Raw genomic sequence first — 287,070 nt, 5'->3', positions numbered from 1 at the left:
CTGTAATCAATATAATTTAATAAACTGTAAATTATATTTCTTTTTTTTTTAGCTTTCTTCAGGTATTTTATATTATTTATTCATTTAATGTATTACCATATATAACAGAACACATGGGCCTATAAGTATGCAAACTTACATTAAATAATGTACATTGGGAAAGGAAAGGAAGAGAAAAGCACCAAATAAAACATTATGCATTAGCACTTACAAAAATCATTTAAAAAGGAAGCACAGGCTTGCATACTTTTTTATTCAGCATTGAACAAATTTAATTATAGTGAGGTAGAACAAATAAAAATCAACAGAAGACATATCTAAAGTCACATGGTTTAAAATAAATTTAATATATATTAAATAGAAAAATATATTAAAAACAATAACAAATAGTAATAAATGAAAATGGTCAACTAAAAATCTTCAATAATGCTCAATTTCATGTACATTACATTTCTTCAATTGAAAGCCACCAAAAAAATTTGGTATTACTATTTATTGCATATAACACAAACAGAGAGAACAGTTAGCAATGCATTGAAAAAAAAATAAATAAATAAAATAAAACGATCCTACGTGAATTTTCTTGATATAAAAATATTATCGTGCCAGGTAAAATGTGCATGTAAAATGGCTAGAAATAGTATTTTAGCTTAGCGTAAAGCTGACAATTTACACAAGATTTATTTATATTTCTTCTGCTCCTTACTTCAAACTTACTTATCTGTCTGCTCGTATGAATGTTACAAATTATAAGAAAGTATTACACCGCTGTTCAAATGCACATTGGATCGCATCATTTTCATGTATAAATGTTTTCCATCTGAAAGGACTGAATATTAAATGAAACAATGGGCAACTGAATTCAAAGTGGCTAATCTCTTCAGTAATAAAAATACTTTTTGAATGTAACTGTTTTCTAATTACCAATGATTTAGAATGTAACTGCAGTTGAATACAGTTACTTATATTTTGTATTTTAAATACGTAATCACGTTACATGTATTCTGTTACTCCCCAACCCTGTGTGTGTGTGTATATATATATATATATATATATATATATACAGGTGAAACTCGAAAAATTAGAATATCGTGCAAAAGTTCATTAATTTCAGTAATTCAACTTAAAAGGTGAAACTAATATATTATATAGACTCATTACAAGCAAAGTAAGATATTTCAAGCCTTTATTTGATATAATTTTGATGATTATGGCTTACAACTTATGAAAACCCCAAATTCAGAATCTCAGAAAATTTGAATATTGTGAAAAGGTTCAGTATTGTAGGCTCAAAGTGTCACACTCTAATCAGCTAAACACCTGCAAAGGGTTCCTGAGCCTTTAAATGGTCTCTCAGTCTGGTTCAGTTGAATTCACAATCATGGGGAAGACTGCTGACCTGACAGTTGTGCAGAAAACCATCATTGACACCCTCCACAAGGAGGGAAAGCCTCAAAAGGTAATTGCAAAAGAAGTTGGATGTTCTCAAAGTGCTGTATCAAAGCACATTAATAGAAAGTTAAGTGGAAGGGAAAAGTGTGGGAAAAAAAAGGTGCACAAGCAGCAGGGATGACCGTAGCCTGGAGAGGATTGTCGGGAAAAGTGTGGAAGAAAAAGTTGCACAAGCAGCAGGGATGACCGTAGCCTGGAGAGGATTGTCAGGAAAAGGCCATTCAAATGTGTGGGGGAGCTTCACAAGGAGTGGACTGAGGCTGGAGTTACTGCATCAAGAGCCACCACACACAGACGGGTCCTGGACATGGGCTTCAAATGTCAAACGTCTTACCTGGGCTAAAGAAAAAAAGAACTGGTCTGTTGCTCAGTGGTCCAAAGTCCTCTTTTCTGATGAGAGCAAATTTTGCATCTCATTTGGAAACCAAGGTCCCAGCGTCTGGAAGAAGAATGGAGAGGCACACAATCCAAGATGCTTGAAGTCCAGTGTGAAGTTTCCACAGTCTGTGTTGGTTTGGGGAGCCATGTCATTGGCTGGTGTTGGTCCACTGTGCTTTATTAAGTCCAGAGTCAACGCAGCCATCTACCGGGACATTTTAGAGCACTTCATGCTTCCTTCAGCAGACAAGCGTTATGGAGATGCTGACTTCATTTTCCAGCAGGACTTGGCACCTGCCCACACTGCCAAAAGTACCAAAACCTGGTTCAATGACCATGGTATTACTGTGCTTGATTGGCCAGCAAACTCGCCTGACCTGAACCCCATAGAGAATCTATGGGGCATTGCCAGGAGAAAGATGAGAGACATGAGACCAAACAATGCAGAAGAGCTGAAGGCCGCTATTGAAGCATCTTGGTCTTCCATAACACCTCAGCAGTGCCACAGGCTGATAGCATCCATGCCACGCTGCATTGAGGCAGTAATTAATGCAAAAGGGGCCCAAACCAAGTACTGAGTACATATGCATGATTATACTTTTCAGAGGGCCGAGATTTCTGTATTTAAAATCCTTTTTTTTATTGATTTCATGTAGTATTCTAATTTTCTGAGATTCTGAATTTGGGGTTTTCATAAGCTGTAAGCCATAATCATCAAAATTATATCAAATAAAGGCTTGAAATATCTTACTTTGCTTGTAATGAGTCTATATAATATATTAGTTTCACCTTTTAAGTTGAATTACTGAAATTAATGAACTTTTGCACGATATTCTAATTTTTCGAGTTTCACCTGTATATATATATATATATATAGACAGAGAGAGAGAGAGAGAGAGAGAGAGAGACAGAGAGAGAGATCAGTATAAACATTTAAATCAAAAAATTAAAATAAAAAAAAGGTCATAATATTTTAGAAATGTGTTATTTTTGTTACTATTTATAAATTCAAGAGATTTTATAATAATTGTATAATAAAGAGTGGTCTGAGTGGTGTCTGCAGAATAAAATAGGATCTATAGACAATTGGAAAAGTTTTGGGGGTAGACCTGACCTGCTAAAGAGAGACGGACTCCATCCCTCCAGGGGAGGTGCTGCTCTCCTCTCTAGTAATTTGGCTCATAGACTTAATAATGATATTAATTGACTAAATGGGGCCCAGGTCAGGAAGCAGACAAACTGGTTAATCCGAACGTCTGCTAGCTGCCTTGAGACGTCACACAGGTCACATAAACTACAACACATAGAGACTGTATCACCTAGATATCTCATAGAGACTGTGTCTGTTCCCCGAAATACCAAACACAAAACCCTCACTAAATCATTTAGAAAAAATTTGATTAAGGTCAAACTTGAACAAAACAAACAAATTAAAAATGTACATCATATAAAAATAGGGCTACTAAACATGAGATCTCTTTCTACCAAAGCACTAATTGTCAATGAAATGATTACAGATCATAGATTGGATGTGCTCTGTTTGACTGAAACCTGGCTTAAACCGGATGAATATATTAGTTTAAATGAATCTACTCCCCCAGGTTACTGTTATAAACATGAGCCTCATCTGAAGGGTTGAGGAGGAGGTGTTGCTACAATATACAGTGAAGTTTTTGGTGTTACTCAGAGGACAGGATATAAATGTAAGTCTTTTGAACTAATAATGCTTAAGGTGACACCGTCAAATACAAATATAAATAAAAAATCTCTGTCGTCCTTTACCCTTGCTACAGTGTATAGATCACCCGGGCCTTATTCAGATTTCCTTAGTGAATTTGCAAATTTTTTATCAGATCTTGTAGATACTGTAGATAGAGCCTTAATTGTTGGTGACTTCAACATTCACATAGATAATGAAAATGATACATTGGGTTAGCATTTATCGATATTCTCAACTCTCTTGGAGTCAGACAAAATGTAACAGGACCAACTCATCGCCATAATCATACGCTAGATTTAATTCTTTCATATGGAGTTGATGTTGATAATATAGAAATTCTGCAACAGAGCGATTACATCTCGGATCATTACCTCGTCTCTTGCATGCTGCAATCAGCAAATGTTACTCAATCTACACCACGCTATCGTTCAGGTAGAACCATTCTTTCGACCACTAAAGATAGCTTCACTAATACTCTTCCAGATCTATCTCATATACTCAATAAACCCCAAAGCCCAGAAGAACTTGATGAAATAACAAAAAATTTAAATGCAGTCTTCTCTAGCACCCTTGATGTTGTCGCCCCACTTCGATTAAAGAAAATTAAAGAAATAAGCCCTGCACCATGGTACAATGATCACACTCATGCTCTCAAGAGAGCAGCTCGGAAAATGGAGTGCATGTGGAAAAATACAAAATTAGAAGTATTTCAGGGTGCATGGAAGGATAGTGTCTGTAGCTACAAACACGCACTCAAAGCTGCCAGGTCAGCATTTTTTAGTAAACTCATAGAAAATAACCACAACAATCCTAGATGTTTATTCAGTACTGTGGCTAAATTGGTTAGGAATAAAGCCTCAACCGAACCAGATATTACATCACAGATCAAGAGTAATGACTTCATGAATTTCTTCACAGATAAAATTGAAATAATCAGAATTAAAATTGGAATTATGCAATCATCTGTCATAGCACCAAAGAAAACAATGTCGAATAATTTCCCTCATGTGCAACTTCAATCCTTCGCTATCATAGGTCATGAAGAGCTAACAAAACTTATCGAAACATCAAAAGCCACAACTTGTTTGTTAGATCCTATACCAACTAAGCTCTTAAAAGAGGTATCTCCTGTAATATCAGAACCTCTTCTTAATATCATTAACTCCTCGCTATGCTTAGGACATGTCCCAAGAAACTTTAAAATGGCAATTATCAAACCGCTAATTAAGAAGCCACAACTTAATCCTGGAGAACTTGCTAATTATAGACCGATTTCAAATCTCCCGTTTATGTCAAAAATACTAGAAAAGGTAGTATCCTCCCAAATATGTTCATTTCTACAGAGAAATGGTATATATGAAGAATTTCAATCAGGATTTAGGCCTCATCACAGTACAGAGACTGCACTTATCAGAGTTACAAATGACTTGCTCTTATCATCTGATCGCGGCTGCATTTCTCTTCTAGTGCTTTTAGATCTTAGTGCTGCATTCGACAAGATAGATAACGACATTCTCTTGAATAGGCTAGAGAATTATGTTGGAATTTGTGGAGTGGCATTAGCATGGTTTAGGTCATATTTAGCAGACCGCTACCACATTGTCTATGTAAATGAGGAATTGTCAAACCAAACAAAAGTAAAATATGGAGTGCCACAGGGATCAGTTTTAGGGCCTCTGCTTTTCTCCATGTATATGCTTCCCCTGGGAGATATTATCAGGAATCGTGGAATAAGTTTCCACTGCTATGCTGACGATACACAACTTTATATTTCTTCAAAACCTGATGAGATTTCACAATTCTCAAAATTAGCAGAGTGTATTAATGAAATAAAAGATTGGATGGCCAGAAATTTCCTTCTACTCAATTCTGACAAAACAGAGGTTCTAATTATTGGACCAAAAACTCTAAAAATAAGCCACTAAAATATAATTTGACTCTAGATGGATGTACTGTTACATCATCTTCAACAGCGAAGAACTTTGGTGTTATATTTGATACCAATCTGTCCTTTGAAAATCAAATTACAAATGTTTGTAGAACAGCATTCTTCCACCTAAGAAATATTGCTAAATTAAGGCATATGCTCTCGGTTGCTGATGCCGAAAATCGAATTCATGCGTTCATGACCTCAAGACTAGATTATTGTAATGCATTACTGGGAGGATGTCCAGCAAGATCAATAAACAAACTTCAATTGGTTCAAAATGCAGCAGCCAGAGTGCTGACGAGAACCAAGAAATATGATCATATTAGCCCCATTTTATCATCATTACATTGGCTACCTGTTAAATTCCGTATTGATTTTAAAATTCTGTTAACTACGTACAAAGCTTTGAATGGTCTAGCTCCACAGTATTTAAGTGATCTTCTAACACGCTATATTCCAACACATTCATTAAGATCGCAAAATTCTGGCCTATTAATAGTTCCTAGAATATCAAAATCCACTAAAGGAGGAAGATCCTTTTCATATTTGGCTCCTAAACTATGGAACAGTCTCCCAAACACTGTTCGAGATGCAGACACACTCTCTCAGTTTAAGTCTAGACTAAAGACTCATCTATTTAGCCAGGCATACACCTAATTTATCCTCCAACCCACAATTAGGCTGCTTTAGTTGGGTCTGCCGGAACCAGAAACCAGAAACATTGAGCATGATCTCTTACTCTGCAATAAATTAAATGGCATCTACGCTTACATCTTTTTATTTGTTTCCCTGTCTCAACCTCGGACTCCTATCCTGAGGTCACCAGAACCGGCTGGATCCAGCACCATTCCTGCTTCATGTTGGACTCCACTGCTACATGTCGCAGAATGATGATGACTAAATGCAGCCGGTGCCAGCCAAACATCACTTCAATCTATTATGACGGACTTCAGAGGATGAAATGATGCCAACTCCAACCTGCATCACCTCGGTCTATAGATGGACTACGATCTTGAAATGGAATGCATAGACTAACTATTGCCAACAAAAGCCTTCATCAGCCAATTAACAAGGACAATTGCATCTATGTGAACTTCTGCAATTAATCAAGATGGACTTCAAAGACTTTGGTCATTAATCTTACAGTTCAAACACAATCGATGTTTAATCACTGACCCTTAACACTTAGTTTAATAATTTTAAACCATGATTTTAACTATACAAAATTAATATTTACATTACATTCTAAATGTTAGCCAGAGGGAACTGGCCCCCACAGTGAGTCTGGTTTCTCCCAAGGTTATTTTTCTCCATTAATCAACATCTTATGGAGTTTTGTGTTCCTTGCCACAGTCGCCTACAGCTTGCTCACTGGGGTTATTAATACAATTATCATTTAATTATTTTTAAACACTATTAAAAATCGTATTTTATCGAAATTACACAATAATGATTAATCGACTTTATAGACATTACAGTTTTATCGTCTGTTAATGCTGATATTCTGTAACGCTGCTTTGAAACGATATGTGTTGTGAAAGGCGCTATACAAATAAAATTGACTTGACTTGACTTAAAGTGCGTATGACGCCGTTCTGCCTGATGTCACATCCTCGCAGAGCTCTTCGCTTCCTGTGCCTGGCGGAGGGAGGGGTTGGTGTTGACGGCTGGGTGCACGAGCTGAACGTCAAGAAAGCCTTGGGAAAGCAATAAGAAACGAAGGGAAAGGGCCAGAGGTTTCACCTTCCACCGCTCGACTCTGGTTAGCACCCCCGAAGCAAGTGCAATGTCGTCCAGCCGTCAGTTTACTGAGAGCAGGGCCATCCCGACCAGGACGGTGCTGATCAACGACTCAACGCAGCTACCTCACGACTACTGCACCACTCCTGGAGGCACTTTATTTTCGACCACCCCGGGAGGTAATTCACGCCTGAGACCTGTGTTCTATGTCCCAGCTGATTTCTGTTTGTAGTTTGTGTGGAGACAGTCTAATTGTAGAGGATGTCCTGTTGTGGGCATGAAGCCCTAACCATGGTTATGCTGTCTTTGTTTTGGATCAACAGAACTACTGTTTGTATTGCTAAAAGCAGTATTTTCTTGGAAGTTGTGATCAGTCATATTAATCGCATTAGTTATTTTTTGTGATTTTAAAGTCATGAAAATGTCTTTGAGTACATATCACCCATTTTTCTTATTGAACTTTGAATGGATGATCATAATTAAGAGCCAGATTGTTTTAGGATTACATTAGGATTGTCTATGAAAAGTTGTTTTAAACCTTGATGCCTAGGACCCCCAAATATGATTATCACCATGCTTGTGAGGGACTCCTGTTCAAAAAAAATAAAATAATAATTTTTATATAAATAAACACCCCAGTATATTTATTTTGTAATACGTTTAGTGTTTTTTCCTTAGTATCTTTTTTCACTATTAATGTTTGTATAGAAGCCTTATTGGAAACTTTTTCAGTTAAATTCACATGTATTTTTATAGTGCTTTTACAATAAATATTATTCCAAAGAAGCTTTACTGAGAATATGGCCTAACAACAGCCAGTGAGCAAGCTCAAGGTGACAGTTCAATAAATATTTTTACCACAAACCTATAAGCAGATTATTTGATAGTTAAAAACTAGGGGTTTCAATAGAATAAAATAATCACAATTAATCTCATGATTTCCAACCAGTCTTTAGAAAGCAGAACGAAACTGTAAAAATTCTGTAATGTCAAACTTAATTTTGTTTTACATTTTTATTTTATTTTATTGTATTTATTTTTTTTTCACAGACCCTAGCACCACTTGAGGTCTCAGGACCCCAGTTTGAATACCTCTGGTCTATGATCCTGTTTATGTCATAGAGATAATTATGTAATAAACTGTATTGTAACAATATGCAGACCTGACAGACTGACTAGTTGATTGTTTGTTTTTTAAATGCAGGTACCCGAATAATCTATGATCGCAAGTTCCTGTTAGACCGGCGTAACTCACCTATTGCCCAGACGCCTCCAGCCCACCTGCCGGTTATCCCAGGAGTGACAAGCAGAAACATCCTGAATGAAAACAAGAGAAATGAAGCTAAAAACATCAACAACCATGATGCCAAGCCAGGTTAGTCTTAAAAACCTACGTATCTGGAACTGTTTCAACTGGAATCTCATCTTTTGTACACAAACAGTAAAACAAATAGGTCTGGTCGGAGGTTTAGGCTAGTAATTGCTAGAATAATACAGTTAGCATTATGACTTTCTTAGTTTAGTAGTGATAATGCATGTTGCATATGAAATGTAATTTTTTTGTGTCACAGGTGAAGATGCTCAGTTTGAGATGGACATCTAAAGAAGAGGAACCAGTGCGAAGAATGATTAATTACCTGGTACCTGTGTGCCAGAGGCTTGGCTTGTAGAAACCAATATTGTGAGCCCTCTCCTTTAATTCTCTCTAGCTGCTGGGTGCTGCATAATCATGGGGATAAATGAGTAAAGTTTGCCCAGTGGGGCCGCTGGAGCCCTGAAAGCTAACTTTTGAGTTTTGAATCCTAACTATTTGTTTAGGTTTCAGGGCTACCATAAGCTATAATTTCTTAGTCACAGAGCAAAGGAAAAATTCTGTATTGTAAGTGCCCAGACATATTGCCAATTCACTGTAATGGACTTCATGTACCGATCAGCCATCAGAGATTCACTTCTGATAGTTCTGAATTGTTTTTAAGAGTACACTGTTCCAATTAATTCCTTTCAAATGGCTTTAATGTAGTCTGTTTTATTCACGAGCAAATTTAATATTTACCTGTTCCCATCCAAAAGCTGAAAAATAGAGCAGCAGGACTATCATAATTTTGGTTTAAAAATAAGGATAATTCCACTTTTATTCCAAGTCTTTTGTATCAATTAAACATCCAGATATTTTCAAGATTTTCAGGTATTTGTTCAGTTCAGAGGAATAGGTTTATAGAGTCCTTAATCAATCATTTTACGATGCCAAACAAATTGTCAGTTTTATATAGAACTACCCTGAAATAAGCATTTAAGTCCATATACTTCTAATTTCCTTTCACCTGAAAATGTAATGGTTAATTTTAAGTGAACTCATAACATCTGATCCCTATTTTGAATGACCAGACTGTTACTTCAGACAGAATGTTTTAAAGGTTCAGATTCATCCTGCTAACAGTATGGTTTATTCCTACCTTTGCGCTGTGAGTTAGGTCTTGTGATACTTGAAGCATCAACATCAACCCTGTAGTCACTGTTAAATATGTTCTCTGGTCAAAGGTAGACAATACCTTGTGCTGTTGGACTGGATAAAGGGTTTAATATACTTTATGAAACACAATAACAAAGAGAGCTGGTCTCATGAAGCACTTGCGCTATATTCCTAACAAGTACACCTGTTGCTGCTGCCTTGAAGTGGGAAGCAGCATGGAGAATATTTAACATTCATATCAGCTATGATATCTCCAGTTATTACAGTTTTTACAAACCTTGATAATCAAAAAAATCAAAGGTAGGAAAGCACTGAAGTGTTGTTTGGTCATTGTACTATTGTCTATCTCCCAACCACACAATGTAAAGGTTTAAAGATCCTTTTCAAAGATGGATAGTTTTGTAGTGACCACACATTCATATTTTGATTCAGATCAAAAATCTTGAAAACTTGAAATTAATCTTTCCAATGCTCTTCTATGCATATTGTTCTGATCTGCTTCTTAACCTTTAGTTCACATGTCAGAATCAATATCTAATTTTTTGAGATGCCAAATTTTCTGGAAGGTGAGATGGTTTTATGAATATTAAATGAGAATGAAGCAAAGATATTATCCAAACAAAGGGACTTAAAAGATTATAAATCGTATTCTCATCACTTTAATTGTCCCTTTCTGTGCTTCAGCCATTCTTTTAATCTCAGAAAAGTTTTTGTTTTCTTCTCGCAGTGATCTCTTGTGTTCAGTCTCCAGATCCATGCCTTACTTTACTAAGCTGTGCTGCTGTGTCAAATACAGTTTCATAATTTAAACGGGATCGATTAATTTACTTGTATTATTCTTCCCTGTTATTAAGTTGAGAATAAGATCAAGATATTGCTGTTTTACTAGAAAACATTTACAATTTTGAAAAACGTTTATCATCATTTATTTTCTTACATGGATGGAAAGGTTTGGGCATACTGCAGTGTAATGTTTTTAATTAACTAATGGGTTGGTTGACTTAAAAATAATATAAATAAGGTTTAGGTTTGCCTTTAATCGATTACAGTTAAACTTTCTATCAAATATTCAATACTGGTCATAAATTGAATTTAAATCCATAAGAACACATTGCACATTGTCATGTCCGGTTTAAATCATTGTCAGACTTACTTGAGTCACATTTAAGTAATAATGATAAAGGAAAGGGAACTTTTGATATTTTCTGTCCTTTTGTAATAGATTTTGAGTTGTCAAATCCCAGCTTGTTTCAACTCTGAAATATAAATGTTAGATTTGATTAATACTTTTCTCAAGAATCAGAATTAAATTTAGTTCTGTTAGATGGGATTTTGGATGGAAATGTTTTATCTAATGCAGCAGAAATTTGAAAATATTTTCTTTCTTTGAAACCCTGTTCAGTTTAATTTCAATGAAATGCCAATGCCATTGGACAATGTTACAGCAGGTTAAATAAAAGTTCCTTTATCAGCTCTCTGTCTGTTTATCTTCTCTGCCAAGTGCTTTTGAATTTTAATATGCTTACAGCAAATATCATGTATAATCTATTAGATTTGAAATACTATACATTGCCACTAGATGGGGTACTGTAAAAGTGCAATGCATCAAATTCCCAAATGTATGTTGGCAAAATAGTTCTGGAACTACCGTATATACATAAAATATTATCCTCCCTACGTCGATTTGAGACCGTTAATGTCAAAAATGTTTTATGGGTGAAATATAGTTCTATTTTAAGCACAAGGATTGACTATCACAAATATCAACTTTATAAAAATGATACATTTGTACTTGCTGAACTTTGAAACTTTTATGAACATAGGGGAGTTCCCACAGTTTCTGAAAAGGCCTTGTCTCCCTTGTTTAGTACAGATAAAACTACAAACTATATGAATGCCTCGTGTGAGGAGAGCTTGGTTGCTTGGAAACTCATGGCAACACTATGTGTTCAGTCCACACCAGTAGTTAAAGCAGAGGCTGTTTTCAGCTCTAGTAAAGGCATTCAACCCAGTTGCAGTGACATGTAAGAACCTGGCCAGTGATCAAAATAAAGCTGTTCTTGCAAACGTTCCCCATTTTATATTTACAGAACAGGCAAAGCTAATCTCACTGTTACTGTTAATTTATAGATAGATAGATAGATAGATAGGACTTTTATTCACCAAAGTGTCATTCAGCTGATCACAATGTATAGTCAGGACATTAATAATGTGACAAATTACAATTCAAATTTTTATCAGAATTTCTTACACCACTTCAGAGTTTTCATTAAAAAATCGTCCTCGTGCAGCAATGACAGCTTTGCGGATCCTTGATATTCTAACAGTCAGTTTGTCCAGATATTCAGGTGACATTTCACCCCACGCTTCCTGTAGCACTTGCCATAGATGTGGCTGTTTTGTCGGGCACTTTTAACGTACCTTACAGTCTAGCAGATCCCACAATAGCTCAATGGGGCTATTGTGGGATCTGTTAATTAGCCTAATACGGGACCTGGTGTGTAGGATCACGACCCAGCCCCGCCCTCCGCCCTGCCACACAGGTATTCCCTGTAATCTCAGAACCTCTTCTTAATATTATTAAGTCCTCGCTATCCTTAGGACATGTTCAAAGAAACTTTAAAATGGCAGTTATCAAACAGGTTATTAAAAGCCACAACTTGATCCTGGAGATCTGGCTAATTATAGACCAATTTAAAATCTCCCGTTTATATAAAAATACTAGAAAATGTAGTATCCTCCCAAATATGTTCATTTCTACAGAGAAATAGTATATATGAACAATGGTTTAGGTCCTATTTAGCAGACCGCTAACACTTTGACGATTCCTAATTTACATAGACAAACCAAACAAAAGTAAAGTATTGAGTGCCACAGGGATCAGTTTTAGGGCCTCTGATTTTCTCCTTGTATATGCTTCCCCTGGGAGATTTTATCAGGAATCGTGGAATAAGTTTCCACTGTTATACCGACAATACCCAACATTATATTTTTTCAAAACTTGATGAGATTTCACAATTCCCCAAAATAGCAGAGTGTATCAAAGAAATAAAAGATTTTATGGCCAGAAATTTCCTTCTACTCATTTCCGACAAAACAGAGGTACTAATTATTGGAACAAAAAACTCTAAAAACAAGCTGTTAAATATTATTTGACTCACGATGAATGTACTGTTACATTGTTTTCAACAGCGAAGAACTTATATTTGATACCAATCTGTCCTTTGAAAATCAAATGACCAATGTTTCTAGAACAGCATTATTCCACCTAAGAAATATTGCTAAATTACAACACACTCACTGTTGCTGATTCCGAAAAACTAAGTCATGCATTCGTGACCTCAAGATTACATTATTGTAAGGCATAACTGGGAGGATGTCCAGCAAGTTCAATAAATAAACTTCAATTGGTTCAAAATGCAGCAGCCAGAGTTCTGACGAGAACCAAGAAATATGATCATATTAGCCCCATTTTATTGTCGTTACATTGGCTACCTGGTGAATTTCATATTGATTAAAGAATTTTTGTTAACTACGTACAAAGCTTTGAATGATCTAACTCTGCAGTATATAAATGACTTTCTACCATTATATATTCCATCACATTCATTACGATCGCAAATTTATGGCCTGTTAATAGTTCCTAGAATATCAAATCCCCAAAGGGAAGTAGATCCTTTTCATATTTGGCTCCTAAACTATGGAATAGTCTCCCTAACACTGTTTGAGATGCAGACACACCCACTCAGTTTAAGTCTAGACCAAATACTCATCTATTTAGCCAGGAATGCACTTCATTTATCTTTCAACTCACAATTAGCTGCTTTAATTGGGTCTGCAGGAACCAGAAACATTGATCGTGATCTATAACTCTGCAATAAATTGAATGGCATCTATGCTAATATTATTATATTTGTTTCCCTGTCTCAACCTCGGGACTCCTATCCTGAGGTCACCTGAACCGGCTGGATCCAGCTCCATTCCTGCTTCGTGTTGGACTCCACTGCTACATGTCGCTGAGTGATGATGAGTAATAGCAGCCGGTGCCAGCCAAACATCACTTCACTCTATTACAATGGACCTATAAGATATGGGATACTTCATATGCCATTGCCTGAACCTTGGACTTAGGATGAACCTCACTATATAATGGACTGCACTCTTGAAATGGAATGCACAGCTATCAATTAATTGTCAACAAAACCCTTCATCAGCCAAATAACAAGGACAATTGTCAGTAAGGCATGGATGTTTTTTTGACATCATTGAAATTGTCCATAGACTCGTACATAGACTCAACAAGTTTTCAAGAATTTTGTGCTTCATGTCCCTGGGAACTTGCATATATTTCTTGTCTTTCATATATTGAAGGTTTCCTTGGTGCAATCTGTACTCAATATTTACCGTAAAATTGGGAATTTCAAATGTCTCTGGCCACTGAGCCTGGCGTACATGAGATGACCCTTCTTCAAAGGACAAAGATTTAATGTCTGTGTCACCTGTGCTTGGTGTAGGAGATGTCACAAGAGAGATTACCTTTAAGGTGGGCCTCTCGGTTAAATCTGAAATGTCATGAGGTTGATTAGTGCATTGTTAAAATAAGCGTCTTCATACTGAAGAGAAAACTTGTGTAAAGACCTAGCTTCTCCTCAAGTTGTTCCACCAATGAGTCAAAGGTTTGTTGTTTCCTTACGAAGCATGATTTTCCGAATGTCATTTTCCTTCACTATCACTATATAACTAATAGATCTAACAATGAGAAAATCAATGAATTTGACACTCGCGTTTCAAGATTAAATGTTCCCTTCAAAAATGCATTGTCCAGACATCTCTAAGAGGCCCAAAAATCCTTATTAATTGTGGATAATGTTCAATGTAGTGCTTGGGATGCAATACAAAATGAGGAAATACTTGTAAAAGGAAACCTCTGTGCTCTGAAATTTTAGCCCAAGGAAATCAATAGTATCGCCAGTGAATCTGAAGGATGTCACCAGTTCCAGACTGTCTTTCAAAGGCATTCAATTCTCCCATGTTGCATCATTCTTTGGGATACCAAACCCAATCATTAGTGGGAGAAGTCTTAAAAGTGCCCAATTTTCATGACCATTACCACCAATCGTGCCTCTAGAGGCAAATGCAGCTAGAATGATCTGAGGCTGTTCAGTCTTGTCTATGAATTTGTATGGAAACTGTTTCATTGTTCTGTTCACACACCTCCCTGAGTGTCCGTGCTGTGTTCTTCGTGGCCCTGAGGGCAAGGTCGGTTGCTGAGCGCAGTTCCTGCAACACGTCGGGGTCAGGACTACCCAAGTACAGATCTTGGCCTGGTGAACTTGCATACGCTCTTGTAGAGATGAGTGAAACAGTCTGCGAATACAGCTCACTGATCACACAACCGCAATCAATCATATATCCATGCACGTTACACTCTCAAGTCTGAATACTAACTGAGTGTTTTGTTGTTTCCAGGTTACCTGGACAAGAAGTATGATGACATCACAGTCAATATAATTCTAATTCTTTCAAAAATCCTTTAATCTATGCTTTCATAAATGACAACTTCCAGAAGAACTGCATGTCCACTCTTTCCCTCTGTATTAGGAGGCACAAACACTGTGGATGTGAAGGATGATTCAAAAGTACATTTATCAAAGTCTGCCAGACAGGAAGAAGACATCTCTGACAAGCCCAGAATTCATATTTTTGATCAGGTGCAATCTGCAAGGTCAAATATTTGGACATCTCTATTCTTTCTGGGGGAGAAAGTTTCTGTTGAAAACAGTAAGATGCATGCAAGATGGATTAGAGAATGATCTCATAATATAACAGAAAATGTGTTCCAAAAGCCACCAAGGCCATAACAAACCATTACATAAATATAAGAAAAGGTTTTATGTCTTTGATGTGTAATAAAATGTGGTGACTGCAAATCCACTCTTCAGATTACTGCATCTGAGAAGGACTCAATATTTTGTGTATCATTTAAAAATACATTTTACACTCAAATACATTGCATTTATTCTGTTTTTGTGCAAGTGTGGTGAAATGGCACCACCTTGTAATCCTGCAAATAATAATAATGATAATAAAAATAATAAGACAAAACAGTTTCAGGTTGAATAAATTAATATTTTCTCTTAAAATTATTCACTTTAAAACAGAATAGGTCTCTGCTTTAATCTGCATTAAGACTAATGTTTCTGATCGAGGTAAGGACCAAAGACTGGACGAGATAGTATGTTTAGAATGGTTAGCGTCTTATTTATTTGACCATTTTCAAAGGTGTTGTCACCTACAAACTGTGAAATTAGGGCTGTCCATTGATATAAAGTAGCTATAAAATTACTTAAATATTAGAAACAATTAATTCAGGAAACAATATAACCAGTTCATAAAAATAATAAGTAATTTAATGAAAACAAATGTCTATTTTTATTTTTTTTCCAGTTCCTTTAGATGAGACTGTGGTAGACAAAAGAGATTGAAAAACAGTGCTATAGGTTATTACGTTTTGTATTCAATTAAATTTGGTGGTATATATTAACTCTACAAACTATTTAATGTTTTTAACACTTTAAAGCTAAGATCCGTGGGCTATAGATGCCAATATTTTTCCCCTTTCAACCAGGCAGTATCTCAGTGTACTATAACACGGCTCAGGCATATTCTCGGGCGCCTACAGGTCCTTCTTCCTTTTCCTCGTCCCTGAGCGAGCCAACGCCAATATGGTGAGTGTAGTTTGGACAAATGATAACGAAAATCTGACTTAATCTTCACCATCCAACGATATTAAATCAGCATTGTCACATTAAAGCACATAGTGAATATATTATAATCAAAATAAAGTGTCATTGAGAAGACATAAGCATATATTTATTTATATTTTCCGTATTCCATAAGACGAAGTTGTCTCCTTTCAAAGAATCGTGCTGTTGTCACTCAGTGGTAAATGTTACAAAGTTAACAGTGTAGTCTACATATGTATCCGTATAGCTGATATAGAGGCGATATTAAACTGGACGTTCGTTTTAGTGGCTCCGGGGTTTGGTTTAGAGTTAATGGAGCTAATGAAGCTAAGCTACTGTTTGGTGCACACCAAACATAATTTTGTTTCTTGTGGTCATGTTCATGCACATTAAGTTGTACAGGATGCATACTTGGAACACAATTGGATTTTGTTTTTTATTATAGAAAATTGCTATTAGCTGTCATGCGTTTGTTAAAGGGAAGGCAATGTGAGAATCTGTGATTGGGGTGCTAAATCCTGTTGCCTTTTATTATACCTAATAGCAGAGTTCAGCTCCAACTGAGAACAGGCACATCTTAAATTTTTAAATAAACCCAATAATTTTGATTACCTGGTTCAAGGTTTGTTTGATTTGAGTTAGAGCTAAACTCTGCTGGAAGGTTACTTTTGTGGAGCAGGACAGGTCATCCTGGCTCTTGAGAATTTTGGGAAGATTTCTAACATGTCCCTTTTTTGCAGAACGACTCAATCACTGTCAGGACCCGAAAATTTATGACAAACCGACTGCTTCAGAGAAAGCAAATGGTAAGTGGGAGGCAAACGTAAGATGCTGGCTGAATAGTTTGATAATTTTTGTATGCATTTGCTCTTTTTTTTTTTTTTTTTCTGTTTCAGGTTGTCGATGTCCTGCATCCAGGCAAAGCAACTGTCCCAAAGACGGAGATCAGGGAAAAGCTTGCCAAAATGTACAAAACCACCCCAGATGTTGTGTTCGTCTTCGGCTTCAAAACTCAGTTTGGTGGTGGCAAGACAACAGGTTTTGCCATGGTCTACGATTCTTTGGACTATGCTAAGAAGAATGAGCCCAAATATAGGCTGCAAAGGGTAGGCCACTGATGCTTTCTTTGCTGTAAGGAATGAAGCACAATTTGATCATTTTCAGCACATTCACACAAAAGGGATAGTTCATCCAAAAAGAAAAGTTTATCATTTACTTGACACATGTTTTACCAAACCTGTATTTTTGTTTTGCTTTGCTTCTATGGAAAACAGGAGTAGATGTTTGAGACTGACAGCCTAAGTAACAGTTTACTTTCATTGTATGGATAAAATGCAATGAAAGTGAATGGTGACTGAGGCTAACATTCTGCCTAATATCTCCTGTTTCTTGTTCCATGGTTGAAAGTCATACATGAATAACATGAGAGTGAGTTAAAGACAGAAATTAAATTTTTGGAATGAATCCCTGTATTAGTGATGTAGTTAGGGCTTTACGATTAAAGTAGTGCAATTAATTGATCAAACCTCATAGGCTGTGATTTAATTAAATCGTCTGTTCGCTGTGCTTATATGTGCAGCTCTGATCAGTTTTATTACACACTCGAAGCATGTGTGAGGCTAATTAGCTGAGCATGTTTGTTTTTCTTTTTTTTCAGCTCTCTAGATTCACTAATTGCACATTTGTGAAATACCAAATATGATTGGCTGTTAAAAGTTAATATCCAAATCTGAAGGAACCTCATAATACAGGGTTTTTGACAAGAGTGAATGAGGCATTTCTCTGCATTAAAAGTAGGGATGTCCCGATACCACTTTTTCCACTTCCGATTCGATATCGGAAATCTCAGTATTGGCCGATCCCGATCTGATACAGTGTTGTTTTTTTACATAATCAGTTTATAATATCTTTACAGTATTGTGTGGAAATAATTGGGTGTACTCTTTAATAGGCTATGTAAAGAAAAACAAACTGTTAACTACACATTATTTCAATATAAATGTATAGCTTAAGAAACACTTTATTATTAACTAGCATACTGGCACTCCCTGAGTTCTGATTACACGCACCTGCATATCATTAGTGGCTAATCAATGACTGCATAAATAAATACCTCTCTCTCACTCACTTTCTCACTCTGTGCCTGTTCTCATCGATAGTATTTCTGAGACTCCAGAACTTTCTACTATGTCAATCATGTGTCTTCATTATTGCCTGCATGTATCATAAAATTGTTTTGAGTTATCTCTTTCATCATATCTATACACTGTCTGGATATTACTTAACCTGCTGTTTGCCACTCTGCTTAACTGAATTTACTCACAATATTTACATCACTGTTTCAATCCTCTGCTCAATAACCCTGCTACTGAGTTCATATCTCTGCCTCTTCGTGAGTCTCCCGTGACAGCTTTAACTTTTAAACCCTCACCCTTTTTATTCAGTTTAATTCGCTTCTTAATTAAATTCTGGTTAAATGCACCTCCAGTGCCTTCCTAAGTCCATATTATAAGTGAACCGAACTGCTGAGCATCTACATCTGAGATGTTCGTTTGTAGCGCACAAATATTGTGCACGGGTGAAGGCTATAAATAGCCGTGCGCGTGTGTGTAAAAGCACCATTCACTACCGCGCTGAAGCTGCGCGTGCAAGAACATATATGTTTACTTATTAAACACAGCCTATTGCAATTCACAGAGCTATCACGTGGCTTCAAGTGGCTTTGAATAAAATGCACTAGTCATATGAACCGCTTTAATGGTGTTTTAACAGTTCTTTTATGTCATTTTTTTAAGCTTGACAGTAACGAACATGACTAACACAGAGTATCGGATTTGGGTCGGACCGATACCCGATCCGTCTAAAAACGTCAGTATCGATGCGATACCGATCTAGGTATCGGATCGGGACATCCCTAATTAAAAGCAATTGTAAACTCTACTAACTTCACTGTACCGCTAAATTAAATACCCGCATCGCTATGCTACATGCAGGTTTAGAAAAGATTACATAAATATGGTACTGTTTATAATAATAATAGTTGTTGCTAATATTTGACAAAAATACATAATTTCTTAACTTAATAGCTTATTATTGGGTACCAAAAATGTTGAAAAGTGGGCATAGACACTATTACAAAGTCGACAAACAGGTACACAGTGTACAGATACAATGTAAAGGAGATGTGAGTCTGTTTTTGTTGTATTTTTTGTCTTCAAGATGGTTCATTTTAAGAGGACTATAGTGTGAGCACTCTTTCTAGAGAAGTATTTCAATTGGCAGTAGGGCATGTTCAAATTTGTTTTGTTTATAATCAGATCGCAGTTCAAATCACTATTGTGATATTTTTTTGAATAATTGCAATTTAGATTTTGTCAATCTTTCAACCTTAGTTGTAGCTCTTGAAGACTGAAATGAATGTTGATGTGCGTAATGGCTGTTTATGTCATGTTTAATATAGTTGTTTCATCTGTCCTCCTCAGCATGGTCTGTATGAGAAGAAAAAGACATCCAGAAAACAGCGCAAGGAACGCAAGAATAGAATGAAGAAAGTTAGAGGAATCAAGAAAGCCAGTGTTGGTGCCGCTGGCAAAAAGGTAATGTTTATTAATAATCAACTTCTGTCTTATGGTTTGGAGCTGCCCATGTTTTTTTGTTGCACATTGTTGACCCCATTTTTGTTTTAATTTGTAATTTGCCATCTTTCCTCTTATCAAATGAACATCTGGATTGTAGAAGGTAAATGCTTTCACAAGTAGACTAACTACTGTGGAAGGAGTCAGGAGTGATCTGTAATGTTAACTCCAAACATTTAGCTGCTTTGTTGATAGCTAATGCTACTGAGCATTTTGTGGTTGTAAAATACATAAATTACCTCTGTTTAATCCCACATTTGTAGCAAAAGTAGTGTGCTTGAATAGTGCACTATTAGTGATGTGGTGGACTACATAGTAATCAGTAGAACAAGATACATTGCTGTCTGAAAATACTTTATATTATAAAATCAATTTAATTGTCCCATACTCGGTTTATGGGACACACTTCACATTTCCAGTATGAAATTACTGTATTTCAGAGCAATTCTAGAAAATGATGGTATTAGTTCAAAAGTCTTATTTTTATTTCAATTTTTTACCCCTTTTTGCCTCCATCGGATCTTTACAGAAATGAGGTTTCAAGAGAAGGTAGAGTGGAAATCGGCATGGTGTGCTGATGTGATCCACTTTTACCAGTTACTTGAAGTGCTTTGCATGTTAAATCCCAGTGCCTCACCACACTTGCAGATGTTTAAAGGGACATGTCTTTCTAACTCCGATAAAAGATCAGCTTTTTGTACATCTGGGTTGTTCTCATACATTGTCTAAGCTACAATTTACTTGATAATTACAAACCACTACTAACTGCATGTCTGCAAGTGTGACATTGCCCACTGGAATATTCAGAAACGACCTGTTCCTTAGTTGATATACCCTACCCTGTTGAATTATAAAAAATATTAAACATTTGTCTTTGTTAAACAGGATATTTAGTTTTTTCGTAATGTGGTTTTGCATATAATAGTTATATACATTCACACTATCAGTCAGAAGTTTTGGAACTCTTGACTGAAATGTTTCTCATGATCTTTTGATCTGAAGGCATTTGCTTAAATGTTTGAAATTAGTTTTGTAGACAAAAATATAATTATATGTTGGCCAATAAGTGCCCAACATATAGATTTAAAAAGCATCCTAGGGTGATACCTCAAGAAGTTGGTTGAGAAAATGTCAAGAGTACATGTCTGCAAATTCTAGGCAAATGGTGTCTACTTTGAAGATGCTAAAATGACACGTTTTGACTAAACCAAATCCAAAATAAATCAAAACTAATTCCCATAGTTCCATTTGTTAATCCATAGTTTTGATGGCTTTACTATTATTCTAAAATGTGAAAAAATAAAAAATAGAATGAGTAGGTGTTTCAAAACTTTTGACCGTGTGTGTGATCAGCCACAACATTAAAATCACCTGCCTAATACCGTGTAGGTCCCCTTTGTACCAGCAAAACTGTGCCAACCCACATCTCAGAATAGAATTCTGAGATCCTTTTCTCACCACAATTGTACAGCAGACTTTGTCAGTTCGAACCAGTCTGGCCATTCTCAGTTGATGTGAACATTAACTGAAGATCTTGACCTGTGTCTGCATGATTTTATGCACTGCTGCCACACGATTGGCTGATTAGATAATCACTTTGATTTATGTTTGTGCCAGATGGGCTGGTTAGAGTATTTCTGTAACTGCTGATCTTCTGGGATTTTCACACACACAAGTCTCTTGAATTTACATAGTGCCAAAAACAAAAAACATCCACTGAGCAGCAGTTCTTCAGATAGAAACGCTTTGTTGATGAGAGATGTTAACAGAGAATGGCCAGACTGGTTTGAACTGACAAAGTGAGTAGAATGGCTCAAAACTGTACAATTGTGGTGAGTAGAATGGCTTCTCTGAATTCTATTGAGATGCTGGTTGGCATTGTTTTGGGGGGTCGAGGGGAGCTATGCAATATTAGGGAGGTGGTTTTAATGTTGTGGCTGATCGGTGTGTGTATGTGTGTGTGTATATATATATATATATATATATAATATTTATTATGATGATGATGAAGTGTAATTCTCACTGTAATTTTTTTTTTCCCTCTTACAGTAAAACCTTCAGGGAAGACCATCATCCTGAAAATGTTCTTGTACATTGTCATCAAATAAATTTGCTAAAAAAAAAAAAAAAAGGTTATTGAGGTCTCTTGAGTGTTCAGTTGAAAATGGAAGATATGTTTCATGGTTGCGCTTCAATGTTCAATAGCACAGGACTTGATGTTAAATGAAATCCTTCCAGAATTAGATATTATATTACACTTTAAAGCTGCATATCACCTTGCAGCTCTTGCCTGATTACCCGCTGAAACAAGCAGGGTTTAGCTTTGCTAGTATTTGAATGGGTGACCACCTTGGGAAAACTAGGATTGCTGCTGGAAGAGGTATTAGTGAGGCCAGCAGGGGTTGTTTACCCTATGGTCTTTTTGGGTCCTAATGCGCCAGTATTTGGGGATGCTATAATGTAAAAAGTTTCAGATGATGTTAAACTTGGGTCCTGACTCGGTGGTCACTAAAAATTCTAGAACATTATTCGAAAAGAGTAGGGGTGTAACCCCAATGGACTGGCCAAATTTGGCCTTAGGCCTGTGTCCATCATGGCTTCCAAATAATCCCCATCTATATATAAAGTGGCTACATCACTACACTTTTCTCCACCAATAGCTGATGTGTGCTTGCCGTTCTGACGTAATGGCTGCCGTTGCATCCAGGTGGATGCTGCACACTGGTGGTGGTTGAGGAGAGTCCCCCGCTACTATGTATAGTGTTATGAGTGACTAGAAAAGTGCTATATAAATGTAAGGAATTATTTTACATTCTGCAGCTACTTGCAAAATTAAACTTTCTAAAGATTAGCAGGACATCTGAGATCTAAATGGTATTCCTTAGTTTATTTTCTATATAATTTATCACCCCCATATGCTCTTTTACCCCAATTTCTCATGATTGTTCTTTGTATGATGAGTGAAGAGACTAAGATTGCAAATAAGTGTTGGTCCTTGTAGCGTTCAGTTTTCTGTCATTCTACTAATGATAGACACATTTATAAAAAATATTTATTTTTGCAAAATTTGAGTTGACAAATGTTTCATTTTATATTGTGTGCGTACAGCCATGGCCAAAAGTATTGGCAGTGAGACAAATTTTTCTGCTTCAGTTGTTGATTCACAGTGTTTCTAGATTATTGTTCAGAGTGATCAGATGCATTAAATAATTGCAAAAAGCTTAATTGGCCAACAAAAACCCAAATGTCACTGTTTTTTGGCCCTAGCACAACCAGCCAACATCATTTCACTAATATCAGCAGCACCTGGGAAACTGTGAACGGGTACTAGTCAGGTGAAATCACTCATTCTGATTGGATTATAAGAGCAGACTGTTTGCTATAAAAAGAGGGAAGTGCTTCTAATCATTGTGTTCTTGTTAGCAATGGTTACCTTTAAAGAAAGATGTGCATCCATCATCGCTTTGCATCAAAATGGCCTCACGTGCAAGGAAATTGCTGCAAAGAAGTTCTTGATGATCTGGAAAATTGTTATTTTGGGTGCAATGTTCAAGGAGAGAGGGTCAACTGCAGTGAAGAAGGCTTCAGGACATCCCAGAGTGTTCAGCAAGCGCTAGGACCATCTCATCCTGAGGAGGCGGTGTCGGAATCGTGTCACCACCAGTGCAGAGCTTGCTCAATATTGGCTGCAGGTTGGTGTGAGTGCATCTGCACGCACAGTGAGGTGAAAACTTTTGGGCAGTGACCTGGTGTCAAGAAGGGCAGCAAAGAAACTTCTCTCCAAGAAAGGACAGAATTAAATTAAGCAGTAAGTACAAGGATTGGACAGCAGAAGACTAGTGCAAAGATATTTTCTGTTTGGGACATCTGGAAAATCGATAGTCCGGTGAAGAAAAAGGGAATGCTACCATGAGTCCTGTGTCGTGCCAGCAGTGAAGCGTCCTGAGTCCATCCATGTGTGGGGTTTCTTATCCATCCAAGGGTGTGGGTGCTCTCACAATTCTGCCCAAAAACACTGCCATGGATAAAGAATGGCATCAAAACGTGTGGTCAATCCTCAAAAGATGAGTGGACAAGAAGCCCACAAATTGTGATCAACTCAGAGTCGAGGATTTGGCCCAGAATCTGAAATCCATCATGCCAGAGCGATTTGCAGTGGATATGAAGAACAAGGTTCAACACTGTAAATATTGACTTTTTGCATATATTGAATGTTGTTGTCAATAAAAGCCTTTAAAACGTATCATTGTTTTTCAGTATACCATAGAAATGTGAAAAAATGATCTACAAATATTTAAGCAGCAAACTTTGCAAAACACAAAATGTATGTCCCTGTCAATACTTTTGGCCATGGCTGTATTGGCTTTTGGACACTTTGAAAAGTCCATATTGGTTGAACCATTCTTTCTCCTATATTAACTGTACCACACATTCTGCTGGTTTTGTGTCATCCTTGCATGTCTATCAATAATGGCCTGTCCATATTGATGTTTTTAGGAAATACACTGATAGCTTCTTTTTGGTTGGTATACTAGCATCTGCACACATCAAATTTGAACTAAGTGGCTTCAGTTGGTTATTGTTTGTGGTAATCTAAGTATTTACAAATTATTCATTTTCGATATCAAGCATACATTGCTCACGTATGATTGTGCCATTGCATAATTAAAAAGGTTATACACATGAAAACTAGATTAATCAAAATTCAACTGAAACTTTTAAAGATTTCAGTGGACAGCAATTGTCAGGTCAGACTACTTATTTTCTATTGCTGTCTAGGCTGTTATTGGGTCATGAAATAAACCTTATTTTCCTGAGTAATTTTACATGGTATGGCTGTATGCTCTGGGTTTTGGGACCTCTTAAAAAATGTACATTTGCATAAGGCTTTATTTAATTGCCACACTGTATAATTAGACATAGTCATATCAAAGTTGGTGAATGTACTTTAAGGCACAGTAGTCATTTTATGTTAAATAATAACTGAGGCATTTATGTTCTATTTTTTTCCTATGCAGATCTTTATAGTTCATGCATTTATTTGATGTATTTAGTTTTAAGTGAAATCAGTAGATGTGCAGTTCTAGTCTGCATAAACAGCTCATTTATTGTGCCCATGAAATTAATTAGTAGTATGTATGCCACTGATCTGTTCAAGGTCTTAGTCCTGATGGAAGACAAAATACATTTCTGTTCTCTCAGTCTTGTGCAAATAATGTCTTTAGGGTTCCTGTGTAACCACAGTAACCCAGGGCCCCAGTGTAGGAGCTGTGTGTTGGCCTGGTGATTTGTGATTCATAAAAACACCGTGAACAGGAGGGGGAAATCTGAGAATTTTATGCTTTTTTTGTGTTCCTTCCTCTGGGCATTGCATTTCTCAGAGGAATATTTTATTGACAACACACACAGGTGCACTGCAAAGCATGCACAGTGCTCAGAAACATACTTGGGAATATCATTTTGAATTCTGTAACATCTTTATTTAGTCGTCTAATATAAAATTTAAATGGAGATCTAATATACAGTTTAAAAAAAATTGCATAATATAAAAGATCTGCTTGAAATACTGCTGTTGCTTTAAAGATTTAATTGGCATTTAGACTAAATAGATTTCACCCCTTGATGAAACTGTTGATCAGAGGCTGCAGTCAGGGCATTTATTCAACTTTGTTTATCACGCAATGTGCACACAAGATCGTTCGACATTCTCATGCCTGTAAACAGCTATTAAATATGCACATAATCACAGTGGATAACAATGGTGTTTCCCCCAAGGATCTCAGGTTTGCATTGAATTATAACATTTATTCTCCTGACAGATGTCCTTACCTACGGCAATATGCAGTAATTATATTGTAACGCTGATTATAAATGCTCTCAATGCCCTATGAGTTTCCAGAGTGGTAAAGAATTTTTGGTAATTTGTGTTACACCTAAACCTGGATTGATTTCCAAACACTCCATCTGTGCTCTTACTGTAGATTCAAAGGCAAGATGTTTACATCAAGCACAAGAGAGAGCATAATGTGCAGAAATTTAAGGAATATTCCTTGTTCATTACAAGTTAAGCTCAATCAACAGCATTTGTGACAATGTCGATTACCGCAAACATTTATATTGACTCGTCCCTCCCTAAAAACAACAACAAAAAACTGGTTTACAGTTAGGCACTTACAATAGAAGTGAATGGGGCCAATCCATAAGCCACAAGATGTAAACAATATGTGTTAACAATCTTTTAGTGTGATAAAATTCCATGCTTACCTCTTCTGTTACATCCAAATTTACAATTTTGATGCCATGACAATTTAATGCCATAAAAACCCTGTATGCCTAGTAAACAACAATTTAAATAACTTTACAGCTCGAATAAATACCCTTCAAAAATTGGCCCCATTAACTTCCATTACAAGTGCCTCACTGTGACTTCGATTTTTGTTTTTTGTAAAGAAAAGGGATTTTTTTTTTTAAAATAATTTTTAATGGTAATCAACATTATGCCACAAATGCTGTCAATTGTGCTTTACTTATATTGATAGGTTAGGTTACCCAAAAATTTAAATTGTCATAATTCACTCACTATCATGCTGTTTCAAGCATGTATGACTTTATTGTAAAAAAAAAAAAAAAAGACGATAAAGTACCATAAAAGAATAATATATGCAGTGTTACCTTTGTGTGAGCAACAAATTTTAAGTCAATATTTACTGAAAATCTTGTTTGACAGCCATTCACCTTCCACATTCATTGTGGAAAAGAGCAGCTTTGACATTCTGCTATTAATAAATAATTTTGTGTTCACAGAAGAAAGAAAGTCATGTTTCTAAATCAAGAGTGTGAATAAATAATTACAGAATTGTCATTTTTAGGTGAACGATCCCTTTACATGTTCGGTCGCAAATCCAGAGCTGCCACTTGGGGGCCCTATTTGCCAGGTTTTGTGTCTTGACTCTTTGTAATAATCAGTCGCACACACAAGAACACATTTTCCGAGGTGAGGCTGATTCAATACTCCACCAGCTGATTTATGCAGAACAATTCTCCACAGAAATGGCTGGAGCCAGGGAGAGGAGGGGGTAAAAACATCTCGAAAAAGACTGGTAAAAAAATAATTATCTCTGGTGTCACTGTAGCAACAATCTTTGAGGCCGACGTCAATGAAATATTGAACAGCACTATCACTTTGAATGTGATCTTATAGGGCTGGCGGTGGGTCATGCAGAGCCACGGGAGCGCGCTCAGAATGTTCCGGAAACAAGGGCGGAATGCAGAGCGGGGAGCGCACTACTGTCTGCAGTCATTTAATATGTCAAACAATCGGGCTTCTCCGCGTCTGCAAACCTGGCTTCTGCCAGTTTGGTTTTACGAAACGAATGTTTGAGAAACATACATAATTAATATCGTATTTAATTATTTCTCATTTATATACTGAATCCCATGATCTTCCACGTTTCATTGCGCGTTGCAATAGAAAAAGAGCGGGCATTATTTCTTTTTGCGTTGTTTTTCTACACACAGACACAAAATGAGTTTGTCATGGTCTCGTTGCCAAGTGCGAAAGCAGAATACGGCCAGTGGTTCTCATGTCTTGATTTCCTTGGGCTGGTGTATTATGGAGTTATATGTGTGCCACAATTCTGCGCGCAACAAAATTAAGTTTTAGCGCGCAAAATGATATTTTAAGAGCACAAGACATTTCTGTTCACTCAAAATTATATTTTAATTTCAGTTTTGCAAAGCAATTTATCTTATTGCAAACATTAATTCTCTTTGAGGAAGCAAAAATCTAATTTGCACTTGAATAAAATTTATTTGAACGTGAATTTCCACAGAATTCATTAGTAAACGAAGATCGCATCTGTAGCCTATGTTGTGGATGTTTATCGTGAGCAGTGACGTGCGGTGATGTCTTAAAGAGGCTAGGCACTGAGTTATGAAAGCCAGATTACCTGATTTATTGTTTAAGCTAATAATACGTAATAACAGTGAACGTTACGCACAAGCGCGGCATATCAAGAAATGTACAAATCAGGATGTATATATACAGAGTGTACTCTCTCTCTCTCTCACGCACACACACACACACACACACACACACACACACACACACACACACACACACACAAGCGTAAACAGTGAACATTACGCACAAGCGCGGCATATCAAGAGATGTACAAATCAGGATGTATATCGTGTATTCTCTCTCTCTCACGCACACACACACACAAGCGCACAGCCACATAGCCAATCTTTTCTTACATACCAATCAGTTTGAAATGATCGGATAAGTTTTGGGCCCTTTTGCTGTACTAGTCCATCTAAGGCTGGCGTAGACCTCCCTCTTGCAATTAACTCATATTTGGAATTAAAATCGAGCTTGGAAAAATTTCTTAATTCCGTGATTACGGCCGGTGCTGTCATTTTGATTTTGAATTTGGCTAGCTGTGGTGTAATGACGTTAGCTACGCAAATGTCCAGGAATATCTCGATTTTAATTGGTCCATGTCTGATACGTAACGGAGATGATTACGGGCATAACATATTTACGTCAAAAGGCACAGCAGATTTATGCTTTTTGCCGTACATGTTAAAGAATACAGGATCGAAGTGCGCATGCGCAACATGGGTTTTCCGCTTGTCGTCTGCAATGAATGGACCGTAAAAGCACTGCTTATTCTACCATTTGTTTTTAGTTGATTATGCGTAACTGCTACATTTGTCATCATAACGTCTAAACAATTGGAATAACACACATATTGCATATATAAATCACAAGAATAAAAAGTAAAAATATAAATACAAGTTTATTATTTAATAAACATTTTATTTTTGAATTTTGGCAGGGTAGGCAGTGCCTAGTTTGCCTACCCAGACCGCACGTCAGTGATCGTGAGTACGATTGCCAACCGTCCCATATAATACAGAACTGTCCTGTATTTGAGGCATGAAATCCATACAGTAAGCTATTTGTCCCTTATTTTAGCCTTCACCCAAACGGCTGAGAATGTTTCACAAACCAAGAAAAATTGACCTGAAAAAAACATCTTTTTGCTGTTAACACTTAATTAAATTAAATGTTACATGGAGGCCACATTTGACAGAAGTGGCCGGGGGAAAGATCAATGACAATCAGTGCATGTTTTCTGTCAGAAGCAGGAGAATTTTGCCAAGCATATGGCATTATAGTATAGCATTCAAATGCATGATAATTGTTTCTCACTGTTGTGATGCCAAAAACACCAGTTACATTACATTACATTGCAGACATTGCGTATGTCAGTGCTCATTCTGGAAGAGAGACTCTGCTAAATGACTGTGAGAAAAACAGCAGCACTTAAAGTACAAAATTTCAATACTGTACATGTTTAGTTGAAACAATGTGATTTTCTTAAATTTTTCTTGTGATAAACACTATTTACTGCCAAAACAACGACACTTGGCACCGTTAAACAAAGACACAGTTAAGCAGATTCTCTCCCATAAAATCCAATTAACAATAGTTAGTTCCGGTCCTCGAATCTGATTGGATGAGAGACGTTCCACGAGTACTGATGGTCTCACACCATCAGCACTGGGACGCTTCACTGTTTGTATCACTCCACTTGTTTTTGTGCCATTCTAATCTAAAGTGTAAGAGCAGTGTTAAGAGCTATCTGTCCTTTTACATTTAATATTGTGACATTACATATTTTAGCCAGCAGGTGGAAGAAAATGTTTTGTGTGTAATAAGAGCAAGTTGGTGATGTGAAGTGAGACAGCATCACTCAGTGTTCACATTTAACACCACCCCATGGTCGCTCATTTTACTACTACACTACTACTTTAAACTTACAAATTCAGCATTAAGGCTCATTACAGCTGAGACACACAATAGACTGATTAATTACACAAACTCAAGGCGTTTACCTCTTACTGGAGTTTCAACATTGGAGAGGACAAAATGGCAGGTGGAGGTTGTGGTTTCTATAGTAACAGAATTTTGTGGACCAGCTACTGTGAAATAGGGAGGAATGCCCCTGCTTGGATGGCTATTTTTTCCACTGAGAAAATAGAATTAATTTCACCAAAATTACATTATCTTCAGAAAGCTGTCTAACAGACTACAGCATCATCAACAGGTGCTCTCTCTCTCTCTCTCTCTCACACACACACGCACACACATATCGCACTCTTGCTCATATGATATTGCTTAATTATAATGCATAATGCATGAACACATATTTGCATCCATCCGCGCTGTTTTTCAAACGTTTTTCTATGTAAATCTATGTGGACCTCTCTAATCATTGCGCAGCATCTCATGCATCTCAGCTGAAAAAAATGTCCCGTATTTTGCTGGTAGAAAGTTGGCAACCCTAATCATGAGCAGGGGACACCTTTGTTTGCATTTTGCTTTGCACTTTACATTATTATATTTAGTCATTTAGTAGACACTTTTATCGAAAGTGACTTACAAAATGAGGAACATAAACAATTCGTCATACAAAAGCCAAAAATATCTGCATCAAGTTCTAATTGCTGCTGGAGTAGTACAGAAGATAGAGCAGAAGAAAGTCACAGAAGAAAGAAACTGCTTTTATTTCATATCTATCTATCTATCTATCTATCTATCTATCTATCTATCTATCTATCTATCTATCTATCTGTCTGTCTGTCTGTCTGTCTGTCTGTCTGTCTGTCTGTCTGTCTGTCTGTCTGTCTGTCTGTGTAAATATAGAACCCAAGTGGTCTTAACAGATCGGGTGGGGGTAGGAAGCACATTTCACCACTGAGGAGCAGAGAATGTGTATGATCTGGATAGGGACTTTGTGGCTTGTTGCAATGGAACCACCAGGCGTCGCTCATTCTTTGATCACAGGGAGCGAGAGGGGACATAGACCTGGAAGAGTGAGTTGAAGTAAGAGGGTGTTGTTCCATCGTCTGTCCTGAAGGCCAAAGTCAAAGCCTTAAATATGAGACGGGCAGCTACAGGTGCCTAGTGAACTGAGATCAAGAGGGGGGTTACGTGGGCCCTCTTTGGCCCTCTTTCGATTTAATTAGAAAGGAGCATGAACTGTGGAGCGATGCAAATGCATGTTTGGAAGCACTAGAAAATATTTACATTTATTCATTTAGCAGATGCTTTTATCCAAAGCGCCTTACAAAATGAGGAAGGATACAACACAAGCGATTCATCCTAAAAAGACTACATTACAAAGTTTAATTTGCATAAAAAAATAACTATCTAAAACAGATATTAGATTGCAACAAGAATTTATATTAAATTTTTAATTGCCGCCGACTGTAACTCATTGCACTGATAACTGCTGCAAGGAACACACATAATAACGTTAAAAATAACAAACTCCAGCACTGGATCGACACTTATTATAACACATTAACGAAATACAAACTCCTGCTCGTGAATGGAGATGTTTCTGTTGCATTAGACACTTGGTCGGAAAAATGGTCGAAACAAAATCGGCAAAGGCAAAAAGTGGTAGGGACTTGTCCCAACCTATGCTTGGTGACAAAAGATGCATACAGATGATTGTTTTTGAGGTTACAGATTTATGTCAGCCACAGTGCCAATGATCAAGTGATGGAGAAAGGACCTCTGTCAAAACAAACCTAGATGGGACTTGTGACAAAAATAAAGTACTTAGCATGTCAAATCTTAACTATCACCTATAAGCAAAACATGACATATGGCACTGATGAGGGACCACTGCACAGCTTGCTGGAGTTCTCCCATCAAAGTTTATATAATTTTAACTTTGTATCCATTGCCGCTGAGCTTTCGAAGCATCAGGTAATTATTACCAGACAATTCGGAAGGTGGTTTGTCCCCCGGCAGCATTTATGGGAGGAGCACATGTAAACACATTCAGCGAGATTGCGATATAAACATGGAGACGGTGTAGTGCATCTTCATAGAGTAACACCACTCTGCCATATTTTATTATTATTATTTTGTATTATTATAATAATTATTATATTCTTTTTCAAGCAAAATAGTTTTTGAGCAGCTTATGGGTGGGTATGGTAGAATTTTTAGCTTAAAGCAAATAATCTTCGGACTCCATTGGACTCACCAAATTTAAACATGGAATGGGTGATTTACACCAAAGTGTTTTAGACAATTGTTTACCTGCTATAATCCTGCAGCTTATCATAGAGACAAATAATTTGTTTTGGAAATTGCATTCAATATCCTCAAAGTTTTAAGACACTTCTGTATGATAGTGACAATACCAACTATGTTATACAATATGAGACCATCCTCTCTCTATTAAGACACTCTTAGCAGAAGGTGAAAAATAACTTCTTTGTTTTGTAATGCACCTAATATTACAGCAATACATTATGATGCTAGTGGATCTTTATCAGCTGCATTTAACAAGCGTTTTTCTCTTAGTGAAACTGAGCATATGACACACTTTACTTTGGCCAACACTTATGTAGGTCGAATGAGTTTAGGCGTCCTTGGGTGTCTGTCTCCATGCGCTCAGAAGAACAAAACATGAGGTCTCCTTGACTCTTTCCCTTCCTGTATATTTTATAACAGCAACTTTTCTGTAATTCACCATCCTCTCTGCATCTATGGAAATTATCTCACCTACCTGCACAGTCAGTTACATATCAACAGGTACACTACATGGCCAAAAGGATGTAGACACCCCCTTCTAAACCATTGTTTCATCCACACCCATTACTAACTGTTGCATAAAATCATTCCATGCAATTTACTTTTTTAATATTAATGAAATTGTTTTTTTGTTTAAAAGATGCTTTTTATCTAGTGGCACTGTTATATTAATACAGGGACAGTCATCATGGAGAAACCAGAGGCTAAGTACCTTGCTCAAGGGCACAATACTCATAGGTTACTCTTTGCAGAATTTGAATAAATTACTGTTTGGTTCACATTTACATAATTTTGCCACACAATACATGATGTGTCAATCTCAATATAGTGAATGTACAATTAAACACAAAATGACTAACACTGGTCATACAAATCTGCATTTGAATGTATCCTATTTTTGTTTTAAACCACTATCTTTTTGTTTGCAACTATTCTGCAGGAAAAGACTCTCCTCTTCTTAGTGTTTTGGTATGTTGTTTGGTGACTAGGTTAGGCTGAACAGACATCTTTTCAATACATGTACAGTGTGTGGGCGGCCTTGCGTTCGATATCTCCTGACCACCCCTGCATCTCTTTGCAAAGGTTACAGCGCAATCTCTCCACAAATTGATTAAAGGAAAGTCTCACTCAGTCGCAGCAGATCAAAAATCCAGCAGCCATCAATAGGAAAGAGGCAGCCAGGTAAGCTAATATTCTCCTCATTCAGTGCAGTAGCAGTGCTTTGAATACAGCAAGCATGGCCTTTTCCATTTTCCTTGCCTACTTCTTAACACCCTGCTGGTTTCCCCCTCTGTTTCTCAGCTATTCAATGTCAATCCTTTGCTTCTGCTTTCTTCACTACACTTGACTGCTATTGCAAAAATGCAGTGTAACAGGTCTAGCAGCTGTTGCTTTGAATCTTTTATGCTTTAAAAACATGATTTAGATCCAACTTAGGATGTATTGATGTATGTTGTGATATTATTAATAATCATATTGATATTGTATTTTTGGAAAAGGAAAATTTTACCAGATATCCTTTAGTCAGGATAAGAAAAAATTAAGAAGATATTCAGACAATTAACTTTAACCTAAACATTAACATTAACATTAACAGAAAATGCATTAGGTACCATGAACTAACAATAAATAATACATATTTTTACAGCATTTATTAATCTTTGTTATGATCAATTTATAAACACTGTTGTTCATTCTTAATACATTTTAGTTCATAGTGCATCAAAGGATAGGTTCACCCAAAAATACTTTACTCACCCTCATAACATTCTAAATGCATATGACTTTCTTTTTTATGTGGAACACAAAGGAGATTTTTAAATGAATATCCTTGTCAATGCAATGGCAGTTGATATTGACTCGCTTTAAAGTTTCAAAAAGCACCTAAAATATATATGAAAAGAAGTTCCATGTGACCTGTGCGTCTTATTCCATGTCCTCTGAAGGTATTTGATAGTTTTTTGTGAGAAACAACTCAGAATGATGTAGATTAACTAATGTTAACATATACATGTTTTAATAAAAAGAAATGGTTGAAATGAACATTAAAAAAGCTGTAAATATTGTTCATTGTTAGTGTTAAATACTGTGTTATCTTACATTAACAACATTAATCTAAAGTGGGATTGACTATTCAAATAAACTGCAGTATGCTTTAATATTTTTTTTCCAACACCTTGGACAACCCCAGTCACACAATTGTTCCAGTGCACTGAAACGTTCTCCTTAAAAATTCCCAGACTGCATCGTATAAACCATGGAACAACGTTGCTCACTCTGTTCCCTTAACGGAAATGTCGCCAGGTCTTCTGAAGTCTTTGAAGTCGTTTGAGGATGAGTGCAATTGTAAATATATGATGTCAAAGCCTTATTTTCTCTTTAAAAGGAATTATCTTTCATTAATAACGTTCTTAAAAGAAAAGAAATCTTTTAAATATTACAGATGTTAAAGCTGCACTATGTAAGATTTTTTTAATTATATGTAATTTGAGCTGTCGGGTCGGATTTGACACGAAATTGCTGGCTTATGTCGTTAATCCTTACGTCATTATGTCATGTCTGTAAACACAGGAAATAAGTACCGACCGTCACGTGTTCCGGCTGGAGAAACTACGCTGTTCAGTTCAATCAGTCACACTCGCACAGGTAACAGCATTGCTGCAGTCTGCATGGATGTTTATCTGTTATCAGTTTGGCAAAGTTGTTTACCTGCAATAATGCTTGGATATGTTGTCTGGTAGGGTTGTTGAAGCTTAAAATTGGTTGTCATGCTTTTATGAGTTGAACATTAGGCCTTCTTATGTGTTAACCGGTCGTGATGTATCTTAAATTGTCGGGTAAAGTGACTGTGACATGTTTATGAGTGACTTCGGAAATCGACTTCTTGAAATTGTTATATTGCATATTTAAGCGTATTATTTTCATATTTAATTAAATTCATCCTCATAATTACTAAATCCTTGTTTTTTTGTTTTTTGTTTATGGTGTTACTGTGAGTATTGCATAGACATACTATTGTAGTATTACGGTTCACATGCATTGTCAACTGAGGCTGTACAATATAATGTAAAAATAATAAGTGTTCTACTGAACTCGTGTCAGCCATAACACGAGTTTCACCTCTTACATTTTTAAGTGTAATACAGTACAAACATTAATAGTTGATAAAACACTTTTCAAATATACTGGTAACTTGTGAGTCCCTTGTTTTCAGTGTAAAGGCCCTTTGAATGCATTGTCAGAAAAGCAGTATAAGAGTAAAATTAATAAATTCAAAATTTGTACATAGGAGTGTTTTTTTTATCTTCATCAAAGCCAGTAATATTTTTTAATTGTATAACAGAATGTCAACACGAAAATAACACATTATGACTCTGGCTCTGAATATCTCCCAGTCATGGTCACACACAGTTCAAATCATGAGATTCATCCGCCAGAATAGCAGTGCTGAAACACGATTTACGTAAAGTGTTCTTCCGTAAATTGCTTGCAATTTTTACTTTCTACCACAGATGTCTCTAGAGAGCACAAAGTTACGTTTCGCAGCTTTAAAAATAAAAGAAATACACTCCTTTGTATATTTATTTTTCATTTACAACGTCTAAAACGAAAATGTAATTTAGTTTCATACAAAGCAATGTTGCTGATTAATACAGTACCAGTTGCATTTAAAAGTGCAACCTCATAATCGTTTTGCAGGCGATTGAGTCATAAGTGTCCCAGTGCTTAGTGGATGAACACCCTTGTCAGTGCTCGAATTTGCATTCACGATCTGCTAATTCACGACATTGGGAGCAAGGGAGCTGATTGAGACACACAGTGTATGCGCTTTATGCTACAAAGTGAATTAGCACTCTGCTCTCTGTCATCTGCAACAAACAAAGCACAGAATGCTCATGATGGTGTTTTCTGTGTTTGAGCCAAGGATCTCTAAAAGGTATGAGTAGCAGGTGTCGATACAACACCGGCTCAACAAATTCACTTTGAAGAGCACAACACATGCAAACTATATATTCATCTCATTAAATCACTGCCATTGCAGTTCAATCACACTAGGACCTAATCTGATTTTATTTTGTATGGCATTTGTACATCAGATGGTATCGGTTTTTGGTATCAGGATTTTTATGAGCACAAGAACAAGTACATGAGCTCAACATCGGACCCGATTCCTGTACTAGTATTGGTATTAGGATGTCCCTAAAAATAATGGAAGGAATATGTGAAAGCTTCTGGTGAAAGTGTCAGAGGTTGTATAAGCAGCAGTAAAGGGAGGACACAAGACCCTGCTCTGCTTTGCTTGTGTGGCAGTGGTAAGAATGACATAAATGGAGCTTTCAGCTCAGGGACTGGTAACAGATGGTCTTGGAAAATGAGGTTCTTCTCAGCAGTGCTGACGTGCACTCCCAGGCCCCCAACTCCCTCCATCTCTCTCGATTTCTCTCTTTTTGCTTGCTCCCTTTCTATGTCTTTCCAAACTCTTGCTCTTGCCCCTTTCCTCCCTTATGATTTTGCAAAGGTGCAAAAGCCAGAGAGCTCATAGGAGTAGTCCTAATTTGATTGCTCTATCCATGCCAAAAGAGGTGAAAAGAGGTGCACAGGGGGTGGAGAGAAGACAAAAAAAAGGAAGATAAGATGTGGAAAAGAGAAAGAGAAAAATGAGGAGAGGAGCTCCTAATGAGATCTACTGTCTGCTTAAAATTTCTTGCTCTTGATACCAAGTCTCATTTTATAAACCGTATTGTGCTTTTGTAACCAGATTTGAATTCAGGCTGATTGCTCTGTGAATTCGGCAACAGTAGATTAAATGTTCTGCTGCGGAAATCGGTTTGTCCTTACCTAATTGTGAATCAGTTCCCCCAGTGGCTGAAGCTGAAAGTGTTGTTGAAAATATGGCTAAATGCAAACTCCAGATTCCTGGTGAAATATCCACAGACTGGTGCCAAATGTGAGTTAATAAGTATAAGTTATGTAATTAATTCAGTAAAATGTATATTTTATAAACTCTACCCCAAACCCCAACCCTAAACCTAACCATCAGTTGAGTAAAAATTAAAATTTGAGCACAAATACAACCTCCAAATCATGCTCACATTTGGTGGTGGTGTAGTGGTCTAAACCACATAACTGGTAAACTGGTAATCAGAAGATCGCTGGTTTGATCCCCACAGCCTGTCCTTGAGCAAGGCACTTAACTCCAAGTTGCTCCGGGGGGATTGTCCCTGTAATAAGTGCACTGTAAGTCGCTTTGGATAAAAGTGTCTGCCAAATGCATAAATGTAAAAATGTCAAATGTAATCACCCTTGAATTGATGCAAAAATTTGAAAAAAAAGTATGGTGTTTGTCAGTAATTTGGCTGAAAGGGATTATTTTCAGGGAATAACATGGCGATTTCCTTTGTGATCATGTTGTTTGAATTTGGGGTCCATATTTGGCATCCAGTACAACTGTCTTGTGTCAACTATGAAGCTTTGTTTAAGTGCCAAAGTGTTTCTCTTTTAATAAGACTAGGTAAACATTTATTCAGATTAGGCTACAGTAATACTTTCCTGTCTAGTCTTCTCATAAAAACTATAAGTAGGCATCAAACTATTAATGAGTACACACATAACACATAGGTCTATTGTAAATCCCTTTCCTGGTTCATGCAGTTTTTTAATCTTATCCAGTTTTTTTTTTTTTATACCTGTGTGAGCTTAAATCAATATATAGCTGACATCCTACTAAAGTATGAAATTCAAATTAGGTCCTCATAATCTTCTGACACTAGTCTTCTTGCTGTATCTGAAATTCAATAGAAATAGAAAAAATGAGAGCGAGAGAGAGAGAAGAGGTAAGTTAAAGGTAAAAGATATAGTTGCAGGTTTATTATGCATGGTTGAGGGGTCTAGCTGGCCAGCTCCGTCACCTGGGTCCTGGCTGCCATTCTGGCGGTTCCAGACGCTGTTAGCAGATGGCAGGGCTGTGCCTGCCCTTCTCTAGGGGCATCTGCAGATAGAAAGAGAAACTGAGATGAATATTTTGCCTCTGTACCTTTGTTACGAACAAGGGACATCCCCTTGCCAAGGACAATGTCAATATAAATGTGTCCAGATTTGTTGAAATGCAAAAAACTCTTGGTATTTGTCCAGAAAGAGCAACAAGATTTCATCTTTTATTCAGTGCCACCTCTTCACGTTGGACACAAAGTCAGATCCAGGTTATGCTGCTTAATAACATGGCTTAGCTTGTATCTCTCCCACTGTTGAGGATTGGTGGTGGTAATTACCGTGCTACCTTATGCCAAAACAAACATCTTCCTGATGTAACAGGAGGGTTATGATCACACAGGAACGTTCCAGTACCCTAACATCAGCACCATTATGCTGAGTTACTGATAAGCTCCATCTATCATCAGTCATTTTTGCATCAGTTCAGGTGTGTTTACCTATTTACAAATAGCGTGTTGCATCAGCAGCGTGGATTCTTGTCCTGCATTGAAACCAGGAAGTTATCGCATTTGCATAATCAGCAACAAGCAGGATTAAGAGATTCTTTTTCCCCTCTAAGATTACATTTGAATTACATTGGATTTGGGGGTGCAGTTTATAAAATATAAATTTTTCTTTAGTGTATTACATAATTTACAACTAAAATAACATGCTTTACAACTCACTTTTGGCACACCTCTGTTGGCACAGAAGCCCACATGTGCCTTTATGTTATACAACACTTTCCACTTTGGCCATTTGGGGCAGTGTTTAGTGTTAGAATTTTGTAAGCACAGGCGGAGTTTAGCTCAAAAGAGTTTCCGAATTCACAGTAAGATCTGGGTTCATGAACTTAACAGTTTAAATGAGAAGTCTGGACAGATGGAATGCATTTGATGGAAATATCACCATGCAGTTAATCAGTAGTATCCTTTGGTCTCAGAATTGATGACTTATTGATTTTGATGGTTCTCATTATGATTTATTATTATATAATGATTTAAATAATTTACGACAGACATTCTTTGCTTTCTAAATGCTCTTAGCCATATTTACAGTGGGGTTCAAAGTAGGGCTGGGAGTCAATCCCTAAAAGATGTGACATAAGGGGTGTGACATAATCTTTTGTCATCAGTACTATCAATCATAAATAGTGTGAAGTATGCTTGATATTGCACTGTTTATTGTAAGATTTCACTTTGATTTAATTGAAAACCTGGAATGGGAGCCCTAGTTCAAGAGTCCACGTGTGAAAATACTTATGTTTCTTATTTTCCTCATCTGCTACACTTTTTTAACCTGATGATTCATTTTATCCCCGTATGACTTGTGAATGTTCCAAAAATGTTCCAACAGAAAATCTGATCCTTTGTTCAAGGGAGGTCAATGTCATAAATTATCTTAGTTGAAAAGGGACCTAAAAAATAGTGTAATATCTTAAATATAAATCTTTTTTTTTTCCCTTACGTTTCAAAATCCAAAAACTTTGTTTATTTCCAGTTTTAAATTATATTTTGAATCCCAGATTTTCAATGTGGACTGCAGTGTCTTTCTAAGATGATAAATCTTTCCCTCCATCAACTTGTAGAGCAAAAGATGTGTTTTTCCATTTGGAAAACATTTGTCTTGCTGTTCTAAGCAGCAGTCTGTTGTATCAGTATCACTATCCCTGCATTGTGTCAGTTGCTAGGTACTAATATGTAAAATGTGTTGCTTTTAACTCCCCTCAGGACTTGGCAAATGATTTGCTTCTGAGGCCACACAGGGTTGCTAGAACTCTAATCATGTGCACCGAATCCCAAGCTTGGCTCACTCTGCGATTCTTCCCAAACATAGAGAAAAAATCATTAGGCATGAAGAAAACAACCCGAATATCCCCCACAGACCCTGTCAAATCTCTTACTCCGAGTGGGTACATATGTGGATATTGCTACAAAGCAGCTGCAATGCTCCTGGTCAACAGATCATTACTATCTCTCTCTCTCTCTCTCTCTCTCTCTCTCTCTCTCTCTCTCTCTCTCTCTCTGTGTTTTGAAATTAATGTCTGAGTGGATGTCTTTCTATCATGCATTTCATTTTATTCTTTCCTTTAAATTTTCTCATTTCAGTTCTGTTACGTTGCTTGTTTGTTTGCGTCTCACCCAGTTGATTGTGCAGGAAATCAGTATGAATGAGATCGCAGCATGCAGCAGACCAGAAGCATCTGCACTGTAAAGGGCTCTCCTTGCTCCCTGCTCAAATGTCCCTGTTGTTTTCATGCAGAGAGAAGGAGTGAGTGAGGAGTTGTGGCTTCAGCAGGCCACCAGATGTTCAGTTCACTGAAGAAGGGGAAGCTACGGGGCTAGACTGAGAAACAAGCTCTGGTGCTCCGACTGGAATGACAAATTTGATGAGTGCCCACAATTTGTTAAACAGATTGCAGAGTGGTAGCATTATACAATCGGGGGATCATTGGGGTCTCTCTTCCCTCCATCAAAGACATTTACAAAAAACACTGCGTCCGCAAAGCAACCAGCATTGTGGATGATCCCACACACCCCTCACAAACTCTTCATCCTCCTGCCGCCTGGCAAGAGGTACCGAAGCATTCAGGCCCTCACAGCCAGACTGTGTAACAGCTTCTTCCCCCAAGCCATCAGACTCCTCAATACTCAGAGACTGGACTGACACACACACACATGACCTGAGTTGCACTTTAATTATTGTTACTTTATACCTGTCTGCTTCCTCAATAACTGCTATGTGCATGGAACACTATCTCATAGTATGTTATGTTTACTTTTGGCATTTTTTAGAAACGGTCATCTTTTTGTACTACTGTCTCTCACTGTGCCTATTGTCCTTTTAAAAGTACTGTCCTGTACTTTTTGCACGCGCACTTTATATAGGTATTTTATTTAGTCTGTGTAGTCTCATGTGGATCTGTGTTTGTCCTATGTTGTTTTATGTAGTACCATGTTCCTGGAGGAACGTTGTCTCGTTTCACCGTGTACTGTACTAACTGTATATGGTTAAACGAAACCACTTGACTTGACAATAGCATGATTGGCCACTGTGCAGGCTGATTTTGGAATGGACTGGTCCAAGAACAAGTTTTGTGTTCACTGTCATTATAGGAAAAACAATGACTGGCTTACATGAAGCTGGTCTCAAACCAGTCTGAAAGAGCTTTCAAATGCATCTGTCGTTGGATGTATTTGGTTCTTTTATCTAAACTAGGGATGTCATTATCACACAGGCTGACACCTCGTTAGTCTGTCACTTACCTGCAGCGGATTATCTCCTGGCTAATCAGAGGCTTGGGACTGATTGAAAATTATTCAATCAGATGTCTGGTTTAACCCATCTTCATTCACCCAGGGCAGGACTGCATAATGTTCAGCTTCATGTACAAATACAAATTGCTCAAAGTGATTTTGAACAGCATGGCTTTGAAACTCAGTCCTCTAAATAAACTTGAAAAAGCACCCTAGTATCAATACATCCTCTCCTCATTAAGTTTGTTTCCGGTTCTGTTAGGAACCCTACTGTGGAGGGTATTAATTTGAACATTTTGCTTATGTGGTTGTTCCATGTCAAATGGAATATTTTGTAGAGGGCGGTCAAAGTGACAATATTCGCCTATAATTTTTTAGCAAAACTACAGGTAAAAAAAATAACATTAGAAATTTGCCAGATTCATTATTTTATTTGAACTCAGAGATGGGTATGTTAATGACTAAAATCAGTTCACTTCAGCACCCCTTGTTGCATTACATGCCAATGGGGTGAGTCCAAATTTGGATAAGTCCAGAAGTATTAAAGATATCTTAATATCTATAAAGGATTAGTTCTCACAAAAACAAATAAAAAAAATAAATTAAAAAAGAAAGAAAGTCATGTGGGGTTATAACAACACATGGTGAGCAAACATTGAATGTGTATACATGTTCTTACACAAATTATGATTAAAAAGCCGTGAACGTGTGCGGTCATGTAAACTGCATTCCTTTATCAGCGTAAAGGCCATAAACAGCTTATGAATAACCCGGTCGGCATGAGTAAATTTTTGTACCTTATGCCGATTTCATGTGCCATGTAAACACCTTACATGGTGTTCTTACCTGCTCGTCCACGTGTTGAGCACATGCCACTTCACAGATTTATTGCCTTGTCAGATTTTTAAATAAGATGATTTTAGAGAGTAATCTGTGTATTGGTGTGCATGTAAATGGGTTCAGTGACCATGTACTTAAGAAAGAGGGTTATTCCAAGGTTTTTGCAGAAAATGGCATTCTGAAACATCATGTTAACGAGAACACTGATTTTCTTACGCTGTTTAAGGTATTAGGAGAAAGCGGTTTAACACACCTAGGTTTCTTCCGAAGAAAGTTGTGGCCATATAAACACATACGCTAACAGGTTTTTGAATACTGTGCATGTGTGTGGAACAGACTGAATAACAAACGTCATAGGATGGAGCCCAACAACAAGTCAACAAAGAAATTCGGAGAGTAGTTGGAAAAGCACATACACTATAAACTATACCCATTTATTAACACCACTGTAAAATAATGACAGTCCTTCACATTTGCATATATGCACTGGTACATTGAGGGAATCCTGGAGTTTGTACTTAAAGGGAAAACCCACAATTGAAGCGCAAACCCGCTGCAGATCACAATAGAAAGGTAAGGAAACAAGCACAGCAACAACTCTGGAATATCTGGAAATAAAGCGAAGTAAAAGAGAATAAAATAGTGTAGTCTTCTTTGGATACCATGTTTATTATTTACACAAGCATCACAGGGAAAGAGTATGCTGCTTATCCAATACATGTAAACAAGAACACTGCTTTCTCGCAATAATCCACTTTCTGGTGTCCATATAAACATGAACTATCCTTTTAAGATATTGTTGCATCTTTGTTACATTTTCAATGGTTGAAAAACAGATTTGAGTCACATGGTGAAGCAACCATTTACATTAATACAAAACAAATATCTAAAGTTCAAATAATTTTGAAACTAGAAATTTACTTTAATTTTCGAGAGACCAAAAATGCACTTTTATTAAGAATAAGAAACACATGTAGCTCTTCTTTTAGTGCAATCGTCATAATGGATTTATTTGTCAAGTTTGTGATACATTTTCCACAGAAGGTAAGCTCTTACAAACAACTTATAGTAAACTAACAATAAGTGGCACCAAAAAAACACTTGTTCTGTTGACAAAGGATAAATCTTTTTCATTTGAAAGTCACAAGACTGTGTATGTATTCTCATTTGTTTATAGGAACTGAATAATCTTGAATCATTCTATGATCTAGTAATACAAAATAGTCTCGTAATGAGGCCATAAGATGATGCATCTTTGTAATTTAACCAATTTTACCAATGTTTGGCGCAAGATGTACTCAATGAGCATGAATACATTTTAATTTACTGCTTTGATTTTGCTTTACATTTTCATTCAGAAATGTTGTCAAGAGTAGTCATAAGACTACATCTGTAGTTTAATGTAATTTACAAACATGTTATGACTCTGCATATAGAAAGACCATGGCCAAATTGCTGTTCATGTGTTTTACTGTGCATGGTCATCTCTGCAGGCCTAGGCCCATGCATTCCAGGGATCCATTTCAACATTAGGCTGTGTGACTGAGAGTATAGCCTGGTGTTCATAACATCAGGCAGGTGTCATTACCACACTTCATTTGTAAGGTAAGTGACTATAGGCTGTGACAGTGGTGGAATTAGTTATGCGCTCCCACTGTCATTTTTATCAACGGGGCCTGCAGGGAGGATGTGATAAAATGGATATTCCTCCTTCTGCATTAATACCTTCTGCCCCACTTTCAATTCCATTTACTTACCCAAGCACAGAATGAGAAATTTTACAATCGATTGCCAACAGGAGAGGCAGATTCTTGCGTTAATGTTTTTATTTCAGTGATGGAAAACCTTACATATTCTGTCTATAGGATATAAAACAAAAAATAATGTCTCTTATTATATTACAAATGTAAGTTTCTTATTGTAAGGAATAAAGGATAGTCTACACTGCAAAAAATAAGAATATTATTATTAATAATAATTGTAATCATTATTTTGTCTTGTTTTTTAGTGAAATTACTTCCTTTGAACAAGCTACATTTATTTGAGAAGCAAAATTGCATAATATATTAAGACTTGTTTTCAGAGTATATATATATATATATATATATATATATATATATATATATATAGCATCTTGAATTGAACTTACCCCATTGGCAATACAAAAAAAAAAAAAAGAATATCTAAATTAAGTGAGGTTTATGCTTAAAAAACAAATTGCCAATGTGATAGAACACTTAAAACACTTCATTTTTTTTTATATATATATATGAATTTGAAATGTTTAAAAAAATATATATATATCATTACCTTTTACATTTCACCATGTTTACCCCTAAAAGTGAGATTCACTATGAAGGAATCGTTCATTTTCAAATATTCAAATATTTCTCCTCTCATGTTATATGTGTTTGGGGATTATAAAGAAAACTGAGTGATGCCACTGCTTTAGTGCTATAAGCCAATGATGCTTAGTTACAAGCTGGGTGGGAGAAGCAAATCAATAGTCATTGACCCTACATCTGCTTTTCTGCTGGTTTGACTGACCAATAAACAACATAAGCCATATTGTGCTGAAATGGAGTTTCACAAATTGACAATTTCTCCTCCACCAATTCATTAAAATCACATTTATTAATTAAATAATTACAGTTAAAGGCAGTTTAATCAAATAATGTGCACTTCTGAAACATGTTTGTAACATTATTAATGCTTATTAAAAGGCATCTAATGTGCACTGAGGCACACTAATGTTAAAGTGAAGTTCACGTCAGAGTGCAGTTATAAATGAATTAAATGGTGAAAAGCACTGTTTAAATATGCATGCAATTTGAAGATAGATACATAGGAGGTCAAACTCTTGACTACTTACCGTTCAATTATTCATGTTGAAATGTTAAATACATTGCTGCCCATATTTACCTGCACAGTCTCCTTGAACACTGTCCACCCAGGTTGGGACTAGATCATCAGAAAAGCTGTGGATGGAAAGCTTTTGGGATTTAAACCAGAGACTCTGGTCTTATAAATCTCTGCCATAAGCATTGCAATATTCAACATTTATGCGGCTCTAATTTATTAGCTGGGAACAGCACAGGTCACTCATATTTCTTCAGCAGCATCAGAGGAGCTTGGGGTCTTCACAATGAGAGTCTATGCCTCACAGGAAGCACAACACCAGTTTTCAACTATTGGCTACATCATTTTGATATTCCACATTAATGAAACTTAAAGTTTGACCTAAAAAGGAATGAGTGCCAATAAAGACTCAAGGACTTGAAACGTCTGTTCCTCACACAAAGCTATCATGTGACTTCAGAACACTTTAAATGCTTTAGGACTGCTCTTATGGTGCTTTTGCTTTGGTCCACATTCAGGGCTTGACAGGACCGATTGGGCCGCGATAAGCTAAAATGAGCCGCCGTGTAATGCAGAACGGACCACAAAATGCAAACCGAACACCTTTTATTGGCCATGAATGGCAGCTAATTGTTGCAGCATAAACGTCTCAGAGCAAAACTTCCCCACTTGTATAAGTTCAACAGAAGTGCAGCAAAACCTAGTTGTGACAAAAGTGCACCTTGTACATTCTTAATGGATCTAAAAATGTATGCATGATTTAGTGCCTGCAGGCATTACTAATTCAGGCACAACAACTGACGCTTTAACTCCCCGTGGAGAGCCTGTTCGTACTGCATGAGTTTCTTCCAGAAAAAAAAAGAAATCTGAGCTGGAAAAAAATCTTAGTCATTAAAGAAATCACAGTGCACAATGAATGCAATGATTAGTGATATTATCATCCAGCACAATGACAGTTGGTCTAATGCACAGCCACATCTTGCAGTGTATATCCAGAGAGGACTGTAGGTGTCACTCCTGACATGGAATGGGGGCCGAGGCTGTTCAGTAGGAGCTGTCATTCCAAGCCAGTGAGCTCTGTCTTGCTGAAGAGAGCCCCAGTCAGATGTTCACTATGCATGCAGCATTGTCTGCCTGCCTGTTCGATAGGGCTGGCAGCAAAAGGTGACATCTGGTGACTAATGTGCTCCCATGTTCCCCCTCTTCTCTGGGCGGCAGATGCTCTGCACAGTCAGATAGGAAGAGGTGGTGGGGGAGTGGGGTGAACTTGAGATGGACAGGCAGTGTGTGTGTGTGTGTGTGTGTGTGTGTGTGTGTGTGTGTGTGTGTGTGTGTGTGTGTGTGTGTGAGATAAATGCAATTTTTGTAGTGCTTTTTTGTTGCTGATCTGGTATTATTTTGAGACATAGGTGGCTGCTTCAAAAAGAGAGGAAATAAACAATTAGCTTGTCAAAACCTGTTACATCTAATATGGTTCAAATATTTTGATTGACAAGTTGTACATTAATAACCAAACCAAGAACACTAATAATACAAAGACTAATTAAAATCAGTATTTGATTATGTCTTAGTACTGAATGACATGATTTGACACATTTACTAAACTGAAACAATTTGACTGTGAGATGGTTACTTCTTAAAATAAACATACAAATGTGCATTGGTCCCAAAAGAATTTGAACATGTAAGCCACACTTAGGGATGTATGAATGTCATGCAGATAACAAAATATATAACCAAGTAATATTTATTTGATAGAAAGATAGCACAAACACACATTATCAAAAGCAAGTTGCCTCCGTGTCTGAGACCATCAATCCACACATCTTATCACACAGCCTATTAAGCGCGTTACCGCAGAGACCTAGAACTTGTGTAGGCTCACGCCATTCTCTGTGGCATCCACGCACAACACACACCACACTGAGAGTGAGAACCACATTATAGCAACCACGAGGAGGTTAACTCAACAAGGCTCTACCCACCCTATCAACTGGGCCAATTTTTTGCTTAGGAAGCCTGACTAGAGTCACTCAGCACACCCTGGATTTGAACTTGCGACTCCAGATGTGGTAGTCAGCATATTTACTTGCTGAGCTACCCAGGCCCCTAATGTTTTATTTTGAATGCATCAAAGAGATAATGCAACACATCAGGACAAACCTAGAACTTTCACACTGAAATTTTATAGATGCAATTGGCTGTCAAACACATATATGAGCTACACATAACACATATGATATACTGTACATAAGACACACATAAGATACAGATAAGTATTTTCTCAGGCAATTATTGAGTCTAAATAGGTGCACAACTTACATAATTTCATCATACTGTTCATGTTATGTACTTACTATAGTTTACTTCAATGCTGTTTCTTCATCAAAAAGCAATGTCAAATTTAAATTAAGTCAATCACTGAAACAACAGTGCCACCTTGAGTAAAAAAATGGCATGTATAATATTTATGTGTACACACATATAGGATACTGATAATTCACCATTGTTGCACAGAAAATCAATGTGATATACTATTTGATTGTATGAATATAGTACTAATTTATTTTGTAATAAACAAAGAAATAAATATATTGTGATAGTAAACTTATTTAGGTAGGAAATAATCATAAAAATATATATTAAAAAATAAACCTGACACTTTTACATACCTAGGGTCTCTAATGACCCTACACACTTTTTTCTACTTAAACCATTATAATACATGTATGTATATATATTTATTTATATTTATTTATTTATTTTACTATTATTTTATATTTTTTTGGAATTATTATTTATAAGAGATGGATTGAGGAATACAAAGAGGTCTGGGCACAACTCCAAAAAATGGATGAGGTACAGGGGGTGAAATGAGGTCCCGGGTTTCTAAAGACCCGAGGAATAGTTCACCCAAAAATATAAATTCTCTCATGATTTACTTACCTTTAAGCCAGTGTATGACTTTCCTTCTTCAGCAGAACCGAAGTGAAGGTTTTTATAAACCCATTTCAGCTCTGTTTGTCCATACAATGCAAGTAAATGGGTGCCATCAGGCTGCTGGCTATTTGATGGTCCAAAAGGCATATTTAGGCAGGATAAAAGTAATCCACAAGACTTCAGTCAATCAATTAATGTCTTCTGAAGCATACCGATTGGTTTGTGTAAGAAACTAATTGATAATTGCTTCCAGCCAGTGCTGGATTGCTGTTTGAAATTACCTAACTCTCGCGTGACGTTCGTTCCTCTGTTGTATACAAAGCGCACTTCCAACTTTTAGCTTGAACGTGCCATTGCACTTATGTCACGTGATGCGCCGGCTGCTTTTTAAGTTAATAAAGTTTTAATTATTGAATATTGTTTTACACAAACCTATCGATTTGTTTCAGAAGGTAATAATTGATCGACTGGAGTCATGTGGATTACTTTTATGCTGCCTAAATATGCCTTTTGGACCGTCAAATAGCCAGCAGCCTGATGGCACCCATTCACTTGCATGATACGGACAAACAGAGCTGAAATGTGCTTATGAACTTTGGTTCTGCAGAAGAAGGAAAGTCATTCACATCTGGAATGGCTTAAAGGTAAGTAAATCATGAGAGGATTTTCAACTTTGGGTGAACTAACACTTTAAGGGTTAAATAAAGCCTTGCAATTCCTTACAACAATAGTAATTGCAAAAAATGAAAAAATAAAAAAGTGAAATTATTTCTGAACAGTGTTGGTAAAGCAAACACACTCATAGCTTAAAGCAGTTAAACTACAGTCTAAAAGTAGTTTGCTACACTACACGTTACTAACAAAAAGTAGCTAACTACTTTGAAGCTATTTAAAAAAATATTTTTTTAAATATGGAACAATTAGATGATATTATTTAATTAGGGTGACATTATTAGGGTGGCAACATTAAATGGAACATTCACATTTTTAAGAAATATAAACTAATAAAAGTCTGAGTTGAAATATAGCAATAAACAGCAGCAAGTAACTAAATATTTCACTTCATAAGACACATGATTTCTGGCAAAGTCCTTGCTTAAGGATTCAAGTGAATTACTGAATCATTTATGTGAACTAGTTAATTTATATGAAGCATCCGAATTGACAGACTCACTAAACTGAATTGGATATCCCAATGCTAAATGTAAATGAATTGATTATTGTAACTGGTTTATATGAACTGTACGAAATAATCGTCTCACTTTAAAGATTTGGATTTTCAGTGCTACATGAGAGAGAGAGAGGATGGTTTAGGTGAGCATGCCTGATTACCGCCTGAGCGTTTGCAATGCAATGTGGAAATGTGCCGTTTTGTGATGCTACACTGCTACTCGTTGGGAAATGTTGTTAGTTACTGTAAAATCTATGCTATTGTAATGATGGCCAGCTGATAGATGGCTGTTCAATGTGTATAAACCTCACTCTCCTGACCTCAAGAGGTGCACCAGCGACTGACACTAGAGGCTGTAGCCTTTAGCCTCCTTGTTAGTGTGCCTGCCTCCCATGCTGGAGATGCCGGTTCGAGTCCTGTATGGAGCAGGTTGAACAGGAGCGTTACAATGGTACCGTGACCAGGATGAGAGTGAGGTTTAGGGGGGTGAGTGTAATGGGAGCTAGCTGATAGATAGCTGTGCAATGTGTATAAACCTCACTCTCCTAACCTCAAGAGGCGCACTAGCAACTGACACTAGAGGCTGTAGCCTTTAACCTCCTTGTTAGTGTGCCCGCCTTCCAGTTTGAGTCCCGTACAGAGCAGGTAGTACAGCTGAATTACTTTCAGGCTACTGAAAAATAGAGGCAAGTCAGCAGCATCACTTTTATTTAGTTACTCACAACAATGATTCTAAAAAAGTTTTCATCATTTGTTTGCAGTCAGATGGCACTTGGTTTGATGTTGTATTACCTCTTACAGTGACATCATGTGTAGCTGTACGTGAGCTCTAGCCTACATTGTTAATTAATACTCTTGAGCTGCCTGGGTTTTTATATTTCTTGACTCTACTACTCTGTGGTAGTTCTGGGATCTGGCTCAGTTATTAGATCTAATGGTGTCTGGAGGGTTTTGTTCAGCAAATCTGATAGAGAAACAGATACAGTAGGTCTTGTAGGGAGCTTCAGTCTGGTCCCCACGCTAGCACATATTTCCAACCTTTCTTGTCACCCAGACAGCTGTGCTTAACCTCCATTTGGCCTTTTTGCACAGCTGCAAGTGGGCTCTTTTCCCCTTGTCTCACCCATGAGTGGGCCTGCGAATCCAAGTGCATGTGACAGTAGAGCAGACAGCCTCAATTTCGGATTGTTGTTTCTTAGCCACACAGTGAGTTACAGCAGAAGTTCACATGATGCCACGCTGTGTCAGAGAGGCTTGGCAAAGCTGTGCTGATTCTAGACGGCCTCCAGCGTAAAACAAACACAGAATGATGGGCACAGACAGATGTGCTGAAGAAATGCCTCCATTGTAACATTAGGTTGTCTTGGGAAGCTGTAACATAAGATACAGTGGTCTCAATAAGTATTTGGACACTTAAATCACACTTAACATGGTCTGAATGCAGGGCCATATTAAGGTGCCTCTGGGCTTAACTTTTCGCGCATCCCCTGTCAGTCGTCAGAGCGGGGAGGGTTGGACATTCGCACTCAATCACCATGCGCTACATGGGTGGGTTTAACTGTTGCGCACATTCTTTACATCAGCGTCTCCCACTGAACGTGTTTACATGCACACCTTCCCAAGAATGTAGACGGGGGAGAATAGAGTGGAGAATTGGAGGATTCCATTAAGTGAGACACCATTAAGGGAGAGTAAATTATTAGAGAATTATAATTTTTGGGTTAAATGTTCCTTTAAAGCATTAGTTCACCTAAATAAAGGAAAATCATTATTTACTCACCCTCATGCCATCCCAGATGTGTAAGACTTTCTTTCTTCTGCTGAACACAAATTAAGAATTTTAGAAGAATATCTCAGCTTGTCACGAACCCCGCTCTCTCGCTCCGCCCCCTCGAGCTTCCACGCACGTTCCGCCCCCTCGAGCTCGCATGCTCGTTTTGCTCCCTCGAGATTCCATGCTCGTTTTGCTCCTACGCGCTCTCATGCTCGTTAGCAGGTCTCCCTCCTCGGGCTCACATGCCCGCTCCCAATCGCCAGAACATTATGTACACCTGCACTCGTCTCAATCTCCACATTAGTTTCACCTGTACTCGTCTCATCACCTTTCATTGTTTACACCTGCACTTTCCCCTATATATATCACTGCCCTTTCGTCTCACGCCTGTTGGTTATTGTATTTAGTTTCCTGTGTCTTTGCCCCCCGCTAGTCTCGTCTAGTTCTGAACTCCTCTAGTTTACCCCTTAGCTTGCCAGCTCTTGTGTTCCCCTAGCTCCCCTGTTTAGTATTACTCGTTGTTCTCTTTCTGATTACCCCGGCTTTGACCCCACGCTTTCCTCGACCTCTCTCATTGGATTTGACCCTTGTTTATATCTTGATTCCCCGGCTTTTGACCTATCGCTCACCCTGACCATTCTTCATCTGGATTTTCCTTGCTGTACTTTTGCCTGCCTGCAATAAAACGCAGTTTTGACTTACATTGTGACTGTCTCTTCAAGTACGGGTTACAGAATAACCAACCCTTACCGAAGACAGTCACAATGCCCCGCGCTGAGGATTTACGCAGCTCACTAGAGCGGATGTTTTCAGCGCACTCTGCGACAGGATCTACCGTTGGGAGTCATGATCGCGCGCTCACAGCCCAGGGACAGCAGGTACGTGCGATTTTTGATTTTTGTCACCCTGTTCTACCTGTGTCTGTCCCTGAGCCCGTTTATTCTCCCAACGCATTTCTGAGCGCCGTGAGCCTTCAACCCCCTGAGAGGTTTGACGGCTCTTCGGGCGCTTACCAAGAGTTGGTTATGCAGGGCAACGGTTATAGCACGAATAGCCGTGCCCTTAACATTATGGACCCAGCGGCCCAACTCTTGGTTTTAGCGCCAGGGAGTCAACCCTTGGAGGCTTATGTTGTGGATTTTTGTGCCCTGGCTAACCAGGTGAATTTTGATGAGGTGGCTCTGAAAGACATTTTTCAATATGGACTGAATGAGCCAGCCTCATCATTCATGCCTGGTGGTCGCTGCTCTCTCAACCTGGCTCAGCTTATTGACCTCGCCCTACTGTACGCTGGTTCCTCGTTTACTGTGGGGGAGGCAGAAACTGAACCAGCGTTCCACACCACGGCCCCTGTCTCGAAGCCTACCACGGCCCCCGTCTCGAAGCCTACCACGGCCCCCGTCTCGAAGCCTACCACGGCCCCAGTCTCGAAGCCTACCACGGCCCTAGTCCCGAAGCCTGACACGGCCCTCGCCCCGAAGCCTGACACGGCCCTAGCCCCGAAGCCTGACACGGCCCCAGTCCCGAGGCCTGTCACGGCCCCAGTCCCGAGGCCTGTCAATGCCCCAGTCCCGAAGCCTGTCACGGCCCCAGTCCCGAAGCCTGTCACGGCCCCAGTCCCGAAGCCTGACACGGCCCCAGTCCCGAGGCCCGTCACGGCCCCATTCCCGAAGCCCGACACGGCCCCATTCCCGAGGCCCGTCACGGCCCCAGCCTCGAAGCCCGGCACGGCCAGCGAGCCAGCGCCCATGCCCGCCACGGCCAACGAGCCAGCGCCCATGCCCGCCACGGCCAACGAGCCAGCGCCCATGCCCGCCACGGCCAACGAGCCAGCGCCCATGTCTGCCACGGTCAGCGAGCCAGAGCCTGTAGCCTCGACCGTCCCCATGGCCACATCCCCTGTTGGCCGAAGATGTCAGAGAAGGAAGAGGGCCCCTTCTCCCCAGTCTCGTCTTGTACTCAAGACCGCAGAGGTTCCCTCAGAGTCTTCCACGGCTCTGCCGGGCTCTGCTCCGCCCTCAGAGTCTTCCACGGCTCTGCCGGGCTCTGCTCCGCCCTCAGAGTCTTCCACGGCTCTGCCGGGCTCTGCTCCGCCCTCAGAGTCTTCCACGACTCTGCCAGCCTCTGCTCGGCCCTCAGAGCCCTCGCGGCCTCCACCTCACGAGCCTCCCAAGGCTCCTCCTCCCAAGCCTCCCTGGGCTCCTCCTCTCGAGCCTCCCAGGGCTCCTCCTCTCGAGCCTCCTAGGGCTCCGTTTCTCGAGCCTCCCAGAGCTCTACCTCCCAAGCCCCCCAGGGTTCTGCCTTTCAAGTCTCTCGAACCTCCCAGAGCTCTACCCCTCGAGCCTCCCAGAGCTCTGCCTCTCAAGCCTCCCAGGGCTTCTCCTCTCGAGTCTTTCAGGGCTCCCCCTCCTTCCAAGCCTCTCAGGGCTTCTCCTCCCGAGTCTTTCAAGGCTCCTCCTCCCAGGCCTCCCAGAGCTCTACCTCCCAAGCCCCCCAGGGTTCTGCCTTTCAAGTCTCTCGAGCCTCCCAGAGCTCTACCCCTCGAGCCTCCCAGAGCTCCGCCTCTCAAGCCTCCCAGGGCTTCTCCTCTCGAGTCTTTCAGGGCTCCCCCTCCTTCCAAGCCTCTCAGGGCTTCTCCTCTTGAGTCTTTCAGGGCTCCACCCCTCAAGCCTCTCACGGCTTTTCCTCTCGAGTCTCTCAGGGCTCCTCCCCCTCTCAAGCCTCTCAGGGCTTCCCCTCTCGAGTTTTTCAGGGCTCCTCCTCCCCTCGAGCCTCTCAGGCCTCCGTCCCTCGAGTCTTTCATGGCTCCACCCCTCAAGCCTCTCACGGCTTCGCCTCTCGAGTCTCTCAGGGCTCCTCCTCCCCTCGAGCCTCTCAGGGCTCCTCCTCCCCTCGAGCCTCTCAGGGCTCCTCCTCCCCTCGAGCCTCTCAGGGCTCCTCCGCCCCTAGAGTCTTTCATGGCTCCACCCCTCAAGCCTCTCACGGCTTCATCTCTCGAGTCTCTCAGGGCTCCTCCTCCTCTTGAGCCTCTCAGGGCTCCGCCCCCCAAGCCTCTCGAGCCTTCCAGGACTCTGCCACTAGAGCCTCCTACGGCTCCGCCTCTCGGGCCTCCTATGGCTCCCCCTCCAGAGCCTCCCACAGCTCCACCTCCCGAGCCTCTCACGGCTCTGCTCCCAAAGACTTCAGAGCTTTCTATGGCTCCACCTCTCGAGCCTCCTACGGCTCCGCCTCTCGGGCCTCCTACAGCTCTACCCCCCGAGACTACAGAGCCTGCCAGGTCGTCGCCTCAGGGACCTCCCACGGCGCCACCTCCCTTGGCTCCACCTCCAGAGCCTTCCAGGCCTACCTCGCTAGAGCCTCCCACGGTGCCACCGTCATGGGCTCCACCTCCTGAGCCTTCCAGGCCTTCGCCCCTAAAGCCTCCTTCGGCTCCACCTCCAGAGCCTTCCAGGCCTCCACCTCCAGAGCCTTCCAGACCTACCCCCCTAAAGCCTCCCTTGGCTCCACCTCCAGAGCCTTCCAGGCCTTCGCTCCTAAAGCCTCCTTCGGCTCCACCTCCAGAGCCTTCCAGGCCTTCGCCCCTAAAGCCTCCTTCGGCTCCACCTCCAGAGCCTTCCAGAACCCCACCTCCAGAGCCGCCTACAGTGCCGCCTTTCACGGCTCAGCCCGGACTTCCTGACCCCCTTCCTGTCCTGTGGCCTCTTCCCTGGCCTCCGGACCCTATTCCTGTCCGGTGGTCACCTTCCAGACCCCCGGACCCAGTCCCTGTCCTCCAGTCGCCTTCCAGACCCCCTGACCCAGTCTTTGCCCTATGGCTGCCCCCTAGATCTCCCGACCACCCGCCTGTCCGCTATGTTCCCCCTGACCTTGCCTTGAAACTGGCCATTGACCCAATGGACTGTCTCATTTCCATCTGTGCCCCTTGGACTGCCCTCAATTTTGTTTGTGTTTTGTGGGTTGTCTGTTCAGGGTTTTTTGTTTGTTGGGATCGTCCAGCACCACTTCCCAGAGGTCGCGCTCCTCGCAACCGAGCACGGCCGTCAGGAGCCGTCCGTTTTAGAGGGGGGAGTACTGTCACAAACCCCGCTCCCTCGCTCCGCCCCCTCGAGCTTCCACGCTCGTTCCGCCCCCTCGAGCTTCCACGCTCGTTCCGCCCCCTCGAGCTTGCACGCTCGTTTTGCTCCCTCGAGCTCGCACGCTCGTTTTGCTCCCTCGAGCTTCCACGCTCATTTTGCTCCTACGAGCTCTCATGCTCGTTAGCAGGTCTCCCTCCTCGGGCTCACATGCCCGCTCCCAATCGCCAGAACATTATGTACACCTGCACTCGTCTCAATCTCTACATTAGTTTCACCTGTACTCGTCTCATCACCTTTCATTGTTTACACCTGCACTTTCCCCTATATATATCACTGCCCTTTCGTCTCACGCCTGTTGGTTATTGTATTTAGTTTCCCGTGTCTTTGCCCCCCGCTAGTCTCGTCTAGTTCTGAACTCCTCTAGTTTACCCCTTAGCTTGCCAGCTCTTGTGTTCCCCTAGCTCCCCTGTTTAGTGTTACTCGTTGTTCTCTTTCTGATTACCCCGGCTTTGACCCCACGCTTTCCTCGACCTCTCTTATTGGATTTGCCCCTTGTTTATATCTTGATTCCCCGGCTTTTGACCTATCGCTCACCCTGACCATTCTTCATCTGGATTTTCCTTGCTGTACTTTTGCCTGCCTGCAATAAAATGCAGTTTTGACTTACATTGTGACTGTCTCTTCTTGTACGGGTTACACAGCTGTTTGTCCTTTCAATGCTAGTGAATGGTGGCCAGAAATGTGAAGGTATAAAAAGCAGCATAATAGTAATCCGGTAATAAATAAAAGTGTAACCGGTTTAGTTTTCTTTCACATTTGAAAGTGAAAGTGGAGATTTATAGTAAAAAAGGACTTAAATATTGAACTGTTAAAGATATGGTTTAATCCACTGGAGTTTTATGGATTAATTTTATGCTGCTTTTTGTGTGCTTATTGGACCTTCAGATGTCTGGCCACCATTTACTTGCATTGAAAGGACAAACAGAGCTGAGATATTCTGGGATGGCATTAGGGTGAGAAATAATTTTTTGTTTAATTACTCCTTTAAGTGTCCAAATACCTTTTGAGGTGTCTGTTTCTATCACAGATAACATGTGCAAACATAGCATGTGTTCCACTCAGTACTGATTATAGTCCCTTATGATTTCTACACACAGGTGATTGAGCTGCCTTTATGCTGAAATGGCAATTATTAAATTGTTATTAAAACCCTTTTCATTTTAAAGCTATATTGCCCTGTCTTTCCTAAGAAAACACCCGGCCACTCTGAGATGAAAAATCTGCAGAGAGAAAATGAATTGGCACGTTGCTTCCCCCCAAGGCCCCCTCTATCAGCTAGTCCAGTGGGTGACAAAATGCAGTGCATGTGTTCCCAATACAAACCTTATTCCATCTGTGGCCCTATCAGCCAGGAAATGACATATTTATCAGAGCAGTGTGGCCTCTCTGGCAGCAGAAGCATAGTGGCTGCTGACTGTGAAATCTCTGAGAATTAACTGGGGCTGTCCTTTTCTCCCTCCCCATTACTGTTCCCCTAAGGCCACGGTTCAAAGTATCCTGCATCAAATTGCTTTGCTATTTGTTGTGCTGCATGCAATTGATAACATTTGTTCTGACCAAATAAATGATTTAAAGTAATAAATGCTTCGTTTTAAGAATGCAAAATGACATTAAGCTTCAAAAACTGGACCAAACAAACATAATCTTTTGGAATCTGTATTATTTCACGAAACAAACATATAAGCAAGACATCACATAAGGATTGCAAAAATTGCATTAGGCAAGATGAAATTCCTAACCGAGACTGAATATACCATTATTGTCCTCAGAGCCACGGAAGAAACTGCACGCTATCAGTGCTCAAACGTTCAAAAGAGCCTGAGGAAATTGCGTCTAATATTGTCTCAGATTCAGTTTTTTTTTCATGAAACTATTTATGCATGAGAGCTTTAAACTGAAAACATCAGAAGTATATTTAGACCACAGCTAAATCTTTCTACCTGAAAGCATTTGAAATTGATGAATAACATCCTGTGACATAATGGACTACTTATGTACTTATTTTTAATCAATAACTAAATAAATATTGCCTTGCTGTGAAAAGATTGGATTTTTTTTTCATAACTTCAAAAATCAAAACCAAGGATTTGTATTCATTTTCAAAAAAAATGAATACAAATTGTTTTGCACGAGTCTATATTTGTTCCCAATTATTACAGATAATTACATTTTTAATTTCAATGTAATACCTTCAAAATAAATGTCCATGGACTTAATTTATAAATGTTTTATTACTGGTCATCTTTCTTTGTTTTTTCTTTTTTACTTTTTCATAATTTTAAATCACCTTTTGGCTTCACTAGTTCATTCTAAATGAACAGCAGTGACAAATTAACTTTGAAGTGCAAGTAGTCTCTAAATTAATATGAGGTCATAATAGCTGCTTCCAAAATTATTATACCACATTTATTTAAAAAACAAATGCTGTTTAAAATAGTTCTATATTAAGTATAGCCTGTCACACAGCAGAAACTTGTCCAGCTTCTACAATTTATTTCATTTTAACTACCCATATGCATAAACTGAGGCTTGTATTATTGTGCAGTTTAAGAAGGACAAAACATCCAATAATGAATACTGATTGTTTTTAACACACACACACACACACACACACACATTAAGTTATGTAAGTGGTTAGGATGGGTTGAGTAGCACAACGGGCAGAGGTGTGTAAACAGATGTGATGTCAGCGGTGTACGAACAGAGACCACACTTGGATATACACAGTGTTACATGTGCCACAATGTCAATTCAAGTTCATTTCAACCATAATTACTATTAGATCTTGTCCTTTTTAAATGTGGTCTGTACAGGCAGACTCTGGGATAATAATGTTCATTTTTTTAAGACAAAAAGAATTGGCCTGGTGGATGTGATACCAGTGCTTCAACTGTTGTCTGCATTTGTTGTCCAACAAGGAATTATTAAGTACCCCCCCTCCTACATAAATTACATTTCAATTCACATTGAAATGTACTACAACTACAACTATAAATTAAGATGAGCAATTCAAATTGTATCCAGACAGCAGGTCACAATGTAACGAACCCCGCCCCTTCGGTTCGCCCCGATCCCACGAACGTGCACGCTCCTTCAGAGCCCGCGAGCGTTCACGCTCGTTTTGATTCCTCGAGCTCTCCTGCTCGCACGCAATCTCTCCCCTCGGGCTCACATGCCCGCTCCCAATCGCCAGAGTATTGATTACACCTGCACTCGTCCCAATCACCACATCATTGTTTACACCTGCACTCACCTCTTTAAATACCACAGCACATTCGTCTCACTCCTGTTGGTTATTGTTTAGTTACCCCTTCACTTTGCCAGCACTAGTGTTCCCCTAGCTCCCCCTGTTTATTCTACTTGTTAGATTGCTACGTTTATTCTGATTACCCCGGCTTTGACCCCTTGCTTTCCTTGACCACTCTATTGTAGATTTGCCCTTTTATAATATCCTGATTTCCCGGCTCTCGACCCTACGCTTACCTCGACCATTCTCCCCTCTGGATTTTCCCTACTGTACCTTTGCCTGTTCTTGATCTAATAAAGCAGTTTTGACTTGCATTGTGACTGTCTCATCTTGTGTGTGTGTGTTCGGGTTACACACAACAATAACACACTCAAACACAGTCTTAATAGCACAACAGCAAGTACAATTGCTGCATTAAACTGCACTATTTTCTTATTGGTTGTTTTCAAGGACAAAATAAGATGATTTAGGAGGCTGATTCAGCTGTGATCGTGTCTACAATCATGCTGCTCTGTTGGAAGCTGATATTGCGATGTGTGATACCACTATTGCAGAAAGAGATGTACAGAAATAGTGCATTTTCAAAGAGCCACTATTTTCCAAGCCTTGCTTTGTGGGTATTTTAGTGCAACTGGCCAATGGAGGGCTGTACAGTATATTTTAATCAACTAGTTCTCACAAGGACTACACAGTGCAGAGAACAAGTATTGAATATGGTATGACCAGTTTCCTTTGGCTAACAGAGGAAATTTGATTAAATGGGTATAATAAACTCACCCAGCAAAGGATAGTATGTTTAAAAGCAGTACAGTATTTGTGTTTACTTTTCTCCTCTGTGTTATGGATCCATCATTTATCCTTAAAGAGCATGTTCTTGAAATGGCAGTATTGTGCTTTGTGTTTTTCTCCAATCAATTTTCTCTAGTGTTCCCACAGGAGTGTAAACAAGAGCTCTCCACCCTTTAGTCACCATATTACATCTGTAAAGTGCAGGTAGCAAGAAAACGCATACAATCGCTATTAGCTGGGTAAAATCTTCTCCTGTGCAATTGCAATGTTCCACTTCAAAGACTTTGACAGGAAAGCTGGTGTAGGAGTGAGATATCTTTAAAATACCAATTAAAGAATCCGAGGAATAATATCACCTTAGCTTCCCAGGGTCAAATCACTGAAGAGATTGAGTTTATTGAGATTCTCAGCCGTACCTTTCAGCCACAGTTCAAAGCTTTTATATCAACATCACTGCTTCCCCGATTAACATTTTCTCACTTAAAGGATTATTATGTCACACCACGTCTCTGTTTAGACTCTTCATCATAAGTATGTATGGTAATTTGGTGGTGAGTTCATTTGATACGACCAGTACTCTGTGCTTCAAGCTACAGGAATGTCACTTGATTTAAATAGATGATGATGATTAAAAGCAAACTTTCCTGTAACATTCTGAATTGCTTAAGGAAATCCCTGCAAGCTTGTTTTTCTTTTTTTTCTTCTAATTGCAATGTGTGTAGATATGGCCTATTTACACTTCATTCACTTTATTTGTCTTGATCGATCACATTGCTGTGTGATTTGTATGCACATTCCAGTTACACTTAGGCAAATAAATGTGTCTCTACAAATGGATATAAATTAGATCTACAATTCCTGTGCTATAGTATATGAAATCTGGCCTGAATAACCATATGCATTTACACTTTGCCAAGTCACATTTTGGATCAAACCACTTTAGGTGAGTGATCAGTTTGCTATCTGTCTCTAATGTGTCTTATAGGGCATTTACACTCTTTTCATAATCGAATAGCTATCCGATCAGTAAGAATACATGTCGTTTACTTCAGCAAGTAAACAAAGCAGCATAAACATGATTATTTACCTGGAAACGGGCCTGGACAAGACCGAGAGGAAGTAGTTAAACTCACTCCTAGTCACGTTTGGTCACAGTAACATGTATGATGCTCTCTGGGTTGGTGGCCTGATTTCCATTTCAGGATGAGTTTCTGTTTGCCTGTGCTGCCTAGTAACAGTCAGATCTGGAGTGTGATTTATGTAAATGGCCTGGCAGGGGCTCATGGGTCAGAAGTGATCTGTTGTGATAGCACTGCTGGGCAATGGCACAGCATAAACAGCAGGTCAAGACACCGCTACCACAATCTACAATAATAATAGTTCAGGATAAAAATATTCAGCACCTCCTAATTTTGCATCATCATTCATTTGCATTATAATTTTGAAATGTTGAAATTACAAAAAAAAAAAAAAGTTAAGTAACATTTTATAGACATGTAAAAAATGTTTTTATAATTACTCATTCAATAAAAAGACTATGATGATGGCCCAATCTGAAACCATTGTGCATCTAAACAATGTAGTGTAAAACACTGAAATTATAGGCATAATGTTACCTTCCCTGGTCAAAACAGCATGCAATCCATTACAAATACTGATTCCCTTGTAAAAATGTAATCAGTAACAATCTTATTACCGCAATAAGAAAATTATGTAATCCAATTTCTTTTCATTAATTTTGGATTACCTCAAGGTCACATATGTGAATAAAGTCAAGAGAAAAGCAATATGATCTCGAAGACTTTTAATATGCCTTCTGCATGCAAACAAAACATGTTTGAATAATGTTATGAGTAACGTTATGTAGCTATTATTGTATATATGGGGGAAAACCCATGAAAAACAGGGACACTGCCTCCTTAATAGGAAAACAGAATATGTTAAATTATATTTAAAAAAAAAGGTGTGTTCTCTTTCTGCTACAGAAAATGGCCTATTTTCTCATCAAGAAAATACAATTAGAACAGATGCACTGAATGATGTCTTGGTTAACATAAAAATCGGACAGATTAAACCTCAGATTCAAAAACATTGCAAAGTTGCAATTTGGATTTTGTAATAATGAAAAAATGAAACGCTGTCCCAGTTGCTTTTGTCATTGGTTCACGAAAGCATTTTATAGAGCAACTTAAGAGTTTCAGCAGAATTTATGAAGTGAAAATGAAATTTTGGGTGGGTTAGGGGCCGTTTGCCAGGGTGGTCATTTCTCCACTTTAAAACGGAACATGTTCCTTTCTGCCATACCATCAATGATGCGCAATTTGTATCATAGTACTGGCAGCTATTTCTGCTCCCGCGAAAATGATCGACGGTGATCAGAATGTGAAACTATCAGGGAATGCTTATAACTAATTTTAGCTAACTTAGCTAACGCATCTGATCATATCTATCCCACTCTAAAGCCCAAAGTATACTTCGGTCAGACGTGAAAGCTAAGCAGCCCGATTTTTCTAACCATGTGTATGAGAGGTGGATAGAGTAGATTCAAACTTACTCAAGTAAAATTACAATTACTTACATAAATAATATATTAAACACTCAAGTAGAAGTGAAAGTACTAAAATAAATAATTGCTTAAGTAAGAGTAAGAAAGTAACCAATAAAAGATTACTCATGTGGTGAGTAACTCATTATTTCACAAATGACATAATGGATGTGAACTCCCCTATATTGCATTATATAATACACATTTAACATGTGTTACAGAATTATTTTATTATTATTATTATTATTATTATTATTAATGGAAATTCTGTCATCATTCACCATCATGTTGTTCCAAACCCACATAACTTTCTTCCATGCAACACAATAAGGAGATTTTAGACAGAATGTTTGCCTGAATGTGTTATCTTCAGAAGTGATATGATATGTGTGGGTGAGAAACAGATCAATATTTGTCATTTTTTGTTAGACATTCTGGTGACATGTGAGTCACCAAAAACACTTGAAGAAGAATGGGAAAGTGATCTTCTTCTTATCCACGCCTATCGCTTCTGAAGATATTGATTTAACCACTAAAGGGTTATGGATTACTTTCATGCTGATTTATGTGATTTGTTTTTTTTTAGCTTTAAAATGTTGGCACCTATTCACTTGCATTTCATGCACCCAAAGAGCTGAGAAATTCTTCTAAAAATCTTCATTTGTGTTCAGCAGATGAAAGAAAGTCATACACATCTGGGATGAGGGTGGGTAAATGATGATAGAATTTTCACTTTTGGGTGAACTATCCCTTTAAGGGCTCTTGTCAGATCTGGATGAATTTGTCAATAAAACTAGAGGTTTGGAAAAGTATCTAGTATTTGTTATGGTGAAAACATGAAAATGTCCCACAGGGACATTATATATAATGCTGAAATATAAACCAAAGCAAGATTGTGTTTTATTAATGCCTACTTTCGCTATTTCATAGAAGTCCTGTGTGGATTCTTATGTCAGTGTAGTTACAGTTTTCAGTGTCTAAAGAATTTAGATCATGAGTTCTGTACAGCAGTACCGCCGCTCTCTAAACGCAGAGTAGGGCACCAACACTGGTCGCAGAACACTCGCTGTGTCTGAAACCACCCCCTATCCACTATATATTGCACTTTTTCAGGTGTCTGCCATTTTGGAGTGTCTGAATTCTGAGTGAGCCACTCGTTCCCTAATTTTGTTCCATCATTCTTACTCACAATGCACTCTAATTACAAGTGTACATTTGATGTACACTCAACGGTGGTTAATTGCCCATAATCCACCACGGGGAAGCCGTACGAGCTGGGAGTTTACTGCTTCCTTCACTCCTGCAATGTTTTATTTCATGCTGAATGTTTTAAATTACTTTTTGACAAATCATTACTTGATTAATTTAACATAATAACATATAAAACATACAGATTCATTTTAAAATCTACTCTTTATTTATATTTATACAGAATTTTGCTAATAAGCCAATAAGATGAAGAATTCTTTATTTACTAAATAATTCACTGAGGTGATATTATTTTAACTCAGGAGACTGCACACAGTGGAAATGATAATTCTGTGGATGATTTAAATGTCGTATTTAAACGTTTATAATATGTAGGTTATGATAATTTGGTCGGATGAAACGCTACCCAGCTTGTATTGGAGTTTAAAGATACTAAAGTATAAATAAATGCAATAATTTAGACTAGATAAAATGTGTTTACTCTTTATTTTAACATGTATATTATTCGCCATATGATTGCCTCACGCCCGCACATCTCTCACGCACGCGACTCGCTGTGCACGCACAGAAATGCTGTCTGTTCGCACTCCAGTTTTCAATCATGGGAACCGCAGAGCAAAAGGCATTTACACTTAACTTGGATGTTTACATGAATTTATTCAGTTTATCAGCCCGAAGCAGCTATGACAGTTGCCAGTGCGAGGGCATGGGGTACATGTATAAATACTGCTCATGACATGCGGGACAAAGAGCAGTTATATATTGCTGCACTGATTTAAAAATGCACACTTAAAAACTGACATCATAAGAGCCCAGTTACAGAATCACCCTGAAAATGACCATCACATTACACAGAAAAGCCCATGTTAGCATCAGAGTCACAACTTGCCTCAATGCGCTGCCTTAAGTTGGAGCTTCAATTTTAATCTTGAAATATCCACATATTTCACTGTGCGGGGCAAAGAACATTTTTCAATTTGTTTGAAGAGCATGATGCTGCAGCAGTGATAGACTCGGCTTGAGTGATAGTCTGTGTGAAATTCTGTTGTCGTAAAAGTCCCATTCAGAGATCTCTCAATTAATTACACATGAACTAAAATTAAACCCAGTAATGTAACGACAGGGAAGCCGCCAATTGTAGCAAAGTAAAAGTAAATTTTTTTCATTAGAAATTTACTTGAATGAGAGTACAAAGAACCCACTTTTAAACCTACTCTAAAAAAAATTCTTCAAAAAGTTACTCAAGTAAATGTAATGGAGTAAATGTAGTTACTACCCACTTCTGCACGAGTCATTGAACGGGCAGAATGTTTATGCGACTCGAATTATTTGCAATAATTATTATGTCCACAAAGTGGCAATACTCACATATAAGCCATTTCTGTCACTAAGCAGTGCTAGAAGATGTAATCGCCACTACATAACATGAGATGAATGTGAAAACAAGAACAGTTGATTTGCACGTCAATAACGTCTGTGTGAAGAGATCAGGAGATGCCTTCATTTGTATAACTCGAGTCTGAAGTAGTATAAAGACTTCTTTATGTGTCTAAACTCCTGAGGAGAAATAGTCCAGTATCTCATAGCAGTCGTAGTGTGTATGAGCAACCTCCTCTGAATGCCTGCACAGTCATATGAAGTATACTTTGACAGGCTCGCGTTCGACTGTACACAGACTCTTCGAACACTTTGGGATTAAAGCAAGCAGCGGTCTGTATCATTTTATGTCAGGAGGATCTTTTGTTTATTTTGTTTTAAATAAAAAATTGTAATCCTGCTAGTAATCAATTTTTTTAAATGTAACTGTAATCTGATTATATTGGGTTGTATGTAATGGATTATGTTTCCGCTTTTATTTCTGTATCCTGTTTAAGTAAAGCCGTTACAAGTAGGCGTATTCCATTACTCCCCAAGCCTGCCCATCAAAACAATGGATACCACACTGTGCTTATGTCAGTGACTTCAAAGAATTCACACATTGTCTGAGCATGCATGTGGGTTTTGCCTGTGAGTGGAAATGTGTTTGCAGCTGGGTCTGAATTAGAGGAGTACATTGTAGTGTTGATCAGAGAGCTGTCATAAGCTTCAAGCCATTCTTATCTCCTCTTTGCAGCACAGCTTACACTGCCTTCATTTGGATCACCAGCAAAACACAACTGGGAAAAACCGAGACTCTTTCTTTTTATCCCCTTGTTTTCAGAAATGCTAACATTTGACATGGTGAATAATTCAGAGAGTTTACCACTCAAAAGAGGCATGGAAGTCACAAGCATTCTGGTCTGTCCATCCTTGTGTATTGCCTAATTAGATTAATGATATCCAAATGATACGTTCAGGGGAGAGCTCCTTGCCAGTGCAATCAAGAAAACCCACGCAGTCATTTCTTTAAACAGAGGCAAGTGTCATGAAATAATTAGAGCAGCACTTTGCAGTCTCTTGTGACATCCGCTGCGACTGCACCATGGTGAGGAGCTTGCTTTGTTTTTTTGAGAGCACAATCTGAAATGACTCCTGTGAGGGTGAGCTCTTCAGTACTGGTGCAGATGGTCTCAAGGCCATGTGTGCCAATGGGAAATTTAATTGTGCTGCATTTAAAAGTATCTGTTTTAATAGCATAGTTCTGGAGTTTCCCGCTGGTGCATTTTAATTAGTTTGAATACATTAGGCTCCTGTTGGAGCTCTACCTGCCAGGATTGATCACTGGACTGGGACAACACAGCGGCCATTTGCATTCACACCCGTTGGCCCCATAGATTGAAGCAGTTACACACCCTGCAAAGCTGTGAATGTGCACTTCTGCTCTTTATACCTTGCTCTTTAAAAATGTAAACTTATCGGCCTGATGGATTACTGCAGTTTTAAGGATGTGAAATAGTCTAAATCAGCCACTGAGCAGTGAACTGGTTTCAGTTTTTCCGGTTACACATTACAATAAGGTTTTATACATTAACATGCACAATATTTAACATGAAGTGACAAGGAACAATACTTTTAGAGCATTTATTAATCTTGGCTAATGTTCATGTCTACAAATACTAATAGGCTAAACAATTTAACATTTACTTTTGTATACATTAATGAATTGTGAACTAACATGATCTAACAATAAAGATATTTAAACAAACCAAAATTATGTACAAAATGTTAACAAATAAGCTAGAGCCTTATTGGAAAGTGTTCTTCATATTTAAAAGGAAAAATGGGGAAAAGTTGAATCCATTTTCACTGTATTAGTGGAGTCACACAGCATATTTTTCTTATATATAATAATGTATCTTTTGTTTTGGATTTAATGGTATGATGCTATACCTTTTGTGCCAACAGTTAAACTTTAACTATTTTTCCATGGTTTTTGTACTCACATCAATGCAAAAGAGATCCAGTTTCATGTAAGGCTGATGTGTTCCTTTCAATACATGCATATGATGTTGATACCTAATCCAGATTTAGATGAAGAGACTGCATCCCCAAAACAACTTTTTCCTCTTTCACAATTATAACTTGGGTGTAGAATACAATTAGTTATAAGCAGAAAACCAATGCCCTGATGGACAACGGCAGCACAGAACTACTGCTAAGAATCCCCCAGTTTCTTATCTCTGCAGTTAAAAGAGCACATACAGCTCTTCAGGACCCCAACTATGGCTGTATCAGTCAGCAAAAAATAGCTGCCTTTGGTTTAATTTGTGTTATGAAGAAAAGAGTGAGAAAATATCAATGTGGAAAAACCTGCATGCTCAGGTTGGCAAAGACTTCATAGCCATCAAAAATGCAGTGGCTGAAACAACATGATTTTCCCTACTGCCTCCATATCATGATTCCTGCTGTGTCTTTACAACAACCACAGGTAAAATTCAGCCACTTTTATAAGAAGGTTTCTTTGCAGACAGAAGTGTTTACATTTATTACACCAAGGTCCAGGAATGATAGAAATTGACTGATCACTTATTGAAGAAATAAAAGAAGATAATTTAGAAGGGCATAAATACCTAAATAAAAATAAAAATGATTGCCACAAAATGTAATTAGACTTGTCCCTCCTTTTCGTAAAAAAAAAAAAAAACAAAATCTGGGTTACAGTGAGACACTAACAGTGGAAGTGAATGGGGCCAATCCATAAACCTTAAAATACTCACTGTTTCAAAAGTATAGCCACAAGACAATATGCGTGTAAACATGATTTTAGTGTGAGAAAATCGCTCACTAACCTTTTCTCTGTAAAGTCATATCCAATTTTACATGACAACGTAACACTGTAAACCCTATAAACCCTACACACCCTATAACCCTAAATGACTGTAACAATTATGGTTTAAACAACTTAACAGCTCAAATATTACACATGTTTTAACAGAAGTATTAATGTAAGTGCTTTTATAAAATTATGAGCTCACATTTCTGCCTTTAAACTACCCCAAAAATTGTAATCTCACTGTAATCTTGCTTTTGTTTAACCTTGAATTATTGAACCCGGAATTCCTTTTATCACAGCATGAATCTCAGAGGAAGCTATTAGTACACTGACCAATCAAAATGGACATCCAAATGATGCAACTTCATTAACTAACATCCCAAATATTGCCAAAAAAGCAAAACTAAGGCAAAATTAAATTGGCCTCTTTCCACATTAATAACCAATTATTAACAGAAGGTACCTTTCAAGCCAATTATATTTCAGTATATAACATCATGCCCGCTTGTTTGTTAATGTGACAGGTAAAGAAAGACTTTCAAATGTAGCCACAATGTTGATGAAATAAAAATTAATGAAGGAATTCAAAACAAATGACAGACTTAACGACATATTGTTATTTGACTCAATAAAAGAGCAAGGGTGGAATTGCTATAGGGTACACATTGGTGAGTAGATGGCAGATGGAATTGAGCCCACCATTCATTTATAAATGTTTGTTTTGGTCAGAGTCTGTAGATGGACCTGTGCTGTTTGTTCAGCCAACTAAATTGACATGTGTTGGTTTGGTGAATGGAAAGGAGAGATAATCTGTGTATGAGAACATAATTATTAACAAAAAGATATGATAATCAAACCTGCAACTTTTTTGTTTTGATCAATCAATATTGATTTACATATCAGCCTCCCCAGAAAATTCCTTCACAGACCGGCATTTGTTGTAAGTTTATTTACAAATATAGTAATGTTATGTACAAATTCATTGGAAAGTTATATACAGTAAAACTAACAATTTTCATTTTGAGAAAAGTGCATTTGTGCTATCTTTCTCTGAAATGAATGACACTTCATTCATATATACTATATATATATTCACTTATATATATATATAATCATGGTAACACTTTATTGTTCCATTCATTAACATAAGTAATGGTTTAGGTATCATGACCAAACAATTTACAAAATATGTTTTACATATTTTATTAATCTTTGTTAATGTTAGTGTGGTAGTGGGTTTGTGGTTGAATGACAGTTTGTAAATGGAGAATGAGATCAGGAGATGAGACAGGCTTTTAAGAGCAAGCTGACGGTGACAGTGGTACCGGCGGAGAGGGAGGAGCTCAGGCTGGAGGTGAACTTAAAAGCCAATCGCGGCACCCCTGTTGCTTGCGGAGACCACCTCTCACCATCGCAAATCACAGATGTGGCCCAGTTGCAAAGAGAATTTTCAGACATGTTCTCACCCCTTCTCGGTCATACGCATCTCATAAAACACAATATTGAAACCCCAGGTGTAGTGGTGGGAAGTCGTCCTTACCGATTACCCAAGCACAAAAAAAAAGTAGTTTGAGAAGAATTAATGGCCGTGTTTGATATGGGTGTAATAGAAGTATCCCACAGGGACAGGTCTAGCTCGGTGGTGCTGGTTTCGAAGAGTGACGGCTCAGTCCGGTTCTGTGTTGATTATAGAAAAGTCAATGCGGTGTCTAAATTTTGGCACGTATCCAATGCATCGTATTGACGAACTGCTCAATCGGTTGGGCATGGCTCGCTTTTATTCATCACTGGATTTAATGAAGGGTTATTGGCAGATCACCTTAACCATGTCCTGAGAGAAAACGTCCTTCTCCACACCATTTGGCTTGCACCAAATCATGACCCTCCCATTCGGTTTGTTTTTGGCCCTGGCAACATTTCAGCGCCTTATGGACAGAGTCCTCAGAACGCACCCTACGTACGCCTCTGCCAATCTGGATGATATCATTATATACAGTAATGATTGGCAGAGGCATATACAGCATCTGGGGGCAGTTCTGAGGTTGCTGCGACAGGTGGGACTCACAGCAAACCCTAAGAAGTGTGCAAATGGATGAGTGGAGGTACAGTATCTGGGTTCCACTTGGGTCACGTGTAGGTGCGCCCCCAAATTGATAAGACTGCAACGGTTGAGGCCTGCCCCAGACCCAATACCAAAAATAAGTAGGTATATTATAGGAGGTTTGCATCTATTTATTCGGATGTCACCAGCAAGCTGACTGATCTCACTAAAAAGGGAGCCCCAGACCCAGTCAAGTGGTCGGAGCTGTGCCAACAGGCTTTTTATGCAGGTGAAAGCTGTGCTTTGTGGTGGAACGTTGTTACATGCTCCTGATTTTTCTCTCCCTTTTGTTGTACAGACCGATGCATCGGACAGGTGGTTGGGAGCCGTGTTGTCCCAGGTGGCCAAGTTGTCCCCGGTGCTATACATCAGCCGTAAGCTTTCGGCAAGAGAGGTGAGGTACAGCACGAGGTACACATACTTTGGTACTACCTCCTGGGATAGGCTTTCACCCTCTGTTCGGACCACTCCCCGCTCCAGTGACCCCATTGCATGAAGGATACAATGTGCGGGTCACACATTGGTATCTGGCTCTTCAGTCTTTTAAGTTCGAGGTGGTCCACAGACCGGGGGCACAGATGGCTGTCGGGGGGGTAGTACTGGGCAGGCCAAATGGGTCGCCGGCCTGAGTCGGGCGATGGGGGTATGTGGTAGTGGGGATGTGGGTGTGGGTGTGGGTGTGGTTGAGTGACGGTTAGTGAATGGAGAGTGAAATCAGGAGATGAGAACGGTAAGGATCAACAGTGATTGTCCAACAGCTGTTTGTCATTGCAATGAGAGTGGAGACGGGCTTTTAAGAGTGAGTCAGATGCCAGTGATGGGGAGAGAGCTGCACGGAGCAGAGTGTTTCAGCGTGCAATATTTCTGTTGTGCTGAAAAGCATTATTGAGTGTGTACACTGAAAAGTGTGATTTTTCAGTCTGTGAAGGTGTGTGAAATAAAGCCCCTTTTGAGTTGGATCTTGCCGTCTCCTGCTTCCTCCTTTTTCATGAAAACTAAGAAATGTGTTAAAGTTATTTAATAAAAAATACTATTGTTCATCGTTAATTCATGCTATTTTATAGTGCATTAATGTTAACTAATACAACTTTTGATTTAAAAAAAAAATGTGTTACTAAATGTTGAAATAAACATGAACTAAGATTAATAACAGCTTAATAAGTATTGTTCATTGTTTGTTCATGTTAACTAATGTTGCTAACTAATAACAAACTGAACTTTAATGTATTCTTATATAATTATATAATTTAGGATCTCTGGATATGCTTTATTTATTTTGCATGGCTTTCTGTCTGTTACAACACGTTGGCAATAACTGATGATGAGTGGACATGATGAAGTGGTATACAAAATGACAACAAAAAATGCATGTAAAAATCGCAAGTACCTTCATTTATGATCAGACATCAATCGGTGTGCAATAATGGAAAACAGAGGAGAAAATGTGTCAGAAACATCATCATTATCCCAGTGCCAAAAGAGTGAACAGAGAGTGTGTGAGATAGTGAGCAACTCCAACAACCAGAGCCTTTCTGAGCTTACTAACAGATGTTCACCTGAGACTCTGCCAAAGTTATGTGATGTAACAGAACCTCCTTGAGTCTTTTCCCCATTGGTTCCCCACCTACTGAGTGCTCACAAGGGCTCTAAACTCCAAACCTGAACAGACTGCATGGAGGAGTTCTGACTACTCCATTCTAATAATGCCACATGACATACAGTTGCTGTGGAAACGTGTTTGTGGGGTACTGGGAAGGGTGCCCTGTTTGGTTTGCTTTTTAGATGCTTAGAAGACACATTATGTGCTTTGTTTGATCATGCTTTCCATTACAATTCAGTTTTAGTAGTAATTCTTAGCAGAGGGATCTAACACAGGGATCAGATTTTCTTGCATTAATTTTGTAATTCATATAATTTTCATGAAGCATCAATATACCTTTCACCAATAGATGGCAACAGTTAATACAAATTGGACCGCTCAGCCCTAATTCAGAGAAAAGCCATGTTGTGGTTTGTAAAAATCCACAATGTGATCATTATGTCTAACTAATCTCACTGTCACTTTGAGCTAATGTAATTTTATAGATGAACAATGAGGATGATGCCAGACCTTAGTAGTACATGGCCGTTGGCAAACCATGAATAAAAGAATATGCTTTGCAAATGAATGGATTACATTAATATCTTTGTTGAATATTATATAGTGTGTAACCAGTTAAAATATGGTAAGCATGTATCATAATAGAAAAAGCCATCTTATAACTTATTTTACCATTTACAGCTGAATAGTCCATCATCACTGTGATAATTTGTGAAAATGTAGTTTTAAAATAGTTTACCAAAATTCTTTATTTATTTACCCTCATGTTGCTCCAATATCCAAAACGGCATGATTTTCTTTCATCGAACAAAATGTATGTTAGGCAAAATGACAGCCTCAATCACCATTCACATTCATTGAATGGAAAAAAAAGATACAATGAAAGTGAATGGTGACTGAGGCTAACATTTTGCCAAACTTCTCCTTTTTTGTTTCAAGGAGGAAAGGAACACAGATTTGGAACAACATAAGGGGGAGTAATTGATGAATGTGTACTTTCCCTTTATGGTGAAAATCAAAATGATAGATAAAGTGCTAATACCTTGTTGCTGCAGTATTACACAATGAAAAGATAATAGACACGCTATACCAGGATGTGATTCTATGTTTTTTTTTTAATGCATTTTTTCTCTTTTGAAAACCTACACCTCTATTTGAGAACATTGAAGATATGTGAAAGGAACTGAAAGACTCATAGAGCCCTTAGGGTGATTTGTTGTTAAGGAAACCAGGCAGGAGTGTGTTACAAGGCATCAGTTCACTCTGAGCCGCCTGTCCTCTGCTGCGTGCTAGAAGAGTGGGTAATGGATCAGACCTGGACCCAGGAGACCTCTGCCTGAAACAAACCGCTCAATACGTGCCAACACAGGCTCCTCTCCCTCCAAGCAGTAAACAGAGGGAAGAGCCAGACACAGACACCTGATTTAAGGCTTTAGCTCCACACACAAACAAACACACACCCACCTTGCATGTATTATTGCATAGACATATTAATTAGCTTAGGAAAGAAAAAGTCACTATTTGCACCCAGGACTGACCTGATTGATTCTGTGTGTTTGTGTAAAAGAGGTTGCTGTGCTAACATGGCTTTGTTCCTTAGCTACAGAGCGTTCTTATCCGTCACTGTCCCATTAAGGCTGCCTCCAAATTAGTCTCTGCCTGCTTTTCTTTCTGAGATGCAAAATAAAGGAGTTACAAATGATGAAGTGCAAATGTACACAAAAGTGTGTTTGTCCTCTTTAGGACTAATTTAAGACCTTGCTGAATTTGATTACAACACAGGAGATTGATAACACTGAGAATTTCAGTGTGGGTACCTAATCTACTCATAGACAGAGCTACATTTATAGCAAATAGTTTCTATGCTTTAAAGACCCAATGATATTGTTGGACAAGCGCAGTTTTCTTTCCTGTGTTGACAAATCTCCTATTGAAACGGAGCGGGACATGTTGAAAGGCCTTTAAATTCCATCACAGCCCTAAACCATGAAATTATACTTGCTATTTCTAATCTGATGCAGGTGGTATTAGGGAGTGGGATATTTACATTTACAGAGCATTCTAGTGGACAAACATTACGCCTGCGAGTGCAAGATGAGTCATCAATAATGCATTTACTTTTCCCGAAAAAACTGTATATTTTAAATGCGTACATCTGCTAAAAGGCTATATTTTGTATTTTTAGGAGTACACTAGCACAGACACTCACCAAGCACTCAATTAGGAACACCTGTACTCCTACTTATTCATGTGATTATCTAATCAGCCAATCGTGTGGCAGTAGTGCAATGCATAAAATCTAGTCACGCTTTGGGGGCGTTAATAATTATAAATCATCGCTTGAATGCCACAGCCTATTTGAGTATAGTTGATGACCATGTGTATGCCTTCATGGCCACAATTTACCCATCTTCTAATGGCTTCCAGCATGATAATTCACCATGTCACAAAGCAAAAGTCATCTCAAACTGGTTTTATAAACATGATAATGAGTTCCCTGTTCTTCAATGGCCTTCAAAGTCACCGGATTGCAATCCAAAAGAACACCTTTGGGATGTGGTAGAAGGCGATGTGAATCTGACAAATCTGCATAACTTGCATGATGCAATCATGTCAACATGGACCAGAATCTCTCAGAATATTGTGGAATTTAGGGCTGAAGTACCACCTGTTTTCTCCAGGCGGCAGTAAGCAAAACTTCAGATGTGTATGCAATGTGCAGCTTATACAGAGAACATATGTCTCACTTTGATTGTGTTGCATCATAAACATACCCTTTTTAGGTCCTTGTGTCAAGTTAAACAGTTTATTTCTTAGAAAATCACTTTTGAGATCCCTAAGTTTGGACTTCAAGCTGTGTTTTAAATGTAAGAAAGCGTCCTCGTGTAGTGCTGTCTGCTGAAGGATTAGTTTGTTCTATGTAGTAGCTGCGCATTGCCTATACAGCTGAAGTTTCACTTACTGCTCCCTGAAGAAAACAGGTGGTACTTCAAGCTTGACATGATTAATTTGCATAAATATTTTTAACATATTATATTTTATAGAAGTAATCGCACTGAATTAACGTGTTAAATAGATAGTGAAATCCATGCCATGAAAAATTGAGGAAACAACATTTATTGCCATAGAGACCAACCAGTCAACAAATATGATTTCAAATCGATAGAAAAAAGGGATCAATTTTTACCTTTAAACATAGGAAAATCATAGTAACATAATTTGTTGGTTTGTTTGTCTATGGGATTTTGCCATCTAATACTATTGTTATGAGTTGTTGTTGGAAACATTTTGCCTATAGCACAACAAAGTAGTCACAATTGTATATTTGAGGTGAGAAGTTTTGTTAGTTATGCAACAGCTAAACTGGCTGTGCATACAGGTTGTGTAAAGCAACAAGAAATTAAATGAATTGTTGTACCAAATACAACATTTTTATTCCATGTGAATATATTCAGTGTTATTTTTTCAATTTCACAGCTATAAGTTGCACATATGTTGTGTAATCAAGACCTTAAAAGTGCAGAGTAATCTTATGTACTGTAAATGTCATAAATGGTCCAAAAATGCAGCTTAACCACATGACAATCACACTGTAGTAACAAGTAACAAAGACCCACTTTGTTGATTTAATAAATACTTAATTGAAATAAGGTTCACAGTTAACCTTACAATTGTGAGACACCCTCTATGAATATTATCATTATTCAAAAACAACTTTCTCCCCATTTAGCCAGTGTCCTGAAATATACAAATGTTACAAATCTACCAATGTTAAAATATGAAAACACTATACTAGAATCGCTTACAACAGTTTACAATTTTCTGCAGCTTAAACGTGCCTGTGAATATGGATATTATTATCTGTTAGGAGACCAGGTCACTTTCAGAAGACCACTTTAAAAGTGGATAGAGCGACTGACATTTATCAAAAGGGCAGTAGCATTTTGTACCATTAGGGCCTCTGGCTGTGTCTAGAGAGACTCAGCTAAACCAATCTTAAAAACCAAATGTCATTGCAGCGTGCTCAGTTTATTCAACCTGTTTTGAAATGAATGTGCTGAATGTACTTTGCTTTATATTGATACTGGCTTCTTATGGAGCTCTTTTAGTGTTAGCATGTTCATAACACATGTTTCTCTGGGGAGAATGTTCGTCCTCTGCCCCGAGGACGTCCTTGTCTGCTCTGTCGGGCCTCGGCAGCTCTAATTTGGTTGATACATGTGCTATCGTGACCTGCCTTGCTTTCCCCTGTTTGTAGACTACTATTACTTAGAATCTTTAATTGCTCTAGACATCCATTCACCAACTAGGGTATCTTGTTCTCCATTAAAGTAGCTGCTGTCTGAGTGCTTATATGTGGCTGGGTTTAGCTGATTTCTGGCCTGGGTTCATTGTTCCATTTGTCACAGGGACACAGGTCACTCTCCTCAAACACACGTCACGGGGCATGGCAATTTGCCAAAGGAACGCTATTGTAAATCTTTCACTCATCCGCAACTACTTTGTTTGAATTACCTGTAAGTCTCTTCTAACAGTTGCTGCATGCTAAATGTTTAGAAGATATCCTTTGACTCATGGAGGCTCAAGGCATAAATATATTCACATTAAACAGCTGTAACCTAAGTTTTGTTGTTGAAATTGCTGAAAATGCATACATCTTGGTCACATTGAAAAATCTTGTTGTTTCAACTTAAAAAGAAAGTGTTCATGCTGCCTTAAAACTACATATGATGACGCACTGAAATCAAATTGTGTTGTGTCAACTTAAGGAAAGTTTTTAAGCAGAACATAAAGATGACTTAAATCAATATTGAAAAACTTAATAATGAGCTTAATATATAAGTAAACTTGACTCAGTTAGTTCTATCAACTTCATTCTAATTAAATTCAAATTGCATATAAGATTTTAAATATTTATTTGTTCATTTAATTTCACTGATCATTTTTTATAAGTGGGGCTATTTTATTGTCAAAGGTAAAATGAACATTTGATGGTAAATTGATAGTTGATAAGCAGAGACCAACATCTGACCCCTACCATGTTCAAACCTAAGGTTGTTAAGGATACGTGCATGGACCTCAACATGTTGTATGCAAATTACAATGATGATGACAAACAATCATCATTGAGTAAAAAGATTAGCTTTGAGTAATTGCTACATGAGCAATAAATAAAAGTGACTACAAAATGTAGTAAACAGTAAAACTACAAAAGAAAGTAAACTGCAATTTGGATCATTTATTCATGCTGCAGTGCATGCTGGGAATGTAAAAACATGAGCGCATTGTGCATAGCTCTATTGACTTAAATATTTGATTTCAGCTGAATAGCTTTTCTAAGTTAAATAATTTTAACAAGTTCAGCCAAGAAAATCTTGGATAATTGAGTAATTTCAACAAGATCCATCAACGGCAGTTATTCTAACTCTACATTTTAAGTTATGATAACTAAAAGACAAAATCATTTTTTACTCTATAGTATGTGATCCTATCAGTCTATAATTAGAGTGCATATATGGGGTTATTCATACATTCTTAGTCATTGAATTTATTACATTTCCTCTCAAGATGTGTTACATTTCCAAGTAAAAGATTCCATCATGACCATTTATATTTTATGTTGGACTTTAGAGATACCAGACTGGTTAGAGTTATATACACACAATGGACATTAAAACAATTTCATAAGTTTACTTTAATATAATTCAGGACTATCACCACCTTAGACTTAGGTCAGACATGTACAAATAATCATATTAGTATTAGTTTTGCATAATAATTGCACTTACTATTGAACTTAACTTGCACTTAAAATATACAAACACACAATATATATATATATATATATATATATATATATATATATATATATATATATACACTTACACTTTTATGTCTCTTTCTTCTGTGCAAGCACCTATAATACTCCAGCCACCTTGAGAGCATGGCAGTACAACACTGTAGATGTTGTTGAACTTTGTATGACAAATTGCTAGCTATATTCCTCATTTGTAATTCGCTTTGGAGAAAAGTGTCTGCTAAATGAATAAATGTAAATAAGTAACTAAATTAAACTAAATGTAAAAAAGTACAAGCAAGCAATATAAGCTTTCAATAGTACATTTTTAGATTATTACATTGTACAGGTAGAAATAGCTCCTTATAGTAACAATTGCAGCTACACTTTGTACATTGATTTGGGTTCTATAGAATGCAATGAGAGGCTCAAGAATAGTACTTGTTTACTTAAGTTTAAATTTCCCATGACCGAATCCTAAACATAAAGCTGGAAGGAAGGATACTGGAGAAATTAAGATTTTCTGTGTAGTTCTGAAGATCTTTAATAAACTCAAGTGTGCCAAACTCAACAGCATTCTTAAACATGAAACTTTTCATCAGATTAACACGTTTTAATAAGGTTTTAACAACTGTTACGGAAGATCATCCATTATACTAAAATGGAGAAAAAGACAGGACATAAAAAGATGGCGCCAGTTGCTTCTTTAAGTGCCTCTTGCAAGAGGACGAAATACTACCTGCTGCCTTGAAGATATTAAAAATGAAATACAGAGTCATTTGCCGCACAGGGTCAGGCTATACTGATCTGTTTTTGATTAAAAACAAGGAGCTTAGAGGCTTTCCTGTTGCCATGTTAGGGCATCATGTCATAAGTCTGATTTCAACCGTAGCCATGCAGACAGTAGTAGTGAGCTTTGGCCATGCCTTAATAATCTTCTATCTAAATGTGTGAGAACTCTCTGAACCCAACAGCATTAGAGACTGCTTTTAAGCATGCAGGTTTTGGCTTTGATGGATCTATCTCGCTTACAAACCTCCATTTGTAAAATACGCTGTCCTCTCTCTCTCTCTCTCTCTCTCTCTCTCTCTCTCTCTCTCTCTCTCTCTCTCTCTCTCTCTCCTGGCTTGTACTCTTTCTGGCTCTAAGCAGGATATGAAGAACCCACTTTTTTTCTCAATACTTTGGTAGGCTTTTGGATGCAATAATATTTTCATAGTCTACAGACACAATAGAACACTATCAAAATGCAATAAGGAAAAGCAATAGACTTGGGATGTGGGTTTCAGTTTGAATAAACAAATGACATTACTCTGGATATCAGTAATAGCTAAGCTGAAACTGACCTATATTTTAGCACTGTAAATGTTGAATTTTCTGCATGGCTAACATCCACAAGCTTATGTGGAGAAATCACGCTCCACTTTTATTAGCCTTGGTTTCAGAGCAATGTAAATTAATAATCCTAAACCATTGTGGGCCACAGCAAAGATCATTTTCCTGTATGGTATGTTTGTGCGAAGACTACATGGACAATTGTTTGTACATGCACTAGCTGGGCCATTAGACCTTCTCCAGGTCAATAAACATTTATGATAAGAGCAGTCCCCTTTCAGAAAACCTTATTTTACTGTCCCAGAATGGCCTAGCCTCCCAGCCTTTCTCAGCTGCATTGTACAAAATACTTTAATCCTTCCAGTAGGGACTTATTCTGAGCTGTAGGGGCCACTCTGTCCCCCCTCTCTATTTTTGCAGAGGTTCAATGGCAGAAAATCCATAGCCTCTCTAAGAGGAGGAATTCCATTAGATAATAGATATGGAATCCATCTCGATTCTCCACCTTATCTTTACTCAGGGTGAGAAATCAATACAGAAGCTTCAGCTGAACTGCCAACAATAACAATAAATTGATAGGCCTGCAAGAGAATAGAGAGTAAGGGGGAGCGATAATGGACAAAACGCCACACTCCTCATTGGCAATGATGTAAATCAGGGTTTTAATTGCACAGAGTTCTCTAAATTAAGAAAAGGGGGAATGGAAACTAAATTCATTTTACCTTAATATCATTCTTAAATAATCTTTTTATGTAGCCATTTCTTAAAGGTGCACTCAGTAAATATTTGCTCATGTTGTGTTGGTTGATATGAGTAGTCAGTCATCTTGGACTTAGCGGCATGGGTGCAACTTCATGCAAAAGAAACATTTTTGGTAACCAGTGACATTGTAGAAAAGTACTCAGTAATTAGTAGCAGTCAGCTATTAATTATTTAGTCTCTGAGCAAAAGTGTCCAAACTGATCTCACTGTGAATTCGGTGACAGGAGGTTGAAAGTTCTGCTGCGGAAATCGGTCTGAAATTTTAAAGAAATTTGAATTACGGCATGCCAGTGGTCGAAACTGGAAGTGTTATTGTGCGTATCTCCTGTTAAAATATCCACAGACTGGTGCCAAAAGCAAGTTGCATTTTTAGTTGTAAATCATGTAATATGGTCAACAGGCCTATATGTTAATATGTAAGGAATAATTGAAGATGGACAGATGAATTGTTAAAAAAATAATGCACACCCGAGGTGCGCGTTGTGACCATTAAACCTCGGGTGTGCGTTATTTCTCAACAATTTAACAGGCCGGAGTCAATTATTACGCTTATACCACATTTACCACACCTTAACGCATCGTTCAGGGTTTTATCCAAAGACATTTTCTGGTTTTTGTCCCTAAAACGCTCGAGGAACTACTTTCTTTCGCCACAGATTTAGCATCTTGCTTTAATATAGTCCGAGCCTTCGTTGCTAATTTGAAAACATAACTTCAGAACTAACAACGGAAGATTGCGTGGCTTGTGCTCCTTTACTCGAAGACTTACTAAACACTTAATTATGTTATTAACAAATGCTTTAACCCAAAACCCAATCCAAAACCTTGACATAAGTTGAGTAAAAGTGTTTAACAATATGCTCTTAACCCTGTAACAAATGAAGAAGGCTAGATCCTGGTGCGGCTAGTGGTTTTAATGAAACTATAAATAAATACAAATAACAGGTAGACACAGGAACAAATCATACATCCACGATGGGAAACTGAAATTTTAACAAGAGCAAACATTAACACGGGTGAGGCACAGGGTCAAAACACATACAGGAACAGACATGCCATCTACATTTAACAACCGACTACGAATGGTGAAACAACAGGGTATAAAATACACAAGGATAATGAATAAACGACACACAGGTGAGAACAATGAATGACTGGTGGCAGTGATGAGGGCAGGGAATTATGGGAAGTGTAGTTTAGGACAGGTGACAAGTGAGAAACACAGGGCAGACAACAGGGGATCGTGACATAACCCCCCCCCTCAAAGGAGCGGATTCCAGACGCTCCTAAAAAGAAAAAAAGAAAAGATATCCACAAAAAAAAAATCGTCCAAGGAGTGGGGGGGGGGGGGCAGGCAGACCAAGGGGGGCACAAGGGGCAAACAGACAGTCCAAGGTGGGCAAAAAAGGCAAACAGGCAGTCCAAAGGGGGCACAAAGTGCAAACAGGCAGTCCACGGGGGCACAAGGGGCAGAAAGGCAGTCCAAGGGGGCCACAAGATGGTGAGTGGGTCAGGAGGCCTGGGAGATGGCCACAGGTCAGGGACTGGGTAAGGCGGCCTGGGAGGTGGCCACAGGACAGGGACTGGGTAAGGCGGCCTGGGAGGTGGCCACAGGACAGGGACGGAGTCAGGAGGCCTGGAAGGTGGCCACAGGCCACAGCCATGGAGAACTCCAAGATCGGAGCCGTGGAAGGCGGAGTGACGGAAGACTCAGGTGGCAGAGTCATGGAAGGCTCAAGAGGCGGAACCGTAGAAGGCTCTGGAGACGGAGCCGTGGAAGGCGGAGCCGTGGGAGGTGCTGAAGGCGGAGCCTTGGAAGGCTCAGCAGGCGGAGCCGTGGGAGGCTCGGGAGGCGGAGCTGTGGGAGGCTCGGGAGGCGGAGCCCGGGGAGGCCCGGGGAGGCTCTGGAGGCAGAGCCGTGGAAGGCTCTGGGACGGTCGAGGCTACAGGCGCTGGTTCGCTGGCCATAGCAGGCGTGGGCACTGGGGAGCTGACCGTGGCAGGCGTGGGCTCTGGGGAGCTGACCGTGGCAGGTGTGGGCTCTGGGGAGCAGAAGCCTTTCCTCTTCTCCTCCTCTTCCGGGTGGACAAAGCTGGCAACGCTGGCTCTGGGATGGACAAGGCTGGCAACACTGGCTCTGGGACGGATGAGACTTCCAGCGCATCGGCCGTGGCAGGCATGGGCGTTGGCTCGTTGGCTGTGGCAGGCGTGGGCATTGGCTCGTTGGCATTGGCTCGTTGGCCGTGGCAGTCGTGGGCATTGGCGTTGGCTCGTTGGCCGTGGCAGGCGTGAGCTCTGGTTCATTGAACGTGGAAGGTGGAGACTGGAGAGCGGAAGCCTTTCTTCTCCTCCTCCGGGCGGACGAGGCTGAGCACGCTGATTCTGGGACGAGCGAGGCTACAGGTGCTGGCTCGCTGACCGTGGAGGGCTTGGCATGTTCTGAAGCTGCACCCGGGATTGAGAGAGGTGGTTCCTCTGTCGCAAATGTCTCCACAATGAGCTCCACATACTCCTGCCAGGTGTAATCTCCGATCTCCGGCAAATCGTAGCATCGGTGTTTAGGTACACCGATCCTATAAACGTCCTTCAGGAGGTTGTCATCCCAACCGGTGTGGCCGGCCACGCAGGAGAAGAAGTGGGAGTACTCACGAATGTTTAAGTCTATCCGAGTTAGTTCCACGAAGAACGCCGCTAGATCCATTTTAGGTCGGTTGTTCTGTAACGAATGAAGAAGGGAAGTCAAGAAGGCTAGATCCAGGTGCGGCTAGTGGTTTTAATGAAACTATAAATAAATACAAATAACAGGTAGACACGGGAACAAATCAAACATCCACGATGGGAAACTGAAATTTTAACAAGCGCAAACATTAACACGGGTGAGGCACATACAGGAACCGACATGTCATCTACATTTAACAACCGACTACAAATGGTGAAACAACAGGGTTTAAATACACAAGGATAATGAATAAACGACACACAGGTGAGAACAATGAATGACTGCTGGCAGTGATGAGGGCAGGGAATTATGGGAAGTGTAGTTTAGGACAGGTGACAAGTGGCAGACAACAGGGCAGACAACAGGGGATCGTGACAAACCCAAACCCATACCCTAAACCTTAACATAATTTGAGTAAAAATTTAATTTTAGAGCGAAAATGCAACCTCCAAAACATTGTTTATGAGAGTGTGTACATCTTGGTATCCAGAACCCCTGTCGAGAAGGTTACTTGCACAACATAATATCAGTAGAACTAAAGAGAAAGGTGACCACAGTTGAAATAATGCACAAATCTCTGATGGGGTATGCCACCTGTCAGTAATTCGTCAGTATTAACTTTCAGATGCAACGTGTCGATTTCCCGGGTTGCTAAGATAAAGCATGTAGTATTCAGCTGGTGATCCCATCATGTTAGCTCTCATGAGGTGACCCTTCATCATGATTGTAAACCTATTGTTTTCCCCAAAAGTGCTGTTTATTTCTATTAGGTCAAACCTTTTTTTAATTATAAAATATTGAGTGCACTTGTAACACTTTACAATAAGGTTCCATTTTGTTAACATTAGTTACTTTTACAGCATTTATTAATCTTGGTTAACGTTAATTTCAACGTATAGTAATACACATTTTTAAATAAAACTTTGTATATGTTAACAAGTTAATGCACTATGAACTAACATAAACTAACAATGAACAATTGTATAACAGATGTTGTATAAAATATATTTTTCATTGATCATTCATGATACCTGGTGAATTACCTAATGTTAACCAATGAAACCTTATTGTAAAGTGTTAGAAGTGCACTTTTAAATAAGTTAAAGAACAAAATGTATTTTGCTATGAGGATACATATGGGGTCTGATATTTGTTCAAATCTCTGGTTAAAGAGACATTTTTCCTGTAGTAATTTTAGGACTGCCAGGTGTGGTTTTTGCTTCAGCTGTTGCCTGGTGACACATTCCAAACAGTGTTGACAGCAGTCTATGAATGGAGCCTGGAATGATCATCCCCAGAGATCACCCTTTTGTTGATGAACCTGCTCGTTCAAGTCTTTCAACTCAAATTGATATATTTTTACATTACAGTGATTAACCTCCCATTACGATATTGTAGTACAGTCTATTCAGTCATATTTAGACACTATGCACACCGTGTAAATTTTCCCAGAGTTCTACCAAACCATCATCTCCTGAATTCTGAGTGTGAAATTACTCCAGTATTAACGGAAGCTGCATTTAAATTCACAATGAGGAACTGTACACTGTACACTGTCTATTGGCTGTTTGACAGGGTGTTTATTTATTCTTAATGTTGTTGGCTAGATAAGTAAACAGAGTTAATAATTTACATTGTAGCTTCTTTTCTACATGCATTTGACACATGTTGCTATAAAAAGAAAACCTAGCTAGAGATTTGACACTGCATATTTAGAATATTTGTACCAGAGACTAAGTGCATCCAAATTCATGTTTATTGATTTATTTGGTCATCATGGGTTATGCAATAAGCAACTGTATCACTTTAAGATTACTTAGAGTATGTAATTACAGGATTAATCTTCATGACTTTTCCAATCTTTTTGTGATTAATGTATAAGAACTTTAACGTTTATTTGATATTTTTACTCTCAAAAAGAGCAATTTCTAGCAACATTTATATCAAGTATAGAAATTCCGGTAGCACTTTACAATAAGGTTTTACAGTATTTGCTACATTAGGTACCATGAACAATGAACAATATCTTTTTACAATTTATCAAAATTATTTTGTTTATTGTTTTTTCCATGTTTTTCATAATGCATTAACTTATGTTAACATATACAACTATTAGGGATAGTTCAACCAAAGACAATTCTCTTATCATTTACATACCCTCATGTTGTCCCAGATATATGACTTTCTTTTGTCTGCTGAACACACACAAATAATGATTTTTAGAGGAGTCTTTTAGCTCTGTAGGTCCTCACAATGCATGTGAATAGGTACCAAAATCCATAAGACTCCAGTTGTTAAATCCATGTCGTCAGAGACGATATGATAAGTGTGGGTGAGAAACAAATCAATATTTAAGACCTTTTTTACTTTTGACATTTTTTTTTCTTCTCCACACTTCTCTTATAGCTTCTGAAGATATAGATTTAACCACTGGAGTCTTATGAATTACTATTTTGCTGCCTTAATGTGAATTTTGGAGGTTCAATATTTTGGTACCCAATCACTTGCATCATGAGGACCTAAAGAGCTGAAATATTCTTCTAAAAATCTTTGTTTGTGATCAGCAAAAGAAAGAAAGTCACACATTTGGGATGGCATGAGGGCGAGTAAATGAAGAGAGAATTCTCATCTTTGGGTGAACTATCCCTTTAACTAATGTTAAGGAATTGCCAACCTTATTGTAATCTGTTAACTGCATTTCTATGGCTTTTCCATGACTTTTTAATAGTTTGTTAATTTCCACTGCACCACACTGTAATCATTGAATGACACAAAATATCACTTCAGTGCACACACACACACACACACACACACACACACACACACACACACACACAACCACAAACATACCTTTTAAGAAAGAACAAAACCTGGATAACATATTTTGCTTACATTATGCAAATATTTAGCATATTTTATGTCACCTCTCCATGCTAGGTTTGATGTTTCATGACTCAATTGCTTCAGATTTGATAAAAAAGTAAAAAATAAACTTAACTGGCCATCACTTGTGACCTCAAACCCCTAAAGAAACCACAGTGTCTCACTGCTAACCGCATCCTGCGTATGCTACTGATACTCAGCCAGCAGATGTCAGTATTTTCTGTGGTATCAGTAGCCTATTGCAAATGTCATTGGAGGCAGATTTATTTAAAGTTGAAGTGTATAATGTCTGCACCACAAGTGCCCTCAAACGGAATTGCAGAAATAGTTACTGTTTTCAAACTATTTTCTTAAACACCCCCCCCCCTGTTTTCAGGGGAAATCAACCCAAAAATGGCTTACAGTAGAGTAGAGTAGAGTCTTGGTGTTTAACCAACAAACTGAAAGAAACCAGACTCAATCCATGAAGATTAGGATCTTGATAGCAATCACACATCGCTGTTGTATGATTTGGTCTTTAGGAATAACACTTAAGGGTACATGATGATAAAAATGACTTATTCTAAAAATTCCAGGTCAGTCTTAATTCATTATTAATTAGCAGCCAAATGCATTCTTCAAGGAATGCAGAAAATCAAAATGAAATAATGACAAGCTGTTAATATATTTAAACCATGTCATATCTCTGCCTTACACAATTTATATATTACGGCTTGCGTGGGATCCGTACGGAGGGAAGACCACCCTCATTGGGAATTGAGTGCAAGTTAATTTCAACCCACACAATGACACAATCTCGAAGACTGCAGGACAGTCTTTTGTGCAGCTCCTCTCCCCCAACGTAGTCAGTGGGAGGCATTAGCATCCCTGTCATCAGAGCCTGAGAGCCATCACTCCTTTGAAGGATTAACTTCATTAGCATGTTTTCATGCCACTCGTCCTCTAATTGCCCAATTGAAGCTCCCACTTGTTGTGCTTGTGAAACATGCTTGGACTCACAAGACTGGCTCCTGTCTGAAGGTTATTGCTTTTTTTTTATTTTACATGGTAATACTGATAACACTATTGTGTTCAAATCTGAATACTGAGTCATGAAGTCAACTTTTTGTTTCAGTCCTGTTTATAATGATCATGTACTGTTTATTGAAATATTTATGTCTATATTATTCAAATGTTTAAGAAGAGAGACAGATCTGTTGCATCATTTTTATCCAGCCAGATAGAGTAATGTGTCATGCTGTCTCAATGACCACAGTAGGAGAAATGGAAATCCAAAATCAAAGTAGAATGTAGCCTGCGGCCTTATTCTCATTTCCCTTATGAATCACAAACACAGATATGCATGCTTAAACTAAAGCCCTTGCTCTCTGAAACTCTCAACTACATGATGTCATGTACAGGAAGGTATTTCTCAGTCTCAACCTGTCTGCTCATGCCAGTTCTTCAGTAATACGATACTCATCTAAAGGCTCTGAGAAAATGCTGGTCATTCTCTGACAAGGAGTTCATTTATTTCCTGAGTAGGAGGCTCAGTTCTCCGCAATGCAGTCTGGACTGCGTTTTTATGCAGCAAATGAAAATCCTTATGCACTCATTTCATGAGTGCAAGAAGTGAGTGGTGCTTTTTATCTGCAAAACATGCAAATGACTTCATTAAACACTAACTTTTTAATATTTTCCTTTTTATTTCTCTTGGTTTGTTAAAAGCCCTGTACCTGCTTTTATCCTTTTGATTTGAGTGGAATCTGTAAATCTGACTGTATTGTACTCATCAATAGTTGGCAATTACCAACAAATATAATCTACTTTAAAGATGAACACATTTCAACAAGATTTTATGTTGTATGAGCCCTACTTGAAAACAGGTGGTAATGTTGCACTTCAAAGTACTGAAATTATAATATGTAGAACAACTCATTGTTTGCGCCCTGAAAAACTTTAAGCAAATGTCAAAGGCTGTTATGATATCATAAAGCCGCTTTGAGAACTGGTAAATCTGAGAGTTTAGAGAATGTCTGATTTAAGAACAAACAATCAATAGGCGTGTTGGCCATATTAATAGAACATTGTATTATTTAATTGTTTTTATTTTTTTTTAATTGTTTTTGTGGGTTGGGGTGTGGGGTGTGGGAATGGGATTTTAAGTGCTGGTCTGATACATTTGGAAAGATAAGTCCAGCAGGCGATCAAGAGGGAATTTAACCATCTTGTAATTTTGAATGAGAGGTACTAAGATACATTTCAAGCAACTTGTGTCATGTTATCTAATGGGGTTAATTAACAATCAAACAGAATACAACTGTGAACTAGTGAACTGGTCACACTTTATATTAGGTGTCTTTACTATGTACTAACATGAAAATACATACAATACAATGTATTTACTGTCTTACTACATGTTGTTCTGAAAAATTCTCACAAGATTCACATTTGCTGCTACTGAGGTTGAGGTACAGGTAGGTTTAGGGTAAGGGTTTGGTTAACAGTGTAACAGGTTTTTTTAATGTAAGTACAATGCAACAGCCAGTATGTACGTAATGAGTACATTGTATCAAATACGTAAGTACATAGTAGTTAAAGACACCTAATATAAACTGGAACCAGTGAACTTTACTCTCTCGTCTGCCTGTCTACTGTTCCTAGTTCAAATGCTAAAATTAACCTCTATAGGGAGTGACATAAATGCACTTATGTGAGTTTGCAATTCAAACACATATTATTGTCTATTCATAAACTGCTAAAATTAAAGGTGATGTGTGTAATTTCTGCACCACTAGCATCACCAAACAGAACTGTAAAAATAATGCATTTTAACCAAGTTTTTGAACACGCCCCCTTGTCTTCAATTGGTTGGACAATCATACTGTATAGACCCACCCCAAACTTTTGCCATTGTTTTAGCCAGTGTTGATTTTAATCAGCCTACAAATGGCTTACTCATAGTTGTCTCTGCATTTTAAACTGAAATTGGAGAAAGTAATGTAACATCAGTTCCACTGATTGTATAAAGAGTCAGTATTGTCCAAACAGTGTTTTTGTAGAGGAGGGGAAAATAAGCAGCATCCAGCATTGGCTCTTCATTAAGTTCCAAATCAACTTTAACTTAGTCTTTATGTCCATCCCCTACCTCTTCTTCTAGCTCTCTCTTTCTTCCCCTTCCTCTTCCTTCCTACATGGCCTGAGGGAGCAGTTAGCTCTCTGAATGCTCCTGCTCTATTGTGAGCTCACTTTGACTGCCTCTACCCTCTCCAAAGCCAGTCGGGCCAGTCAGCATGGGGTACAGACTGTCTGCTTTATCCACTATGGCTCACATTTTTCACCGAAATAAAAGAGGGGGAGGAGGGTGGGGGTCTTCAAGAGAGCTCCTCTTCAACTCCTGCAAACAGAGAGCCAGATGCATCTGTTTTACTCCCTCCCTCTCTCTTTCTCTTTCTCTATTTTTCTCCCTCTCTTGCCTCTGCTCACAGTGGATGTACTCTAAAGGGAATCAATAGTGTACTTAAATGGATTTCTCTTGTGCCTTGTTGTCAAATACGTTGTGCACCTCTGCCTTTCTCTGTGTGGGCTGATCTTTTTGTGCCACTGTAACATATAAATAAATGCTGCTGATATGACCTTGATCTGCAATTCCCATATTTGTCTGTTTTACGCTTCTGTAATAGCCTTTACACCTACTTAGTTAATGGTGATTTGGCACAGTCACTTGTGTTTCCTCTAAGGAGGACTGTGAGGGCGATAGAGTGCTGTATAAAGGAGCTGTAAATAATCTGTGAACGTTCAGTCTGTGTGTGAAAGCTTATGTCAGCAGAACTGAAACTCTCCTTCCATCATGTAGCTATGAAGTCCCAGCAGCATCAGTCATTTCCCCTGTGATTGTCAGGGAATTAGCTGAGCTGTGGTGCTCAGTGTGTGATCCAGCTCATGTCAGTTTGGGTTGAAAAGAACAGAAGCACAGCAAAACCTGGATACAAACCATTTATTTTATATTTTGAATTTTTGCTCTGATAGACCAGTAATGTGTAGAAAGTAGGAGTGAGAAAGGGTGAGTGGGATTTGGTCATGGCCCAGGTCAGACTCAAGCCTGGGTCAAGCCTCTTGATCTTACAACTCATATCCGTCCTTTGTGTGTCCACAGCCCACTGCGCCACTGTTCTTACATGATATAATTTAGGTTTTATCTTTATATAATTTAATTTGGTCTTTTATCAGAAGACGGATATAGCAATCAACGTGGTGCATAGAATGTGACCTTCAATGTGGTCTCAACCAATGGATCAGTACCCAAAAATCTGTCACAAAACTATTCTGATAGGGTGGCGGACAGCAGTGGGAAAATGCTAAGATTAGCCAAGTATGACTGATTTGCAGGGTTTTGCTGTTTTGAGTTTTCCAATTCAGACTGACATGTTAATAATTTTGCATACTGGTGAGACTAAATTGATGGTAATATTCATACAGTTCAATATTTGATTTTTAAAGGTGCACTCAGTCATTTTTTAATATGTTGTGGTGAACTGGCACCTAGGGGCATAGATGCAGCATCATTCAACTGCAATAGTTTTTAGTTTAACTGGTGCTATTGATGCGATTGCCGTCAACCAGGATTAATTTAATCCCAGAATGAAAGTGTCCAATAACAGGGTGGTTGCTAAGATTAAGATAGAAGTATTCAGTTGGTCATGTGATTCCAACATGGCAGCCTTCATGAGGGGACCCTCTCCATTTAGAGAAAAACAGCTTTTATAAGGTTACTGATTTGACTGGAGTCAAAAATATATATTTTTTAAAGTAAAACCTTTTAAATTAGGAAAAAAAGGGTTTTGTTTACCATTATACAATGAATTAGTACTGTGCGTTACCTTGCCTTGCTATCTAGTGTATAATGCTAATTCTTCTAATTTAAACCTTCTAAATTCTATGTTAATTTCTTGCATCTGTTTATTTACAAAATTATACAGAGGTTCAGCCAATCTTAAATCACTCCACCTAAAGTCCATCCATCTTCTTGGCAGCCATCTGGTCATATTGTCTCAGAACGCAGGAGTTGAGGCCTTAACCACTAACTCTAGGAGCTCTTACAACAACCAGCTTTCAACTGAAGTGTGCTGTTCATTGACTGCTTGTGATTTTGGTCACATGAACTGTGGCATATTTGAAGGACTTCACAAAAACATGATTAATGGCCCAGAACACAGGATATTAAAAGCAGCTTAAAAGGTATATTACAATAGACACTGAGGTACTCAGCAGTAAACATTGTGCTTTGATACTGATGTTACATTTAGTCACTTTGAAAGTCAGGTCTTGATGAAATCCTTCAAGATTTTAAGAATGCCCTAGTTCAAGGGTTCCTGGACATTCAAACTGGCCAGTCTGAAATTATTCAATGTCAGGACTGAAAAGAAAGCATGGGACAAGCAAGAATAATGAGTAGGAAAACTGAGGAATAGGTGCTTTGACATTGACTCTAACACTTAAATTGTCATTCGGCAGATCGCCATCTCCTTTTAAGAACAGGACAGAAATAAATATGAATGACTGCCTGTGACTGATGATGTCATCTGCTAGATTTATCCCTGCCAACTTAGACTTGTACAGGAGCAAGTGTCCTTGAGACAAAGTGCTCAGAGTATGGGCCCCATGCATTAATGTCAACAACCATGCAGTTGAGAAGCTAAGGATGTCAAAAGACTCTTCCAAACACTTCACTGAAAGCACCGGTCACAGATCTTCGGGAAGTAATTGACAGGTGGCTGAAAAAAAAATCCTACACTGTTTGAGATATATGTCACTTTTATCAAAACAATGCAAAGGGTAATTGTTGGTTCAGTTGTATATTAATGTCAGTAATACCCCTTGTCATTTCGAGTACTTTGCATTGCTCCTGTCACAAGGGAAACTCACAGGCAGTGCATTTGCATATCTCCATATTTTGGGGCATAAGTCCTGAAGACATGATGGAATTTTGTGAGTGTGAGTGGTGTGAACCAGCGCAGCATATGAAGTGAATGATTCTAACTGATGCACTACTAGACTTTCGGAACTGCACGGCCACCCCCCTGGACAGTTCAGTCGTGCAGCATTGTCTGAGGAGGCAGTAGATGCGCGCTGTGTCTCTGCACTGTTGGAAGAGTCATTGTTCCTTGACGTCACCACTCAGCCAAACCTGGCGCTGCTGCTCTCAAACATGTCTTTGTTATTCAGAGCTTTCCATCGGAGACCGGCGAATCGCAAAATATGGAAGGAGCGATTCCCTTTATACGCGGGAAGCGAGGACAAGCGTGGTTTGTTTGTTTGTGTATGTAGAGGAAATGTGTTGATAATGAATTATAACCGTTTTTATTCATATATACGCAAGACATTTATAACACTTAAGTTTCCCAGCTAATAAGCAAACGAGCTAATTTTAAACAAACAAACAAACAAACAAACAAACAAAAAAAACGTGCCAATAAATATTAACTTATCATAATTATTACACTTCAAGGTGTGCTGTAATTCTGTATTTTACAGCTTAAGCCGTACCAAGCACGTTGTATTTGATCTTGGAGCGATATATTTGATATGGTTACAATAAATTAACGCCAAATGATATCTTAGAGGATTCAAACAGCAAACAAAACGCTCAATTAAACACACAACTAGCACTAGTGTAAATCCAGTCCGTTCATCTGCAATTCAACCCGTGTATTCCAACGGCGCGACCGCTTTACGCGACTCTGGGACACATTTTGTCAGCAACCAGCAAGCATGGCTCTGTGGTAATAGAATAGCCCGTGTAATTTGACACTTCAACTTGCCGTGCACTACGTTAGTTGAGTCAGACAGTCATACTAACGAAACGCCGTGCGCTTTTTCCCTCAGTGTTTGTGAAGCGCGAGGCGACAAAACCGAATGCAACTTCAAATCCAGGAGCATTTAAGTGCCGTGCTGTGATTGGACCTGAAAGTAAGTTCTGTGTGTTTTTTCCCTGTTATGTTCACACCTCGCTCTCCCCGTGACTAGGGAAATGTTTTTTTATGCATTGCATTGAAATCAGTCCGTAGCCTCCGAGCTAGCTCCAACCTCAGCTAACAAAAGAGTCACTTAAAGAAATAGGCAAAGTATCACTAAGGTGTAGAGACACGTTTTTCTTAGCAGGAAACAAGCTCGTCTTAATTGCACTGAACTGAAATGTTCGCGGTACGGCATTATGATGGTGTTTTCGAAGCAAAACAACAACCGCTCACTATTGGGCAATTTTTTCCAGGACAGTGTGTTAAGTGGGACGCGGAATTTGGCTTTGTGAACCGTGCACTTACGCGTTAACCGGTGAAGCCCACCGTTTACATACAGCAGTATCGTTCTGGTGTGTTGCATTGTTTAGATGAAGAGGGCACTGTCGTGTGGTGGACGGTTGGTTGGCACGCATACATGGGCATATATAGATGGGTAGAAAATCACCACGAGCTTCTTCGCTGCACAAATGTAATTTAAACACGTCGGGCCTTTTTGATTAGGTGTAATTATATTATAGCTGCTTGAGAAGTAATAGGTAACGAGGCTTTTAACCATGTGCTGAAATGTGATGTTGTACCAGGTTGTGCTGTAGTAACACTGCAGCTTCTTTTAATCGCGGACGACCGCGTTCGGAAAAACGAGAGCCGCAGATACTTCATCTTTGGTTAAAAAGAGCAAATGTTGTTTTCATACATGCTTGGTTGAATGAGGTGGTTTATTGATTTAAGCTGTGATGATTTTGTATCACCCTGACACAAGCCTTACCACAAGTTATGTTATTGCTTCAGATTCTGACAGAAATGATTCATATTTAGATACTCTTTTCGCCAGTACTTCTATAGATTATGGAGTGTAAACAACTGGAGTTCTTGCTAACTCAATTTCATGTCACAGTAAATTGTTAATGTGCTTGTGGTGTCTGTACTGACTGTATAGTTTCTCTTTGGTGGACACTGTTGTTGAAAATAGATGTTCGCATGAGTCTTTAGTCTAACTTGTCATTTGATGAGGTTTGTTTGGTCATCTCTTCAGCACTGTACAATCACAGTCAATGTTTACTGTGTGAATAGTGATAATGTAAAAAGTTCCCCCTTACTACAGGGTGGATTGCTTGTGGAACAAAGGTGAAAGTACGTAGTTCTCAACTTGCTCATTTTGAATTGTGGTGTTAGTGTAGTGTAAACATTGTCACAATTAACATATTGTGTGGTAGGTACCATAACAATTACAAAAGTAAAATTTTAAAAATCAACACCCATTTCACAACAGGGGTTCTTCTCATTTGGCGTGTCTGCTGGTGTGTATTTTAAAACGCCACAGATTTACCCACCAATGTAATGTCCCTTCCATCAGTGGCTTGACTTGCATGAGTCAGGAACAGAGAATATGTCTTGGATAGGAGTTTATTTTCCTCCCTCCTTTAAACAGGGTCCCTATGTCGAGGATCATCATTACCAACGGCAGAGGCTTTAGTTAAAATAATGTAAAGGTACTCAAGTCAATCAGTAAACAGAACTAAAGTGGTATTGCACATGATTTATTTAAGCTAAATGTGGCTCAAACTTTGTTGAAAAGTTGCTAAAAAAGACATTCAAAGTATCTCTAGATATGTAATTTTGAACAAAATAACATGGTCAACATCCTCATCTATCAGATTTTACTATCAAATGATTCTGTAACAGGTTTATTAGTCATTAATGCTCACATTACTGCTTGCTTGTGCACATTTGTGTCTCTATTGTGTCTAGCCTAACAAATGTGTTCCAGGTTGTCCAGTTTAGCAGCGTAGTCTAGTTGATCCCTTTTCACATTCAAATTCTTGGCATGTGTGACAAAAGCTTGCCTAATTCATTGGGCGATTTAAGGGTGGGAATCGTGAGTGATCCCACTATACAATATTATGGTGATACTCTGGTCACGATACCATACATATTGTGACTTTTATGAGTTTCACCAAGAATTGTGGAATTTTGCAATTGATTAATCTCTTATATTTATGTGCAGTATTACTATCATGTCTTGGATAGGGCCACTGAAATGATAAGATCTGGAGTGGTGCAATGTAGTCTGTTGCCTTAAAAAGTTGCAGAGAAAGAAGAAAATCTACCAAACTTTAGTCCAAAAAAATAGCAAAGACCTGAAATACACAATAGTATCAGCATTTTAAGCATAGACACTCCATGTTTATTTTTGACTGACTTTAGGGCGAAAGCAGGGTTAATTATGTCTTTGATGCTCTTCATTTGATTAGTTTCCTCTCATTGCCTATAGCCAGAATGCAATATATTAGCGTTTTAAACCTGCGGAACACTAATCAGTGTTTTGACAGGTTGACATTTAACTGTTAGAACACTATTGTGGGGAAATTGTGAAATAGTTGGCACACGTTCATTCATCATAAAGCTGAACACTTGTCTAGCCACCACCTGCACACACCCACTTTTTAACCAGAGTCAGGCTTTGTTTCTGAGTTCTCATGCTGCACCACAAGCATAGCAGTGTTCATTTATTACACTTAATACTTTGATGGCCTTTTGAGTGGTTTGCATTTAAGTGCTTACCTGCATAATCACCTTCTTGTCTTGTCTGTGCACTTTTGTTTCTTTGGTGATAGAGATTGCGACCAGCTTTTAACAATAATTTCAGCCATGCTGAATAGCATAGCATCTTAATATCCAAACCACAAATTATTCAGACAATAGAAGTTCATGACTTCTTTTGATTTCCTTGCAGACTTATGAGTACATTGTTCTGTTTCATCTCACAGTTCCATGACCTTGGTGAAGCAGGGAGAGAGGGACTTTTGATTTTAATTACATGCATCTGTAAAGATCGTGGTGTGGGACCAAATCTGCTTCCAGGCTGCATAAGTTGAAAACATGTTGGAGGCTGCCTCCAACTCAGAAGCTGACAATGTGATAGGGTTGCGTGGTTTACCGATACTAACGATGTATCGCGATACCAAAAAAATTGAAATGGTACGATATAATATTTTTGCTAATTTCGGTACCATATTACAGTATGCTTTAATTAGCAAAATGATCATGAGATGTGACTGTTGAAAAATAAAATAAAAAAACCTCTGGATACGGCCAAGAGTGATATTTAAACAGCAGAAGGATGTAATTGAATTATACATTGTACAGTCCCATACACTGCACTTTACAAAATGAACAAGAGGTGCCGCTCTGTTCTGTCATCTGCTCACACACACACACACACACACAAACAAATGCTACACACTGTAACTACGGTGCTTAATTTTTATGCAGTGTGTTTAGAGTATAAATGGCTGTTAACACTTAAATGAACTCCTCCAGTACAGCTCGAGAGTTGCGATTGGATTATCCCAGCAGTAATTGGAAGCTTGATATAATTAACCTGTCAAAAATAGGAAGAACTCAAAGGTCTGTCAAAATAAAAGTCCAGCTTAAATGAAAGCTCTATTCAACTGGATACATGAAATTGAAGACAGAAAAATATAACTACTATTTTATTTGTTGATTATAGTATCGATACCAAAGTAACAGGACTGGTATTGTACCAATTTTGGTATAGGAGCAATCCTACAATATGACCATGGATGCGCTGGGATGTGATGTGCAAAGCATTAGCTAGCTGGTGCCATTCTGAGTGCTTTGCCCTCAGATATAGGGACTTCCAGGCCCACGCTGTCATAGGCTTATGCATGTTTGATTTGATGCTCTTTGAAAAATGAACGCAGAAGATGTCACAATGGCTGTATCCTGATTCTGTCGGCGAGAGCAAGTACTCTGAATCAAAAATGAGACAGAGCTAATCTTTTTTTCCCAATATGAGGGCTTGAGATTTGGCACTAGAGGACAAAATGTACCCAACACACTGACAATTTTGCACAATCACAAGCAATTACCTTTACATTTTTTTGGTGCCAATAAAAGCTTGCAGTGCTTTGAAGTCTGACTGCTGTGTGCCTTGCAAATTCAGCTTAAGCAAAACAAACATGTTGTCCTCAACTTGTTTTCTTTTAACTGTGGCAAATTGCTCTTTATTCAGTGAGCCATGTTCTCTGTTAAACTGGTAGTTTTGCTACTCTATTCATGGTTGCTTAAAGAGATCAAGCTTTGTCTTGAGAATTAAATATCTGTACGGTTAAGTACACTGATTATTTAGAGAACCCGTTTGGGTTAGGAGATTGTTTAAAGTGAAAGCTCACCCAAAAATTGGATTTCTTTCATAATTTACCCTTGTGTTGTTGTAAACCTTTATGACTTTCTTCTGTGTATGGAAGAATGAGAGCCTCTGGGACAATTCGGTTTCATTGTATGGAAACTATCCCTTTTACCTTTTTAGAAAGCCATTTCAAATATTAAGCGAAGTGTAAGTAAAGTGTATTAAGTGAGTGAAGTAATTGGCTGTAGAAACACTTTAATAGATTTAAAAAAGAACACAGTTCTGCATTTGAACAGTGTATCTGTATGCATTTATTTGTGGTGTGCACAAGAACTCCTATTGCAACCCATACATCTCCGTTCATTTTATGTATTGAAATACTGCCATGTATTCCATCATGTAAAACCCTCGAACTTGTCACCGTGTCTGAGCTGTCTGACGCTGTCTGTGAGTGGGAGATTTCCTCCATCCCTGCGAGTGATTGCTGTGATTCTGAGAGGGACATGCAATTACATTCAACATGGCCCAGGGGATTCATACATGTTTTCTGACAAAGTAAATGAATTAGGTTTTTTAAGGAAAGATAAATATTATTTCTCATCCAGATTTGGCTTTTAGGAGAAGGAGGATTTGCATTGCTGCTTGTAATAACCTTGGCTTAGGCATTTGCACAAGGTGAGACTAAATGAAAACTGAATGAAAGGTAACGATCAGATGTCAGGAGAACATGACAAATGGATGGAATGAAATTCATACTAGATCCACCAAATCCCTTAGGGTCACAGAACAGGGTGATTTTCTATTAAATGTAATTGTTTCTCAGATTTCTCTTTTTCTTTATATTTGGATACTTGGGTTATTTTGCATGGATATTTTGACATTTTTAATATCAAAGTGCAAGCTGATCTTGTCTTGTTTATTTCCGAATCAGAGTCGAGTTAAAGGTGAAGGGTGTATTTTCTGCATCACTAGTATTGCAAACGGTATCCCGAACACTCCCCCTGCCTTCCATTGTTCAAACAAACAGAGAGTTCTGCCCCAAACTCATGTTATTGGTTGAGCCAGGCTGGTCAGGATGCTCAACCCAACAGCAATATTTTGATAGAGCCACAGAGCTGCTGTGTTTATGCTTTATGGAAAATCAGCCTACCACTGGGGCACCTATATTTATCTCTGCATATTAAGCTGGGATAGAAGGTGTTTTAACATTGAAAACTTTATCCAATAATATAGTTGTATGTTATTAAAACAACTAATTTACCTTCCATTTTAAGTAATTTTAAATAATCTCTAAATAATCTTTTCATAACATCACTCTGATTTTCCATGTTTTGTTTGAAACCTGTAATTATCTGGGTGTCAGAATCAAAGAACTGCAAGTCCCAAAGCTTTATTTAGCAGTTATTAACTGTTCAAGCCAAATCTCAGAATGAAAATGTATTCCACCTATTGCTCCACAAATACATTTCATTCATCACAGCCTCCATGCAGAGCTCATGAGGTGACAGCTGTAGGCAACAGAGCGACTTTTATGGAGTGCTAGTGTAGACTCTGCGCCAGATAGAGCATGATAAATCCAGTGTGGTGTAAGTGTGTTTGTCTGCGTGTATGTCCGAGCTCAAATTGGCATGCAATGACAAGCACCACTTCCCAGGTAAGTGCTGTGTGCCCGGGCTCACAGGCCACTATGTGCCCTTCCCTCTCGTTCACCCCAGAATGCTTCACATTCTCATAAGCTCATGTCTTCTGGGCTTTTCCGATAAAGAGCCATATTAGAAACCCCAGAGTGCAAATATTGTAAAATGGCAGGTCTGGTGTATAGTTTTCGCTGAGACTTGTCATAGGAAAAAATCGAGTTGATTTAATGGTGAATAGGTTCTTAGAAATCCAAAGCAATTAGATTTTTTTTTCAAGCGGAATAGTCAAGAGGTTCATTTATGCTGTAGCAAATTGAAACTGTAAGTTTTATATCTTGTGAATAGCAGCACTATAAATTTGTCAGTTAAAGAGGAGCAATAAGAGTAAGTGATATCACAATGAAACCTTGATATTTTCATACCTCATTCTTGTGTGCATCTTCTGAGAAAACAGAAGCCATTGTTGCACTGATCATTTATCATTGCTGTAATGAGATTAAACTAATCGTGTATTCCAGAGACAGCAATGATACACTGTGTGGGGCTTGCCAGGGATCATCTTTAAACAGTATTTGTCATTGTCTCTCAGTGCTTTTTAATTAACTGTTGACAAACATTGCAAGCCTTTTGGGCTCTATGATTTCAAAGCAGTCCTGTTCCAGTGTGTCTTAAAATACAGTTGCTTAAAAGAAGAGTCTATTCTTATGCCCTGTTCTGAAACCTAGTGAACTGCCTCACAGAGAAAAAAATAAATATTATTATAAATTTTTTTTAAATAATATTCAATACCGAATAAATTAATACTTCATAGTAAATAGCTTATTTTAGCGAATGTTTGTGTGTGATGTGTATTTTTAAGCTTATTTGAATATCGTGCTATTAGCTTAGCAGCATGCTAACATCAAACCTTTGAAATAAATTGTGAATCACGTCTCAAGTGTGGTGTGCGTAGTTGCTAGTTATGTAGAGCGTTCCAAATTGTCACTTATGAGGTTTCATGAGGTTAGGTGCTGTCTTGGAAGGCAGCTGCCTATGTAGGCAATAGACTGCGAGGTAGCTTACTAGGTTTTGAAACAGAGCTGTAGTGTATGTATTTGTCGTACATGTGTTCATTCTTTCATTAGTGGCTGCTGAGATCGTTAATGTGATCTTTCTCTAGTGAGATTGTTGTTGATGCATAAACAAACAGTATTCACATGAAATGTTTTAATTGCACATTAACCCACTGCTAGCACATTAATTCTAGCATGCCTTAAAGATGGCACGGCCTCTGTTACATTCCATTTGCATTGTTACTCCATTGTTTTCTATGATGCCGTGGCCCTGGGTGAGATGTGGAGCATCATAGTGAATTGTTGTTTTATTAGCTAGATTGAGCAGGTGGTGTAGTGCATGTAGGGTATAGCATGTCCTCGGAGGGCGGCTCAGAGAGCTCCTGACTCTGCATCTGCAGTAAGCAGTCACAAGGGACGGATGGCACATGCCGGCTCAAATTTTCACCGCGGCCCTCAGATGAGAAACAGCAGGTCTTTCTTGCAATCACAGATATGGAAAAAGCAAGGTACCCTTTTCAGGATGTTTAGAGCAGCAGTTCTCAACTTGTGCTCCGGGACCCAGAATTTACATTGGACAACAAGGGGCAACCCAACACAGTAAACAGCGTTACCTAGATTGAATGTAGCCTGGGTTGTATTTTTTAATCTCACATAGTTTTGTTCATGGCTTTCAAATATAAGCATGTATCAAGTGACATTTTGTTGTATTTGATGTCATCATCAAAAGAGACAGGAAGTTTTCTAGCCCTCCTTTTAAAAGTTAACCTATTTATTTATATGAGCCTATTATATTTATTTTCCAGTTTATTTGCTAATTTAAAATATTATTCAAACAGAGCTTATATTACACTGTTCCTCCAGTGTAATATAAGTTCTGTTTGAATGATATTTTAAATAATATTACACTGGAGGAAACCGTTGTTCACAAGTCTTGGAATGTATTTGCCCTTATATTTACAAGCAAAGGTAAACCCATGGGTGGCTCCTTATGTGGTAAGGTCAATGTAGGCTAGTAAGTCTTTCTAAAAAATTAAAATAACTAAATATAGTATTTTGTTTTTTATGAAAAAATTGTAGCCTAAACACATTTAGAATGTTGAACTACAACTGCCACGGTTGTAATAAATTTGATCCAATAGGTTGTACTAAAAAAAGGTCCTATAGATTACAACTAATATATTATTAACTATAACATTTTTATCAATATAACACATTGACTGTTAGTATTGTAAAATCATGATTCATTTTAGTAAGGGTGATGATGTGTTTGAAAAACCTTTATATATGCGGATGCACAGTGTTCTCTCTCTTGTTCCTGTCATTGCGGTTTATAATGTCTGTGCTGTCTAGCTGTTTGAGAGGATTGACTTCCTCTGTAGCGCTTTAAACTAAAACAATTCTCATAAGAATTTAAATGGGTGACATTAGTTTTGTGGTCTGCGCTGCAATATTGAGGGAAACACAGTTGTCATGCTTGCGCTCAAGGTTAGAGCAAAGCTGATCATTGGTGCAAGATGGTGATTGATCACACCACACACTCACATGAAAACCAGGCTTCAGATGCATCACGTTTTAAGATGAGAAGCATTTTCAGCATGCATAACGTTTTGAACGTGAGATTAATATAATTAAGTTTGCCTCGCAGCCGATATTTTGCTTGGGCTGCGGAAAATATTAATGGAGGAAGAACTTTGGAATTGTACTTTCCCTGTTGTCCACGACCCAATCTGAACAGATCTGAGACCTATTTTTGTGGACCCAACAGTTGAGAAACACTGATCTAGAGAATCTAGATATTCAATATAACTGAGCGTTATTGAGGTTGGCTTGCTGTGCCTAGCCTTGTTCTAGCTCACAAAAGCTGCCTTCACGTACATGACTGTCTCTCAATTTTCTTAGGAATTCTTTTGAATCTCGAACATGTAACGGAGGAAACCCAATCTGGAGTGCCCTGAGGGGTTTATCTACTTGAGAATTCCCACCCAGATTCCAACACCCACACAAACATGTATGTAGGTCTGTTTGCAAGAAAGAGAAGGCCAAACTTAATCCTCTGTCATGGTGCAACCGTCGACCACCTCAGGTTGTTTTTTTAGTGGGCAGGTGGGAAGTGTAAATCTAGTTGAACATGAGCACTGGGGTCAATGCTTCTTTGCTGCGGTATCATTAATTTGATTATAAGTTGTACCAACAAAGAAAAATTTTGTTCATTTTATAATTCATTGTCATTCTGCATAGAAACATTTAAGGAAATACTGTGTGTGAGATTAATGGCATTTTCTTTTTATTCTATCAGTGTACATTAAAGTTTAAAGTAAGTTGGTTTATTGTTAGGTATATATTAGGGCTGCACAATTAATTGAAACCGCGCTATGACCTTTTGCGATTTATTAAATTGCAAGGGCTGCGATTTAATTAAATAAATAGTCTGCTCCCTTCAAAGTTTATTTGCGCTGCTCAGTCCAGTCTATATTAAATTAGCGCATTGTTACAGTGTTTTCAGAGCGGTTCTGTGCTCCACAATTCCAGCAACTGTTTGCTTATGTGCGCTAAACTCTTTATTTACACTAAACTGGCTCGTCCTTGAAGCCTTTTTTTATTATTATCTGCGGTAGCAGCATCTCTGCAAGGCACAGGTATCATAATAATATCGCAGAATACAAGATGGGGTATAATTCAAACATCTTTATTAAATGATTGCGGAGCAAACAGCATTATCAGTAACACCTGTGGAGTCCAGAAACATCTCTTCCTCCAGTATAATGCCATTTGTTTACCTCACGAGAGTGTGTCACCCTTATTACACTCCCCACGGAAACAAGTGAACTAGTTTCCGTGGGGAGAAGTGAAGCGGAACTAATATTACCAACATCCAACAAAATGAAAAGGAACATACATATAATAAATCTATATCAAATATTTAGTTACTATAATATAATACATTGCTAAATTAAATATAATAAAATAATGAATAAAAATAATTTAATGAAATGGTGACAAACTAACCAAAATGTTTAAATTTAATTACACCAGTGGGTTATCAGTTCAACTTCAGTTTGACATTAAGCCTCATTCTTTAGGACTATCTTATATACAGTAAATAATAGTTTGTATAAGCCTACTAGTTTTTAAGGCCTAGAATAAAGAGTAACTATTATATTTTGTGTTTACTGAATTATTCAATCAATCAACATTATTTTTGACAGCAAAAACTAGGCAACAACTATGGTTTTACCAACAGGGAAATTTAGTTAACATTTAGTAGACATTGAGCAGAAAGCTTACACGTAACCAGTTTTGACAGAGCTGCTGACAAAAAGTTAAATGATCCGCATCGATTTATGAGATGAAAATTGGAGATCGTTGTCGGATGTTAAAATCCTGACTTGAGCATCCCTAATATTCAAGTTGACTGTTTCAAAAACTAATGTTGATGATTAGCGGGGCTGAGATCCTGTCACAAAATGGACAAAAAAAACGTACACGGTGGATTGTAACATTTGGATATGAAGAAGACTTTGTTTCACTCTAATTTATTTGTTTGTGGGCAGTTGAACATGTGGAAAACATTACCATCATAATTGCAGTTCAAATTGCAATCGCAATATTTTTCGAAATAATCACAATATTACTTTTTATCCAAATCGTGCAGCCCTAGTATATATTATGTTTGGGTAGTTCACATGATATTTCAAGAAGTGACTGCCGTGCCCTGCAGTATGATGTGCTACACTTCTAAAACTATTTCAAACTACTTTAAAAAAATTATTGTATATCCAAATTATAATATACCTGCAGTTTTAAAAATGTGCTTTTAAAGATAATTTTCTCACACTAGAGGTTCAATTAAGTGAATGGCAAAAAATCTAAAAGGGGATTAAAAATGGTGGATGGATGTTAAATGGTCACCAGTTACAGCATCTAAAAAAAATCTTCCATGATTTGAAAAGGTACATTGCAGCTATTTGTAAGAAATTAATATTTTTCTCTTCCTACTCCCAAATCTGCTGGAATCTAAAGGATTAAATGACAAAAATGTGCTTTGAGAATTTCTCATCATATGATTTTATACAGACCAGTTTATTGCATGGCAGAATTTTATGTTGTACCATAAAGGTCAATTGTGGATTTTGTCTCTATATATAAATAAAAATGGTTTAATTGGACAGAAGAACAACACTGTTTTGTCTAGAATTGACCCTAATAATGAGGTGGTGTACCCTGTGTTGTTAGCTGCAGCTGGTGTCTATGGAAATTACCACACGTCACTGCCCTCTGGCTATGGTTTGTCAGCTCATCAGATATTGAATAATGATCGAGGCTGGACTGTAGCGAGCCCCTTTACCAAGTGTCTGTCACTTTAAGTAACTTCCACAATGGCAGTCTTTTTCTCCGTTTTGTGGTGGCTTCTTTATAAAGGGGTGAATTGAGAGGGCTCGGGGCCTGCATCTGTAGCACGTTTCCCGTTCCTGGCCTCCAACATGTAGAGGGGGTTGGCAGTAGCAGTCACGTGAATAGTAATTGTATTTGTGTTGGGTTCCTTTCAGGCTGTCGCTGTAAATCTGTTTGACTTGTCACTTTGTAAATCATTATGATGGCTAAAAGCCTTTTTATTGAATTAAGGAGGGGGAGCTGTTCTGCTGAACAAATATAAGATTTTTTGTTGTTGTTTGTTTGCCCCTCGCTAGCTCACTTTTCATGTGCTTCTTTTGGGATTGTTTGTTGAAAGGGAAAGTTGGCTTTTGCGCTTGCGTTCCTTTTGTTTTAAGAGATATTTAATCAAGATTTTGCCAGATCTAATTTTGACTGGGTTCATAAAGTGTTTTTGCTATCTTTCGATGAAATTGCAGATTTTGCATAATATTTTCCAATTTTATAATAAGATGTTGGATTCATGAAAATCTTCATTGGATAAATTAGAAGTTCATAAGTTGGTATTTAGCTAAACATATTCTTAGCTTCTAAGTTAGATAATAAAAAGAACATAGCAAAGATGTTTATTTCTTAAAAATATTTCATGGATCTGGCCCAAGGTCATAGATTAGAAAATGTGTGAACTGAATACAGGATCCAGGATAGCAAATGTAAAAAAAAAAATGTAAAAAAAAAAACTGTCCAAACATTGTACATATTTCTTCCTCAAAATTAACAGAATCGTTGAGTCATTAAGTAGATTTGGAATCGGAACCAATATTGTTACACACCTAACTGTTGGCAGTTGGCTTGTTGTCTGATATTATTAAAGCTTTCCAACTGTTTTAACTTCAGGTCATATAGAGTAAAAATCAGTAGATGTGGGTTGTCTAACTCAACATTAGTTAGACAACCCTGGAGTTAAGTACATTTGGGGCAACACTGGGGCAGTGGTGGCTCAGTGGTTGAGGCTCAGGGTTACTGACCAGAAGGTCGGGGGTTCAAGCCCCAGCACCACCAAGATGCCCTTGGGCCCTTGAGCAAGGCACTTAACTCCAGGTTGCTCCGGGGGGATTGTCCCTGTAATAAGTGCACTGTAAGTCGCTTTGGATAAAAGCGTCTGCCAAATGCATAAATGTAAATGTACATAATGTCTAACCTAAAGATCAGCTTGGCTTGTTGTCTGATAAACATCTCCATTCTCCTCTGCCACTCGTAGCTGGCATCACATGTGGCAGCAGACATTTGTCACTCAGAGATGGTGTACTGTCACTACACACCCTAGACAGGATAAGAGAACTACGGTTCTCTGTGATTCTTTTACTTGTTTGCAGTAGCATCAAGAAAGTAAACTTTTGAAAATGATGTCTTTTATCATTTCCTTCAAGATAAAATTGTCATCTGAAATTATTATTTTTTTCTTGTTTTGAGTGATAGGAATGACTGTTATATAAAGGTAAAGCATTGGAAAATGAATGTCCTTAAAATGCTTCAATTGTACACTCCAAAAAATGCTCCATGCCATGTCACAGCCGAAACTCCGTCTACTCCATGCCATGTCTCAGCCAAGCTTCAGTCTGCTCCACACCATGTTTCAGTCGAACCCCAGACTGCTCCATGCCATGTCACAAGCAAACCTCTGCTCACTGGTCCAGGCCCGGCTCTGCGCTACGATTCAGGCCCACCTCTGCTCCACGGTCCAGGCCCGCCTCTGCTCCACGGTCCAGTCCCACCTCCGCTCCACGGTCCAGTCCCACCTCCATCCCTACAACTCCACCTTGGCTCCGCTCCTCAAGCCCCTCATACCCCCCCACCCCCCGCGCTCTGCCTTGATCCCATGCCCCAGGTCCCTACAGAACACTGGACTTATGTCATATTTATTCTGTTTAATACTAGGATGGTGTCGGGAGCCGCCCCTTAGAGGAGGGGTATGTCATGTTTATTCTGTTGGTTCATGTCTTCAGGTCCTTCATTTTGAAATTTGTTCACTTCCTTGTCTAGTCATGTGATTATCCTGTTCCCGCCATGTTTCATGTTTTTTCTCATTGGTTCCTTTGTTTATTAGTCTTGTCTTGTTAATGGTTCATGTTTCATTTGTTCATGTTGTCTTATTATATTGTTTTCAGTCTTGTATTTTCATTGGTGGTCTTGTTAACTTGTTACCCATGTCAATGTATTTTAGCCCTCATGTTTGCCATTGTCCTTTGTGGAGTATTGTTAATGTAACTTTGTTGTAGTTTTGTTTTGTTTCGTTTAAGTCAAGTCAAGATTTAGTCAAGTCATGTTTTGTTTGTGTCAAATCTAGTTTAGTCATGTTTATGTTTCTAGTTAGGGTTTTTGGATCTCACTTTTGTTTAATAAACTGCACTTGGGTTCGTCACTCCATCGTTTTCGTCCTTGCCAGCAATGTTACACCATTGCCTACTTATTTATTTGTGGTGGTTCTTGTAATTTGAAACATGATTGTAAGTAACTTAATGATAAAAATGAAGTTAATTGATAACACATTTTGCAACCATTTACTTAATTAATGATATTATTTTCAACTTTTAATTTAATGGAAATAAAGCATTGTCAAGATATTTGTAACTTGTGCATTAAAATTTATTTACACAGCAACAATATTAATAATAATAATGTCAACAATAATAATAGTACCAATAATATTTTGCCCCCAAAAAAAATAAAACTCAACAAATTAGTTATTTTATAGCCCAATTTATTGGGTAAAACTTGCTACCCAATGCATTGGGTTAAAATAACCCAACAATGGGTCGGCGCTATATCAACCCACCATTGGGCTATGTGTTGGGTCATTTTTAACCCAACTGATTTTAGTGAGTATATTGATTAGGAACATACTGATAATTTGGCCAATATTTGGACAATTTGGGATTATCTGCTGCTTGGACTATTAAAGAGCTGTTCACACAGCTAAACAAAGTTTATTTTTGCAATTCCGTTTGGTGGCACAGAAATTTAAGTTGAAACACTTATTTTAACATGACACGTCATCTTATAACGTGGCAATCATTGCTTCTTCAGACGCTGAAGATGCAGTGAGACATGTCGCAAAGAGGGATCAACAATTAAAAAATAACGGCTGATTATGTCTTTATCAACACTTTTATATTTCGCTCTTTCGCTCACACACAGCTATGTTATGATATCTAAACACTTTAACTCCAACGCATCATGGAAAACTATACATTTTAACCCTTGCATTACCGAGTAGGGATGTGCTATTGTGGTCGACTAATCGACTAGTCATTTAGTGGGTTTGACTACTAACATTAATAACATAAATTTTTAGTGGTGTTGGTTTTAATAGGAGACAATTCTGAAATTAATTGATAGACGCAACTTCTTGAAAGAGCATTTTTGCGTGATTATGGCTTTCTGTCCTTAATAGTAAATGACAGTCAGCACAGTAAAACCCTCTGCAAGAAGTTTAGTTTTTTTAATGTTTTAAGTTTAGTCTGTTTATGCACCGCTGCTGTTACAGCCATCAAAGCGCTGCATCAACAACACATTACAATACGATCACTGCCGGATGTTAAATGTTCCTGTATTTGTGAATTGCTGAGGAGAGGTATAATTATTTTGCTGATTCTGCCTGACAGGTATTAAAATAAATAGTTGCAGTTAGAAAGGTAAAACTGCTCGATGTTGTAAACTAGATGTGTAAATGGATTATTATTTTGCAGTTCTGCGCTTTTGAATACGCAGCGAGGATCGCCCTGAGACTCCCAAGCTCTCTATTTACATTGAAGTGCATCATTCTGCTTTCATTATGCGCATAAGCAGTTTTGTACCGTTCTTTATTGGAGTCTTTCCTATTTCTTTCTTTGAAAACAGTACATGTTCATTATCCAGCCTGATCTCATGACAATTATGTGACCATGGCCACATTGTTGCAAATTAAAACAAAACAAAAAATTGGCAAGTAAAACAAACTGTATTACACATTTGGCTGCAGTTTCCCAGTGAAATGTCTGGAAGCGAATCAGATTAGGTGGGTCTGTAATAGGGATGTGCAAAACTAACTATTTTCATAACTGACTAGTTAGTCAACTGTTTGAATGACTAGTCAAATAGTCTGTTTAATTATTATAATGTAAAATTAGGCTCCGTTATGGTCACATGACCTCAATCAGACATGTTTCAGAGTGATATATGGATGCTAAGCACAGTAACTCAATATGGTAACTAATGAATATTTAACAAATAAAAAGGCTAAATACCTATAACAACATATTGCACAAAAGTCAACGTTTCTTATCAAAGTTAGGGTTAGGGGTAGGTAAGTAAATGCCAAAGTAAATATTTTGTAACATAAGTGTTTGTTTGATTTCAATAATTTTGTAATTATTGTAATAATGTCTCATTATTGATCATTGTATTGTATTATGTATTTCAGTATATCTGCGTTATTTCAGTCATCCTGATCATTATCGACATCAGTCATTAAAAAACCCATATGGGCCACCATTAATATTGCTACATTGAAAACCTCAAACAGGTAATGTCAACTTTTGGGTGCTAGTTCTGAACACAAGAGTGTCCTGTTTAATCACTAGAGAGAAATTGGGTATTATGCTCTTTAATATGTTTGTACTGAGGGAGGGCTCGAGGTTCCTGGAAGCTTGAACTCTGATGGGCATTTCCACATTTGTAGTGTGAGGGAGGAGAGAGGGCTGGAATTTTTCACAGTTGCCTGTCTGACAGAATAACAACTCAAGCTGAAAATTCAGTTCTGGAAAATATTGATGTTGGAGGAAGTTAGTAGGTTGTCACAAGTGTGGAAGACTTTGTGTGCATGGTGATAAATTTGCCCCTGGCAAAACAACCATATCACTTTGTCCTTTTGGAATTAAATGGAGTTTTATTTGAGGCATTTGGTAATTTCTCAAGGATTATTGGTGGTAAGTTTAAAACTATATTTTTCTTAATTTCAACAGTGTAGAAATCATATTCTTAATGAGCATCTTTGTCTCGTTTTCAAGTAAACATATCAAGGCATCCTTAAAACAAGACAGATTTACGTGAGCACTATGAATAAGTGTTTGAAAGGCAAAGTCAGTGCTATTATAGTGTCTCTTCACCTGGAAAGTTTTGTGATACTTACAATGAACCACGCAAAATCTGTAGGTAGAGTAACGTGATTCTATGATGAGACCTATGACCTTTTTGGTTGAATCTGCAGTTAATCAGTTCAACAAATTCGTTATGACAATTTAAGAGATTAGTAAATAGAAGATTAATAATTAAGTCCCATTAGAGTAATAGACACCCTTAAACTGCCTCCTGGGTAGATTCATCTCTCTAAGGAGAGCAGACTGTTAGCCAAGATTTGATAATTTGTTTAGTCTTTTGTGAGTTATCTCAAAAGTGAATCTGACATTTTGTTTGTTTAGATATCCCACAAATTATTGTTCAGTGAAAGACAGCGTAGACAGATTGCATTCAGTCCTGTCAGTCACAGGTGCAGTCTTTTCCGACTCTGATAGCTAATTAAGTCATGGCACATGTTTGGCAAGATGCCCATGTCCCAATGGATTATGAAATTATTATAGAAGGCATTTAGAATAGAGGAGCAGAAAGATCAATATTGCATGTTTGCATAAGCTCATTGCTAAGGACTTAAAATTCAGGAAACCATGTCTGTTGTATTATGGTGGTTAACACTTGGTAGACCTCTTATACTCATGTTGTTGATTTGTTAATGGAATAATAAATACAAAGTAAATATAGTTAGCATTGTAAATAATATGCATATATGAATTGTGACTGTATGATAGTTTACTTAATTTGTGTGTTTTTAAATTATGCTAGTTAGTCTTTATTTATTTCTATTGCTAATCAAAATTTGCCAAAAAATAAAAAATATTAATCAAGATCAAATTGTTGCATCTCTTGTTTCATTATTTGGTTCAAAGTGTTGCACTAAAGTATTACCTTTTTATGATGCTTTTATCTTTTACATTATAGAGCAATTGTTTAATTACTGTTAATGACAAGCACTATCAAATGCATGAAATGGTGAATGGTTGCTTGCGCTTTTGTGTGCTTTTCATTTCCATTATTTAGCAAGTTAATTTTGCTTCTGTTACTGAAGACTTGACTGTGACTAAAATCAAATAAGAATGACTGTCAGAAAGCCAAGACAGAATACTGGCACAGTGATTACTGTCAAAAAGAATCTCTGAGGATAGTTAGCTGAGCTTCATCATTGACGGTTTCACTTCTCAAAGCCATGTATGTGATGCCATGACCTGTTAAGTCTAGAGGGCATGCAATACATTATTGTAAATGTATTGCTTGTGATAAAGATTACACACTTAGTTTCCTGTAATTTACTGAAAAAGAACCTATTATTTTGTAATAATTAATCTGATTTTTTTATATAGTAGGGCTGAAACGTCGATGTTATCGACAACGTCGAAATAAAAAAGAAATTGACCAAAAATGTCTTTGTCGAATATTCGTTTGAGCTCATTTAACGTCACGTGAGATCACATTAAACTCTAATGATGATGCGCGAGAGCAATACAGCAGTTCACGCCTGACTGAGGGGAGGAACAATTACACAACTCACAGTCCAGACAGACTTTCCAAACAACTTCAGGTGATGTAGATGTATGAGGGAATTATAATGCAAAAATACAAAATAAATAAATTCAGAAGCACTCTCATTGTGTAATATGTGCAGCTGGAGCTGCCTCTCCGCTGAAGCAAAACTTGCGTGTTGAGCGTCTTTAAAGGAAACATCCTGGTGTTACATCTTTAATGCAGTTATATATAATGCTTTATAGCTTTATTAAAGTTGAAATAATATGGAAGCAGATCATGTAAATAACTACAAACTCCAAAACTGTCATTTCTCTGTGCAGTCAGCGATCCCGATCTAAGGCAGAGAAATTTAAACTGCATCCGGCTGATCCACACAGTCGCAGTGACGCTCATCCCTTGAGCAAACGCTTAATGGAGCTTGATTATATTGTGATGGCTCGCAACTTATTAAATCATTGTATATGTGTTACTGTGCATTTCTTATTGTGAAGAAAATTGACAGTACTCGGGTTAATTAATAAGAGAGTTTAGTTTTTTTTTGTGAGTTAAAGATGGATTGAAGTTAACAAAAAGGTGAGAGAGGGTAGTCTTTTCCCGATTACACGCAACAAAATAAATTTCTGATTTGTTTTTGTTTTGTCTTCTTCCTCCTAAACAACATACATTTTTTTTAGCTGCTATACTGCAAAAGAAAAAATTGCTATCTGAGAATGTTGAATATAATATTAAAAATATTTTTTTTTATAATATCTAAAAATGCATTTGCCTGAGATACAGCATATAAGATATTTAGACTCGCTTTTAGAGAATAGATTTGTTATATCTTAGCTACACTTTCAGAAGTATAACCAAGTGAAAAAATACTCTTAATAAACAAAATAAACTTATATTTAAGATACATTCTCTTAAAGCAAGTCTAAATATCATATATGTTGATTCTCAAGTATATGGATATTGTTTTAAGGATTTTTAGAACATTTTAATTGGAAAACAAGATAAAAACATTTGATAACAATGGGATGTTTTTGCAGCGAATTTCTTTACTGAATTAAACTTATACTGTATTTTCTTTGTTTTAATTCAGTGAATGTCATTTTGATGTATTTTTAAAAGATGATTTTGTCCTCTTTATTGTTATTTAGCACATTTAATACAACCTTTTAAGTCAGGGCACAATCTGAAAAATCGGTAAAGAGCTAATGATTAATCGTTGCAATAATTGCCAAATAGCCGAATAATCATTATATTAATTGATTATCCAAATAATTGTTAGTTGCAGCCCAAATATATAGTCACCAATAGATTGATACATAGCGGAATGCCCACTAAATACTATTTACTTTTTGTGGAGGTTAATGTTGGCTTTCATTGGTTGCTTTAAACTCATAGACCTGTGCTGAAACAGGAAGGAACTGAATTTAACACATCTTAATCCAATGCTGAAGCTGAAAGTCATTCTGCTATGAATTGTAGACACAGTGTTGTGTAATTGTCAATAATTTCAACATATTTCCTTTGTCATATACAGCAATGCAAATCATTTTCTAAATCTGTTTTTGTCTTGTTTTCCAGTAGAGATATTTAAACATCCTCAAAACAATGCAATTTACTTAAAGAAATAAATATATTAAGTCTTATTATCTAGAGATATTTTACCAAATTTTATGCTTAAAACAAGAAAAATTATAATAAACATAACTTCTTTTTCCTTTGAATTAAGTTTATTCTTACCTCAAATAGTTATTTCTTGTTTAAGCATAAACCTAGCTACATTTTATGTAATTTTGCATCTCAAGTAAATGTACACTCACCTAAAGGATTATTAGGAACACCATACTAATACTGTGTTTGACCCCCTTTCACCTTCAGAACTGCCTTAATTCTACGTGGCATTGATTCAACGAGGTGCTGAAAGCATTGTTGAAATGTTGGCCCATATTGATAGGATAGCATCTTGCAGTTGATGGAGATTTGTGGGATGCACATCCAGGGCACGAAGCTCCCGTTCCACCACATCCCAAAGATGCTCTATTGGGTTGAGATCCGGTGACTGTGGGGGCCATTTTAGTACAGTGAACTCATTGTCACTTTCAAGAAACCAATTTGAAATGATTCGAGCTTTGTGACATGGTGCATTATCCTGCTGGAAGTAGCCATCAGAGGATGGGTACATGGTGGCCATAAAGGGATGGACATGGTCAGAAACAATGCTCAGGTAGGCCGTGGCATTTAAACGATGCCCAATTGGCACTAAGGGGCCTAAAGTGTGCCAAGAAAACATCCCCCACACCATTACACCACCACCACCAGCCTGCACAGTGGTAACAAGGCATGATGGATCCATGTTCTCATTCTGTTTACGCCAAATTCTGACTCTACCATCTGAATGTCTCAACAGAAATCGACTCATCAGACCAGGCAACATTTTTCCAGTCTTCAACTGTCCAATTTTGGTGAGCTCTTGCAAATTGTAGCCTCTTTTTCCTATTTTTAGTGGAGATGAGTGGTACCCGGTGGGGTCTTCTGCTGTTGTAGCCCATCTGCCTCAAGGTTGTGGGTGTTGTGGCTTCACAAATGCTTTGCTGCATACCTCGGTTGTAACGAGTGGTTATGTCAGGCAAAGTTGCTCTTCTATCAGCTTGAATCAGTCGGCCCATTCTCCTCTGACCTCTAGCATCAACACGGCATTTTCGCCCACAGGACTGCCGCATACTGGACGTTTTTCCCTTTTTACACCATTCTTTGTAAACCCTAGAAATGGTTGTGCGTGAAAATCCCAGTAACTGTGCAGATTGTGAAATACTCAGACCGGCCCGTCTGGCACCAACAACCTTGCCATGCTCAAAATTGCTTAAATCACCTTTCTTTCCCATTCTGACATTCAGTTTGGAGTTCAGGAGATTGGCTTGACCAGGACCACACCCCTAAATGCATTGAAGCAACTGCCATGTGATTGGTTGATTAGATAATTGCATTAATGAGAAATTGAACAGGTGTTCCTAATAATCCTTTAGGTGAGTGTATATTTTTATAGTATGTTTTGATATATTCGCTGTAAAAAATAGAGTAAACTTAAAAATGTTGAGTTCTCTCAATTAGTAATTGACCTCAGTAATATTGCTTTATTTGGTCAATGTGAATTTTTTTGTACACTAAATGCAAAAATTCTGTTGAGAGAACTACTAATTTATTGTTCAGCCAACTATCAATTTGCAATATGAGAACTTTAAATGCGTCACCATGTCAATAACATTTGAAGACAAATGTTCAATAACATAACAAATTAAGTTAACTGCAGTCTTTGCCTCTGAAGAGAGATGTGTCTTGCAAGACAAGGCAAGACAGTAAGTACAGGTGCTTGACAAAGATATACAATGGACCTCAACCCTTAACACACAAACCTCAATAACGGTGAAGATCAACAAACCACATTAAGTTAAAAGATGAGCTCCTATCATCACCACACATTAATTGACTAAAACCGGTTACAAAAACAGCATCAATTAAGTCAGCAAACAGCAAAAAATAAGCCCATAACACTAACCACAACATTTGTCCATGTTGCAATGCATGCTGGGAACTTGCAAACCAGCAACATTGTTCAATATGAAATTGTTTGTTCAGACAACTCTGTTAAACTAGTTTGGACAACATTTGGGGGAATGTTGTTGGTCTACAATATGTTTTTATGTAGATGTAATGTAAATCACATTTTGAGTTTCTGATTCAAATGCCCCATAAAATGACTCAAAAACCCTGGATAAAATGCAAAAATACTTTTTTGCAGTGAATTAGCCCAAGCTACCTTTTCAGAAAAACTAGAACTCTTTACTGTGATCTGTTTACAGTATAGTATAATATGATCTCAGAAAAGCTGGCATTGACGTGGCACAAAAAGAGTACTTTTAGCTATTATCCTCAATCAAAGGTCATTTGCTTGTTGTAGAGAAATCAGAAGCAATAACAGAATCCATCTGAAATGTAATTTCAGACTGTAGACAAAATCGATAGATGGAAAGAAGGAAAGGGTTGTACTGGCAGGGAAAGTGCAGGAGCTTAGTCACAGCCTTGGAACCCAGGATTACTGTTGACGTCTAAGGAAAGCCTTGACCTCAGAAGGGTTTCCCCAAATCATTGATGTGTTCCACCCTGAAATCGTAACCCTTTCCACAAAAAGAGAAAACATGGGACAAATGAGTGAATGTTGGTATTGCCATGGTGTTTAACTTAATTATATTGTATTAAGACACATCATATGTGTCTCAAAAGTTTCAGAATAAATCCATACAATGTCTCAAAATAAGATCATCTTTGAGAGTAATTGCATCTAGGGCAATACGATTTTTCTCTGGGCCCAGAATAAAATGTGCAGGAGGTTTTAGTGACTCCTGAAGTAATACAATAACAAGCTCTGATGTTTGAAGCTGTGCTACAGAGGGCTTCCAGACTTTGATGTTGTGATGCCAGGCCAGAAAGCACTTGCATGCAGACACTAATTGGGAGATTGGCACCAGAGGATTTTGTACAGACTCACTCTGTTCCATTAGTCCAAGTGGGTGCAAGAGAGAGAGTTTGATTATACTTGCCATGTGCTGAAGGCATGACATAATAGAAAATATTTGCCTGATTGGAAACTCATTCCCAATCCTAATATAGGCCTAGGTGGTTTGTAATGAGACATACTAACAAATGTTTCCCTGTGTAGCTGTAAATGACTGATTCTCATCCAAACAACCTTATGGGTATATAGGGTTTACATTTGGTGGGGGAAATATATAGGGGGATTTTTACAGGGAATATGGGTGTACCCATTTATTCTACATGTATGGAATGGAAATTTGGTGGGAGGAATATATATAGGGAGGTAAATATAGGACCTCCTATATTTTTATATAAATATATATATATTAATATTGGTGTATAGGATGGAAATGTAATGGGGTCAAGTACGAGTAACATTTTATGTCATTCCACAGAGTTTGTTATTTGTTCAAATCAATTCAAAGGACTTTGGCTTTAGGAAATACACTCACTGAGAGGTTTATTACACCTACACACCTACTTATTCATGTGATTTATCTAATAAGCCAATCTTGGCTGCAGTGCAATGCATAAAATCATGCACATACAGGTCAGGAGCTTCAGCAACCATCAGAATGACGAAAAAATTGGATCTTAGTGATTTCGACGGTGGCATGATTGTTGGTGCCAGACAGGCTTGTTTGAGTATTTCTACTGTTGCTGATATAAAAACAAAAAAACATCTAGTGTGCGGCAGTCCTGCGGATGGAAACATCTTGTTAATGAGAGAGGTCAATAAAGAATGGCCAGACTGCTTTGAGCTGACAGAAAGGCAATGGTAATTTAGATAACCACTCTGTACAATTGTAGTGGGCTTAATAGCATCTTAGAACGCACAACACGTCGAACCTTGAGGTGGATGGGCTACAACAGCAGAAGACCATGTCGGGCACCTAATAAAGTGCTCAGTGAGTGTATATCAAGTGCAGAACAGACTTTGTTCTTTGGTGACAACAATCTTAATTGTCTGGTTTATTTTAATCCTTCGAATGAAGTGTGATATCTGAGCGTAGGCCCTTCACCTTTAAGTGAGATCCGACACTTGAGGGGGTGAAGTGTTTTCGCTGGGAACCGCATGAATGATTGAAAGCAGGAGCTGAGCTGTTTAAAATCATCCTGCTTATCAATAATTCAAAGCACTTTCTGTATTTTTGTGGCACATTAAATATCAGTCACCAGTTTGAATTCTCAATTTGATTTGTATCTGTCTAATACATGAGTGATTTGTAGTGATTCTTTTTTTTTAATGTGTTAATTTTGCCCATGGTGGGAGAAATCACACAGGTCTTTTCTCATCACTACTGTTTCATGTTACATGAGTAAAGTGTTGATTAATTATTAGGCAGCTCTTAGAAAGAAATCTCTCTTTATTAGTCAGTTGCTGCAGGACTGATAAAAGTTGACCATTTTACAGATTTTCAACAGTCATGTAAGCATGGAATTATCAGGGAATTTTTACGTTTTGATTCCCAGGTCTGGACATAAAATAAAATCTTAAGAAGTCATGGAAATTACTTTAGTGAATATATGTTTTTCAAGTTATACTCACAAATGTTGTTGCTCCACTTATCACACACTTCCCAAATAAGTAAATAAATGGACTTGAATTATTGATATAAGAAAAAAGAGACAGCAGACTGCTGCAAGAGACATGAAACTTGCACAGCTATGTAGGAAATTGGTTTCCAGGGACAGCAGCCAATTGTGCAGTTTTGCACAATTTGTCATTATGCTACGCAGAATTGCACAATTGAACTAATTTGCCTATTCCAGAAAACTGTGTAACAAATATTTTAAATGTGCTCATGACACATGACATGACTAAACACTTCATATGATTTACTGTTGGGCATTATCAGCTTTTGTTCAACATGCCTTCCTTTACCTCAGGCGATACAGTGACGGTTTGACCTTCACCTCGCTAGAGGTTGCACCACATGATGATGTTTCCATTTGTTTGCTCTCCTATCTATGCATAGTTACCAGGATCTCCAGCATGACCAAGGGCTTTGTTTTTTTTAAAAGATATATTACGCGCCACTATCGCGTAAGTGCTTTCAGGACGGCACAAATCCCTAGTGTTACAATTTAGAGTCGGCTTTCCTCTCATCTTTTCGCATAGGCACACAGCGTCCGTCCATTTGCATTAACAGGGAAACGCAAAAGGATTTGAAGGAGGAAATTGCCTCTTGTAAACACAATGGCCTTTCCTGTGAGTTTTCATGATAATGTCCTGAGTGGTCTTGGGGCAGAGTCTAGAACATTCCATTGAAAAGCACAGTAAGGTCTGCCTCAGTTTGGCCTTTAGCGTGAAATGGCAGTGAGACTTGCACCTTGGATATTGAGCTGCAGTAAGTGTGGTGGCTGGCTGATGTATACTAACAAGCTTAAATTTTATGTTAAAGCTATCTGGATGTGCAGGGCCGTGTGTCTGTCAGGCAGATACAGAGAGATGCAGAGAGACTGTGACACGGACAGTGATTTCGTGCCAGCCTTCAGAGTGCCTCAGGGACCACAACGTCGGGCTTCCAGAGTAGGCATGGATGGACACACAGTAAAAGCATCATTCCTTGTCTATGCTGTTGCCTAGTTTAAAAATCACTCAACATCATGTGGACCCAATAATGGACCCTTATTCCACCTTATTTAGCAATGTATATCTAGCAACATACTTTTTTTAATATACATTTTTTTGGTATATTATTTGGTGTGAATTTATAACATTTTCTTTGCATCATATACCACTATAAATAAAGGGAGCTGTAAAACGTCAACTATGTAAAGACTATCCTGGACATAACAACATTAGCTCAACCAATTGTGTGAGTTTAGGGCAGGACTTTTGGGTCTTTTCATCCGAGCAGTGGCAGAGGAGAAGAGTGTTTGTAAAAGTTTGTAAACTTTTTTTAAGTATGTATTTTATTTTATTTATATAAATATGTATACTTTTAAATTTATAAATGCAATTCTGTTTACTATTGTTAGTCGCACAGAAATTACACATTTTGCCATTAATGAAGCAAGTCTTTAAGGAAAGCCCATCTTTTTATTGTAAGGTTGTATATGTATGCTAATAAATCCTAAGTTTGTTGATAATGAAAGACTTATTGTAGATGGGTTGAACTGTAGCTTTTGGCAGTAGGAGGAGGAGAAGGACGATTTACATTAGTTGACATTAGTGTCCATGGCTGATTTTGTTATTGCCTGTTCCTCATCAGCTCAGCTTGTCAGTTGAAATATAGTCACACTCTTGTGTCAACAGTTAATATTTACATGATCCCTTCCCTCTCACGTGGCTTTTGTATCATGCACGTCTGATTAGTCTGACCAGTGTTTAAAGATCGCAATTCATTTTTAATCCCCAGTGGTACATTATGAAATTCTTGAAATGGGATGTTTGGCCTTTGGAGAAGAGCTCATGTAGCCTAATGAAGTCTGGGCACAATGCATATGCAAATCATAAAAAATTATATCAATATGTCAACAGTGTAACTGTAGAGTCTTAAAGTGTCTTATGCTCGTAACTGCATGGATACATCATAGTTTGGTATGTAAACGCCCTATTTTTGTCTGAGGTTTTGCCTGAAACATGCAGCAAATGCAATATGATTGTTTTATGTAATATGATTCACTCATCTGATGTTTCCTATGGGTCATTATTGCATAAGGTCAACTGAATCACACAGCCTGTAGTCTTTGTGCTGCTCAGTATGTCAGGGAGTTGCATCTGACAGCAGTGAAGTTTATTAGGTTTTTGTTTCTTTGTATTGGTTATGCAGGCCTGCATCAGTCACACTGAGTCTCCTGGTGCAGTTGTACACAGAGCGCGTTGTGTTGTGCCTGATAAACAACCTCAACAAATGAACTGCTGCAGAAATAATTAAGTGCAGCCTGTAAAAATGGCTGAGAGAGTAAATGCATTAATGCATTCGCATACGCAAATAATGAGTCCGTTCAAATTTCTGGGTACGCAGCCTTCACCTGCACCCTGCAAGGAGTATAGCAAAAACAACATTTTCTTAATTTCTTTAATGAACAGACTTGCTTTCACTGAATATTTTGAGGAATAAGGATAGTTTGCCCAAAAATTGTACATACCCTTAGGCCATCTTAAACTCATATGATATACTTCTGTGAAACACAAACAAAGATATTTTGAAGGATATGTGATGTTTTTGTCCATACAATGCAAGTCAATGGGTCCAAAACTTTTAAGTTCCAAAAAGAACATAAAGGCAGCATGATCCAAAGTACTCGAGTGGTTTAATCCATGTCTTCAATCGGTTTTGAGTGAGACTTATATATAACTTATTTTTTCTATAAATACTGACATATGCTATCTGAGGTGGGTTCATTAGTGAAGCTCATTCATAGGTTCTCATGCTTGATGCATGCCTGCTTGTATGTTGAAGTGAGAACTGACGAGTGTGGGACACAACCTGAAGTTTTCGGGTCAATGTGCAAGGCTTCTCTCATAATTGTGCATAGGAGAACTGAGGGGAAGTGAAGCTTTTTGTTGTATAAGAATTAAATTTTTGTTTTGATTCTCATCCAAAGGGATTGTATGACTTAGGAAGACATGGATTTAACCACCTGAGTTGTATGGATCACATTTATACTGCCTTTATGTCCTTTTCGGAGCTTGAAAGTTTTGGACCCCATTGAATTACATTGTAAAAACCTCATACATCCTTCTATAAATCGTATGTAGAAGAAATAAAGTCTTACAAGTTTGACTGAGTAAATGAAGAATGATCATTTTTGAACTTTTAGTACCTTGTATCTATTCTTTTTAAAAAGATAGTTCACCAAAAAATGTATATTCTGCCATCATTACTCACCCTTATATTGTTCCAAATATGTATGTTTCCATGGAACACAAAAGGAGACCATTTACTTTCATTGTATTTTTTTTCTTCCTTATAATAAAAGTGAATGGTGACTGAGGATGGCAGTCCCTATAATTCTGCCTGACGTTTTATTTAAAACGAGTTAATGAGACAACATTGATTTTTTTTTTGTTTAATATCGTATAAAATCAAGCATATTTATCTAGTTTAAGGATGTTGAGTTTTTTTTTTTTTTTTTTACTGGAAAACAGCACAAAAATACTGGTTGAGAAAAAGAAAGAGGACTAGGACACACACACACACACACACACACACACACACACACACACACACACACACACACACACACACACACACACACACACACACACACACACACACTCTGAAGCTCTTGAAAAACCTGGAACTGAGGACTGCATCAGACTGGCTATTAAAAGGAGTGGTGGTTGCTCCTGATAAGCTCAGTTTGCTTATTGCATAGCACAAGTGTTGGGGGCCAGAGGATTATTACCACTTGTGTATATTTTTGCTGATGCACTTTTTTTTTTATATCCCTCTTCAGTCAGATGGCGCATATTAGAAAAATCTGTCTGATGCAGAAGTGGAAAGCGTTTGCTCTCACCTGAATATAAAGTGAGAACACACAAACCAAATTTCTTCTCACACTATACACATTAATTTAAAGGGATAGCTCCCCGTAAACGGAAAACCCTGTCATCGTTTACTTGCTTTTAAGTTTCTCAAAACCTGTAAGACTTTATTTCTTCCATGGAACACCAAAGGAGAAGTTGAGCAGAATATTTCAGCTTCTCTTTTCCATACATTGAAAGGGGATGTGGATCAGGAGCGGTCAAGCTACCAAAAGGACAAAAAGCCATCATAAAATTAGTCTGTACGACTTGTGCACAGGATTGAAAGACTTCTAAAGCCATATGGTAGCTTTGTGTGAGGAAGAGACTGAAATTGAATTGTTATTCACTGAAAATCTTGCTTGACAGCCATGGCCAAATTCTGCTATTAATAACTCCTTTTGTGTTCATCCAAAAAGTCCCAGTGGGTTTCTGAGGGTGAGTAAATAATGACAGAATTGACAATTTTGGGTGAACTAGCCATTTATAACAAGCTGTGCACTTGAAATTCAGACAGAGTTTGCTTAATATGTCAGCTTCATAACGACTGGATAACATTTTCCTCACATCACACCTCATAGAAAGCCATAGAGGCCACACCCTCCTCTTAGCTCTCCGCCAGCTCTCCTTGCGCCCATCCCCGCATCGTGTTAGCGGCTCTGACGTTATTTACATAAATGATAAACACGGTGGATGGCTGGATTGGCAGCGTAATCCACTTGCTCTGTCATTAGGGAGGAAAAGAGAGAAAGGCTATTACAGCTTTTGCTTCATCAGTGTGTTTCTCTTAGGCCTTTTATGGAGGTAATGGAAACCTCTCTCATTAAGGTGCTGTTCACTGTGGCGCTGAGAAACATCTCCACTCTGTAATTGATCTTGTTGGTCTTTAGTGCTGGAAAGTGGCCCTGAAGGGCCGCCTGCTTGCTGCATTCATTTTTCAGCTTCGTCAGAGCCGCCCTGCCTGCCCGCTTTCTCCCAGTCACCTTCTATTCTACTGCTGCTGTCAAGCACCTTTATGGCCTCGCCTGTGTCTTTCACTCAGGGACAAATACTCTTATTAAAGACAACATAAAATGGCTTGGCGAGCACAGTTTCGATGTATTTCCTTGTGAACACAGGAAGTTTGGGCTTTTACTTTTTTGTTAAATAAATGAGGGACGAGTTGAAATAATTTTTTGTGGTTATTAACATTGTCACAAATTCTGTCGATTGAACTTAGCTTGTATTGAACATAGGACTGGGCGATAAAATGGTACAATATTTATCGGGAAATAAATATTTTCAGTTTCGATGATAAACTTAAGAGTAATTTTCGATATTAAGCCTATGTTCTACATCTAGACCAGCGGTCGGCAACCTTTTAGACATGGAGTGGCATTTTTTTATTTTCCTGGTCAATGGCTGTGCCATTGTCTGCATTTTTTCAAAATCACTAGTACGCAAACAACAGCGAGAGAGGAGCAGTCACACCTGCATTCCAGTCTAAATCTTGATGTAAACCTTCCTCATCATCACGCACGCATGCATGGATGGGAGATGAAAGACTATTAAAGTGTGACGAGACTCGCGCTGCACGTGCAAGACATTTGCACATCACAAGCCGATCAACTATTTAGTTATTTTCGGTGAATCACACCTGCAAAATCCTAAATCTTTATTTCCAGGTTTAATTTATATTTTGAATAGACTCCACAATGTGGGTTTATGTTTAATATAATTTTAAACGTGACCATGGTTTAAGGAGGGTGTACCTGTATGCTGGGTTGGAACTCTTAAGGTTTAATAGTGGTGTTTTCCGTATTACATCACGTGTTGTTCTGAAAGCAAAAAGAAACAAATTAAACATGGAATTTAGTTATCCGCGCAGCCTGACCGAATTAAAGCGTCCGCATTTACTCGTGCGGTTAACCAAAAATGAAGTGCTGCTGACTTGTGATGTGCAAATGGCTTGCACGTGCTGCACGATTCTGTTGGGTATACTGCAGTCTTTAACATTTTGTTTAGCCTCCCATGTAGCTCATGAAAACACCCTGCGTGATCATGAAAAAGGATTACATCAAGATGTAGACTGGAATGCAGGTGAGGAATTTATGCAAACAAAATAGTCTACCTCTCTCTCGCTGTTGCTGGTGGGCCAGTGATTACCCCCCTGGTGGAACACGTGCCATAGGTTGCCGACCCCTGATCTAGACAATTCAATCAGGTACGTGACATTAAAATCGCAAGCAGTTCCGCAATGTTACACACAACTATCTAACAGAATCACTGTCTTGAAATCATACAGCAGCTAGCTATTCGGCTAATTTAATATTGTTGTATATCGAACAAGACAGCACTAACAATGCAGTACAACAGCCATTGACTAAACACAACAACAACTCTGACATCAACATCATTGCTGTTTATTTATGTATTTAGTTAAACTTTTTTTCATGGTCCATAGTGCAAGAAAGTGTTTCTTCTTGTGAAATTGGAAGTTGGTAATCCAGTTTATGGTGCACTACCGCCACCTACTGTGTTGGAGTTTGGAGCATCACTTGAGTCAAACGTCGGCTGAAGATGGTGAAATTGGCTAAATTGTATCAAAAAGAGGTCACACACCTTATGTAGGATTACATCCTAAACGGAGTATACTTTAAAGGTAGCTTACCTTCTGGAGTATACTTGTAAACAAACAAGTTATGTTTAATTCATTATTGAGGTCAAACAAATGCATTACCCATTACTGGTATGAAATGTATATCGAACAATATGAAAACAATATAGTGGTAATTATTTTTGGCCATATCTCCCAGCCCTATTTGAACCTACAACATTCCTTTTAAAAATTAATACACATTGACTAACAGTCAAAATCTCCAATTTTGTCTTAACCTTACTGAAGTAGCAAGTAAATTGAATTTGCCCTGTATTATCTGTGCTCTATCATACAATGTGGCATAATATCACCTTTCATTTAGAACTTTTTAAAAACACACCAATGCTGTCATAGATAGCAGCTTTTTTTAGTAAATGAGAGTGTACACAGCGGAAAGTGTCATTCAGAAGTGTTTTTAATCAGTCATCTATGTATCATATAAGTGTGGTCTTTATTATCTCGATGTTGTCTCAGCAAATTATGTGTTTATGTATTAGTGTCTGCAGCTGTTTTGTGTGTGTGTGTGTGTGTGTGTGTGTGTGTGTGTGTGTGTGTGTGTGTGTGTGTGTGTTAGGCTCTTGAGGGACACTGGGAGTTGTGACATGTGTGGTGTAATAATAGATGAGGTTTTGTGATCCAAACAGCCTGCTCTGGTCTGTGACTCACTGTGGCTGGGCCTGAGGTCTGGACTTGCATCATCACTGGGATCCGCTGTACTGTCAAGAGTGCACAAGGGATTCAGCTCTGTCCGTCAACCAAAAAACAAATCATTTAATTCCCAAAAGCTATCCTATATATCATTCAATAATCTGAATTATACAACAGTAAAGAAGAAGTCTAGAGCATTTAATCTTTCTGTAGTGCTGTGCTTCCTCCTGTGGCGATATACTCACAGGGGCTAGCCATTTAGGCCCTAAAATGAATTATATTTACCATTTGAGGTGATGTTATTGTTAATTTCAGACAAGCAGCGGTTGCGTTTGAACACACTCACTCAGACCACTGTAATGTGTCTGACCTTTTGTTCCCATTGACAGATGAGGCATTGACTCAAAGGAAAATGAGATATTTCCAGCTATCCCTTTGACAGGCATACAAATGAGTGAATAAAACAGCATGATTCCACTCAGACAGATCAGGATTCCAGCAAAGCAAGCAAGAGATCATCAAGCTTCATGGATAATAAGGTGGAAATTTTGCCTCCTTAGGCTTTCTTAGGATTACTTTATCTTATTGTTTGTCTCCCGGAGGGAATGATCAGGACTACATTTATAGTTACTTTGTATAACAGCTCAATGTGCTTTATGTCTTTATGGTGTCAGTCCACGTAATAGGTGGCTGCTGCTATCATCATCAGTCACTCTGACCTTGACAAGACCTCCGACATCCCCCTCCAGTGTTATTCATAAAGAGGCCCATGTGACCGAGCATATAGCCATGGTGCTGCTTTGTCTAGCCTTGCTTTGGTTTATATGTTGTAAAGATATGCAAAGCTACGTATTTAAAAAATTGACAATCGGAAAGTTACCTGAACTAATAGTCGAGCAATCGGTTTTAAAGATATCCTGTATAATTATACTGGTTTAGTTTACGTGACTCCAATCTGACTGTTTTTTTCTGTTAAAGCCGTTTGGCTCAGTGTCTTGAAAACGCAAAGCTCATGACCTTAAACACTCAAAAAATGTTGTGTGATGCAACAGCTAAAGATGTCTATCAATGTATATGGTTGTTGCTTTGGTGCTTTAAAGGGCATATTTTTCAAGATGCAACTTTTCTGAGAAAGTTTTACCATACAAACTTTCCAACAGCTAATGCACAGCATGGTGTCAGAACAGCATGCTAATTAAAGTCACAATAAAACCAAAACAACCAAAATAATATAAAGTACATATATATATATATATATATATATATATATAAACCTCACTAATCGCGTAGTTGGTTGTTTGATGACCCATCTTGACCCATTCCTAATATCTAGGCAGTGTGTATCTGACACACAGACTGTTATCCCCCAAAATAGGCTAAAGACAGTTCAGAGGACTTGCCAAGTCACTCATTCCCATCTGCTTTAAAGAGGCTTACACCTGGTTTATGCCTGGCTTGCTTAATGGGTTCCCAAATGGTCAGACTTGCAGGAAACTGAACAATCTACAACCAAAAAAAATATGTGAAGCAGTGTTCTTTCTAAGAACTAATATATGAGATGCCTTGTCATCTTGATCAGGTTATTAATGCAGGAAAATGAATCGTTAATCAAGACACTGGGGGAAGTGTGCTCAGCATGAAGCAAATTACCTGGATTAGCATAGCAAAACGCTGCATAATGTACTTTTACCGCTATGCAGAGCCTCAGCGCAAGAGGCCTCCGTTAATTACAGTAGTGGTAAACAGAATGTGAATGTGACAGGGTTAAATGGAGCTGAGAGAATGGAGAAGCTAAAATGGAGTCAGATTTTAATATTCCCATCATGTTTTGTATTTGCTGCTTGAATCTTTGGCATGGGATTCGCACAAGATTTGATTGGTTTCCTCTTTGTTTCTGTGTAGAGGAGAGATGTTTGAGTTTAGAGTTACTTTCTGAAGTCATCAAGAAGGCCTATCATACAGGTCTTAAATAAAATGTTTGTATATTTTTATTCTATTTATATGTTTACATTTCCGTGCTGTGTAGGGGCACACACTGGTGGTACCATAGTTTGAGAACCCTTGTAATAGGAAACATTTTGTTGTTGTCTGTTCATTTAATGTCCATGTGTTTCGGTTGGATTTGTGAGAGAATGTAACCAAGATGTGATAGCAAATAAGCTTTGCTGTGTCCATTTTTTTTAATATTTTCCTAATTTTACATGATGGAATGTCTGGCAGATATATGGAATATTGGTTATACAAATATGCACGTACAATAATGCACCTTTTTATCTTAGTTTCTGCCAAATTACCATGCGTTAAAACTGTTGTAACTTGCTGTTAGCCACTACTGTCAACCAAAAAAGGAACTTAATCAAAATGACAGAAGGCATCTGAAAGCTCATTATTTATTGTTTGTAGGAGATTCCACATTAATTTATTAAGATTTTAGTAGTAATAATATCTGAAGTATTTGTGGTAGTTTTACAGAAACTATGGTTACCATTTGAGATGCACCGAATTTTCTGGTCCTATACTGATAATTCACAGCTCATTGTGGCCGATATCGATAACCGATTGTAAAGGGATACAAAGGAAAGGAGGAGGCGAGAATCAGCTTGATAATATAAATAATATTTTAATCATAAACTTAACCAAAAAGACAAACACACACACAGGTGTCAGACAGCTGCCCGTAAATCTCTCTCTCTCTGTGACAATTTTTTTTTTGCACTTACACGCCGTAACAGCGATCGTGCCAAATTAACAAAACATGTAAAAAGAAAGGTTAAAGGCCAACACGGAGTGGCAGTGGGAGAGAGAGTGGAGAGAGAGAAAAAAACACTTACTCGTTGGTTCAGGGTGTGCTGAGTGACTCCAGCCAGGTCTCCTAAGCAACCAAATTGGTCCGGTTGCTAGGGAGGGTAGAGTCACATGGGGTAACCTCGTTGTGGTCACTATAATTTGGTTCTCACTCTCAGTGGTGTGCGTGGATGCTGCGGAGAATAGCGTGAAATTTCCACACATGCTATGTCTCCACTGTAACGCGCTCAACAAGCCACGTGATAAGATGTGTATGTAGATTGACATCTCAGATGCGGAGGCAACTGAAATTCGTCCTCTGCCACCTGGATTGAGGCGAGTCACTACGCCACCATGAGGACTTCGAGCGCATTGGGAATTGGGCATTGCAAATTATGGATGAAAAACAAACAATTCAAAGTTCGAGTTAATTCAAACCAAAAAAAATATTACCTTTTAATGTGAACTTTGTCACAGACCAGCATATTTAACTAATATGATCACATCCATAAGCATTTATCTGTGCTTTGTATTTTCCATTAAAAATCTCCAGTTTCAATAGGCATTGTACTGAAAATCAAGAATATCTTTGGGGTTTTCCTGTTTTATGTTTAGGTTTGGTTTACATACTGAAGTTATGAAATTCACAGGGGTAAATTGACGTAACGGATGTTTCTTTATGGTCAGCATATACAGTACACTACAGTCTAGAGCCTGTAGCTGAATATCCTTACCTGAAATATTTCTGATTTCACAATAGTCCTGTCTTTGAGACATCTCTTAACTAGCTCTAACATAACATCTTCAGGAAGCTTAACAACCAGCCTTGGCAGCAAATTGATACATACACTGAACAAAACATTTCCTCTGAGCAAATCAGTAGCTAATTTGTATTTCGAAACAATTCTCTTACAAAATTGCAAGTAAGATTCTTTCAGTGAGAGGCTTGTCTTTGAATGAATACTGCAAGAGCCACCTTGACTGGCATGAACATCTGGTCTGGACAACAAATGTGATTATGCACAGTTAAAGCAACCAGTACCATTACAATTTTGGGCTTTTTCTTTTTAGAGGCAATGGACTGTTGTTTCATTAGAGGTGAAGTGTGGTGGAATTTCTGTGCCAGAAGCAGCACCTAGGAGCAAAAAGAATGACATGTTTTCTAACATTAGCTCATCTGACATTCAGACAAACAGGTTGTGCTGCCCCAAACTCACACCATTGGTTTTGCAACATTGTTGAGGGAGGGAGGGTGGAAGGGAGGGATAATTTGTCTCTGCATATTAAACTGGGATAGGAGAAAGAATTTTAACACAAACAGTTACATCCTTCAGCTTCAAATAGCCACTTTTTTGTTAGTCTTCCCAGATGGAAATTCCTTGACATCTGTCAAAGCGTTGTAAATAGATTTTGAACTCTCCAAACCAAAGTAAATAAAACATTTTAATCACTTCAGCCCTAAAGATCTTGAGGTCTTACACTGTTCTTCGGTACTAAAAGCCTTTACAAAAGTGGCTACAAAACCAGGAGTCATTCCACTCTTAAAATGTCCATGTTCATATCACATTCTGCTACATTACCAAGACATTTTTGAAAGGGCTAATTGAAAGGAACCATGACCAAATGATTTCAATGTTGACATTTACTCTGGACTCATGATTATAACAATGATTTGGGTGCGAGTCTGACCACTCGACATGTTTGTTTTAGGGGAGAATATTATTCCACAGATAAATTCCATCTGATAAGTATCTGACAAACCTTAGTGTACCACATTATCCCTGGCTGATGAAAATGGTTTCTTCAGGGTGTGAATTAATTTAGCTGGAAGCCTGTGCCTCGCAGCACTTTAAAATGCTCACTGTTTTTTTAGATTGAACCCATTTTTTTGCCTTCTGTATTTGCATGTAAATGATCAGTTATTGCTTTTTTGCAGGGCTCTGCCACCTGACTCTTGTCTCAGATGTGGAAATACTGTAGTGGGGAGCTGTGCTGAATTATGAGAATGTGAGAGAGTTCTCACAATTTTGAAGGGTTAAAGAAAATCAGTGTAATTGTTGCTGTTTGAAGAGAGCACAACGAGCATTGTTTTGAAGACTTTTTTTTATATTCTTAACCTTTTTTTTGACATTTTTTAACCTTTATGAACAGCATTTTGTTACTTTATGTCAAATGCTATCTAAATTAATTTAAATAAATTCTCAATTTATTTGAACAATTATGAAAAATGATGGCTGTTACTGTTATCTATAAAAGCAACATCATATACAAAAGTAGCTTTACATAATGCATAATATAAAATATTACAGTAAAACATGGGTAGAAAACATTTAAAATAATTGGCAGTTCCAGTATGTTACATACTATGGCATATGTTACAGTGTGTTGCGTACGTCACTGGAGATTTTGATGTAATTGCTGTTCCACATTACGGATAGAGTTGTTTTATCATGTTTTTGTTTGTAATTTTAATCAGAAGCCACTTCATGTTAGCTACACATTTAACATTACTTCTCAGAGAGTGAATACAGAACTAATCTGACAGATTCAGGTCATTACAGAGGCACTAAACCCATACAAAACACATAAATAGATAGAAATAGAATATAATTTCACAAAATACTATATGAAACACAAGAAACCAACAGAGGAATTTATCATTTGGTATTTTGGTGCTCCCGCATTTTGAATATCTGCAGCATTTGCATCCCTTTCTGTTGCATTTGTGCCTTTTAACCAGGGATAATTTCTGGCTCTGATCAAATCTAACTTGAAATAAAAGCTATGTCATTAAAGTGAAAAGTCTATTTGGCAGATCTTTATACGTTTATACAATACAGAGGCCACACCCCATGATAAATGACTTGTTTTTCACAGAGGATCAACACATTTTAAAAACACATGCAGATGTTTGATCCGTATCAGAAAGTGAATTGACACTTCCAATAATTACTTCACAGCACATGCTATTTGTCAGGCATACTTTTGAGGAGTTATTGAAACAGTTGATACTCAATATCAGTTTGATTTTCCGTAACTTCATTCTCTCTTCCTAGATCTGCCCATGAACTTGATTGCAGATATGCACCAAATTTTCCACTACATTTATTTTCTCATGAATGTTTGCATATTTCAGTGATTGCCTTCTAGTGGATTCAAATATTCAGAAATGGCAATCTTCCTCTCCTGGAGTGAAGCATGTACTCATTTCTTATCCTCTAATTGCATTTCTGTAAAATTGTCAATTGTTTCTCTTGCACAAAACTAAAGTAGATGCTTTGCGTTGATGTAAAAATTGAGAATCCTCACTTTGATCTTTCACATTGGTATTCAATATATGTTCAAATAAAAATGTAAGACTATCAAAATTACATTTGTAATTTGATAACTTATTTTGTAATTTGGAAACTAGGTTTTTACAATTTATGAAGAAACTCTTTAGGAAGTGTTGTGGGCCTACTTGCCAATGCAAAACTCACGGGCCCGTTGCTAGAGGATTGTAGGTGTTTTCCAGGGTGTTGCTTTGCGGTTGCTAAGTTGTTGTGAGTGGTTTTTAGGGTGTCTCCATGCATTTGCTAGGGTGTTTAGGTCGGTTTCCAGGGTGTTAAAAGGTGGTTGCCTTGGTGTTTTGCTTAAGCCAAATTATACTTCGGTTTTGACGTGAATGCTGAAGATATGAGTACAGTCGAATGTGAGCCTGTCAAAGTATATTTCATTTAAATGTGCACATACAATTGCGGTTGGCACATGCACGTTACAACTGCTATGAGATAGACTCGATGTCAATCTTAAAGTTTGTACAGCCAACCAGCAGTAGCTGGAACAGGGTGTCATTTGTCAGTCTGTTTCTCTCTTTTGATTTTATGTGCTTCATTGTTCAGAAACTACTTTTGCAGATATAAGTGCTACCAAACATGCTGCATGTTAACATTGCAAACTCTTAGCAGAGGTGAAAATGGGACTCAGGTTGCAGTTTTCAAAATTCCATTCCCCTCTCATTGCGCCTTTCTTGAAAGAAGGGGTCAGACTGAAGTATGCACTGTTCTAGCTGCATCTCTCCAGGCTGCTCACTGACAGCTGCATTGAGGGGGTCAGTGAAGAGGTCTATGAGATGATGCATGATGTGGAAGACCTGGAAGCGAACTTTGAAATGCTCTTGTAGAATTGCTATATTTTTCTGTACTTTTCAGTAAATCCTCTGTTACTGTTGGTTGGGACAAAGATATAGATTCAAAGTTCTTGGCTATTTTTTCATCTCCAAAAGATTCATCAATCTCAATCGCACGTTTCTTTACAATATTACAAAAATGTTAAAAAAATGTTTTTAAGAAACCCATAAATCTCTTGTGAGCAGTGGTGCATTGGCAATTAAAATTTAAATCTTTCATTACAGATTTGGTCTCGAAACAAACCAAAGGTTTCCCCTTGAACTTGGTTAAAAGATTTTAATCCCATTTCATCTGGAAAATGCGGTTTTCTGTATGGTTTTCGTTTATTGCTAATTTTGGCGAACGTTGGCGTTAGCTTGCACATGCTCGCTGACTAATGCAGGATGATGCATGATAGAATCCTACTGTGATTGGCAGGTCTGTGTAGAACAAGCAATTTCTCCTGGTCGATAGTAGTATTTGCATTGTGGTAAGTTTTCAATGTACTAAAATCAATTCTCATATTTTCCAGTGGTTAGTATTCAACAGTCCCTGCTATAGGCTATGTCATGGGGACTCTCCTTCAATACGATTTTTCCACCCGTTTTATCAGCCGCTGGGTGATAATTCATAATCCTGATCTATTAGTAAAGTCAACAAGTCTCATGCTGAAGTTTAATACTAGGCATTAGGGTTTGTTCAAATCACTTACCCTCAGTGTTAGCAATAGTAATAGTGATACAACCTTAGTAAGTAATATCACAGATGATGGTTTAATGTGAATTCACACTCACTGGTTAATCTGAAGCACACAAAATAGAAAAACTACTTTGAATTGTAAGGTTTGCGCAACAGCTGCTTAGATACATCAGAAATTTGTCTCTTCTCCATATTACTTACTTTTGCAACTTGACCAGGTCAGCCGAGATACCACATTCCCATGTTCACTCCATTTCGGGCATTGGCGCACACCATCTTCCACTGATACAGTAATCAACAGCTGATCAAATGTGCTTCTCATGCTCAGAGAGTTGTGCTATTGGCCATCCAACCCAGTTAGCAGCTATCTGAGCAGGGTACAATGAGAAGGGCCAGTAATTATCACTTAAAGATTCATGCCGTACAATACTGCCTGACCTTACCGTAGCTGTCACTCATAGACCGGCCCAAGTATCAAGCCATAGGATGGCCGTTCACACCAAGAAACCAAAGACTCCATACCCCTATCGCTTATACAGTTTTAATAGCCACTTAATTGGCTTACCTGCCAATGTACGATGAGTTGTGAGCTTGGTAAATTAGATTTGGTGCTGACATATAATAATGTACATGTTTTTGGCACTGTCACGATTACATAAATCAATGTTTCCCAATCTTGGAGTACCACCAACACTACACATTTTGGATGTCTCTCTAATCTAACACACTTGATATAACTTTAGGCGAAAATCCAAGACCTAAATAGGGTATGCCAAATAATGTGACATCCAAAATGTGCAGTGTAGGGGATACTCTAGTACCAGGATTGGGATACACTGGCAAAGTTTCACTCTCCTTTTTTTTACTCTCTCTTTCACTGTCCTTATCTTGCAGTGAAGTGTGAAGGATCTTACCCAACCATTCAGGAAACCTATCGTATTAACCGTGGTAACTGCTAAATGTAATTAACTTTGGATTAGGAGCGATAGTGACTCTATGATAACCTTTTGGAAGGACATAGTTTGCGAGCAAAGGGAGCCCGGCTATAGCAGGTGTCTACTCGCAGACACCCCAGGGTGCACTGTTTGATGTCACTCTTTTTGAAATCTCCCAGTGCAACACAAAACAAAACATGCCATACCAGACCTATGCGGGATACATCAGTAGAGCGCAAAATGTCAGATCGTCAAGGGTGTGCGTGTGAAGTGTATTACTCGGTTTGGAGAGTGTCCCAGTGAGGATACACTAATTTCAAGCTGAAGGTGTAACGTGTCTTTTATTTCTTTGCAGGTGCGGTGGACCCTAGTGGAGACGAGAGCTCACGGAGGGACCTTCCCCACAGACTATATGAAGGGAGGGGAGGGGGAGGGGGGGCTGCTGACGTTACTCCCAGCTTGCAGAACACACAGGTCAGCATGCCTTTAAATCTCAGTAGTTGATATGTAAGTGCGATTATCAAACCGCATGGACTGCATGTTTATTTAAATAGATAAATACTCTGCATGCACTGTTCGCTGTGTTTACTGTATATCCGCAGAGCTGTTCTCTGCGGTGTATTGCACATACTTGTGCACGGCTTATGAGCTGAGCGTGTTATATTTACAGCGCTCTAGATTCACTACAATACAAATATGCTTGGCTGCTAAAAGTTACTATCCAAATTTAAAATAACCCAATAACATTGTTTTTTGTGTACAGAAGAGTTGATGAGAGCATTTATCTGCATTACAATACCATTGCCAACTCAAAGACAAACTGAAATGTCTTCCTTGTTCTGCCAAAATAGAAGATTCTGCCAAAATAAAGGCTTAAGGGTTTAACCTGACTGCATAGCAATATTGCATGCATTGTATGACATTATTACATAAATATGGTACTGTTTTATAACAACAACAATACAAATTCAAATTTTTTTTTTTATATATGAAATATGTTTCCTTAAAAATTTCTCAACAGAAATTATTATTGGTTCACAAATATAATGATTAAAAGTGCGCCAAGTCCCTATCACAAAGTGGGGGAAAAACAGGTTGAACTGATACAATGTGAAGGTTATGCGAGTCTGTTTTACTGTATTTGTTTATTTCTTTATTTATATATATTTTTTGTGCTTAAGTGTGAAGAGTATTTCTATTGGCATTAGAGCATGTTTGCCCATGACTTAATTATGGTCAAAAGGAAAAACTTAACAGGTTTTTTAAAACGTTAATAATATCACAGTTCAAATCACTGTTGCAATAATATTCTAAATAATCACAATTATTAATTCGATTTAATCGTTCAGCCCTAGTTGTTTCTTAAAATTGTTGTTTAATTGTTGTTTTAACATGGTGTTTAATTATCTTTTTGTCAGGTTTTCAGCACCTCAAGTTCACACTTTCAATATAGCTAAAATAATATCTTATGATTTGTACATTTGTTTGTTAGTATCCAGTGATTAACAAGGTAGTCAAGACTCATTTTAGACTCAGTCATACATTTTTGATTTATGGATGTCCTGTTTTACAGAAGATTCATAAGTTTCCTCTTACCCACTATGTAGACACACAAGGTTTTGAATAATGATAGACCGATATATCAGCCAGGCTGATATTGAGCACCTTTTATATGCTCAGCAATACTCTAAAAATCAATACGTTAACATAAGAAGATCGTTAACGTACTAGAACGTAAATGGGTGTGCGCATAACATGTGCACATTGGATAAGCCGCCAGGCAATAAAGGTGTTTACATGCAGATTAAAATCAGGGTGTGCTGATCTTTTGAAGAAAAAAAGAATTTTCTTTTTTTATTTAAACTATTTCTGACCTGTCCCATTGCTTAAAGAGCTCCAGTGAGCTGTACCAGCAATAATACAAAATAACGTCACATTACAGCAGCTATTCTGGTTTACTTTACCTTATTATGCTATTAAGCATAATCAGCGTAAGATTGTACATGCTCATTGTCGCATCAGAAAATAATCATAAGGGTTTTGCCAATAAACAAAAGTGTTCCTTTCCCCTTGGTATCAATTACAGAATCTACTGACAACCTTGTCAACAGAATATTAAAATTGTCTATATTTACACTATCTGTCTTGTTTGATTGCAGCAATTTTGTGTATGTATCATTTGGTTTAAATTGTATGATGTATGAATCTGGATTATTGGCCTGCGGCCAATTTACTTTCTAGATATTGGCATTGACCATTACACAAAACTCTGGAGGTGGACCACTAACATTGAGCCAGACTTGATGATAGGGGCAGAGTTTTCCACAAGATTACTTTGAGATGATGTAAATATTACTCTGTCTCAGAACTCATGACAAATCGGCAGCAGTAACAATATTTCAAGCAGCTTAGAACAAAGTATGTAGCATCTGGTTAACGTTTGACTGTCCTCTGTATAGTCAGCAGGTCATACCGTTCTTGGACATAAGCTGTGAGATGTTACATATTCAAGATGATTATGCCCGTTTCATGTAAGCATTACAGCATAGGGGAACATGCTGTGTTGATTTGGCCAAATTGGAAAGCTGTGAGCAATATATGGCAGAGCAGAATGGGGCAGGATGGTCGGGGCAGAGGCGTCTGGTAGTGTTTATGTACAGGGTAGCTGTATAGTCCTCTGGATGCCTTGTACCCTCAGGGCTCCAGCACCTGCATAATGGAACAACAGAGAAGAAAGAGCAGAGAAAGAGATCAAATGACTTGGGTTTCTCACTTCAAATGTTTCTTATTTTTTGACTTACACCAGGAAAATGTTTTCACGACCTTAGAGGGCTGTGCGCTGAATTGATCGAGCACCTTGTCATTGTTTCTTAAACATTTGTCATATTTTGGGTTTGGCTTTTTCTCCCCACTGCCACTCTTCGTGGCATAAACAAATTTCTCTGAAATAATCGCTGGTTGCTTTGCACAATAATATAATGTAGCAGATTTTTCCAAAGCTTTTATTTAGGGGTTAATAATTGCTGATTTTAGACTCGGCTGATTAACAGAAGTGTTAGCTTCTCCTTATTACTTAGTACTAAAATCTGCCAACAACTTCTCAACAGTTTAAACATTTTTTGTTTTTCATTTCCACTCCTGGAAATTCGGAAAGGTAAATTATTTCTGTGAAACGATCGCTGGATGACTTTAGAGCTGGCTGGTATGACAGTGATACTGTGCGACGGTAGAAGTATGTCAACAGGTAGAGATTCTGCTATACCATTTATGGCATGATTTAAAACATCTGACCCCAAGCACAACTTTCTGCAAACTGTGTCGCTACTGCATGCTTCCATTGTTGACAATTTTGTTAATGGGAGCGATTTAGTTTTGACACCTTGTAGGTCTATTGTTAACATGGTGTAACGTTTTATGACTGCCTATCAACATTGAAGCTTATTGCATTAATATAGAATTAAACTGTTCCATGGTATACATTGTCACAGGTGTGCAACTGTGCCTTTATAATTAATACAATATAATTTACATTTTCTGATAATTTTACAATGTTGTCATAAAGAGTGCATCTAGTCATGTTTATAATGTATTACTGTTTTGAATCTTGTTTTTAACTCGTGTTACATTATGTGAAGCTATTTTTGCACTGATGTTTTTATGAATAATCTTAACTTTTGGTTTGCATCCATCAAGTTCGGAAACAATTTAATTATGGTATTAAATCATTTATAAAGATCAAAATCGGTCACACCACCCATCCCTAGGTGCCTTACACAATGATTTAATATAGCAGTATTTTCTCTGGAGCTTTTTAGTCAAAGATTAAGAATTGGGGCAGGCGATGGCAAGGAGGAAGGGAAATAAATAAATAAATAAATAAAGGTGGTGATGGTTAATCTCGCTTAGTGCAGTGTGAATGCTGAACAGTGCTGTGGCCTGACAAACATCTGCCTCACACACAGCCGAGTGGGATCAGCTAAAGCGATTAGTGTGCTCACGTCAGCCTGTGGAGACGGTTGCCCGTTACAAAAGCAAGAACAACCATCCTTTCCTCCCACACTCCACCTGGAACACTGACACTGCAGTGAGGGGCCCTGCTCCAACAGCAGCACAAGAATCTTCTCAGAAATGCTACACTTTACTGCTATTCCGTTGTTTTTTCTGCTTGCCTCTCTCTGAACACAGCAACATGTAGCTCTGAGGACTGAACAATCTGTTGTGGTAGTAAAGCAAATGCTTATTACAGCCAGGGTTTTATTCTAAATACAACTTCGTAATTAGCTTATACAGTATGTAATGAAATATGCCATTCATTAAGGTCTAATTGTAATTTTACACTTCCTTCATACCGAGATGGGGGCCTCGTTGTGATATGGGAAGACTGTATCCTGCACATGCCTTTACAGTTAACCTCATTAAAGCAAAGGAGGGGCGATACTTCCTGAAAGTGGTTTAACAGCTTTCTTTTTACCTCTTTTCTTTCTTTTCTTATTCTTCTTCACATTAATGAACTGTTCTTCTCTCATACCTCTCTCTCTCTCTCTCTCTCTCTCTCTCTCTCTCTCCATCTCCATCTATCTCTCTAACTTTCTTCTTTTCCCTCTAATCTCGATGTCCCAATTGGAGTGTCACCAGCCATGGCAGAGGCAGTGTGACTCTGTGAGGTTGAAAGAGGGTTAGCTTGTTTCTCTGCCCTCATTTTTCATCTATATTGTGAATTACATTGCTTGACTTCTCAAACTTTGCTTAGTATCTTCTCAGTGATATACCTTTTTCAGAGAAGAGTGGCAAAAATTATTGAAATTTTTTGTTTACTCATATTTTGAGATGTTAACGGATATGTACAGGTTGCACATTATTGAAAACAATTATAGCTCTCATTATGTTTATTGTATTTCCACATAATTCATGAGAAGGAACGCTTCCATCCAAAAACGCGTGAGTTTGCATTATAATGGAGAATTCAAAACCCTGGCCGGCGCAAGTTGAACATCAATCGTGGTACAGATTTGAGAGGGGCTCCGTGGTGAGATCACATTACAGCAGAGATTTCTAAATCACACGCGAACGAGACCGTGGTCCTAGTTAAGATATGAGAGCGGACTTATACACAGAAAACCGTGGTGAGATTGGAATCACTCATCAGAATGGACCGCAGTCCATAACCGGACCAGATCAAGCACTTTTGTTGACAGAAGTTCTGCTACCCATGTTTCGAACATGAAGCAGCTTAGAGATGCACATATTCCATTGCATCTTCTCCATACGTCTGATCATGGAAAGGATTACACGATGGCTTGTTAAAAAAAAGAAGGCAGTGATGAAATCTCAAAGTCCTGTCAACTCTCTTTTTGGTTTCCATTATATTATTGCATAGAACATTCCTATCCTGGCTGTTAAAAGAGAGCTTTTAATTTTCAACTAATGTGCATGAAATAATAAATAAATAAAAAGTTTTAGTCAGTCCATATTCTCAAATGTTAAGTCAAAAGTAAAATGAGGGGGGAAAATGCTTCGATAGACAGTTCACATGGTGCTCCACTTGCACTGATTCCAACTACTCCACACTCAAGCTTTATAATAACAGCGAAATACCACATCCTCAATTTCCCTCCAGGGATAAATAAAGTAGTATCGTATTGTTTTTTTTATTCAGTACAGTTGTATGTAGAGTAGCAATATTCAAAGATAGCAGTGGTATTCGGCTGAACTCGGTGAAGCGGCTCAGACTATGAGCCCAAGCCACACAACAGACTGGAGCCGAACGCGAGGATCTCAAAACACTTTTCCAAGTTGAACATCATGACAAAGCATTTAAACAAGTCATTGCTTAATCTGAGAAATGCTTATAAGAGAGCAAGACGCAATGCCAAAGACCTCCACCAACTGTAAGGGGCTGTTCACACCGAACACATTTGCAACCATCCATTTGTTTTTCTGTGTAAAAGAGCTCTAGACGAATGTCTTTGTTTCCCTTTGTCTTTGTTTATTCAGTGTCTTGTGCTGGAGTGCTGTTTTTTAGATGATGTATCTAATTAAAAAGAACTTTAAAAGCATATTGAGACACCTTCTTTCTGTTAAACTGTATTTGTTGCGCCGTGTCTAGCCTTTTTTAGCGCAAGAATGGGATCAATTCAAAGTCAAAATATGTATTAATTGAAATCGGATCCGTTTCTGATTTCTCTCGGCTGCATGAAGATATTAATTTGCTTTCTCACATCACTAGCTTTAAATATGCAACTTAGTTGGCTAATGAATGCATAATTGTGACCAGCTGGATATAAACTAATACAAATAGATGGTAACAATTGTGACATTTAAACATTTGGGTAGGACTTTTTGAATTTTTGTCACATTGTTCTAACTGCTTGAAGTTAGCTTTTATGTTAGAGTCTCAGCCTTGTCGGCAAACATACTGTTTGCATAACATGCTGTTCTCTACTAATGCAGCATCTAGTCATCAAATTAATTACTTTATAATGATATGACAACATGTACTGTAGTGTACTGCATGCATGCCTTTTCGTTGTTGATGTTTTAATTCTGCATCTGAAGTGTTCTGCTCCATTCAGAGTGTAGTCTCACGTGTCAAACACCACAAGGCTTCAGTGAAGTTTTTATTTTGCCTCTAAAGGCCGCTCTTGAACTGTATAACAACAGCGGACCCTTTCCAGCCGCTTCAGCACCGGACGCAACAGGGAAAAACTATCGGTGTGGATTTTTAAGAATACCTGACATTTCCAGGAACCTGTTATCGGTGCCGATTAATCGGCAAAAACGTAAATATCGGTCGCCCTCTAGTCCTGGTTTTGGTGGCAATACCTCCTTTAACTTCTTTAAAGGAGGTATTGCTACAGATTTGCAAATTGTTCTATCATCTTCCCTTTTCTCACATTCATAATTTTGTCCCATGATTGATATAAAGCAAAGTGCCCCAAAACATTTATGTTTCCACTCACATTTTCATCTCTAACATGAGCGAGAGTGAGTGAATTGTTGTTCCTGACCCCCTCCCGTCCTTCCCGTTGTTGCACTCTCTAACCTTATACCTTTTTACATATTTTCACACCTCTTTCATGACCCTTTTTTTAGGTCTGAGGTATGAACAACTGGTGCTGAACTAGGAGTGTTTCATAACACTTTTAGAAGATGTTCTGCATTGACAACATTTTTTTACAGTGACCCCAAAAGTATTTGGACACTCTTGAAATGTATAACAAATTATCAAACCAAGTTACATTAAGAAAAATAGCACAAACACATTTTTCAATCAAAACATTTCACAAAAAGAAGTTTGTTAGATTTCAGATGATAAAATGTATATATTGTTCAGAATTAAGATAAAATTATTGAAGTAGAAATTAGTGGGTTGTCCAATGTAGTGGAACATGGCTGTACTGAAATTAATGTGAAGTACACCTGTCATTACTCTGCTAGGACGCCTGTGTAAACTTGAGCGGAACTGACTTCATACGTGCACTAAAATGACCTTTGGAACAGTTTGTGAAAAGTAATAGTGCAAATGTTAGTTCAAAATTAATTCTCATAAAATCTCTGTCATTTGTTTGCAGATGCCACTTGGTTTGATATTTTATCAAATGCACTGATATTCAGCCTGATCCAAGTGTCCATAAGGGTCCAAATACTTTTCAAGGCAACAATATGTCTTTGTCAAATGACAAAGCCCAACCATAAGAAATTACTTTTATTGTGAGGTTTTCTCTAGGCATGTGTACAAGTTGCATGGTGCAATTGATAAAGAAAAAGGACATCAGCGCTCATAGGATTAGCTCATGCCACAGGAATTAACATCAACATCCTAGCTCCCGTAGCACCGAGTATTTCACTTCTCTTTGATAGCTAGTCTAAGAAAAACCCATCTGAGACAAGGAATACTTACTGTACTGTGTCTCTTTTCGATCAATGCTCAGTTTTCTGTAGGATGGTAGTCTGTACCTTTGTGAATTACTCTGTTTTCATAATAGAAGAGCCTCGGCCAGTAGTAGACATTTTGCCAGATTCCTTAGTATCATTTCAAACCATTAGAAGCACTACTCCTGTGACGGTTTGTTTCACATATGAAGACATGAAATTAATGGGATTCATACAGCACATCAACCACACTCTTGGTCAGATAATACAGCTTTGCCAAGAATTGCCTATATTATCTGGTGGTTTACAGTTGTTAATGGAGATTTGCCATGGAGTTCCTTTATCACTTTTCTTTCTGTGTTGGCTCAGACTTGGTTCAACACCCCTTTTGAATGGAAGGTGTTGAAACAAGCTGAAATATGCCTTCTACCCATGCCAAAATTGCATTCACAAGGAGCACTGACTGTGCAATGCGGAACAAATGTAGCGATTCCTCTGGAAATGTGTCTTTTATGAGGGAGGGAAATGAAAGCTCAGTCTAGGATGTTTCTGGAGGTTAAGAGGCTGAGGACTTTGCATCTGTGCTTATGATAGTGCCAGAATCCTGAAAGGGGTTAGTTTGTGGCTGTTCCTGCTCACAATAACAGCTTAAACCAGCCTTAGCTAGTTTGCTTGTCTTTGCTGGCCTAACAGCCTGATCAAGCTGGTTTGTTTGCTGTTGTTTGCCACTTGTCAGCTAGTCAAAAACAGATGAACACCAGCTTGGCCAGGCTGGAAGACCAGCTAGACTATTTGAAGACCAGCTGGGCTAAGCTGCAAAACCAGCTTAAAATGGCTAAAATCAGCTAACCCTGACAAATGTATTTTGTGACAATAGCCATTTGACTGTGTCCATTTTTCCAGTTATCACATGGCTACTTACCACATAAGTAAATAAATTGACATTAAATATTTAAGTTTAAATTATTTTACTATGTGAGCGGAAAGAGATTAGAAACGAAAAACTAGCAAAATGTAGGAGATTGGCTGCTAAGGACAACAGTTTATCAGTCCTTATACACAAATATTTGACCACAGCATGCTGCGATTGACCAATGAGAGTTAAGGATTCCAGAGAGCTGTGTAATAAGTTGCCATTGCAGTTCTGAAACTGAGATATAAGCTTTCCCTTTGTCAGTTACCCACCAACAAAAACATTTGAGCCATTAATGAACACAAGTGTATGTTGCCCTTGACATGAAGCTATATGATTACAAAAGATGTTTTCTTTTAGCCTGCCAGGCGGTGTAGCCATGATAAATGACAGTGCATCAAGAGTGGACACATGCATTAATGGATCTCAATAATTTGAGCAATACATTTCAAATGCTACGTGTACACACAGGCTGATTGTTTCTGAATGATTAAATCATGTTGAGTTGTCTCCCCCCATAGTGTCAGTAAACAGGAAAACAATGTGCTCATTTGAATAAGATCACAAATTGTGTAGTTCCTGGCAGTCCCGGGCTGTGCCGTGTGAAGTGTGCTCACCCTCGGGCTTTGACAGAACAGAAACAAATCACTGCGTTGCTTACACAATTACAAACCTGCGTACTATTCATCTACACATGAAATGCGAATTACTTATCTGGATACGTTTCCTGATATTATCACTAGCACACAGTCTTGCACAGATTGAGATGTGTGAGAAATACAGTGTGATCTAGAAGCAGATCAGCATACATAGGAAGAATCTGGCTGCATAATAGGACTGTTGTATTGATATTGAGACCATTAAAGATGGGGCTCCTTACTACAATTAAAATGAACACAAATGCGACAATTTTTTTTTCATTTTTTATTTGCGACAACAATATAACATTTAATATGGATAAGTTATGTTTAATCAGTCAAGATTCATAAAAAGATTCACAAAGCAAGTTTCAATCTCACAACCCCCTCACTGAAGCACAAGTAATATTTTGTTTATGTCCAATTCGAAAGCTGATTTTGAGCAGCTAATATATGAGAAGCTGTAGTAGTTAAAGCAGATCATTCAAGGTAAATGCCATATTCAGTTTCATAAAGTTAGTTGGTAATTTGACAAGCATTAGCAGTATTTTGCTACCTTTTGCTAAACTTTGACAAAGTAATTTTGAATTCAATTTTAGAAGTCATTGGCTCTGAAGTAATTTTTTAAATTTTTGTCTAGAGCCCAGCCTCCACTCCAGCCTTGGAGTGGAGGCTGAACTCGAATAAAGCCTGGAGTAATCAGAACATACTGTCTCTTCCAGTTGTACCGATTATATGAATTTTTTTCTCATTTATTTCCTGTTGATTTAGGGCAGTGGTTCTCAGGTTTTTTGGGTCACGCCCCCTTTGAAAAAAGAAAAACATTGGCAAGGATAATTGCAACGATTCATACCTAATACGTTTTCCAGTAATAATAAATTACTGTTATTGTCGCACCCTAGCCAGTGCTGAAAAAATATCACAAGACAACCCTGTCTACTAACTGTTTCAGTAGCAGTCAGGATATCTGGACAATAATTTGCACCTGATTAATGATACTGATTAACTTTATTAAAAACGGTCCTTTCCGCAATCTGTTAAATAGAAAATCTGAACCCATTATTATTATGCCCAAAATTTTTTTATTTATTGCACTTCCAGTTTTTATGTGTGATCCGTAGCAGGTAGCTTGCACCAGATTGCAATATGCCATCATTTGACAAGCCTGAAAAACAGATGTTCCATGCTCCTTGGTTCCTCTCCAGACTCCCCAGGTTGGGTCCCGGTGCCACCTTCTTCGGTTATAGGCCTTCAGAAGAACCTGCAGATGTGGTGCGCCTTTTGGCCCCAGAAATGCTGTAACAAAGCAATTTAGGAGTCATGATTATAGGATTTAATATATAGTTTGATATAGGACACTTTACAGGATTTTAAGGATGTCTGTGAAATATCTAAAAGAAAAAAGGCTGTAGGAATGTGGCGAGCATTTTAAAAGCAGCAGGCCTCTCAAAATCTGAATGAAATGATTCCATTTCCAGTGAGGCCTCCTGTCACCCCACTCCTTTCAGAGGAGGAGAGCTTGAAAGGCATCCAGGCTGTGTTTAAGTCCTCCTTGCTTGCGTTAATGAAGCACAGAAAGGGAGGGATAGGGGCCTCTGATATGCGTTTAATTAGCAGAGGGTATTGCTAACTGACTATTAAACGTTCTGATTACAGTGTGGAATGTCTCTAAATGAATTAGTTCAAGATCTCTTGAAAGGGAACTAGTGGTTGGAGTAGGTTGTTGTGTTGTAGGTACTATAGCTGGTTTGGTTTTACTGCTACATTTATACATGGTATTTACAGTGCATTCAGAAAGATCCTCCATTTTCTTCACATTTTATTATGTTGCAGCCTTATGCTAAAATGCTTTAAATTAAAAATGTTCACATCAATATACACTCCATACCCCATTATGACATAGCAAAAACCAGATTTTTTATAAATGAGCAAATTTATAAAAAACAAACAAACTAAAATATCACAGCATCCCATTTTTCTGGATCATCTTTGAGATGTTTCTGCACTTTGATTGGAGTCCACCAATGGCAAATTCAATTGATTGGACATGATTTGGAAAGGCACACACCTGTCTATATAAGGTCTCATAGCTTAAAATGCATACCGGCGCAAAAACCAAGCCATGAGGTCAAAGGAACTGCTTGCATAGCTCTACAAATTAAGCTACAATTTTTTTGCTGCATTGAAGTTCCCCAAGAGCACAGGGTGCTCCATAATTCTTAAATTGGAGAAGTTTAGAACAACCAGAACTCTTCTTAAGAGCTCGCCACCCGGCCAAACTGAGCAATCAGGGGAGAAGGGCCTTGGTATGAGAGGTGACCAAGAACCTGATAGTTAGTCTGGCTGAGCTCCAGAGATCATGTGTGGTGATGGGAGAAACAGTGGCCAGTGGTCAGACAGAAACCTCTCCTCAGTGCAAGACACATAAAAAAGCATCTAAAGGACTCTCAGACTGTGAGAAACAAGATTTTCTGGTCTGATGAAACGAAGATTGAAATGTTTGTCCTCAATTCCAAGCGTCATGTATGGAGGAAACCAGGCACCGCTCATCACCTTTGCAATACCATCCCAGCGGTGAAGCATGGTGGTTGAAGTATCATGCTGTGCGGGTGTTTTTCAGCAGCAGGGACTGGTCAGGGTTGAAGGAAAGCTGAATGCAGCAAAATACAGAGATATCCTTAATGAAAACCTGATCAAGAGCGCTCAGGACCTCAGACTAGAATGATGGTTCACCTTCCAACAGGACAATGACACACAGCCAAGATGACACAAGAGTTGTTTAGGGAAAATTCTTTGAATGTCCTTGAGTGGCCCAGCCAGAGCCCGGACTTGAACCTATCGAACATCTCTTGAGAGACCTGAAAATTGCTGTCCACCAACGGTCCCCATCCAACCTGACAAGAAAATCCCCAAATCCAGGTGTCCAAAACTTGTCGCATCATACCCAAAAATTATTTATCTGTAATCACTGCTAAAGGTGCTTCAACTAAGTACTGAGGTAAGGGTTAATGTGATATTTCAGAAAAAAACATTTATAAATTAAAGTTTTTGAGATGTTTGTGAAAATTTTCAGCAGATCATATCAGTAGTAATTCATCATATAATGATAAAATGGAGAAGAGCATTATAGCCTGACATATATCCAGATGCGCGGTGTTGTCAAGCCACTTTCAGAACCCCTAAGAGATGATTCAGATGTCCAGTGATGCTGTAACGACAGTCCCAGCAGGGTGTCAAATCTTGGTATGGGCATTAATCAGTAATTTGGTATTCCAATATTTAAGCTTGTAAAAAATGTACATTAGAATATTCTTATTTAAATTAAGGTAATTAATGAGAAAGAGAAATATATTTTTTTGTCATAACGGTTGCGTCACCATTAAAAAAACAAGCTTCTAATTATATCAAAACTAACTTATATCATGTCCTTTGTTTTTTTTTTAAACAAGCAATGCATGAAAAAACAAAGAATAGATTGAAAGCATTTAAGCTCACGCAAAGCGAAGAAAAAGAAACCGCTAATGAAGTAGACTGATGCAGTATGTACTGACACAGTATGTACATACTCGGTATAATGTATAAACGCTCAGCATATAATAGTTATCATGTTTATATTGTATCTCAATTCATGTGCTCAGTAAACTATACTCATTTATACACACCAGTTTAAATGATGGAATGTCCCTTACCTCAGCTAGCATAGTCTTTCTCAGATGCCATGTTTGTTGTTTACAGAAGTGTCGTGGGGATTACATTGCAACAGGGACGCTGCTCTCTGACGAGCTGCACATATATGAGAGTAAAGTGTACACCGCTTATCCAGTACATTTAAAACGGGAAACTAGCTTTCTCAAAGTAAGCCACATTCTCACAATAACCCTCTTTTCTGCTGTCCATCTGAACGTACTGAGTGACAGAACCGTTTGCTCAACAAATGTGATCAACTTGTGTCCACATTCAACAGCGCCACCCAGTGCATTCTGTTATAACTGCCAGTTTTAATTTGTGCATTCAGGATTTAATATACATCTCACTGTATATATGGCCAGCAAAGCAAAACTTTGAGAAAGTCGAATAGTATTTTTACTATTCGAATAATTATTGCAGAACAAATATTCAAATATTCGACTACTCGTGCACATCCCTAGTCAAATCTGCGGAATCCTCCGCTATAAAGCATTCGGAATCTGCTCCCAAAATCGGAATTGCACATGCAAATTCCGTTCTGCTAAATTTTTGTGGCCGCTTTTGCGCTAGTTGATGATCTACATAATTCCTTTAATAAATGCGGCATTAAACCCATTTCAAAGCAAATATATAAATATCAAGATGTATATAAAATATTGTCAAACAGCTGAAAAGTTTGATTTCTTTTCACCCTGGTTTGTATCAGTGGTAATAGAGATGCTGTGTAACACTTATCTTTATTGACTGATCAGGGTTGAACTTATTTGATGCCAAGTTTTAATGCTTAGCATAATGAAACATTCAAGTATGAGGGTTAAATATCATGAGTTATCTGTTGATGTTCTCTGATATTTCACACACACACAAAAACGGCTTCAGCTGTCTTGATTGGCAAATATCTGCATGGCTGCATGCTCTTCAGTAGATTGTTGTACTGTCCAGACCCAGATACCAGAGAGTGAGTTATTCCCTGCACCGTGACCTGATTAATTGAGAATGTCTGAGGTTGTTTCTGGGTTGTGTTCAGGCTCCGGCCGCCACCCCAACCTCATCCATCTCAAATGCTCATGTCTAAACGCTGGCCTCCGAACGCTGACCCATCAACTCAGCCACAGACAAAACGTCAGTGCACTTAAGTTGATTGAATGAAATAGAGCAAGGGAGTGAGCGGGGGATCAAGAGAGAAAGATAGCAGGAGAGAGAGCCAGAGACAAAAAGAGGCAACATTTAGACAGCTGCACGCGCTGTGCCATGTATCCATGTCTGTCAAAGGCAGATATTTCTGTCTCCTTAGTGCGGCCCGCAAGCTTCCAAGCAGGCCATCTCGATGTCATCACCGTCACCTCGCTGTCATTGGCTAAAAAGGCCTGGCTGCCTGTAGGACAGCGTGTGCTGGAGTTAAGGGCTCTGCTCGTCCAGGCCTAATTGGAGTGCGTCAGTCAGGCGGCTTGACTCATCGAAAATTACTGGGAGCAGTGTGCTTAATAGAAAAGCAGAGAGGAAGGACAATAAGGTCATGATACCAACACATCCAATAGCGACAATCAAATTCCAGGGCTGCAGTGTTTGACATTATTGGTGCTTTATTATCTCTTACGAGCACCTCACACTGACAGTTTACATAATGATGCACAGACACATGGTCTGTGCACTCTTAAAATAAGCCATCTTGTATAGATACAGCATGGCTCAACAATAATGATAGATTGATGCTAGTGTGAGAGACTTTCGGGCCAGTTGTCGAAACTGTAAGATGGTGTTTGTGCACATACTTTTATGCCTTGCAAACTTTTCTGTGAAGTTTTAAAGATTACAAATTCTGCAAGTTGTCAAGCTTACTGAAATATGAGACACATAAACACATAACACATAAAAGGATGTTGCTAAATTTTAAAATATATTTATTTATAATATTTGTTTGTGTGGCGCTGTACCAGTGAAAATATTAGCATGGCAAGTACAATTCTGATTTACTGGCCTGATATATATATAAAATATATATATAAAAGCATATTTATTCTTATACAGTATTCAAGAGTTTAGTTTTCATTAGTTTATTGGAAAGATTGGCTGAGGAAAGAATAAGTTGCCCATTGTATCAGGTCCAGAGCTGGATGGCTGATTCTCTCGTTCTCATTCCTAACAAAAGTATGTCACTGCATACGGAGTCACAGTGATTTCTCTCACTTCTTGTTTACAGACACACTGACACATGCAACATGCCAAAGTATCAGTGATATCTGAACTGTGGGAGCCGAAGTCAATTCAAAGCAAAATGCTGAGAGATTTTTTGTGTCAGGAACGCCAGCGCCTCTCACATGCCGAGGGTTAGATTGATGGCTTGAACCTGCTGTTCCATTGCTGTAGCTCCCACACTGCTTTTCTCAATGTACCATTGAAATTTTGTTCTGTAGATTTCTTGTTGTCGTGTAATTGTGAGTGTGAACACACAAACCCAAATCAAATCTAAAATTACATTGATATCATCCTGGCGCCAGTTATAAATTGCACATACATGACATGTTTGCTGTATTGTCGGAAATTGATATTATGCCAAGTTGCATTCGATGCTTCCTCAAGATTGCCGTGTTACCCTCATGGCGCACATGCTTTCACAGTGAAACGTGAGGTGGGTGTTTATGTTCTTTAGGTTAACATGGTAATCTATGGAGGAAACCTGGCCTGCTGGCTTTATTCTGATGAGCTGACTTCACTTCGCAGCTGCAGAAATATTACTCTCGCTGAGCTGCAGGGACATGTCAGTATTTTCATTCCTAACTTGAGGCATTTCCGAGCTCTCACAAAGGGAGAGTGAGGTGATGAAACTAGGGTGGAAGCTGTTTTCCAAAAGCACCAAATAATTTTTCTGTCTGAGCAGTAGATAGCTCCCTCCCACAGATGCTGGGACTCATTACTTGGGATTTGTTTTATGAACACTGCATGCAATTCTTTTACAGTAAACTATTGGGTAGATGTTCTGTCAAGAGGGTGAGGCTACATATACACAGCAGCAGAATACGGTTGTAGGTACAGTCTAGTTTTAGAGTGGTAAACATTTAGTTTCGCACACATTTCAGTTATAAACTGACTTGCATTTTGAGAGTGAATTCGGTAAACCTGTGCTGTTTGATTGGAACCACAGTGGACAACTATTTGTCTGTGACGTTATACGGTGCAGTAGCTTCTGCACACTGCATAAACGCTTGTCTCATGTACATTGTTTTTTATGTTGGTTTAGTTCAGGCAACTCACAGAGAGGAAGATATGGGCTTTGTATTATCCAAAGGTTTTAGATCAAGTTGCTGTCTTCCAAAGGAGCCGAGCCAATACGATTTGTCGTCGTAGCGCAACACAAATGCTGCACTTTACATTCAGTTTCAAAGATTAATACCCATTCAAAGCCACTGTCAGGTAATTTAACATTTGTCTTTTGTTAATATTTGATGGATGAACTCCCATTGGTTGGACTCATTTATTAAATAACGTTATATTTATTTGTGATCAGACTTTCCAGTGTTACGGAAGTTGAACTCTTTGATATTTACTTTAGTCACTGTCACTATGGTTACAGGTGTTATTTACACCTATTGTGAGAACAAAAAAAGGGCTTGAATTTGTACGCTCATGTATACTGTTGTTTAAATAGGAGAAATCAAGACTCGCACCTGTTAATCAATTCAGTTGTCAATCCAAAACTCTGACTATAGCAATATTATTTTCTTGCTCGCACAAATATTCCACCAAATAGTATTTTTGAGCATTTAGTACTGTTAGAATGCCACATCAGCACATCTGTTCCCTCAGTTTCTCCATTTAACAATCCATTGCTTCACTATGGGTTCAAGTGGCAATATTAGAAATTACAAGAAATTGCTCAGGTCACCATCTTCTACACGTGGTATATCACAGTTTTTATTCCTCTTGGGCAGCTTCCCTCATGTCTTATTGTAAATCCAAACTGGAATCCCATTCATTTCTGTAGAGTGGCGCTCATCGCAGTCTTCTCCCATTGACCATTGGAAAGACTCCTGCTGTGGATTGACAGGGAGAGACTTTGACATGCAGATATCAATAAACTGAGATTTGCCCTTCCAGAGAAAATGGCTCCATAATTGTTGGGTACGTTCAAGCTCGACCGCAAAGAAAAGGCTAGAGTGGGCCTGTGCATTTTTCTGCCTTGCGTCAGGGTTGTGGATGTGTCAGCAAGCCCTTCGCTCTTGTGCGCATGGCTGTGGCTGTCTGCTCGACTTGGCCCAGTGGTAGAGGCCCAGCTGAATGCTTGGTGGTTGGCAGGCTTGGCTGTCTGCCTGTATAACTGGAGTTTGAATGAAAGGGTCCTTGTGAACTTTTAGGCTACTGTGGCATTTTCCAGCTGCTGAGCTAAGTAATTAAAAATCTTTAGCTATATTGCTAAAACATGTAGAAATATAGAGCCCAGTTCGCTGGCAACACATTCCACCATACTGCAAAAAATACTATTCATAATCTTTGTATTTATCTTATTTGCCATTTAAAAATATCTGAACATCCTTAAAATAAGAAGATAAGAAAATTGCGTAAGATTGTCTGTTAGTATCTTAAGTAGTGTCTGTTAGATGTTTTTGATAGATTTGTCTTGCTTTTGTTTCCTACTGTCTCTGTTTGACTTAATAAGGCTTTTTGATCAAGGATAAAACTGGTTATTTCAGGCGATCACAAGTGTGCCTTCATTCTTCTTTTCTTTTTTCAATATCTATAGATTGAAATTCAGATATACGTTTTTCACTGTATACTGCCTTTAGTTGTTTTTTCCCACTGATGCCCTTTGTTGAGTGTATCTTGTCTATCACGGTTACTGAGTAAGAGAGAGCTGCAGAAAACATGGTGACAGACATCTTACATCACTCTCATATGATTGGCTGTGTTTTTTTTTTCTTTCTGTGTGAAGTCTCATTACACACTGCCCCTGGAAAAGAGCCTAATGAGGCAGACAGCAGTCTGCAGTCTCTATTGAACTGTACAGTGAAAAATAAAGCTCTGCACCACACATAGACACCTGCTTGCTAATTTGTGCTGAACTGAATGTCCGCAGAATGCTCTTGTTATGCTTTAGCTCAGTCAGAGCAAATATATGCTCTGATTTTGATGCAGAAAACAAACTGGGGGAAAAAGACATGTCCCTCTAGCAGGTTGAGCCCTAAATGAATTATTCAGATATGCATGTTGTGTGTTTTGCCGGCCCATTCTGCTTAATGGCATCTGTTATAGCATGCATCTGAGATGACTCCAGATGTAAGGCAGTGTTAGCACTACCGGTCCTGCCACTTTCCCTTTCTGCATTACCTAACTGTGTGGCTGAGAAACAAAGCCTAAAATGGTGGAACTAATTTCACCTTAAACAGCCCTTTAATAAACAATTTTCAAATCAATGGCTTCTTTTGTCACATCATTTGTTGGCACGCTCAGTTTTGTGAATGTTTTGCAAGCAAGGCTTCTTGGATCAATATCAGATTGGGGAAAAACACAAGTCTGGGTTGCATTTTTCTCTTGAAATATTTGGAAAATGCAGTTAGTGCAATTTAGCTTCATGATGGAATGCTAGTTTGTGTTCTGAGGAAAAACAGAATTATATATGAACGTACAACGTGAAGTTTTAAAATCTTTTCAAATGGTGAAATGCTTTGTTCCTAAATAGAGTTATCTGCCTAGTGAGGCAGTATTTTTAATCATCATAAGCTATGTTTCCATCCAATTTGCTAAATTAATTTATGCGAAAAATCATAATATCACAAAAACAATGTGCGGATAAAGCTGCGTTTTCCATCCCTTGCATTCAAAAGAACGAAATTGTCACTTCCAGGGAAATTGTAGCGACTGTATGACTCTTTTATTAATAAAATACTTGCGGTTTAGGACGCGCATACAAAACACTTTAATAACAGCTCTGGGAGTACTGCGTGTGTGCGTTCCTCCATCATGACTTTGCGGTGTGGAACCTGCTTTTAGTGAAAAAGTAGAAGTTTGTGTTCAACTTATTTGCTCTGCAATCTCGAAGGTTTTGGATTTTTTTAGGACACCGGTATTTCAGAATTACCAGAGCAACAGAACAAATTTGGATGTGATGATTGGTCCGCAGGTTCCTTCAGTTATGAATGCATAATTAAGTCACATTAATTTTTTATGTGTATTTTTTATTTCTGTTAAATTCTTTTTTCTAGTTTATTTGGTAACATTGGCACATTTATTTTTATTGAATAAAAAAAAACATAACCACCTCAAGTTTTATGTACACATTTTGGAGATTTTATTTGTATATTGGTGTTTCCATCCAGCAGATTTTATGTGATTATGCCAAAATGCGCACACAAAAGCATTGATGGAAACATAACTACTGACATGATTCCGATGTAAATGCTGTTCTAAAAGGTAGCCAACACCCAAGGGAGCATCATATGTATCCTTCATGGAGAAGGTAATGTCAGAATACATTGCGACTAGCTCAGTAGAAAAATAAATCTAAGATGCGTAATGATTAATGACTAAATACTTATTAAAAATAAACATTTAGTTCAATATTTAAAATGATAAATACAACATTTTCAGTGTAATTAAAATTTTTACTATTTTAACCAGTATTTGTGTGTGTCTATGGTAGTAGGGATTCACTGATCCGATTCCTGGATCGGTACTGGCTCTGATACTGAAGCTTTTAGATGGATCATGTATCAGTCCGACGAGCCCGATCCAAATTCGATACTGTGTGTCATGTTCATTACTGTCAAACTCAAAAAATGAAATAAAAGAACCATTAAAACAATTAAAGTAGTTCATATGACTCGTGCATTTTATTCAAAGTCACTTAAAGACATGTGATAGCTCTGTGAATCACAAAAGCCTGTGTTTAATAAGTAAATATATCAAATGCACACGCAGCGCCAGCGTGTTAGTGAATGGTGGTGCTGCTCTGTTTACACACACTCATTACTATTTTTAGCCTTCACGCGGTGTGCAGTATTTGACCGCCACTCATGAACAACATCTCAGATGTAGATGCTCAATAGTTCGTTTCACTTATAATATGCATTTAGAATGGCACTGGAGGTGAATTTACCATAATTTGAATAAGAAAAGATTTGAACTAATGTGAACTTGCCTACAAACAGACACACTTACAGGACTTCCTGGAGAGTTCAGAATGTCAAAATAAAAGCGTGAGGGTTTAAAAGTTAAAGGTGCACGATTGAGATATATTACTATTATATTAATATTTGTTTACAAATAATAATAATATTTAAGTTGAATGGGTTCCAAAAAATAACTGTGTGAATGAAAAGTGAGCTGATATCTTACAAGTCCAGAAAAAAGTTGAACATTTTTTGCAAATAAAATAAAAAACTGCTTCTTTTTTTAAATAAATAATGTGTAGTTAGAGGTTTGTGTTTCTTTACGTATTAAAGAGTACTCCCAATTAGTTCCACACACTAATGCAAAGATATTCTAAAGTGATTATGCAAAAAATAACACTGGTATCGCATCGGTATCGACTGATACTGAGATTTTGGATCGGAAGAGAAAAAGTGGTATGCATCCCTACTATGTAGAGTGTTACAAATAATTCACTTCCACAGTGATGTTCCATGATGGTTAGGAAGCTATCATAGAAGCAAGGCTGTAAACGAATATTAAATATTGGAGGTACTTAACATACAATTTTAAGAATCAGCCGTTGAAAATATTGGGGGGGGGGGGGGTGGCAATGTCTGTGATGGTTACGACTCTGCTTAGAATGCAGCTGCCTATTTAGTCAGTGCGCAGTGTGCTCACTAGGTTTGGAACATAACTATAGAGTTTAAACTAAAGGTGTAGCACCTTTTGTTAGTGGGTGTTTTCTCTCTGTGTATGTTGTCCCTGCTCTTTCCTCAGCTGCACCTGCACTAATTGTAAGTGTGCAGCTGTGATGTGAGGGCTGTACTCCAGCTGGGAGAGCTTGTTGAGGTGCCACACAAACCCGGCGAGCTAAACACCCCAGTAAGTCCCTCCTTGACTCAGCTAATGAGTGTGGAGCACAGACAATACACCCCAATCCAACAGCCCATCTGAGCGTCACTGCAGGCCAAGAACTGGAGGAGGTCGCCTATACACGGCTCTCAGTTTGTCCTCTGTGACTGTGAAAGTGTGGATAATCAAGCCTTTGCTGTCTCGGCCTCCTATCTCCCTACTGTTTCTTTCCTTTATTGTTAGAATCTGTCCATCTCTTGGATTTCTCTCACGCTGAGTGACTCCAGATCACTCATCCGGCCTGAAGGTCATATTTTCTTCATAAGTAAATTATACAAGAGACCGTATAAGGGGGAGGAGATGGGCCATTCATAGAAAAATGAATGTGAAAAATTGTTATGGCAATATCGCAGTTAAAAAGACCAATTGCCTTTTTGATAGTTTGTTTACTCAAGAATGTTCATTAGCTGTACCAGCCTGAAATTTTTTTTTTTTTTTAGTGTGACTATGATTTTAGTGTAAATTTTTAATACTGTTGTTGTCAGATTTTGTTGATGATTAAACTCTATATTTGTGTACTACCCCTTTAAAAGGACGTTGATGATACTAACTGTGTGAGGAAGGCTTATGTAAAGACACAGGGAGCAGTGTTGGATGTTTCATCAGATCTGGGCTTAAATAACCTAATTGTACCAATTAAAATAGTAGTAGCCCATTGAAAACTGGAGCAGCAGCAGTCCTTAGGGAATAAACTATAACATCCTTATTTCAGTAAGTCCTTGGGCATCATTATTCAGAATAACACTTATGGATGTTCTCTATGTAGGGAGCCAACATGCACATTTTCTCTATTCTCAAATGTGTAATTCAAGCATTGTAGAGCTTTTAGTTTAGTAAAAAATATATGTCCAGTTTAATTTGACTCAAACATATGAAAAAAATGAAAGGTTTACAGTAGCCAATCTTATTTGAGGTTAATTTAATGCCATACTGTGAGTAATAATGTTTCATTATTAATATTTGTATTATTCTGGTAACCAAAGTCACTCTGACCTGACAAAATGACAACATTTTAGCAGAATATGATAAATGTTATGACTTCACACAGGGTATTATGAATTTGTTAAAACAAATATACAGTTGCGATAAACTAGTCCATTAATAGTCAAAGCATGATCCCGTTAGGATATCAGTAATTTCACTTTTCTAAAAGCTGACTTGAAATATTCATATAAAATTATAGCTGTAGGGGTCTGCAGGGGTTGATAGCAGGGATTCAAGCAATATTCACAGCTAATAGACCCTGCTCTCCGTTCACATGTGGAGGGCTGAGAATCATACTGTCATTTTTTCCCCTGTATGATTATAAAACAGTTTATTTAAGCACAGTGACAGTTACGTGACAGGTTACATATGGTGCAACCATTGAAGTGGATGACAAAGATAAGCAAAAATCTGAGTTCAAGTGAGGCACTTCCAATGAATTGAATGGGGCCAATCTGTAAACATTGAAATACTCATTGTTTCTAAAGTATAGCCACAAGACATAAACAATATGCATGTTAACATAATTTTAGTGTTTTAAAATTGCTTGCTAACCATTTCTGTGTAAAGTTATAACCAATTTTACAACTTTGTTGTAGTGATGCACCAATACCACTTTTTCTCTCCCGATTCGATACCAGTGTTGTTTTTTGCATAATCAGTTTAGAATATCTTTACATTATTGTGTGGAACTAATTGGGTGTAATTTTTTCAACTTGTATCTGGATCTCTTATTTGTTCAATTTAGTTGTAAGATATCAGCTAATTTTTTAAACAAATATTAATCTAATAGTAATATATAGTAATAGCTCTCAATCGTGCACCTTTAACTTTTAAACCCTCATGCTTTTATTTTGACATTCTGAACTCTCCAGGAAGTCCTGTAAGTGTGTCTGTTTGTAGGCAAGTTCACATTAGTTCAATTATTTTCTTATTCAAATTCTGGTAAAATGCACCACCAGTGCCATTCTAAATGCATATTATAAGTGAACCAAACTATTGAGCATCTACAGTACATCTGAGATGTTGTTCGTGAGTAGCGCTCAAATATTGCACACCGTGTGAAGGCTAAAAATAGCCATGAGTGTGTGTAAACATAGCAGCGTCATTCACTGATGCGCTGGAGCTGCGCGTGCATTTGATATATTTAAGTGCCTCACTGTAACCTCGATTTTTGCTTCTTTTTTTTTTAAAAGAAAAGAGACAATAATCAACATTATGCCACTAATGCTGTTCATTGAGGTTAACTTGTATTGAACCTGGAATATTCCTTTTAAGTAAGAAATAATGTAATAAAATAACGTAAATAATGTGTATTTATTTATTTATATTGTCCCCTATTTCTCCCCAATTTGGAATGACCATTTCCCACTACTTATATTGTCCTCTTGGTGGTGCGGTTACTCACCTCAATCTGGGTGGTGGAGGACAAGTCTTAGTTGCCTCCGCTTCTGAGACAGTCAATCCGTGCATCTTATCACGTGGCTCGCTGTGCATGATACCAAAGAAACTCGCAGCATGTGGAGGCTCATGCTACTCTCCGCGATCCACGCACATCCACGCACCCCGTTGAGAGCGAGAACCACTAATTATGACCACGAGGAGGTTACCGCATGTGACACTAACCTCTCTAGCAACTGGGCCAATTTGGTAGCTTAAGAGACCTGGCTGGAGTCACTTTAGCAAGCCCTGGATTCGAGGGGTGGTAGTCAGCATCGATACTCGTTGAACTACCCAGGCCCAATGTGTCATATTATAATACAGTCATTATTGCTAAATAGACCTGACACGAAGACCTTCAAATTTTAAATAATTTTATTAAGAGACGATAAACATATTGAATTAAATGGGAGACATGAAACTAGCACAGCTACAGTATAGAAAACCAGTTAACGGGGACAACGTCCAGTTATATAGTTTAGTGGGCATTACACAAATTATTTACTCATATTTAGTTGTGTAATGCTGTGATCGACCAATCAGAATAATATTCCAGAGAGCTGTGTAAAATCTTTGATTGTTTCATTTGTCAAGTTGGTAACTTAATGTATGAACAGTTGCTCTTTTGTGCTGTATTTATACCGGTCAGATGCCCCATACCATAATGGCACATTTGATCCCATGTGCAGAATGAGTCTTACTGTGTGCTTCCTTAATTTAGCAGTGTGACATTATCAAAGAGGAAAACTACAGAGCAGTGGATCATGAATACTGAGAAAAATGTTTACATGCATGTAACCGTGCCTAATATTACATTTGGAAAGGGATTTGTGTAATATGTGTGTGTATTGTTTTTTTTGTTTTTTATATATAATTCCAGATCACCTCTATGATTGATGAGGATATGTGAGTGAATTTGCCAAAACACTGAACAAAGAAATCTCCTGCATCCTCTGGTAAGCTGTTTGACTGATGATCCATCACTGCTCATTTCTGCTAATGATTGTTCACCTAATCACATGTTTACACACAAGTGCTGCTTGAATGGTGTTATCTTCAAAACAACTTTCTTGAATTACCTTGAATGGTGTAATTGGTGCCAAAAATTAGAAAGTATGCCCGCTGTCGTTTTAGTCACCCATACTGTATTTCTTTAACACAGTCAAACAACAAATTTATTTCGTGTTTTTGAGTGGCAACAGAAAGCCCTGTATAACATGAGTCATAATTAGCAACGGGGCCTCTGAAATCACTCACTGCTTTGTTGTTCCCTCTTACGACATCAGTGTCAGTTTTTACGTGATTAAAAAAGGCAGTCACAATTACTGAGATGTGAGATTATTTTTTTTTTATCTGTGTTTGTAAGAGGACACAAGCATTTGTCTGAACAACACGTGATATTTAAAGTGTTTCTTCCTAAGCCTGTATCATTCAGTGTCATTTAAAGTCCACATTGAAAACCTAATTGAAACTTGGAAATAATTTTTTGGGGTGGATTTTGACAAATTGAAAACATAGAAATGCTATGACGTATAATAAGTAAAAAATATAAAAAATATTTTATCAATATTTGGTCATTTATCCAATAAGCGAAATTTCAACAATCACCATGTTAACTTAAAAGGTCGGATTTCCTTGTTTCCAATGAAGCACACGATGCTCTGACTCCAATTTCTGATAATTTAATTTGTAATGGGAAAAACTATTGAATAAAAAAATGCAGAATTGAAGAATTTTCATAAGGAGTCACTTAGAGTGACACTTGGCTTATATGTTCACCACTTTCTGGCTGGTCTTGTCTACTGATGAAAGAATATTTTTGGTGGCATCTTACATTATGCTGATGATGTGGAGGCGGAGCCATGCAGGCCAGATTGCCAGGAGTAGAGGGAGAGGAGAAGCCTGTACATTTTGAATGCAAAATTCCATTTTGGCCAGGGAAAAAGAAAAGAGAGGCGCTGGGAGAAACCTCAAGTCATGCATATAAGATTATTATTCCCTTACCCCCTCCCACTTCCTCACTTTACTAAATGTCCTTATCATGCTCCTTGACCAAACTTGCACACACACAATCTAGGCTGTGTATCTGTGGTCACATGAGGGCCAGAGGTGCTGACAAGCTGGAATGCTTGGCCTGGTATTTCCTGATGCTCAGACACAAACATGCACAACACACACACACAAGCACACAGTCGGCTGTATATTTTTATATGTGTTTATGTTTGACTTGGAGACAGAGCCAGGGGCAGAATGGTGAAACAGAGAATACATTTTTCAGCTTTGTAGAGGATTTTAGCTACTTTAGAAGTTGTTGAAGTCAACACGGAATCCAAATTGAGTCTGTTTGATTTCTTAATGTTCGTTCCTGGTCTTATTTTGCACGATTCATTAGTACACATTGTTTAACATACAAAAATGTTTTGCCAAAATGTGATTACTTGCTCTGCGCTGAAACAACTTTTCACCTGACGTCACTTAGGGTGCTTCCACACTAGCAATTTTGGTGTGCACCCATGGTCGAATGACGTCAAAGTTCAGTTAGATTGGATATCGTGAATGCTCACAAGACTTTCTGAGTTCAGGTGAACTGGAACTGTGGCACGAGTGAGAAAGCAACCTGCGTTTTTGCCGATTTAAAATTGATGACATCATCAGTTGCACAAAAACACACACACACATGCTTCATGATTGGCAGGGAAACGTTGTGGGACACACAAAAGGTGAGATGGCTTTTTTATATGTGAGTGATTGAGCATGCAACCAGCTGTGTCCTCAAAAAAGATAGTTTGTGAGCATCAGATATAGTCTCCTTCACCTGGATATGTACAACTGCTGAATTACAGCAGGTGAAGCACAGAGGCGCAAGTGTCGTTCACTCTGGTGTGCATAATGACACAAAATTAATAACAAACACACAAATATAGCGACCTGCGTTGTGCTTTCCATCATGTGCTCTTTTGTGATGATGCAAGTTGATGACAGCAAAGCACCGGGGGCTTGACAGAATCATAATGAGTCTAAAACCAGACCAACGCTGCGGGGCATACCGCGCTCAGATTCGGAACGCAGCAAACGTGCCCAGTGTGAAAACCACCTTAGTTTCCAATACGGTTGCAAGATACATATTAACGGCCGATATATTACTGTCTGATAACTGGGAAAATAAAAATATTATTCTAAAAGCCATTTGCTCACAGGTTATTGGTATCTGCAGGGTATGACATTAACTTTTTTTGCCCAGCAGTTACAGGGGCTGGTGAATGCCCTGTTTTTTAGACACACACACACACACACACACACACACACACACACACACACACACACACACACACACACACACACACACACATGTTGGTCTACCTATCATTATGAGGACTTTCCATAGACATAATGACTTTTATACTGTACAAAATATAGATTCTATCCTCTAAACCTAACACAACCCCTAAACCTAATCATCACAGAAAACCTTCTGCATTTTTACATTTTCAATAAAACATTGTTTAGTATGATTTTTAAGTGATTTGAATTATGGGGACACTAGAAATGTCCTCATCACATTTATAGCATAATACCCTTGTAATTACTAATTTGTAACTTACAAAATTGTCCTCGTAAATCACAAAAACACGCACACACACACACAGGCACACACAGCCACACACACACAATTGTAATTCATGTTATTTTGTAATATACCATATATACCATAATTGTTATGATAATGATCATTTTCCAATATAAATACATAAAGAGATTTTATAAAGAGTAAACAAACACAGAAGATAAACAGAAATCATTTCTCTGGCTGCACTGAATTAATTTAAGGTTGTTGCTTGTTATTTGCTATGTATGGTAACGTATATATTGGAATAAAGCAATGTCAAAATAAAGTGAACCTGCAGAGTTGCATTCACAATACTTGTCAAATGTGAACTACTTTGTGGAAATAAAGCAAACTAAACTCACAGCAACTCCTGAGATGGTCTGAGAACATATGCAGAGTTCTCATAGTTACACTATTCATGCAAACTGTTTTCAAATGACTGAAGCAGAAAAGAAAGTGTGAGAACTCTACATGCATGTGTTCTGTGAAAAATGCTCATGCTGTGCTCATGGTTGGCAGGGCTCCACTGAGCTGCAAACTGCATTTCACATTGACTTTAATATCTGTAATTTTAGATTTAATATAGAGTGCTGTTACAATCCATATAAATTAAACATGACACGGTTTACCGCCTTACCTGTTGCATTACAAATGTCTGATATAGAGCACATCTTATTTTACCTGTAACTTTCCAAAACTACTGCTGCACACATGTTGCTGTCATATGTGTTTATAATTAATACTCTCTGGTAAAGCACCTTTTATTTACAGAGAAACTGTTAGGAAACTTTTCATCTGCTTTGACATGTAACAGACAATTAATTTATTGAACTGAAAGATTATAACTCATTTAGTGTTGTAATTGCACACAATCCTCACAAAGGAAAAATTCAAAAATAATTCCATGGCTAATTAATTGGTGCATTCATTATATACCTTACACAAGGTCAAATCTTCAAAGATCCAAGATAAATTATGGCTTTTATTAGACATTTCCTTGAAAAGGTGTGTTTTCAACCTTCATTTTAGTCATCTGTTGAACCATTCTTGTGATATCACAACCTCTTCCTTTTCTGTTTTGTTCCCACTATCACAAAACAGGGTAATTTCTGATGGTGGTGGGTTTTAGTAAGAGAAGGTGGGTGGACCTCTGTGAAAATATATGGGTGTTTGTGGGGAATAATGGAGCCATTCTTCAGCTGTATGCAAGCCACTGTTGTAGTGTCGTGTGGTGGACCTGCCAGAGGCACTTGAGTCTCCTTAAAATAGCTTCAACCCTCGACCGACCGTCAAAGAGGCTGAAACAAGGAATCAAGGATATCTTTATGGACTCCTTGCGCTTTTTTCTACAAACTGGAAAGCATCCATTCTTAATAAGTTAATCATGTTTTGATTTTGATTTAATATTGAAACTCTGTAGCCCTTTGAATTTCCTGCAGGAGTACATTTCGGTGTTATACCACAAACCCACAAATCTGTGTGATCGTGTGGCAGTCATATCCAGAGAGCTTGTGGCATAGCTGGTTGTCCGTTAGGACGTTTATTTAATAGTAATTCGAAAGGTCATGCAGTTGGACCTTGTGGTTGGGATTGTTTTTGCCATAATCTGAATGATTTTATACTAAGTCACATGTTTGACATGGGTTTATGATTTCAGTGATTGGTTTTACTGCTTCATGCACTACATAGCCCAGAGCTCAGAGAGAACAGAAGCCGGGGTTTAAACTCAGCCCAGTCTGCCCATGAGTGGTATCTGTAAACAAAACTAACAACCCAAATAAATCAGATTATTGGACCGAATTATAAGAGGATTTATTTTCTCTTTCCTTTTAGAGACCAGACACACATCTAACATTCAAAAACACCAGTTTCTGCTGTTCTTGCAGTGCTTATTATCAATAAACCAATATGGTGCCCACATTTGATTCTCAAAAACGTGCACTTTTGTGTGTGTGTTTTTTCAGTACAAACATCAGCGTCTTATTCACTGACCACCTGCAATTGTCATTGTCATTCTTTTCTGAACAAACACACCCCCTTTTTATGTAAATTAGACTTATTGTTAGGTTAAGCCTTATTTACTTAAGTCAGTACTATTTGCGTTGCACTATTATATGTGCTATATAAAATGAATTTTATTTAAAAGAGATGTTTGTGTACACTGTCTGTTGTTCATTGTAGCAGTTATTAAATGACTGGTCTCAGCCTCAGATGGCATGCCCATGGACCACCCACAGTCAGTGCTCTATGTCTGATGCACTTAGCACACAAAACTGGAAAACAGTTTCAATCATCTCCACAAATTTGATTGGTTGGTTCTATGGTTCTTCTGCGAGTAGACACTAGATGTTTTTCGATCCACCTGGAAGTTTAGTTGTGTTCACGTTGGTTCCACATTGATACAAATGTTTTTAAAGATGAAATAATCACAGAATTTGCCCAAGTTTAGCAGGTTCATGAGCTCTTTTAAAGATATTCTGAGTTTTGTAAGTAAAAGAGATATCCATGATTAAAGTTGTATTTTCTGCTTTCTTTACTTAGTTATGTCTGTGAAACACCATTATATAAATTATTTATTTCCCCATGTCGGTCTTTTTTTATGGTATGATACATCCCTAAACACCATGTAATGACAAAAGTGACTGATTGGTCGCTTAACATGTCAGTTAGATGCTTTACCTGTCTAAATTGGCAGTACTTGGTCAATTTAAACTGTTATAGAGATTAGACCTATTCCGTAGTCATAGGTCTTGCTATGAGAGCTGATCAAATGATGGATAAGAGTGTTATAGCCGACCATATATCCATATATAGCACTTTTGGCAATGTAAAGAGCCCATTCAGGAGTCTGGATCTCAGTGGTCATATGATGCAGTTAAAGTCCCTGTAGAATATGTCAGATCATGGTAGTCTGCTGAATCCTCCACAACCTAGCACTCAGAACTGACATGCAAGATCAATTGCATTCCAAATTATAATATTTTTTTTTTTCTAATACAACGCAGACAGCACAAGCAAATAAACAATTCTATCAGAGAGTGAATTTCGTTCTTAGCGGATTCCCCCTTAGCCACACTTTTGTCCTTAACCTTCAGGCAAAAAGGTTCTTCTGACACAGCCTTCATGAAAAGGCTATGTTAACTATATAATAATGTCTACGGTAGCAACTTCAACTAATGAATTCCCAGTCTCATTGTCTCACCATGGGCTCAGCTGAGTATAATCAATGGCCTAATGGATCATAAACAACATACTTGATTTCTCAGGGTTAGTGTTCAGCCATTGTGAGTTCCTGCCACGGCACTGCTGTGTACTTTTAACCTTGCTCATACAGACAGATGTACGCTAGAATCGACCATCCAAAGGGGATAGAAGAGAGCAGAGACAATAACATTAGAGGGCAAAAGCAGATCAGAGGAGGCAGGGTTTACTGGATTCGCAAGCTCTGAGACACACAGGTGACCAGGGAAGAGCTTGATCCGACCGATCTCATTTGAGATAAAACATGATGCTTTTAAACATGCAGGGATCTCTTCAATAAGCCGTTTGCATTGCACACAAATTTCAGTCTAATAATTGACAATTATCAAACAAAAGTTGACACAATTAACCTTTTAGTAGGTATACACATTTAAAATGTACAGTATTTCTCACTTAAATCTGCGTAAGATCAGTCCTCATGGTGTTGATGAATGAATGTTATGAATACAATCTTTGTTAGCTGACCCTTGGACAGTAGGAAATGTAATGGGTCTATAGAATACCTCAGGGCTTGATTTACAGCCCTGTTCCAGTCAGAACTGTAAATATTCATGTCCTTGGAGCAGGTCGAGACATGATCTCATCCGCCAGGGCATCTCGTTTAGGCACAGGCTCTCCAGATGTAAATCGCTGTTTACTTCCTTGCATCATTAGCTGTGTTTCCTTGGTCCCGGGAGAAATAAGGTGAAGCACACCGATTACTGTTTGCCCTTTGTGCTGTATTGAGCAAAAGAGAGCCGATGAAGAAGACTTTCCTTCCCTTCTGTCCAAAAATATATGGTTGAAGAATTCTATTGAATTTGAATTGGTTTAACTGAAGTCATGTGCACATCTAATTTATAGAACTGTTGCCAATTTGGCTGGTATTTTTGTATGTTTATTAGATTTATTGCAGCCTTCATTTACCTCCTCAGTGATTTTCAAGTTTTTGAAAAGATGACTGATATCATTCAAAGGTTTGTTTACAACTGCTCGGCACAAGGTAAAGAGGTAACAGAGAAGCACTTGTTTTTCAAATGGGTGTGTAGCACTTAGAACAGGTGAAGAATAGTGATTACTTAGAGTATAATGTATTTTTTGTGGCATCATTGCTAGGAACGTGTTTGCTGTGAGATGATGTGATACATTTGATGCATTTCTCTGTTTGTTTATGAAATCATAGAAAAGAAAAGTCTTCCGTAAAAGCCAAGTGGTCAATGAATAACATTTTTGTTTTTCTTTTTTTCAGCCTGAACCTTTAAAGTCTAAGCTCTAAGACATAATAGGGTGAATGTCGCAAAACTTGTCAAGAGATGTTTGGGTCATATTTCACAACAAAAATCGAAATAAAATATTTGTTTTACATAAAGAAAATAAATTACAAAAAACCATAAATAAATACAAGAAAAATGTAATACAGTATTTTTGTGCCATTAAGATTAGTTGCATTGTGACTGCATTTTCCTTATGCAATTAAGCAAATTTGCTCCTCCCATTGCTCTAATGTGAGAAATTTTAAGTGTAATGCATTTATACACTAAAGTAGTATTTGTTGTACTGAATAAAATTTTTGAAACAATGTTTATTTTTATTAAAAATAATATTGTGTGTGGACAAGAATATTTGTATTGCTATTTTAGTGATTTCCACAAGAGAACATTGGGATAAAAATTGCATAATTGTCATGAGATTATCACAATGTAAACAATATTAATGGTCTTAAAATTGTCTTAATTGGGGTGAAATATGATCCAGACATTTCTTTGAGATACCTGTTTATAATAATAATAATAATAATAATAATTACACAGCTGTATTTTGTGTGTTGTAATTCAACATCCAAAAGAAAATAAGCACAGAAATGTAATCTGGCATTTTGATGGGAAATGAAGTAACAGTAACTGACTGTTTTCAGGATCTTTCTGAGGTAGGACTGAACTCTCTTTTATTAAGATGCTCAGCTGTCTCCAACAGAAGTGAACCTGAAAACTTTCAAAGAATTAGCAGAGAAAAGACTCCAACAGAATCCTAGTGTGTGAGTGTCTCCAAACTTCTCATTAGGAGCACAAGAAGCTTGTCAGTGTGCTGGTTAAGTGTTGTGTGAGTCGGACCAGTGTGGCCTCTTGTACTCACTCGATTACACACCTAATCAAATGTTTATGTGCTCTCTACTCCTGTGTCATAAAAGCAGCAATGCTTTATTCATACTGCCTGCTTTCCTTAGAGGTCCTCCTAACTATCCACAAAAAGCCCAGCGGTCTTGTGCTTTCCTCCCGAAGGCAGAGTGGCCTGGTGGATTTGGATTTCTCTAAATCCACATGCAGTGTAATATGTTCAAATTGTTTTCTGCATGCATTCAGAATCCTCAAATGTTCTGAAGCAGTGATTGATTTTGTGTAGAGCCAGTGGCATCACAAGTGGAGGGATCTGCCTTAAATTTTCAGCTCTGTTTTACATGCGTTATTGGAGTGTGGGTTTTCTCAATGCACTGGCTAAGAGTTTGTGGATAATGCATTACAACAATGTTGTCTCTGCATGCGCTTAGTTGTTCACAGAGACAGACTACACATGACCGGGTTGCTGCTTGTTTAAATGCTCCCAAGCATTGCTAATGCCTGGATTATCTCCTAGAGAAATTATTTAGTGAATAAAATGGCTTGCTGCAGCAGATATATGCACCAACCCAATAACCTGTCCTCTGAGAGAGAGTGTATTGATTGTAGCAATAATATTGCCCAATTCCCTTAGAAAAATAGGTATAAGAATCACAGAAACAAAGCAATAGCTACTTTATTCCAAAAGCCAGCCTGATAGAAGACAAGAAATGACAAAAATTTTGGATGGAAAATGCTTATTTTTTTCCCATTTCCTGTGGGAAGTGCAGAGATCATCAGAAATATTGGCATAGCTTCACCCAGCTCATTGTCTCTGGTCAGAGCCCCTCCACCTCCGCTCCATGTTTACGCTGAGACACACTTTGCCTGCCTCGGGATCAGATATGACATCATTTAGCCACAGCTGCGGGCCGCACACGAGGCGTGGAGAGGGAACAATTGACCAGGGGGGACGCAGGAAGAGCCGACTGACCTGATTGCTCAGCTGGCCAAGCAACTGGGAAGGAAGGCCCAAGGCGAAGTCATGGATGTGGGGAGTGGTGATGGTGGTGGTCAGAGCCCCTGTTACCCATCCCTCCCCCTGGATGTAGCCGTGTTTGCCCTGCCCTCTGCTGTTGCCTGCCTTTCTGAGCCAAAGCAGATTTGTACATTTAAAAATGATCTTCAGTCTCTGTGGCTGTGTCAGCTCCCAGATTAATACATTCCTGATAGGCCAAATCCCCTTTAAAGAGCGCTTTATCCTGCTCACTGAAAAGCCATGGAGAACAGCACATACTTTTATATCTGCGTGGCAGTATGTTCTAAATATGTGTCACATTTTGCATGCGACACCGATCTGTTATGCTCATGAATGTGATCTGATTGTATTCGCTTAATGCAGTTGTGACCTGTTTAGTAGAAAAGTGTATCGTTTAAATATTAGCGCAATCTACATTCCATTGATCGTTCTTAATTATTAGATGCACAGCTGCTGCCTGAATATGAATCAGATGGACATTTCATATATGTGTAGATAGCCTATGACCTACCACATGTTCATTTCCATACAGAGGAAGAAGACACCAGTGTACAATAACTTGAATGAACTCTCGAGAAGTTGGTGTGTTTACGCAATTTCCTAACTGCGTTCCAAAACCTCGTAAGCTGCCTTTGGAGGCAGCATTTTAAGGCATCATAGGTGTGCTCCTGACCCAGCAGGCAGCATGATTGTACTGCCTTGTAAGATACCTCATGTTGGAGAAATTCTAAGGGGTCGTTTTTCTAAGGGGAGTTCTTGTGCTACAAAAAGATAAACATGGTGCAATGCATATAGCACAAGTGTCTTTAGACACTTTTAAAGTGCATTGATGCACGAGACGCTGAAAAACTGGACGTGGTGCAATGGTCAAACGCATGTTTACAAAGGAAAACATTTTAAAACGCAGATGGATGCAAAAATGCATTTGGTTTTAAAAGACTCTAATGGCAACATTGCATGCATCACATTGAAGTCAATCTTAGAATGCATTATACCAAGCTTGATGAAAAAATTTATCCAAGATAACAGACAAAGCATGTAAAATGTTGAATTTACATATATTTCATTCGGTACTGAAAAGTATCACTAAAAGTTTGTTCAATCTTATTAAGAAATAACTTGTATATAAATAAAAAGCTAAACAATTTTTATTTTTTTTTTATTTATTTTTTTACCCTTTTTGATTATGCTATGTATTTTTATGCTTTATCCAGATGGGTGCCCCACTTTCGATTGATCTCAGTTAGTATGTCTTTCCTCCTTAAGAGATATGTTTTCAGTGCAAGGAGTCAATTCCCGTGAGGTGGGTGATCCTTTTTAATGACAGGGATTCATCTGTTAGCGTCCCTCAGGCCCCACACAGCACTGTGCAGCATAGCTCCTAGCAGCCTGCAGAAAATGGGCGGTAGCCTCCAGAGATTTCACCTCCTCAGCCCCTCAAGATGCCATGTGGGAGTTTAATTACTCCTAGGGCCACAAACCGCAACTTACGTGCTCTCGCTTCTATGAATGCGCTATTTTTAATCATTTTTTGGCAAAAATATCACTCTGGAGATTTCTCGACAAAGTGAGAAATGGAATTGGAGCAAACTACGTGAGATTGTTTGTATGTGGGATGTGTTGGGGGTTGGGCAGATTGTGTCTGTGTTTGTCTTGAGTAGGGGTAGAGGTGAGGGTGCTAGCCTTCAGAGAAGAGAGGGGGCTTAGAGACAGGACTTTGAATTACTAACTCTACAAAAAGAAGTAAACATTTTTGACACTACGCACTCCGAGGCACCATATTGAATGAGAGCTACGGCTTAATGACAGGGGAAGCGTTTCAGGAAATGTTTCAGGAAGTCTTAATTTCAGTCTTATCTCCCAAAAATTAAATCATATGACTTCAGAAGACTTGGAATAAAGTGCATATGGACTAATTTAATGAAGATTTTTTGTTGTTGTTTTGGACCTCAACAGTCCCTGGTCACTGAATGCTTTTATTTTTTGGAAAACAGAAGCTCAGAGATTTTTCCAAATAGTATATATATCTCATCATCAAATAGAATTCCACATGCATCCTTCCTTTCCATATTGTTTACACTGTTAAATGTACCAAGACCTGCACAAATGTTTGTTAGTTAAATGTGCTCCCTATGAAGTAATGAGTGGCAACCCAATATCACAGCACAGTCTCCTTTTAATTACCATTAGTCCACTCGCTGTTGTCTAATGAGGTCATGTCAATATTGAGCCCTACACATCCTTCAGTCGTTCAGAGCTTCCAGGAGCAGACACACACCCTTCTTTTCTGGTTGGGACTGTTCTACCACAAGTAAGCACCCTTTTAATGGTTAAACTTTGAATTGGATCCATCTGTAAAGAGTCTCTTCCTTTCCTCTCATTGTCCCTTTCTGTCATTTCTCTTGCTTTCTCAGCCTGGTTGTCTCTCTCAGGGAGTGTGATATAGATTGCTGGCTCTAACCCGGCTCGCAGGGTCCTGCTCTGCGCGGCTGCGGTCTGCGTCAAGAGGAATTTCTGCAGACATTGTGCAGGGCTCTCAGATCATTACCATCCTCATTCACTAAGCCTTTGTTAGCCCCCGCTCAGGTGGTGAGCTGACATGCTGCGCAAATACTGACCACCAAACCGACATGTCTTCTGACTGTCACTCCTCTTATTGTCCCTCCTCCCCCTCCCAATACTGTCATATTAAATCTGTTAATCTGTTAACAAAACATCAGACAGCTTATTAAAGACACTTTGACAAAAAGGTACTTTAAGGAAAGGTTTTGAATAATATATAAATACAGGGATCCAGATACACTCTCAGAGCACTTTATTAGGAGCACCTGTACACCTACTTATTCTTGCGATTGTCTAGTCAGCCAATCTTGTGGAAGCAGTGCAATGCATAAAATCATGCAGAAATGGGTTAGGAGCTTCAGTTAATGTTCGCATCAACCATCAGAATAGGGGAAAAATGTAATCTAATGATTTTTGGTGCTAGACGGGCTGGTTTGAGTATTTCTGTAACTGCTGATCTCCTGGGATTTTCATGCACAACTCTAGTTTACTCAGAATTATGCCAAAAACGTATGCACAGTTTGTATATATATATATATATATATAAAATGTTTGTTTTTTTACTGGAAATAAATACAAAAATACTGATTAATAAAATTATTTCTTGCATTTTCAGAGTGCATCCCAGTTTTTCCTGCTGTTTTGCATCATTTAGATGCGTTGTGCTTGCTGAAAAAAACAAACAAACACAGCACAAGCCAAAATGTCAGACAAATTACATAGGAATGGTTCTTTTTAGTGAGTCAGTCAAAACGTTTCACGAAACTCATGGTTAAAACTGTTAGTTAAGTGCTACAATCAAAAGATGTGCACTCAGTGAACTGAAGTGCATGCTCAATTCATATTTAGGATGCACTACAACAGTACGTATTACACAGTCTTCTGCAAACTTCCACATGCTAGCTGATCTTCTAACAATGATGAAATGCAAATTTACAGAGGTAATGCATATCCCAGTGGATCCTCTACAGATAGATTGTGATTGAATATGAGCATGGGTGACAGTACTTCTAAACAGCCATCTGTATTGATTGTTTCTATTATTTGACAACAAGAAAGTCCTTCATTTTCGAAGCAAATGGCCCTGAAATCTGTTATGTGTTCATGTGTTCTATAAATGAGATAGTAATCCAAAAACCATGTCTTAATTTTCTAGAGAAGGGCTCGCATGTGTCTGTTTTTTTGGAAAGAGGCCCTGGCCAGTTGTCTTCTGCATCCTTTCTGAATGGCAACACGGGAGCTTAAGTTTCAACCTGTGCCATGGCCCTGTGTGCTGGGCCCCTGCCAAGGTTCAAAGGTCACACTTGTGAGGCATGTGTGTGGAAGGGGGGACCCAGTCCAGGGGCCCCAGCCTCACACAATATGTCTGTCAGCAAATCTCTTTGTCTTCTCCACTCTTAACCGCTGAAGTCCCCACTCTGTATCCAAGGAAATGTTGCCAGGGGAGATGGAGCAACGGCGGGTAACACTACATGAACCTAGGGGTATGCATGGATGCTCTGTTGCTTTGATAAATGCATAGTGTCCAAGACATGCCTGATTATTTTGCTGCTTGTTTTGCCTTTGCTGCTGTTGTGGGAGCCATGCTTTCTGCTTCTGTATGTTTGTGTGCATGCATGCATGTGTGTGTGTGTGTGTGTGTGTGTGTGAGCTAGTGCACTTATGTGTGAGTGCTTCCATATGTCTAGACAAGAGTGGAATCCCTGGGGCCCCACACGTTTAGACTCAGGATATTAAATGACCTAATGGCCGTGTTATTTGTGTAGGATTCATTTAGAGAATCTTGCGAGGAGCATTAAATCACAATGAAGAGGGTATGAATTTTGATCGAAGGCGGAGGGCTACTTTGGAGCTTGTTCAGGTAAGCTCGGCTAAGAAACACTGCGTGAAACACTCATTGAAAGCTTCGGGCTGTGACCTGAGCCGGGGCACTGCACACTGCTAAGCTATTCAGACAAGTTTCAACAGCCAGCCATAGACACGACACTAGAAGACTTCTAGAAGCACACTTAGACTTCTCCAATGGCAAGAAAATATTATTAACACCTAAACAAGGCAAGACATACGGGCTCACTTGCACTGTTGTGTGTATTACATTTCTTCAAGATCCCTAAATTCAACACATTCACTGGTCTTGTGTAAACTTCGATGACTACTTTGGTTTGAGGGTCATTTCATTCAGATATAACAGAATGGTTAGTGACTTCGGCATCAGGTGAAATCTGCAAACATCATCTTACTGAAGTCTGTGCCTTATTAAGATAAGAGAGACTGCTTTTCAGACACTTTATGTAATGGCTGCCTTTGATGTTCTGGGCAGGTTAGGACAACAGTCATCCAGTCAAGTTTTAAAGAATTTTGCAGCCTCAAGTATTCTTTCCTTTACCAAGAGCACATAATGCTCCCCCACCCCCTTCATGACATCATTTGGAGGCATGACCCACTGCAACTATAAGGAAAGTAATGTATCTTTACAGGCCATGATATGCCCATAATCTTTAATTAATGCATAATATTACTATTTAACTCATACTGACGTCTACCAAATTCGTCATTTCTGTACGATAAGACTTAAACTATTTATCAAGGTTAAGTAGCAACATGCTGCTGTTATGCTTGTTTCAGAGTGGCATGGGGCCTCTCGCTCAACATTCCACAGCTAAAAGTAACTCCCTTATTTCCTGAAATGTTTGTTAACTTACATGGGCCAACACAGCTTAACACTGTTTGCTAATTAGACACATGACAAGTTTCTAGTGACTTCTAATTTGTAATAATACAAATAATAAAAAGTAATTTGTCTGTCCACACTGAAAATGTAGCATTAGCTGATATAGCGAACTCCTTTTCCTGAGTTTTTTTAGGAGCCAAATAGGAAAATGATCCACCTCCTTTTGTGGATTTTGATACTCTAGGAACTATTAACAGCCCAGAATTTTGAGATTGTAATGAACGTGATGGAATATAGCAGGGATGCACCGATACCACTTTTTCTCTTCCGGAAATCTCAGTATCGGCCGATAACTATCCCAAGCCAATACCAGTGTTGTTTTTTTGCATAATCAGTATAGAATATCTTTGCATTATTGTTTGGAACTAATTGGGAGTACACTTTAATATGTAAAGAAACACAAACCTCTAACTACATATTATTTCAAAATAAATGTATAGCTTATTAAGAAACACTTTATTATTAACTAGTATACTGGATAATGTAGCAGCAAAATTAACAGTAAATCCAGTCTTCAGGTCTTCAGTAGAAAAGAAACCAGTGTTTTATTTTTGCCTTTTTTTTTCAACCCAAAGATTTTTCAACTTGTTTCTGGACTTCAGATCTCTTTTTTGTTAAATGTAGTTGTAAGACTCAGCTCACTTTTCATTCACACAGTTATTTTTTGGAACTCATTCAACTTAAATATTGTTATAAATTGTAAACAAATACTAATGATTACAATACTGCTACTACTACTACTAATAATAATACATTGTTATTAATATTATTATTATTGACTTTTAATTTTAAATACAACAGTAATATATTAAATTTTTGCACTTTTTAACCCTCACACTTTTATTTTGACATTCTGAACTCTCCAGGAATTCCTGTATGTGTCTGTTTGTAGGCAAGTTCACATTAGTTCAATTCTTTTCTTATTCAAATTCTGGTAAAATGCACCTCCGGTGCCATACTAAATGCATATTATAAGTTAACTAAACTATTGAGCATCTACAGCTGAGGTGCTGTTCTTGAGTAGTGCTCAAATATTGCTGTGCGTGAGTTTGTGTCAACAGAGCATCACCTTTCACTAACGCGCTGGCACTGCGCATACTATATATTATTAAACTCAGCCTTTTGTGATTCACAGAGCTATCGCATATCTTCAAGTGACTTTGAATAAAATGATATGTCATATGAAAGTCATATGAACTGCTTTAATGGTGTTTTTTACCTTTTATGCTTGGCTCTTTTATGCCATTTTTGGAGCTTGACAGTAATGAACATGGCTAACATACAGTATCGGATTTGGATCGGGCTCGTCGGACCGATACCAGATCAGTATAAAAGCTTCAGTATTGGAGCCGATACGATCCAGATATCGGATTGGTGCATCCCTATAATATAGCATGGTAGATGGTCACTTAAGTACTGTGGAGTTAGACCATTCAAAGCTTTGTATATAGTTAACATAATTTAAAAATTAATATGAACTTCACCAGGTAGCCAATGTAACGATGATAAAATGGGGCTAATACGATCATATTCCTTGGTTCTAGTCAGCACACTGGCTGCTGCATTTTGAACCAATTGAAGTTTATTTATTGAACTTGCAGGACATCCTCCCAGTAATGCATTACAATAATCTAGTCTTGAGGTCATGAACACATGAATTACTTTTTCGGCATCAGCAACAGAGAGTACGTGTTGTTCTGAGGAAGAATTCTGTTCTACAAACATTGGAAATTAGATATTCAAAGGACAGATTGGTATCAAATATAACATCTAAGTTCTCCACTGTAGAAGACTATGTAACAGTACATCCATCGAGAGTCAAATACAATTTTAATGGTTTATTTTTAGAGGTTTTTGGTCCAATAGTTAGCACCTCTGTTTTGTTGGAATTGAGTTGAAGGAAATTTCTGGTCATCCAATCTTTGATTTCATTGATACACTGCTAATTTGGAGAATTGTGAAATTTTGTTGGATTTTGAAGAAATATAAAGGTGGGTATAATCTGCATAACAGTGGAAACTATCAAGAGTTCTAGAGAAGACTGTATTTATATTTTCTGATATTACTTAAAGTTCTTCTAGACTTTTGGCTTACTGAGTATATGAGATACATCTGGAAGATTATTAGTGCAGCTATTTATAGTGGTCGGAAAGAATAGTTCTACCTGAAAGATAGTGTGGTGTAGATAGAGTAATTATCTGCAGTATGCAAGAGACAAGGTAATGATCTGAGATGTCTTTGCTCTGCAGCAGAATTTATATAGTATCAATATCAACAATATCAATCAATTAAATCTAGCATATGATTATGGCGATGAGTTGGTCCTGACACATTTTGTCTGACTCTAAGAGAGTTTAGAATACCTATAAATGCTAATCCCAAAGTGTAATTTCAATGTGGACTTTCATATCTAAGTCATGAATTTTGAAGTCACAAACAATAAAGATCTATCCATAGTAGCTACTAGCTCTGATGGAAAATGTGCAAATTCAGCAAGGAAATCAGAATATGGCCCAGGTGATCTATATACTGCAGCTAGTGGATAAGACAACAGATTTTTTAATTGGATCTGATGGTGTCACATTAAGTATTATTAGTTCAAAAGACTTAAACTTATATCCTGTCCTCTGAATAACACCAAAAACTTCACTGTAATTTGCAGCAACTCCTCCTCCTCGACCGCTCAGATGAGGCTCATGTTTATAACAATAACCTGGAGGAGTAGATTGATTTAAACTAATATATGCATCCGGTTTAAGCCAGGTTTCAGTCAAACAGAGTACATCCAACTATGATCTGTAATAATTTAATTTACAATTAGTGATCTACCAACAAAAATAAGGTAGATAGGTTTTATTATTTTCTTAGTAACTGTCTGGTGGAGAGATTGAGTTGAGGTGCTGCTGTTAGTACTTGAATAAAAGAGGTCTAAGTTATCCTGCAAACTGTACCCAGAGTGGGCGGGAGTGGTTCTGACAGTCCACGCTTATGTTCAAGTCCTCACTTAGAGACTTTTTTAAGAATCTAGCAGTGGCTAGATATCACACCCGGATGTAGTGTTATCTTGATTAGAATGTGAAGATGTCCTTGTGACATCGAAGATATCAGCAGAAGGATGCCGCAAATAATAGTCAGCAGACTTAGAATGGGAAAACCGCATCTCTCTTGGTGTCTCCACTCAGACAGGGGCATCCCGAGTTTAGGAAAGATAGATAGCAGATTCTTTTATTTCAGATTAAATATAAATTGTTATTTTATATACACAGTGTAGGCATTGGTTGATCATGGGTACACCGAGATCTGCCTTTGAGACTAAAATGAAAGGAAGATAAATTAAATAATGATTTGGATCTTTTTTTTTAATTTATTTAAGTTGTGCTCTTAATACCTGTTCTCCTGATTTTTATTCTATTTTGTTATTTTAATTTTATTTTTGTATAACTTTTTCCTCAGTGTGTGCAACTTTTTATTCTTATTTCATGTTCTTAATTGTTTTTTTTATGTATCTTGTATTTTCTTAAAATATTATATGTAAAGCACTTTGAATTGCCATTGTGTTTGAAATGTGCTATATAAATAAACTTGCCTTAATTTAAATTTTTACCTTAATCAAATTATCTAAATTATTTAGGGAGGGGTTTGCGTTTTTTAGTTTGGGGAACAGACACAGTCTCTATATATACGTGATTCATTCTCTGTGTTGTAGTTGACGTGACCTGTGTGATATCTCAAGGCCACTACCAGACGTTTCAGCCAGTTTGTCTTCTTCCTGACCTGGGCCCCAGTTAGTCAAATACTATCACTATTAAGATTGTGACCCAAATTACTAGAAAGGAGAGTGGCACTTTCCCTGGAGGGATGGAGTCCATCTCTCTTTAGCTGGTCAGGTCTACCCCAAAAACTCTATGGACACCACTCAGACATCCAGCAATTCAATGACGCTGATCTTCTATAAACCTCGTTAACACGATGAGCAGGGAGGGGGCCAGAGACTATTACAGTGTCTGACATTGTTTTTGCATGTTCACACACCTCTTTAAAATTATCTTTAGTGATCTCCAACTGGCGAAGCAGGGCATTGCTAGTGCCGACATGAATTTGAGAAAATCTATGATTAGCATTAACCAGCACTTGTAAATTTGATCTGATGTCAGACACATTGTATCTGAAATGCATTTAACAATGGTGGCTGGAGCCTCTATTTCCTTATGTTCCTTACAGTGGATTCACATATGACAAAGGCTCTTTCAACATGATTCTCAGTGGGTGCATCACTGAGTGAGGAGAATCGTTTTGAAACCCTAACAGTGACGGGAGAGTGGTGTCACTTTCCTGAGCGAGTATGCCACTGAGCCTTCACCCAAATGCCCTGCTGCAGGGTGTTACAGCCGTAACCAAAGTGTATGTGTTGCTCGCTGTACTACCCACATCCAGTGTTTACCGGCTTCTCATTCTCACTGACCTCCACTAGTGTTCGGATGCATGTCTCTAACTCATAAACCTTCTCTGTCAGCCTGAATTCCTTACATTTATCACATGTAAACACCTCACTGCTGACAGAAGCTATAGTAAACATGTAGCATGCAATGCAGGAAGCAATAATATGAGCGGATGCCATGACTTACCGCAATTGTTTGTTGTTGTTGTTGTTATGGTTGTTCTTGAACGGCAAGGATTTTAGATTGATGTGAATCCCTCATGCAATTGTTTGCTGTTGTTGTGTTAGTTCCTGATCAACAGATGTTTGAGAATGATGCAATAATCTGTGTAAAACACAGAGAAAATGAATGCACGCAGTCAAATTTTGAGATGTAGACAAGCGGAAAAGAGAAAAGAAAAGGAAGAAAACTGGTGCACTCTGTAATATACACGCAGTTGAAAAAGTAGAAAAGCAGAAAAAAACTAAGCATGTGGCTACAAACAAATGTATTAAGCTACAAACAAACAGACTCGAGCAGCGTGCCAGCAGCAACTATAAAAGGAAACAGCTTTAGATCTCTTTCAACCAAACAGCATGCATTAATGTGTATATTTTGATAATCTTAGTGATACTAATATTATACCAAAATACTAAACCAAAAATAAGATCACAATTAAGATTATAAGTATTATAAATGATCATTTTTGGCCGGGTAAATGAGCTGTGATGTGAAAGGCAGCAGACAGGGAAAAATATAAGCCCATTTCACACTTTTAAGAGCTTGCCAAAAAATAAAAAAATGGGCACTGACAAATAATAAACTATTATGCAATTTAATATTTTCTATTTATATTTTGCTTGCATAAGTGCTTGCTTTTGAATTGCCGTCAATGGAGAAACATCCATTTTGCGTGCACAATGGTTTAGTTACAGCATGTACATTTCCAACAGGGGCTTATTTTCGAAGCTGACCATAAAAACCCTGACCCCTTCAAAAAGAACCTGTCCTATTCAGATTTTACACAGTAAAAAGCATTTGGATGAGGTTGTGATCTGTTGATGTACATGTTATAGGTCCATATGATAGCAAGGCAAAAAGAGAGAGTGAGCGCGAGAGAGTGAGAACAAGCTCTTTTTGAAGCTGTGTGACACTGGGGTGCAGACCTCTGCTCCAGGCTGATTGACCCTCCGTGCTCTGGCCAGTAGATGTTGGATTCTCAGCTCATGCTCTATTGATCCACCAGAGCCCTTTTCCACTCACATCCACACACACATTCACCCTCTTAAAGAGAAACAGCTCACATTGGAGCTGTCACACTTCAGCCAGGGAGCATGCCAACCCTGTTTGCAAGGATATATGGGCTCTGAACTCCACCTTCTGACATGCTTGCTGTTGTTGAAATATGTATTTTTATTCATGCATATTGCATTGGGGCATACATTATATAATTTATACATGATTATGTGTGTGTGTGCTAGTGTTAAGAAAAGATATGTTGCATATTGTATGTTTGTGTGTCTTTTGTGTACTCACAAGTGTGAGTGTGTGTGGTCGCACATAAACAGAGTTGAGGGTGGGGGAGAGGCAATAAGGAAAGAATGATTACCAGACAGGCCTCATGCTCACTGCAGATATGCAGGCCTGGCAGTTTTTGCCTCTGCACAGTGTCAAGCATATTGATCAGCCTCTTGTAATAGAGAGAGAGCGGTGTGCAAAATCAATGTTTAATTTTTTCTTCTTTCTCTCTCCCCCTCTTTCTTTCTGTGTGTCAAAGTACCTTTCTAACTTGCATTGAATCTGATGCACATCTTAAGCTGTTCATTCTGCCACACTTAAAAACACTATGGGAGGAATTTACAAAGAATGAATTTTGCTCACTGATAGTGAAGTTTATTATTTATTCTACATTGTTTTTGTGCACAATTCACTAAAGGAATTATGCAAATCATATAATGCCACAAACTCACCCACAAAATTAATGCTAAATGAAATTTGCATGCTGCAACTCCCTATCTCACAGGCTTATTTTGAGTGCTAGGATGTGGAGGATACAGCATACATTCAGCAGACATTGTGAAGGATGTAAATAAATGTTTTGTTTACCACCACCTTTCTGTGGTATAGTAATAGCAATTTACATTGCAGAAAGCAAATAGCACATAGCAAATATTTTTGTGAAAAAGGCACAATCTACAGTGTAATAAGCCCTCTTTACATAGAAAGGAGGTATGTTTGTGCTAAAAAGTATGACAATGACTTTTAAATACATTTAACATTTAAATGCATTTAGCGCCTAGTTAAACTGGGTTGCGGGTGTTTAATGAATGCTTAAAGGAGTATTCCGGGTTCTATACAAGTGAAGCTCAATTGACCGCATTTGTGGCATAATATTGATTATCACAAAAACGTATTTTGATTTGCCCCTCCTTTTCTTTAAAAAAGCAAACATCTGGGTTACAGTGAGGCATTTACAATGGAAGTGAATGGGACCAATCCTAAACGTTAAAATACTGTTTCAAAAGTATAGCCACAAGACACAAACAATAGGCATGTTAACACGATTTTAGTGTGAGAAAAACACTTACTAACCTCTTCTGTGTGAAGTTATAGCCAATTTTACAACTTCATTGCATGACAATGTAATGTAAACAAACCTTAAAACAACTGCAACAATTATGATTTACACAACTTTGCAGCCCAAATAATGCATGAGTTTGAACAGAACAATTAATATAAGTGCTTTTATAAAATTATAAGCTTCACATTTCTGCCTTTTTAAATTCTCCAAAAATTGGCCCCTTTCACCTCTATTCTAAGTGCATCACTGTAACCTCGATTTCTGCTTTTTTTTTTTTTTTTTTAAAGAAAAGGACGGACCAGTCGTAAATAGTTTTTGTGGTTATCAACAATATGCCAAAAATGCTGTGGATTGAGCTTAATTTCTATTGAATTCGGACCAACTATTTAGAGAATTTGCCCCCATTTATTTTGATGATATCGTAATAGGGATTAATACAATATCAATTTTCCATTGTTCAACATTGAGATCATTTAGCACCTGGTGAATCTGGATTGCAGTTAGTGAGTAAATTGCAGGTTTTTGCACTGAAATATGGCATGCAAACTTACTCTAACTGTTTTGTGAATTCGCTCTTTATTTATTTTTATGACATCATAATAGGGATATGGTTCTATTATTTGACCTTTTTTTTTAAGACTTTTGAGAATGGAAGTAAAGCCAATCATATAATGTTTTATGCATTTGTTCAGTACATTGATGTAGATGAGTCTGCATGGTTTCAAACAGTGGAAATGAGGTGTCGATATACTGTGAAATCACTGCAAGTGTTACAGATGACGAGTTTTGTTTTGTTTTTAAATGCACTGTCCAGTTTCGTCCAGTCTGATGATAAAATCAGGCTTCTTTTGTGTTATGCAAGTGTTCCAATTTGTTTCTTTTTTTCTCTCTCTCTCTCTCTCAGTGTTTGAAACAGATTATTAAAAAAAGATTAGGTCTGGCGTTACTGTCCCAGTCTGTCTGCCATCAGAAAATAGAATTCATTTAGGTAATCCAGATGGTTTTCCTCAGTTTGTGTGTCTGGTATTTGGCTGGCAGTCAACAGCTTTGAGCAGCTCAGGGTAAGCTTTTGTGTTTGCACAGAGTGCCAAGGACCTTGACAGAGCCCCTGCTCACACGTTCAGCGGTATCATCGCTGACAATGTACAAATGCACACCTGCTGGTCAACAGTACCTTTTATTTAATGTTATGAAATATGCATCTCAGTCCTCACAATAAATGCAGTCAATGTCAGTGGAAGAGTATCTGGCAGTCCCTTTATTGTAATGCTAAAGAGAAAATGGATTGATTTGATCTGTAAACAAATTGATACGGCTAAATGCATCTATGTATTATATTGTTGTAGAGGCCTGTCTGTCAATAGCTATTTGGCTAATTCATCGATTAGATTCACACGAGAGCTCATTAGAATATAGCAGACGTAAAGTTGAATTTAGACTTGAATGTATTTTCAAAAAACTTTATTGTTATAAGCAGTCACTTAAAATTCTACAGAAACCTCAGCAGATTTCTATAGGACTGCCCGTCATGCATAGTTTTGCATTTCCCTCTTGTGCAGTTGCTAAATATTTTAGCTACACATTTTATTTACCATATTTAATTCCATTTGACAAATTTTTGCAGAACCCCAACCCCCCAATTTGGGCCCTATAATAAGTCAAATAAATTGCTTTAAGGACTCCTGACTGTGAAATCCAACTTCATTACACATGTTTTCTCTAATGTATACTGTTTAATCTATGTTCACCTTTCTGTCATGTATGGATAATTTCTCACTCTCAGAATTCTGCCCCACGAGTCTTTGTTGAAGGTAATGTAAATGATCTGGCGTGGGCTGCCATATGACCTTATGGCAGTGCAGACCCCATGACATCAGTCAACACCATTTGTCTGGAGGCTGCAGCATCTTAATGAGCATTCACTGTGCCAGACTTGGCCAGGCTCAGCTTCTCTGGTTTGGTTTGGAAGCTGGCCTGTGCTCCACCAGAAACCACCCTGTCCCACTCCCAGCCCCACCACACACACACACACACACACACACACACACACACACACACACACACACACACACACACACACACATGTGATCCTCCCAGCATGATAATCTTTCCCCAATACTGCAGGAGTACAGCAGAATGAAGGTTTTTACCTCCCGTCTCTGACACACAAATGTTCTCGAGATGTGACTCTTCAACCTGATCTTATTAGTATTTGTAGTTATTTGTAGGTAAAGTTAGATTTTTTTCTATGTTTGCATGAATACCAAAATGTACAATATCAATGTCTTAACAAAATCTCAAATGTAAACAACTTTAGACACTGACAAGTATTTATAAATCCATTAGGTTTTATAGAAAGTTGTTAGTATTTCTAGGTATTTATTCGTAAAGTGTGATTTTCTTATGTTTGCATAAATACAGAAATTTTCTATATCAATTTAATGACAACATCTAAAACAAACAACTTAAGAGACCTACAAATATTAAATTTCCATTAGGGTTCAAAGAATAAGAAGTTTCAGATTTATTTAATTAATTTTGTATTTGTGGGTATACGTATATAATGTATAATTTTCCTATGTTTCGAAAAAATTGTGATTGGGAAATCACCGTAACTTCTCTGGTTTTTCACTTACAGTATACTTTATACATGTAAGATGTAATGATAATACGGCCTACAGAGAGTATGTATGATTATACCATTTTTAGTTACATCAAATAGTACTGTATATAATTTATACATAACTATGCCATTGAAAAAGGTCTTCTATCATTCACTTACAAATAAGAGTCCCGCTATGGGATCCTGTCTGAATATTGAACTTGTTCACCTGCAGCAGTATCCTACTAAAGGTTCTGCAAAATCACGTTACAACCAGGATTTGTATTTTCTTATGCTGTACATCACTTATCTTTTGCATGCTGTGAAATATGTTAAGATTGTATGTTTCAGTCAGTACGTTTACATGCACTTTAAAAGTTTTATTTAGTTTGAAATCATAAGCAATGCTTTTGTCCTACTGAAGACAGATTTTTGCTTAGACCTAGATAATGCGATTTGTAGCTTGACATCGTCCAGCATATATACATGTTATTCAGACTGCGGTTGGATTTGCATTTGTGCTCATGCTCAACAGAGGTGATGTGCAAACTGGTATTACTGGCACTTCCTCAGCTGATACCCTTCCTTCAAATATTTGATTACACATTGTCATGCATACATGGACAAACAGCTGTAGCTCGATTGTAACTGCAAATGTAAGCTTTTTTTTTTCCAAACAAAGAAACATGAAAACTTACAAATATCTAAAAAATGCTTGTGCGATCGCTCTGTAAGCGAATGCCCTATCTGGAACATTTTGTGTCCTGGCTTTTTGGTGGGCTCAGCCAAAGCAGGTTAGGTTAGGTTAGGGTTGGGCCATTGGGCTGGGCCATGGCCATGTTGGATGTATGATGAATGAGGCTCACCTGGTGGTCTCTGTGAGGGCTGGCAGGCTGCGCTGTGGGGGTCTCCCACCAGCCTGTCCTAGGCAGCGTGTGGCAGGAGGTAGCAGTCAGGGCCACATTAATCAAACCTTCCACCTGCCTCTTTTTCACTGTCTCCCTCTTTTTCTGTTCTCCCGGTCTTCTTTTTACACATTCTCCACCAGACTTGTCGCACAGAACAATGAGCCTTTCAACAGAGCCACTGCAAGGCCAGCAGAGCCAACAGTTTCTCTGACAGTGGCCATTTTACAGCTAAACCTTGGACTCTCTGTACACTTATGCTGTAGGTGTTTAATGCTATTATGGCAAGGCGAACGCTCTACTCCCCTGTCAAGCCTGTGAGCATGTATAAAAGCTAAAATAGACTTAGGATCCTTTAGCACTTAACATTAGTAGGCCTTTGCCCTGCTCTGAAGTCTTAACAGCTTTGGCTCTCTAATACTAGAGTTAGTGACACCTCCTTTTGAGGTCACTGAACACACAATTGGGTACTTAGTGAGGCCCAGTGCTTAGCTTGGATCGCTACAAGTTATGTTTCATGACTTGCTGGGGACATGGCAGTCCATTAGGTAATTTATACTGCAAAAAAAATAAAATAATAATAATATAAATTAATATATATAATTTATATATATATATATATATATATATATATATATATATATACACACACACACACACACACACACACACACACACACACACACACACACACACTACCAATCAAAAGTTTTGAAATGCACTCGTTCTTTATTATACATTTTTTCTTCACATTTTAGAATAATAGTAAAGTCATCAAAACTATGGAATGACATCAATGGAACTATGGGAATTATGTTGTGACTAAACAAAATCCAAAATAAATCAAAACTGTGTTATATTTTAGCATCTTCAGAGTAGTCACCCTTTACCTAGAATTTGTAATCTTAACATTTTCTCAACCAACTTCTTGAGGTATCACCCTGGGATGCTTTTTAAACAGAATTGAAGGAGTTCCCATCTATGTTGGGCACTTATTGGCTGTTCATAGTGACAAACAGGTGTTTAGAAAAGTACTGAAGTAGTTTTTGATGCCATTTAGTGTTTTGGGAGAAAATAAAATCAAAGGAGCCATTACCCCACTGTACCCTACTGTATATTTGTTTTTCAGAGAATATATCATAAATCAAGTTCATTTTTCTTAACCAATTGGCAATATGTTTTAAAGCATAAACCACTCTAAATATTGTTCTATGTAAGTTTAAAGTAATATATAGATGCATATATATCTTTTGTTTTATTACATTTTCAGAGAAATGTAAAATATGTCTTAAATCAAGTTTATTTGAAACAAATTTCATCATCAGCACAGTCTGTGTGGACAAAAAAAAAAAAAAAAGAAATTATGTTAACATAAGTTAATGCATTATGTACTCAAATTAAAATTTTTATTTTTGTAAATTAACATTAACCAAGATGCAAATGCTGTAATAATATATTGTTAATTGATAGTTCATGATACTAATGTATTTACCAAGTTTTTTTTTTAAGCATAAACCTCTCAAAATGTTGTTCGATATAAACTTAAAACAAGCAAACTAAAAACTCAATGAAGTAAGAAAAATAAACTAAATTCAATATACAATCACTGAAAAACAATTATTATGCAATTTGCTTCTCAAGTATATCTTGTTTTATGGTATGTAGCTATTTTTACAGAAAAATTTAGAAAATACTGATTTCTTCTTTTATCATGGAAATATCATGGAAAAATCGAATCAGAAAAAACCTAAAAATCTCAATCGCTTTAAACAGCAACTCATCCTAGATGATTATTTACTGCATGTGAAATTGACCATTGTTTCCCTTGTGATTTTTTGGGGGGGATCAGATGAGCTCTCGTGGCTCATTAAATATACATGCTGTGTATTGAGCTGAGCAAACCAATTAGCCGTGTTCGCTTTCGATCGCTAATAATTGCTTGCTGTTTGCAATATCACCAGACTCCACCTCTCTTGCCTGTTTAGGGGCTCTTTGCAATGTAATCAGTAAATAACATTTCCACTGGACCATACCTCCTAGCTTCAGGGACTTCATGTTGCTTCTTTTAAAAGGCAGCATCTCAAACAGCGGTTGATCTCAAACACAAGCTGCCATGTTCTGCAGGTGGCAGCCTGAATTCATTATCGCACTTGTCTGTGAGTGCATGTGTTTGAGCAGGTTCCTAGATGAAGGCTGATATGTTACGAACTAATCTGTGTTGAAGCAGCCTCTGAACATCAGCGCCGACCGCGCATGTGTCACTCTTTATCGAGAGAGTTGCAGCGTAGATTACAGACATCAGTGGAGCAGTACTGATGCTAAACTGCGTCATCAAAGCTGAATAAATTGTGTTTACAGCTACTTCCTCACTCTTCCAAGATCAAACAATCCTGCATTTAACCATGTACAATCAAACACAAAGTGTGAGACAACACTTGCTATGGATGATGACATCTGAAGGCAAGGTTCTGCAAGGTGATATCTCAACCAGCCTAAGATGGGTTGCTGGTCTTAGATGCCTGATCATGCTGCTCTGGTTGCTGGTTTTATAGGGATTGGGACACTTTTTTAGCTTTCCAGACTGAGAGACGAACTAGACCAGCTTGGCCAGGCTAGGAGACCATCCTAAACCAGCTTAAACCAGCTCAGAGCAGCAAACTATCTTTCCCCTAACTGGTATTATTGCTCCTTGTGCTTACAATATGCATATTTTGACATTGGTAAATTAGGGTAGTATACAAATAAGTCTCTTTATTACATCTTTCTTTTTAGCAGAAGCCATTTTGAAGTACTGCCTGTTTGTTAATCATCTTATCTCCATGTAATTAAGGGCTAGAGTGCTCTTCCGTGCATTTCTATTTAAATCATGCCAGAGATACTGTGAGAAACAAACAGAGCCATCCCATACACGACTCAATTACTGCATGCTGGAGGAGATCTAAAACTGTCTATTACAGCACATTTTACGGATAGACTGTTGCTGCTAACTCATAAATCCTGCAGCTTGTGCGTGACACAAATCTATTAGTGCAAGTCAACACTTTGGATTTTTTACTTCAGATTTAAAAGGAAATCTTCAGGATCTGTAGTTGTTGGATCTGGCATTGTGTTTATATGTGCGAATGTGTAGACAATTGTATCCACTGTCCAATATGTGGAAAACACTGATCACTCATTGCACATTCACCAGTTTGCAGATTTGTCAAAACGCTTGAATTTAATTTGGGCTTTGAAAGCTGGCTTTCCTCTCAGGAAGTGTTGTTCCTCTCTTTCTTCTATAAACAGTGGAAAAGGGACTTGAAGAATATGTCCCAGACTCACTATTTCCACTGTAAACACTCTGAGCTGTTTTCATCCACAGCAGTGGCTTTCGGCAAGGGCTGCCCAAGGCCTCTTTCAGGGGAAGGATTTTCCAGGGAAGAACTTTGTTTTGATTTTATAGCAGCATTGCTAACTGCCATCCCTACGAGGGTGTGGATGTTTATGCAAACTATGGTTTAGACTTGGTATGTCCAGCCTAAACCAATAGTGACTTAAAAAAAAAAAATGAATTGTTCTTGTTCTATACTCTGTTTGAGGCAACTCTACATGCTTCTATAAAATTATATTATCGATGAGGGGCTCTACAGTGTGATAAGTTTAAAGACCCCATGGAATCATATTTGGTCCATGTCTATGACTGTAGCTTTGAGGCCATCTAGAAGGCCATCTAGTGTACTCCTAAAATTTGATAAAAATTACTTGCTCACAGATGCTTTTAAAATTAACAGTCTCACTCTTACTGTTTCAATAAAAATTAAGAAAAAACACATGAAAGAAAACCATGCATGTCAAGCCATTTCACAATAAGTTGTGACATGATCACACTGGAACTCAACAAGTTGTTACCGAATGTTCCAGTACACTGACATCAATCCCATTTCACCAAGCTACTGACAAGCGCCCTGTCACATCAGACATCTTTATCTATGTATTCAAATGTGTTGACATTTTCCTGTGGCATGACTGATACAGAGACACGGGTTCTGGTCCCGTGGGGGGGTTATTCCAAGGTTTTTGCAGAACATGGCGCTCTGAAACGTCATGTAAACGAGAACGGCAATTTCCTTACGCCGTTTAAGGGATTAAGAGAAAGCGATATAACACACCTAGGTTTCTCCTGGAGAAAGTTGCTTATATGGCCATGTAAACACATAAGCGGCATTCTAACAGGTTGAAGAGTGCACATGATCATGGAACAGACTGAATAACAAACGTCATAGGATGGAGCGAAACAATAAGCCAACAAAACATTTCTGGAAGTACAGTAGGAAAAGCACATACACTATAAAATATACCCATTTATAAACACCACTGTAAAATATTGATGGTCCCTAACGTTTCCGTATATGCGCTGGCACATTCAGGCAATCCCAGAGTTTTACATACAGAAACCCCACTATTGAAGTGCAATTCTGCTGCTGGTCACAGAAGAAAGTTAAGGAAACAAGCACAGCAACAACTCTGGAATATCTGAAAATAATGCGGAGCTACAGAGAATAAAGTAGTGAAGTCTTCCTCAGATCCCATGTTTGTTATTTAGACAAGCGCCGCAGGGATATGACATTGCTGTGGAGAAAGCTTCTGACTGACCAAGCCGCATGTATTCGTGAGTAAAGTGTTCACTGCTTAAACAGTGCATGTAAACCAGAACACTCCTTTCTCACAATAACCAGCATTCATGCAATAACCCTCTTTCTGGTGTCCACGTAAACGTAGTCAATGATAAGCGTGATTCAATGGCTGCATTTTACCTCTAAGATTGATTACATTTTTACTTCATTGATGGTTAGGTTGGGGTTTGGATTAGGGCATATGGTTAATAAAATATGATGAGAAACATACAGTATATGCTCATTTGTGCCTATACGTTCAACAACACTTTCAGCTTCAGCCAGTGGAAGCAGTGGTTACATTTTTTGTAAGCACAGAACAATTTCATATTTCTTCGCTATGTCTCTCCCATTTATCATACAGTAGCTACAGTAGTTAAAGTGAACCTTATGGTGGTCTTTGTTCCATTTAGGCTTGTTAGGTCTCCCACTGTGTCAGCAAGTAATTAAAGTATTGTGTTAAGAGAAGAAAAATCTCTTTAAAACACCAGTATCATACACCCGCTATCTGCCTGATAGGAGAGGTAAACCTGCATTTGAGGCAAGGAGAGCCATTTTTATTGCATTGTATCAGCCATGAAAGAGGTGCTAAGATGGACACTCTGTATCACCACCGGGCCAAAAACTAATCTAAATGGAAAACACATTGTCTTCATTATTTTGCAAGTGCTGAAAGAACATTGTTGCCATAGTAACTGGCAAGGGAGGCTGAGGGCTGCTTCAGGGCCAGTGAATGGAGTACAGGAGAGCCCTCCCGAGCCCAACCACAGAAATGGCCAGTTAGTGAGTGTAAAAGTGCTGCTCACTCATGTAATTAATTTCAAGGAGGATTGGTGTGCGGGGTGGGGGTGTCCAAAATACAAGGTGACACATTTAACATGGACATTTAGGTGCACATCGCAGAGCTTAACGCCGCAAGTCAAATGGCAGCCCGGGAGCATGCGAGCAAGAGGAGACAGTATGCTGGTGTATGGTGGGGGTAGATGAGGGAGTGTGTTTGATTAACAGCAGCGATGATGACATGCTGTTTTGCAAACATGCGGCTGAAATTGCTCGCATCCATAAAGCCGTGGCTGCCAGGCATAGCTTGAGTTTTTCTCTAGAGATTTTTTAACGAATGCCAAGAAAGCTGTTGTTTTCATGAGATGGAACCAGACACTGCACATATATGAAGACCAAAAAGAAGACAAAAAGCTGAAGAGCATTACTATAAAAATATATTAATGAAAAATTACATCAGGTCATATCAAAAACTGTCTCACTAATGCCACTAAATCCAGACCAAATCCATCCTGTGCTCATATTTATTTTGTCCCATCGTTTGAATACCAAAAGGATGTTCTTTTCAAGCTGTTGGCTGTAATCCATATTGTAAAGGTCTTGCCAAAGGGGCAGAGCTTAATCTTTTATCTATAGCGTGAACATTTTTGACAATCAGCTAATGACTGCTTGCTACATGTCACACTCATTCTTTTAAACAATTTTGTATAACAAAATATTGTGAATATTGTTTCTGTTTTATCACCTCTACCAAATATGAAACCTTTAGGTTCCTTACGATTTGAATCAATTTAAATTTGGGCCACATCCACATTAATCCATTTTTGTTAAAAAAAAACATTTGTTTTTTGTTTTCTAGCAACGTTTTACAAAGTATGTCGTAACGGAGAGCGGTTTTGAAAACCCTCTCTTTTCGGTGGAGGAAAACACTTTTCCAGGTTGGATGAATGTAGCAAATAAACTTCAAATGAAACTAAAAACTAGGGCTGTCAATAGAAAATTTTGTGTCAAATTATTTACATGGCATGGTGATTAGTTAATCGAATTAACCACAATTTATCACATGCATAATTTCTTGCTGAGAATGTCCCCCAAATAAATCTAATTAATATCAATAATGCATAATAATTTTATTTTTAATAATAAAATATGTATAATATACATTATATATATATATATATATATATATATATATATATATATATATATATATATATATATATATATATATACATACACTCACCTAAAGGATTATTAGGAACACCATACTAATACTGTGTTTGACCCCCTTTCAGCCTTCAGAACTGCCTTAATTCTACGTGGCATTGATTCAAAAAGGTGCTGAAAGCATTCTTTAGAAATGTTGGCCCATATTGATAGGATAGCATCTTGCAGTTGATGGAGATTTGTGTGGATGCACATTCCACCACATCCCAAAGATGCTCTATTGGGTTGAGATCTGGTGACTGTGGGGGCCATTTTAGTACAGTGAACTCATTGTCATGTTCAAGAAACCAATTTGAAATGATTCGAGCTTTGTGACATAGTGCATTATCCTGCTGGAAGTAGCCATCAGAGGATGGGTACATGGTGGCCATAAAGGGATGGACATGGTCAGAAACAATGCTCAGGTAGGCCGTGGCATTTAAACAATGCCCAATTGGCACTAAGGGGCCTAAAGTGTGCCAAGAAAACATCCCCCACACCATTACACCACCACCACCAGCCTGCACAGTGGTAACAAGGCATGATGGATCCATGTTCTCATTCTGTTTACGCCAAATTCTGACTCTACCATCTGAATGTCTCAACAGAAATCGAGACTCATCAGACCAGGCAACATTTTTCCAGTCTTCAACTGTCCAATTTTGGTGAGCGCTTGCAAATTGTAGCCTCTTTTTCCTATTTGTAGTGGAGATGAGTGGTACCCGGTGGGGTCTTCTGCTGTTGTAGCCCATCCGCCTCAAGGTTGTGCGTGTTGTGGCTTCACAAATGCTTTGCAGCATACCTCGGTTGTAACAAGTGGTTATTTCAGCCAAAGTTGCTCTTCTATCAGCTTGAATCAGTTGGCCCATTCTCCTCTGACCTCTAGCATCAACAAGGCATTTTCGCCCACAGGACTGCCGCATACTGGATGTTTTTCCCTTTTCACACCATTCTTTGTAAACCCTAGAAATGGTTGTGCGTGAAAATCCCAGTAACTGAGCAGATTGTGAAATACTCAGACCGGCCCGTCTGGCACCAACAACCATGCCACGCTCAAAATTGCTTAAATCACCTTTCTTTCCCATTCTGACATTCAGTTTGGAGTTCAGGAGATTGTCTTGACCAGGACCACACCCCTAAATGCATTGAAGCAACTGCCATGTGATTGGTTGTTTAGATAATTGCATTAATGAGAAATTGAACAGGTGTTCCTAATAATGCTTTAGGTGAATGTGTGTGTGTGTGTGTATATATATATATATATATATATATATATATATATATATATATATATATATATATATATATATATATATAAAATATGGATTGAAATTCAGTTTGAAATAAATTGCATTATTGTGGCAGATGAATAAAACATTGATTAGACAATTCAAAAAGTGGCTTAAGAACTCAATATATTGTTTGTTTTATTCTCATATCATTAAACAAGTCTACAGCTGACAGCAATCTGTTTTACATCGAGTTCGTCAATGTATCCAGTTCTCAAAGTTCGTGTTCTTGCATTCCATCTGCGCTATTTTACATTTTCGCTCTATTTACATGTGCCTGCCTCACTGGTATTTATCATCATAAACACAGCATTTTTAGGATGCTCTGTCAAGTTAAAAGTTGTGGAAACTTTGAAAATCACATCTCAAGATTCCTGTAATCCTTTGTGTTTTGTCCTCCATTTGTTGTTCTGCTTCCTCAGAGTAAGCAAATCTCATTATTTGGCTGCACTGCTTATGAGGTTTGTTGAGGCATGCTGCTACCTATTCACGCAGCTCGTAAAAACTGATGTTCTTCAAGCTTGAAAAAGTCAGTGATTTTGCTCGCTGACATCGCCTCTACAACTGCTTCACGTAGGTAATGAACACTGGAAGATCTCTGCCCACTTGCAGTCCGTATGGCAGGAAAATCCGTACTTTTATTACGGAATTTACGCACCTGTCAGGGTGCATGATTAATTGTACATTTTTTTACACTTTATTTTTTTATATAATTAATCACACTAAATGAACTTGTTAAATGGACAGCCCTACAAAAAAACATACAAATGTGGACGTTTGGAGTCACAATCCAATTCCACTGCGACTCTCGATGCATCTATATTTTTCAGCAGCAATGTAGGGATGCAAACTTTGGCTTAAGGTGGCTTGTTTGTGAAAATTTGGCATAAAGACCAAAATAAAATATGTTTGCCCTGACCAGCCAATTGAAATAAAATTAGCAGGTATAATAACTTTGTATCAGAGGCTCTGCAGCTTTCATTCTGTATGTCAAATGCTGTGGCAGAATGACCTTAAACTCAGTCGTTGATGTTTAACATGGTTAAACATAAACAAGATGATCATTCCCACGCAAAGCTGCATAAACTAGAGTTGTTTCCTGTAGCTTTGCACAGGAATTATCATCATGTTTCACGCAAGTTGTACTTTGTGTCCAGCGAATGTGAATCCTGTAAATGTGAATGTTGGTTGGTGGTTTTATTTCAGATTTTGTTAAATAACTATTTTTTTTGAATCAGTCTAGATTCATTTGAGAAATCATTTAAATGCATTGGTGAATTATAATTTTTTTTTGTCCCCACCCCTAGTCTCAATACCGATTCGCAGTTAAAACAGGCTACTTGGTTGCAATTGGTGTTGGTTAATGAACTCCCGGTCAGCTAATGAGAGAGAGCTAACAGAGGCAGGCCAGTGTCAGGTACAGGGCTATACTCTGAAAGTGAGGACAGTGGCGCGAGTGCTAATGGCCGTAGCACTCGAGCACGGAGGCTGTTTGTCATGGCGATTCATGTCAGGGTGTAATTGGTTTACCTGCCTGTGTCTGTTGTGAGGCATGTCTGCATAGCTAAAAACAAATTACCCAGCACTGACCTTTCAGCTACACCAACCGCCTGGCCGCAACAAGGGGGGCAGGGGGTGGGGAGGGAGGATTGAAGAGAGAGGAGTCTTGGGAAAGAGTGTATTCTAAATGGGGTTTGCAGTGCCATGATGGCAGTATTTCTTGGCTCACTGCTGTTTGAAGGAGAGTGTTTGAATGAGGGATGCCTTTGGGGATATTTATTTGAGCCGGTTCACAGCATGCAAGGTTTTAAAAGGAACAGCCTGTGAGAGTAGAGTATGTGTCCCTCACAGACCCAGTCGTCCACTACCCTATTTGTCCGTGCGTAGTTGAAGGCAACCACTGGTTTTGAAAAGCAGCGCTTGTACCATGCAGCTTTGCTGCACCACTTATCTGTCAAGAGCAGTAAAGGGGGGAGAAAGAGACACTGTAATTCCCTACTTCCTGCATGAATGATACAATACCCATTTTAGTGACAGCATAGATGGGCCTCAATTTAAATCTTAATCCACAGGGGCTGAGTCGCAGTTCGTTGGATTGATTCTAGCCTGCTGCGTGTGCGACTGCGTGCTCCAGGCGACACTGCACAAGTTGATTTTCTTTGTGATTTTCTGACACTTTGCTGCCTCCCTCCACGTGCACATTTCTGTCTTCGCTGGTATGTGTGGATGACAAAAGCACTCTGCCCCGATTTGTTCATTTTCCCTCCATGCCAGATGGAGCCACTTCCAGATGAGGGCTGGAGTTTAATTTCTTAATTAACTTAAAGAAAAGCAGAACTGTTGTTGGAATCTGATTGCATTTTTAACGTAATTTGTTTAGCAGTGTTACGAGTCGGCCTTGAATTAAAGACAATTAAGCATGTTTGTTTGGACTTCTTGTGCTTTGGTTTCTTAAAATGAGTGATAAAAGATTACAAGACATAATCATGGTCCTGAATATTGGCCAGGTTTTAACACTCTCCATCATTCAATTATTATTTGATTAAATACAGCTGCATGATCAATAGAAAAAAACAAGACTTTTAAACAATAATGTTATGCACCATGTTCGTTTGTGGACATGTTATGTAGTCAATTACATCTGCTCAGGGGCTCTGAGACATGAGACACAAGCACTAACAATATATTGATGGAAAATGATTTTGCAGTGTGACTCTCCCACTGACCTTTTCGTATGCACCACCTATGACTGGGTTTGGCTAAAAGATTATGTGTTGATTGTGAGTTTGATCTCAGTCCATTTCAGACTGATCCCATTAGCTGTGCAATCTGAGAGCTTTGTAAGCAGCAAACACCTGAGATTGCTCTCCTGAACACTGCTGTACTCTGTTCTCTAACCCCATAGACAGAGTGCTTACAGACAAGTAGAGAAGCTATGAGCTATGAGCACAGTGTCATTGATCAGTCTTTTAATTAGTGAGCGTGATAATTAAAATACTGTATTTTCAGTCAGCTGGGTTAATCAGGAGCACCATATATTTTAAACCAATACTAGAGTAAGAGAGTTACACCCTATTGACATGTTCTATTCCAGGAAAGTGTATTTTTCCTCTAATAGTTTTCTTTGCTTAAAACGTTGAGTTTCACACTAATTAGATTTGTTTTCTAAATGGTAAATGGTCTGCACTTATATAGTGCCTTTTTCTAACCTCAGAGGTTACCAAAGCATTTACACTGTGTCCCAATCACCCATTCACACACCAATGGTGGCAGAGCTGTCATGCAAAGCGCTAGCCCGCCATTGGGAGCATCTTGGGGTTCAGTGTCTTGCCCAAGGACACTTCGGCATGTGGAGTTGTGTGGGCCAGGAATCGAACCACCAACCCTGTAATTAGCAGCCGACCCGCTCTACCACCTGAGCCACAGCCTCCCCATGAAGTTTCATAAAGCACAAGAAAAAACTGGAAAAGCAGTTGAGCTGAAGGTCAGATGTTGGAGCTTCTTGAGAAATCTTAGTCTCACTTGCGAGCATGTCTCTGTGTTTGAACATATCCATTGCTTTAATCTGTGATCTGGCTGTATATTAAGGTGGTCTTTTTCATAATGTGTTGTTTTTTCCATTAGTTTTTGAATGCAAATTTATAGACATAAATGACACTGTACAATTTCCAAAAAGCCCTCCTCCTTATACTCCCCCACCCCCAACAGCCCTCCACCCTCATTAAATTAACATGGCTGTTAAAACAGAATACTGTGTTTATCTACTCTTCACTTTCATTGTATGGAAAATAATGCTATTAAAGTGAATGGTGACTGAGGCTAACATTCTGTCTTACATCTCATTTTGTGTTCCATGGAAGAAAGAAAATCATACATTTGATGACAGATTATCTTAAATCTCTTAAATGGAGATCCTGTCCATCTATGTGCGAGTGAGAGAGCCTAGAGTCCAGTGGCGTACTAGAGTTGCTGATGTTTCTGCACTTTTAAGGCAGGCCTGAAACAGAAGGCCATGGAAATTCTCAGCTTACCTATTCGGCTGTAGGAGCCTTGAGGGTTCTACCAACAGCCAAGCTGGTCTGCTGCATTTATGGTTTGGTTTCCACTAGCCGGTCAGCTCTTCAACTCACTCATGGTCCACAAACACAATGTTGTCTTACGGATAGAAATACAGCCATTCAATTTGACCAACTGTGCAGGAACATAGTTTTTTTTTTCTTTTTTTTTTTCCTAAAAAGCCTAGCCTGGAATTCCTCCTCTTTGCTGTCAGCCTAAATTAGAAATCTCAAGATTTAAGCATCTTACGAAAGACCACATTTTATTTAATGCACAGCTGGGGTTTGTCTCCCTCTCTTTAGTTATACCACAAAAATATTACATTGGTATAGTAAACTTCCAACATTTTCACATTATAGCCAAGTCTTAAGTTCTCTCTTTTAAAAAGGTAAATTGATATGTAAACGAATGAAAACCTTGGATCTTACAAAATCTGGCAAGCATTTTACTCATTCGACAAAGCTTTCTTAATCTGTTTGAAAGCGTATTTTCATGCTATGAGAGATGCTCAGTAGTTGCCTTGTCGTGATGTATTTTAGGTTCTATTTTTTGATTGGAACAGCACATAAGAGTCACAATCATGCATCTCACTGTGACCTGATTAAAAGACTTACTGACCTTCCATTCATAAGCACAGCCAGCAATAATGACAAATATACATAAAAAGAAATACAAATATTTTTTTTTTTTTTTGCTGCTTGATTGGCTTGCAACACAATTCTTATACATTTTTTCACAATTTCATTGCATGAATTACATTTACACTGGCTGCCAAAAGTTTTGAATAATGTAAAGATTTTGCTGTTTCTGAAGGAAATTGGTACTTTAATTCACCAAAGTGGCATTCAACTTATCACAAAGTATAGTCAGGACATTACTTATGTAAAAACAGCACCATCACTGAAAAAACTAGTTTTTGATTCAATCAAGACAGGCCCCATTTCCATCAGCCATCACTGCAACACCTTATCCTCGAGTAATCATGCTAAATTACTAATTTGGCACTAGAAAATCATTTGCCATTATATCAAACATTGCTAAAAGTTATTTGGTTCATTAAATTAAGCTTAACATTGTCTTTATGTTTGTTTTTTTAGTTGCCACAGTATGTAATAAACTGGCATGTCTTAAGGTCAATATTAGGTCAAAAATGGCAAAAATGAAACCGCTTTCTCTAGAACCTCATCAGTCAATCATTGTTTTGAGGAATGAAGGCTATATCATTTTCTTGAGATTTCATACAAAGGTGTACACTACAGTCTTCAAAGACAAAGGGCAACTGGCTCTACAAAGGACAGAAAGAGATGTGGAAGGCCAGCTGTACAACTAAACAAGAGGATAAGTACATCAGAATCTCTAGTTTGAGAAATAGCTGCCTCACATGTCCTCAGCTGACTGCTTCATTGAATTGTACCCGCTCAGCACCAGTTTCATGTAAAGCAGTAAAGAGAAGTCTTGGGGTGCAGACCTTATGCAAAGAATTGCAAAGAAATAGCCACTTTTGAAACAGAAAATCAAAAAGAAAAGGTTAGAATGGGCAACGAAACGCAGACATTGGACAACAGATAATTGGAAAAGAGTGTTATGGATCTTAACCCCATCAAGCTTTTGTGGGATCAGGTAGAATGTGAGGTGCGTGAGAAGTGATCGACAAGACAGCCACATTTATGCGAAGTGCTACAGGAAGAGTGGGGTGAACTGTCACCTGAGAATCTGGACAAACTGACAGCTAGAATACCAAGAATCTGCAAAGTTATCATTGCTGCACATGGAGGATTCTTTTCATGAGAACTCTGAAGTAGTTTAAGTTAAAATTTTGTTCAAATTGTAATAGTAATTTTCACGTTATTTATGTCCTGACTATGCATTGTGATCAGTTGAATGCCACTTTGATGAATTAAAGTACCAATTTCTTTCCATAATAGCAAAATATGTTATTCCAAACAAAAATACCTAAAACTATATATATAAAAAGTTTTATACTTTTATGATGTAAAATAATGTCATATTTTATTTTGTTGTAATATACTATTATTTCTAATATTTACTAATAATTAATTGCATGGTAGGGCATGTGTCCGTTAGATTGTCGTAGACATAAATTAATAAAATTTTAATTTAAATTTAACATTATTTTTGTTTAAAAGATTTAATTGCAGTAAAACATGTTCCTAAATTTAGATAATCTCTTTAAACATATTTATTTTTATTGTATATTTCAAGAGGAAACAGAGCCAACTGAGCAATAACAGAAATGGTCTCACCAGTGGGAGATTTGAGCTTCTTGCCACTCTAACCCACTGTGAGGTGGAATCTGGTTTATTTACACAGGGCCATCCAGGCCTGGCAGTCGGCAATCTCTGACAAATGAGAGAATCTCAGGATGAGCCAGATGAAAGTGAGAGAAGATTGTTTGGAATGCTGAACATGCCTTTGCTCACTCTTCCACAGACAGACACAAACACATTTGTGTAGTCTCTCACACATACAGGCACGCTCTGCAATCCTGGACAGTGACAATAAGAGAGAAGGGTTAAAGCGTGATTTACGGCCGCAGTGATTTGTGGCTTTCTAAGGTTGGACGGCAGGGCACCACACAGACCCACTGATCTCTTATATGAGATAGCTGGAGTTTTTCATGGTTCTGGTCTCACCCTGCGCTCTGAATCAGAGCTGAAGTGAGAAGACACCAAGCAATGAGAGCAGAAGGGAGAGTGAGTTTATGGTTCGCCCTAGAAACACTGTTGCTGTTCCCTCAGTTTATTCATGGAATGATGGGATTGTCCTGGGGTATCTGGTGACACATACCTGCCATTGTAGGCACCCTTGGCACCGTAATGCAGTTCAATATTTATAGACACCAAATGCTCTCAAATATCAAATAGTTAAGCAGCTGCACACAATTTCAAAACTGGCTGCCTGTTTTGGAAAAGGCACAGGCCAAAGGGATGGTTGCCAATATAAAAGAGCTTATTTTTTATCACTCCTATATTGGGTAATTAATTGACTTGAAGAATCCGTTAAATGGCTTTACAAGTGCAGTTGCTTTCCTGTGTGCATGTATTTCAACATAGTTTGGGAGGGACTTACCATCATAATTTGGGAGGGACTTACACCCCCCAGCCAATAGGCTTCAATTACATCACAGCCGTGAACCAGGTTTTGATTTCATGGGGTCTTTCAAGAGTGATGCTGTACTTGTGTCCATGTAATGGGGTTTAGTATGTCACTGTAGATGGAAGACTTTAACGAAATACCACACTGTTCACCACTGATACTCAATCAGCTTTCTCTATCCTGGTCATGATATTGACTGTTTGCAGCGGAAAAAAATCAAAACTGACCCCAGATTTGTTGAAAAAAGGTTATTATGTGTTGGCAGCATGCAGTGAGCTTATGAAAAATGTCTGTCACATCTCCAGCCTGGCGTCAGCAGCTCTCTCTCGAGAACTTCCCCTCAGGTGAGAAATTAAAGTGGATATTATCTGTGCTGCAGCCCAGCAGCAGATCAGTATGTGGCCAGGATACATTTTGCTCTGTGCACACAGGAAATGCTGGGTTGACATTATTTTCAGGGTGGCCATACTCGCCCTCTGCTAGTGAGGTGCTTTTCATTCACTCCTGGTGCCTCTAATGGAGGGCAAGGTCAAACCGGCTAAGGTCGTAGCTCATAGCTTCTGCTGTACAGAGGTGTTCAGGAATTGAAAGGAAATACAGTGCATAAAGAAACTAGGTGTTGAACTACTTCATATGTGAGTGTCCATGCAAATGCCTGTAGAAGATACATTTTCAGTTAGCATTTCTTAAATACAGTTGATACAAAGCAATTACATCTCCATTTTTTGAAAGAAGTATACACAATGTCCAGGGTTAGACTTTAGCTATGAGCTGACAGGATAATATCCTACTTCAACAGTGTCTCTAGTAGGGATGCACCAATCCGGTACCTGGATCAATATCGGCTCCGATACTTATTTAGAATGATGTTTTGTTTTTTTTAAACCGAATTAAACTACTGTGAACTTGCCTACAAATAGACACATACAGGATTCCTGGAGATTTTAGAATGTCAAAATAAAAGTGTATATTACTATTATAATATATTATTATTATAATTTGTTTACAAATTATAATAATATTTAAGTTGAATGGGTTCCAAAAAATAACACAAAAAGTGAGCAGATGTCTTACAACACAATTTAACAAAAAAGAGATCTGAATCCTTTAATACGTTGAAAAAAATTAGCAAAACATAAACCGGCTTCTTTTCTTACTGGAATTAATGTTAATTTTGCTGCTACATTATCAAGTATACTAGTTCATAATAAAGTGTTTCTTAATAAGTTGTACATTTATATTGAAATAATGTGTAGTTAGAGGTTTGTGTTTCTTTACATATTAAAGAGTACATCCAATTAATTCCACACACTAATGCAAAAATATTCTAAACTGATTATGCAAAAAACAATACTGGTATCGGATCGGGATCTATCGGCCAATACTGGGATTTCAGATATCAGAATCTGATCGGAAGGGATATAGTGGTATTGGTGCACGCATAGTCAATGGACAATGTAGGCTAATCATTTAACTTAGACTAATATTCTGTTAGAAACTAATTTCTTCTGGAGTTGCAAGTTCGAATGCAGGGTGTGCTGAGTGACTCCAGTCAGGCTTCCTAACCAACCAATTGGCCCAGTTGCTAGGGTGCTGTCTTTGCTGATTAACAGAAGCATTAGTTCTCCCTTCTGTTGGTAATGCAATATACAGCATAGTCTGTGGCCAATAATGCACAGTTTCTGTTTTTAAATATTTGTATTAAAGTTTGCTCAAATACATTTTGTGTGAAAATGTTCACTTAATTCTAGTGTATATTTGTACCACTATTGCTATAATTACATTGTATTAGCCTTTAGAAGGCTATATATTTATATTATACCGAATATTGGCCACTGGCCACCAGACTCTCTAGTTATAAAAATTGGCATTAGCCATTAAAAAACCCATATCGGTCAGCCACTAATTAAAATTGTCTGTTAGTTATGGGGAGGTTCTGATGGGTGGAGTGGTCTGTCTGTACGTGTCACCACCCCTCTCCGATCAGTTCACAGATGGGTTGCACCAACCTTCTGTTCCAGCAGGGACCTCAACAGATTCTAGCTCCGAACAAATAATGAGAGAGAGACAGGTAGAGAAAAGAGGAACAGAATGAACAAATGAAAGCAAGCAGGAAGGATGGGGACTGTAAGAAAGTGACGGATGAGGTGGGGAGAGAGATGAGGGGACAGAAAAGCAGACTCAAGTCAGTAGCTAAGTGCCTTGTGACCAGAATGAAACAGAAAGCCTAAGGCAGATGTAAAGAGTAAAGAAGAAAGGAGGGAGAAAAAGAGGTCGTGGTGGAAAGGAGGGAAAAAAGCAGAAGGGGGGTGAGAGTAAGAGGAAGGTAGAGTAAGTGAAATAAATAAATATAGAGCGTGAGAGGACGAGAGAGAGAGGGAGGGTGGCGGAGGGGGAGATGGGGGTGTCGGTGCAGGCGTGTTGATTGGCTTGTATGAAAACACATGACTGCAGTGGTGAGCCTTCTTGCTCAGGGTGAGTGGCTCAGCTTCAGACCAAACCCCATTAGATGAAATGAATCCATTCCACAGCCTGTTAAAGGAGCATGCTGCCTCTGTTCCAGAGAGAGCGAAATGGTGGGAGGAGGGGCTGATTGAGTGGCAGGAAGAAATGGGGAGCAAGAGAGGAAAAAAAGGAGAGATGGGGGCAGAAGGAGGCCAGCACACACACACACACACACACACACACACACACACACACACACACACACACACACACACACACACACACATATGGTGTTAGAGACTGCTCGGGAGATTACAGCACATTTTAGATCAGGACAATAGGGAGCAGTGGAGAGCCTTTACGCTGCCTTTCTGGACTCGCATAACAAACGCTGCTTTGTGCTGTCTGCGGGGGCCACTGTCCAGCTCACTGCTCCTCACTGCATACACACACACTCGGTACACACTTAAATCCGTTCAAGGGGTTCAGAGCCCAGTTAACAAAAGAATATGGTTATCTGCTTTGATTGTCTTTCACTATTTACACATTTCAGAGTTTTTTTTTTTTTTTTGCTTGCGCAAAGGTTGTTTGGATTAGTCAACCGAGGAAAAAAAATAATTATTATAAAGTATACCCAAGATTTTGGACACAATTATGTGTAAACTGTATGATTGTCATTACATTAAAAAACGAACTAGCAAATCAATTGCCATTTATGTGAAAGAAAGACATTTTAAAGCAAAACATTTCAGGGCAAGTTTGTAAGTTTTAAAATAAACATAAGAAGATAAAATATACTGTATACTGTTCAAAATGAAGACAAAAAGTATTTGGACACTTTGATAAACTACACCTGTGGTTACTCTGCTAGGACACCTTTGTGAACTTGAGGGGAACTGACTTAATTTACTAAAATTCACCTTGGGACCAGTTGTTTACATTTACGTTAAATTAGTGAATAGATATAGCTTATGTTTGCAGATGCTACTTGGTTTGATATTTGTTATCTAATGCAATGGCAGTTATACATAATTAAGCGTGACTTAAAGTTGATGTAAAGTTTTCTGTTACAATACTTTCTCATATCTATGCTTAAAATGCAGAGACAACTATAAGTAAGCCATTCATAGGTATATTTTCTTGAAAACTGTAAACATTGTGTCTCTGTGGCGCTATAAAAATTCCTCTGTTTGTTCTGAGAGACCTTCTCAAGAGAGACAATAACTTGACCAATGGCATGAGTTGGGGGTGGGTCTGTATGTTTGTTCGATCGACGGCAGAATGGGGGCGTATTCAGAAAGCTTTTTTAAAACAATGTTTATTTTTGCAATTCCGATTGCTGCCGCTAGTGGTGCAGAAATTGCATACTTAAGCTTTAACTGTCCAAATGCTTGTAAGGGGCACTGTTTGTAGCCAATCTTCTTGATTATTGCCACCTTGTTCTTAGGTTGTGAATGGTTTGTTATAGTGTGGCTGTTTACCCTGCAGCCTATTGATTGGATCTGGATCTGCAGAGCGTAGCATCACATTCAAACTCGCTCTCCGTGGATCCACTCCTCTCTGCCACTCAGCTGTGGTAGTTGCATCAACAGGTGTTGAGGCACCATCCCTCTGTTTCCCCTCTGCAGGCAGTGGGATCAGTCTGACTATGCTCTGATCTCTGATCAGCTGAACTGAAAGTCCTCAGAGTCTCCATTCACAGGCCACAATCCGTTTACTGTCTGATGTATTTTTTTTACACTAAAATGGCAAAAACTGGCTTTTTGAAATTGCCAGTTCCGCTTTGATTGGTTGGTGCTATGCAACTTCTGGGAGTTTGTGAGTGCACCAACCTGCATGGAAGTGAAGTCGAGTTTACAAGGTAACAGGTTGATACAGTGAGCGCTTTTGATGAAGAAATTGTCATTGGATTTGTCAGAGTTTTTAGGTTTAGTGACATCAAATCTTTGAAATATATTTAGAGTTTTGTTTGATGCTCTTTGTAGCAAGTAAACTTAAATTAGTCACTTTACATGTTGTTCAAACCTTGAAAAACCTTTCCTTTCAAAGTGGGCTATTCTTGGCCAAAATAAGATGCAAAGTAAACAAATGTTGATAAGAGGCATTACATTGGATAATTAGACATTTACCGGTACACGTTGAGTTGAGCTGTAATTATGATCTGTCTCTTAAGCTTGGCCTTTATCTTAGACTGTGTTCAGGGCTGGTATCAATATATTAGTCCCTGTCCTTAACCCAGGAGAGTGACTGATGGTATTTATAGAGAAGTGCTTTTGAAAAGGGAGTCAAGTGTGAGTGAATATGCAAAGCTCACTTATGTGGCGTGTGTCTGATTATGAAGAGATAATTCTCCCTGCACTAACTCTGTCTCTCTCAGTCTTTCTTTCTGTCTTTTGCTCTGCCCTCTGCCTGACCCCACCTTTCTAAATATTAAATATAATGTCTTTCCACTGTATCTTTTGTACCCCACTTCCCTGTGTTTGTTTTCATGCTGACAGTATGAATTCTATCTACTCTTATTCATCTGATAGGATTTTTGAGGGTCGTTGATTTTCTGCATAATACCTGAATATCACCACCGCATCTAATTTTGTGTGGTTTGATGAGAACCCTGGATGCTAATTGGTCAGTTCTAGGGTTGGACAAATCTTTCAATGTGATTTGATTTTTTTAGATGCGTCTCAGTCTGGCTGCTCAAATCGGATTTCAAATGGTCTTTTGCATCACTCTTAACATGACACACGACATAAAAAATTGGTGACTGCAGCACGGAACATCACAATATTTACCAGCCTCCATTTCTGAATTTTTCTTGTGCGACTGAGGAGTTCTGCACAGTGACTGGACAGGACGCTTATTTGGAGATCTAGAAGATGCACCTCCATTTTTCCCACATCTGATTTGATAACTTATCTGATTTGATAACTTGCAATTAATTGTGTGGACAGTCTGCCTGAAAAGATCTGATTTGAGAAAAATCTGATTTGCCTGCAGTCTGAACATAGCCTTAGATATATGGACACTGAGCACAGCACTTCAACATGATGACTAACAGATATAAAAATAAATAAATAAATAAATAGGCTAAATGCCTATAAGATCTTATTGCACGAAACTATCAAAGTAATAATTAAGAAAGCCAGAGCTGCACAAAACTGCATATGCAGTGCTTCAGGGCGATCCTTGCTGTGCATATAAGAGCTACAAGATAATATTGCGGATACACATCTAGTTTACGACATCAAGCAGTTTAAACCTTTTTTTTATGGCAACAATTTATTTTGGCAGTGTCATACATAATCAGCAAAAAACTTGAATCTCTCCACAACACCTCACAAATACAGGAATATTACTCACAGCAGAGGATTTATCTTCTGACAGTGATCGTTTTCTATTGTTGATGCAGCCCTTTGCTGTAACAACAGCACATAAAAAAGACTAAAGCTAAAGCATTAAAAAGACAAAACTTCTTGCAGAGGGTTTTACTGTGCTGACTGTTATTCACTGTTAAGCACAGCAAGCCATCATCACGCAAAAACGCTCCAAGATGTTGCGTCTCAATTAATTTGAGAATTGCGTTTCCCATTAAAACCACCACCAATAAAAATATTAATGTTAGTAGTCAACCCCACTAATCGACTAGTCTGTTGTTAGAAGAGTCCATTAGTCAACCACCGTGGCACATCCTTAGTCAATACAATGTTCCAGCTATGCTAAAATAGACAATTTAGTAACAACTATGATGTTAAACACCTGTTCACCCTGCTTCTGTGGATATAGCTGTGCACCACTTATAGAATAACGTTTTGTTATTATTTATTTTAGTGACTATATATTCTAGTGGATGGATGCACTGTTAGTTTTAATGAGAAATGTGTCCTTAAAGTGTATCATGTTTAAAATAATTAATTCTATCCGAGTTCTTTTTATTTTAGCATCCTCACCAGCCAGACACAGCAACATTGGCTCATTCAATGGCACGAGCTTAGTGCGGGGACCAATGAGAGATGGGGGTGTGTTTGGGAAACCTGTTTGAAAACAATCATTATTTTGGCAATTCCACACTTAAACTTTAATATCTTTATTTTATTGAAGCCTTACTGTTTTATGAAAACAGTAGGACACTTGAGTGTTCTACTTGCTAAGAACATTATAATGCAGGTATAATGTCCAGGGAGCTTTCCAAATAGCAAATGCTAACTGTAAAATAAACCAAATATTTATATGAAAAGCAATTTGAGTTAGTCAGGGGCAAGAGCAATGAAGTGCTGTGAAATGCTACCAGTGTGGCCAAGTATCCCACTGTACACTTTTGTGCTTGAAATGGCACCATGACCAGCTTCTGCTTCTCTTTGAATAATCAGAACAAGAGTTTGTATTCATTGGAGGTAGTTGGTGTGTTATATAACTGGTGTTTTTACAGCCCTTCATTGCCTGAGGGGTAAGAGGGTGATAGAGAGAGGATGCGTGATCAAGCTGTCTGGAGTTTTCGACTCTAGGCTTTGCCTTACGGCTCTCTGACGTCATCAGGATGTTCACCAGCTGCTGTTAAGTTGTCATCATTGCCCAATTGATGTTTCATGAAAGACAGAGATTGGAGGAGAATGAGAGTTTGCCTATTTCTTTCACTCTCTCTGCTGGTAGCTTTGGGTGAGAGTGACAGCAGGGTAAGGAGGGAAATAGTTAATCAATAACCACAAGGTCAGACAGGCGAGCTGCGGGTTTGAGCGTTCTCTGTTAGTGGGTTGAAGCAGAGGATTTGTAGCGCTTGTAAAGGCTTAAAGGAACACTCAGCAGTTATTTGTGGTGGTCAGGGTGGCAGCGCTGCAGTGTGTGACAGAGAGACACCTGCTGGCTTGAGATTGTCAATGCAGCCAAGATCACAGATCAAAATCACAACCCAGATCCTATCAGTGTTTCAACAACTTAGAATTACCTTCCAGCTTGGTGTCTGGCATAAGCTTTGCTAAACCATGAAGATTATAAATAAAATGTGTTTTCTGAAAACCCTTCTCTTACCAAAAATGAAAGGCATTTTTCACCCTAAAAATTTTATTTATTTGGTCATTTATTTATTCACCTGTCACGTTGTGGTAGACTCATTATTTAGGAACTGGACCCATGTCACATCATCCGTGACTTACATACTTAAATATTTCATCCAGAGCAAAAGAAAGCACTCTTAGTACCGGTCCCAACATCACTTCCTGAAATGCACTAACTACTTGAGCATATACAGGGCACTGTACATCTAACACTCCTGACTGCCAGAGACACTCTTCTTCCTGTCACACACACAGCCGAGGTGTTTTGAAAGTTTTTAAAGTTTGCTTTATCAGTACGTCACAGTGGTCTGGCAGTAGGAAATGTGGGACATTGTGTTACAGAAATGTATAAGTATACAGTAAAGTGGTCAGATGAGCGATTCTCGCCAATTAATCCTGCCGCACGTCTGCATCGTGAGTTACAGCGATGGCCACGGGGCCTCGTATTTATTTCCCAGCAAACACCTTGAATGTAAGTCCTGATATCTTTAACAGTGTAATAGACACACCAATTGGGTTCAAACTACAAAGGACTGGAAAGATGATTTGGATTGTAATTGGTCACAGTTCTTCCAACCAACGCACAGACACAATGCTACAGTGTATTAGTAAGAACCACTCAGACACAATGGTTTTCATAGTAACATAAATATATTTACTATATTCTTATGTCTCCAAAATTATTGTCACTTTGAGGGACAATTAGACATACGTGTTCTTTCTGCTCCAACCTTAACGAGTATAACTACAGCCAACAATACAAGAAACTGTTGTTTTATTTGTTTTGTTTGTAATTTCCTCCCTCTACCTTTTAATAGTTGTGCTTTAGTTGTAACAGACGGATGGGAGTGTAACTCTAGTTACATCTGATCTCCTGTTTCATAGATCGCCTTCATGAACATGAAAGATATATGGAAGTTCTCCTCACCTACCACACAAATGTCATCTGAACACTCAGTGTCTTTCATGGCCTCGTTACGTGTGCGAGGAAATCACAGATCTACAGTGAATTGCACTCTCGTTTCTTTTTTCTCACAGCCTCTGACACACTCATCTTTTTATCTATTTTTCAGAGAGAAGAAATTTAATGGCTTCCAGATAGAGAGAAAGAGGCAGCAGTCAATATGAACACAATTCCTTCGATGGACAGGCACATACAGCAGACCAATGACAGGCTGCTGTGCATCAAACAGGTGAGAAAATGATAATCATACGACCACACTTGAGTACTGTTCATTTATTAGGCATTCTCGAAGAAAAATATTTCCCCGCTCCAACTAAACACAAAGAATACAAGTTTCTCTATAACCTTACTATTTTTGAATTTCCTAAAGGAAAAAAGTTTTTGGCTTTTGTTCTGTGTAAATGATATGTGTAAATTAAAAACAGTGCAGTGTTAAAGAGATAGTTCTCCCAAAAATGTAAATGCCTTCTGTGTTCTGGTGAACACAAACAAAGTGTCCGTCAATAAAATGCTAGTGAATGGGTACCATTATTTTGAAACTTGATAAAAGTAATCCTTAAGACTCCAGTGGTTAAATCCATATCTTTAGAAGCGATATGATAGGTGTGGGTGAGAAACAGATAAATATTTAAGTCTTTTTTTTTTTTTTTTACTATAAATCCCTTTTACTTTTACTTTCACTGTTACATTCTTCTTCTTTTGTTTTTGGCGATTCGCATTCTTCGTGCATATCAACATCTACTGGGCAGGGAGGTGAATTTATTGTAAAAAGTTATTTATTTTCAAATAACTGACTCCACTGTAGTCTTATGGATTATTTTATGCTGCATTTATGTGCTTTAACTCCCTCCAATTTTCCAAATTCTCAATGACTGATTACTATACATTTAATATATTTAAATAGTATATACTTTACAAAATAGGTATCACACCTAAGGCTGAAATGATCTATACAACAAAGGTTTCATTTGAATGCTCTGTATTTTATGCGGTTCTCTCTGAAATCAATGCAGAAGTTTAATACTTAGGGTAAGGGGGTCTGCCTCTGTCTGTTAGTCTGTTACTGTAGGTGAATGTTCATTGTTGCTGGGTTTCTTGTCATCTCTCTGGCTGCCTTAAATGGTGATCTGTAAATGTGCATTAGTTTGGCTCATCAGGTTGCAGAATATGGCTGGGGCATGAACCCTGTTGTCCTCCTCAGCTCTTTTTAAAGCAACTCCTCACCCTATCTTTGGAAAGCTTGTTCTTTAGCAAATTCATGCACACACATGAGTAGGCATGACTCAAGGCTATGTCTTATGATTCTAGACTTTGATAATTGTAGTGTTTCATGCAGGTGTGACATTTTGCGTCTCTTGACAGATTTATGGAAATGTCTTACATGCAAGCCTCTATGTTGCATGCAGTTTAGGATTTGTCACTTTTGCACAGTTTTCCAAATGGCTTTGTTGTCTCTGCCTCAATAAGACAAGTCTTAGTGCTAATAAGATCATGTCTACAGCATGTAAGAAGCCACTGAAGTTCTAAGCCTATTTAATTGGTTACAAATGACATTGTTAGCTGTTTTGCATGCTAGATTGGGTCTGATTAAACCTAAAGACAAAGCACAATCGATTGCTGCTCATTAATCATATTGATATGGTACATTTAGTGTGGTGAGAGCTGCGAGTTTAGCCGGTGTGACTGTTGTCCTAGTCAGCTCAAGATGAACAGAAAAATCACAGACAGTAGACTTGCAATGCAGCACAGAGATTTTATTTGTATTTTATTTGTATTATTATAATTTGGTGCCATTTAAAAAATATATATTTTTTTAATCCTGAGCAGGTGCTATCTAATCTTGTCTAGAGGTATACAAACGCACCTCATCAAACTATTAAAAAATAATAATAATAATAATTATGCTACCACACAATCTAAAATGTCTGATGAGGGCTTTCTTTTGATTTCACAGTTTCCTCCTTTTATCGTGCTGTCAAACTGTCACTCAGTCATACTTCTGCCTGTCATGCAGACTATTATTCCCACAACTTTACTCAGGTGGTTATAATGACAGTAGTGTAAAATATTATGTTCAATTATATGACTAACACCCACACAAAGCCATCAGCATGTTGTAATTGTAATGTCAGTAAAACACAGCATATTCTCTGCATTTTCTCTTAGGTCTGTTTCACACTGCTGCCGAAAGCAGACCAGCTCCCACTAACCATTTTATAATTGATGGTTGTTATTAAAGAAAATACTCAATGTGGTTACCCCAAAATCTCAGGGTCTTATGTATAGAACCGCAGCTCTGTTAAACAGCAGAAATGCTGTACGTAAATGTGAAAGCACAATGCGACATTGCTTTTGCAGTGTCACTGCTTTACTTGCACACAGCTTATGCATGCAGTGTGAAACAGGCCTTATGCTCCAACATTTTTCCTCTTTGACTTTTTTTCTCTCCTTCTACACCCAGTCTCTCACATTCCCATCTGATTTTCATTTACAGAGCCCTCCAACAGAATTCCTCTGTTTTCTCATTGTGGCTTCCTCACCGTCAGTTAAAGTCTGCATGCTGAGCACTCAGCAGCCAATAGCTGTCAATCACCTAAAATAAGATCCTCTTATGTCTGAGAGGAGAGGGCTGATATCATAATCAACTCGAGGCAAACTGTTGCATTAAACTGAATTGTGTATGTTAGCCTGGGCATATAGTAGAGACTTTCTTCTTTTCCTCCTATTTTTTCATATATATGGGGCAGAAGTTGTTTCTCAGATGCTTTGCAAAACAAACAACTTATTGTTCACACTGTTTACCTTCGAATGCTTGAATTCTCTTTGCCCATTCCCAGTCCAGAACATGAGGAGGAATTTAATGATTAGAAATAAGTGAAACATGGCACTGCGACTCAGTTTAATTAGACAGTCTTTCTTTCCTTTTTCTTCTTAAGCAAGAAGAAGAAATCATCATTCACATGGAACATGAATACAAATGTACAAAGTATTCTGATGCTGGAGGAGGCAGTTATTCATGGTTCATATCCCATGTAGAACTGATGAAATGAGCTCATGCTCAGGGATTTCCTCTGACAGATAAGCTCATGAAAGAAATTGTCCATAAGATTTCAACATCCTGAACTGTTTTGTCTTTTGGCTGATGTGCACTCTAACATGGAGACGCTCGTCTCTCACCCCTGCTGTCTGCAGCTCGCAACATGTTGCATCATTGATGAAATCATCATAAGATCAATCTTATATGAAAAATAATATAAAAATTACAACAACAATAAAATATGTGTGTGTGTGTGTGTGTGTGTGTGTGTGTGTGTGTGTGTGTGTGTGCGCGCACGCGCACGTATGTATGTATGTATGTACAGTCAGGTCCATAAATATTGGGACATCGACACCATTCTAATCTTTTTGGCTCTATACACCACCACAATGGATCTGAAATGAAACTAACAAGATGTGCTTTAACTGCAGACTTTCAGCTTTAATTTGAGGGTATTTAAATCCAAATCAGGTGAACGGTGTAGGAATTACAACAGTTTGTATATGTGCCTCCCACTTTTTCAGCTCTAAAATATTTAATTGTATTTTAGAGCTGAGCATAACAAGAAAAACTTATAATCACTTTTGAAAGTCTTGACTGACTTTTCCTTGCCTGGAAATCACTCAGTAATTTTTTGTTCATATTGTCTTGGATTTACACTGACCCCTAGAAGCATGGATGCAGCTTTATTCAAACTAGGGTTGCACATTTTAAGAAATGTTCTAAATTGACAATAGTTAATGTTAATCAAATAAAAAATGTATTAATCATTAAAAATAACAATAATAAACTGTAAGCGGTAAACATCTTTTTAAATATAATTATAATATAATATAATGCAAGTGTTATTATTTGTTCTCTTAATATATTTTCAGGTCAGTGTATTTTGAATACATTGTTTAGCATTCATTTTTGAATTGTTTAATCTACTATTAATGTATTACTGTTAATGATCTTAATCTGTCAAATTATTAACCACAAATAATCCATCATCAATTTTAAATATTAATAACATCCCTATATGAAACGCAGTCATTTTCAGTTACTGATGCCATTGTAGAAATTAATTATTTACTGTCAACCATGGTTAATTTAATCCCTGTGTGAAAGTGTCCAATAACTGACATTAAGTGAGTAGGATTCGTCTTGTCTTGTGATCTCAAAATGGCAGCGCCTATGGGGGGACCCTCTCCATGTAGAATAAAACCGCTTTTATAAGGTTACTGATATGACTGGAATCTTGAGTGGTCACAATTTTATACATATGTTTCAAAATTTATATTAAATTATTTAGTAGTAAAGCCTTTTTTAATTAGGAACAAATTACTAAGTGCACCTTTAAAAATTCCCTGATATTTATAGGTTTTCCATGACTGTGGGTCATTATAAAAATGGTTGTGCTCTCAATACCATGTCCATTTGATTATGTATTTGTGTAGCTTATTTTCCATTAATGGGCTGGCTTTATTTCAGAAGAGCAAGGAAAATCTTGCATTCCAAGACATGTCCCCTTTAAGAGAGTGAGAAATACAGTGTAGGAGACCGGACTTGGTCCGGCAACAGAAGCAAATGACTCAATACCTCTAGGATGACTGATCACATAACAGAGAATTTTCCTGAGGTGAAATGGTCCTGCATAGACACAGTGAGTGTTGCAGGGGAAAGGTGAAGTGCTGATATTTGGCCTCAGTTATTTTAACACCTGTGTTGCAATCCTGCCAAAAAACTTTGCTTTCCTGACATGAAGCTCTGAGTGCCCACCACCACAATACCAAGCTTTACATCCTCTCCCCTACTGCCCTGCATCCAACCCTCTTTCCTGATTACCGTGTGGTCAGACCTAGAAATCAGAATGTCTGCCTAAAGTGATAGTTCACCCAAAAAATGACACCTGTGTCATCATTTACTGACCCTTATTTTGTTCCAAGCTTGCATGACTTTAATGAGGGTGGCTAAGAAATGACGGAATTTTCTGTTTTAGCTGAACTGTCCCTTTAAACATAGAATTGAGATCTCTCAAAATGGAGATTCGTTTCCATCAGCTTTTGCGGCAAGAGGGGAATTTGCTGCCCACTTATCCCTTATGCTCTGCGGGATTTACTCAGCAGGGTTCTGCAGCAGGAGACATTGGCTCTTTGTCAGATGAGCTCTTTGTCAACATACACACCAAAGCGTCTGATTCAAATGGCGACCTCTGCTGCCCTCGGAAGACAATGCCGCTTCCTCGCTGTGAGCGAGGAAGAGGAGGTGTCCGTCCAAGTATAATGCTCTTCAAAGTGTATTTTCAAATAATGCTCTCCTCCTCAGGAGCAACCAAACAGCGACAGAGCATTTATGTGCAAAGCCACTGAAGAGGGTGTACAGATTGCTTGTTTGTTTACATTTCTTGTCATGTCTTGTGTGATACTGGTTGGCGACGAGATTAGGGTAGGGGGTGGGGTAATCCTGAGGAGAGGATAAACAAGCTTGGCACTCAATTAATAACCCCCTCCCCTCCCATATAAAATCATTGGGAAAACAGAATAAGTCTCTTCTCATTCATTTCTGCAACCACTATTATTACACTTTCAGAGGTGTGGATCTATTACATCTAATTGGACAAAAGATGATGAAGAGTCTGGATTAGGGCATGCTGCAGTGGCGTGAGGAAGCCTTGAAGCACACTGAGCTCTTTGTCAGGAGGGTGGATCTGGCCCAGAATGCACAGCTGCATTCAGACCAGGAGGCCTTGGGTTACTGGCTGGGTTCTCGCAAGGGTGTACATATGCGTCAAAGGGCAAGATAAGTTTGGAGCACTCGGCCTTGTTTCAAAAGCCTCAATGTACGTTATTCTAAAAGAGAGAGCTGAAAATCACTCATCCAAACTCTCCTTTATTTTTAAATTAATTTTATGGGTTTAATACAAGTTTTCAAAAGCACCAGTGGCATGTTGTTGATTACCACAGAAAAAGATCTCTGTAAAAAAAAAAACATTGGCAGTAATGGACTTACAGTTGAAGCCCAGCAGGCTGGCTTTCCAGAGGTTTTAAAACCATTTAAATATGAAGCTGGTATTTTTAAAACATTCTTAAGTTAAAAGCAATTAATTCAGTGAAAACATCTTCCAATTCCTAAACAACAATAAATGTTGTTTTTTTGAGCTAGAAAGGGCTCTAAATCATCATTTGGAGTTGGGACTTCCTCTGGGTGGAGTTTGCTCTATGTAAACTGTGCTTTATACAGTGCATCCAGAAAGTATTCACAGCGCTTCACTTTTTCCACATTTTGTTATGTTACAGCCTTATTCCAAAATGGATTAAATTCATTATTTTCCTCAAAATTCTACAAACAATACCCCATAATGACAACATGAAAGAAGTTTCTTTGAAATCTTTGCAGATTTATAAAAAATAAAAAACAAAAAAACAAACCATGTAGACTTTTTTAGCTGGTAATAACATGAGTTAAAAGATAAATTGGTACGTGATACACCAGTCTTGTGCCAAGTCGTGTAATGTTGAATTATATAAAAAGGATAGTTCAGACTCTAATTCTAAGTCATTGTAGAATTACTATAATCAAACACTTACCTGTTACAGTAGTTTTTAATTGTATGTCCTTTAATGTGAACACTTTTTCTGTTAATTTTGAAACCATTTGAAAACATTTGTGTTCGTGTTTAAACAGGAGAGTTTTGCCTAAAATATGCCTAAAACTACTTGTAGTTATTAACCTTGTAACATTTGTCTTCTTCTCAAACAGCACTTACAGAATCCGGCCAATTTCCAGACGGCGGCCACAGAGCTACTGGACTGGTGCGGAGATCCACGAGCCTTCCAGCGGCCCTTTGAGCAAAGCCTGATGGGATGTTTGACGGTAAGTCGGCAGCTGCTCTTGTCTTGTCCTCGTGTCAGGGGCCAGTAACAAAGGTTAAAGCAACAGTCACGCTTCACGTTACCCTCTGCCCACCCATTTCTCACTCTCTCTCTCTCACGCTCTTTTTTTATTCTTTTTTATTTAATTTTGTGGACTTTCTGTGTTTCAGTACATGTGTGACTGAATTGCATTGTGAACATGCACAGGCATATTTGGTCTCCAGAAAGAGACAACATTGCTCGCTGGCATGCATTTTGAATTATTATGCTAATGATAAGCCAGTAATACAGTTGAAGTCAGAAGTTTACATACACTTAGTCATTAAAACACATTTTTTAACCACTTCACAGATTTCGTATTAGCAAACTATAGTTTTGGCAAGTTGTTTAGGACATCTATTCTGTGCATGACATGAGTAATTGTTCTAACAATTGTTTACAGACAAATTGTTTCACTTTTATTTGACTATATCACAATTCCAGTGTGTCAGAAGTTTACATACACTAAGTTAACTGTGCCTTTAAGCAGCTTGGAATATTTCAGAAAATTTTGTCAAGCCTTTAGGCAATTAACCAATTAGCTTCTGATAGGCTAATTGTCTAATTGGAGTAAATTGGAGGTGTACTTGTGGATCTATTTTAAGGCCTACCTTCAAACTCAGTGCCTCTTTACTTGACATCATGGGAAAGTCTAAAGAAATTAGCAATGACCTCAGAAAAATAATTGTGGACCTCCACAAGTCTGGTTCATTATTGGGAGCAATTTCCAAATGCCTGAAGATACCACGTTCATCTGTACAAACAATAGTATGCAAGTATAAATGCCACGCAGCCATCATACCACTCAAGAAGAAGACTCATTCTGTCTCCAAGAGATGAATGTAGTTTGGTGCGAAAAATGCAGGTCAATCCCAGAACTGCAGCAATGGACTTTGTGAAGATGCTGGAGGAAACAGGTAGACAGGTATCTATATCCACAGTAAATGAGTCCTATATCAGCATAACCTGAAAACCACCATAAAAAAGCCAGACTACAGTTTGCAAGTGCACATGGGGATAGGGCTGGAATGATTAGTTGACATTATCGACAACGTTAACAATAAAAAAATTGTCGACAAACATTTTCATTGTCAAATAGTTGTCTGATTTCATTTAACACAACATTAGATCTATTTAAACGCTAATGATGATGCGGGAGAGCAGCACTTATGCTCGTACTTGATTGAGGAGAGGAAGAAAGAACAGCTCACAGTCCAGACGCACTCCAAACGGATTAAGGTGATGTAGATCGCAGAGTATTATAATACAAAATTGCAAAATAAGTAAATACAGAAGTAGTGTTGTCGTGAAATAAAGCTGAGCCGGACCTGGTGTTCCGCTTGAGCAAAACTTGCCTGTCAGAGCATCTAAAAAGAAAACACTGCACAGTTATAAACTATATATAATGCACCTTTTATTAAAGTTCAAATAATAAGGAAGCGGGCTGTATAAATAAGCATAAACTCAGAATCTGGCATTTGTCTGAGCCGCTTATATGAGTCGCATGAAAAACAGCACGAGAGAGTTCCAAACTTCTCCCGGCTGATCACTGGCGCACGCTTGCTGCAGCTAGATTTTGTTTATAGTGATTGCTCTCGACATAGTGAATTATAATATGAGTGTCACGGTGTGTATCTTATGGTGAAGAAAATCAGCTTTATGCAAGAGTTTGTTTATGTGAGTTAAAGATAGATCGAAAGCAAAAGCTTATGTACATTTACTTTAGCAGCTATACTTAAGAAGAAAAAATATTCTGAAAAATAATTTTGAATATAACATTTAATACATTTTAATATTTCAATATTTTAAAATGTCAAAAAATCCTTAAAACAAGATACATTTACCTGAGAAGCAACATATAAGATATTTAGACTTGCTTTTAGAGCATTTATGTTCAATATGAATATATTTTTTCTTTATTGCACAGGCAAATCAAAATACACAACAAAATACATTCTCTTAAAGCAAGTCTAAATATATTATATGTTGTTTCTCAAGTAAATGTATTTTGTTTTAATGATTTTTAGATAATGTTAAAAGCATCTGCCAAATGCATAAAAATGATAACAAGTTAAAAACACTTAACAATAGGATTTTTTGCAGTGAAATTTTGAATTAATTAAACAATAAAAATCCAAGTTTTCTTTTAGAGGTATTTTTAAAAGATGATTTTGTCCTCTTTATTGTTAATAAGCACGTTTAATACAACTTTTTAAGTTGGGCATAAGCTGAATAGTCAGTTAAGAGCTAACGATTAATCGTTGCAATAATCGCCCAAATAGTCAAATAATCATTAAATTAGTCGATTATAAAAATAATTCTTAGTTGCAGCCCTACTTGGGGACAAAAATCTTACTTTATGGAGAAATCTCTCTGGTCTGATGAAACAAAAATGTAACTGTTTGGCCATAATGACCATCGTGATGTTTAGAGGAAAAATGGTAAGGCTTGCAAGCTGAAGAACACCTTCTCAACCTGAAGCATGGGGATGGCAGCATCATGTTGTGGGGCGCTTTGCTGCAGGGAGGTACTGGTGCAATTCACAAAATGGATGGCAACATGAGGAAGTAAAATGATGTGGCTATATTGAAGCAACATATCAAGATATCAGCCAGGAAGTTAAAGCTTGGTCGCAAATGGGTCTTCCTAATGGACAATGACTCCAAGCATACCTCCAAATTTGTGGCAAAATGGCTTAAGGACAACAAAGTCAAGGTATTGGAGTGGCCATCACAAAGCCCTTATCTCAATCCGATAGAAAATTTGTGGGCAGAACTGAAAAGGTGGGTGCGAGCAAGGAGGCCTATAAACCTGACTCAGTTACACCAGTTGTCTGGAGGAATGGGCCAAAATTCCTGCAACTTATTGTGAGAAGCTTGTGGAAGGCTACCCAAAATGTTTTACCTAAGTTAAACAATTTAAAGGCAATTCTACCAAATACTAACAAAGTGTATGTAAACTTCTGACCCACTTGGAATGTGATGAAAGAAATAAAAGCTGAAATAAATAATTCTCTCTACTATTATTCTGACATTTCACATTCTTAAAATAAAGTAGTGATCCTAACTGTAGGTCAAAACAGGGAATGATTTCTACGATTAAATGTCAAGAGTTTGCACTGTAAGTCGCTTTGGATAAAAGCGTCTGCCAAGTGCATAAATGTAAATGTAAGAATTTACAGAAAAACTGAGTTTCAATGTATTTGGCTATGGTGCATGTAAACTTCTGACTTCAACTATATAACTCTATATGATATTTACCTTATGATTACATGGTGATTAAAAACCATTAGCTAACTAACTTGTGCCTACTCTTACGACCAGGTTTGCACGAGGGGGAAAACACGTTAAACTGCAAACCTATTAATAAAATAAGAAGAGGCATGTGTTTGCCAGTCAACATTAACCTTTTTTCAAAGCTGCTACAAAAGTGGTCACAAACAGTACTTATTACATTTTACATTGATTTCCACTCACATTCATTCCAGCTCTTTTTCTGTGATCTAAATTCTTCAGATCATGATTTAGTGGGAGGCCCTCAGAATATGTTCTAGCTAGACTTTTTACATTTTTTTTTTTTCTGAAAGTGTGGCCCAATTAAATGTCCTAGATGGATCTTCAGCTAATGGTTAGAGCTTTTGAAACTAAATGGCAACTTAAAACAAACAACAAAGCAATTGTTATTTTTTAATTACAGCCCTAACCCCTTAAAAGCCTATAGATTAAACATCCCATGAACTTTGTTACTGATTGAACCCTTTATAGCTTATTTCCATTGAATTAATTAAAGTACACGCTGTTATCAAGAGACGAAACTACAGGCAGGAAGACTCAGAATGAAGAAATTTCATTATGTTTAACTTGGCTGCCATACATCAGTGAAAGCTGTATACTGATAATATAGAGGACATGTATAAAGTAAAACATAAAGGACTTGTTCAATAGACTACTCCTATCTATCTATCGATCGACCGATCAATCTATAAATACACTGTAATAAGTTTCGTTCATTGAGCAGGGAAAGGAGGAAGCGGGAGGCGACAGATCCAACTCAAAAAGGTATTTTATTTTTACAGTTAACTAAAATGTCACACTCGACACTGCAGGCTCCACAGACACTCACACACATATATATGCAGGCTCGGCTCTCTCTCTCTGGGGTTTTGACAGCCTTTTATCTCACCGCCTCTCACTGTGAACATAGAAATCACAATTAGCAGCAATTAATCTCAGGTGAAAACCCTTACCACTTCCTCTCTCCCCAGTTGAACACTCAGCCACGCCCTCGCCCCCACATACCCCCTCCGTCTAACTCTGTTCGGGGGAACAGTCCACCTCGAACTTAAACGGCTGGAATGCCAAATACCAATGGGTGATCCGGGCGTTGGCATCCTTCATGCAGTGGAGCCATTGGAGCAGGCATGGTCCGAACAGAGGGTGAATGCCCATCCCAGCAAATAGTAGCAGAGAGTGAGGACCGCCCACTTGATGGCAAAGCACTCCTCTATGGTGCTGCACTTAGTCTCTCTCATCCCCCTCCACCACCTGGAACAGTACAGCACCCAGGACTCTGTCCGATGCATCCATCTGCAAAACAAAAAGGATAGAAAATTTAGGGGAATGCAGAAATGGCCCGACACAAAGTGCAGCTTTTACCTGCCTGAAAGCTTGTTGGCACGGCTCAGTCCACTGGAGCGGGTCTTGAGCTCCCTTTTTAGTGAGATCAGTCAGCGGGCTAGTGACGTCCAATAATTAGGCACAAACCTTTCATAATAGCCAGCCAGCAAGCCCCAGAAAATGTCTCACCTCCTTTTTGGTCTTGGGAATGTCGCAATCGTTGCGTTTTTATCAATTTGGGGCAGCACTTGCCCATGATCCAAGTGGAACCCCAGATAAATACCGTCCATTTGGGGATGGTAAACGCTTGTCTGAATCGATTTAATACCCAATAATTCGTACAGCTCGCGTAGTGTAGGTGACATAAAAGCCGTGTCCTGATCAGTGAGGATTTCTTTCAGATTCCCAACACGGGAGGTAACACTACGTGCTGAGATGTTGCGCAGCGGCACTGCTTCCGGATATGCCTGCATGCTGTCCATTCTGCCAATTCCTTCAAAAGGAAACTCAATCAACGGAAGAGGCCACAACGTTTCTTTCGGAGTGGCCGTCGGATTCACCAGCTGACATTCACGGTATGCCACACACCATCTGCGAAAATCCCTGTTAATACCTGGCCAACAAAAACGGGCCATGAGAAGGCTTAGTGTTTCCCCCTGTCCCAAGTGACCTGCCATCGGATTATGATGAGCTGCCGGGAATTACATTTCTAGTGGCTCTTTGGGATCAACAACTGGTTTGTATTTTCTTGCATGCGAGTGTCCTGTGTCACTGCAATATAACTAATCTTTTATAATTGAAAAGTATGGATATGAGAGTGTGATGCCCGGTTGGAGCAGTTGAACATCAATCACAATCACTTGGTCAAAGGCGCATTGCAGTATTTCGTTTTGTGACTCTCTATCGGGAAATCCTGCCGGGAATTCCCTAAGCGCAGGGGAGGATGACACCTCCCCTTCCCAGTGTCAGTCTGACGTGGAGCAGCCACAGACAGTCTAGGCCACACCTCCCCAGCCAGTGCTTCGCACATCCCACATCGATTCACTTTCTCACAGGACCCATTCACACACAACTCCTTCAATAATCAGTGAAAAGATGGCCAGTTGGTTTCCAAAATTAGTGTATGGGTGAGGCCTAACTCTAAGGACAAACCACCGCCTCAATATTATGCTTTTGTCCCCTGAATATAATGGTGATGTTCACTACAGGATAATAATGAATATCTCTGTGCACACACCTCACCTTTACCCGATTATGTATGTACCCCCCTCAATACTCACGGGTATTTGGTATGTTCCTGCTCGATCGGAGGTGGTCACTGGGGTGTCGGGGACCCGGTTCAAAGCCCCCACCTCCATCACCAGACACTGATCACGGCCATGACCCAGCTCCCTGCAACTCCAGCAGACTGGCCCTAGCCTCCCGCCCACACTCGTGGCCACAGGCTCCTTTACCTGGGATGAAGAGTGGAGAGAGACAGGGTTGGGTGGAGTCGTAGACCCCCAAGCCCGAGAGGCTGGTCTTGGGGGAATGTTTCCCCATTTCTGAGGAAATGGAACAGAATGGAAGTGGGGTGGGGGGGGGGGGTCAGGGGAGGTGAAATTAGTGGAAGGAAAGGCAGGGGGCATGCCTGCGCCTGTATACACTGCCAGATGTTCCTCTGCCAGCTGGACCACTTCATCCAATGTTGGTGGCACTGGACCCACTCAGCCTTCCTCTTTGGCAACCGGAAGATGAACTGCTCCAGCACCACCAAGTTGATGACATCTTCACCGTCACTGTTCTCCTTGGCCAGCACCCACTGGCAGCAGGTGATGCAGAGCTGCTGGGTGAAGGTAAACGGGTGGCCAACCCCACTCAGCTGTAAGGAGCGTAAACACTGGCGAAGTTATTCCGGACTGTCGATCCGTTGCAAGATGGGTCTTCTTCAGCACTGTGTAATCCAGGATGTTGGCGACCAGAAGCTGTTGCGCCATGATCTGAGCTTCCCTGGTCAGCAGTGGTAGTAGATGCACCACCCACTAGCCCTGTGGCCATTTCATCACTTTGGCGGTATGCTCGAAGAGCTCCAGATATGCTTCTGGGTCATCTTGGGGGCCCATCTTGGTAAGCAACATGTGGGGGTGCACTGCTGCCAGGGTCACAGCGGCCACCCCCTTGTGGGAAACCAAGCTCCTTAGCACCCGCCGATCTTCTTCCAGAGCCCAAAGGAGCCCCTCAATGTACTGCTGCTGCTCTCTTCTGAGTTCCATGAGGGCCTGCTGTTGGCCTTGGTTGATGCTGGCAAGGGGCCGGAAGACTTCTTCCAGTGATAACGACTCCATGGGAGCATATCCTCTTCCTCTAAGTACTGCGTTTCGGCACCAGTGTAATATGGTTCATTCTTGGAGGAGGGAAAGGAGGAAGTGGGAGAAAAATTATCCTACTCAAAAGGTATTTTATTTTCACAATTGACAAAAAATGTCACTAAACACTGCGGGCTGCACGGACACACACGTAGGCTCGGCTCTCTCTCTCTCAGGGGTTTTGGGTGGCCTTTTATCTCCCCGCCTCTCTCTGTGAACATAGAAATCACAATTAGCAGCAATTCATCTCAGGTGACACACTTACCACCGCTTCTCTCCCCAGATGAACGCTTGGCCACACCCTCGCCCCCACATACACAATATCTGCATTATACACAATACACATGCTATAAATAGTGTACATGGAATAATTTACACTAGAGCTGAGTTAGAATGTAATGTGTGCACATGACAATGTTCCCCTGAATATTGTTTTCACACCTGTGTTCACTCTGAAAAGATGTGTTGTTTGTTTGCATTGTGTATTTTGTAATTAATTTGTCTGATGGAGTGTGGTTCCTTCGAGAGCAGTGGAGAGGTTCTTCTCCCTAGGTGAGGATGCTCTAGTGAGGATGGAGGAAAGATGAAAGAACTAGGGAGATAAGAATGTTGCCTAACAGATGTGGACATGTCTTATACATTTTCCTTCAGGCAGCAGGTAGCTCTCCGCTCTCTTCAGACCTGCATATGGAGCTGTTCTTACATTGTCTCACAGCTGCACTGTATCAGCATGATAAATGACATCTCCAAACTGTCAGTAGCTTTAGCAATGAAACTGCTGTTCCACTGTCTTTTCTTGTCAAACAATTTGTTGTTTCTTGTGGATAATATTCCATGTCACTGTTTCAGTGGCCCTCTTCCCTTAAGCAAGATTATAAACGAGGACATTTGTGTGGTTCAGTGACCCAGAATATTTCTGAATATATGCATTCTGAGAAAAGAGATAATGCTGAAAAGGCTTATGAGAGGGTGCATTTCTAAATGGCAGTGGAATCAATACCAGCCCTCATGGCAATACGCCTGGCTCCTGCATTTGGCAAGTGCAGCTGCAGAAGGGAAAAGTTTGGCATGAGCACAGAAAAAGCTGCCCATCCAAAATTCGAAAACTGGAGAACAAAAATGTCTCTAGATTTCAGTTTTCATAGATGCCGTTCATCTGGTCCTAAAATCCTGTTAAGCCATCAGAGCATTATTTTGCCATTAAACCACAAATAGAAATCTGTCAGTGCAGGTTTAATTTGTCATTTTGTTGCACTGCCTTGGTAGCAAATGTATGACAATTTATGATGAAGAAGAGTTAAGTACGCTCCCCATGTGGAACATAAATTGCACGTCAGGCACTTAGTGTTAAGAACTGAGAAAGTTAGTAAGTGGATAAATGCAGTGCACAGCTGCAGCAGTGTGATACATGTCATTAAAGATCATGTGCAGCCTGAGTGAGATTTTAGAGCTGTCAGTGGATTATACAAAGGGTTGAATGCCTCTCATGCTGTATTGGTTGTTTCTTTTTTGAAAAATAGATTAATAGAGAGAGAAAAAGGGACAAAGTGAATTTTTTTAAATGTTTTTCAGATAAATAGTTGAACCCAGGACTTAAAAACTGAGAAATCGGCACCCTAACCTGTGTAAACACTGCAAAAAAAAATTCAATGTTAATCTTAATCAGTATTTTTGCCTATTTTCCAGTAAAAAATATCTAAAAATCCTTAAAACAAGATACACTTACCTTTGGTCTTAAACGTTTTTTAAGGACATTTTTATTGGAAAGCAAGACAAAAATACTTTTTTCCCCCAATGACTGTCAAGGTTTTGTGTGTGTGTGTGTGTGTGTGTGTGTGTGTGTGTGTGCGTGTGTGGGTTTATTTGTTTGTTTGTTTGTTTATATGTTTGTTTGTTGTTTGGTCCTTTGTGGTATAAAGTATTTAACTCTTTAAGGATTTACCCTGCTATATCATTCTGGAATGGCATATTCCAGCAGTTAAGCCTCGGTTTAGTATTTTCTGTGTTAACATTGTCACCTACAAATACTATCTAACATGTGGCTTTAGGGTTTTATTTACACACTTATATTTTCCACGAATGATCATGAGATGCTTTGAAAGAAGTAGGAGTTGTGAGTTTGAAAGGGCCAAGTGTGGGCTGTGATCTCTATGGATCAGGGTATTGAGAGAACAAACAGAGATGTCTATACACCAGTCACAGAGATCTCTGGGGGAAGCTCATCAATGGAGCCCTGCAAATATCAACAGTCTTTACACTGTTCTGCATCAGTCGAGGTGGCTGTTTTATCTTACAATACATTATTCATGCACTTATATAAATATTTCATATGATTGCACTAAAAAAGGGAAATTGCTCTTTTAAGCGTAGTTTTTGGAGAGATATTTGGTGTAAAAGGAAGGGGGGGGTGGTAGTCGAATGATATGAGTATACCGCTGGTTTTCGCATCTCTCTTGGGAGTCTGGGTTAGAATTTCAAGAAAGCTTAATTGCACATAGCTCTTGTAGGCTATTGAAAAATTCAATAGCTTTAATGCTAAAGAGTGAGTTTAGAACATTTCAGCTTGATTTTCCTTCAGTCTTTAAGCAGGAAAACTGTTTGCACCTTTCTAGAGTTGAGTTTTGAGACTCAGAGAAGGAGATAATGTTCAAATAATGAAAACACACATGCAGACATACTACTACAAGTACAAATAGACCTATTTTAACTCATGTGGTCTCTCTCTACAGGTTGTAAGCCGTGTCGCAGCACAGCAAGGTTTCGACTTGGATCTCGGTTATCGGCTCCTGGCTGTGTGTGCAGCCAACCGTGACAAGTTCACCCCAAAGTCTGCAGGTGAGACTCTGCGTTCAGTGCTCCTCTAATGGAATGTCTCCTCTCACACATCATCACTAGGCCCTCATGGAATCTGAGCCAACAGAAATCATGAAGTGTTTCCACAGAACTGGAATGTCTATCTGGTAAAGCTGGTGAACATAGACCAGTTTGGATCAGCATGGAAATTTAAGCTTGTGTAAAATGGGCAACACATCACCCACCACCACTTTTTTTTTTTTTTTTTTTTTTTTTGTATAATAAATATTTTACTTAATTTGGTGCATTCAGCAAATAATAAGTAAATAGTACCTTCAGCTGTGTGAACTATTCCTTTATCACACTTTACCAGGTTTCAGTACATTCCACTGAATTTTACAGATTTTTTCACAAACATTATTATGTGCAAAAAATGTGTGTACAGATTCTGTCTGGGCCTGATCATCGCTATACACCAGAGTGGCACTCTGCCTGTAATGAATTCATATTTCTCATTAAGTGATGTGACAGGAAATCTTTTAATTGTGGCATTATACAATCACAACGCACAGCCATGCATTAGCATCGTTTCACTTTCCTTTGTCTGACACTCACCCATCTCCTTAAGATGTCATGAGGTGCTTTAACTTTCCCAGCTTGTCTTTTCTGATAATTTTACACACAAATCTCACGGTGTGCCAAAACCACCTCCAAATAAGTTATTGATAAGCGCCAGAGTTCACTTTCCAACAGCGATCCATCAGCAGAACAGCATCGCTTTGTAATCAGCGCTGTTTGAAATTCTGACCTTCTCAGCCATAGCTGAGTGTCCTGTTCTTGTACATTTGTCAAAGTGAATTGCGTACGGGCATCAGCCAAACAGAGATAGATGGCCAGCAAATGGCAGGGTTGAGGTGTGTGAGTGTACTTCATTTCAGAAAGGACTGACGTGGCTCACTGTTGAGAATGAAGATAAATTGCCTATTTGAACCATGATTACTGTGGGACACCTTGAAGTTTTCAGAATTATTATTATATATATATATATATATATATATATATATATATATATATATATATATATATATATATTTGTTTTTAGTGTTTGGTCGCGATTTTGTTGTAGTATTTTTGTATACATTGCTTTGGTGTAAATGACACTCAAAGTTATATGATGGCTGAAATGTTACATTAATGCATCAGATCAGTGTTTTTAACTGGTTTTGGTGCCATGACCCAGATTATACATACATTAATATATATATATATATATATATATATATATATATATATATATATATATATATTGAAATGTATTATTACCATGATCTGCATAGGTCCAACAATATGCAAATTATTAGCTTGACTTGATGGGAAAACTTACAAGATAATTTCTAATGATTCTTTTGATGTTTTTAATGTAGTCTGGTTATATATATATATATATATATATATATATATATATATATATATATATATATATATATATATATATATATATATATTTTTATTATTATTTTATTTTATTTTTTTTTAACTTGCATTGTTCATGGTTTTGTCTCGGAACCTGCCTATGTTGGCATTTGCCTAATTTGTCTAGTTTCTATTACATGCCTGAGACCAACATATGGATGTGATACTTTTCACATCAACAAATAAAGATATGGGATTTGTTTTCTCCTTCCTTTTTAAAGTTCATTTTGCTACCCTAAGAAAGCACAATTATACAGTTAAGCTAGTTGCATTTAACTACTTGCGTTTAGCGTGGTTATATTTTATTAAAAAAAATTCTCTGATCTCCACAACCATAATACAGGTTCTCTTACGAGAGGTTCTCTCGTATTGCGTAAGCTAGCTTAAGCTACGGGAAAGATTCATCTTTTCTGAGATATTGAAGCCAAAAAATTATCCTTAATTTTTGTATCCATTGTCAACGCAGTGTGGCAGCTGCAGACCTTGAGCGAGCTAGCTAGCAAGCTCATAGGTTGCTCTGCGGCAACTGCTGCAGCCTATAGACGAGCTTGGGCGAACTCGCATCCAATGAGAGGCGTCCGCGCGCTCACTGCATCAAAGCCCGCCAAAATGGGCGTGACTAGAGTGCATATAAGCGTAGTTCGTAGGCTGGAACCCTGATTTTCATCTCTTCAGCGAAGCTGTCCGCATCGCTGACCTGGAAGCCGCGTCGCCGTTTGAGGGGCATCTAGCAAGCGTGGACAGCGCTAGAAGAAGCCGGCCGTCTCAGCCACCTTCAGCCATCTCTGCCATCCGACGACGATCCTTTATTCAGCAAGCTAGTTCTCGAACTATTCACAAGATCGGCGTCTTTCAAGATGCTCGCCACTTGCGCTCATGTCGCTCTCAGCACAGGAGACGCCACATCATCGCGCTCTGCCTAGGACGCAGAGCCGCTCACTGAGGCGATGCATTCTGCGAGCAGATGTCGACCCTGCGGCTCGACAGCGTCAGAGAAGAACCGCCGCGCCGCTCACAAAGGCTGCCGGAAACTGTGGTTGAAGCGACTGCCTCGCCGGAGCCTCTCCCTCGAGCATCGCTTTCACCCTCCCGCCCCCGGGACGCGCAGTTGCCACCGGCGGCCGCACTGCTGCCATCTCGGATGACGAGCGGAGGATAAGGGCCGCTGTTCCATCATGGCTTTGGACAGCGAGGAGTGGACAGGCTCCCAAGCCTCCTCCTCAGCCCAGGAATCCAGCAGGACCCGCGCCGAGTCGAAGGGGAGTTAACACGCCTCCTCACACAGGCCGTCGACCGCCTCGGGCTCGAGTGGTCACCGCCCCTGAGCAGGCACCCAACAGACTCGACGGCTGCTTTCTTCAAAGCCATCGCCGCTCTACACCCGAGGCCGGGCCGCTCCCTTCCTGCCGGAATTACATACGGAGCTTGCAAAGTCGTGGAACACTCCTTTTTCAGCCAGGACCCGTTCACACGTCTCCACCTCTCTCGCGTCGGTGGACGGCGCCACTGAGAGAGGCTACTCCTCCATCCCCCCGGTCGAGGACTCGGTAGCAGCACACCTTTGTCCGCCCTCCGCGAGATGGCGTTCCAAGCCTGTGCTCCCGTCTAAGGCCTGCAGAGCGACTTCCGCCTATGTTGGCCGCGCCTATTCCGCCGCCGGCCAAGCCGCATCTGCTCTGCACTCAATGGCCGTTTTACAGATCCTTCAAGCAGACCTTCTTCGGGAGTGGGATGAGAAAGGCAGGCACCCAGAGGCTGTTACTGATCTACGAAGCGCGACAGACCTCGCCCTTCGCGCTACCAAAGCTGCAGCCCAAGCTCTAGGGAAGTGCATGGCCTCGTTGACTGCGACCGAGAGACACTTATGGCTAACACTAGCCGACATGGGAGAAGCAGAGCGCTCCACGTTCCTCAACGCACCGCTCTCTCCAACCGGTCTCTTCGGCTCCGCGGTGAGTGGCATTGTTGACCGCTTCTCAGAAGTCCAGAAAGCCACCCAAGCCATGAACCTCTTCCTGCCGCGTCGCGCTAGCTCCTCTGCAGGCCGCTCACGTGATCAGCCTCCTGCACGAGCCTCTTCACAGCGCCCAGTTCAACAATCTCAGACTTCTCAGCGTCGACAGGGCGGCCGCCCTCGATCGCGCTCATACAGCCGTCGCAGACCCCTGCCCCCCCGCGGGCCTCGATCTAAGGTAACGCTGAAACCCGAGCAGCCGAAGTCTTCCTAACTGTGTTGAACAAACGACGGCTCAGTCCCGCTGCGGCCGGACCACTGTCAAAGCTTTACCCCCTGTCAGTCCCCTTCTCTCAGGCTACTACAGTGGTGAATTTAGCAGCCAACAAGCCGGTGACACTGCCCGCTTGCCTGCACTCAAACGCCGTTTTCACGGCGACCCAAATAAATCTTGTGAAGTGCAAACATGTCTTATGTGTAGAAAAAGTGCCCACAACCCAGTGTTCGCCCCTACACACAAGCATAACACATCCCGTGCCCCTATCAGAGCATGCTCTCATAAAGCGATTACTGAACCACTCGAGCGTCAGAGTCAATGAAGGCGCCCACAAATGCGTGCGTGCGCCCATTCTCTGCCCGCTCTGTCACACGACCAGCCCTATGTGTAGAAAATGTGCCCACAATCCAGTGTTCACTTCTGCACACAAGCACTGCATGTCTCGTGTCCCCACCAGAGCACGCTCACATAAAGCGATTACTGAACCGCTCGAGCGCTAGAGTCAATAAATGCGCCCACAAATGCGTGCGTGCGCCCATTCTCTGCCCGCTCTGTTACACGGCCAGCAACCATTCCTCTGTGTGTAAGTCCCGTGCCCATGACTATGCTTGCGCATCACGTAACAGATGTGACTCTTTCCCCATTCATTCCAATCGGAAGTCACTCACAAAACAGCCTGTTCATGCTGTCTGCGAGCAATCATGCATGAACACACTAAACGCAGCTCACACATTTTGTTCAGCTCTGTGTGCGGCAATCAGAGCGAATTGGCCATTCACCCTCTAGCGTTATGCTTCAAAGTGTGGGAAGCTATTCCAGGGATATCCAAGTGGGTGTTAAGCACAATACAACAGGGCTATTTGCTACAGTTCGATCGCCGCCCCCCTCGCTTCAGAGCGTGGCTCGAAACCACTGTGAACACGGAAGCAGCGTGCATGCTTCGTTCAGAAATAGCAAGCCTTCTGTGCAAAAGGGCCATAGAAAAAGTGCCACCCTCTCTGAGCGAGTCGGGGCTTTACAGCCGTTATTTTCTTGTTCCCAAGAAAGACGGCGGCCTCAGACCCATATTAGATCTCAGGGTTTTGAACAAGGTGCTTGCAAAAGACCGTTCAAAATGCTTACAATCAGGAAACTCCTCGCGCATGTGCGCCAGGGGACTGGTTTATTTCTCTCGATCTGAAAGATGCATACTTTCAGATTCAGATAAATCCCGTCACAGGCCATTCTTGAGATTACGCCGACGGCCAGGTTTATCAATACACCGTCCTTCCGTTCGGCCTGTCCTTAGCACCCGTACTTTCACGAAGTGCATGGATGCGGCGCTCGCACCCCTGCGGAGTCAGGGTTTGCGAATTCTGAACTATTTGGACGACTGGCTGATTATGGCTCAGTCACATATGGAGCTTCTGTCTCACAGAGCAGTTCTCCTCAGCCATCTGAACAGTTTGGGTCTTGCAGTCAATTGGACCAAGAGCTCACTACAGCCCAGTCAGACCATTTCCTTCCTGGGAATAGAACTAGACTCCGTGGAAATGACGGCTCGCTTATCTACACAGCGCGCACGCCGTGTTCAGCGACTAGCCGCATCTTTTCAGATGAACAGCCTCACGCCTCTGAAGAAATTCCAGAGAGTGCTAGGTTACATGGCCTCAGCCGCAGCAGTACTTCAGCTGGGTTTACTGCACATGCGCCCACTTCAGCATTGGCTAAACACCCGCGCGTCTTGCCGGGCTTGGGCCACAGGCCGCCAGCCCATCAAGGTGACTCAGACCTGCATATCAGCTCTGCAGCCCTGGACAGTGGCCGAATGGTATCAGCGGGGAGTGACAATGGGAGCTGTATCTCACCGAAAAGTCATCTCGACAGACGCGTCCAACACGGGTTGGGGCGCGGTCTGCGAGGGCTCTCCGGTTTTCGGCCTATGGTCAGTTCAGGAAAAGCTCCTTCACATAAATTGTCTGGAAATGATAGCGGTCGAGTGCGCGCTCGTGCGCTTTCTCCCGGTCATTCAGGGTCACCACGTCCTGGTCCGTTCGGACAACAGATCTGTGGTATCCTACCTAAACCGTCAGGGCGGTGTCAGATCCAGGAACCTCTTCCATCTGACAAACGCATACTGAGTTGGTCCCAGTGCCACCTGCGCTCGCTGAGGGCGACGCACGTGCCAGGCCACCTGAGCGACGGCCCGGACAGACTGTCCAGAGACAATATTCCCCCAGGGGAATGGTCCCTGCACGCTCAAACAGTCCAGGCGTTATGGCACCTATTCGGCAGAGCAGAGATAGACCTCTTTGCATCCAAAGAGAACTCTCGCTGCCCAATATTTTTCTCGAGCGAGGGCAGCTGGCCCAGGACTGGCCCAGATGCCCGCTTACGCCTTCCCTCCCGTCTCGCTATTGCCACAGGTAATGCAGAGGATCAGGGAAGCGCGTCACTCGGTGCTCCTCATAGCCCAGCGTTGGGAGAATCAGACATGGTTCCCGGAGCTTACGCAGCTGTCACTGACAGCGCCGTGGCCCATCCCAGTGAGAGCAGATCTCCTCTCTCAAGCTCGCGGCACAATCTGGCATCCCCACCCAGAGCTGGGCGCTGCATGCGTGGGTGATCAGCGACTACCCGTCGCTCTGCCAGAAGGAGTAATAAACACCATCATACACGCTAGAGCCCCTTCCACGAGAAGACTCTATGCGTCAAAATGGTCTGTGTTCTCAAAATGGTGCACCGACAGAGACCTGGACCCACGGACATGTGGGGTGTCAGTCGCTGCTCGTATTTCTACAAGAGCTGCTGGATAAGGGCAGATCCCCATCCACGCTCAAAGTGTATGTGGCGGCCGTTGCGGCGTTCGCTGAACCCTGCACGGCCAGTCATGGGGTAAAAGCGAGCTGGTCATCCGCTTCCTCAGGGGAGCTAGAAGGATGAACCCCAGCGCCCCCATCGGTTCCTATCTGGGATCTTTCTATAGTTCTCGAAACTATGAAAGCCCCCTTTCGAACCACTTCAATCCGTGGATTTGAAATACCTTTCACTCAAAACCATTTTTCTGACTGCCCTGTCATCAGTCAAGCGTGTGGGAGACCTTCACGCGCTGTCTGTCAGCGCTGCGTGTCTTGAGTTTGGACCAAGTGACTCCAAGGTCATTTTAAAGCCTAGACACGGCTATGTTCCCAAGGTGATCGGTACTCCTTTCAGAGCACAGGTCATTTCCCTATCGGCGCTGCCAGCACCGGATAGCGAACGCGGCGCCAATCTCCTTTGCCCGGTCAGAGCACTGAGATTGTATACTGCGCGCTCCGCTGCTTTCAGGCGCTCCGAGCAGCTTTTCGTTTCGTTCGGAGGCGCACCAAAGGTCTCGCCGCCTCGAAACAGACACTATCTAGATGGATAGTGGGCGCTATTGCTGCTGCATACGGCGTCAAAAGACCTGCCATACCCGTTGGGCATTAGGGCTCACTCCACTAGAGGCATGGCATCCTCGTGGGCATGGTCCAGCGGAATTTCCATTCCACGACATATGTGTGGCAGCGGGATGGACTTCCCCTCCACCTTTGTCAGATTTTACAATATGGAAGTGCCCGCTCTGCAGGCAAAACTACTAGCGGTTTAATACGCTACAGCTCCCCTGGTGAGCTGCACTGATGGGACACATTCCACACAGACCGGCACCGCCGCTCTGTCGTTCCGTCCTACTATGTGCTTATGTATTACACAATCAATGACCCGCATTCTTGCCGGCCAAATATTATTTCCCCACTCATAAGGGCTCCCCGGGTCCCCCTTAATTCCCTGGGGCTCATACAGTGGATGCTTGGCGTGCACGGCGTTGACAATGGGTTCCCGTGAGCGTAAGCTAGCTTGCATATCTGAGAGAACCTCTCGTAAGAGAACGTGTCGGTTACCTAACGTAACCTCGGTTCTCTCTAGATGAGGGAGCAGTATTGCGTAGCCGGCCGTGCTTTCAGCGCCACGGCGACTTTTCGCTTCAGTCAATGAAAACCAGGGTTCCAGCCTACGAACTACGCTTATATGCACTCTAGTCACGCCCATTTTGGCGGGCTTTGATGCAGTGAGCGCGGACGCCTCTCATTGGATCGCGAGTTCAGCCCAAGCTCGATCTATAGGCTGCAGCAGTTGCCGCAGAGCAACCTATGAGCTCGCTAGCTAGCTTGCTCAAGGTCTGCAGCTGCCGCACTGCGTTGACAATGGATACAAAAATTAAGGATAATTTTTTGGCTTCAATATCTCAGAAAAGATGAATCTTTCCCGTAGCGTAAGCTAGCTTACGCAATACTCGTTCCCTCATCTAGAGAGAACCGAGGTTACGTTAGGTAACCGATACGTTTCTCATGATCACGGAAAACCTGGAAATATCAGGGAATTTTAGAATGTTGATATCTAGGCCTGGAACATTCTTGGAAATTAATGAAGTCTTAAAAAGTCTCAAAACTGATTTTTAAAATCCTTATCCAGTAATCCAAACAACTGGAAAAGTTACCACATCCATTGGTTAAAAGGTGTGAAAACCCTGTTATTATAACCATGCTAGACCTGCCGCCCATTTTTGGGCTGTGACACACCAATGCCTTTGATTTAACTCAAGCTGAGACTTAGATACAGTGTTTGCCAGAGCAGCGGATGATAAAAAAATGTCTCCCTCTGAGTCCATCATGGGGGAATCCATCTAAGCTCTATCGTGAGGGTGTCTGCCATCCCAGACAAGGAGACAACAGTGGCAGAGCTCAGACTCATAAACCTGCTCTTTGCATCCATCTCATTTTCAGTCCTCGCTTGTTCTCTCAATATCTGCCTACATCCATCACGCAAACACACATGGAGAGAGGGAAAGGAAAAAAAGAGGGAGAATAGATATGTCTGTTGGGTCAGAGATTTGTCGAGAAAGCGCAGTCCCAACGAAAACCCAGTGACAGGCAGGATGGCGGCAGAGGGTAAGCCACCCGACACCACACACCGGAGTTCAGTGTGTCTGGTTTGCTCAAAGCCTGAGAGCAGTGCGACACACCCACATTACACGATCAATGCACATTGGGCCACAGAGAGGCCGTCATCGCCTGCACAGTGAATTCATCTCCTTTTGCTGTCTCTGTGATATACAATGCAACTGACACTTGGCTGCTAGGATGGCTTAAAGTCATCCACCCGCACTGAGAAATATGGTTTTATTTGCCTCTCGTAAAATAATCTTAAGTATCTGTAATGGACAAATGCCAGAGGATGTCTTGTAAGATAAATGTAATTCATATATTTATGCTTTGCTCTCGTTAATTTTACTTGTAAACAGTTATTGCGATATAAAACAGTGATTTGGATTCATTCTTTGTTTCCAAGATGAGATTTTGGCAACAGCACCAAATTAAACCCGTACCCCATCAGGTGCTTGAAGGTTGTATTTTTCAGTTGATTCACTGTTCACATGCGTTTATCACTGACAAAGGAAAGATATAGTCAGTACAAAGTGAGGACAGCTTCATGCACATTATCACCAGTTGATCTTCAGGAATGTGAAAGAGATGTGTGTGTGTTTAAATGAAGGCTGTTTACACACTTCGTTTGATTGCTTGGACTGATTGCTTGCTTGTCCCTGTGTCTCGAATGTTTCTTTTCACATTGTATTATTTGGGTCCAAAAAGCACTATATTTGCATCATCAGTGCGATAATGAGTACTAGCGAAAATTGTTTACCACTGGTGCTAGGTAACGACTCACTCATGAAGAGAAGACACTATAGTCACTTTGTTAATGAAGTATTTGCCTGTTTCAATTTACCACCAAATCTTTACACGCACATCTGCATTTTCCTGCCGCAGATGCATTACAATAGATGCAAAGATCTGAGCTGCTCTCCAGGGGCGCTTTATTTGGAGACAAGAAGATATAGAAGATGCATTATACACTAAAAGTGTGACTTGGAATATGCGTAGATGCAAATTATACGTCAACAACAGTGGTTCACTTCTGTGAGTTAAGACGGTTAGCTTTATTACCAATTGCGAACTGAGTTCACATGAATTGTACCACAGACAACATTTTCAAGCAGCCTTTGGTACACTTAACTGCTGCTTTCATACCAACCAAATGATCTTAACTCTGTAAATCTGAGATAAATGTTGTCTACATGATAATCTGGATTTTTGTCCACAATAGGACATTTTGTCGATCGCTTGTTTTTTATTTCTGTGGTGTCATGGCAGGTAGCCTAGCCCACTGTGAAATGTCATTGGTACAAAATCCTAAAACCATACATTAAACAGTAAAAATGTTGTTATTGGCTGTGATTGTGTCATGTCGAACACTACTACATGCTTACTAGTGTTCGGAGAAACAAAGCTTTCCGAAAGTTTGAATCAATTGAACCAATTGCATTGCAAAAATTATTGTCTTGAAACAGTGCACCCTGAGGACATCTGTTGTTCTCAGGCATGTAAATATAATGCAAAGACTCGATCCAAAAGCAGACTCGGTGATTTTGTTGATTGCATGTTTCGGTGGGAACATAATTCAAGATAATCCACAGGGAATTTAAAATCACTAACTTCCAATCAGCATATAATGATCAGCCAGATTTTATGAATCCAAGTCCAAGCAGTGCTGTTGTACGTGCATCCACAAACCCCGCAACGCAGACCCGTATTAATGCATATCGGTTGAGGAATAGCTTAAAACATGGGTGTTAAACTCAATTTCAGCCTGGGCCACATCAGGGTTTATTTCTGCCCTCAAAGGGCCTGTTGAAAATGTGGCAATTACCAATAACCCATGCAATTACCAATAACATTACATGTTATGTGCATTGAAATGTACATTGGACAGTAAAGCATTGATTTTGAGGTTGGAATTCAGATGAAAATTATGTTAACAACAACAGTAAAATCTTAAATAAAATATTCTGACAGTGTGACTAGTTGGGTCTTCTTTAAACTTTTCTTTTATTAGGCTCCTACTGATTAAACTTCAGTAATCTCTTGGAATTTCTGAAGGCAAACAAAACAATAATTTAATCATGTCAAGCATTACAAGAGAACACATTTTATACAGTTGGAAAACTGATAGCTTGGTCCATAATAATTATGAATATTTACCATAGTCCTTCCATAATGTACATAGTTTTAACAATGATATTCAATGATATACATTCATGGCTCCTCACTACCATAATTAGTAACTATGGTTTCTAATTAAAGAGCTATGTCATCTCACTGGTTAACAAGTGCATTTTAAATAGTCTGTTCGGTTTAGACCAGTCCACGAATTACCGCACCTGCTCTACGCTCATGCTGCTTTATCCATGATTGAGCCGTGTTGATGATTGATCCGTGTAGTACTGTTTCATTCAGCTTTTGAAGCGTGCAAAATGCGCTCCAAAACATAAAGATGACAGCGCAAGGCTCATTAATATTTAGGAGGAAAGCGCTAACTGATTGTTCATTGAAACGTTGCCATCCTATATTTCAGAAATTAGCTCATGGCCACATGAAATGAAGTGAGTTTGAAGTGTTATACGGTGATGTTACTGTGAATACGTGTGTGTGTGTGTGTGTGTGTGTGTGTGTGTGTGTGTGTGTGTGTGTGTGTGTGTGTGTGTGTGTGTGTGTGTGAGCATTTATCACTTTGTGGGGACCAAATGTCCCCATAAGGATAGTAAAACCCGAAATTTTTGACCTTGTGGCGACATTTTGTCGGCCCCCATGAGGAAAACAGCTTATAAATCATACTAAATTATGTTTTTGAAAATGTAAAAATGCAGAAAGTTTTCTGTGAGGGTTAGGTTTAGGGGTTGGGTTAGGTTTAGGGGATAGAATATAAAGTTTGTACAGTATAAAAACCATTATGTCTATGGAAAGTCCCCATAAAACATGGAAACACTACAAGAGTGTGTGTGTGTGTGTGTGGTGGGGTCTCTTTCGCACTGTACAAAGCGTACAGCTGACTGGGGCTGGCAAGCGTTATGTTGCATCAAGAATATTAAATAAACCATGTGAAATCCCAAGAGCGGTGCTCATAATTCAGCAGCGGCGCTCATAAATGCACAGCGTCACTGCAAAATGCATATAGGGGAAATGCTGCAAGTTATTGCTAAAATGGATCGAGATCAGTTTGAGCCATGATTAACTGTGTGATTAAGCAACCCTAGGGTCACACTGAAAAGTGTTGAAGCAGTGTGACATAACAAAGCCTCAATTTGTTGAAATTGCGGAATGTGGCCAGTTTGATACATGCTCTGAAGCCCTGGTTTAAAACAAGATTAGGATAGGTTTTGAAGCTTCTTGAAGCAGTGTCCCATCACTAGTGTTCAGTATAGACAGACAAATTTCTTGTCGCTGGAATCGTCTGGTAAGTGATTTGTCAAATAAACAATGGTTTGCACAAAAACCTCTAGTGTGAAAGCGCAAGAAGTGTAGTTTGTCAGAATTTGCTGGTTTGTGAGTGCTGACCTCTCTGTCAGTGGGATTATCCAGCAGTATTAATCTGTGATTATGGGAATTATCTGTCCATAGTGTGTGTTTGCATCTGTGTATGTTTGTGTGTGTGTTCTTATGGAGTCTGATCTTCTCTGCTTAGATGCGTTTGACAGACTTTTTACCCAGACTTTGGTTGGCACCCTGCTGCCAGTGCAATTAGATAATTATTTTATCTAAAATCTCCCTCTTTAGTACACATGGCTGCATCTGTACTATAGAAAATGCTTAATACTTTGTCTGAAATGCTTTTATTGGGCATATGTTAATTATATACGGCATCACAATTGCTTTTCGAGAGCATTTCAACAATATGCTGTCAGTAGCAAATGTCTGTTGTCTTAGATGTACATCAAATTCTTCCCTCATGTCATGCTGATGTTTAATAGAGAGCAGATTAGTTGGCCTATTAGTCCATTGGTCCATTTAGACAGCCTGCCATTATTTAAACATTCTCCTGAATAAAACTTCCAAAATCACAATTGTGTCTGCACACAGGAATGGAGGCAGTGCTGCATTTGTTTAGCGTGAAATGGTACGACAAGATAATTGCAAGGTGTGTCTCAACCCAAGTGTTTTTAAAGTCTGTTATTGAGCTGAAGTGCAGATTACATTAAGTACAGGAATTTAAACAATGCATTGTTTTTCCTCTTAAATCTTTAGCCAATGTTTAAAGAATTCTACTATTGGTGTCACGTTCACACACACGCACGCACGCACACACACACACACACACACACACACACACACACACTTTATTCATTGGCGGGTCAAAAAGCTTATATCGTTTGCCCTCGGTCAAATAGTGAATCTATGTTAGTTTAGTGAAGAAAATGAGAGCAGGTTTATATACTCACCAAACTTATTTTCGGGGTTCCCACATTCATAGAAAACCTGGAAAGCCATGCAAAAGCCATAGCGATGCTTGATTTGTTAGTAAATCGTTCTTTTGAGTAGATTCTTTTAAATGAGCCATTTTAACCAGTTTACAAGTTGGTCTGAATGATTCGGTTGTGAATAGGTCGGATTCAAAATTGTCATTAACAGTCCTTATTCCAAGTTAACCCAGGTAATCTAAAATTACTGGAAATGTCAAAAAGTGATGGCACCCACTTTTTCAAGTTTTTGGAATATTTGTTTTTGTTTAATTAGAGATACATGGTTTGTGCTGCTGCCTATCAATGTAAGGTTTACACATGGACAGTTCTCTTAGCATAGGAAGGGAAAGTGAGAAATTGGGTAATGGCCACATGTGAGGTGAAACAGACCTCTCAATGCAATGGTAAGGAATGTTCCTGCTCTACGTAGGAAGTCTGTCAGCAGGTTGTAAATCAACCCAGCTTAAAGGCACGTAAGATGAGCAACCAATCCACCAAGTCGAGGGTGACAGATCGCTTTCCAGAGCCCTGCCGTAATTCACATTTCATGTACACACATGGTTTACAGAGAAGACACAAGTGCAAATACACAAGAAACTCCAGCGAGGGACCTCCCCGTTGGTTTGAGATACCACAGACTCTGCCCACATACAGTTATCTGTTCAAACTTCAAGCATGTACTGTGTTTGAGTTTGAGTTTGAGTTTGAGTTTGCTGCATCAAATGGTAGGTGAATAATGAGTCACAATCTCCTTTGTTAATATCCTCTTATTTGAACCTTCGGATCTGAACCAGTGGAATCTTAAATGCTCTTTTTTTTTTTTCAAACATATTCTCTTGATTTCTGATGTAATCACTCAGCAAGAGTTCAGTAACTTCAGGATTCTCCAGATCTGCTACACTTTCTGTTCTAATAGAAACAAGGGTTTTGTGTTTTTTTTATAGTTTATTTGCACTGTTCCAACGGTAATGGCAATATAACATACTATTTAAAAGAGAGAGTTCACCCAAAAATGAACATTTTGTCTAAATGTTTTCATCCTCATGTTGTTTCAAATTTGAATTTGTATTTCTTTCAATTAACACAAAAGATGTTATGCAGATTGACAGCCTCAGTCACCATTCACTTTCATTGCATACTTTTTCCCATATAACAAAAGAGTATGGTTACTGAGGCTGTTTTTCTGCCTGATATCTCATTTAATATTCCACGGAAGACCGTCATATGTGTTAGAACATCATGAGGGATAATACATGATGACAGAATTTTCATATTTGCATGAGCTATCCCCTTAAGGATCATGGGCAGAAGCCTATGTAGACCATAGACAGTGAGGTTTTAGAACAGAGCTATTTTCTGAAACAATAGTGCTTTAATGTAAAGTGCTATAACGTAATGTAGTATGCTCAAATGTAAAGAGTGCTAAAGTGCAGAGCTGAAGAGAATGACTGGAGTGATTTGTGTGTATGATAAGTGTTTGTGTGTGTTGGTGGAGGGCTATGACTCACAGCTTTGCAGTAAAAGTTAAAGGAAGCTCAATTTCCTGTTTGAGCCAGCTTCAGCTCTTCACCTCATTTTTCATGTAGCCTCTCATCTCCCTTCATTTTCTCTGAGTTATTTTATCCTTTCGTAGCTTAATATTAGAGGTATCTGTCACACACGGCTCTTTGATGCTGACCAGAGAAGCGAAGACCATTTGTGCGCTGGGGTCTTGATGCTTCAGTACATTGTAAGTCTTTGTGCCTATTTTGGAGCTTTAAGTTAATTATTTCTAATTTGATGTCAGTGGAAATTGTAACCAGGAAAATTGCTACATCAAGAAAAATCCTACTGTTGATACAGTGCTTTTAAAGTACCTGTATTTGCTTTACGAGTGCAGTTTTCTTTCCTGTGTTAACGTATTTTTTATTGAAACAGGAAGTTGAGGTGAGACATTTGGATGGACTGTCCCTTTTTTAAAATAGCCATTAGCTTTTAGTATACATCACAGCCATGGACATAATTAGCTACTTTCTGTCACTAGTCAGTTTTTGGTGGGATTAGAGGGAGGGGCATTCTCATACTAGAGAGCATTTATTGGACAAAATTAATGAGTGCAGTGTGAATCATACATTTTTTTTGTCTTTTTTCCCGAAGAGAGAGAGAGAGAATTTAAGTGTATGTATCTGCTAAAAGCCAGTTAGGTCAATGTTTAGGAGTACTCTAACATCTAAATGGCTTCAATACTAACAGACATGAACTAAGCCACAAAACAAATTTTTAATTCACATGGCATGTTTAATAGCTACATTAATTAAACAAATGAAGAATAGCTATTTTTAATAATTTATTAATGGAAGCATGATATTGACAGCCTGGGGAAGTGCTGGATTTCTTTCTGATATTCAACACTTTTAGATGAGTGTAATTAACAGTGTTAGCAAGTGTCAAGTTAGGCACTTAGTGTTAAAAGCTAACACAGTTTCCATTCATTTCACCCCTCACACGACACTCAGGAGGGGCCGCCCACCAGCCTCGAGATTAATTAGTGTTTGTGGTCTGATGGATTTATACATAGGTGTTAGGTGATTAGGCTCTCCAATGGACAGGATTCACCTGCTTTGATAGCAGTAATTGGGGGCTGCAAACAGAGTTTTTACTGATTTGATTTGAGCTTGTTGTTTGTCCTCTGTCTCTCTCTCTCTCCCCTGATGATTTGGTCATGGGCCAGGTTACAGCTCGTCTGCCATGATAGGCCCCACCTCCACCCTTTGCAAGTTTGAAATGTGAGCCACCCATGCTCTTTTCCCCCCTTCTGGCAAACTGGCCGGCACATTGTGTGTGTGTGTGTGTGTGTGTATGTTTGTGTGTGTGTGTGTGTGTGTGTGTGTGTGTGTGTGTGTGTGTGTGTGTGTGTGTGTGTGTGTGTGTGTGTGTGTGTGGTTTCATTCATGGATCTGACCATCCATTTCTAAGTAATAGGGTTTTAGTCAAAGGATCATTGGTTAAGAGCATGTAGACTTCACCATTTATATATGAGGTGAGATGAGATTTGCTGCTTTTTCTCAGTTTCTCATTTCACTCTTTCAATTTCATTACCTTATTGCCTTGATTGTTTTGCATACAATATTGACAAAGCATCAGTGTGCAAACACACAATAAATCAAATAATTTACTAAAATAAAATGTTAAATATTTTACAAAAACTAAACTAAAATAACTCTCCAAAAATAAAAATTCACAAAAACAATTACTAAAATATTTAGAGGAAATAAGAAGTATTTACAAAAACTGTCTAAAAATATAATGTTAATACAAATAATAACTGCAATAAACAATCAAAAAATAAAATGCAATTCAGTAAAATTATATACATATAAAAAACAAAAAGGATTAGTGGAAAGATTATTTGGCTTGAGGAGATGTTTAACAAAATTAAAAAAGTAGTGCTTATACAAATAATATACACCATATACAATCTAAAATAAACTATAATCAACTTTCAGCTTGACATTGAGGACATATTCACAATTAATAGTTTATGGTGATCAAAGCAGTGGCTGGTTTCTAAGTTTTGTATTCATATACATTTGTCCTTACCTGCCACCATCCTCTCTCTTGCTTCTTTATTTGAACCCTTTTGTAACAGAACTTTGCTTCCTGTTCATTTTGTGGTTTTGCACAGCAAGCATTTTACAGGCATGTGATTCACTGTCTGTGTGTGTGTGTGTGGTTTTGAAGAGCTTAATCTGATTCCCTGTGGGCTCTGTCTTGAAGCAGAGGAGCCAGGTATACCAGGAGCCCATTAGCACAGAGCTCCATCTGTGATTGGCTTTGCAAAATAAACCCGGAGACCGCTGCTGAATAATTGATGTGCATTGTGCAGTCACTGGACAGGCGAAGAGAGGGAAAAACAGAGAGAGGCACAGTGCCCCTGAGAAACAGACAATCAGAGACTAAGGTAGAGAGAGCTTGTAAATTCCTCTGGAGTTCTTTTTTGCCTGCTGTTTATATCCCATTTCTTTGTGCAATGAGAAGACTGCGATGAGAACCACAGAGGCAGATCTCAGCTGTTGGTAAGTCAGAGCGAGGCTTGTTGAACACACGTGACTGAAGTGTAGTGCATGTGTTGCTGTTTGTGCTCCTGTGTGGGCAAGTTGGATGCAGGTGTACGTGCAGGCTATGTACACCAAAGTTTTTTAAAAGTTATTTACTCGCCTTCATTTCTTTTGAAACCCATCTGACATTATTTCTTTAATGGAAAAAAGGATTTATTTATCTAAATATCTAAAACTCCTTATATACATTTACATTAGGAGTTATACTGCAGATTTTTTTTTTTTTTATAAATATCGGAGAATTTTTAATACATTTAATATTTAAAAATATCTAAGAATCCTTAAAACAAGATACATTTACTTGAGAAGCAACATATAATTTATTTACACTTGTTTTTAGAGAATGTATCTTGAATATTATTTTGTCTTTACTGCACGGGCAAAGGTATAAACAAGTGAAAAAATACACTTTTATATACAAAATATGCATATTTTCAAGATACATTCTCTAAAAACTAGTGTAAATAAATTATATGTTGCTTCTCAAGTAAATGTATCTTGTTTTAAGGATTTTTAGATAATGTTAAATGGAAAACCTCATAAAAACACTTGATATCAATTTGATTTTTTGCAGTGAATTTTTTAATAAATTAAACAATAAAATAAAAAAATTTTAAATAAAAAAAGTATTTATTTCCTTGTAATTCAGTGAATGTCATTCAGAGATATTTTTAAAAGATGATTTTGTTCTGTGTATTGTTAATAAGCACATTTAATACAACCTTTTAAGTCGAGGCACAAGCTGATTAATCAGTTGAGAACTAATGATTAATCATTGCAGTAATCGTCCAAATAGTCGAATAATCATTCTATTAATTGTTAGATAAGTCGATTATCAAAATAATCCTTAGTTGCAGCCCTACTTGACCTTCCTAGTCTTCAGTCACTTTCGATGTTAAACCTCTCTGGCGTTCTATAGAAGAAAGGCATAGGCCCTATGGCTTTGGAACAACATTGAGGGGGAACTCTGGTAAATTATGACAGAAATTAAATTTTTACATGAACTATCCCTTTAACTGCATCATCTCAGGGAACTTTTAACTAATGGAAGAGAACTCGCAAAGTGTGACTGGAGTGCCCAGTTCTGCACATGATAGAGCTGTAACAGCTGACTGCATTTGACCTAGTTCACTCTCTCCCACACACTCTCACTCTCACACACACAAAACACTCACACATGGAGGGTCAGAGTGGGCTTGATTATGTCCAGGAGGAGAACTGACCTACTTGAGGCGCAGTGTTTTTGTCAGTCCTTTAGCAGTTTGACATGAGTCTGGCAACTGCATGGCTCCTACCGCTCAGTCTCTCTCTCGTTCAATGCCTCTCCCTGTATGGCTGCTGTTTGCAGTGGATGCATGTTCATTCTTTATAGAGTTTTAGATCATTGGGTGGAAAAAATTTTCTTACATTGCATCAGAGGATCTGTTTACTGGGGCGAATAGGGGCACTTTGGAAAAGCACGGGTCTTTGAAAAGTAATCTCCCAGAAAGTCGGCTGAATGAATGTGGGAATTCCGAGAAGAGGTGGAAGTGTATATATTTGTATATTTAGCCAAAGTAAAGCTGTTTGCAGCTTATTTTTGAATCTCAATGTTTCTACAGTAAAATGTCTAAGAATGATCCTTAGATATGTATAGAAAGTATTTTTTTCTTGTGATTTGTTATAGGGCGGCATTTATAGTTTACGTCCACGCTAAGTCGTAAGGATAATATACTGCACAAGCAAAATCTACAGCTATTGTTCCTGTGATGTTTTGTTAAGGCTCTGACTTTTTACTGATGGGGAAATAAACAGTGGTTTGCCATAATGAGGATCCTGCTGTTAACGTGTGAAACTTCCTCCTTAGCGGTTAGGTGCTTTTAATAGCTCTGAGCTTTTTGCCCTTGCACCGTTTGTGTTTGGCAGCTTTCCTTGATTGAAGCATGCAAATGTTAGTGTAACATTCTGCCATACAAATATTACACAGGTTTAAAAACTATGCTAAGTATTGCTTTTGAAAGTAATACAGTAAGACATTTACCTTTTTTATGGACTTTGATGTAATTTGGATTTTAAAATGTAAAAATGTAGTTTGGATTTTAGAATGCAACTTTAATAATGTTAAAACCAGGGCTGCTGTTATTGATTATTATAAATGTTGATTATCTTGTGCATAAAATTATAAATTAGTCAAACTATCAAAGGAAATGACTAATAGTACAGGTCTCTTTTATTGTTTTTCATTACATTGAATTGCTTGAGTAAAAGGATGGCCTAAGTTACACAGACTTTAAATTACTTAGTAGGGCGTATCCTCATATGAATAGAATAATTACATTAAAAGGCATATTTTACATCTTTAGGACACTGCCTGTTGTGCAACCATGGGCAAAAAGGGGTCTGGATGCTTACAAATGCATTTAATATATTTTCCACAAATCCTGATAAAGTGCTATTGTCCCAGTGCAAACATTTACTGTTGCTCTTGGTTACAAAGTGGATGTAAGGTAAACGTCAAAAGAAGTAGGCTGTTTTAACAAACTAAATAAACCATAAACTGATCTTTTTTTTTTTTTACATCACCATGGTTCGACAAAATATTGCATATGCATAAATTGATAGTCTAAACTATAAATTCTGCATTCAAATCCATTGTAAAATGCTGATAAATGCTATATATAGATATATCTGTAACCACACGTTGTACGTTGATGCGCCAGGTTGCTACTTTGCTTGGCAACTGTAAATCATTGTTGAGTTCATCCATCTTTGAAAATACACAAAAAACAACGAGAATAAGATGATGGATAACATAGGATATACAGCATCATGTATAGGCAAATAACTCTGAAATAAGATTACTTCCAAAAATATTACCAGCTGACTAATCATCGCAGCCCCATCATTTCTATTAGTAATATAAGATAGTCACTCATGGCCAATAGAAAAAACATGTTCACATTAGTGTAGGTTGAGTAGAGATGTGTTTGCTGTGAACCATAATCTTCAGGGATAAAGACTTTGGTGATTTGGTTTCCTCATAAAGTGACAAGTGTGTTATTCAAATGGAGTGTCATCAAGATCTATGCATATAAATCATACTGTAATTACACTGCTGCTCATAAAATATTCAGTGGTGTATTTGTGGCATGTTTAGTTTTTCCTGTAGTGGTATAATGTTGGAAAGTCATGTTAGGAGTTATTACACAAATTGTTTTTTATTACTTCTAATATATATATATATATATATATATATATATATATATATATATATATATATATATATGAATAATTATTAGTAATTTAATTATTTTGGAGAAAAAAATAAGATTGACAACAAGTGTTTGAAATGGGTACTGCAGTCCAAATTCAAAATATTGAAGAGTTGTCTGCCCCGCCCTAGACTCCAAGCTCATGTGGGTTGCCAGAATGTTGACATGCAAATTAGCCAACTCAGCATCCGTTTTAAAGGATTTATGGGATTTAAGATGTCTCCATTTTCCAAAGGCATCTCCAATATTTATCCTTGTTTTACTACGCCTCTGGTCATAGTGGTTTTTAGACGGATGGTGAGGCTTTTTAGGTCGGGTGGAATCTGTTATCTCTGATCCAGTTCGTTTGCTGACTTCCATGGCTGCAGCACGCTGTGTTGTTTGTCTGCAAACTTGTTTAAATATGGCAGCCTGGCGGTGTCAAAATACTACTTGTGAGTGGGCAGAGGGTGGGATCACAAAGGCTAAATATAAACAGAAATTCTGGCCTGGAATGGAAACTTCAAAGTAGAATATACTAGCTGTAGCATTGTTATCAGAGAAGCCAGTATTTTAACTTTGCATGTTTCCTCATTCTCAAATGACATATTATGGTCATTTCATTTCTGTACTGTAAAAATATTACATATAGTGCCTTTAAATCTGAAATATCTGACAAATGTGCAAGCAACCTGGAATATTTCAGCAAATGTATTGATTTTAGATATTTATTTTTTTCTAAAAAGAGAAGTCAGTGTTTCGTACAGGAAAACGTAGAGATTTCTCCTTGGCAGAGCCAGCAGGACCCCATTAGTCACATCAATTCAACCAGGACATCAGTTCACCCATTGATGACGTCAACCCTGCTTACTGATACTTTCTTGTTTTGATCATTTCTTTCCTCCCTTGAGTAAAATGTTGAATTTGAACCCTACAGAAACCAGCACCTGCAGGAGATGTCAGAGTGACACAGGTACTCTTCTGTGTTCTAGCACTGTTTGGCTTGTGGAGAGCTCTCTGTTTCTCTTTCTCTCTCTTCATCATCATCATCATCCTGGGCATTCATACTGTTATTCATTTGTGCAGTCACAGATGAGATGAGTCACAGTGATGCAGACGCTTTTGATGTGCTTCCTCTGTTGCAGAGGTTTATATGTGGGGGGTCATTGGCTGCTGGCTGAGCATCCATACCTGTTTCATAGACACATGGTCTGCAGTGTCATCTCAGATTTAACCGGGATGGCTTTTTTCCTGTCATCTTTTATGAAGGCATTCAGTACAATCCAGGTTTCCATCTTTTTTTCGGACTGCAACTCATTGAACAGGAATGTTGTTTTGTCCTCCCGTTTTTGTGCCTTCATCTGTGTGTCTCTCACTTTCAGGGCTGCCCTGTGTCATTTGCTTATGTACTGCTGGTTAACAAGTCTTTTTGTGAGCTTTTCCAATTTCATCGCAGTCATTCATTCTCATCATAGCTGAAACTTTAGAGACCATGCAGTGTGCCTTGTGCTTCAAATTCCTTTTTCAATTCAAAAAACATCAACCTGTTTTGTTTCTCTCAAATAGACAGAGTTAGTGAGTCTGCGTTGTTCGAATTTCATGGCGATGTAGGACATGTAACATTTTAAAGTTTACAGTCATTGAGCACTTTATTAGGAACACCTGTACACACCTACCTATTCATGTGATTATCGAATTAGCCAATTGCAGTGCAATGCTTAAAATAATGCAGATATGGGTCAGAAGCTTCAGTTAATGTTCACATAAACCATCAGAATGGGGAGAAACAAATCTCATTGATTTTGACCGTGGCATGATTGTTGGTGCAAGATGGGCTGGTTTGAATATTGCTGACAGAAAGGCTATGGTAACGCAGAAAACCACTCTGTACAATTGTAGTTAGCAGAATAGCATCTCAGAATGCAAAACACTTGAGGCGGATGGGCTACAATAGCGGCAGACCACAAATGTGTAAAACTTAGCTGAATCAAATTAGCCAAAGTATTTAATAAATGAACACACAAGGGGCGTTCAAATCTGCGGTGTGCTGGCTATTAGGCATTGAAGTGTGTATATTACTATAAATATGTGGCTGGGGCATGCATAGACACAAAATAATGCCCTCCTTGTCACAAAATAATAATGTTAAACATTCTAAAGCTTTCTTGTATACAATGTCATTAGCTCAAATTTTTCTGTTCTGAATACCTCTTCCCAATTATGCATTTTTCTGCCTAATGTGCAGAGGTATTACAAAAATCTCTCTATGTAGGCTATTGGGAAGTTCTCCCATAAGCTGCTTATACTCATTGGGAAAGACCTGTATTAACAGATTGCAGTATTTAGGATGGAAGAATCTAGGGTGAATTAATAAAAATTAGGCAGAGAGACAATGTTTTTAAATAGCTGGCTTGTCTGTGACTTGAAGTAGAATTTACAATCACATTTTATCCTGCATTTTTTATTTCCTTGCGTGAAAGACCTTTCAGTCCTGAACTAAGTTCTTAAAATTCTCTACCATATTCTCTATTATGGACAGCATATGCTGATATATTTCTCTTTCATTGGTTTCATAGATTAGGTAAGGTGACACAATGGTCTCAGTGGGGTGAGGATGAAGGACAGACACAGTATGGCCATGTGGACAGCAGGGTAGTGTATTTACACTGTGGAAACCCTAATTGGTCTAGGAAGGCCAGCCGGCATGTCTGCCAATACACTGTGGCATCAGTTTTAGCTCTCATACACTCCTGAATGGATAGAGAAAAGTTTGTTTTTTTTGCGACAAAAGATATAACGCATAGAAAAGTTTACGGTATAGCTGATGGAAATGCAAATTATCACAAAAATTTCACATTTTTTGACATAACATTTTTCCGTTTAACTCTAGCGCATAAATTCTATGTCGATACTTCATATGTCACGAAAACATTGGTATTAATTATTAATGCAAAAATTTAGTCGCATGACAGAATTTACACCAATCATTAGACGACAAGGTATACATCCTTGAAAGCCAATTTATTGTTCGTGGATTGGTCTTAACGGCATACCCGCTCAGACCCGATGCTGCAAACACATCTGCGTATTGACACTTCCAGGAGTGCCAATACAAATATCTCGTAGGCAGTCATGGAATTAGACCACAATACAAAAAAACTATAATTTCTGTGCACAAATTAAATTGTTTACATCTTTAAATAAATAAAAAAATACACAATACTGGGAGAAAAGCCTCAGTGTTCTTTTTTGAAACACTAACAGCCCAATTCTATAAAATTATTGTTTAGATTACTTTTGAAAAAATGCCAGCAAAATGTCCTGTATTAAATTCAATAAATTACCAAATGAATAAAGCATTAAATAAAAAATGACAAAAAAAAAAAAAAGAAAAGAAACTGTTAGTCCTGTATACTTGCCTTTTCTTTACACAAACTTAAATTAGCCTGATCCTGTAGACAAAGAAAGTCGGCTGAAAGACCACAAACTATCAGAACTATTTGTCCAATGATGAGTTCACTTTCAGAAATCGAGCTTTTGAACATTTAAAACTTTTAAATATTTACCTAGGATTGCATTTGCTGAGCTTCTACAGAAAACTTAGTTCATTATGATGTTAAAATAAATTTTAGATGACAATCAAGTTCAGTTGGTCATTAAAAATTGCTGGACAAATATGCGGGACATAATGCAGTTGTGATGGCAGTGCTTTAGATGATTGTTCAAAATAGCCTGTTGAATATCGGGAATGTATCATATGTAAACCATGATATTACACAACGGCATCAATTTCTTTAGTTGTTGTGCACACCGCATATACACATTGATTGATGGTCCTTATACTAAGACTGAAAATCCCCCACTACTTGGTGCAGGTTGCCAGCTTGAACAGGGCCATGATGATTTGCTTTCGGGTCAGAACCGGTAGCAACCTGCGATTGGTGCAACATCAGGACCAATATTACAGTCCTATTAGAAGGGCAACTGTTCCCTTTTGATTGCAATTTCTCGTCTTCTGATTGCTTTTATTTGTGAAATTAAAATGACAGAAAGCTGGCTAATTTCAATGAATTGTCTCAGTACAATTGGGGGGGTGACATCTGGGAGGCGAAGGGTACTCAAATAGCACGATATACACACATTTCTGTATGGAAACGGCTTAAGGGCAGATGTCTTGCGATAAACCAAAACTTATGCGGTAAAGTGTTTTTTAAGCATGATGTCATGGAGGTCCACAATGGGTTTTTTTTCTGAGGTCTTGGCTAATATTAAATCTGTGGAGTGGTTAAAAAAATCAGTTTTAATGACTTCAACCTAAGTGTATGTAAACTTCTGACTTCAACTGTATAGTATTAATATATTTACATACTTCATGATTCTTACATTGCAAAGACATTAAAAGAATAATTATTGTTGTACAGGGTCCTATACTTGTGCATTATATTTTGCATTATACATTTTAATGTGGGGGGGACAATGAAATATTTATTGGAACTTTAGCTTTGGTTAAATTACCTTACTGTATTTTTAATAATTTTTCATAAATTATTACATTTATTTTTATATTTACATAGTTTGAGATCAAACATTAATTGACTTGAAAGACTTTGTCTTTATTGAGTTCAGATTCCCATGTCTCTCAGAAAAACAAACCAAGTTCTGTCCTCAGGTTCTGTGTTTGGCTGGGAATTGCTCACAAGTAACCTTGCTTAAACACGTTTGCTCAAATTCACACACCCCTTATATTAGTCCCACTTTCCAAAGATGCACTTATTAAAGAACCAATACATTCAGTGAATAAGCAATTGGTAGGACGAAGACAATATAATGTTTTTGGCAAGGGTTGGCTGAGAAGTCTTGGGTCAAATCTGATACAGAACATCGCCAATCTGTGATTATATGAAGTAGAGTTTGCTCAGTTTTGTCCAGTTTGACCTCAATCCATTATCTTAACCTCCATGTGTTGCCATCTACTTTTAATTAGCAACATCATAATCAAAAAGCTCATAATGAGGTGTTGAAGGCAGTTAAACTGAGAGTTTGGCTGAGATTGGGTGCTGGCAGAGATAAAGAAGCCAACCTGAGAGGGAACTGTGAGCAAACATTCCTGGAGCAGCTACAGAGGCGATTTGGGTAACCTGGGTGACCTGGGTTCCCTACACACGGGATCATTTGGAGATTTACCCTGGTCAGTTATTCAAAGCCCACTAAACCTCATCTAGTGTCGGTCTCTCTGGTCTGGTTTGCCAGAAGTCTGTAGAGCCACAGGATGTTTTCTGCTCAGTAAGACTGTATTTGCTGCAGTCTGGCACCTTTAGGAACAGCAGAACATGGCTGATATGATTCACTGTGGACAGAGCCACAGACCTTGTATGGATAGCATGGATCTTGCAGCACTACCGAATATGCCTGTCTGCTAAGTCAGAGTATGATCTTTTTTAAAATAGCGAGAAAATTATTATTTTATGAAAATATTTTCAGTGGCGCTTGCAGTATCTTTGGTCATACTCCGAGTTGAGGATTTTAACAAAACCTTTACCTTCAAAATTGGGCCAGAAACATAATTTATGCACAAACACATGTGATTTAAACATGCTATAACTAGCTATAAAAATGTCAAATTTAACTACGGGAAAGCTGGCCATAGAAGAAGACAGTTTAAGAAGATAGCGATAAAGACAAAGATAAAGTTTAAGAACTTGTAGAATGTACTGTATTGAGTTGCATTATGAGTTGCAGTCTTACACAATTTGCAACAGAACAATTTAAAGGTCAAAAGGGGAACAGAATGTTTTTGTATAATTATTTTGTAAACACCGTTAATGTCTTTGTTCTCACAATGAAATTACTTTTTTACACTGTGTCTATCAGCAGTTGATGGAGCTGCTCTGTTGTGATAATAAACAGCATACTGTGTGCTAAACCTTAGACTGGATTGGAGTCTTGCTGGTGTAAGCAAATCTCAGTTTGAGTGTCTGGCTGCCGTTGGCAAAGCTTTTATGTCAGTACATCTCTGTTCTTGCTGGGATTCCTGCCTGGTGCACACCACTGTGAACCAGCCTTGCCACCATAATGCCCACTGACATAGACCCAACACAGAGCCATGTCACTGAAATGTCCACTGCTGCAGACCCAGCACAGAGCTACAGCAAAATACAGCCAAAATAACACTCAACTCAACCCTTACTGAAGCAGGTTTCTGGCAAAGTAAGCAGGAGTAAATGAGGGGAAATGGAGGTAGAAAGAAGTGTTTTATTAGAGAATGAAAGAGAAATGTGATTTATGCATATTGCATGATGCATATGTTGAGTAGGGATGGGCCAATACCATGTTTTTGGAGAAACTTTCTTTTTGACTGTGGCAGGGTGGAGGGTGGGGCCGGGTCTTGATCATACACACCCGGTCCCGTATTAGGCTAATCAAGCCTCTGAGGTATAAAGGGATTAATGGAAAGGAGGCGGCGAGAACCGACTTGACGATGTAAATCATATTTTAATAGTAAACTTAAAAGACAACATAAACACACACGACGGACATGTCCGTAAACGATCTCTCTCTCCCGCACGACCCTCTGCAGTCGACCTTTATACCTCAGAGGCTTGATTAGCCTAATATGGGACCGGGTGTGTATGATCACGACCCGGCCCCGCCCTCCGCCCTGCCACATTGACCCTCACAGATTGGAATACCTGTATATTTTATACAACAGCAGCTCTACACAGCCATCACAATTGTGAATTCATTTGTCAAAGATGCTTTAATTCTTCTAATTTCACTCCAGTTACACATTTCTGTTACTGAATTTTGTATGCATTAAACTTTGTGAGTAGATGAGCACATTATCGGATCGGATATCGATACACGTAGCATGCCATAAAGAGAGATCATATTGTAGTAAACGTTACACATAGAGACTGTATGAAAACAGACTTGTCTCTGAGGAAATTACGTTTGTGGGAGAAATTGTGTAGTTGTATTTAGCTTGTTGAGTGGGCTATTTTACGTTGACGGAAGGTGCCGTGATGATTAGGCTAAGCACCGCTTGTTTGTTTGCTAGTTTACTGGTTGAATCGTAGGCGGGACAGCTCTAGTCTTTGTTGGTGTGGGAGGCATGCTAGGTGGGGAACAACAGTTGAAAATTGGCAGGCGGCGTCTGGCTGTAACCTGTCATATGAGTTCTAAGTTGGTCTTTTGTGCGAAAATAGCAGTTGCCAGCATGCAGAGGTAGTGATTTAGCTGGCCGATAAGCTCTCTGTAATGGCAGGGTAGAATAATTCTCATTGAAGTGGGTGGGTGATTCCAGCCTCCCGCTCCTATCCTGCTGGGACGGCTTTCACGCCTGTCGCAGAGAGGTGAGAAGCGTTCTCTTTGAAACAGACCTCTTTGATATATTTACACAAACGCAATTTTCTGTAATTGTGTGTTTGAACTTGGAAGGGAAGGTGAGTCAGGTGCTGCTGGATATTGAATAACTTAAAGCAGTTTTTTGGAAGAGCTCCAGTTTGGATTGAGCAAAGCATTAAGAGTCCTTGAATTTTATTGTGAAATGGTTATTAATGTAGATGTGAAATGACTTATGTCACACAAATGAAGCTTAAAGTGCTGTCTGTGGTAAATAAGACTTACAGTGGTGTGCGTGACGTAAATTTGTTTTAGTAGCTTGTGTGCTTGTTTACATTCCCCTAGCAATAAAGGTGATGGAGACAGCTGAACAGTCTTAGTAGTCATTACTGGCTGATCGATTTAGAGAGGAAAGCGCCAAGACAGACGTCTGTCTCTCTGCAGCAGACTCAGAGAGAGAGAGAGAGAGAGAGAGAGAGAGAGAGAGAGAGTGTGTGAGTGAGACATTCTGGACTCTTGACACCACCCTCTGTGTTCAAATAGCAGTACCAGCCATTCTTTTTTACTCATCTGTCTGTGAAGTAGATTTAGAAAAGAAAGAGGGGTATTGTTCATCTAAGGGGATAGAGAATGTTTTATAAGGTCCCATGAAGTATCTGATGGCAGAGAAAGACGAGGTGCTGGACTACTGAAATGGTTTCTGGCTTTTATTCCTGTTCTGCCTGCGTGTAATACCGTTTCTTATGTTTTTTTTTTTTTACAGTCATTCTATGAAAAGAGTGCCTTTTCCATTGGAAAGGTGATTTTAAAGTACATTTATGTAAGAAATGCTATGAGTTATTTGAGTATCTAAACCGTGTCAGTTGAAAAATATAAGGACCGTTTGTAAGAAGAGCACTTAGATGCAGCACCAGTTTTTCTGCCGTATGTGCCGTGCCGAATCAATTTGGTGAGGGTCTGGCCCCGTGCCAGCTGCTGCCATCCCGAACTGACTCCATTGCCATGGCGAGAGGCTTATTTTGTCACCCATATCTGGAGTAAAGTGCTGCCAGGACACATCAGCTGCATGATTCACTATCTTCAGCACTCATTCTCATCTACCATTCCTTGCTCTTTCTCTCCCCGTCTCTTTCGTCATCCTCCCTTTGCGAGAGGGGAAGACAGGTCTTTTGTAGTAGAATCAGTGCTTACAGTACACTGCAGATGAAAAGCATATGATCCAGAGAGAGGCATGCTGACAAGCTGTTTTAGAGCAGCTCAATTGCTTTTGCCTCTGCTAGAGTGTAGTGACATCTAGTGGGAAAGACACAAACTGATGCAGAGATTAGGACACTTGTAGGAATTTATGAGATTCTTAATTTAGTTACGCTTGCCTTGACATTTACTATTGCTCATACTGAGGATTAGGGATTTGAACAAACCCCTAGCTTTAAATATTTATCTCTGTCTCATAACTTGTCCTGCGCCGCATAAATACTATCTCACATTTTGTGGCTTGTTTAGAAGAGGTGTGCTATTACTTTTCTAAGTAAATTAACTTATAATTTATGTCTGACAAACAATGAAACAGGCAAAACAAAAAATCCCATAGAATTGTATTGAAGAAGGGACCTGAGCCTGTTTGGGTTCTCCGGGCCTTTCTGATCTCTCTCTTTCTTTCTTGTTTTTCCTTTTTCTGTAGCTCTCCTGTCATCCTGGTGCGAGGAGCTGGGGCGACTGCTCTTGTTGCGGCACCAGAAGAATCGTCAGAGCGATCCACAGGGCAAAGTGCCCTTACAGCCGCCCATGAACTCCATGAAGCCCTCACTCTCTCACGGGTCAGTACTCAGCTCTGTAGATCACTAACCAGACACTCAATGGAGCTGGTCCAGGCGCTGTTAAAAACCACTGTAGTTTGGCCTCTACAACTGCTTTCTCAGAACTAATTTTCCTCTTGAAATGGACTTACAGGCCTAGTACAGTCTTCCAGCACAGAATTGTTTGTTTTTATGTGCCATGTGATCTTGAAGACAAGCCTTTTCCAAGAAGTCATATTGACCACACTTTCATTAACAGCACTGTAAACATGACATCACCTTAAAGCTGTGTTGATGAAACCCATTCTCAGAACTTTCTAAACAATGGACGATAGAACATTAACATGTAACATTAATGTCCTGGTACGTTTCTTAGAAAGGTTGAGAGAGCTGTTTTTTGGCCCTGTTTACACCTGGTTTTAAGAAAGGTGATCTAGGCCCGTAATCACAAAAAAATCTTAAGGCTAAAAGTAGCTCCTAACATTAAAATTTAGGAGCAACTCTTAAAAATTAGGGCCGTGTCACTCCTAATTTTAGGATTCGTAAAATTTTCATCTAAGAGTAATTAATTCATGAAACATTTTAACGCTAAATGTAAATATTAGAGAATATTAGAGATTGACAGCTTCCGTCACCATTATCTTTCATTGTATGGAAAAGAGCAGCATCATCATTGTTCATAGTTTCTCCTCATGTGTTCCACAAAAGAAAGAAACTCAAACAGTTTTGAACAACATGAAAGTAAATGATGACAGAATTAAGATTTTTGTGTGATCTATCCCTTTAATTCCATGTGTAAACAGGGTCTTTGATAGAATTCCAAAAAAAGCTTAGCCGTGCTGGAAAGAGTATCTGCAGTCAAGAGGTTGAGGAAATAAACTAGCTTACTGATGTTTTATAGAACATTTTGTGCTCACAGCTTCATTTTCACAGAACAACAAATGTCTACGTAGACAGGAAAGAGCTTTTTCTCTGTGTAAACCCTAGGGCTGTTTCTGACTCTATCGAACTCCCACCTTCACTCCTTCTCAATGCATATTTGTGCTTGATTCCACTGATATCACATTACTGTTTGAACTCTGTTTTGTAGTGATGGGTCCTTTCCATATGATGGCGTTCCCTGGCAACAGAATGCTAACCAGGCCCCGGGTTCGTTGTCGGTGGTTACGACGGTGTGGGGAGTTACCAATACGTCACAAAGTCAGGTGAGTCACACATATATCGCTGAAGTGTACGAAAAGAAAACAATAACATTGGTAACAATAACATTGATCTTTTAACCTATACTGCTTTTGATTTAGGTATTGGGTAACCCCATGGCCAACACCAACAATCCCATGAACCCCGGAGGCAATGCACTAGGGTCGGGTATGTCAGCCAACAACCCAGGGATGAACTCACCTCAGTTCCCTGGCCAACAACAACAGTTTTCAGCCAAAGGGGGATCTAACCAGGCCTACATGCAGCAAAGCATGTATGGCCGTCCAGGGCACCCGGGTGGAGGAGGCTTTGGTGGAAGGTAGTGTTTCAATAGCTTGTATTAAAGTGTTAGAGAGGCAGACCGGATGATGGGAAGTTGTTTGACAAAGAAAGGAGTCACTCTGGGAAATTCAATAAGCTAGAGCAGAGTTTCCTATTAATGATATTTGACACAAGGTTTTAAAGCCAAGCCAACACTAAGTTTAAGGATGTTTTTCCCGAAAAGGATGATAATGTGATATCACCTTCATGTTGTGCCAAGAGCAAAGACTGACTACATAACCTCTGAAGTTCCTCAGTCCTAGTCATTGTTATTGAAATAAAGATAATTTTTCTATAATTTTCCAGCCCACTCGTGAAAATGTTTTGCAGTTTTCTAATTTAATAGTTTATTTTATTTCAAATTATAAGCATACCAATTTGAGTGGAAAGTTCAGAATGTTCAGAATTTCTGAGTATTTGGTACAAAACAGTTTGTCCCTCTTTTAATTTAATGACAACATGCACAAAGTGTCTTTTGCATTACAATGTTAGCAATTAAATCTATCCTTTTGTACAAAGGAGCTGACATGTTCAGTGTCACAAATTTCATTCATGAACTAGAAATAGTGTAGAATCTTAAATACTTTGTAATCATATTATGGCCTAATGTTTCTTTACTGTAATATCTTCAAAATCTTAAAACAAATAAATCTTACTTCCATATTTAAAAACATAGACTTTGCCACATCCACACAAATTAGTTTTTGATTGAAAACTCATTTTCAGTTTCCTAACATAAAAATTTTCCAAAGTATGTGGTACTAGAGATAATTTTTGGTTAAAGAAACACCAATATAGTGTGTATAAAAGGCGCAATGGTAGCTAAACACTTTCAATAGTGCTGTCAGTAGATTTAAATATTTATTCACGATTAATCGCATGATTTTTCCTTGTTAATTCTTGATTATTCACAGATCTTGAAAGTGATAAAACTTTGACTCTATACTTCTTTTCCGGTTAAAATGCACCTTTCCAGTTATCGTACAATTGACTAAAAGAGCATCAAATTCAAGTAACTCTAAATGTTTCCAAAAGTCTAAGTGAGAGGTTGACTAAATGAAAGTACTAGACCCCATAGGTTGCATATTCGTTGCAATGGGCATTAAATCTCTTAAACCCTCATCCTCCACAATATTAATCAGATAACAGCATTTGACATCAAGTGTTAAGTGCCATTTCGAACTCCACATGAAAAGCGCTGCAGAGAACATAGTTGACGGTTCGATAGATCAGCAGCAACATGTTAAAAGTTGAAATACTGTAGTTTTAACTTTGAGTTGGGCGTCAACAGACCCGCACATGGCAGAAGAAGCTAGCCTGTCGCAGCGATCCCTCATCTATGTAATTTATTGTATGTTTGGCTTTAAGGTGATTGCTTGAAGTGCCTCTGTGGTTATTAAATTCTGTGTTACAAAGGCTTCAAAGTACTTGATTTTTGCCACAAGTGCCATTTGTGTTTGTTTTGTAAGAGGTCATTTCTCCATAACCTGATCATTTACATGGAATCACTGTTGTGTTTGTGGTGTGTATGTCAGTGTAATGTCCTGGAACACAACGCAAAATTTCTGCCCAATTCCAGCTTGTGTTCAGAACTGACATGGAGCTGAATGAAATGTCAAACAGTATATAATGTGAAAATTGCTAAATGAGGTAATCGAGTAAAAGTACAAATTAACGTGTTAAACATTTTAAATTAATCGCAAGTGTTAATGCCTTCATTTCGACAGCTCCAGTTTTATCTCCCAATTTGGAATGCCCATTTCCCTATGTGCTTTTAAGTCCTCGTGGTCGCGTAGTGATTCGCCTCAAACTGGGTGGCGGAGGACGAATCCCAGTTGCCTCCGCATCTGAGACCGTCAACCCATGCATCTTATCACGTGGCTTGTTGAGCGTGTTACCGCGGAGACATAGCGTGTGTGAAGGCTTCACGCCATCCACCGCAGCATCCACGCTCAACTCACCACGTGCCCCACCGAGAACGAACCACGTTATAGCGACCACGAGGAGGTTACCCCATGTGACTCTACCCTCCCTAGCAACCGGGCCAATTTGGATGCTTAGGAGACCTGGCTGGAATCACTCAGCCATTATCCCCTTTATTCGTACTAGTGTACCCCAGGGGTGGTAGCCAGCATCTTTTACCACTGAGCTACCCAGGCCACCCAATGCCTCAGTTTTAATATAGACATTTTATTTGAGTGTGTGTATATTTCTTCTACTTAGTTACCCGGGTGGGCCGAATGCTCCGAGTGGGATCGGCATGCCCCCTCATACACGCCCCCCTTCTGATTTCACGCAACCTGCTGCTGCAGCTGCTGCCGCCGCTGTTGCTGCTGCCGCTGCCACGGCAACCGCCACTGCCACGGCTACCGTAGCTGCCCTGCAAGAGACCAACAAAGAAATAAACCAGTACAATCAGGTTGGTCCTTTACAAAAAAAACAAGTTTTGCCTTCTACTTGGCTTACACTGAATGTTTTTGTGAGCCCACCTATTTAAGTGCTGTTGGCCCTCTCCACAGGTCTGTTCGTCTTTCCAGATGGGACCTACGCAAGGCTACAACAGCCAGTACATGAACCAGCCTGGGCCCCGTGGCCCACCGTCCATGGCAGGAGGCATGAACCCAGCTGGTATGGGAACCGGCATGAATAGCTCCAACGTGAGTGGCCCACCCATGGGCATGAACCAGCCCAGAGGTCCAGGAATGGGACCCTTCGGTGGCCACGGCCAAAGGATGCCCCAACAGGTATATCCTGGCCCCAGACCTCAGTCCATGCCCATGCAGGGCACTAAGAGGCCCTATCCAGGAGAGGTAAGACCACAGTACACAATTCCAAAGCTTAAAGGGATAATTCACCTAAAAATAAAAATTCTGTCATTCATCATTGGCTTTCTTTTGTGGAACACTAAAGCAGATGTTAGGCTGAATGTTAGCCTCAGTCAACTGTCAGCAATCTTGACTGTGGCTAACACTCTCCTGTACATTTCATTTTCTGTTCCACTAAATAAAGCAAATCATAGGGTTTTGGAACAACATGAGAGTAAACAATTATCATTTGTGGGTGAATGATTCCTTTAAAACTGACTTGCAGCAAGCATTTTATATTTGCTATTTGTTTGGTAAATCAATTGTTTGTGTGGTTTTCACAGCCTAACTATGGAGGCCAGCAGTTTGGGCCCAATGGCCAGTTTCCCAACCAGCAAGGGCAGTATCCTAACCCAAATGCTTCTAGACCTCTTCCTTCACCCAATTACCCTGGTCAGAGGATGCCAGGACAGCAGGGCTCTGCCCAATATCCCCCAACAGGAGTAGCCATGAGCCAATACTATAAGGTACATTCATTTTGGTTGGTTGGAACAGTCATCTACATAATTACAATTTTGTAGAAGTGTTGTTTATCTCTCTGACTGTTCATATTTCTTTATTCCAACCATGAAGACAAAAGTTACATGTAGAGAAGGAATAATGGCATATTACTTGCTTTTCAACATTTATTGCTTTTTCTTATTTCAGCAAGAGCCTTTTAATGGTCAGAGTAACACTTTCTCTGGAGGCGGTTATGGGTTCAATCAAGGAAATGGGGTAGGAGGAGAAACCATTCTTTATTCCCTATGTTTTATTTGCGTATATATACAGTGGCCCAAAAGATATTTAGACACTTAAGTGATGCTTAAAAATGCATAAAGTTTATTACATTTGATAAAAAAAATATCAAGTGGTATCTGCAAACAAATCATGCTAGAGCTTTTCTTAGAAATTATTTAACTTTTCAGAGCTGTTTTTTTTTCAAGGGATAGTTCACCCAACAATTTACTCACCCTCATGTCATCCCAGTTGTGTATGACTTTATTTCTTCTACTGAACACAAATTAAGATTTTTTCAGCTCTGTAGGTCCATACAATGCAAATGAATCATGCCAGAATTTTGAAGCCCCAAAAAGCATGTAAAGGCAGCATAAAAGTAATCAACACAACTCCAGTGTTTTAATTTATGTCTTCAGAAGCAATATTATAGGTGTGTGGGAGAAACCGATCAGTACTTTTAAGTAATGTTCTGGGTTCATTACAAATGAACCTAAATCAACAGCACTTGCGGCATAATGTTGATTACCACAAAAATAAATTTCGACTCGTTCCTCCTCTTCTTTAAAAAAGTAAGTAAAGGTTACATTGAGGCACTTACAATGGAAGTGAATGGGGACAATAAAAGTGAAATAGGAAATAATTTTATGGTTCAAACACAGAAATTTGAAGCTTATAATTTTATAAAATCACTTGCATTCATTATTTGTGCTGTAAATTTGTTTATATGATAATTTTTACAGTCTTTTTAAGATTTGGCTACATTACAACGTCATGGTAAAGGAGTTGTAAAATTGTCCATAACTTACACAGAAAAGGTTTCAAAGTGATTTTATAACACTAAAGTCGTGTTTATACACACATCATTTATGTCTTGTGGTTATACTTTTGAAAAAGTAAGTATTTTAACGTTAAAAGATTGGCCCCCCATTAACTTCCAATGTAAGTGCCTCACTGGAACCTCGATTTTTGCTTATTTTAAAGAAGAGGAATGAGTCTAAATACATTTTTTGTGGTAATCATCATTATGTCACAAATGCTTTCAATTGAGCTTAACTTGTATTGAACCTGGAACATTCCTTTAAGTCCCTCTTTTACCATGAATCTACACTTTCACTTCCACATTCTTCTTCTTTTGTTTTTGACGATTTACATATAGCCACCTACTGGGTAGGGAGGATTAATTTATAGTAAAAAAAAGGGCTAAGATATTCTTCTAAAAATCCTCATTGTTTTTAGCAGAAGAAAGTCAGTTATACACACCTGGGATGGCATGAGGGTGATTAAATGAATAAATGATTTTTGGGTGAAATATCCCTTTAACCAACAGGTCCCAAAGTGATGTAAGTAGATGTATTAAGTCAGTTTCCCTCTAGTGCACACAGGTGTCCTGCACAAGTTTAGTTCATCACATTAACTATGGACAATCAGGAAGTGTCCAAATGCTTTTGTTTTATATTTTGGGGCCACTGTATGTTTAATCTTTTCAGTATGTGCAGTTCTGCTATTTACTGTATTTAGAAATTTAATTGAGTGTGTTTGTGTTTCTTCAACTAAAGCCTCCTCGGCAGGTGGTAAACTACCCCCACTCGCCAGTTCCCGGAAACCCCACTCCACCCATGACTCCGGGAAGTAGTATCCCTCCATACCCGTCACCCAACCAGGACGTCAAGCCCCCGTTTCCTCCAGACATGAAGCCAAACATGACGTCTCTGCCTCCACCTCCGAGTGAGTCCTGCAGAGAAACCTCACATGACCATTTCATTTAGTTGATCTCTACTTTGTCTGTCTTACAAGCTTGGTCACGTTCTATCAGAAGTAAATCCGTGAGAACCCTTTGAACCATTCAGCTCCTGCAGCTAGGTGAAAAAAAGTCCCATTGCTCATTTATCTTAGATTCATGCATTTTTCACATCCACTCAGAGCTCATTCATAATATATGTGCTTCAGTGGGAAAGAATGAAACTATGTGAACTGAAAGGTGAGCTTCCCTGTGCACCTTTCACACTGTTACTATTACAGAGGACTCAAGTAACACTTAAAGGGATAGTTCACCCAAAAATGAAAATTCTACATCATTGACTAGGACTCTTAGTAAGAGACTCTCAGTGAGCACTTCTGAATCTCTAAATTTGTTCCTTTAGCCAACCCCAACGAAGAGCTGCGTCTAACATTCCCTGTAAGGGATGGGGTGGTGCTGGAGCCCTTCAGACTAGAGCACAACCTGGCTGTCAGTAACCACGTCTTCCATCTGCGCCCCTCTGTCCACCAGACACTCATGTGGAGGTTAGTGGTGTGCTACTTTACTGCCTGCTATGTACTAAGCAGGCTTGTTTATCCGCAATGACATCTACTCTCTGAGCTTGTTATAATACACTAAAACTGACTCTGCATGTCTTACAGGTCTGATCTGGAGCTGCAGTTTAAGTGCTACCACCACGAGGACCGGCAAATGAACACCAACTGGCCCGCATCCGTCCAAGTCAGCGTCAACGCCACCCCCCTCACAATTGAGAGGGGTGACAATAAGACATCTCACAAACCCCTGCACCTGAAGCATGTGTGTCAGCCGGGAAGAAACACCATCCAGATCACAGTCACAGCCTGCTGTTGTGTGAGTATTCCTCCTCCGCTGCTCCAAAAGACCTTCTATAATGTATAGTTTCTCATGTAATGATTATATCAGAGAGCTGTTATACGGCATCAACACTGATTTGAAGCAGCTTCTGTGTTTGCCTTCCCTCTGCATTTCTAGCTGGTGTCAGTTTTGTGCTTTCTTGTTTGAAAGGTCAACGACAGATAGTGTGTCATGTAAAGGATATTCTACAACCCATGGCAAAAATGATGAAATCACCACACTTAGAGGATGTTCACTCAGCTTTTTTACTTTGTAGCAAATAAACAAATCACAGATATGACCAAAACAAATATTGTTTAATAGCTGAACATTCTGTCCCTCAAACCAATTCAATTACATTATTTTTAATGAATGGCATATTTTTGACATTTTTCTAGATCAAGCAGAAACTAAATGGGAAGGTTAAAATAGGAAAACATTTGGGTAGGCCAAGGAAGACGTCAAAGTGTCAGGATAGAAAACTCAAAGCAATGTGCCTTGAAAACAGAAAAATTAACAACAAAACAAATGGGCAGAAACAGGAGTCTGTGTTTGTGACAGAACTGTAAGAAATTGGCTGAATGAAATGGGATTGAAAAATATGCAATTAATTAAAATAATGTAATTTAATTTGTTTGAGGGATGTTTCACAAAGCCAGAATGTTCAGCTAATAAGCACAAATAGTTTTGTGTCATATCTGTGATTTGTTTATTTGCTATGAAGTAAAAAAGCTGAGTGAACATCCTCTAAGTGTGGTGATTCCATAATTTTTGCCAGTGGTTGTAAATGCATTTCACTGGATTGTAACATGTTCGTGTCTTGTTGCAGTCACACTTATTCGTGCTGCAGCTGGTCCACAGGCCGTCGGTGAGATCAGTCCTGCAGGGTCTTCTGAAGAAGAGACTCCTGCCTGCCGAACACTGCATTACCAAAAGTAAGTAAATGCTTAAAGCAGATATTTTTAAGCTTTTCCATTGCTGCATATTTTTGGAATTCACTGATATCTGCCACACTGTATTAGGGTGAAAAGTTTCTAGGGCCTCATTTATAAGGACAAATTATATTAAATGTACAACAATTTCCTAAATGTTCTTACAAATTATTTATTTATTTATTTAGCTGTGTTTAACTATCTCTCCTCCTCTTCGCTCCAAAAATGTGCTTGACATATTACGTATTTTACACCTGCCTGTTATCTCACAGGTCTCAAAATTAATTTATTATGGAAACATAAAAAATAGTGATAGTGTTAAATATTCTGTCACAGCAGGTATCCAAAATAAAACATTTACATTATGCATACATAATCTACATTACACCACATTTTGATATATTCAGTCAGTCACTGACTCGTATTTGCACCACTAAAAACAAACAAAATCAAGTCAGCACACGCTGGCACACCTGAGTATAAGCACAAAAAACGTTGTACACATGCTTGTCTGTTGGCGTACGCATAAGTACGTTTTCATGTCAGTTTCTGCCTTTATTAATCTTAATTTGTTCCTCACTTTTGACATAGGATCAAATCCATGGAATTTAAAATCAAATCTGATTGTATAGGAGGCCCCTGGTTTGATTTTACTGGTTTTATATAGAAACTGAAGCCTATTTTAAGGCCATTAAAATATTAGATATTATGGCAATATTTTCATGAAAGTTACGCACATTTTAACTCCTAGTTTTCATTTTATATTTTCATTCCGCAATATGAAAATTGTTTAACATTGTAAAATATTTTTTTTTAAATAAAACATTTATGCATCATATTAGTACTCCCTCTGTACTGCCTATCTAAAACCATTGTAATACTTAAAAAAGAAATCCGGCTGTGTGCATGTCCATTTCCTTTTTTCAATTGTAACTAGTAGCACCTAATAAACAAACAAACAAACAAAAAATAATTCTAGAGCAAATAGTTTTCCTTAAAATGGAAGGCAACATACTGTATGTGGACAGTGTGACTAAGTTGTGACATTTTAAATAATAACAAGCTATAGAAAGTCAAAAATGTTTAATGTTTCCTGGAATGTTGGTTATTCATGTTTTTGAGGCAAGACATCAGAAATTAGCATAATTAATTATGATTCAAAGTAATGGCCAGCATCATCCAATCACTGCCAACCATGTTAAAATAAAATGATAAATTCTGAATCTAAGTACTGATTACCATTGTCCTATGTCTGACAAACATGTTGTGTGGTTAAAATATCATCTGCAGCCTGAAACTGATCTTTTGATAGAAGTTTGGACTGAATGCACTTGAATACTCCCTTGCTCCCTGTTTAGTGGATGACTTAATGTCCAATGCGCTGTCTGTCTGCACTGGTCTCAGAACAGTTCGAAATGCACCTTATTTTTTCATCCTAACTGCATATAAAGCCTCAGAAAGCATTATTTTTCAGCTTTTGATGATTCTCAATGTGACAATGCACAGTAAATAGAGGATTTCTTAGGAAAAAATGTGCTTAAGTACGCAATAGTGTACATTGTGTTTAGCAGCGTGGCTTTTCGCAATAAATCGCTCTAATTTTTAAAATGCCTTATCGAACTAAACTATGGACCCTAATCTTTTGACTCAAACAGGTTTCTTACCAGATGTAGTTTTGTTAGCGTTTCTCCGAAAGACAAACTTCTCTGTGGTAGGTGCCATATTGTTTGGTCACATGACCTTGTATGTCAAAAGTTTAACCCTTTACTGACAGCACAGAGTCTCCTGAACTGGTTTAAATGAATTTAAATTATGCGTGGCATATAGCAAAGCCAAAATACAATGTCCACGTATGTGTTTGAGGGGTTGCACGAGGTTAAATGCCAGAACATTTTCTTGACAGGTTTCAGGAAAATCACCCATTATCATCATCACAGACTTGGTTGTTACAATATCTCTATTGTTTTTTTTGTTTTTTGTTTTTTGCAGTTAAACGAAACTTCAGTAGTGTAGCAGCCTCCTCTGGGAATGCCACACTAAACGGGGAGGATGGAGTCGAGCAGACAGCCATCAAAGTGTCCCTCAAGTGTCCAGTCACATTCCGACGGATCCAACTCCCTGCTAGGGGACACGACTGCAAACATGTGCAGGTAAACTTTTGTATTGCTTTTGTATATACAACCAGATGACCCTGATTAAAAGACCTGCAGTGCTGCTCTCCAGCTTGGGATGCTGGTGGTTGTATAATATCCAATGTTTCCACAATAAATCTTTCCTTGTTCATGTGTGTTGTTTAATAGAGGAGTCAGGACTTTGGTCAAATGAGATTTCAGTTTGGGTGGGGTTACCAATTCCAATGTCACAGAAGTAGGAACTAAGCAACAAATAGAATTCCTCTGTTAATATTTCAGATTAACAGAGGAAAACTAAGGTAGTAGGACACAAGTGTAAAAAATATAGCTTTTTGTCCACGCAATGAAGGTCACTTATAGCGGCTTATGGTAACTTCGTTATTTTGGCATTCATTTCATTTACTGATGTTGCGATTTTCTTTTGCAGTGCTTTGACTTGGAGTCCTATCTGCAGCTAAACTGTGAGAGAGGAACGTGGCGATGTCCTGTATGCAAGTATGTGGCAAACAACAATAAGAATTGTTTCAGAGAACCAGATAAACATGAGGTGTCATTCCTTTTAGCTTTGTATTTTATTTATATTTTTCTCTGTCCCCAGTAAAACAGCATTGTTGGAAGGACTGGAAGTGGATCAGTACATGTGGGGAATTCTCAATGCCATTCAAAAGTAAGTTTATTGTTGGACAACACAATTTTTCAAAGTCACATCAAGTCCTTTAAAAAAACACTTGAGGTTATTATGCAGTTGTTAATCTAGAGCCATCCCTTCACCTGAAACTGTCAAGAGATTTCACTTCCTTTTAAACATGCTCTCTTTGCCTTTTCTCTCTTCCAGTTCAGAGTTTGAAGAGGTCACCATCGACCCAACATGTAGTTGGAGGCCGGTGCCCATAAAGTCAGACATTCATATAAAGGAGGACCCAGATGGCCTTTTGGCCAAGCGTTTTAAAACCATGAGTCCCAGTCAAATGATCATGCCAAATGTGATGGATATGATTGCCCAGCTGTGTCCTGGCCCTTCACCCTACACCTCCCTACCCCCGCATCATGGGGGAAACAATGGCGAATATGGGAGCCAAGTTAGAGGTCAGCACCCAATAAGGCTCATACTCTGTCTAATAAAATAGTCCTTAGTGTTTTACAGCTTTATTTTTTTATGTAAGCTTACTTTTTACAGGACAATTTTATGCAACCTGCAATCTTTTAACAGGCTGGTTTGCTCTCCAATCTGTCTAAATCTTTCTAGCTCTAAACTCCTGAGGTCATAGCTCCTCATTGCTGTTCTGTTTTGTGCATCAGGCAATAGTTACCAGGGCCATGGAAACTTTGACTTCTCTCACAGTAACTCTGGTGGCGGAGCTCCCATGAATGACTTCATGCATGGACCCCAGCTTTCCCATCCACCAGACTTGCCCAACAGCCTCATGGCCCCCGACAAGCCTCTAGGCCACGGCATGCCCGACTCGGTAAATCACCTCAAACCCTTGGGTTGCACAGCAACAAGTAGTGCTGATGTTTGTTTGCTTTGTTGTCCAACATGAACTGTAGACAAAGGGTCTGTTCCAAAACTTAGTGAGTTGCCTAGCTGTCTCCTGCCTACAAAGTCAGCTGTCTTCTATGGCAGTATCCAAAACAAAACTGGAGCCTCATAGAGCGATTTGGAACGTACATAGGCGACAACTCCACGTGTCATTCAATTAGCACCCCTCACGTGCATTGCACCGGACACCAAAATTATTTCACAACTGAGGAATTATACGATTCTCTAATGAGCATGAATATACATAGTACTGTAATGGTGGCAGCCCCAAATAAATTTAAATAAATAATAAAATTAAACAATAACATTTAAATGCATACATTTGGCCGCCAGACAGGAATCTGTCTGACTGTCAAAGTGAATGTTTCAACCCAGATCACTCAGAAAGCCACAAGTTATAACATATAAATGAATGCAGAAAAGGTATTTTCAAAGAGAATTTTTTGAGGTTAAAGTTCAAGTTTCAAAATATATATTGTTCAAACTCAAACAAAATATTTCAGTAATCAAACAAACAATAATCCAAAAGTCTCACAAACTAAAGAAAACACCAAATGAGTTAATTTAACATAAAAAAACAAAGCAATGCATCTTGTAATGTGGGTGAATGCATTTACATTCAGTGTGGGGCAGTGCTACAGGAGTGCAGAGGGAGACAGAGAACCTTGGCTGTGGAGCTCTTCGATTGGTCAGCAGGCTGCTTGAAACTCACGCCACTCTTTTTAAACTTAAAGCTTTCGACGACTTGATGCAGGCCACACTTCTGATTAGCACCTTTTAACAATCCCTTTTTGTTGTCTTCTCCTCAAAACACACTCCTTTTTCCCAACATCTTTAAAGGAACAGTGCATGGTTTTGCTCTGCCACACTCTCCACCCCATGAGACAACCCATGGTTGGCAAGGAACATTGTCAATGTCTCACCCCAGGTCTTTGGGTGTCTTCCCCTCTTTTTGGAGGGTGCTTTCTGCTGTGAAGATCTTTGGTGGGAGAGAAGGGTGTCAAGCTGATACTTCCTACAACAAGATTATTCACATCAGTCCACATTGTTGGCCAAAATGCAACTTTGTTGAGTCTTTTAAAAGTTTTAAAGATTCCTACATGGTCACATGTGGTGTTGACATGATAGTACAGAAGGACCTGTGGAATGAGGTTTGCAGGAATGTGTACCTGATGTTTTGGAACATCTGTTCATGGTGGTTGAATAGTACACCCCTTAGCTTTGGTCTCTTTGATTTGGCATTGCTAATGATCACCAGGTTGTGGCAGCATGAATGTAGGTTGGAGAGTGGGATGCAACTTAGAAGGGAGAGGCTTGGGTTGGAACTACATTCGCTGGCAAGTTGTTGGGCTGATGACCAGGTGGTTGTAAATGTTGAAGTCAAGTGTGGGTAATTTCTAGGTGGGTGCTGATCAAAGTTCCGTTGAGAGTTTACCAGGTTAGATGTAATGTCCCGCTGAATCTCAAACTGAAACTGCTTCACCATGCAACATACTCGATACCAAGGTAGCCTTGACTCTTTTAAGTTCCTTTTGAAACCATGAGTTTTACAGCAGTCATGAGTTTGTCCATTTCTGATGTAAAAGTTTAAAGTATTCCACTCAGATCATCATGTGGAATGGAAGAACCCTTTACTGAAGCCTGGGTAGAATTGTGGAGATAGGTGGGAATGCGAAGAGGCCAGAAAGATGTTGTATCCTCTGAAGCTTCACACTGCATGCAAGTGGATTGGAGGGGTAGGAAATCTGCCATGTTCAGTGTGTTTGCTGGATGTAGTGTGATTTAAATTTTTAATGTGTACAATGTCCAATAAATGAGTGAATTGTATTGTGCATGAGTATATGGTAAATTGAACAATAAAAAAATAAACCGTACACTTTCAGAAATGTTTACCTGACACTTATTGTTTTCCCATAGAGCAAAATATGGTTTTAGTTAAAACTCAGACCAACACTCACATGTTACGTAAGGGCTCCCAAATCTCACAAAAATTACTTTTTTTCAAAACCAAATAAACGGGTTTCTTCGTTCTGTTTAAATTAACAGATCACACAAGTCCCACACCAAATTTATACTTCACAAATCAAAAGTCACAAAAAGTTAAGTGAACAATATCAAATGTTTGAATGTCCAGATCCCTGTATCAAAAACTTTGAAACTAAGATTCCATGCTCAAATTAAAATCTGGTTTATTTCTGTTTTCCTTTTACCATTCCAGGGTTCAAGTTCAGTCCAACAACTCGCAGGTTAAGTAATCAATGTTTCACCAATTTCACACACATAGAGTTCAGATTTCAAGTTAAAAATCACAACAATAAATCACAATTATCACAAGTTTAAACAAGTTAAAAAGAGTTTAGATTTCAAGAGTCCAATGTCCCTGAATACACAAAAGACAAACTTTCTTCTTAAACCCCAGCTTGGCTCACGACTCTGCTTCAACCACACCCGTGTCAACTCAAGTCACACCTTTTCAATCAAATCAAATCAAATCAAATCACTTTATTGTCAGACTACCATGTACACAAGTGCAACAGTAGGTGAAATTCTTGTGTGCAGTTCCGAGTAACATAGCAGTCATGACAGTGACGAGACATATACCAATTACAGTAAACAACATACTTACACAACACAATTCACATATCAAATGTACACATACTTACACAACACAATAATTATATACAATGCACAGTAAACAATACACACAATATAGAATACACAATATACAATACAATAAGTAAAGAGTATATGAAATATATATATATATATATATATATATAAGTAGTTGAATTGAGGAGAATATGTTGACAGTCCAGTGTGAGATTATAGATTAATAAAGTGCAGTGCTAATTATTGATCCTGATAGATCAAGTGTTCAACAGTCTGACTGCTTGGGGGAAGAAGGTATCATGTAGTCGGCTGGTGCGGGTCCTGATGCTGCGATACCGTCTGCCTGATGGTAGCAGTGAGTACATACCATGACTCGGGTGGCTGCAGTCTCTGATGATCCTCTGAGCTTTTTCACACACCGCCTGGTATATATGTCCTGGAGGGAGGGAAGCTCACCTCTGATGATGTTTCTGGCAGTTCGCACCACCCTTTGCAGGGCTTTGCAGTTGTGGGCGGTGCTATTGCCATACCAGGCGGTGATGCAGCCAGTCAGGATGCTCTCTACAGTACTAGTGTAGAACCATGTGAGGATGTGGTGGTTCATTCCAAACTTCCTCAGCCATCTCAGGAAGAAGAGGCGCTGGTGAGCCTTCTTCACAACGGCCTCAGTGTGGACGGACCATGTGAGTTCCTCAGTAATGTGGACAATGAGGAACTTGAAACTGCTGACTCTCTCCACTGGTGCTCCATTAATGGTGATGGGGCTGTGTTCTCCGTCTTTCTTCCTGAAGTCCACTACAAGCTCCTTGGTTTTACTGACGTTGAGGGAGAGGTTGTGCTCCTGACACCAGCGTTTCAGAGTGTGCACCTCCTCTCTGTAGGCCGTTTCATCATTTGACATCATTGTCAGTGATCAGACCTACCACCATCATATCGTCAGCAAACTTAATGATGGCATTGGAGCTATATGTTGCCACACAGTCATGTGTGTACAGGGAATACAGGAGTGGGCTGAGTGTTGAGGGTCAGTGATGAGATGTTGCTGCCCATTCTAACCACCTGACGTCTGCCTGACAGGAAGTCCAGGATCCAGCTGCACAGCGAGCTGTTTAAGCCCAGAGCCCGGAGTTTCTCATCAAGCTTGGAGGGCACTATGGTGTTGAATGCTGAGCTGTAGTCTACAAACAGCATTCTCACATATGTGTTCCTTTTTTCCATATGGGAGAGAGCAGTGTGTAGTGTAGATGCAATGGCATCATCAGTGGAGCGGTTGTTGCGCGGTAGGCAAACTGCAATGGGTCCAAAGAGGGGGGCAGCACAGAGCAGATTTGCTGATGATGGGGGTCATAGCAACATTTTGTAGCACCCCTGCCTTGAACAGCCATTTTATACTCCCTCTCTCTGTAATTAGGTGGTGAAGGATCCTTAAAGAACAGTGTGTAGTTTCGCTCTGCCACAGTACACACACATTTTGGGTAAAATAGTCAGTTTTCTATCATTTTAAACTGTTTTGTATTGATAATTTTCGGTATTGAATGAATTATAAGTATATTTATAATAATTTTTTTCTTGCTCGTCCGCTATATTGGATTTATTTTTCCACCAAGCTTGTCATTATGCGATTATGGGATCGCCTATCTGGGAAAGGATACATATGTACATATTCACCTTAGAATTTGGCCAAAATGAGGCATCTTAGGAGACAGCATAATTACTATCCCTACCTTTTAAGAACAGCTTTCGCGTCGACAGCGCACCAATGATGCCTAAATATGCTGCCTCCGTAGGCAACTCACTAGGTTTTGGAACAGACCCAAAATCTCCCCATCTGTTTTAAGAACAAGTTTGACCCCCAGCAGTCTGTGTATATCACTTTGAACATTTGGTATTAGTTCAAGATTTTACGATACTCATACATTTTACACTTCTTGTGACTAAAATTGGCATATTTAAATTTCCAAGAGGTACAAACTTAACTCAACTGCACATCCTAGCACAGAAATTGAATGTCTGGAACAGTTTATGCTTATTCATTATGCACAACGCAAGTGGTGAGCCAGGTGTGAGAGAGATACGGGCAAGGTGCCATATCTATTCTCAACGCCCGAAAAAGCTCAACCATTGTCATCTGAACCAGTGTCGAACACAACCCAGCGTGAACAGGATGCTGACTGAATGGCAGCCACAGAAGAAAATATTTTTAAGTTTAAAACTACAGCAATTAAACTAGCATTCAATTTGTTTAATATCTGTATACATAGTGTTTAATGATGCTGTAACAATAATGAAAGGAGGAAGCTGGGGCAAGCTTGACAAAACACACTTTTCAGTCGCACACAATAAGGAATCTTTTCAGCAGTACACAAAATGTTTGCTTTTCAGCAACACCACACTGACATGCAGATATACACAAGCAGCTTCACGCGTCTCTCTCTCTCTCTCATCTCTTCTCCTTAAGTATTCCCTCCACCCTTAGTTGGAATGCGAGACCGATGTGGCACGCAGGTGAACGTCATTCACCACTTGTCTTCCCGGCCTCGCTCTGCCCAGACGCCGCTTGGCTCCACCCTGCTCACCACATACCCCCATAGCCGAACTCAGGTTGGGGATTTCTCCGGCCTGTGACCCACCCTGCCCCCCCACCCTCTGTTGGTTGGAGCATCAACGGGTCACACCGGTCTCCAGATCTGACCTGTGCATGCCTGGGAGGGGGAACAGGATGAAAGAGAGGAGAAAGGGAAGGGGGGTAACAAAAGGGAGAGAGAGAGAGGAACTCGCCGGCCCCAAATACGCCGTCGAGTGGTCTTCGGCAACTGTCCTGCTTCCGTCTGCTATGCTGGGTGATGGCACTGGACACCTTATCCATTCCTTCTGGTTGCCGGTTGATGCGGGTTGCAACCCCCAGTCAGCAGAGAGGACTCCTTGAACGGTGCATCCGCCCTCCTTCCGGGGTTTCGGCACCAGTGAAACAATTATGGAAAGGAGGAAGCTGGGGCCGGCTTGACAAAACACATAAACATTTATTGTTGCACTTTTCAGTCGCATTCAACAAGGCCGCTTTTCAGCAGTACACAAAAGGTTTGCTTTTCAGCAACACCACACTGACATGCAGGAACACACAAACAGCTTCATGCATCTCTTTTTCAAGTCTGCCACTGTCTCTTCTCCTTAAGTACTCCCGCCGGACCTCGCTAGAACGCGAGACCGGTGTGGCACGCAAGTGAAGTTCATTCACCACTTATCTTCCCGGCCTCGCTCTGCCCAGACGCCGATCAGCTCTGCCCTGCTCACCACAGATGCATTGGCAATGTACACTTTTTCTCTTTTGCCAGTAAAGCTTGATAGGAATTGAATCTTCCCATTTGATACATGTTTTTATGGCATGTATACATATAATTGTTTCAAAGATTTATACCTGTAAAAATGAGTCAAGATGAATCAATCCACAAAAAACTGAACAATAGACATTTTTTATATTAAAATAATTAAAATGAATGAAGACTAACCAATTTCTTGCACGTTCTTTGAGACAAAGTATAAAGTAATGTATTTATGATTATATTTTAATGTACCATGCACCATGATTAATTGCAATTAATCACAAAATGTTTTAATTTTATTAGTTAAGATTTTTCTTTATCATTTCAAAGCCCTTTATTAAGTCATTATTTGTCATATGTGTTTCAGGAACAAATAGCAAGAGAAAGCTCTTTCATTATTTACTCACCCATTACACTGTTCCAAACACCAGTATGACTTGCTCTCTGTTCCATGGAACACAAAAGGAAATGTTAGGCAGCATGTAAGTCTCAGTCACCATTCAATTTTATTGCATCTTTTTTTCCCCCATACAATAAAAGTGATTGATGACTAAGGCTGTCATTCTGCCAAACATTTGTCATACAGGCTTGGAACAATAAGAGGGTGAGTAAATAATGACAGAATTTTCATATTTAGGTGAACATTTTGGTTTATGTGCTCTAGAATCATCTGCATGGCACTTGATCCTCTGTCTGTCTATGCCTACCACTTGAGCTCTCACAGTTGGAGTGCTCTGCCTTCATCGCCTCTCTCTCCTCCCTCCGCAGATGCCCCATCCCGTGAGTGCTGATCAATCCCATGCTTCCATGCAGCCAGGCATGCACGCATCCCCACACCCCAACAGCCAAGCAGTTCAGCCATTGCATCACAGCGGCCCCCATCCTCCCAGCCCCCCCGCCAGCCCAGCCAAAATAGTCACCCACATCCCGATATGACCTTCAACCCTGCTACAGATGGACAGGCAGGTGGCCAGGTACCTGCAGACCTGCCTGAGCCTTCTCTGGATGTGAGTATTTGCACCAATAGTGCTTCTCTCATTTTTGGAGTCATATGCTACCAACATTACTTGCAATGGTGCAATCATGTTAGAATCATGCCTTCCGCATAGCCCAAAGCATGAAGACTTTCCAAGAATGTGTGATTAAAGGTTCTTTGAGCAAGATCTTTACAGATTATAGTTGTAATGCTAAGATCTTTGAGATCTCATTCTTAAAGGTGCCAATATGGCGGTCATTTGGATTTATATTGCCACCTAGCAGCATGGATGCAGCAGCATCATGCCAAAACAATATTTTTGATTACCAATTCCATACAAATAGCATACCCATGATTAATTTATTCACAGAGTGAAAGTTTACTATAGAGTGCAACAGTCTATTTTTTGAAGTAAAAATCCCATTCATTTTCTCCACAGACAAATTGATTTGTTTACTCACTTATCACTTGCAAATTTAAATACAAACCTACAGTGAGCTTAGAGGTTGCTAATCAATGGTATATGCTTATGTTGAAGCCATCAGTCTGCCATATTTCAGTTGAACTTTTTTTTAAAATCGTGTTTAATAGTGGAATTCCTTGTGAGGAAATACACTATCTGTGAATCCTGAAGGGAGTTTCTGCAACAAAGCTCAACAGTGACAGCTCCCATGATGCAATCGAGTCTGCCTCCCAACACTCAGACTAATTGTATATTTATTTATATATTAATATTTTGCAAAACAATTGAATTTATTGTTAATATGCTTATAATCATCTATTTAAAATCAACAAGTTTTCAAGATTTCTGTAATTTTTTTATATTAGATTACATCATTCGCAATGCTTCATGGGATTTTTTGTTGATTCAGCCTTGTACCTACTACTTTTGGTCTCATTTTCAATTACTTTTTAGTAATCTTGTGATGCACTTTGGAGTTGATTGGTTTGGATTAGAACACGTTTGGAAACAATTTTTGAAAATCCCTATGGATAAAATTAATGGGGAAATATACTTCCAGAACCAAGACAGGCTGAAGTAGTGGGCGGATACTGTTGCACTCTATAACAGTGCAACAGTACCCGCCCGTCAGTTAGAAATTTTGTCAGACTTCAACCGCCGCGTCTCCGTGACGTATGCCATCAAAGTACTGCAAGAACGATTCCAGAGCTGCCGGCTGTTGTAGCCTATGCAGTTGCTCCAGAGGAGCTGCACAAGCTCTAATGACTCCGCTCATTCACGATTGGCCAGACTCACAACATGACTGCGGTTACACGTGTTTCATGGGCTGCGTTCACAATTGCATACTTGACATACTACTTTTACTACTTCTGCTATGTCAGTAATAAGAGTAGCATAGTAGTATACCATTACCATGGTGTTTATTCTGACACCACCAGTTCGGCAAAAACTCTCACAAGTCCATGTTTTTATAACAGTACATCATGTTAATATATTGCTATATTATGTTTGTCATATATTTATTCACCAAAAAATTCCAAATGATTACAAATATTGACTATTGATATTAAAATAATACAGGCTTTTATTGGACTTTCTTGTTGCACCCACAATGTATTAATCAGCACATAACATTTTCAAATGTGCAATGTTTCAGTTTATTTTATGTAAAATTCAAATATCTGTCTATTTGAATTCCACTTAATCTGCAATAAAGCAAACATCGCACAATCTTCCGTGACTGGTATAAGTTCAGCAGACTACGAGAAGCGCAAAGTGTCCAGATTAACTGCTCCCTTTTCAGCTCCTCCCCTAACTGCAACCAGCAAATCTCGCCAATTGGCAAATCAAGATGCAGTTCAAGTCAAACACACCTAGTAGTATTCAGCTGGTCATGTGATCTCAAAATGGCTGCCTCCTTGAGGGTACCTGCTTCATGTAAATTAAAACACCTTTTATTGGGCTACTGATATGACCGGAGTCTTTATCTAATTTTTTTATTTTTTGAAGTAGGGCACCTTTAAAAATCAAAACAATGTTCTGCTTTATGTAGTTTATAAAGTGTTCATTGTAATATAATATCTATGTACTTGTCTGTCCCCCTCTGCAGCTTCTGCCAGAATTGCCGAACCCAGATGAGTTGCTGTCATACTTGGATCCCCCTGACCTCCCAAGCAGCAGCAATGACGATCTGCTCTCCCTCTTTGAGAACAACTGACTTCCTTCTATTGGCCTTTTAGAGAGGCCTTAATTTGTTTGGCTGTCAGGAATCAAGAGGCACTCTAAGGACTGACTCTGTACTTTGTAAACAGGAAACAGCCATCCTTTTGCCTCTTCCTCGTGTAAATATCTCACTCTTTTACAAGCAACCTTTTCAACACATATATGACAGCCATGTTGGTTGGCACTAAAGTGATATGTTTCAATACTAATGGAAATACACGTGCAGCTATAATCAGTTCATATGAATATGTCACACAGATCTGTGTATCTGCTCACTAGGAAAGTATTGTAGCATTTTTTTAAATTCAGATTAAGATTTTTCCTTTTGTGAAAAAGAAGAACTGAATGGACTAATTCATATATATATATATATATATATATATATATATATATATATATATATGAAGTCAGAAGTTTACATGCACTTAGGTTGAAGTCATTACAACAGATTTTTTAACCAATCCACAGATTTCATATTAGCAAACTATAGTTTTGGCAAGTCATTTAGGACATCTACTTTGTGCATAACAAGAGTAACTTTTCCAACAATTATTTACTGACAGATTGTTTCACTTTTAATTGACTATATCGCAAATTACAGTGTGTCAGAAGTTTACATTCACTAAGTTAACTATGCAGCTTGGAAAATTCCAGAAAATTATGTCAAGCCTTTAGGCAATTAGCCAATTATCTTCTGATAGGCTAATTGGAGTCAATTAGAGGTGTACTTGTGGATTTATTTTAAGGCCTACCTTCAAACTCATTTCCTCTTTGCTTGACATAATGGGAAAATCAAAAGAAAACAGCAATGACCTCAGAAATAAAAATTGTGGACCTCCATAAGTGTGGTTCAGCCTTGGGAGCAATTCCCAAATGCCCAAAGGTACCACGTTCATCTGTAAAAACAATACTACACAAGTATAAACACCATGGGACCATGCAGCCATCATACTGCCAAGGAAGAAGATGCATTCTGTCTCCTAGAGGTGAACATAGTTTGGTGCAAAAGTGCAAATCAATCCCAGGAAAACGGCAAAGAACCCTGTGAAGATGCTGGAGGGAACAGGTAGACAAGTATCTATATCCACAGTAAAACGAGTCCTATATCAACATAACCTGAAAGGCTGCCCAGCAAGGAAGACGACACTGCTCCAAAATTGGCATAAAAAACCAAACTACAGTTTTTCAAGTGCACATGGGGACAAATATCTTACTTTTTGGGGAAATGTCCTCTAGTTTTATGAAAAAAATTAACTGTTTGGCCATAGTGACCATTGTGATGTTTGGAGGAAAAAGGGTGAGGCTTGCAAGCCATAGAATACCATTCCAACCGTGAAGCATGGGGGTGGCAGCATCATGTTGTGGGGGTGCCTTGCTGGAGGGACTGGTGCACTTCACAAAATAGCATGAAAAATGGCATTATGAGGAAAGAAAACGATTTGGATATATTGAAGCAACATCAGCCAGGAAGTTAAAGCTCATCGCAAATGGGTATTCCAATTGGACAATGACTCCAAACATACCTCCAAAATTGTGGCAAAATGGCTTAAGGACAACAAAGTCAAGGTATTGGAGTAGCCACCACAAAGCCCTTATCTCAGTCCGCTAGACAATTTGTGGGTAGAACTGAAAAGGTGTGTGCAATAAAGGAGGCCTACAAATCTGACTAAGTTACACCAGTTGTCTGGAGGAATGGGCCAAAATTCCAGCAACTTTTTGTGAGAAGCTTGTGGAAGGCTACTCATAACGTTTGACCCAAGTTAAACAATTTAAAGGCAATGCTACCAAATGCTAACAAAGTGTATGTAAACTTCTGACCCCCTGGGAATGTGATGAAAGAAGTAAAAGCTGAAATAAATCATTATCTCTACTATTATTCTAACATTTCATATTCTTAAAATTAATAGTAGTGATCCTAACTGACCTAAGACAGGGAATGTATTCTACGATTAAATGTGAGGAATTGTGAAAGACTGAGTTTAAATGTATTTGGCTAAGGTGTATGTAAACTTCTGACTTCAACTATATGTATATGTATATATATATATATATATATATATATATGTGTGTGTGTGTGTGTGTGTGTGTGTGTGTGTGTGTGTGTGTGTGTGTGTGTGTGTGTGTGTGTGTGTGTGTATATGTATATATGTATATATTGCTTCCTGTACCGCCATATGTGTGTCCGCAATCTCTTGAAGGTTTGCTCTTCCAAGCTCTACCATCATAGCTTCCCAAATCCTTGTCAAATGTCCTCAGCTGCTTGTCTGTCCATCACCCTTGAAAAGCACAAGAGAATGCATTAAACTGCACCTGGAAGGAGACAACAAATGGAAGAAAGCTTATATCACAATCAAAGTGACTATTGGCCCCAGAATGATCTACAGTCCCACCTAAGAGACTAATGATGGAAGTTTCTGAAAGTCCTCCAACACTCCCAAACTCTCATTCTCTCATTCTTGTCACACCATAGGATACATAAGAATGTGTTCTTTTCAAGTAAACAGCAGCTTTTCACCTCATTTTGTAATATGATTCATATGTCCACCACATTCAGGCATATGCGTCATGTTCAAAATTAAACAAATGCTAGAGGGCATCACGGCATGTATTGTTTCCTTCTCAAGACAAAAAAGTTTCAGCACTGTAATCTTGGCATTGCGCATCTTCCAATAGACTATACCTCCTCCCGCAATGTCCTTTGGATTCTCCACACTAATGATCACACAACACAAGAAGAAAGCAATTCACATAGTTCACAAGAGTAGTGAGTCTTGTGCCACCCTAAGTCCTGTGTCATCTGCCTTCTCTGAGAGTACTCGCCATGCATGAGGCTTGGTCGTTTTAGGCCTGTGATATTTGTACCTCTCTTTCAACAAACTGCATACAATGTTTAAACATTCAGTGTTGCCAATCGCCCCTTATTTTAGTGATTTATTTTTTTGTTTGTTTGTTTGTTTTAATTCAGCCTTTTATTCATGAACTGTCGTGGTAAAATTGTATTTTATAATGCACAATATATTGTACAAATTATGGCAATTTTTTTCTTTTTGTCCTGTTGTTACAATTGTACAAAATATGTACATGTATTACAAGATGTCCATGGATTACCAAAGTTATGCACCCTGATATAAGAAGGTGGCCCAAACCTATTTTGACAAGGTTAAACCTATTTTTAACCAAGTTGTTAACCATAGAATTTGATAAAATGTGTAATTCCTTCTCACTTTTATCATTTTGTTTACATGTAAAATCATAGTAATTATACAACAAACAATGAAGAAAGTGTTTTTTAGAATATGTTTTATATTTGTAGATTTTACATTTTAATTCAACTTTAACATTAAGCTATATATTAACTCCTTACCCATCAAAAATATTACAGAAACAAGTATACAATTTATATAACACAGCAGCTCACTAAAGGTTATCAGTGTCCACTTGTACAATGCAGATTTTTTTTTAATGAGAGAGAGTTTTCTGGATTTTATTTCAAATCAATAATGCGTGCTTGAATAATTTTCAGTATTTATGTTTGTAGTGATGACATTTCCATGATACTGATGTTTCTCAAAGGCTGTCACCTGTCCATCACCGTTTGAAACATGTTTCCACTAAGTTATTTTTTTATGAATTGCAATATTCGTTTAATTTTTTTTCTGTCGTTCTTGGTGTGTAGAATTATGTACAAAAATAATATTTGTCATTGACAATTGAAATACTTAGAACTCTGACAGGAAAATGTGGGTTCAAGGTGTATAGAGTCTGTCTGTTATTCACTTGTATATCCTTTTTCAAAGATGCACTGCCACATAGTCGATCCCACTTTGTAGACACAAATAGGCGTAAACTGAACTTTAAGACTCAAAGTCGGCTCATGCTGAAGTCTGAGCTGTCACCTACTATTGCTGTACAGACTGCTGAGGCAAAAACAGAAAGGGTTAAATGAATTAGACCGTGTTCGCCACAGGTGAGGGTTCGAAGAGGGTTGAAGAGAAACTGGGGAAGGGGCACATTAGGGATGCATGTACATATTGTAAATGATAAATAGAGACACATTAACAGAAATGTATTCATTTTCCCCAGGGGAATGTGCATTGTGTATTTAGAATTTGTAAAGCTTGCATCCTCCCATCAGAATCTAAATTGGGTTAAATTAATCAGTGTTTGTTAGCGTCTGTGGAACCTCTCAGCATTTGTTCACTTTTGTAAAATATCCATCCAACATGACAATTTTTGGCGGGGGTATAAAGAGACACATTTGTTTTACATTTGTGTAATATTTAGCTTAAGTGTATTGCTCCATTTCTTGTGTACTTAACAAGGTGCTACAAAAGAAGAAAATCCTGGGGAATAATTTGGAAAATAGGGCCGGGGGCCAGGAGCGGTTCCAAAAGATTGTAACCAAAATCCAGAGTTTGTACAATTTTGATATCATGATCAGGAAAATTAAAAAACAAGGTACAATCTGAGGTGATTGGCACCAAACGTTGCAGTTGTCTTTGCTTGTACATTCTGTTGTACAATCATTTCATATTCTAAACTGGTCAGAAGAAAAAAAAGACAAAAACAACAAAAAACTAATTGTGATTTTTAGTCTTGCAAAACTGTATGTAGTTAGATGCTGTGACATCCTAATATTTATCTAATAAATATGTATTCAGATGAAATTACTTTCCACTGTTTTTTTTTTTTTACGTAATTTGGTATACATGCATAGATATGAGATGTGAAAATAACTGGCATTTATAAATAGAAGCAAGCTGAAATGTATTTCATAAGCCTACATTTAACGCACTATGTAGCCACCACAAAGAACACACAAAGCAAATGTGTTTTTTAAACTTATTTGTCAGTCAAATGTTTCTAATGGGATGAAAAGTCTTCCTCAAGGGGGCGTCTGGGGATCAGAAAGTAGAGCTGCGTCCAAATTGGTGTACTGTCAGCAGGGCCATAGCTAATGGGTTGAAAATTGGTAATGACTCAAAATTGGTAAAGGAGCACAAATATCCATGGGGGCCCGCAACACATTTTAAACCGTATGTTTTAATCCTTGCTAAGGCCCTGACTTTGGATGCATATCAATCAGCTCCTTAGTTCAGTAGTCAGGGAACTGATCAGTGAGTCGACCATTTCTAGTGCTTTCTCAATCGCAAAATCATTCCTGTGCACTGAAACATTCACTCCCTAAGAATTCACCACAAAAAACGGGAAATTATGTAATTTCTTCTGAAGCATTTCAAGTAAAACTATGAATTCAAAGCCTTATTTTCTCTTTTAAAAAATAAATAAATAATAATGCTGTTTTAATGTCTTTTGTTCATAATGGACATAAATGGGAAAGAGTATTTTAAATATTAGTGTTGTTAGAAAAAGTTAAAAAATAAGCTCTATTATATTTTTATTTTTTATGCCCTTTATCTTTCATAAATCTATGTTTGAATTTCTACAACTAAAATGCACAACACTGTCATTTATACAGGAATGTTGTTAATTAATACCATCTGTGTTTTAATGTGCAAGCTCATAATCGTGTCGCAGGTGATGGAGTCATAAGTGTTCCAGTGTTCAGTGGATGATCACTCTTGCCAGTGCCCGAATTCGTGTTCACGAGATAATGGTTCACAATTTGGGGAGCTAGGGAGTTGATTGAGATGCACTATATGAGAGTACTGCATTTGATGAAAAAAAAATTTTAAATAGGTTTTTTTAAATTCACGACCCCTCCTTCTACCTATCAATCTTAATTTTAGGGAACTGGTTTGTTCGGATGAGCGAGATTGAGATTTTTCACTTTTGTGTGAATAATCCCTTAAACTTTAGTTTAGGCAATTTACTATAATGCTTTAATGTTTTAGAAAACTTGTCCAATAAAGGAATGTTTTTGCTTTACCACAAGATCACTTGTTCATAATGCCCAACAAAAAAAAGAGCCCTTTTTTAAGATCTTTAACTAAATTAAATTATTAAAACTTAAAATATCTTTTCTTTACATTTGTTAAAGATTACTCAATTATATTTGACAGAAATTTGTTATGAAATTAAAATGTGTAAATCTAGAAATGCGTACTGTAAATATAAATATTTTTTTGATGTGAATTTTTATGTAGGCCTACATTAATTTGATTTCCTTTGGTTTAAATGTAGTCTACAATTTTGTTTTTACTTTATACATAACTTTATACATACCAGAATAAGTAAATAATATGATAAACCTGTACAAAAAAACTAACGAAATGTAGTCTAATCTTTAACTAAATAAAAGAAAAGAAAAATATTTTAAGATTTATTAAATTTTTTAAAAATTACAAAATACATTTTGATGACATTTTGTTATGAAATAAAAATTAATACATGAAAAATAGGCTAAACATTTTTTTGAGTGTATTAATGTTATTGTTTTACTAAATTATATGCTTATTTATATATGCGATAATTTCCATATAAAACAAGAAGTAAACAATCATACATAATATGTTTTATTTCATATAATGGCCAGCAATATATTTTTTGGTCAGTGAATTTTACACTTCGGGTGGCAACATGTGACCAGGGTGGTAGAGTAACGGAATAAATGTAATGGGATTACATATTTAAAATACAAATTATTAGTAACTGTATTCCACTACGGTTAAATACTCGGTAATCAGAGTACTTCAAAAAGTATTTTGATTACTGAAGAGATTACTTTGCATTTTATTGCCAACATTTATAAATGATGCAAACTAAAGTGCATTTGAACAGTGGTGAAACTTATGGTGAGTTTTTATGATGTGCTACATTCATACAAGCAGACAGAGAAGTTTGAATTAAGTCTGGAGCAGAAGAAATAGAAATAGAAATAAACTTGGTGTAAATTGTCAGCTTTATGCTAAGCTAAAATGCTAATTCTAGCAACTGTCACACATGACATTACTGTGTAATGCCCTCCCACGAGGGGATGCTTTCTTTCCACCCCAATTAATCAGAAACGAATGTTATTGTTCCGTACTGACCAGCGCGGATAAGTTACAGGTAGCATGGGACATCCTTACTATATGCAATTTCAACGAGAAGGATCTGTCTGCGTCCTGTATGACTACTACCAGTCACGCCCACTTCAAGACGCTCCTACTACAAGTTACACCCCTCTGTTCACTGAATCCTTGCCACAGTTGGATGTCACATTCATTCACTGTGTGTTGCATTTACTTGGAGTACACTTAAACCTATCCATACCCTAAACATAACCTTAAACCTACCCCTATACCTAACCCTAACCACAAAAATAAAAAAAATTAAAGTTTATAAAATTATTGCATATTCTGCAACTAAATAAGTTCTATTGGACACACTCATTCCACCATATCACTAGGGGGTGACTATGAAGGAAAAACGTGATGAAAATGAAGAGGAGAAAAGGCTAAGAGTAGCTAAGCTAATAGTCTAGCTGCTTAGCTTGTAGGCTAACTTGAGAAAACAGAAAAGAGACATTTTTAATTTGACCATGTGTATATTTGAATAAATAATATCATATGTGACAAATAACTTAAAAGTGATTCTTTGTGATATGTGCATAATTAAGATAACATGAATCATATGGAGATTGAATATGACTATATAAATTCTCTCAGCCAATAGAATGGCTTTATGATCCAAGGAGGGCGTGTCGTGTAGTGGGTGTCCTGGTAGTCGCGACGCTAACAGATACACTTGATTTCAGCAGCGGTGTGAACACGAATTTACACCTGAACAATGACAGTGAGAAACTTTAACAGCAATTTAATTGAAATACTAGTAAATAGTAAAATGAGGAAAACTATTCATGGCCCTCCAATTTTACAACGATTGAAACTCCAGCATAAAATTAACGGTAGAACACGATTCCACAACCCTCCACAAGGTGTCGCTGTGGATTTTACCTTAACCACAGTAGAGCATGTCACACGACATACGCTGCTTGTGTACGGTAGTAGTGAGCAGCTCCGTTAACATTGGACTGCTTCATGCATGTCTCGGTTAATGTGTTTTCAACACTACAGAAAGAATGTTGCAGATGAAAAATCGTTTGAAATATTGCTCTGCTGCCATTGCTGCGAACAGACTTGTTTCTGGAGCGGCTAAGAACCCCGTTGTGTTTATGGATATTGAAGCTGACGGACAGTTAATTGGAAGAATTATTATTGAGGTAAGTTAGGATCTATTACAGCTGAATGGGCATAATGCCATAGTTATTTGTCAAGTAAAACAAATCTAAAAATGTATGGTGCAATGAAAGTAGTGAGGATAAGAAATTATATTCAGACAATAAATATAACAATGCTGTTGCTGATATTAATAGTAACATAATAATAATAATAATAAAATATTACGAAGACAGATGTTTCATATTTAATACATTTTATTTGCAGCTTTATGCTGATGTGGTTCCCAAAACGGCAGGTAAGCCAAATAATTGTTAACACATTACAACAAGGTTCCATTTGGTAACATTAGTTAACATGAACTATCAATGAACAATACTTCTTACGCATTTATTAATATTAGTTGATGTTAAATCCAACAATTTCTTTTACTATATGTTAACATTAGTTAATGCTTGCTCTATGAACCTACATGAACTAACAATGAACAATTGTATTTTTATATTTTACAGCATTAATAAATGCTGTAAAATATATTGTTCATTGTGAGTTCAAGATACCTAATGCATTAAATAATGTTATCAAATGAAACCTTATTGTAAAGTGTTTGCAAAAATGTATTAGTAGTTGTATTATAGGGGCCCAAAATGGCCAGGCATGCAAGTGAAAATGTGGAATGTGATGTGAAGTGTAAAATACTTGAAAAAGACTGTCCTCACTTTTACTATACAGTTTGCATTTGCTCTTTTTTTATTCTTTCAGAAAACTTCAGGGCTCTCTGTACAGGAGAGAATGGCTTTGGATATAAAGGCTCAGTGTTCCACAGAATCATTCCTGAATTCATGTGTCAGGTAGTGCTACTGTTCAGCGTGGCTATTAACTTTCCCATAAGTATTTTTTGTATTGTTTTTTTTTTCATTCATCTATTCATCTTGGTTATGAGTTATATTTTTTGGCCCTAAGGTCATCTAATGACTGATGTTTTGCTGACAGGGTGGAGATTTCACTAATCATAATGGCACCGGTGGAAAGTCTATTTATGGAAAGAAATTTAAAGATGAGAATTTCAAGCTGAAACACACTGGACCAGGTGATGTCACTGCTGCACTGCTGTGTCTTAAAATCAAGTTACAATAATGTACAAATACAATCAATGTTAAATAATTAAACACAAATTATTGTATTGTTCTTGTACATATTCAATACATCATTCATAGTGTTGGTTGGTGAAAGTATGTGAACCCCTAGGCCAAGGGTGGGGAACCCTGCTCCTGGAGGGCCACTGTCCTGCAGTTTAGCTCCAACCCTAATCAAACACACCTGCCCTTAAATTTGCAAGTAATCAAGACCATGATTAGTTTCCTCAGATTTGTCAACTCTGCAGGACAGTGGCCCTCCAGGAGCAGGGTTCCCCACCCTTGCCCTAGGCTAATGACATCATCAAAAGCTAATTAGAGCCAGGAGTTGGCAAACCTGGCATCCAATTAATGAAACAAGATTGGAGGTGTGGGTTAGAGCTACTTTGACTTAGGGCTGGGCGAAATTATATCTCAATATTTTTCAGCCTATTGACAATATTCGATATACATTTACATTTATGCATTTGGCAGACGCTTTTATCCAAAGTGACTTACAGTGCATTTATTACAGGGACAATACCCCCCCCCGGAGCAACCTGGAGTTAAGTGCCTTGCTCAATGACACAATGGTGGTGGCCGTGGGAACCAGCGAACCAGCGACCTTCTGATTACTAGTTATGTGCTTTAGCCCACTACGCCACCACCACTCACGATATACATCTCTGTAATTATGTATTTGCTCTAAAATGGCTAAAAAATAGTTTATTTTAAATCAGAGAAGCCATTATTTCATCCAAACAAGTTTTTCATTAAATAACACAAGGGAGAATGAAATAATTTTATTCATATGCACATTATATTTCATTTAAAATGATACATATCTTAATAAAAAGCATTATATAAAATATTAATTATTTAAAATATCCTTCAAATGTATTTTTACTAATACATTTTTGTGAATGAACATCTGCTTCACTGACTTATTTTTTGAAACCCCAGTTGAACATTGCATAATACTAAATTATTACTGTGGGACACGTCTGGGTTTTTTTTATTATAATATAATGCTGAATTGTCATTAGCATTCCGATTAGTATATTTGCATTATACAAAAGTAATATATTTCTGTCCTTTTTACTTTACCTTTACCTCACACCTAGGGCTTTTATTTTGACACCAAAAGTGCTGTCGTTTTTACTTCAACTTCAAAAGAAGCTTTTAATTTGACATAGAAAAGTAATGTTTATTTGACAGTTTACAATGTTCTGCTTTTCCTGAAAATCTGTAGTCATCTCCTTTTCTGTTATACAATGCCACATTTGTATATTTGTATAATATCTTGTTGCAGTTACTAATGTTTGGAATTGCATGAATGCTTGAACCTGCATTACTTTGATTTCACAATGCACCTGAACTGGTCTGAGAGCAAGCGCATAACCGGTTTGTTGTGAATCACACACAGACCATGTTTATCTGTCTTTAAATCACAGCCTTTTGTGGAATAATTATCCCATATGACCATCTCACCATTCCGATATTATTTTGATTAATTGTGCAGCCCTGAAGGATCGTGAAATTAGTCTACTGATGCGCTCTTTCTAAAAATGAATGGCCAAATAAAAGCACATTAAAATCATTGCGATATTTACGATAACGGTAAATTTGACATTATCAGCAAAATTATCTCGATTTTATCATTCATATTCTATATATCGCCCAGCCCTACTTTGACTTATAAAAAGCACTCATACATTTTGAGTTTGCTATTCACAAGAAGCATCTGCACCTGCTGACCTGGACCATGCCTCACAAAAAAGAGACCTCTGAAGACCTAAGATCAAGAATTTTTGCTTTCCATAAAGATGGGAAAGGGTCACAAAGTTATCTCAAAAGCTTAGATATTAATCTGTCCACAGTTTGACCAGTTGTCTATAAATGGAGACGAATAAGTACTGTGGCTACTCTCCCTAGAAGTGGCCATCAAGCCAAGATGACTCAAAGGGCACTCTGCAGAATGCTCAATGAGGTAACAAAAAACACTAGAGTGACAGCTAAAGAATTGAAGGAATCTTTGGAACCGATTAACATCTCTGTTCATTAGTCTACTATATGGAAAACATTAAACAGGATTGGTGTCCATAGCAGGACACCACAAAGGAAGCCACTGCTTTCCAACAAAAACATTGCTGCATGCCTGAAGTTTGATAAAGACCATCACGACACTCCTCAACACAACTGGGAAAATGTTTTGTGGACTAATGAAACTGTGACAGGGCGGAGGGCTGAGTCATGATTTTACACACCCGGACCCTTATCAGGCAAATTAAGCCTCCGAAAGGGATAAAGGCCGAGTGCGGATAGTGGTGCGATAGAGAAAGAGATAGTTTACGGGCAGCTGACTGTCGTGTATTGATGTTTGTGTCTTTTGTTTAAGTTTTTCATTAAAATATTATTTATATTGTCAAGCCGGTTCTCACCTCCTCCATGTACAGAAACTAAGGTTGAATTGTTTGGGAAAAACACACAGCACTATGTATGGTGTAAAAAGGGCACCGCATACAAACTTGAAAACATCATCCCAACAGTGATGTACGGTGGAGGGAGCATCATGATTTGGGGCTGCTTTGGGGCCTGGACTGCTTGCCATCATCAAGGGAAAAATTAATTCACAGTTTATCATTTCCATCCGCAGAACTGCCCCTCAGTGCATGTTTTTGGATGGAAACGCTTTGTTGATGAGAGAGGTCAATAGAGAATGGTTTGAACTAGTTTATGGTAACTCAGATAACTGCTCTGTACAATTGGGTGAGAAGAATAGCACCTCAGAATGTTATTCTGAGATGCAGGTTGGCGCTGTTTTGGTGGCACGAGGGGGACCTACACAATATTAGGCAGGTGGTTTTAATGTTGTGGCTGATCTGTGTATATTAATGCAGAAAACCAGCTAATTCCAAAGGGTTCACATAATTGTTCTTGCCACTGTTGAAGCCTTTAACTTGACATGCAATTATTTTTGCACTTTATATGTATGCATTTGCTGTGAGATTTTATCTAAAGCAACTTAAAGTTAATTCAGGGTATACATTTTATCCATGCAGCCCCTGGTTATTGAACTCATGACCTTGGCGTTGCCAGCATCATGCTCTGCCAGTTGAGCTACAGGAATGTTATGGGATACTAAGACAGCAGTAATTCAGCGAAACATTAAGGCACTGCCACAACTATATTAGTTATATTATGTATATTATGTCAAAATGTGCAAAAACTGAACATGTATATCTGTTTAAGACCACAAGGTGGTGCTATGGCTCCCTCAGTTCCTGAAACAGATTTTGTAATCTTCAAACAAATGACCTACTTTCCAGGCGAGTCAAAGCCAGTGTACCATAGGGCATTTTTGTTGCCAGGGCGCCCCTGCACCAGCAAACCCTCTTGATAGTTTAATATGGGCAAATAGTGTTGGGTTGTGCAATACATAACTGGATGTAATTGAAGTAGAGAACCGTAACTTACCTAAGCCAGATGTTTTCTTTCATCCAGTACCCCCTGCTGCTTTTCAAACTGTTCTTTATTCATTGGTTGTTATTGTGGAACTGTTGATCATTAGATTTTCCCTGAATCTAAAATTATTATATTATTCAAAATGACAAATTTGTCTATAAAAAGTATTGTGGAATACCGTAAGCCAGGAGGTGGTCTGATTCTGTCTCTCTCTCTCTTGCAGGTGTATTGTCAATGGCAAACTCTGGGCCAAACACAAATGGATCACAGTTTTTCATCTGCACTGCAAAAACAGAATGGTATGCCTGTGGAGGGGTTATTTGTTTAATTATTACCCATTCTGACTGTCTTTATTGTTTTTATGTGTTTGATGTTCATGTCATTCTCCCTCAGCCTTGATGACAAGCATGTTGTGTTTGGTGAGGTCAGAGAGGGCATGGAGACCGTCTATCTAATGGAGTCTTATGGCTTACATGATGGAGGAACTGTAAAGAAGATTGTCATTACAGACTGTGGAGAAATCAAGTGATCGGGAAGAGTTCTGAAAGAGTTTCACTACTGAAACTTCTGAAAGTATTGTGATATGAAAATTGTACTACTGTTAGTACTTTTGGAAGATTGACATGTCCTGCGGTGTGACATGAATCTAAAAATATTTTAAACGGCATTATGTTAATTATTTATAATTACTATGCATGCATCATTTATTGCCCCATATTCATTGTGAGACTACATGGAATATTTGTTCTTTTAGACATTCATTTGACCATTTAATATAAAAAGGTGATTAAAAATGTTCAAAAATTAAATGAAATGACCAGTAACAGCATCTAAAATATACACTTCTTCTCAGGGATTTGCCCATATAATCGATTAATCAAGTACTTGCTCAGCTTTAAATATTCGACTAGTAAAATTATTACTTAAATATTACCATTTAATTTGTCTTTTTGCCTTTGCCTGAAGTGGGCAACATTGAAACTGCTTCTCTCACTTAAATCTTGACGATTAATCGAGTACTCGTTCAACTTTAAATATTCGACTTGTAAAAACACTTCATTTTTTTTTATCTAGATCTTGTTGTTTATGCATATGCTCATTTTTTAAAATAAGAAAAACAGGTTATAAATTTGAAGGTTGAACTTAACTATGTGATCGATTACTTGTTTCTTTATGTGTTCGAGTACTCGACTACAAAATTACTCGAAATGCCCATTCCTACTTTTTCTCATACATTCAAATAATATTTAAACTTACATTTTTATGTTAATTAAAGAAAAGGTCCATGGAAGCTTTTTGCGCCAACTAGCCATATATTGTAAGTTATTAATGATTATTTCATATTATTGATCATTTTCATTAATGATTAATTAAGAAATTTTATGCTTACTAAGTAAGTGTGATACTAATTAAATATAGTTGTTACTTACTACACAAGCTTATGGGTCAAATGGCATGGGGAAGTATATAGTTAAAAATTAAAAACTTTATGAAGATTGTTTACTTTCTAAGAACTAGTCCAGAAAAACCCAGGAGGTATTTTAAATAAATAAATTACATATGAATCTGGTTGTGACATATGGAATTTCTTTCAGGATATTTGTATCCTGTGCCCATTTAATGACTTAAGGCAGTTTTCCAGATGAGGGCCGGCTACAACAGCAGCAGTATATAGTTGCGTGGCATGCTTTTTAAATCTACCAGAGAATGATCCCAAGCCTTTTTTTAGACTATCCAGTGACAAGATTTCTTGTCCCCTAAAGCAGGATGTGACATCCTGTTTGGCTAAGAAAAATCTCCACCTCAAAAGTGGAACTTTTAACAGGAATCTCCACATTAACATGTACATGTTAATAAAACACTAATGTTGATTGTGGAGACTTTTATAAAGCTTTTCTAAAGATTGATAAAAATTTTGAGAGCCATTAGCTGTATCAATTCTGCTGTGCAAACAAAACTACCCATTTTGTCAAAATTGAGATATGACTGTAATGGGGCCTCTTAAATGATCATTTCTTGTGACAGATGGTTTTGGCTCAACTATGCCCAGATTAATGTATATACCAAATTAGTGCAATACCGTGTGTGTGTGTGTGTGTGTGTGTGTGTGTGTGTGTGTGTGTGTGTACAACACATTTGGGTGGACAATCAAAAAACTTTGTAGGGCAGAATCGACATTCACTTACCCTGAAATGAAAACGAGCACTCAGTGGCGTGTAGGTGTAGCTTATCACAGTAATGCCTTATGAAAGTAAATTATGAACCTTTGTGGAAAAACAGTGCTCACTCCTAAATGAAACCATATGGGGTCTGAACTCACAACTGGTTTGTTTGACTTCTCAGATTGCAATGTTGCTATAGAGACATTCTCATTCTGTTTAAGTCTGCATTGTTGCAACAAACTTGATATAATTTGGGCCTCCACCCTCTTGTGAAGTTTAAGGGATTTGAAATGTGTAGGCCAATTACTTAAAGTTGGCTTCAAGAGAAAAGCCAGCTCCATTGCCAAGTACGACCATACACATACAGCCCTTAAATGTTTACAATCGTTAAAAGTAATTAGATCAAGACTGAAAAAATACACATCTGCTGTTGCAAAGATGAGGCAAATAGTTCACGGAGATCTCTAAACTTAAAGAAACGCTCTTCAGCCCTTTCAACAATAATTTAACCTAATATCAGAATGACAAGTGTTCCCCAAGGCTTCAGACTTAGTGTTCAATTACACAAGAGGACCGTATCTAAATAATTAATAAGTCCATACTGCCTTCAGCATGACTGATT

General features: G+C 38.6%; 4 protein-coding genes across 5 annotated transcripts; all 4 read left to right on the top strand.

Annotated features, from left to right (window-relative positions):
- Window positions 1-7,120: 7,120 nt before the first annotated feature.
- On the top strand, window positions 7,121-11,189 carry LOC127660514 (eukaryotic translation initiation factor 4E-binding protein 2-like). Its single transcript, XM_052150798.1, has 3 exons — window positions 7,121-7,399; window positions 8,425-8,595; window positions 8,792-11,189. Exons 1-3 carry the CDS (start codon window positions 7,267-7,269, stop codon window positions 8,821-8,823), a joined length of 336 nt encoding a protein of 111 aa, XP_052006758.1. The 5' UTR covers window positions 7,121-7,266; the 3' UTR covers window positions 8,824-11,189.
- A 5,169-nt stretch (window positions 11,190-16,358) lies between these two features.
- rps24 (ribosomal protein S24) lies at window positions 16,359-22,202 on the top strand. 2 transcript variants are annotated; one of them, XM_052150794.1, is made up of 6 exons: window positions 16,359-16,418; window positions 17,177-17,242; window positions 17,333-17,542; window positions 19,919-20,032; window positions 20,601-20,620; window positions 22,121-22,202. In XM_052150794.1, exons 1-5 carry the CDS (start codon window positions 16,416-16,418, stop codon window positions 20,604-20,606), a joined length of 399 nt encoding a protein of 132 aa, XP_052006754.1. In that variant the 5' UTR covers window positions 16,359-16,415; the 3' UTR covers window positions 20,607-20,620; window positions 22,121-22,202. The 2 variants fall into 2 exon arrangements, with proteins under 2 accessions (XP_052006754.1, XP_052006755.1); XM_052150795.1 differs by lacking the exon at window positions 20,601-20,620.
- Window positions 22,203-91,152: 68,950 nt separating this feature from the next.
- LOC127660494 (zinc finger MIZ domain-containing protein 1-like) lies at window positions 91,153-276,244 on the top strand. The gene is given in 26 exon segments (XM_052150767.1): window positions 91,153-91,272; window positions 131,421-131,539; window positions 155,517-155,592; window positions 204,078-204,197; window positions 210,747-210,860; window positions 220,589-220,694; window positions 241,973-242,008; window positions 250,058-250,193; window positions 251,263-251,377; window positions 251,474-251,691; window positions 253,917-254,112; window positions 254,213-254,503; window positions 254,842-255,024; window positions 255,206-255,274; window positions 256,834-257,002; window positions 257,419-257,560; window positions 257,678-257,888; window positions 258,721-258,826; window positions 260,813-260,973; window positions 261,383-261,450; window positions 261,554-261,622; window positions 261,791-262,041; window positions 262,255-262,421; window positions 269,194-269,299; window positions 269,302-269,432; window positions 271,474-276,244. Coding segments are annotated over 23 exon segments (3,222 nt in total). The 5' UTR covers window positions 91,153-91,272; window positions 131,421-131,539; window positions 155,517-155,592; window positions 204,078-204,128; the 3' UTR covers window positions 271,582-276,244.
- Window positions 276,245-279,537: 3,293 nt separating this feature from the next.
- LOC127660510 (peptidyl-prolyl cis-trans isomerase A-like) lies at window positions 279,538-284,818 on the top strand. The gene is made up of 6 exons (XM_052150793.1): window positions 279,538-279,750; window positions 279,974-280,004; window positions 280,469-280,557; window positions 280,700-280,796; window positions 284,510-284,585; window positions 284,680-284,818. Exons 1-6 carry the CDS (start codon window positions 279,610-279,612, stop codon window positions 284,813-284,815), a joined length of 570 nt encoding a protein of 189 aa, XP_052006753.1. The 5' UTR covers window positions 279,538-279,609; the 3' UTR covers window positions 284,816-284,818.
- Window positions 284,819-287,070: the final 2,252 nt, after the last annotated feature.

Source organism: Xyrauchen texanus, chromosome 20 (assembly GCF_025860055.1).
Source record: "Xyrauchen texanus isolate HMW12.3.18 chromosome 20, RBS_HiC_50CHRs, whole genome shotgun sequence".
Classification (NCBI taxonomy): Eukaryota; Metazoa; Chordata; class Actinopteri; order Cypriniformes; family Catostomidae; genus Xyrauchen; species Xyrauchen texanus.
This window is presented reverse-complemented; position numbering and strand designations above follow the sequence as displayed.

Excerpts from the sequence above, each read along its gene's own strand:
- LOC127660514 (XM_052150798.1), top strand. The coding sequence starts at position 7,267 with ATGTCGTCCAGCCGTCAGTTTACTGAGAGCAGGGCCATCCCGACCAGG. Across the intron at positions 7,400-8,424 it reads ATTTTCGACCACCCCGGGAG|GTACCCGAATAATCTATGAT; the intron begins GTAATTCACGCC and ends TTTTAAATGCAG. Across the intron at positions 8,596-8,791 it reads CAACCATGATGCCAAGCCAG|GTGAAGATGCTCAGTTTGAG; the intron begins GTTAGTCTTAAA and ends TTTGTGTCACAG.
- rps24 (XM_052150794.1), top strand. Across the intron at positions 17,243-17,332 it reads TGCTTCAGAGAAAGCAAATG|GTTGTCGATGTCCTGCATCC; the intron begins GTAAGTGGGAGG and ends TTTCTGTTTCAG. Across the intron at positions 17,543-19,918 it reads CCAAATATAGGCTGCAAAGG|CATGGTCTGTATGAGAAGAA; the intron begins GTAGGCCACTGA and ends TGTCCTCCTCAG.
- LOC127660510 (XM_052150793.1), top strand. The coding sequence starts at position 279,610 with ATGTTGCAGATGAAAAATCGTTTGAAATATTGCTCTGCTGCCATTGCT. Across the intron at positions 280,558-280,699 it reads TTCCTGAATTCATGTGTCAG|GGTGGAGATTTCACTAATCA; the intron begins GTAGTGCTACTG and ends TTTTGCTGACAG. Across the intron at positions 280,797-284,509 it reads GCTGAAACACACTGGACCAG|GTGTATTGTCAATGGCAAAC; the intron begins GTGATGTCACTG and ends TCTCTCTTGCAG.